This window comes from Suricata suricatta, chromosome 2 (genome assembly GCF_006229205.1).
Source record: "Suricata suricatta isolate VVHF042 chromosome 2, meerkat_22Aug2017_6uvM2_HiC, whole genome shotgun sequence".
NCBI lineage: Eukaryota > Metazoa > Chordata > Mammalia > Carnivora > Herpestidae > Suricata > Suricata suricatta.
This window is the reverse complement of record NC_043701.1, coordinates 40,782,969-41,036,673: the sequence shown is the minus strand read 5'-3', so window position 1 is coordinate 41,036,673 and position 253,705 is coordinate 40,782,969. Positions and strand designations below refer to the sequence as shown.

General features: G+C 39.9%; 1 protein-coding gene and 3 long non-coding RNA genes across 8 annotated transcripts; 2 read left to right on the top strand and 2 right to left on the bottom strand.

The window, feature by feature from the left end:
* Positions 1-34,276: 34,276 nt before the first annotated feature.
* Positions 34,277-35,798, bottom strand: LOC115274186. The gene is made up of 3 exons (XR_003901127.1): positions 35,778-35,798; positions 34,798-34,923; positions 34,277-34,304 (listed from the first exon to the last, which is right to left on the bottom strand). It is a non-coding gene; the product is annotated as an uncharacterized LOC115274186 (long non-coding RNA).
* Positions 35,799-69,411: 33,613 nt separating this feature from the next.
* SEPTIN7 (septin 7) lies at positions 69,412-179,417 on the top strand. 3 transcript variants are annotated; one of them, XM_029925126.1, is made up of 14 exons: positions 69,412-69,634; positions 83,342-83,346; positions 103,945-104,047; positions 132,295-132,401; positions 145,235-145,335; positions 146,133-146,267; positions 151,977-152,094; positions 157,161-157,253; positions 158,545-158,641; positions 160,034-160,085; positions 165,046-165,171; positions 173,051-173,186; positions 177,218-177,357; positions 178,356-179,417. In XM_029925126.1, the coding sequence occupies exons 1-14, from the start codon at positions 69,574-69,576 to the stop codon at positions 178,393-178,395; spliced, it is 1,314 nt and encodes a 437-aa protein (XP_029780986.1). In that variant the 5' UTR covers positions 69,412-69,573; the 3' UTR covers positions 178,396-179,417. The 3 variants fall into 3 exon arrangements, with proteins under 3 accessions (XP_029780986.1, XP_029780995.1, XP_029781002.1); XM_029925135.1 differs by lacking the exon at positions 83,342-83,346 and adding an exon at positions 71,142-71,143; XM_029925142.1 differs by lacking the exons at positions 69,412-69,634; positions 83,342-83,346 and adding an exon at positions 102,333-102,392.
* A 4,052-nt stretch (positions 179,418-183,469) lies between these two features.
* LOC115305688 lies at positions 183,470-194,991 on the bottom strand. 2 transcript variants are annotated; one of them, XR_003914943.1, is made up of 4 exons: positions 194,892-194,991; positions 186,591-186,787; positions 185,776-185,835; positions 183,470-183,868 (listed from the first exon to the last, which is right to left on the bottom strand). It is a non-coding gene; the product is annotated as an uncharacterized LOC115305688 (long non-coding RNA). The 2 variants fall into 2 exon arrangements; XR_003914942.1 differs by lacking the exon at positions 183,470-183,868 and adding an exon at positions 183,889-183,946.
* Positions 186,253-191,988, top strand: LOC115305678. Of its 2 annotated transcripts, XR_003914941.1 has the most exons (5): positions 186,253-186,371; positions 187,463-187,605; positions 189,104-189,202; positions 191,407-191,481; positions 191,892-191,988. It is a non-coding gene; the product is annotated as an uncharacterized LOC115305678 (long non-coding RNA). The 2 variants fall into 2 exon arrangements; XR_003914935.1 differs by lacking the exons at positions 191,407-191,481; positions 191,892-191,988 and having other exon boundaries at positions 189,104-189,383.
* Positions 194,992-253,705: the final 58,714 nt, after the last annotated feature.

Below are 253,705 nucleotides of genomic sequence, written 5' to 3'. Positions count from 1 at the left end.
TTTGGCTATTGTTGACAGTGCTGCTATGAACAATGGGGTACATGTGCTCCTATGCATCAGCACTTCTGTATCCCTTGGATAAACTCCTAGCAGTGCTATTGCTGGGTCATAGGGGAGTCCTACTGATAGTTTTTTGAGGAACCTCCACACTGAAACAGCAATGATTTCATCCTATATGCTTACCATGGAAAAATGGATGAAGAAAAATGGTCTGTTTTCAGACTTTCACATATAATTTCTGAAGATAACCTGAGTTATTCAAGTAATTAATGCCCCCCAAAATTTTCTATATGTTATGAACACCAATGAACCATCACTGATCTGCTCGGCAGCAAGATAGAGTAGAGAGGTCTTGTCCTAGGAGTTAGTGGTCTTACAGTCTTGTCCTGACTCTACTAACTTTGGCAATTTATCTAACTCCTCTGGGGTCTCATTCTTCTCATCTATAAAATGAGTCAGTTGGATCAGGTCCTCTTGCTAATTTCAATGATCTCTGAAATAGGTAAATAAAAATTATGAAGACTTAAAATTTATTTGAAATCATATGCCTTCAGAGAATTTTATTTTGTCTGAAATAAAATTTTATTATAGCACTTTGAGAAGGAAATCACATAATGTAGGAACACCTACATTTTTTAGGACATAGAGTATATTTAGCTATTTAAATTAGTATGTAGGTGTGTAGTTTTAGCTTTGCCTTCATTACACACCTTGTTTGCATCTATAATCTATTTAGTACTTCTGAGTCCTTGGTGATAGGACCCCAATTATGACACTGCTCGTATAGGGAAATAGGACCCACTTCCATGATCCATTTCTTGATACAGATCCGGGCGCACATTGTAGGGACTCTCTATGTCGGCAACTTGTAAGGACTGCACATGGAAATGTATCAGAATCCCCTGCGGATTATTTGCTCAGTTACTATTCCTGGACCCTTCACATACAAGAGTAAGGCTCTTTTATTAAGGCTGCAACCAACAGAACACTTCTTCAATCCTTTATTAGAAAAATAGAATAAGTCATTTTAGACGGTTTTTGAATTTCTAATTGCAGATATAAATAGCTCAGATATAAATAGCTGAGCATAATCAAAAATATAATCTCATAAGTGGAACCTTTATAAGAACACAGAATGCGATGCTTTCTATGTCCCTCATCCTCCCACTTTCACCAACTCCTGTCTACAATCTTAAAAGAGACGTAGAAAATCGTTCGAAACCACCATTTACCCAGGTGCCTGGGTGACTCAGTTGGTTGAGCATCTGACTCTTGATTTCAGCTCAGGTCATGATTCCATGGGCATGGGATCGAGCCCTGTAGCAGACTCCCCACTGAGGGGAGCCTACTTAAGATTCTCTCTCTCTCTCTCTCTCTCTCTCTCTCTCTCTTTCTCTCTCTCCCTGCCCCGCCCCTCTCCCCAGCTTGTATGTTTTCTCTCTCTCTCTAAAATAAATAAAATGAAAAACAAATTATACCACCATTTACCTTGAAGTAAATTTAAAAGTGTGATCAAAGATAGAAACAACGTAGGTGCTACAAGTGTGAAAACAAATCTTGATGATCGCCCGAGTGTCTAATAACTTGTTCACCAATACTCTGTTTAAAAAATATAAAGTTTCAGGGCACCTGGGTGGCTCAGTTGGTTGAGCATTCTACTTCGGCTCAGGTCATGATCTCGCTGTTCACAGAATCAAATCCTACGTCGGGCTCGCTGCTATCAGCGCAGAGCTCGCTTTGGATCCTCTGTCCCTCTCTCTCTGCCCCTGCCTGCTTACACTCTCTCTCTCAAAAAATAAGCATTAAAAATGTTTTAAATATAAATTTATATGAATAATGGATTATTATGATGATTTGCCTTTCGACAGCCTGTTTTCCACCCCTTTTTAGCATAATTTTAGCATTACCCCTAACTTATTACTGTAGGGAACTACCTTATTTTGCCTTGTTTCACAAAAAAAAAAAAAAAAATCTAATTTTGTGGAAAACCATCCTCCTCACGTAATATTTTAGTCCATCATTTCCCAAGATTTTTGCACTCAGACACCAATTATATTATCTCTTGGGGATATGATAAAATTATGTTTAAAGTCATGTGAAAGCTGTGGATTTCCTTTACTGCCCTACATAGCAGCCTTACTTCCACAGAATTCACAAATTATATTTAAGGAATCAGAGAACTTCCTTTCTTGATTTTATTCTCATTAAATCTTCTAGGACATTTGTTCATTAAAGAAGATTGGTTCATTAAATTATGTCCATTAAGTGTGTAGGGCATGCTAGTAGTCAAATGCCAGGGCTCTGAGTGGGGTAGGGTTTCATGGTCAAATACAGCTCTCTTTATGTTCACAATCTCTTTCTCATGCCCTCCTCACTTCCGCCATCTTGCACCACTGTTATTCACTCTTACTCCTGCGAATAACTCCACTTAGATTCTCTCATCCCACCTCCTTTCCCATAACCCCTTCCCCCCGCTAAGTTTCACTTTTCCTTCCGTTTAGCTGCATCTACTCTGATCTGTAGGCTTATTTTGCCTTAAACCCTAGGCAGGTGAACAGAGGCAACACTGTCAACCTGTCCAAAAAGCGGTGCAATGGTGCAGGGCACATAAGCAGGTGGTAGCAAGAGCATCCAAGTGCATGTGGGCCAGGCCTGGGGACCTGCTGGGCTGGCCCACTCGCAGGCACTAACGGGAAGGCAACACGAAGCAGGAGGCATCTCTGTTACTGTAGGGTCTGAGAGCAGGAAGGAGGAGGCAACAAGGGGGAAAGAATTCTCAAAGAAAAAGTAGAAAGCCACGATTACAGTCCCCAGAAGATCAAGTGCCAGTGTCATGTCCAATGGGTTGGGGAAAGGACCAAAGTCCGTGTGGTAGAGCCAAGAGTTTACCTCGTGCTTTGGCTTTAGCAGAACGTGGATGCATGTAAGGAGCAGCATCTTATCTGATCGCTGCCAATACAGGCAGAAATCAGGAGTGTCAGAGAAAACATGGTGACAGAAGAGGCCACCACGGGGGTTGTTGGGGCATGGGTTAAGAAGCAGACAGCAAAACCGACAGGGGCTGCTGGGCTGATCCAGCACCAGGAAGGACAGAGAGTCTGGCACAGGTAAATGGGGGTTACTAGGCAAGACAGACATGTTGGGCTCTGATCAGGGAGGCTGAGGCACATGTGAGAAAGTAGAAGAGACCTAAAAGGTAAGCCAAGGTAGTGAGTGGTCAGGATGAACAGACCCAGGGCAGGCCAGATGGCTGTTACTATGTGTTTAGTTTTCCAGCTGTGATCAAATAACCAAATTAAAATGTAAGTCAATTTAGGCCAAGGTCAATTTGAATTCTATACTTTGCTGGTGATACAGGATCATTAATTGTATCAACAATGCCCATGCTAAACCCATTGTGAAATGGGGACAGTTGTATCCCTTATTATTGGTCTGGATGTGTTCGACAAAAAGGAAATGATGAAGGCAAAACCATGTAACTATTTTTAAAACTGATGCTCATTAATAAGGTCTAGGGAATCTTGAGGAGATTTAACTTGACAATGTTGAGATCATATAACTTTATGTTGAGAATTCATTTTCCAGGAATAATTAATTTCAATTAGTCACATTTTTATCTTCTACTGGAGTGTAAATTTAATTAGCATGAATATCTACAACTTGAGTACTAACATAGTCTTTTTCTTTACACACAAAAAATAAAAGAATGTTTATGTATGTGTACATGTATGTGTCGAGACTGAAAATTAAATGTAGGTTGACGTCTGTGGCTAAGAACAAATGATTGGCAAACTCACAAGTTAGAACTTACAATTCCATTGTGAAGTTGACTAACCTGTTAGCGTAAATAAGATTGCCAGCATATAGGGGTGCCTGGGTGACTCAGTCAGTTAAGTATCTGACTCTTGATTTCAGCTCAAGTCATGATCTCATGGTTTGTGAGTTTGAGCCCCATGTGAGGCTCTCTCTGCAATGTCAGTGAGATTCTCTCTCTCTGCCCTAACTCTTTTGCTCTCCCTGAAAAAAAAAATAAACATTTTAAAAAAGATTACCAACATATGAAAAAGGTGATCTTGTCCCAATTGTAGCTACAGATTGCAAGTCTTGCATCAGTTCAAATTTTTGCCAACAGATGCCAATGACTTTACTGAAAGCAGAAGATATTTAGAATGGAAATGGAAGTGTAATCACAGCCCTCGTTGATTAGCATGCTCATTGTACTTCATGATCATGATACTAACAAACATTCAGCTTTTGAGTTGATCAGTGACACATTCAACATATCACAGGAGCATAATTTTTTAAATGATTTGTCCAAAGTTTCTATCAATCCATCCTAGCAACAAGAGCCAAGTGTCAGAGTTATTGGCGCCTGAGTTACAACAGCTGCCCTGGGAATCTTGCCCAAACAGCAAGTTGACTGCTATTCACAGTACTATCTGGTCTTTCCCACCCCCAAACATACACCAAAGATTTTTGTCATTCTTGGCATCGGGCAGTAGAAGTAGCAAGACATGCCAGTAGAACTCAAAGGCAGAATGTCCCTTCCACCTGTTTTAAGCTGTAAGACAGACTTCCAAGAGTGAGGCGGTGTGGAGGGCTGTTTCCTTGAATGGCAGCTGAATGCGCCAGCAGGATCCCTGGCAGCAATGCCCAGGCACTGAAGCTGGGCATTCAGGAGAACTAAATGGAGAAAAGAAACTTGAGCAAACCGCTTCCTGGAACACTGAGAACCTAAATGGGAAATTAAGAAGTACCAGATTCTCTTACTCTCATACAAGCCAAGGTCAGATTTCCAAGCTCCTATCTATTCTAATCTTTCCCCCCAAAAAGTGCTATGACAATTTATGAAGGTAATAAAAGTTATCTTTTTTCTTTTAGAAAATAGTGTTGCTTATTGCTTTTTTGAGAATTTGTCCCCCATCCCAAAGTAACAACGTTGTACCCCGAAAGAATTTTCCCTAGTGAGACAAGGCTTATTCTACAACTCAAAGGGACAGCTCCTTAGGTAAAAGGCATTGGATATGCCAGTTTGCTTCTTTAACATGCTCCCAAAATATCACATTAACACAAAGCTGGGGCAAAAGTCTGGCCTCTGCCTGCTGGCAGACAAAAATCTCACCACTCAGCAGGACACCTAGACAGGGAGAATTTGGGGCAAGAAAAGCTGCCACAGTTGAGTACTCATTACCAGTCACCAGGTTAAATTGATAGCAAAAGACCTAGAAGTTACAGGCTTGTGTTAATTTGGTGCAATCTGCCCGCCATCCGAACACTGCTTTCAAACTTAGAAGCCTAGCAGTTTCAGAAAGTAATAACCACAGTCGGAGGGAGCAGGGCAGAATTCCTCCAGCTACTTTCAGTTTTTCAGGAAGCTTGAAAGTAATTGTTTACTCAAAGCCTCAAGGATGACTTTTAGTTAGGAAAAAAAAAAATCTGGATTTCTTGATTGCCTTTTGGGAAGATAAATTCATTGTTGTTTAACAACTGTTTGCAAAATCTTTCAAAGTAGGGATTCTGTGAGGGGAAATAATATTAAAAGGGGTTTTCAGTGGGGAAGAGTTTAGAAAACCCTGTCCGACAGAAAACTGTTTCAGGGATGTAACTTTTCAAATTGTTTTCATAAACATTTCACAAACAGTGGCTTACTTCCCATTCTGCTGTGCATCTAATTCAATCAAAGTACTGAAGATTTACAAAGCTTGCTGGAGGAGTGGCTGTGGGAAATTCCAGAGCTGCCGCCCGCCTGTGGAGACTTCCTTTACTGAGAGACTCAGATCCCAGACACTCGGATCCAGATCCCACGGCCTCACTTGCCAGAGCTGCAAAGAAATGATAGAAATTCAGTAGAAGTAGACCTTGCCTCAGCCAGGGAGGCTTCTCATAAAGTTAGGGATTCTTCAAAGAGGTTTTAGCAAAGCAGAGACACAGCATGCATACAGACTTCCACAGATTCGAGAAATGTAGCCAATGTTTCTCATTTGCCCTCCTCTCGTTTCATCAGCAAGAACAAAATCGGTTGCTTTCAACTGGCACAAAAGTGTATTTATTCATTAAGTCATCAGGCAGTGCTCGTGTGCCTATCATGTGCCCGGCTCTGTGCTAAGTGCTGGGGATAAAAAACTGACCTCGTTCTGGCTTGCTTGGAGAAGTCAGCTGGGACCGGGGCTTCTCACTTCCCACAGAAGGGATTGCACCCAGATTTCTCACAGGACCAGTTTCTCCCTTTCATAGAATCATGGTCTTCAGGTGCTGGGTAACTGATTTTCCCAGGCAACTCCTATAAAGACCTAGTATCTAACTGCAAACTGGATGATATTATTGGACTATTTGATATGGATTATTCCCCCACCATCTAGGTCATTTCCACCCTTTCCCTATAAGCATCAAGGGCACAAATTCCCTTCCCTGGAATGTCCACCCATGCTGTGTCCCACAGAGAATCTTGGCCCATCTCTTCTGTTTTCTCGTTCATTCTTGCTTTGTAATTTCCCCAGGAAAGCCTATGAGATTTCATGGGATTTATCGCAAACCTTGACAGGTGATGAGCATGAAAGCATCTGTCTTATAGAACCATGCCTCCCAGCTTCTGTAATACCACTCGGCACAATGCTGAAATCGCCTGTTCCAGAACAAATCCTGTCCTTTGACACAAAGGATTTAATTTTCAGTTCTGGTGGGGTCTAGCCAAGGGAGGGAGTTGGGAAGCACTTCGGGGGGTCAACACTCCTTCCCAGCAGAGGGTTCTGTGCCATGGAACTCCAGGCTCCTTCTGTAATAGCTCAGCTCCTATGGACCGTGCTGTGGTAAGCTTCCCACAACCATTGATCACATACATGTTTTTTCATGTGTTCACTACTTGAGACACTTAATAGAGCTGGTTTAAGACTTAAGAAAGATGATGGACTGGAAAGTGACTTGAAAGAGTATAAAGCTCTATCCAAGTAACACTATTTGAATATCAAAGGTATATTTACCATAGGTTATCAGTTCCTTTTTTGTTGTTGGTGGTGGTTTTTAAGCTGAGAACTTATTCCCCTGATGAAGGCTTGTTATAAAGCTCAAAATATAAAATACATGTATGTTAACCTGCTCTAACTGAACTGAGTTAGAGGGGTGAGACTCCTAGGATTCTGAGGAACACTGAAGAATACTGCAAGAGGGGCGCCGCATTGGGCTCCGCACTGACAGCGTGGAGCTTGCTCGGGATTTCTCGCTTCCTCTCTCTCTGCCCCTCCCTGGCTTGCTCACACGCTCTCTCTCTGTCTCTCTCTCTCTCTCTCTCTCTCTCTGTCTCGGTCTCTGTCTCTCTCTGGCTGTCAAAATAAATAAATAAACAACAAAAAAGGAAAATCACTGCAATTTCTGCCAAAAGGGTAAAAGAGTTTAGAAGTTTCTTTAAAAAATAAATATCAGAGCACCTGGGTGGCTCAGTCAGTTAAGCCTCCAACTTAGGCTCAGGTCATGATCTTGCAGTTTGTGGCGAGCCCCTCATTGGGATCTGTGCTGACAGCTCAGAAACTGGAGCCTGCTTTGGATTCTGTGTCTCCTTCTCTCTGCACCTCCCCTGCTTACACTCTGTCTGTCTGTCTCTGTCTCTCTCTCTCTCTCTCTCAAAATAAATAAACTGGGGTGCCTGGATGGCTCAGTCAGTTAAGCATCCAACTTCAGCTCAGGTCATGATCTCACAGTTCCTGGGTTCAAGCCCTGCATGGGTTCTGACGCATCGGGCTCAGAGCCTGGAGCTTATTTCAGATTTCTCTCTCTCTCTTTCTCTCTCTCTCTACCCCTCTCCCACTCATCCTCTGTCTCTCTCTCTGTCTCAAAGATAAATAAACTGTAAAAAAGAAATTTTAAATAAAAATAAATAAACGTTAAAAAAAAAAAAAGAAGTCTCAGCTGTCCTGTAGCTTGACTAGGATGGTGAATACACAAACCTACACATGTGATAAAATTGCATAGAACAAAATATGCTCACACACAAAGAAGTACATGTAAAATGGGTGAAATCTGAATAAGATGCATAGATTATGTCAGTGCCGGTTTTCTGGCTATGATAGTGTATTGTGTTTGTAAGATGTTGCAACTGGAGAAAACGGCTGGAGGTACACCGGCTCCTCTGTATTACTTCTTCCAGCTGCATGGGGCTCTACGATTATCTGAAAATAAAACATTTTATCATAAATAAATAAGTCCATGGCATGAATTTCTTATCCTGTCATTTTCCTCCTTGTGAAATCACAGGATGGTCAAACAACGTACCTCTGACCCACAGCTGCGCCTCTTTGGTGTTTATACTGATGGGAGTAGGCAGGTGTATTGGAGAGCCTTCAGCTATAACAGAAAATGCTAACCCAGCTGACTTATGCAATGAGGAATATGTGGTACGTTATGTAACATGTCTTGAGTAGGGTAGTCCCGTGGTCACTGGGATTCAGTAGCTCACCATCATCAATCAAAGACCTACATTCTTTCCATCTTTCTACCCCACCATCTGTAACATGTTAATTTTGTCCTTAGGCAAGCTTCGCTAGCAAATGGCCACAATCGTACCATGACATACCATTCTCATAAGTTTTAATTTAAGAGCAAGGAAACATTTGAGGATCTTTCTGCCACTTGCTTTACCCACTTATTTTTATTTTTATTGGTCAGGATCAAGTCACAAGCACTTCCCTCCATGAATCATTGGCCAGGGGGATAGTTTTACCATTATCCTTAGGTAGTCTCCCTAGGTGTGGGAGATGGTTATATCTAAAAAAACCAAACAAACCAAAAACCCACAAATCCACACTTCTCCAGTGAGTAAGAAACAGGGGGGGACAGGAGATGGACGGGCAACCCATTACCAAGGAGCCACAGTGATGTGGGCTGAGAGTTATCCTCAATCTTCAGGCATTTCTTTCAATAATACAGCCATTGACTCTCCTAGGAAATTTTGAGGCAAGCTCAAAAGATGATAAAAATGGAGCAGGTACCAGAGCACCCAGAACAACTGGAAGGAACATAATTTTACTGCCAATACTTGATTCCACATGAGGGAGAATGATGAATCCAGCTTCCCATGGAAGCCTGGGGAGCTCAGAACCAGGAAGTGAGCAAGGGAAAGAGGCTGCCATGGCAGAAACCCAGAGAATGAGCCTCCTCCCAGGATCTTGCAGAGCTGACCTCGTGAAAGAGCCTGTCTTGGGTTTAAAGATGAGCGATTTTTTTTTTTTTGCTTTGTTTTGTTTGAGTGAGGGTTGAATTAAAGTAAAATAATGTGGAAAGGTCATTTTATTAAATAAAACAATTTTAAAAGTGAGGAAATGCAATAGCTGCCTTTCAGATAACTTATTTCCTGGTCATCAGAGATTTCTTTTTTTTTATTTACCCCAAATTTCTGACTTAGAAGGATAGCACCGGTGTAGTATTTGTCATTGATTCCTTGCCTGGTTGTGTAAAGTAAAACTCCTTGGAACTAGAGGCAAGGTTTGAGGGATTTGAAGACCAATCAAGAACAAAGAAAGCCTCTTGCTTTCTGGAGTTGGTGCCAGAAGGAGAGTCTGGGAGGGAACGGTAGTCAGAGTATATACATTCCAAGATATGCCCATATATGGTGGGGTTGGAGGGGTACAAAATATGGTGCAAATGACGGGTTTTCCTGCCTCCCCCCACTCCAATGCCAACCTCCGGGAGGCAGAAACTCAGGCACCTTCCCCAGTGCCTATCTGTATGCCCAATACCCATAACATAATAAATACATATATTATTCATTAACATATTCATTATTCATTAATCAAATTTTTCCTTCTCTACTTTCAAATTATAAGAGGCTAGAAGGGTGCATTCTTTCTGGACCATAGCCTCCAAGAAAGGAAGAGCGCTAAAGATAGCTCTCTCAGTCACTCTCCATCATACTCCCCCCATTTGTGGTCCTCTATCAGGATCCACATTTGGCAGAACCCCCCGTCCTGAAACAGGAAGTGGTGGGCATGGTGGAGTCACCCCAGCTCAAGGGAAGACCTCCTATGTGGCACTTGAGTGAAGAGTGGGGGTGGTGGACTATTCCTTGTACAGGTCTGAATCTTACTGCTGGAACTAGACCTCAGGGCTACATCTCCGGACCTGGAGGGGCTGCTCTCCTGCAGGCCGAAGGCCGCTCTTCCCAAGCTTTGGGCAGTTGAAGCTGCATGAACTCAATAGTGAGCTCCTCTAAACTTTAACAGGATGGGGAAGACTGTCGTTGCTCCTCTCCCCCTGGAGGAACTTCACAAATGACCTTGACAGATTGCCCCTCAAAACCTATATAGAGAACACAATTGTTCACCCTCTTTATTCTTCTATTTTCTCTTTTCCCTCCTTTTTCTTCCTTCTACATTTTTTTCCTCCCTTTCCTTTCCTCTACTTATGCTTGTGATTCCTTCTTTCTCTCCTTTTTCCCCAATTATTCTTCCTCCACCTCAGTAGAGGTGATATTTTGGAACCGAAAGAATATTTCTACATTTATTGAAAGCAGTTGTCTCTTTTCTATAGGATTCTCTGACCCTTCATAGAAATGATTCTTCATTTTTTTTTAATGTTTATTTACTTTTGAGAGAGAGACAGAATGGAAGCGGTGGGGCGGGGGGTGGCGGGGAGCATAGAGAAAGGGAGACACAGAATCAGAAGCAGGCTCCAGGCTCTGAGCTGTCAGCACATAGCCTGACACAGGGTTCGAACCCATGAACTGTGAGATCATGACCTGAGCTAAAGTTGGACCCTCAACCGACTAAGCCACTCAGGCATCCCTAGAAATGATTCTTCTATGCCTAGTTTACTTTCATAATAATTACTGAAGACTAAAGAATTACATGTAAATTTAGTACATTAAACGGGAAAGATAATTTAAATACTAGCATTTAAGCATTCTGGCCTCCTTTTTTTAAAATTAGAATTTAAAAGGCGCCTGGGTGACTCAGTCAGTTAAGTGTCCAGCTTCAGCTCAGGTCATCATCTCACAGTTTGTGGGTTCAAGCCTCGTGTCAGGCTCTATGCTGACAGCTAGCTCAGAGTCTGAAGCCTGCTTCAGAATCTGTATCTCCCTCTCTCTCTCTTACCCTCCCCTGCTCATGCTGTCTCTCTCTATCTCATAAAAATAAATAAAAAACATTTTTTAAAAAGTTTAAAATTAGAATTTGGGGGCATCCGGGTGGCTCAGTCAGTTGAGTGTCCAACTTCAGCTCAGGTCATGATCTTGAGGTTCGAGGGTTGCAGCCTCAGATTGGGCTTTGTGCTAACAGCGCAGAGCCTATATCAGATTCTGTGTCTCCTCTCTCTGCCCTTCCTCTGCTCACAAACACACTCTCTCTCTTTCTCTCTCTCAAAAATAAATAAACATTAAAAAATTTAAATTTAAAATTAGAGTTTGACTTGATGCCATTCATATTAGAATCCCTAAAACCACAACCATCATCAATGGTCTACAGGCTTCTTTTATCTACACATACATTTCCTTTTCCATCTTCCATTTTCCATAACAACATTTGTTTTCTCACAGATGTAGAGAGTAGAAGCCGGAAGATCAAGGTGCCAGCAGCGGGGCTAGTGTCTGGAGGGCGCTCTCTCATTGGGTGGCAGAATGAACCGCCTTCTTGCTGTGCTCACATGGCCTTTCCCCTGTGCTCCTGCAGGGGGAGAACGTGAGCAAGCGTTCTCCTGTCTCTTCTAAGGGCACCAATCTTGTCGGATCAGGGCCCCACTCTTAGGACTTCATTTAACCTTAATTACTTCCCTCCAGGGTCTCATGCCTAAATATAGCAGGGGAAGGAGGATGGATTAGGACTTCAACGTGAATTTGAGGAGAACACATTCAATGTTATTCCCCTCATTTTTCAGATTAGGAAACTGAGATCTAGCCAGGTTGGGTAGTTTGCCCAAGATCCAGAGCTAGTGAATGGCAACACTGAGATCTGACCGTTAGCATCATGTTCTTAAGCTCTGTGCTGTGCTGTGTCTCTTCACCTGGCATGAGACCTAATATCACAGTGAATAGCCCCCATCCCTGGCACACAACTTTTACCTGTTCTAATACTATCAGAATCAGAGTATTGCCATGCCTTTTTAAAATAGTTTTTCTTGCAGGAACACAATCTCTCATTATTATTATTATTTTATTAGAAATAGATTTTTATATTATTATTAATTTAGAGAAATCATGTGTAGTTACTACAATCTCACTCTTAAAATGCTTGTACAGCTTAGTTTATTGTCTAGTGGAAACTTACTCTAAGTTTCTATATTTATATTCTAATGGCTATAAGTATAACCAATGGTAATATTTTAAAGGCTTTTTTACTTTTTAAGGATTTAAAACTTTTTAATTCAAATTTCTGCTCAGAGAACTGGAGTATTGTAATTTGGTGAGGCTATTCTTAGAATTCTTACCAGTCAATGAAGAAAATATTTACACTAACTTACAGACTTTACTATGTTCAAATCAAGTATGTACTAAGGGGAATCTGACCTGATTGGCAACAGTTCTAAGATTTTTAATGAAGTGTTCGGGGGTGGGGATGGTAGGGAGAAACGATGCTTTGAAAAGAGAAAAGATTCGTGGGGGCATAGCTCAGGGGCAGAGCATTTGAAAAGAGAAAAGATTCTGGAGTCTGGCTCTCCTGGTCTGAGTCCCAACTCTGCTGTGTCCTGGAACAAGTCACTTAACATCTTTAAGTTTCAGTTTTCTCATTACTAAAATGAAGCCAGTCGTAGCTTTTACTTTACGTAAGGATTAAGTGAGAAAATTAAACAGTGCCTGACTCACTAAAAAAATTTTCCCCTGCTTTATGGATGTATAATTGACTTATAGCACTATGAGTTTAAAGTATATAATGTAATAATTTTATATATTTATTTACATACATATATACATATGTATACATATATACATATATTTGTATATACATTATATAAAATAATTACCACAATGTTAGTTAGCACATCACCTAACACAGTTACAATTTTGTATGTATATTGGGAGAACTTTTAAAATCCACTCTCTTAGCGACTCTTAAACATCCAATATAGTATGATTAACTATAGTCATCATGCTATACAATACATTCCCAGAACTGGAAGTTTGTGCCTTTTGACCACTTTCCTTCATTTCCCCCATCCCTCCCACCTCCCATGCCTGGAAACCACCAATCTGCTCTTGGTTTCTAAGACTTTGTTTTTAGACTCCACATATAAGCGAGCTTGTATTGTATTTGCCTTTGTCTAACTTATTTCACTTAGCACAATGCCTTCAGAAACTCAATTCTTTAAAATGGTAAACTAAAGAGTACGTTTTATACTTTTATTTATTTATTTTTGTTTTGTGCTTTCAAAGTTTTTCTAGCGCACATGGGTGGCTCAGTCTGCTGAACATCTGACTCTTGATTTCCGTTCAGCTCATGATCCCAGCTTCATGGGATTGAGTTCTGCATTGGATTCTGAGCTGAGTGTGGAGCCTGCTTGGGATTCTCTCTCTCTCTCTCTCTCTCTCTCTCTGTCCCTCCCCCATTTGTACACGTATGTGTGCTCTCTCTCTTAAAAAATCTTTTTTCTAAAATCCCCAACAGGAAGGGATGCAGTAAGTGTTAAAAGAAAGAACAATAAATGTCTTGAGAAGTCAATGCCCTGCCCCGACCCAGTCTCAATATTATTAGTTCCACCAGGAAACAGGAGAAGCTCTGCCTTGAGGTAAAGCAGGGCCTCACACATGCAAGAGCATTGCTAGACCACAGGCCTTGCTCTTAAACCACAGTTCCACCCCCCAGCCACACATGAGGTCGGGGTGGAGCTCTTGCTTTATTCCTACGATAAACAGGGTCTCACCTTTGAGGTTCTTATGAATTCTTTTACATAAATATGTTATGTGCAGTCTTTATTGGTGATGACATTGTGATATGGGGTATTTCTCTTAAGAATCTATTTAATTTTTTTAATATTTATTCATTTATTGTTGAAAGAGTGTGAGTTGGGGAGAGACAGAGAGAGAGAGAGAGAGAGAGAGAATCCAAAGCAGACTTCAGGCTCTGGACTGTCAACACAGAGCCCAATGCAGGGCTCAAACCCATGAACTGTGAGATCATGACCTAAGTCCAAGTGGGGTGCTCAACCAACTAAGCCACCCAGGGCCCCTTCTTTTCAGAATCTATTTAAAACTAAGTATTGCAGTTGTTGGAGTGAATTAAAATTATTAAGTACTACATAAAATATATTTTGGTCAGGTGAGCCTAATTTTCAACTGTGAGCAGACACTCATCAGCACAATGGCCACCCCCACAGACACTATGGCACCTGCTTGCCTCTACTGATGTGAGGAGTTTTGCTGTGTGACTTGGGGAGAGTAGACCCAAGTGTAGTTGCTGGGATGGCTAAGAACCAAACAGATATGAGGGATGACATGGATTCTCTTCCCACCTAGCTTTTTGGACTTGGCTTCAAGCATCCACGTTAGATGGGTGAGGGTCAGGAAGCAGGGAAGCTATTCATAAAAACCTTTATGATTCTCAGTCTCAAATATCACTGCTTCAGATCCTGGGTGATGAAAAATAGCAGGGAGCTGGGAGGCCAGGAGGCCATGTTCTCTGCTCCTTTGTGGACCCTCACTCTGCTCTGATAAGCCAAGGGCTGGTGAGCTTGAGGGTGCCGGGAGAGACCGTGGGACTGGCACCTGCAGCACTACTTTCATGATGGGCAGGGACAGTGCTGACTCTTTCCAAGGAGACCTGAAGGAAGCAGACCTGGAGGAGCCAGAGCGGGAGGGAAGGGACCAGGTGGACCTGTGTGGTTGCCCCAGCTGGTTTGTAAGCACAAATGACACATCCTGTTGGGGATGCCCCGAAATAGCTGGCGGACACTGAGGTCAAGCTCAGATCCTGTTGTTACCTTTGTAATTTGGACATCAAAAGGAAACATAGCCTGACTTTACATAGTCTGGGAGAACTGGACATATTGTAATTAAACTATAATTGCATTTAATGGGCTGCTTTATAAGTGACCTAATTTCACAGAATAATTAGTGGCTTACAATAAAATGAGATTGGTGACTTACAATAAAATAAGGAGATTATAGCCATTGCCAAAAATGTCTATGAATTGGAAAGACAAACGCACAAGCAAAATATTTGAATTAAGTTATTCAAAAAGAGGAAACTACAGAGCTTGGAAAGAGTGAGACTTGCTCCATGGATAGCTATTACCACAAGCTCCAGCATTTCTTTTCAAGAAGAGCTTAGGAGTGGAACTATGGATGGAAGGTAGATGGAGGACGTGTCCTGGCATTGACAGGCCACTCTACTTAAGACTGAGAAAATGTCAGGTTATTAAAAAAATGTTCATCTATTTATTTTGTGAGAAAGAGAGCATGTGTGCACAGAGGAGGGGGAGAAGAGAGAGTCCCAAGAAGGCTCTGCATTTTCAGTGCAGAGCACGACACAGGACTCAATCCCAGGAACAATGAGATCATGACCTGAGCCAAAATCGAGTCAGACACTCAACTGACTAAGCCACCCAGGTGCTCCGATATCTCTTGTTTTTTTTTATCAAAGGATGGGATGTTGATGAACATGGGTACCTTTGGTACCACTGCTGACCCCAAGGTATCCTAAGCTTTTGAGCCACTTCCAAACCAGCCTTGTCAACCACCAAAGGACACACGGCATTGAGCCCATCATTCTGTCTGTCCATTTCCCTCCAGCAACGAAGCTTTATCTCTCCTCATCTTTCTTTTTTTTAAACTATTTTTTAAATGTTTTATTTATTCTTGATACAGAGAGAGACAGAGCGTGAGAGGGGGAGGGGCAGAGAGAGGAGATACAGAACCAGAAGCAGGCTCCAGCTCTGAGCTTTTAGCACAGAGCCTAATGCGGGGCTTGAACCCACGAACGTGAGATCTGACCTGAGCCGAAGCCGGAGGCTTAGCCAACTGAGCCATCCAGGTGCCCCTCTCCTCATCCTTCTTACAGCTTTCAGCTGGTAAGTCACTTCCTCAGGGAAACCTTCACTGACTAGGTGAGGCCTTTCAGTGCCCTCTTTACTTCCTTGTAGTTAATGAATACTGACATAATTGTGTATTTAATTACGCAGGTAATATTGGCAAGGATCATGCCCGTATTGTTCCCTGATGAACACTCATTGCCCGGCACGTAGTAAATAAGAAACCTCTGTTGCATGAGTGAATGGTAGTGTCATCTACAGAGCACTCCCTACATGGTTTACAGCTTCAGCTACAGGACTGGAGGTTTTGCCTCCTGCTATTAATATTTATAAATTATTTTTAAATATTGTATAAGTAAAATGCAAATACATGCTCATTGTAAAACAATCCAAAGAACATATATGCATACATATGAATGTCATGGTCTCATATATGTAAATTACATGACAATAGAGCTATTTTTAAAAAGCTACAATTTTCCTTCACAATTCCACATTCCTTTTCCCAGTCATAAAACCGCTGTTAACAGTCTCATGTGTAAACTTCCAGATCTTCTTTGGTATGTTTTCATACATAAATGTGTCTTCACATAAATATTCACGTGTTTATGCATATATGTAGGGTACACGTACATTCAGAATGTTTTCGTCAGAGTCCAATAAGAAGGCAGGAGCTAGAAACTGCAGAGGAAGTTTAACACAGGTGAGAGAAGAGTTAAGAGGCTGGAGAATAGGAGGAAGCCACCCTCAACCCTGAGGCCAGAGGGACGAGGGAAAAAGCAGAGTGACCCGGGTGCTGGAGCCATCTGGAAGAATCCGGAACCACTGCAGCACTTGCAGGCTGAGGCTGGAACCATGGAGGAAGGGGTTGTACCGCAGGGGCTGGAGAATCGATACGATGCTGCCAGATACCATCTGAAGCAGAGAGAAGGGGAGACATAACCTGGCTTCTCCCTTCCTCTCATTCTCAGGGTTCCTTCACGGGCCCTCTTTGGCTGGGGCTGTATGGGAGCCTGGGGAAAGCAGTTCCCAGGGATGTTAAGCCCAGGATAGAGGATGGTAGAGAATAGATCTGAGAGCAGACAGACAAAAGCCCAGCATATGTGGTTTAAAATAAAGTACATAAATAGCATCATGGGATATGCAGTGTTCTAAATTTATCCTATCGTCTTTGCAGGAATGAAATCTGCTTAAAATGGCCATTGAGAGCAGGCTCGATCCACAGAATCAAGGTTACAGCAGTGGAACACAGAGGTGGGCGGCAGAAGGCAGACGTGGTATGGGAGAAATGCACTCCCAGCCAAAGGGAAGCCATGTCACAAAGTGCAAGGTCAAAGGACTTGTACCAATGCGAGTTTGTCCTGAGGCAAACAGGCCTGACCTCTCGACAAAGAGTGGGTAGCAGAGCAGGGCTACGGGCCAGTATTCACCTATGAGTGGGCTCAACAGCTCAGTGTTTTTACAATCTGAAGGGCACATAAGTCTCTCATTTCAACTCATGGTTCCTACAGAATAAGGAACTGAAACACAGTGATGGCCTGGGCTCCACAGCCAAGCGACCTCAAGACTATTTTTTGTCATTTCTTGTTTGTGGGGAGGTGTTGGGGACAGCGTAGCACCAGTGTCTCCTCCTGCTGTGAGTCACAGAGCAGCCAAGCAGAAGTCTAACAAGAAATAGGGAGCTCTAGAAGCCCTCCCTCCAATACGACCGGTTTCGTAAACAGCAGAGGCACCTGGAGTGTCTCATGAGGAAATTCACCCAAGAAGATCTTTTCCTTAGAAACTCTGTTAGCCTCCAGAGTCTGGTTTTAATTGTCGTTGGTAAAATGTCAGAACTCAGCGTGTCCCAGGAGCTGTGCTAGACACAAGATGCACGAGGTACGATAAGGAAGAAGCCATGTACTTTCAGGAGTCCTGACTGTCACAGGGGATCTGAGGTGAATCAAAGGATTATGATGCAACGTGGTAACATCATAATGTCTGTGGCCCAGGAGAGGGAGTAAGGAATTGCTGGAGGAGGGGACTGGGGAAAGTAGACTGAGAAGGCGTCACAAAGGTGCCATGACAAAGGTCAAGAAGGAGAGATAGGAGCTCCTCAGACCTCCAAGTCTGATTTTATTTTATTTTATATTTTTAAGCTCATTCATTCATTCATTCATTCACTGATAGAGAACAAGCAGGAGAGGGACAGAGAGAGGGGAAGAGAAAGAATCCAAAGCAGGCTCCACCCTTCAGCACAGAGCCTAATGTGGGGCTTAAACCCAACTGTGACATCATGATCTGAGCTAAAATCAAGAGTCAGCTCCTTAACCAACTGAGCCACTCAGGCACCCCTATGATTTAAAAAAAATTTAATATTTATTTTTGGGGGGGGAGAGGCAGAGAAAGAGGGAGACTCTGAATCTGAAGGAGGCTCCAGGCTCTGAGCTGTCAGCACAGAGCCCACTGTGGGGCTCGAATGCACAAACCGTGAGCTGAAGTCTGACACTTAACGACTGTGACCCTAGCTGAAGTCTGACACTTAACGACTGAGCCACTCAGGCACCCCTATGATTTTAAAATAATAGCATGGAACCAAACTTCCCTGAAACACTGCTTTATTCCTTAAGGATTTGCAAAACAACTGTTATTGCCCATTTTTACTTCTCATTATGTAATGGAAACCACACATTACCTTTTCAAAAGTAAGTGATAGATAAAATGAGTGCCCAACCCCATCAGTCAGGATCAGCAGGGCCAGACTGACCTTCAGAGACTGCACCGAAAAGTCAATGATGCTCTTCACATGTAATTTAATATTGAAACAAGGCCGTCAGTCATGTGCTCTAAGGAAGCCCTGCAAAGTTCTGTCGCTTCCCACAATAACACCTTTCATATGTTTTTGAAATACCAACTAGCCATCTATTACCCATATGACGCTGCGGTCATTATTTTTGTGCCCTGGCTTTGCTAGTGCCCCCTTGGCCTGCCTGCAGGCGATCTTGCTCGGAGAAGGCAGTCCCTTCCACTCCAAGACACCCCAGGGGAGTTTGGCATCAATAAGTTCATATTCCTATTCCTTCTTTTAATGTTTTATTCTTTAAAAAAGTACATCCAAGTTAGTTAGCATATAGTGCAGTAATGATTTCAAGAGCAGAATCCAGTGGTTCATTCCCCCCATATACACCCAGTGCTCATCCCAACAAGAGTTTTCCCCAATGCCCCCTGCCCACTTAGCCCATCCCCCACCCACAACCCCTCCAGCAGCCCTCAGTTTGTTCTCTGTATTTAAGAGTCTCTTATGTTTTGTCCCCCGGCCTGTCTTTATACTATTTTTATATTATTTTTGCTTCCCTTCCCTATGCTCATCTGTTTTGTATCTTAAATTCCATCTATATGAGTGAAGTCATAAAAAATTTGTCTTTCTCTGACTAATTTTGCTTAGCATAATGCATTCTAGTTTCATCCATGTTGTTGCAAATGGCAAGATTTCATTCTTTATGACTGCTGAGTAATACTTCATTGTTGAGAGAGTGAATGGGGGAAAGCAGAGAGACAGAGAATCCCAAGCAGGTTCTGTCAGCAAGGAACCAGACATGGGACTCGAACTCACGAGCCATGAGATCATGACCTGAGCCAGTCCTGTTCTTTTTTTAATTGTTTTTTATTTATTTTTGAGAGACAGAGACAGTAAGAGCAGGGGAGAGTCAGAGAGAGAGGGAGACACAGAATATGAAGCAGGCTCCAAGCTCTGAGCTAGCTGTCAGCACAGAGCCTGACTCGGGCCTCACACCCATGAACTGTGGGATCATGACCTGAGCCAAAGCCGGACGCTTAACCGACTGAGCCACCCAGGCGCCCCTCATATTCCTGTTCTTAACCCAATGGACGTAAAGCTGTTCTTTCACTTCCCCGCAGAGCCCATGCATCATGACTTTGGTCTTTATCCTTTTCTGCCAAAACTTGCAACTCAGAAAGGCCACCTGAAGGCCTTGTGGTCTGGTTAACCATAAAGCAAGGCTGATGTGAGAAACTAGTTCCTTCCACTGAGCTCAAAAGCTCGTAATAAGCGGAAGACTGTATTACAATTAAGCACTTATGAACACAGGGTTTCGAAACACACATGTCTGAGTTTAACACTTGTTCTTTCTCTTCGCCATGTGACCTTGGGCAAGTTACTCTACACTGGTGAGCCCACGTTTTATCTTTTCTAAAGTGCTTAATAATAACACCTATCTTGTGAGGTCATTCTTTCAACATATACTTAAAATGTGCCTACTATGTGCCAAGCACTATTCTTGAAGAAAGAAATTCAGCAGTAGAAAAAAAACCCTGTCCTAGAGCTTACATTCTAATGGAAGACCATGGACAACAGAAATAAATAGAATACATGTTATGTTAGGAAGGAAAGGGGCTAGGGAGCATCGGGAGAGATGCTGTTTTAGGCAGAATGACCAGGAGGGCCCGAGTGGGTAGGTGACTTGGGAGATGCAAGATAGGGGCAAGAGGGCCTCCGGGGGCCAGTCTTCCAAGGCAGAGGAAACCTGAGCGGAGGCCCTCCAACAGCTGTTTCTGTCTAGTAGGTTTGAAGAACAGCAAGTCTGGCTGAAACCCACTGAGGGTGGGGACAGAGGGAGAGAAATGAGGTCAGAGTGCAGGAGAGCAGAGGAGTGGCAGGCTCTGGCTTGCATTTGAATAGGATCCTTCTGGGGAAACCGGTTGGGAAACAAGTGTAGGGATGGGGGAGAGACAAAGCACGCTGTGCCCTTTCCTTGGTGCCTGGCATGAACCAACCCTGGCGAAGAGTGCCCACTGACCAAATCCACGCATGCATATTTGGCAAGGGAAGACACCCGCTCTGTTCTCTTTTCTGCCTTTCTCAGCCATCCATCTACTGCCTGTGTCATTGGCGACCTTTATCACCCTGCTGGTAATCTTCCCCTTTCCTTCTCTCTCTGCTTCCTGTCACCCGCTGTCTGCCTCGACTTTCTCCTATGTACAGTCTGTTCTCCCGGCACAGTTTTGGGGTGTCTAGAGTGGTGTCTCTGCCATGCTGGTTGTCCTGAGGCCCCAGGGAGGGCTTTGTAGCCTGGTCCGAGTTCAGCCATGAAAAGAGAAGCCCCTCTCGGTGCTTCAGGCAATTCCTAAAAGCACGCTAATGCAGGGAGTTTGAAGCTGACACCACCACAGCTGGACCAGGAGAGCAAAGACCAAAAGGCCGTTTCCAGGAAATCAACAAGTATAGGGCTTGTAGAAGGAAATCACCACCAATAACCCCACAGTCTTCAGCACCAAAGCAACTGAGTCTCAGAGGGAAACTCACTGATACTAGCCACCACCCTGGTGTCGCAACACCAGGTAAACTGTCACCACAGGCAACAGGGGTATTCCGGGAAGTCATTCTAACAGTGGGAACACTAGCCACGACATAGGTGAGGTTCATGAAATAACTCGACACAACGTAACACAGAAATGTCTGACAATCACATGACTACATTCCACTAAACCAAACTCAACGTGTCCCCAGCCCAACTTTCCCTTATCCAGAACCCCAGGATACCCACGGCCACTCTAATCCCCCTGACAAGGTGACAGAAAGGAAGTCAGAGTGGAGAGACACAGGGCCTTAACCAACTGTGATTTAAAATATCTTACTTTTTCTAATTTTACAAAACCATCTGGCCCTGTGCATACATACTTTGCTAGGGTCCCTCCCAGGGCCCTCGAGTGCATGCTGTGAGCGAGGGCTCCCGCAGCTTTAGCTTCTCATGGAAAACCTGCCTCTGCCTGGAACAGAAGCAATTTACCTTCACTGGCCAGAGGGCTGACCCCGTCAGAGGGAGGGGCTTGGGGTCTGTGTGAAGACTTTGCTTTGAACTGTTTGCAGCTGCCAATGTTCTACTCAGCTCAGAAGTGGCTAATAACACTGCTAGATGATATGTGAAATACATACAAATTTGAATTAGTGGCAAATAAATTAGTAGCAAAAAAAATGAATTAGTAGCAAAAGACTACTGTGTGTGGTCTTTACTCTCAGATTTCTGAATCCCTCCCCTTTAAGTCAATAGGCCACAAAATTGTCTATTCAACAAAAATGTATCGAAGGCATACTCTGTGTGGGTACTGTGCTAAGCTCACAATGGGGAGGAAAGTAACCATGAACTCTGACTTTAACGGGCCTTCAGGGGAAGAGATAAATCATCAAATAATCAGGCAAGTCAAGGACCCATGAGGGAGGTCCCACTGAGGATGTGGACAAGCGATCCTAATCTACCTAGTGCACTGATAGGAAAGACTGAAGGATTGAGTCATTCTTTCAGCAATTTTGAGGGTGCCTAGTCTTTACCTGCACAGTGCTCAGGGCCAGGATAAGGGCGAGCGAAGGCTGTAGCATCCCTGCCTTTCCAGAACTGTCTCCTGGAAGACAGATTATCACAGGAGCAGATTGCACCCATCTGTCCTGATGACCCAATGATGGCTTCCATGACAGGGCAACGCAGGTGCACAAGTGAGCAGAGTTGACAAGGGCTGGTGCCACGGTCAGGAGGGACCAGAGAGCACCGAGAACCAGAGGCAGAGCTAACAGATGAGTGGGAAGGCGGCAGAGCTTGTGGGAGTCTCCTAATGAAAGAAGCTGCAGGAACAACGGCGCAGGGGAAACCGAAGTGAAAGAAAGAGAAGAAGACAAAAAGAGGTCAGCGTGGCTGAGGCAACTCCAGGGGAGGACGGGAGAGAGTGTGAATACATGTGGCTGGAAAATGGGAATGAGCTGGTGTGCCTAAAACCAGTGGGAGCCCCAGAAGTTTCTGAGGAGTGGAGAGACACGGCCCGGTTGGCCGTAAACGGATGGCTCTGGCTGCAGCGAGAATATTGGATTACCAGGGCTGCTTTGGCAGTAGCTGCCTCCTAGTTACTTCCTCCTTTCTCACTTTCCTTTCCGGTAGCCACAGAGATTGAAATAAATGCATGCCAGATACTCAGCTAGAAGCACCCGACAATGAAGGGCTGTGTGGCTTGGAGAAGAGCACACTGCCTCCAGTCAGGCAGACAAGGATTAGATCTTCCCTCCATCTCCAGGAGACTGGCGGCTCCGGCTAGTCCCTGGGCCCTCTCTAAACCTGCTTTCTACCCACTCTGCAACCCCGGGGAAAACAGTGCCCACCCCACGGAGTAACAAGCAACAGAAAGGGTGTGTGCAATTTACCTGGCATTGGCACAAGTCTGGACACACCAGCTGCTATTGGAAGTGATTGCAACATAAGCATGTTCATCAGAGGAAGATTTCTAACCAAAACGAATCCTCACAAAAGCACCGGGAATAGAGTGCAATCTCTCCTATTAAAAAATATATAAATGCATGCAATATTATGTATTCATGTAATAGTACGTTTTCGCAGACAGCTGTCTAATGAAATCTTCCTAACAGCAGTGTTGGGAAGCAAGTCTATGGTATTTATATCATGAAAATATACATACTTGAATGATAAAGTTTAAAAGTTTCCTCAATACATTGTATTGTGCCTGACCTGCCTTCTCTCTGGACTTTTCCTGTTTACAGTTGTCCTGTGGAGAAACTGAACTCCTTTGTCAGACTGTGCATCCCCCAGACTGAACAACATTAGCTTCTCAAGAAAGATGTTATTTATTTCCAGGGCCTGCTGAAGGTCCTGGCCCTCAGGAGTAGGTGCTCAGTGACTCCTTGCATGGGGGAAAAATAGGCAAAAAAACAAATGGATACCTTTATGAATCTGGCAATTAGATTTTATGAAACAAAATCAGGACATTTTGTCTCTTACACAGAATATGAATGTCTTAGAACTTGTGGCCTAGGGCTCCACACCGTCCTGAAACATTCGGGATATGCAATGGGCACAGACCTCAAGTAACTGAATCTTCTTTAGAAGGGCTGTAACAAGCTCCCCTGTGAACTGTGTTGTACTTATTGTTCATGGGTGGCTCAGTCGGTTAAGCATCTGACTTCGGCTCAGGTCATGATCTCCCAGTTCGTGAGTTCAAGCCCCACATCGGACTTTGCTGACAGCTCTGAGCCTGGATGGAAACTGCTTCAGATTCTGTGTGTGTGTGTGTGTGTCTCTCTACTCCTCTCCTGCTCACACACACACTCTCTCTCTCTCTCTCTCTCAAAAATAAATAAACATTTAAAACATTTTTTAATTGTCCCAAGTCCTTTGTTCAGAATAGAAGGAACAATCTAGAAGATTTAAAGGATTTTTGTTTAACTGTTGACACAAGGACTCAGGATCAGCTTTTCTCTTATCTCACTCACTGTAATTAATTAGCTGCCCCGACGAGACCTTTACTGGCACAAAAAGAGAGTGAGACAGCCATACATTTTGTTTGTTGAGCACAGCTGAGCCTAGCTCAACAGAGTGTCGATTCAAAAGAGGGAGATAAAATATGCAGCAAAGTTGGGGTCAGGGAACAAAGAACCCAGTATGACAATTGAAAGGAGAGCTAAACATGCATTCAGAGTACCATCAGGAAGGTAAAAGGCTTGAGAGTCTAGAAAAAAAGAGAAACTGGAGGGGCAAGACTGAGAAGAGCTAGGAGGACCAATTTAAAATCAATGATGAAATGTAAGACTTAGTGTTTAAGGGAATATTTTTCCAAGTCAGGTTTATTGAAGTATAATTTGCATACGATAAAATTTACCCTCTCAGCGTACAGTTCCATGAGTTTTAAAAAACATCACACACTGTGTGTAGTTACCACCATCATCAAGGTATAGAAGAGTTCGTCATCCCCAAATTTCCATTTTCCCCTTTGTCATCAACCCCTCCCTCTCCCTTAGCTCCTGGAAATCACTGTTCCATTTGCCTGCTTTAAAGGGATTAAATTTATTTTTATTTTTCAATGTTTATTTATTTTTGAGAGGGGGAGAGGCAGAGAAAGGGGGAGACAGAGGACCTGCAGTGGGTTCCGCGCTAACAGCAGAGAGCCTGATGTGGGGCTTGAACCTGCAAACTGGGACATTATGACCTGAGCCAAAGTTGGATGCTTAACTAAATGAGCCACCCAAGTGACTCCTGCTTTAGCAGAATTTAATAACAGGACTTAAAATGGAGGAGAAAAGGAAACAGGACTTTTTTCCCTGCCACCCACTCACTTCCTATACCCATCAGTAGCATCATTTTTATAGTTTGCTGGGGAAGGAAGTTTATTATCCCTATTTTCCAGTTAAAAGATGACACTCAAAAAAACAAAAATGTCAAGCTGGTAAGAGAGCAAAGATTCAAAATCAGAGTTGACCAAGACTGTCAGCATTGTTTATATATGGGTGTTAGATTATAGATGATTTGTACTTTCTTATATGCTATTTGTATTATCAAAGTTTTTGACAATGAGCTTATACTACTTTTAAAACCAGAAAAATAATTTTATAAATAAATATATAAATATGTACTATATAAAAGGTCTGATTCCAAAGACTTTTCTCTTAGCTGAGCAAAGGGGAGAAGGTGGGAAAAATAGTTCAGAAGGGAATAAAAGAAAGGCTCCTCTGGGCCTCAGGCACCTGTTCAGAAATGGGGACCCAGAATTGACTTGACCAGAAATACCAGAGCACAACTTTGCTCTGTCTCTAGATCTCATCACAGTCTAACATCTCCATTGTCAAAAAGTTCTTCAGCACGAATGCCCTTCCAAAGTGCTGAAGATGAGCCCTAGAAGCCAATAAAAACCTACTGAGACAACGCCAGACCCAGAAGACAATCAATCCTATGCATCTTCCTGACTCATCTCCAAAGACCAGAGAAGAACAAGCTAATCGACATGGGCAAGTGAGTGTAAACAGCAGTCTTTTCACGTTTGGAGAGATAGGAAGCTGAATATCAAATCTAGGCTAAAGGGAGCATCTTTTATTGGAGGGATAGGGGACCATATTCAAATATGACAATGTTGGGAATATTTACCCATCACAATGCCATAAGGGACTCATGAAGGCATTCTCTGATCTTTAGGCAGAATCTATTTATTGCTTGTTAAAAAATATTTAATTTTTAAATGTTTATTTATTTATTTTGAGAGAAAGAGAGAGAGAGATAGCAAGGGAGAGGCAGAGAGAGAGGGTGAGAGAGAATACAGGCAGGCTCCATGCTGTCAGTGCAGACCCCCATGCATGACTCCATTTCACAGATCATGATCATGACCTGAACTGAAATCATGAGTCAGATGTTTAACCAACTGAGCCACTCAGGCACTCCCCAAAAGTATTTAATGGATCTTACAAAGGTGTACATAATACAAAAAAAAAATCATGTTAACTATACTGGAATTAACATTACATTAAACTAAATGAAATTAAATTAAATTATTAAAATTAATTAAAGATAAAAAAAGGAAAAAATAGTTTCAACACAGAACTGGGTACCCAATGAAAGACAATGAACCTTGACTCCTTACACGATTCACAATTAATTCAAGAGAGATTACAGAGTTAAATGTAAAAGTGAGAACTAAAACTCAGAGGAAAAAAGAGGAGAATATCTTCACAAGTTGCGATAAGCATAGGTTTCTTAGACAAGATACAAAAAACAATAACTATTTAAAAATTGGTAAGATTATACCAAAATTTAAAACTTTTGCTCTTAGTGTTAATTACAGTGTTAATTAAATAGCAACCCACCGATTGATATAAAATATTCATCTGACAGGGGTGCCTGGGTGGCTCAGTCAGTTGAGTGCCGGACTTCAGCTCAGGTCGTGATCTCCAGGTGTGTGAGTTCAAGCCCTGAGCTGTGCTCTGTGCTGGCAGTGAGGAGCCTTCTTGGGATTCTCTCTCTCTTTCCCACTTGTGCTCTTCTTTTTCAAAATAAACAAATAAACTTTAAAAATGTATCTTTCTGACAAAGAATTAATACTGGCTTATGCAAATAACTATACCTCAAAAATAAAGAATAAGTAAATAAACAAGCAACTCTATTTGGATTGACTTGAATAGACACTTCACAAGGGAAGATACATTAATGGCTCAGAAGCAGTTTAGTTCAATATCATTACTCATCATGAAAATACAAATTAAAAACACAGTGAAATACCACTACTCACATTAATGGCTAAAATAAAAATGACTGACAACACTGAATGTTGGGAGAACATAGAACAACCCCAATTCTGAAACACTGTTGGTGACACAACCACTCTGGGAAAAGATCTGCCTGTTTCTCATGAAACTAAACATGCATCAACCCTATGACCCAGCAATTCCACTCCTAGGTGTGTGGTCAAGAGTTATGAAAGCATTTCCACAAAGAGACTTGTACAAAAACATTCATAGGACCTTTAATTGCCATCCAAACTGAGGCATATTGACACAATGGAATATCAATCAGCAGGATAAAGAAACAAATTCTGATATACATAATAGTGTGAACAAATCTTTGAAATGTTGTGCTGAGTGAAAGAAGACTTATATAAGAATACTTACTGTGTGATCCCATGACGTTGTAAAATAGGTAAAACTAATCTAGGGTGGGAAAAATCTCAAAACAGCAGTTGCCTCTCAGTTTGTGGGGATAGAAGTAACATACGTGAATGTGATGGCCTGATGGGAATATTCTGTATCTTGATAAGAATTTGTGCTCTATGACTGTGGATAATGTACTTGAGGTGAGTGCACTTTGTTTTATGTAATTTTAACTTAATAAATGACAAAAAGAAGCATAACCAAGTATTGAGCTTTAGTGAATGATATGCATACTAAAATATTTAGAGGTAAAGTGCATAGATGTTTGCAATTTACTTTGAGAAAATAAAAGAGGGATGGCTACATGGATAATATGTGATAAAGCAAGGACAATAAAACGTTCATTGTGGAATCCAGATGGCGGGTATATGGATTTTAATGATAAAATTCTTTCATCTTTCTTAGATATTCAAAAATTTTTATAATAAAGTTTTGGGAAAAATAGATAAGGATCTGGGAGAAAGGAAAAATGAGGGTCAGACAAAAAGGTTGAAGCTCAAGTTAGAACCTCATAAAGCACTACAGATCTGTCTTTGACCTTCCTAATTGCCAAAGCAAAAGAAAGAGGGTCAGGGCAGGAGAGGAAGAAGACGGAGAAGGAGGGAGGGAAAGGGGAGAGAGAGAGAGAGAGAGAGAGAGAGAGAGAGAGAGAGAGGGAGAGAGAGAGAGAGGGAGAGAGAGAGAGAGACTCAGTTACATAATTAGCAATGCTCATATGATTTTTTTTTTTTTTTGGTATTTTAGTAGAGCACCACTTTTACTGAAGCAAGTTTTCATATATAATGTGGTTACCACGGCAATTAGGTAGTATAAGGACGTGACTCACAGACTTCTTGAACAAGCAAAGAGCTCATTTCTTCCCCATATAATAGTCTATAAGTAGTGTTCTGGGACACTGCTCAAGGGAAACAGGTGACTGGAGCTCCCAAATTCTGTAACATAGAAAATGGCTGCAATGATTTATCCAGGGGGAAAAAAATGTATCCAAAGATGTAAAAACACTTGAAAATCTCTAAGAAATATTCTCACATTTGTCTCATTGATCTACTTTAGTGTATCCTGCTAAATTCATTTTTCTCTGAACGTGTACCATATGCTACATACCATAGGGAATGATAATAATAACTTTCCTGTGCCATATTTCAACAATTCTAAGATGCATAATTTCCCCCTACATTTTGGCATCTCTGAAATCAGGATGGGTTGTAATCGATGGCATGTTGTAATTGGTGGGATTTTTTTCTTTCTTAATGGGACACAAAGTAATAGTGTTTCTTCAATCAGGGGTGTATGTTAGATTTAACAAAACACAACATCTTGTGCTTCATGGTTCAAAATATGTTCATCTTATTTGAGTCTCAGAACATCATTTTGGTGAGATGGGTAGTCATTTCTATTCCAAATATGGAAACTGAGATTCAGAACGTTTAAATGACCTTTCTAAGGTCCTCAGCTAGACTATGATAAAGCCATAACTCTAATCTGAGATCTCTAAGTTTGAAATGTTCTGTTTTCTCCCAATATCGGACAACATATTTAGAGAACGAAAACTCCATGGAAACAGGGAATTTATTTTATTCACTCCTATAGCATCAGAGTACAAAACATTGCTTGGTACATAGTATTTAATAAGTGTTTGTTGAATAAGTTAATATTATAGAAGAATGAATGGTCACAAAGGAAAGAGCCTGTGGGCTGTAAGCAGTAGGCTGGGAAGTTTATATGGAGGGTCACTACCCTGCCATCTTTTCTCCACTTTGATGTACTTCTTATCCATCACTCAAACAGTACCCACTTCATGATGCCTTCCTCAGGTTGAGCTAAGTATATTTGCTTCCTAATAACCTGAGAAGCAACCCAGTATTGGGCAAAGTGTACAGATTTTTGCATGAGAAAATCTGGTTTTAAATCCCTTCTGATTTTTAATCACCCTTTAGTATTGAATTTGGAGAGAAAGTACTTAACTTTCTTGAGCTTCAATGTTCTTATCTGCAAAATTAAATAATGGAACCTTCCAGACTGCCTCACTGTGAAGCTGCCATGCACCCAGATATGTGAATACACCTTACACATAATAGGGGCTCAATAATGTTAATTCTCTTTCCTAAAACACGCTCTATTTGAACTTGATAAGCACTTCCATTTTTTACACTTCACATTTTCCCCCCACAAGACTGTAGGCTACTAAAAGAACCCCATTTGGTTCATATCCAGCTCTTCAGAGCCCTGGAGGGTGACACTTGCTAAATACCCTCAAATATTTTCAAAGTTCCTTCATTCACTTATTTAGTCTATAAATACTTCTTGTGTGACTGTTATGTGCCAGTCCTTGCCCTGATTGCTGACGCTACAACAATGAACAAACTAATAAAAATCCCCGCTGCTGTGGGGGCAGATGGACAATACATGAATAAATAATGTACAGTAGTAAGTTCTATAGAGAAAAATAAGGCAGGGATTGGATTTGGATGTTGGGGCGCGGGGGCTGACTCATAATATTAATTCGAGTGCTAAAAGCCTTACTTGTGGTGATGCTGTAACAGAGACTTTGGGAAAACCAGGAGGAAATCACAGACTTCTGGCTTAAATTTGAAGAGCAATATAAATATGTATAGAAAAAATAAATAGGAGGAAGTAGACAAAATATTCTAGAATGTGGGCACATTTACCCATTTAATAGAATCAAGTAGAAGTCTTCCTTGAACAATATTAAGTTGACCAGTCTACCTGGAGTATCAAGACTTAGGCTATCAGGAAAATAATTTGTATTTTACGTTATGGACAATGGTGAGCCACTGAATGCTTCTTTTTTTAATGTTTATTTATTTTTGAGAGAGAGAGAAAGAGACAGAGAGACAGAGCACATGTGGGGGAAGGGCAGAGAGAAAGGAAAACACAGAATCTGAAGCAGGATCCAGGCTCTGAGCTGTCAGCACAGAGCCTGACTCAGGGCTCAAATCCATGCACCATGAGATCATGACCTGAACTGAAGTTGGACACTCAACCAAATGAACCACCCCAGTGCCCCCACCAAAGGCTTTTGAGCAACTAAGTGTAAAAGGATCCAAATAGCACTATAGGAAGCTTAATCAGGTAGAGCGATCCATTCTCCATTAAAGGGTATTAAGGAAGTATTAAAGGGTAGAGATAGCAGGTTCATCTCTAACACTTTGAGTTTGACTTCACGGTGGGTTTTTAAACAGAATATGCTCAGTGAACAGTTGGAAATGTAGGATCAGAGTTAAGAGTGAGGTGACGGCTTGAGTTTTGAGACTTGGAGCTGTCTAAACCCCAACAGCTGATTGTCATCATCTCCCAAGAGTCCTGGACTCCATCTGCAAGCAACAAACAGATCTTGTTAGAATTTTACTCCTGGCCTGAAAATGAGTAGAACATTCCTCTTTGGAATTTTCCAAGTTTGGCCGAGACTAGATAATCAGAGTCAGTGGTAATGAGAATAATATGCAGGACCTGATGGGGAGACATGCCAGCAAATTAAGTAGGGAAAAAAAAAACCCTGAAAGGTGGGAAACAACATGTGTTGGGGAGCTCAGACTCCCAAGAAATCTGTAAGAATATATATCATGCCAGAGGCTTCAGCCCTATGGGAGGGCTTTTGTTTAAAGGCATGCTGTGTGAAATGATTTAGACACCCTTCAAAAAAGCAACATGCCTATGATTCATCCTGTCTGAAAAAACATATAGGCCCTCACATTGGACTTTTCACAACAGCACTGATTGGAAATAACAAAAGCGACCTCTTTGCCATTTGGAATGATGCACCTACCAGTGAGCAGGAAGGGGGTCTGTGGACCCCGAGGAGTCGGGATTGTAAACCGCAGGGAAAAAGTTGTAAGAAGCGACTTTATATAAGATTCTTGAGTCCTACTGATGTGCTCATGGCTGTGTGACAGTAGAAATCTACCACAGAGAAAAGAGAAAAGAAAACATTATCAAAATAAGCTTGGTTCTCACCGAGAAAAGCAAAGGGCTGCCATCTCGCCTGGAATCCTGCTCATGTGCACTGTGTGCTTGTAATAGCCATTGGCTCCCAGGAAGAAAAGAGACCAAATAGATGCAAAGAGAGGGCCTTCTTTTCTTGATATGTATTATCTTAATCTAGGAATCTGTAAATATGTTACTTACATAACCCCCAGAAGAATTGTTTAAAACTGTGTAGCTTCCTGCATATTTTCAGTTGTCATCCAAAATTCTTTTCATAAGATGATGATAGATAATAATTGGAAGAAAAATTTTATGACACTATTTGATAAAATAGGTTTTACTCCCTGATGAATGAAATACCCCAAATCACAAAGAAATCGTAAAAATTTTATAAACCAGTTTCATCCAACATTTCTCAAAAATAATGTGCCTTTTTCATGAGGAGACTTTAGTTAACTTCAGGAGAACCAGTGTCATTAGTGTACACTGTTCAGCTGTGCCAAATCCAGAGCTTCCCCACAAAGGCCAATTAATCCACTTCTAATGCCAATCTTCACTCTTAACAGAAATATGTATTAGATAGGCAAAGAAGGGAAGCCCTGTGCATATAGAAAACTTGATTAATAAAAAAGATATCTTGAGGCACCTGGGTGGTTCAGTTGGTTAAGTGGCCAACTCTTGATTTTGGCTCAGGTCATGAGATCTAACGCCATGTTGGGCTCCACAGTGATAGTACGGAGCCTGCTTGGGGTTCTCTCTCTCCATCTCTCTCCCCACTCACACACACTCTCTCTCAAAATAAATAAATAAACATTAAAAAAATAATAACGATGTCTTCACCAAACCAGTATGTCTTTCTTTTGTTTTATTTTTATATGCATCCACAAAAAATAAGACCATTTTCCTGCACAGGCAAAATAACACTATTACACCTAATGAAAGTGTTTAGCCCATATTAAAATTTCTCATGTGTCCCCCCAAATGCCCTTCATGGCTGATTTATCCAACCCTAGATTCAATTCTTGACTATATATTGCATTTGGTTGTTACATCCCTTGTCTCTTTTTTTTTTCCCCAAGTTTTTTTTTTTTGTTTGTTTGTTTATTTTGAGAGGTGAGAGGGTAGAGGCAGAGAGAGAGAGGGAGAGAATCCCAAGCAGGCTTCATGCTAACAGAGCCCAATGCAGGGCTCCATTTCATTAGCCTCTAGATCATGACCTGAGCTAAAATCAAGAATTGGATACTTAACGGACAAACCAGTTTTGTCTTTTTTAATAGAACATGCATTTTAATGGGGTGATATTTTCCCCAAAGGAATGAAAATTGATTATTGAAGCTGAAAAAAATCTTACTCTTTTTATATACAAAATACAGGTATACATACAGTCCATAAACATATACACAGTATATCTATGATGTTAAATTTTCATGGTTGGGTGGGGAGGACAATTGGGAAAAAAATGCCTAAAAAGCTTGGGATGAAAGAGGAGATGAGCAATAATAGAAAAAAAAAGGTTGAGAAATGATGGTCTAGAGCAATCCCTATTTCACTGCACTGACAGATTGATGAGGCCCCCGAACCAATATTTCAGTGTACTCCCTTGTTTGGTTCATAAGGGAGGTTTGCATAGCCCCAGGCAATGCCCCATTGTAAGATTTGGGATGTGTGATGGGGCAGACCTGAAAATGTGCTGCTTGGATACCCCCTTCAAGAAAGCGCTCGCTGTCCAACTGGAAGGAATGTGGCTAGCCTTGACTCCTCGCAGTCTCCCTCAGCTTTCCAAAGGAGGTCATCCCCTTCTCCAGATAAATCACAGCCAATGCATGAGCAAGGCTGATGTACAAAGGCTTGGCCATTTTCACCAAATTCAAGAAGTTGTAAGAGCCAGTCTTGACTCTGAAGCTCTCCCAATTGATCTAACAGAGACATTGAGAGATCTGCATTACTGTCAGGCAACTCGAGCTGCCCAACCCTGCTTTCTCCCCTTTTCTTTCACTGATATCACACCCCAATAAAACATTTGCACTCATAACTCTCAGCATCTTCTTCCTGGAAAACCAAACTGGCCTAAAATGTACTTTGCAGGATTCTGTGAGGGTTATATTATGACAGCATATGCAAAGCCCATGTGTACAGTGCCCACCTACCATGTTTAATAAATGGCAGCTATTATTTCAAGGATGATTTGGAGCTTCCAGGTTAATAATAGCCTCTTGAGAGTTTAGATCTGTTGCATCTTTGAAAGATCACAAAAACCAAAATCTTCTAGAGCCAGGGTTAGAATTCACAGAATTCTCAGTTTATTTATTCCCCTAAAACTAGAGTTCTCATGTCCTTGAGTTGCAAGAGTAGGAGAGAAGAACCAGATTATCCTTATCAGTTAGTGTCCTATTGAGGAATGCCATCAATAGCTGCAGGCAAAGGCAGGAGTCAATAGGAAACTGTGTTCCATGCTGCTGTTGCAGTTCAATATCTCCTGAAGGCAGATGCCTCCTTCATGCCTCAGAGAGTTGGAATCAGCCTGGGAATCATGGAGGCAAGGAAAATTGTGAGCGGTGGAAAAAGGTTACTCTGTCCTGTCATAATTTGATTCTCCCCACCCACTGCTCTCTTATATCGATATATGACCTAAGGGTCACAAACACGCTTCCTGGTCAAGGTGTACTTGGTCCTGAATTAATCAGGACTCTGGTTGCAAGAAACCTGAAACCCAGGTTAATCTAGCTCCAATGGACAAACAAGTAAACAAGGATGAAAGAAAGAAGTCAGGGTGGAAGGAAGGAGTAGGGATTATTGTTTATTGGTGTATTATTCAATTGCTTCTTGCAAAGGGAAGCCCAGAACTCAGGAGATATTAGAGACTTAGCAATGCAGGCAGGTCTCTCTCTCTCTTCTCTTTTCATCTCTCTGCTGTTTCCTTTCTCTGCTACCACACATGGTTTGCTCTACCTTGCTGCAGAGAGGAAATGGAGCATGGCTCAGACCGTTTTTGGTAATATCTTCTCAGTCTAGGAACACCAGCATCCTCCTGCAAAGCCTGATATAAAGGCCCAAGGGAAAGACTTGCTCAGCCTAACGCATGAACACATTTCTAGTGATCACTGTGGCCACATAGACTAAGACTATGGTTGGCCACGTCTGGATCTCATGTTCATCTCTGTAGACTGAAGACTGGTTTGGCAGCCCATTAAAACTACAGGGAGAAGGGGCACATGGGGGGCTCAGTCGGTTGAGTGTCCAACTTCAGCTCAGGTGGTGATCTCATGGTTCGTGGGTTGGAGTACCGCCTCGGGCTCTGTGCTGACAGCTCAGAGCCTGGAGCCTGCTTCAGATTCTGTCTCCCTTTCTCTCTGCCCCTCCCCCATTCACTCTCTGTCTCTCAAAAATAAATAAATGTAAAAAATTTTTTAAAAACAACTACAGGGAGAAGGGGTGGATCATCTTACCCCAAATGAGATAAGGCATTGTACTAAAAGAAGATGGGGGAGGTGGTGCTACCAGGCACAGCTGACAGGTGTCCATTCCAGATCTTTTATGTCTCAAGGTCTTGTTTTGTTTTTCAGCAAATGTCTCTGAAAACAGAGAAGACTTTTATAATTGCAAAGAAAAAAATTGTTGACAGAAAGATGAGAAAATGTACAGAAGACAGGAAATGGGTGATTAAGATCACTAAGACTCTTTGGAAGAGTGCATCATCTCTTTGTGATTTCAGGTATTTGATCTCTGGGACTGTGACTCTCACATCTACTTCTATGAGCCTCTAATACATCTCTCACCCTCAGGGGATAAAAGTAACATCTACTTTACAGGGCTTCTGTGAGAATTATAGAAACTAATGCAAGCAAAACACATAGGGCAGAGTCTGTCTGATGCATAGGCATCTATTGTATAAATAAAAATACAATTTTTGGGGCACCTGGGTGTCTCAGTGAAGCATATGACTCTTGATTTTGGGTCAGGTCAGGATCTCTCAGTTTCTGAGTTTGAGCCCCGTGTTGGGCTCTGTGCTGACAGTGTTTACAGTGTGAAGCCTGCTTGGGATTCTCTCCCTCTCTCTCTCTGACCTTCCCCCCCCCAAATTAAATAAATAAACATTTAAAAATATTTTTAAAAATACAATTTGTGTATATTTATGCAGCCCCCATCTTCCCACTACAGACTGAGGGCTTTTTGCAGCAAATATCTGCAACTCTCTGTTTAGGCCCAGAAAGACCCATTCAGAGAGTTAATGCCCCCAAATCAACTCTCAACTGACGAGAAATAGTGGACAAATGCTCTAGCTTCCTTATCTCTCAGTGGGACGGCTCTGAGTTGCCCAGCAGGACCGCATTCCAACAGACTTATGTGAGACCATACCCTTTTCTTGACTTCCTTTCCTTCCCTGTCTTACTAGTTCTGCACGCTTGTCAGTGTTTCCTGGAATCACCTCCTTGCCCTTGAATCCTTGTCGCAAGACCTGTCTCTGGGGAACCCAAACTGGGACAATCAATCTGCAAAAAAAAAAAGTGAAAGAAAATGCATTGAAATGTTCTCCATCATTATCCCCTGACTGACAGGACCGTAAATGATTTTCCTGTTTATTATTTATATTTAAAACATGTTCCACAAATGTGAGCATGGAGAGCAACTAAATGTGGTTGAAACAGTCTGAAGTCTTAAGCCCGGTTTTCAGTGTCTGCAGGACCTCCCCCACCTTTTTCTTCTACCTACTTTTCTACATACTTCACAAACAAGTCTTACTTTTGCACTTGCCGCGTTCCTCCCGAGTTCCCTGTTTTACTCAGCACTTTTTATTAATCGTACCTCTTCCAATTCACTCCAGCCTCTGATGCCGTCTCATGTCCATTTCTTCTTTGAGTCATTTAATTGACATCATCAGTTCTTTCCATCCTACATTATTTTAAAGATATTCATAACCGACTTCTTTGGTATGGGTTTCTCCACTCTCCAGAGCATTTGCATCAGCAGTAGAACTATTTCCAACACAAAAACAGTGCTGGACCAACTTGAGATAAAATACTCCCTCCCTCCAAAATTATTTAAGATAATATCTGAGCTGCATCTGCTGTTTCAGTCTTTAACAAAGTGTCTTTTTTACGGGACAGCAGCAATGCGGGGAGACAGGGGAAGAAACAGAAGCTAGCTCTCATGCACTCATTCCACCACCCATAAATGATCTTTTCATGAGGACACTGCCAATAAGGAGAGAAGGAAAGACAAAAAGCATTCTTGACTTCGGAATGGAATAGCAGCTCCCCCTCGGTGTCTGATTCAGTTACTCAGATGGCTTTCTTATGGCTGGGCCCCTTGTGAATTATGAGTCTCTCTCTCTTTCTCTTCCCCCCGGGGCTTTATATTAAAGACAAGACGCAGCTGCCAGGGACTCTTGGAGATTTCCCAGCAGCCTACTATGGTGAAATAAAATACCATGTTATGCTGGAAAACTCACCAGTCCTTTCTTCACATGGGCTGTGCTATCTCACGGCCAGGATAAAGGATCCCAGGCCTGAACAGTCTGCTTCTCCTGAGATTTGGCATGTTGTCTTCTAGATACTTCTCAATCTTTTTTGTGTTCCAGCTTCCCAGCATGCTACTGATAATTATCTTCTAAAGTGATTGTATACGTTTGTACAATACATGTATACTCCACCTTCTGGAAACACTGTCCTGAAGGAGGGCATTGGGTTACCATTAGAGCAACTATTCTACTTCCAAGGAGAGACAGGTTCTCCGGCCCTGTTGCCACAGCTGATTTGGGACACTGGCAGGCTTGGGATCTTCCCTATTTGCATCTTTTGTGTCAACGCTACAAGGAAAGATTGCATCCCACAAACGGGCTGAGGTTTACACATAATGATTGGTTGAACTGCGTCTGATGTTGCAATCTCAGCTTTATCTGCCCCAGAGGAAAATGGAGGCAGCTAAACTAGGTCTGTCACCCTGGGTGGAGATTTGGAATACACTAGTGAAATGTTGGGAAAGTATCACATGGGAGACGGTCTCTAGTGAAACAGTTTAAACCTGCTTAGAGACTGAGGCTAAAGGTAAACCCAGTGCCTCATTCTCATATGCTGATTTCTATCTTGAAATAATAGGATTGACTATAAATCCCAGCACAGGCTTGAATGAGCCTATAACAAAAACCAAAGGAGGATTGTGAGAATTAACCAAGTTTTTGCTGATAAAAGTAGCTCTCTGAAAGTCAACACACCACCCTCTCTACACGCTCCTTTCTTCCTCTCCCATTTCACTCCAGTTACTGGCTAGCATAGGAACAATGAAGATGTCCCTGTCTCTTGGATATATCTTGTATTCAGACGTCTTTACTAAACTAAAGTCAGATACTAAGAATTAAATTTCTTTCTGGGGGACACCGAGGTGGATCAGTGGATTAAGCATCCAACTCCTGATTTCAGCTCAGGTCGTGATCTCATGGTTCGTGGGATCAAGCCCTATATCAGGCTCCAAGTTGTAAGCATGGGGATTCTCTCTCTCTCTCTCTCTCTCTCTCTCTCTCTCTCTCTGCCCCTGCCCCACTCTCTCTCTTTCACAATTGATAAATATTTTTTTTTAAAGTTTTGAATTTCTTTCTGACCTCTCTGTGGGGTGTACATACATAGGAGGTAAGGATCCAATTCATGATACAAATGTTCATTTATATATTCAATCAGAAAAACAGGTCTCTTTGGGAATACACAAATACAATCTGAAAGTATTTAGTTTACCAACTGAAGGGAAAAGGTGAAGCCTTCATTGTTTTTTTTAATCTTTTTTGTAATAGGTTATCAATATTATAGTTGAGTTGAATCATTAAATTGAAAACATCTATGCCCATTTGGAAGAACATAATCTGAAAGGAAATGATCAAATGTAATGAATATATGAACTCTACTTTGAACCCCTTCTCTGCTTTTCAATTGTGAGATTAAAGTGCTTTCCAGGTATAACTTGTTAATTTTTACTAGTCATAACAGTCACTGGGGAAAAGAAGTAACAATCCATGTCCTTCCATTTTACAGATAAGAGAACTGGAGAACAAGGCATGAGTCAATGAGTCAGAGTTAGAATAGCATAATGTGAAACTAGAACAGAAGAGACATAAATGTAGCCCAAAATCTACTTTGGGGCTCCCTTTCTTTCTCTTTGCCCCCACTACCTCTGTAAGAGCAAAGGGAGCACAGGCATTGACCTCTGGTACAACAGGAGAAACTTTCCTCTACCCATCGGAGGGCCAGAGCGAGGAGACAGATGCCTGGAGTTGGTTAGGACAAAGACTCTGTTTAGTTTCCCCGATATGTGTCCCCCACACCCCCATCCCGCATGCTCCAATGCCTACCTCACCCAGTGCTCATCTGGATCCCAGAGAACTCTGGTCGAATGAAAGAACGCATGAATGACAACTTGTGGCTCCCATTTTGATGTTTGGACTATTAACTCAATATTTCTTAAAATGGTATGTCCGGCCTGTTTAGAAGAGAAGAAAGTCCCTTGCGACACTTATCTGCAACTGTTCTTGCAAAAACAGTGGTAAGAGTCTCTCCAGGTTGACAGGAGACTGTATGTATTTGGTTCCAGTGGCATCTTTTTCTAATTAAACAAATACTTGAGTAAATAAATAAACACAAGCACCATATCTGAAGAAGGGCCTGCAATACATTATAAAGTGAGAAGGTATGAAACAATACCTCCCCGGAACTACCTGCAGTAAATGCATTAAATGATCATCTTAAATGTATTATCTTGGGGGGTGCCTGGGTGGCTCAGTTGGTTAAGCGTCCAACTCTTGGTTTGGGCTCATATCGTGATCTCAGTTTTCTGAGAATCCTTGCTTGCGATTCTCTCTCTCCCTCCTTCTCTGCCCCTCCCCCACCTGTGCTGTCTCTGTCTCTTTCAAAATAAATAATCTTTTTAAAAAATGCATTATTTTGTCTGATCCTCGTAGAAACCTTCTGAGGTTGGTAGTCTTTTTGTTGTTGTTCCTTTTTGTAGATAAGAAAACTGAGAGAAGTTAGGTAACTTACCTAGAATCACACAGCTTGCAAAGGAGGATTTAAAACCAATTCTGTTTGAAACCACAGTCTGGCGTCTTCCTACCTCCGTATGGCTCTTGCTCCTACTTTGACTACTTGACTCCTCTCCTCCTCTTTCTTCTCTTCTTTCTCTCTCTCTCTCTCTCTCTCTCTCTCTCTCTCTCTCCCTCTCTCCCTCTCTGTCTCTGTCTCTTTTCTACCACATATGTTTATCTATGCATAGTTTTCCTCACATCTCCAAGAAGCCCATAATTCAGAGACGTGTCATTGCCAGAGTGCCTTGTCAGTCCCGGATTTAAAAGCCAAGCAGGATGTCTGATATTCCATCCACCAGGCCACCGCCTAAGGTCACTGCCCAGCTGCTGAGCACATCCAGACTCACAGACTCTGCCTGGCCTGGGGCTATCCATGTATTTTGTACTTGGATTTGAAAATGGCAATTATTAATTTTAGAAGCCGTGTTTAGAAGTGCCTGTCACTTAAATTTTGTTGACACATTTGTATAAACATGTGCATTCAATATAAATAATTTGCATCAGAGATTTGCTTGGATTCTTCTGTAGAAACACTCTTTGTGCTCCAGAAATTGTGAAGACCAAAAGATTATCCAAGCAGTGATTATACTTCTTCCTCTAATTCAACACATATATACATACTTCTAATAGCTCGCATTTTGAGTAATGACTCTGTGCAAAAATTTCACGTGAAGTGGTTTACATATATTATCTTATTTCAGCAAGGTTTATAAGGGTTAAACAATAGCGCAATTGTCACTTAGTAGAATGTGGCAGAGACAGCTTTCCAACAGAAGTGGGCCTCATGTCAGACCCTGAGCTCTCAGCCTCTCTGTTCTCAGGGACCAGCGCTGGGCCATCTCTCCGGAAGACAAAGATGAAAACAGCCTAGCAAGAAACTTGGAATCCAGCAGCAAAGATTTCTAAAGTAAAATAATTAAAAGCAGAACACAACCTCCTGTCATCTTCTCAGTCCAACAGGTAAGGAGTAGAAAAGATTTCTTAAAAAGAGCAAACCGATCGTTTGTGTGCAATGGTTTTTTAAAGAGCTTGGAGAAAAGAGGAAACCACAGATCATGCTCTGAGACGGGCTGCCTTCCAAACATCACAATTACTTCTGTGGAAAAGCAGAGCTAGGACTGAGGGGGTAAAAGTCCAGAAAGCCAGTGGTCGGGATGGTTTTAAAACTTATGTGCCTCTGGAGATAAAGGAGTCAGAAGGGTCAGGAAAGATTAGAGTTAATGACCCACAGGACAATCCCCACCTCCCCCCACAATGGTGTGGTGGCTGTCACTGTCAGGATAGCACAGACACAGAGAATTTAGGAATTAGCCACTAATACTGGAAGGTTTTGGAAGGCCAAGACTTTTTCTTGGTTTATTTTACTTTGCTATAAATCATTTACTTAATATACTGTAATTCTAAGGATAGTACAGACTGCATTAACTTGTGACCATTATCAAGTTGAGAGAAAATGCAAAATCTATATACAAAAGAAAAAAAAAACCCAAGTTGTTTTCTTTAGATGCACGATTGTATGTGGAGAAGTCAATGCCAGGACTCATTTTTGAAGGCTTGTCTAAACTCCGAAAATTTTAAAATGATTCCAAACCCAAGTCAAATTGGCAATGGAGTGTTCTCCCCCACTGAAATTCTACTTCTCGTAATGTCTACCCATTTTGACCCTAAAACATATCTAGAAGTTTTGGAAGATTGCAGAGTTACGGAGTTCAGAAGTTTGATGGGAAAATCACAGTAATGTGACCCTCTTCACGGTATGTTCATTAAGGACCCTGTTTTTTCAATATGAGGACACTTCTTCTATAACTCATTTTCTGCCTTCAATCACATCTCTTCACTAGGGTCCTACATGGAATGGTAAAACAGCTGTAATACCACTATTTCTCAGAAAAAAATAAGTCTGTTTATACTACATTTGCCCTTTAAGGGTTATCTGATTGCAATTATCTTTCTCCAAAAAAAAAAAAAAATCTTGCTTGAACTTGTAAAATTCTAGCAGAAATTGGAATGAAGCAGTCAGGCAATGGCAAGTCCAAGAAGAGGAAAAAAAAACAACCAACGAGTTCGGACTTTGAAAGGTATTTACATACATTCCAGCACATTCCAAGGACATAAAGAATAAACTTAACAGGGAAAGGCATTCCATGCCCCAAATTGAATCTTTGTCAAAGAAACACTTTATGTTACTACTACATGTGGAGAAACAGAGCAGAAATTGTAGGCCCAAAGGAGTGTTTATGGAAGATTCGTGAGGGAGCAGGGCAAACATACACCAAGTGAATAGATGCTTCTCATAAGGACATACTTGGCGATTTGAGCATTTTTGAGCTTGCAATGGAATTTTAAAGCCATCCAGAAACAACAGATGTTTGAACCCAAATGATCTAACTACTTGATGCCAAAATTAAGGCTCTGAAGAGCAACTTGGAATTCTACAATATGAAGAGCAACGTCAGTACCTCTTCTCCAGGCCACAGTTGAAAGAGATTTATTCTGTGCTCACTGACCCTACCCTTTTATCTGTGCCCATTTATATTCTCAGCGATAAAAATTTCTGTCAAATGGAAATATTAATAACTGAAATATAAGCCTCTTTTCTAGGTCTGACTTGGATCTCCTCTCTCCTTTAAGCACTCGGTCTCTAAATTGAATTATGAAATCTGGAGGCAGACCCTTCTAAACATTACTTATCTTTAAACTTTCGCATATGAGAACCAGTAACATGTTACGGTTGAACCTACACAGCACAGAATTATCTAGCTGTCGTCTTTGTAAGCAGCCAAGTTGGCTACTTCGAGCAAGCAAACAAAAGCCCAACCAACACCAACTCCCAGGGACAATAAATAAGCAAACTGCACTTTACAAGCTACTTTTTTTTCCAGATTAAATAGGTAACAGATAAATGCCAAATCCCTCATTACTTGGTTTAATGGATCTATCAAGGGTGTTCAATTTGAAAACAAGGTTCTTTTCTCACTAGCTTGAAAGATTAACTCCACTCCACCCCCACCCCTCACCCCCGTCTTGCTGCTAAGCTAATGAACACAACTCAGACATCAAATCGCTTTATTCAGCTTTCAAAGAAACTTCTTGTACATCTCGTTTACCAACTAAACTTCCCAGCAAGGTAACAAGGTTTCTTGGTTTCCAGAAGGAGGTTAGCATAAAGATGTTTCTTATTTCAGCCACACAAATACTGTAAAATAGCGCCTGTGAGAAGAAAATGGCAGTATGGTCATGGTTCTAAAAGGGAGCCAGGAACTCAAACTGTAACTGCATTTTAAAAATAGCACGGCAGCGACTATTATAATTTCGCTGCACAGCACATAAGCGTGGTATGAACAGGAAATGGGAGTACATCTTCTGAGCCTGATAAGATTCTCTAATGGAAGACACATGCTCTGTCTCGTAGCTGGAGAGCTAGGCCTCGGCAGAAAGAAGAAAAACCATGTATGTTTACCTTCAACCCAGAGATCAAACCTCTCAACCTCGGAAGACTTTTTTTTAATTCCTATTGAATTAAGTGCTCAAGTCAAGAAATGGGCCACATGGATTTAAATGGGAAAAAAAATAAATTTATTAGAAAAATAAAAATTTAAATTAACTTCCAGCGGAAAATTAAGTGAGCAACGGGTCTCAAACTTGTATGATCTCAGGACAGCCCCTGCAAGGTAGAGCCCCTGCTCAGAGAAGTCAGTGCTGATCAAAGAACCTTCCCGATAAAGCAATCTCCGTTGTCTATAAAAGGCCAGATTCACAAAAAGTTGAATTCACTAAGGATTGTACATTGTGAGAACATTCTACAATATTAATAATTATTTATAATTCTACTTAGGACAAATAGAATCATGACAAAATGCCCCTGAGATTACTTTTATGTTCTGGGATGGAACAGATGACTTATGTGTTTCCAGATCAGCGTTTTAGAGAAAGGATCAGAGTGCAACGTGGCTCACGACTGGATCCATGACAGTATGTAAGCGTCCAGACGGACTAATCACATCTCCTAATTTTACAGTCCACATCAACGCAGAGGAGCTGATATCAGTGTCTAGCATCAAAACACAAATTGGATTTATTATCCCCTGACACAGATCATTGTAAGGAAAACTTGTAACATCTGGAAAAGAAATGAAAAAGTAGTTTAGTATCTAGGCTCTATTCCTTTACAAACAGAAAGCAAGGGAGATGTTTCTCGTTATTCAGAATAAGTTCACTCACTCAACAAATATTTATCGAGTGCTTCCTATGCATGAGGCACTGTTGTAATTGGCAGGGGCACACCAGTGGGACAGACAGACAGGGAGCTAAGTTCTAATGTCAGTCAACAAATACATAAAGTAGGAAAATTTCAAGGGTAAGTAATGCTATTAAGGGAACGAAAGGGTGATTTGTAGAGAAAAACAGAATAGGTGAGAACCACTTTAAATAAGATGATCAAGGAAAAGTTTGCTTGAGCTGAGACCCAAATAAAGAGAAGAAGCCAAATGTGTGGATATACAGGATATGTTCTAAGAGCAGAGGTGAGAGCTGGTGCAAAGATCCTGAGGTTGGAACAAGCTTGACTTCAAGGAACAGAAAAAGAGCCAATGAGGTCAGAACATGGTGACTGACATCAGGGGAGAAAGAGATGAGTTTAGAGAGGTAGTGAGGGACAGGTTATACAGACCTGTCGTACCTCAGTAGGAGGTTTGAATTTCTTTTAAAGAACGATAAAAACTCATTGGAGAATTTTGTGATTTTGATCTGATTTTTATGTTTTTTAAATTATAAAATACTTCAGGTCAGGCATCCAAAAATGTACAGATAACAATAAAATGAATCTCTGAAGAGCTTGGGTTCTTTAAATTGCCATGTTACCCTTCTCTACCTTAATCCCTTTCCTCTTTAAAGGTAACCCTGTTCTGAATTTTATAACTCTCACACATGTTTTTGTGCTTTTAACACACAAACACATTCATAGACATCCATAAACAATATATCTAATGCTGTCTTACATTTTTTATTAAGATATAATTGACATTGCATATTTTTTTTAATTTTTTTTAATGTTTTATTTATTTTTGATACAGACAGAGACAGAGCACGAGAGGGGGAGGGGCAGAGAGAGAAGGAGACACAGAACCCGAAGCAGGCTCCAGGCTCTGAGCTAGCTGTCAGCACAGAGCCTGACGCAGGGCTTGAACCCACGAACGTGAGATCTGACCTGAGCCGAAGTCGGAGGCTTAACCGGCTGAGCCACCCAGGCGCCCCAACATTGCATATTTTAAAACTTGGTATGAATGGTACCATACTGTCCATATTCTTCTGCAATTTGCTTTGTTTCCCCTATATAATATTTTTTGATGTTTATCTATGCTGATATGGAGAGTTTTTATTCATTAATTTTTTAATAATTGCTCAGTAGTTTCTTATATTAAAATGCCACAGTTTATCCATTCTTTGGTAAATGAGCTTTTCTGTTGTTTTCAATGTTTTTATTCACATCTCCCTAGGCAGAAAATGGAATAGAGAGAGATAAGAGTGGAAATGCAGGGGCACCTGGGTGACTCAGTCAGTTAAGCCTCCGACTCTTGACTTTGGTTCAGGTCATGATCTCCCGGTTCACAAGATTGAGCCCCATGTGGGGCTCTGCATTGACAGCGTGGAGCCTGTTGGGACTCTCTTTCCCAGCCCTCTCTGCCCCTCCCTCAATCACACAGTCTGCCTTAACTTCTCCTCCAGACTACCTTCTCCCTGTACCTAATACTGCTATCACTTATATCATTATTTACTTGTTACTTTTTAAAAATTGACCCCATATATTTTAAACCTAAGAAACAATAATTAAACAAAATAAACTATGCCATAAAGTCCTCAGGACAGGAATTTTTGTTTTATCCACTGATGTACCACAAGTTCATTGAATAGTGCTTGGCACAAGGAAGGCACTCATTGGCTTTTATTGAATGAATAAATTAACACCTTTGCATCACAACTGTAAGTGGAAAGCCAGCATCATTTGCCAGGAATAGAAAGTAATTTTCAAAATAAATACAACCCACATAGTACAAATTATTAAATGTTCTTTCTTCCTGAATGCTTTGGGCCTAAGGCCCAATATCTCTACATTTTAAACACTTGTAATACAAGTGTTGGAAGACATGAAAGAAGATACAAGTTACAAACAGACCTTTCCATTAATTTCATCAAAAGGATTTAAAGAGACTAATTTTCTGAGCAAATCAATTTTAGTTAAAGGTGTTATCCATATGCCATGTAAAATTATCACACAAGTGACCAAGATAAGGTGCCATTCTCTGGGGAATATGGCCCTATTCTAAAATCATCAATTGAGTCAGGGCTCATGTAGAATTAGCTCAGTCTCTCAGTTTTCTCACTCCTTAAATGTCATCTTTTCTCTTCTGTAATCTTCTCTTACCTCTTACCTCTCTTTCCTATCTCCAGTTTCCTATAGAATTATTTGTAATCTCTGTAACGCTCCTCTCTGCATATCTCTTTTAGCACTTAAAACATAAATCCATAATTCTGTCTTTTCAAATCTATCTCTCTCATTGAACTTACAAGTATAGAGGACACCAGAGACTAGGTCATAGCATATTTATATTCCCAGACCTCCTACCAGGATTTAACAAGATGGGAGGCCCATTATGAATTGTTGAATGATTAAATTAAAGAAATTACAGAAGTTTGAGGAAAAGAAAGAACTGTGTGATTTTCTCCCATTCTGGAAGGTGTGATTTTGTCATTGACTTGAATGGTGGAAACGCTGTGGTTGAAAAGCCTGTTCTTGAGATCATTTATAAGATCTTCCCAAACACACGCCAGGGTTCTCTGTAGAGATGAAAAATAGATAGCAATCCTTCCCATCAAAATCTTTCAGAATTAATTTGCTTCCTGCCAAAATTATAATGTATCATTCTTCATTTGCAGAATCAATGTGAAAACGGGAAAGATGTCTCCAATGTGGACATGACAGCTGCATTTTTGTGGCTTGCAGATAAAGGTGGGGTAGTGCTGGGGCCAGTTTTCTGTACCTGGGTGATGATCCCTGCTCTGCACAGAGAAGATGATGGACCAATGCAGCTCCTCACTGACAGTAAGGAAAGTAGGTACGGGACGGCAAAGGAGACAGACTACCGAGCAACGCTCTCACAACAAGTCAGAAATGTAACTTTCCTCGGATGACTCTTGAGATGGTTAGCAGCAGTTTCTTAGGAGTATGTGACTGTGTCTGAAAAGAAACCAACCTGCTGACAACTATTTGAGACAGGATTCGATATATTCATAGAGCTAACATGGAAGTAAATGGCAGGCATCCCTGAGATATTGAGCTGAACTTATCTTTATCTGATGAAAGTATTCTACAGACATCAATAGCTTTTATATTCATGAGAAAAATTCTTAGCAAATAAAATGAAAGCAAAGAATCTATTTATAATAGGCAATGATATACATACAACTCTTCATCCTCGTTCATAATAAATGTTATTATTAACACTTTTAAACAACCTAGTACTAATTTCTTCTATCAGACAGGCAAAAATCCCAGTTTTACAGCACGCTATGTTGGCAAAGCTGTCAGGAAACAGACATTCTCATATATATAGTATAAACTGGCATAATCCTTATGGAAGGCAATTTGCCAATAGTGTCAAAATTACAAATACATTTCCTCTTTAACCTACCAATGCCACGTCTAGGAATTTATCTTTTATACCAGCATCATGTAAAATGGCTGATATACACCATTACTCAGTGCAGCATTGTATGTAATGGCAAAATTTGGGGAGGGAGAGGAATCAAGCATTCATCAAAAGAATTTTGTACAGGAGTGCCTGGGTGGCTCAGCCAGTTAAGTGTCAGACTTTGGGTCAGGTCATGATCTCACAGCTTGTGAAGTTCAAGCCCCACATCAGACTCTGTGCTAACCACTCAGAGCATGGAGCCTGCTTTGGATTCTGTGTTTCCCTTGCTCTCTGCCCCTCCCCCACTCATGCTCTGTCTCTTTCTTTCTCTCAAATATAAATAAACATTTAAAAAAAGCCTTTTGGTACAAAATTTATTTGTACAAAAATAAATTACATAAATCTCAGCTAAAAGACATTTTGCAAAATACCTATCCAGTGCTTCTCAAAACTGTCAAGGTCAACAAAACCAAGGAAAGTCTAAGAAATTGTCATAGCCAAGAGGGCCTAAGGAGACACGATGACCAAATGTAATATGATCTCTTAAAACAGAAGCAGTAACACTAAAGAAATCTGACCAAGTATAGACTTTAATTAATAATGTATCAGTATTGGTTCAATAATTGTAACAAGTGTACCATACTGAAGTAGAATGTTAATAATATACGGACACATGGAAAGTCTCTGTACCATCCTCACAATTTTTAAAAAATATCTGAGAATGTTGTTAAGAAATGAAAGTTATTGATAAAAATAAATTATGAGAGCCATACTATGGAGTAATTCTATGCAACATTCAAGAAAGAATAAAGAAACTCTCTCTGAACTGATAAAAGATCTCTAAGTTTGTTAAGTGGGAAAAAAATTAGTTGTATAAGAACTTGTATTTGCCTAAAGAAACCCAGCATGCACATCAGGTATCCAATGACAGTAGTCATCTGTCACCAGAAGAGTGGGAAAAGTAGAATGGGTGGGGAATAAGGTGGAAAGAAAACACACACACACACACACACACACACACACACACACACACATTAACTATGTGAGTTGAAATACCTATTTAACCAATTTTGTCAGCTGCTGCCCATAGGACCTTCTATGAATAAACAATGAGATGAACTTCTGGATAAACTGTAATTATTGTTGACAAACTGTCTCCCCTACCAAATGATGAATCTTTCTACATCCTGCATTTTTGTAGATTCTTTTTTGTTTGCTTTTAATCAGTATGGGGCTCAATCAGTCGGTTGAGCATATAACTCTTGATTTCGACTCAGGTCATGAGCTCACGGTTTGTGAGTTTCAGCCCCACATTGGGATCTGTGCTGACAGTGCAGTGCCTTCTTGTGATTCTCTCTTTCTCTCTCTGTCTCTGTTCCTCCTCTGCTTGTGCTCTTCTCTCTCTCTCAAAATAAATAAATAAACTTTTAAAAATCAATATAAAATGAAAACCCAACTGATTTGAGATTGCCAGACTTATATGAATAAAACTCCTGAATGACTTTTCCCTAGAGATCATGTTACTTTGTGTAGTATCTTCAATTTCCTTTTCTGTAAAGTGAGGGTAGACCTAAATAAAAGTTTCTGGTTTTGAAAAACTCATATTATTGATTGAAAGGGTTACTTTATGGATAGGGAAAAAAGGGGGTGAATACACAATGGCAGATCCATAAAAAACTACTTGAAGTGAAGAACAAGATATGAAAGTTTGCTTTTTTTAAATGTTTTAATGTTATTTATTTTTGAGAAAGAGAAAGAGAGATACAGAGTGTGAGTAGAGAGAGGGGGAGAGAGAGAGCGGGAGACACAGTATTCAAAGCAGGCTCCAAGCTCTGAGCCATCAGCACAGAGCCTGATGCAGGGTTTGAACTCACAAACACTGAGATCATGACCTGAGACGAAGTCGGATGCTTAACCGACTGACCCACTAAGGCACCCCAAAGTTTGTTATTTTCCAAAGAGATTAGCAAAGTGAAGTTCTGGTCTACCTTTAGTAAGATATTACTCCATATTATTATATTCTAATAACAGGTACACGAGGGGCAGAATAATTTGAAATTGGAAGTTAATTCATTTAAAGAATAGTGAGTTGAAGAGTAAGATTCATTTTGCACTTATTTCAAAGGGCTGTTAGAAACACAATCCAAATGGAAAAGCATTTAGTTATATGAGCTTCACAATGACATTTTCCTCAAATCAGGTCTGCCTTCTGACGTGTGAGGGTGTCCAGGGCAAAAGTACATATTGAAGTTAACATCCATATACCTAAATACTTTAAAATTATAAACGAAGCTAACAAATTGTTTAAACATTTAAATCCTCTGGCCTTGACATCTTCATAACAACCTAAAAGATTAGGTTTGAATTTAGATTTCTCAAACTGTTCAGAATTCCATACCAGAAAATAGCAGGAGAGAGGAGGAGAGAAGGTATGTAGCCCCAACCCGTGGTCTACCCAACCCTGTGAGGATAGAGGTGGGGAAGAGCCATGGATGTTTTTTGGACATCCTCCATCCAGGCTACCCCAAATACCATCTGATAGAGGGCATCTAGGCAGTAGTACGCATGGTCCCTTGGCAATACAGACCCCTCATAACATGGGGAGTGGATGGCGAAAGGAAAGCAAGAATAGAGACCTCAAAAGTTTAGGGCCCAGGGTGAGGGACTACTTGCACATCCTGGTCTAAGGGTGAAACCGTTTCAGATATTTCTTAGTGACTAATCATCAGATAAGGAAATAACGAGGGTCCTCCAAAACATCACTTTAAAGTGGAGATTTTTTTATTATGGTGATATTGACAAATAGAAAAAATCAAAAGATGTAATGTTTTGTGCTTGAACATCATGCAACATTGGGATTTTCTTTTCTTTTCTTTTTAACATTCATTTATTTTTGAGAGACAGAGAAACAGGCTATGGGCAGGGGAGGGGGCAGAAAGAGAGGGAGACACAGAATCAGAAGCAGGTTCCAGCCTCTGAGCTGTCAGCACAGAACCCATCTCAGAGCTCAAACCCACAAATGGCAAGATCATGACTGAATCGAAGTCAGACACTCAACTGACAGAGCCACCCGGGAGCCACAACCCTGGGGTTTTCTGAAATCCAAAGCCATATATAACACAAAGTGGAGTTGGTTGATGTGTATCATTTAGTGCAGTCTTTACATACTATGTGATTCCAAAGATTATGTCTAGAGGAGAATGGGGGGTAGGGAGAATGGAGTAGACTTTTACTCTGCAGTTGATACCATTCTTCACTGTTGGCTTTTTTATTTTTATCATGTACACATATTGCATTTACATTTGAACAACATAAAAATAAAGATCTTCTAATGATCTCTTAAGCAAATATAGACGTTTGAAGGTTTGAATTTAATTATCAGGCATAAGTCTTTTGGTCCGCAGATGATGCATTGCCAACACAACATATTAGGTAATGTGAAAAATACAGAAACTCTATTTTTTCTTAATGGCAACATTCACATTTGAAGCAAGCTGTCAGTAGCAAACAGCTTTGCTTGAGTTGCCTGGTTTAGCAGATGTCTTTGTTAGGAAGGTGACAATTATCACCATTATTTATTTCACTGAATATCAAGTGGTACAGAGGGAAGCCAAATCCTCATCAATAGTGCACGTGGTTATTGCATCATGCTATCGCCTCACATGCCTTATTCTTTGCTACTTGCTTTTGAAATTATCATAAAAAGACATATCTGCTTGACTTAAAGCAGGATGCAGTTCAAAGTTCTTATCAGCAGTCACACAAAACTGTGTGGAATACATAAGACAAAGGAAATTATTTTTTCCAGTTACTTTATTTGTTGTATAATAATATAAGGTAACATTTCCCAAGAGCCTACTGTGTACCAGATAATAGGTAAGCACTTTGCATACATTCCTTTAATTGTAATCAGAAACTCCCCTGATATTTGCATATATTCTTCCACCTGCACTGTGTCTTTTTTAAGCATATTAATTGTTATATTAGTCAGTGACTTGTTTGTTTTTATATAATGAATATCATGAGTTTTTTGTCCATTGAACAATTCCTACTACAGAAGTTTATATCATAATAAGACCAAATCATTGAGGATAACAAAATAAAAATCTTGCTTTTCCAAATAAGTTGAATTGTATTCTTAATTCTACACATTAACTTAAGGCAACAGTTGTTATAGAGTTCACTAATTTAATGAATGAGAAAACATTTACTATGGGGGTGCTCCTTAGTTACTGTGTTGGATTACAAAAATGAATTAGTCTTTTCCTCTCTTCTAAGTCTATGGTCTTATGGAGAAGAGCAACAGACAATTGGATGCCAAGATAGATTGTGGCAAATTCTGTGTTACAGATAACAATCAAGTATTTAATAATGTGGGGATGCCCTTGTTCTGACTTTGGTGATGGAGAAAGAGCATTTTGGAAGAGAATGATTTGAAGAACAGTTAACTTGCAAAAGCTGATCTGGAAGGAGGGTGCCTGATACAGGTAATGCATAGTTTAAGAAAAAGCAACCTAGCACAGGACCTATTTGGAAGGACTTGCCACAGACCAGGCTGCAAGAGTTGGGTGGGAGATAAAGCTAGAGTAATGCTGGGGAGCCTGAGTGGCTCAGTTGGTTAAGCAGCCAATTTCAGCTCAGGTCATGACCTCACAGTTCATGGGTTTGAGCCCCACATCGGGCTCGGTGCTCACAGCTCGGAGCCTGGAGGCTGTTTCAGATTCTGGATCTCTGTCTCTCTCTGACCTCCCCCTACGCACACTCTGTGTGTATCTCTTTCTCTCTCAAAAATAAGTAAACGTTAAAAACATTTTTTTAAAGGCTAGAGTAACGCATTTGGACTAACTCATGGACAGCTTTGACTACAGAAGGCAACATTAGGAAAAGAAAGTCTTTGAGCTCAAAGTGACATGCCCAGATCTAGACCTTTGGAAGATGACTCTAGCAGTAGTGTCCAGAGAAGCCAACATTTAAGATATTACTGGGGGAAAGACAATTAAATGAGCCAAAGGATAGGACAGAGTCTTTTAAAATGCAAACACCTTAACACGTGACGTAACAAATTTGATTTGTTTTTTTTTCCCACTGAACAGAGGGAAAACAAGCTGAAAGCAGGTAGACCATTTAGGAAGCTATGCAGTGATCCAGGCAAGAGTTAATGAGTTCTGAAGAAGAGCAAGGAGCCCGGGGAGATTGATTTGAAAGATAATGGTGGAAGGAGACCATTGGATTAATTAGCTAAGATCAAAGGCATAGGAGTGAAAAGTGGTGAGTTTAATTTAGACCAGAGTTTAAGGTGTCTACTGGGTACTGGTGTGGGATGCTCAGAGTATAGTGAGGAACAGGGTCTGATTAGGGGAGGACGGGTGAGGGTAAAGGTGCTGGGCTGGGAGTCATTCTCATAACAGGGAGACAGCTAGATAGATGGAGCCATAAGATAGGATGAGATTACCAAGAGACTATCAAGAGTTAAAACAGAGGACTGGAGATTATATCTTCAGAAAGCTTATATTTAAAGGATTTGTTTTAAGAAGAGGGTAAGAAATCCTGGAAGGAAACTAAACAGAAGCAGGCCATGAGGGAGGAAAGCCAGAAGAAAGTCTCATGGTAAAAATGAAAGTTCTAGTATCTGTCAAATTCTCTGAAAACAGAATTCGAGCAGAAGGTCTACAAAGAGGTTTCAGCTTTGAGGACTTCCTGTAGGCTGATGGTGCTCAGGATCAAGAAGGAGAAGAAACCAAGGTTGGATAAAGTCTGCAGATGAAGAAGGAGAAACAGAAATACAATAAACAGAAATGAGAAAATTAGAATCAAGGGAGAGAATAGGCCAGGAAAGAGAAGGTGTGTTATGTCTCAAGGAGGACAGGATGAGATGAAGGGAGGGTGACTCAGAAAATGGAAGAGGAATAAATGAAGGGGAGAAAAGGGAAAGGAAGTAAAGTCAAGAAAGAAAAGGGAGGGAGGATAGAAAAGAATAGGTGGAAATACTGGCTTTAGAAGGAAATTAGGATGGCTTCTTGTCCTTTTGGCTAAGATCAAGTGTAGAAGGAAATCAGGAGAATTCTTCAGACACTAGAAAGAAGATAAAGGGGACGGGTAATAATTTGGACAAAATGAAATTTATATAGTATTCATAGCAGATGACCTCAGGTAGCAAAAGAGGGTGGAGATGGGTATAGAATGTAACAGGAGCATAGAAGATCAAGGGCTTGGGGTATTTTAGGAGTGCATTGATGAGAGGAGAGAAAAAGAATTCCCACTGTTGGTGAATTCCCAAGTTGGAAAGAATAGTGTAGAGCATCTAGCCAACCTGGTCATAATACTTCCTCCACAACTGCTCAGCCACTTAGAAAAGGGAAAAGAAACAGATGGTTGTCTTAACCAGGCTGGAGACTGGTGAAACGGGGGTAACAGAAGGTCAGTGGGATAAGAGTCAGGCAGATTTGGGCACAGTAGGAGGAACTGTTCCTGAGATTTGTGAGGTTTTTTGGGATGTCCTGAGGGGCCAGGAAGGCTGGCAGATAGGAAAAGAGCAAAAAGCTGGGTCTGAAGGTATGCAGAGTAGATCAGGAGTGAGGCAATCAGAAAGACAAGCAGACAGGGAGTGGTCAGAAGAAAGTTCAAGTTTGAGAGTCTCTGATGTAGAGATGTTGTCAATGATGGTGGAAACTAAAAGTGTGGCTACACAAAGGAGGATCTGAGACAGATTCAGATAGAGTCACAGAGATTAAGATAAGAACTAATAAACTTGAAGGTTAGAAAGATTATGAATATGGATTTTGAATCCCCAAGAAGAATACAGTGGTTACAACAGAGATTTTTTTTTTTTGGTAAGGGAAAAATCACATTAATGTGGTATTGAAATGTATGAGCATCTCGTAAAATACTTGGAAGGAAGACACTCACCCTTGTTCATTCAGCAAATACATTGAGCAAATACATGACCTTGGACTAAAAGTAAAAAAAACCAAAATGGTTATTTGGAAGGAAAAAATGTTAGGAAAGATAAACCCAGTAATATCCCCATATTCTTAAATAAATGGTGGAACCAAGTAAATCATAGTGATTCCTGAGAAATTGCTTGTATTCAATGTGAAACTACTAATCATTCCCTAAATGTTTTGCCTTTGAATATAAACTTTCACACTCAGAGAGTCTTTCACAGCCAAGAACCCAGACCTGCGGCCTGTCTCACTGCATTGCCCTCTAGATTGTCATAGGCTACCAGCTTGGTGGTGGCACATTTGGAGGCATCAAATGCAGGAACCACAGCAAACTGGGCTCACTGGTCCTTTGTACCCCAGATGGGGACACAGCCATGATTTTCTAAAGTTCTAAAAATAAATAAGTTGTTTTTTAGAGACAAGTACAGTGACTCTATTATATACACTCACCAGGAGACTGTGCCAGGGTTGGGATGCTGTAATCGTCTAACTCAAAGAGGAATTGTTAGCCAGATGTTGAAAAATATATGTAAATGGGCTCCGGGAGTACAGGCTATCTCTAGATCTTCCCAGAGAATGTTGACCTAGTCCTAAAGCATTTATTTACACATTCTTTTCAAACAATCTTTAAAGTAAACTTGGAAGCACTACTTTGTATCACATAGGTTAGTCCAATATAGACAAAAGGTTGATCATTGCTGAAGCTGTGTGACAAGAGAGGAGGATTTATTATACACTTTGCTCTCCTTAGTATATGTTAAAAATTTTTCATAATAAAAAAGTAAGAGGAAAACAAGGTGGGGGGGTGCAATAAGGAGGTAAGACTCTTTATTGTGCATATATCACTGGAAGAAACGAGACTCCTTTCTTGCTTTTCTCCTTCCAGCTGACACTCACCGTAAGCTTGAGAAGTGGTTTGCCCTAGTTCCTTTCTCTCCAAAGTAGAATGTACTGACACTAAGATTTGGATGGTATACCATCGTTATTTCACATAGTCGTTCACACTTCATAAAACTCTTTCATGTGCTGTCATTTCATTTACTTCCGTGGAATTTCTGTACTCACAGACATTCTCCCAAAGAGCTGCCGGCCCATAATGCATCCCAAAAGAGAACGGGCTTTAACCCTTCAGGAGCCCATTTCTATCAAACAACCAGTACATGCCATATTTTAACATTATTTTAAAACTCCATGGCTGGGGTGCCTGGGTGGCTCTGTTGGATAAGCAGCCGACTTCAGCTCAGGTCATGATATCATGGTTTGTGGGTTTAAGCCCCATATAGGGCTCTGTGCTGATAGCTAGCTCAGAGCCTGGAGCCTGTCTTCAGATTCTGTGCCTCCCTCTCTCTCTCAGACCCTCCCCTGCTCACGCTGTCTCTCTCTCTCTCTCTCTCTCTCTCTCTCTCTCTCTCTCTCTCTCTCTCTTGCTCTCTCTCAAAAATACATACAACATTAAAAAATTTTTAAAAAAGAACTCCATGACTAAATACCTTTGTAAGGAAAAAAATAACACTCAATAGAAAGCCATCATTTGCTCAATAAAAACTTACTATGCCCCCACCATCTGTGTTGTAGATGCCAAGGTCTTCATTACACAGCATTTTGTGCACTTGTGCATGCAAGCCAGAATGGGTGAAAACTTGTGAGTTGGCCTTGAGGTGAGGGAAGGGGAACTTTTTAAAAATACATATCCCCAGGCTCTGCACACAAAGGGCTTCAGGTCTGGGGTGGTCTTAGGAAGGACTGAGAACCACTGGTCTAAATCAGCAGGTCTAAGAGAGACGAGACTAGACTGTAGTCTGATGGAAGCTGGCACTGCCATCCATGGAGTGTAGTTGGTGAGCATAAGGAAGGCAGGATACATGTTTGAAGTTACATCACAATGACAGAAAGGAAGTGAAATCAGGGTTCAAGCCTGCCGGAAAGATTCGGCAGGATTTGGGAAAGCAGTGAGTACTCACTCAGCTCTTTGGGCTGAGGTTCAAGCCTGGGCTTTGGTCCTGGTGGGGTCTTCAACAGGCACCTAGAAAAAACCGATTGCATATTGGATCCCTTTTGCATAGCTGTTTACTTACGTAATTTCATGTCATCCTCATGACAGCCCTATGAGATAGGCTGATTTGCCCAAGGTCAGATGGCCAGTACATGGATGAGTTGTGTTGAGCCTAACTCTATTCTGATTGAAAGCCCACAGGGACTGAGGCAAAGCCTCATCGGACTCCCTGAGGGTAATAGCTCGGAAGACTGGGTGAATGTAAGACGCTCTCCTCACACAAAACATCAGGAAGCTATTTCCACACTCCATTCACTAGTGGGTAGAATACATTTCCAGTGATTCCTGACTGACAGGGTTCTGGTCATTCCTAGCATTATGACTCAGGTAACGAAGTGAAGGTTTGTGTTTGTGCCCCCAGGTTTCCCCCATCTGGTCTGTTTCTTCCCCAGTCCCCAAGGAGGGACCTATTGGGTTGGTGCTCTTCTTTCATTCACACACAGTAATTTATGTCTGATAGATGAAGGCATGGTGCTTTGGGGACTTACTGCTTTTAAACAAAGAGCAGTAGTTCAAAGGAATGAAGTTAGCATCAGAGGCAGGAGCTAGGAAGGATTTGGAAGACATGCTGAATTCTCTGAAATCACCCTTGTAGATCGGCTGTATGCAGCCTGTTCAAATTGACCCCATTGCTATCTGAAGAGAAATGGTAGAATTTCAAGAGATGAGATCATTAAGAGTCCTGCTGTTTGAAGTACTTTTCATACCACTGTACCAGCCTATCTGTACAAAGTCCTCATTTTCACAGGGAACAATACGTGTGTGTGTGCTTCTCACAGAGACGGTAATCAAGGGGCATAATCCATCAGAGCCTCTTTCTTTTGATAACTGAAGTTCTAGACCAAGATGCCGTTTTATTGGCATTCCAAACACCAGACCCGCCCTATCCTACAATAAACAGAGTAAACAAGAGCTGTTCTTCTGGCACACCCCCATTTCTGACCCCCATCATCGTACAATGAGGGCTCAAATCATGGAATCTTCCTCTACTCATCAAAATCAATTGTAAGTTCAAGATTGTTCTAGCAAATACTTGTGATTAGTGATTATAAAATATGGATGGCTAGATAGATAGATAGATAGATAGATAGATAGATAGATAGATAGATAATGAGTTAGATTTCGAAGTGGTAATTTATTTGCTGAGAGAATACAGTGACAACCTGTAAAAGTGATTTTGAGATAACATCAAGCTGGATGTTAATTTTCTGTATCCTGTGTATACGACTGAAGAAAGTAATTTCGCAAGGCAGCATGATAAAGTAGACCAAAGACTTGGTTTTGTTTACTTATCAACTGTGCAACTTTTACAAACTACTTGACATCTTTGAGCCTTGTTTTCTATATTGATAAAATCAAAATACTAAAACTTGGCCTGAGAAGTTATGGTGAGGATTAAGTGTAAAATACGCAAAGCGCCACACAGGGGCTCAGAAATGTTTGTTGAATGCATAAATAATAGATGCTCAATAAAAATAGTTTTAAATAGTTATTACAATGTTCATCAAACTTTATAAGCTTTAAATCTGTCTACCCAATGTTCCTGAGAAATTAATGAAAAAATCAGTGGTTTCATTTTTAATTACCAAAGCAAACACATCTGTTGCAAAAATTCAAATTACTTAAATGTATAAATAAAAAAATGGAAAGGTTCTACTCCAAAGCCCATAGGTTAGAAGTAGCCACTGTTAACAGTTCAATATATAACCTTTCAGACATTTTTCTAGGCCTATAAAACTACATGACATAATTTCTAAATGTGAATCTGTACCAGGCACAGTGTTCTGTTAAGTTTTTGATGTAAACATCTTGGACATCTTTTCAGATCTAGTATTTTATTTGTATAGTCAGACTTTAATTTATGAGACAAATATCTTAGTAATGGAAAATTAGATTATTTACTTTCTTTTGCGGTTTCAACTATGCTGCAATGGACATCCTTCTGTAAATATCATTTTGGTGCATATACTACTTTTTGGATACACTTCTTGAAGAGGAATAGCCAACATAATGGGTACATGTATTAACCTGATTCTGCCATGTTGCAGGGAGAATGTTAGAGGCTGAATTGAGTCCCCACAAAATCCATGTGTTGAAAGAAGTCCTTATTCCTAGGACCTCAGGGACTGTTTCTGGAGACAGGGCCATTAAAGGGGGTGCTTGAGAATATGAGTCCATTAGGGTGGGCTTTAATCCAATCTGACTGGTGTCCTTACAAGAAGAGGGCTACTGGACAGACAAAGAGAGACCAGGGATGTGCAGGCTTGTAGGAAAGAACATGGCAGTCATCTACAAGCCAAGGAGAGAGATCTCAGGAGAAGCCAAACCAGCTGACACCTTGATCTTGGACTTCTAGCCACAGAATGGAGAGAAAACCAATTTCTGTTGTTTAAGCCACCCAGGCTGTGGTATTTTACTATGGCAGCCTTAGCAAAATAATACAGAGGGGTTATTCTTGAAGTGTTGGTGGCCCTTCTGCTTTGAGCTGAAGTCCAGGTGATGTGAGCAAGCTGTTCTAGCCACTGTTCCCTACTTTCTCGATCCCATGCTCTCTTGGTCTCTTCCTTCATTGTCCTTACCCTCCTTGCTCTTTGCATTTTATTTAGGAAGGGGCACTTATTATGAACCTTAGGAGAATTTTAAGGACTCCTGGATGTTTGTGAATAGTTTGTTTTTGGATGAGCCTTCTCGTGGCATGACATTCAGATAACAGGAAGTGGGGCGACTGAGTGGCTCAGTCGGCTAAGCAGCCAACTTGAGCTCAAGTTGTGGTCTCATAGTTCGTGGGTTTGAGCCCCACATCAGGCTCTGTGCTGACAGCTCAAAGCCTGGAGCCTGCTTCAGTTTCTGTGTCTCCCTTCTTCTCTGCCCCTCCCATTCATGCTCTCTCTCTGTCTCAAAAATAAATGAACATTAAAAAAATTTTTTTAAAGATAACAAGAAGTACTTATTAAGGTATTTTCCCACTGAATTACCCTCTATTTTTATTATATGGACTATGAAACAATGAGAAGACAATTTTTCCCACATCAATTCTCTCACATTTCTTCCTCTGAGTGATGAGAGTAAATAGCTCACCCTCTGTAGATTACTTTAAATTCCTTAGACAAATCTTTAGATTAAGATAATGAAATCACTCTATATCAACTTAGTGGCTGAGTAGAGTTAATCCGTCCCTTGAAACACATTCCCTCTCCCTGACCAACCCTCTTTCCTCAACCTTCATTATATCTGGGGTGTGTGCTTCTGCCAGAAAAGGGCAGGAAGGAAACTTGAAATTACTGGAGGCTCTACATTCCTTTCGGCAGCCATCCTCAGCAATCGTCACATATTTGACATTCTTTTGATTTCCTGAAAGAGAGTGACTCACCCCGAATTACACAGTCACAGTAGATAGAAATACAGGTCTCAAGATCTCCTAATATTTCTTCCTTCCTTCAGCAACATTCCCTCCGCTTGTAAAGGGAAAGATCACTTTGCTGGACACTGCTGCAGGTTGGCGAGAAGAGAAAAGGAAGAGGAAGAGGATCTGCCCATGATTGAAAAGAGGGCTTTATTTTGTGAGCTTTTCCTTCTCTGTTTTCTTTTCAGTGTTCACATCGGTCGCCTAAGCACTATGTGTCTGGGAAGCTTGGGCGTACTTTTCCCAAACAGGTTAGTATGTTCTTGGGAAGCTAAGGGACAAGCTGCCTCTTTTCTAGAACTGATCAGGAGGGAAAGAGAAGGACCAGAAGGAGCTGGGCTGAGAAAAGTTAGGGCGGGCCTGCCCTCTTTGCCCAACCTTGCCAAGGGCAGTGTCAGTTGTGCCTCTCTTTTGACTGTCAAGGAGACGCCAAAAAACCCAAGCCAAACCAAACAAACACGAAAACCTGATAGTGATGTTCAAAAACAGACAAATAACAACACATACACATAGAAATCTCTGCCATTTGAAATCTGGGGGGAGATTACGTAAGAAGGTTCCCCCCCATTTGTTTATACGTATGCACAGTGGATGTTGTGTATGCATTTGCATGTGTGTGCGGTGGAAGGTGGGGATAAATTAAGGAGCAAATATGAAGATAATATAACAATCTCTTTCTAATTGCAATACTCAGATTCTATTTTTGCCCTTTTTTAGTGCTGTTTTTCTTGTATTTTTTAAAATTTATTTCTTTATTTTGGAGAGAGAGACAGAAAGAGTGCAAGGGGGGAGGGGAGGAGAGAGAGAGACAGAAAGAGTGCAAGGGGGGAGGGGAGAGAGAGAGAGAGATTGGGAATTCTAAACAGGCTTTGCTCTGTCAGCACAGAGCCTACACCTTGCTGAAATTCACAGACCCTGAGATCATGACCTGAGCTGAGATCAAGAGTCAGATGCTTAACTGACTGAGCCACCAGACACCCTGGTGATGTTTTCTATTCTATTCTATTCTATTCTATTCTATTCTATTCTATTCTATTCTATTCTATTCTATTCTATGTCCTAAGCCACATATGAACTCTAAATGTATGTGCAATTATTTCCAAGATGTATTTGGGTGACTACTATGTGCAAGCCACTATGCTAGGTTTGCACAAGATAAAAAGATAACTCAGATTTAGTCTATTCTCAGGCTCTGCAATTTCATAGCAAAAGTAATTCACAATCATGTTTGCTTACAGATTTGCAAAAACAGCTAACGTTTACAAGAGAAACCATTTTGACTGTCTTGTATTCATCGATAGCATTTAAATGCCACTGACATTTAACTCAGACTAAAACCATAATTTGAAATAATAAGCTATTAAAATGAACATAAAAAAACAAAAGGGGTGGTTGGGTGGTGTAGTCAGTTAAGCATCTGACTCTTGATTTTAGCTCAGGTCATGATCTCACCATTCGTGAGACAGAGTCCCTAGTGGAGCTCTGCATGACAGCCTGACGGCACGGAGCCTGCTTGGGATTCTCTCTCTCCCTCTCTCTTTGCCCCTCCCCTGCTCATGCTCTCTCTCTCTCTCTCTCTCTCTCTCTCTCTCTCTCTCTCAAAGAAATAAACGTTTAAAAATGAAATAGTAAACAATTAAACGAATACTTTTATCACAAACAAGGATTTCAAAAGGGTTGACTTATGTATGTCTCATAAATTGTAAAAGGAAAAGAGTAACACCCATGCCATATGTGAACTATGAGGCTATAACACAGCATCTGTAATACATCTGCTTCATTTAATTCAAATTCTAACATTTACAGTTTCAATAGTTGGTATTGTAGTCTTATACATGACATGGAAAAATAATATATGAACAAGTCCTTGAATTGGGTAGGTAGCTGTTTAGAGTTACAATGTCTCTTCTGGCTCTTAAGGTATTAGATTTTATTAGGACACAAATGTAGATTTTGGAATACAACTGCAGAAGGAAATATTTATAGTTCAACACTGGTGTTTAATGCTATATTACTACCAGTTTGGATGCAGAAGATGACCATAATTTTGGTTTCATAACATCTGTTTATCTGTTTATAGTGGTTGACTGGCGAGATGTTATCATTTACTGCCAAATTTCTGGAAGGGAAATCGGGAAAAAAGAGTATTAGCTAAAAACCACAAATAAATCTCAGTCATGATTCCCTCCATGAAATGGATCAAATCACAGGAAACAATCATAAACACAAGCATTTGTCCTTTTATTTTTTATCAGATGCTTAAATATTTCCCTAAAATCAGATCCAAACAATGTTAGATGATTAGAGGTATAGCGTAGGAAGAGTCTAAGTTGTTGAGAGGCTCACAAAGGAAGTAATGACATACTATTTTAACTATCACTAAGCATTTGTTTTACACCAGTCAGTCTCCATGGTAATCGAGTGCAATTGCTCCATGTAGAGTGAACACATCAGTCTGGCATAGGCATTTACTTCCTCTCTGAATTTCCTGTTTTCCTGGACATGAGGTCTCTGAGGTGTGCCTTCAGGAAATGGACACACTCAGAGGTCTGCTAGGAGAGCGATTTGGAGAGGGTGGTTTCCTACTGCAGGCTAAAATGATAGCTTTGTTCTAACCTAACACATTCCATGTACATAAACTTCAATTCAATTCAATTCACTTTCACTAACCTCTTATATAGCAGAAGGCATTCAATCATTGCCAAAGTCAGTTTATTAAGTCTGGTTGTTGAAGGCAGTTGGTTTCCCAGAGAACCGTGTTTCTCTACTTCCTATATCAGTCAGTTTGTGACTCGGTGGTAGGAAATGCCAGAGGGAGCTGGCCACAATGACCTTTTCCACTTATAAAAGATTTTACTTTGGATTTTTCTCCAGTATTGTGCTCAATGGTATTTCTACCCTGTAATCAGATCAGATGTCTCTACAAGGTGCTGATTGGCAAGAAAACCTCAAGGTTTCCTCTCTTCCCTCAGACACTGGGGCAGCTGTGCTGCCAGCCCATTACCAGGGACTTCCCCAGACTTCCCCCGAGGGAAGTGGGGCTCTCATCTGCATTGGAATGAAGTTTCCAGGAGAGCCCTGCAATTTGAAAATTCCTTGAGCCTCCACTGAGAAGTTGAGATAAATCAGGCCTCCGGGGGGAGTCTGGATTCAGACATCATATTTCCGTGCTGCTCCATCCCTCCTTGGCTGGTGGCAAAGAGAAAAACTCCTCCTTCTAAGGTAAAGAATTTAAGAATAGAAGTTATTTGCTATTTAAACAGCTATTTTGTTATGTGTTTAAATCTCTGGACTTCAAGTTGCGTGGTTCTCTCACTTTCTTTTCTTTTGTTTTGATATTACTACTATATCTTTTGGCTTCTCTTCCTCTGTGGGGTGAAGTTTGATCTTTACAAAGGAAGAGGAAGTATGAGGCTTGATGCTTTCTATTTTTTTTATTACTCGTATAACCTTGCAAGTGTCACTTGACTTCCGGTACCATATAGATTCTTAAGTCTACAAAACGGCTTGTCAATATCCATTCCCTTTCGTTTGCAGAACATTCACACTGCCAATTATTTTAGTTAGATTCTTTGATCTCAATAGAACTTTTCTCTAATACCTATGTAATTTGATCAAGAACTTAACACTAGAAAAATAAAAGAATGTAACACTAGAATGCATTTGAAAATTAGTTTTCAAATATTTGAAAATTAAATACAATAATGTTAAACCATACTTGTGTTTGTATTTCATGATACTTGAACGAGGTTTCATGGATGGAAGGATATTTCTCTTGAGAAATATCTTGAGTTATGAGATTTCATAATCTAAGTTCGATTGGAGCAAAATATGTTCCCATATTCATACATATGAAACTAAATTTGTTTCAGCTTTTGTGAATAAGTTATGTGTCTTTAATTTTCACAAGAGAAAAAGTTTCAGTTAGTCAAAGGCTCTTTTTTTTCCAAATCACTTCTCAATCCTCTTCTACTGTCCTCAAGGTTTTTGGATATTTGGACATTACTGTTAATGGGGGAATGTTGTATATTGCCGGACCCGCTTCACAAAAGGCACCACTGAAATCTCAGCCCACCTCTACCACCTAACCTGACTATGTCTGCTAAGTTTTGGCAATAACGAGAAGAACCATCTCATTTATATTGTCATGCTCTGAGTTGGCCACCAAGAAAAACCTTCTTATAGACCTAATCTCATTCACCTCTTCTTGCGCAAAAGGTAGAAATACCTGAAAACTGTTTTAAAAAAACTTACCAGTTTCACCAGAACAAATGTCTAGCACACCAGGATAGGATTCAGAACAAAAGAGGAACAAATTTCTTCACCTGAGGTCTTGTGTGTGGGTAAAAGCATGAGGCCTGTGAGCCATGTCTCAGGCTCTCACAAATTCTGATGCCTTGAGTAAACCCTGATTCCTCATTTAAAAAGTGAGGGTAGTATCTATTTCACAAAACTGTTATGTGGATTAAATTAGATTGATGCGAATGACAGGCTGTAAAAATTCTCATCTTCAAGTCAACTATCAGATTATTGTAAGTGGTCCTGGTTCTATGACCAAAGCTAAAACATTGGCCAGTATTCATCATAGACAGTTACCAAAACAATGATATAAATGATATTTTCATAATTTACAAAGCACATTCACCTAAAAATGCCTTCATTTATAGATATTCAGATATTAAGCCCATTTGTGTGTGGGTGTGTGTGTGTGTGTGTGCACGTATGTGTGTACATGAGCATGTATGTGCACCTATTTAGATATTAATTCTGAGCATTTTGGGGAAGCTCTGATTAAGATACATTAGGCAGCTGTGTGCCAAAACTTTGGCAAGCTGACATTCATTAATTATTTCACATGTCTACATTGATCACATACAATATGTGCTAGTATCGCAATTCTCAACCTTTAGGGATCAGGATCCCATTACTTTCTTAAAAATTATTGAGGACCACAAAAGGTTTCTGTTTATGTGGAATATATCTTTTAATACTTACTCTACTAGAAATTAAAAGTGAGAAAGTTTAAAAAGACACTATTAACTTACTCATCTAAAAATGACAACATATTAACATAAATATGTAATGTAAATAACTATATCCTTCAAAAAATTAATTTGAAGAGTGTCATTGTTTTACATTTTTGCAAATCTCTTTAATGTCTGGCTCATTATTAGGTGGCTGGATTATTTATATGTTTTTGCATTTGATCTATGGTAATTATGACACTTCATATAGTCCCTGGGAAACTCCAGGAAGTGAGAGAATGAGAATTAAAAAGATTTTTAAAATGCTTAGTATTATGATTAAAATAATTTTGGCCTCATTGATACCCACACATCTCAGAGACTTCCTTAAGGGCTCTCCATTCCATAAATCAACCATGGTGCTAGAGCCTACTGCCAAGTTACAACTCAAGAAATATTTGCTGAATGAAGGAATAAATACCATACCCTGTGCTAGGTGCTGGGGTTACAAGTCCCTGCCCTTTAGGAGCTTAGAGTTCAATAGAAGAGACATGTATTTACAATACTTTGCTATTTGTATCACCTTAGGAGTAAATACAAGGTACTATGGGAGGATAAGAGAGTGCCTTGCCCAATCTTGGTAGATCAAGAAGGCTTTTAGAGAAAATGCTGGCTATGCTGAGACGTAGGTAAGAAACACAAGTATAAACATGAGAATAAAGTGTCCCATGCAGAGAATACAGCAAGGCTTGCTAGAGTTTAGAGAGCAAGTCATGGTAGGCTGGTTAGAAATGAGGAACTACATCATGGAAGTTCCCCGAGGGCAGGTTGGAAGACTAACGGGGGACTGACATAAAGTTTAGAAAGGTTACTTTGGTACAATATGAAGAATGAGTTGGAGTAGAACAAGGCACCAGGCAGAAAGGTTATTGCAGAAGTTGAGGCAGGAGATAATATTGGCATAGCCCGAACAGTAGAGGTGGAGATGGAGAGAAATGGAGAGATTGGTGGTATATGAGAAGGAAAAGCAGATAGGACTTTCTGACGGCTGTAGGAGATGACAGGGAGAGAGGGAGGGGTTGAGTGTAATACCTATATTTCTGGGTTAAGCAACTGAGTTGATGTTATCATTTAGAGACTGGGAATATAAAAGTAAGTATAATGAAAATGAGGAGTTTAATTTGGGATATGCTGTTTTGAGATACCTTGAAATATTAGGATATGCATTTTGAAGGCAGTCAGGTATGTGGATTTGTAGTAAGGAGAGAGAACTGGACTAGGAATTTATAGTAAGGAGTTGTTATCATATATATGGTCACTGAAAACATGGAAGTGTATGAGATCATCATAATATATAAAGTGGGATAGGAATAAACTGATGAGGGCACAACTCTGAGGTACATGGACATTTAAGTGACAGGCAGAAGATGGAAGTCCTAGAAAGTAAAATAAACAAGCCAGAGATCTAGAAGGAAAGCTAGGTAAGGGGTTTCACAAATCAAAGAATGTAAATGTGGCAGGCTATGGTCACTAGTATCAAATACTGTAGACATGTCAAGCAAAATAAAAAAGTCCACAAGAAAAAGGAACTCTCATGCACACTGTTGGTGGAAATGCAAACTGGTGCAGCCACTGTGGTAGACAGTATGGGGTTTCCTTGAAAAATTAAAAATAGAACTGGGGCACCTAGATGACTCACTCAGTTAAGCTTCTGACTTCAGCTCAGATCAAGATCTCACAATTTGTGAGTTTGAGCCCTGCAACGGGTTTTCTGATGTAAGCACAGAGCCTGCTTCAGATTCCCTGTCCCTCCCCCCTTTCTTTCTGCCCCTCCCCTGCTCATGTGCTCTCTCACTCTCTCTCAAAAAAAAGGAAACTTTAATAAAAAAATAGAACTACCATATAATTCAGTAATTCCACTACTGGGTATTTGCCCAAAGAATATGAAAATACTAATTTGAAAAAAGTTTTCAAATTTATATTTATTGTAGCATTATTTATAATAGCCAAATTATGGAAGCAGCCCAAATGTCTATCAATAGATGAATGGATAAAGAATATATGGCAAATGGGCACCTGGGTGACTCAGTTGGTTAAGTATCAGACTTTAGCTCGGGTCATGATCTTATGGGAGCAGAAAGTTGTTGGATTTCTTCCTTGATGGGCTTTAGTTTTTATTGATAATAAATGAAGGAGATGATTTGAACTCAAAGGAGAAAAGTCTAAGTGGCTTTTGGGAAAAAGAGAGTTAACTAAGGAAGCAAGCATTGCTTGGCAAAGTTGAAAGCTCATTTGAAGTTGGACACTGTAAATATGTAGCGAAAACAATCTATACAGTTTATCCAGAGTTTTAGATCAGTTTTTAAAAGGTCTGTTTCTGAATCAGAAGGTTACTATATTTTATTAACAAATATATAATGTGGACAGTGCAGTAGAGATTATAAAACTACTGTAACAATTCTCTTATTCTCTCTCCACCAACCCAAAATTTATAATATTCATGTGTGCATGTGCAGGCATGCACACACACACACAAATTATATAACACTATATAATTCTCCTTATGGAGAAAATCCACAGGTTGTCATCATCTCATTGCCTATAGTCTTACACATAATTTTCAATGGAAAGTAGTAAAGCTATTATTGTGTGGGGTGCAGTTTGTAGGAGAGCATGAACAAATTTTAAATGAACTACTTGTTATTTATATAAGAATTTATTCACGTTCAGAGAACAAAATAACAATTATCCATTTTCAGAGAGCAAAATAAAATTTCATTTCCATTAAGAGATCCCCTCCCTCAAATAAATATATCAGTAGAGATGGGAAGCAAAGACTTTCCTCATTATAGACTATTAGACTATATTAAACAATAATATTATACAGGATAACTTTATATTTTAAAATGAGCTGTATGTAATAAATAGCATTAAGTATTTACTATGGACTGGGCACAATTAACTTTTACAAAAATCCCGTTAACTAAGTACTAGTCCCATTTATAGTGGAGGGAACTAGATTACAGAAAGGTTAAGTAACTTGTCTTTGGGTATATCCATAGTAAATGGTAGCACTGAGATTAGAGGCCAGGCAGTCTGTCTTCAGGGGCCACAAGTTTAAACTTCCAGCTATATTTCCCTTTCAAAGTAGAAATTTAATGAAATTTCCCCAAATGCCCTTTTGAAGTTTCAGAAAATTAGCACAATGACTGGTTGGGCAGATGATTTGTTAACAGACATCATGAGCAATTTACTACAAGTGGAGACTGAGATAACAGTAGATACCAAGACACAAAATAGACTGTTTCCTTAGATAATATTTCCTTCATTAAAAAAAATTCTTGGAAACATTTCAAGCACACAGAAGAGTGTAGAAAACAGTTACAATTTAATAACTCATGTATCCTCCCCCTAAATTTTAAGGGTTTACATTTTCAACAGATTACCTTTGGCAGAAAATAAAACATTATAGACACAAGTGAATCCTCCCTATTCCCTTCTCTTCTCAGGAACTAACCACTATTTTGAATACATCTATCATTTCCTTACATGGTTTTCCCCAATTTGATCTCAGTTTTTTTGTTTTTAAATTTTTATGACATACTACCTATCATATAATATACCACATAAATTTTTCTGCAAATCGTATTTTGGGTCAACTTTATATTAATGAACTTCAAATGACTATTAGTAGTATTGGTTTCTTAATATCCATTTTTTAATATTCCGTGTATGTCAATTTGTCCAATAATGTAACTTATTCATCCATTCTTCTGTAAGTCGACATTTAAATTGTTGCACTAAAAAAAGCAACGCTGCTATGAACATTCTTGCGCAGGCTAGGATAATTATTTATACATTACATACATACTATATATTATGTAATATTCTATATTAAATGTATAATTCCTGAACATGCAATTTAACAGGAAAGATAATAATGTGAACGAACTATACAGCGAAGACAGACATTAGTTTTCAAGAAAGGTACAAACGACCATGGGTTGTTCTGAGCAAAGTGCGACTACTTTTGACTACTAAGCATTTGACGGAGGCTCCAATGACCAATGGACATTCATTGCTGCAGTATGAAACCACACAATTTTAGTACTTAATTACTCTTCAACTGTCGCCTAATAGCTTCACGTGTGTCCATTCATTTCCTCAATTAGAGTGGGGCTCCACGAGGAGCGAATCCGGAACCAACAAGGTGAGCTGACACGAGCGTGACCGTGGAGAGTCCGCAGCGGAAGCTGCAGCAGGCGACCTCTTGGCTATGCCAGGGCACCAGAGAGTGACAGCGCCAAGGGAATGTCGGGCAGCCAGGACCCAATCTCACTTTCCACTCTGAGAGTCCTGGAAGCTGAGGAAACGGGGATGGATGGAAGCCTCGAAGTGTCTCTCCGCTCGCACAGACTTGCCGCCAGCGCAGGATCTGCGAGGGGAGGCTGGGACGCGGCCCCGCCCAGAAAGCAGATTCCCAATCTGGCCTTTTCCAGGGGTGCCTCTTTGCCTTACGCCAACTTCGAAAGAGGCGCTAAGGCCAACCAGGCGGCTTCCGCAGCTCCAAAACCTGACGTGAAATTGAGCGGGGCGGCACTGACAGAGGCCATCTTTAATTCGGGCAAAACCGCACCCTCTTAGCCCACCGGTGACTCCCTCTCATCGTCCCCGGGCTTTTCACCAAGAAACGTAACGCAGTTTAACCTTAGAGGCAGTGTTGCAGAAGCACGCACAGAGGCCTGACTATCCGTGACCCCGGAGGTGCCAAATCCCGCCAATTTAAACATGGCGGCTAAACTTGAGCAGCAAAAGAGCGGCGATACCAATGAAGTCATGTTCGAAATGGAAAGAGGCGGCGGGGCGGAGAGGGATATTCTCGCGAGATCGAAACTGGCGTTGGCTAGGCCCGGAAGCCTCGTCTGAAGGGGCGGGGGCGGAGGAGCGAGCGGGAGTCGGGTGAGAGCCCGTGGTGGAGTCCGCCCGCTGTCGCCTGCGTAAGCGGGGCAGCGACGCCGGGCGGCTACGCCGCGGAACCGGCGTAGGCGGCTTTGGAGAATCGGCGGGCTGCGCTGCGCCCGGGCTGGTCGCGGAGGGGGGAGGGGATGTCGGTCAGTGCGAGATCCGCTGCTGCTGAGGAGAGGAGCGTCAACAGCAGCACCATGGGTGAGTCTCAGCTTCGGGCCGCCGCGACTCAGGTCGGCGGCTCCAGACTTGGGGGGCTCTGCGGCCGCCAGACCGTACTGGGGTGACGCCCTGAGGCGATGCGGGGAGCAGCGGCCGGAGGAGGTTGGGTGGGCCGACTGCGGGCCCGGGGCGCGGCGGCGGCGGGCCCGGGGGGAGGGGAGAAGGCGGCGGTGACAGTTTGAATTGAATGTGAAGAGAGCCGTGGCGGCGGTATTTCCTGTGCTGCGGCGGGCGGGCCAGGGGAGCCGGGAGACGTGAGCCGCGGCCTCGCCCGCCCCGCCAGAGCGGCCCGAGCGGGGTCGACTTCGGCGCACCGGCTTCCCGCGGCCCTGTTTCCTTCCGTCGGCGGCCGCTGCACCCGCGGCGGAGCTCCCCTCGTGGGGAGTGGGGCTGGCGAGGAGGGTGGGGACGTGGGCGCGCGCCCGGGTGAGGGTGCTGGGTGGGCCGGCCTGGGAGGGCGGCGGCGGGGAGGGAGGGAGAAGGATGCACCAGGCTGAAGCTGCGGTGGAGGCGGCGGCGGCGGCTGCGGAGGCTCCGGCCACCGCGTCGCCCCCTCGCTCCTCCTCGTCCTCGCCTCTCGGGGTTCCCTTTCCCCAGGCGCGGCCCCGGAGGCCAGGGGATGGCGGGCGAGGCTAGCGTGCGGAGGCACGGAGTCCGATTTGGACTTAATTTTTAGGAAAAAGGGGAAAAGAACGCCAGGGAAGGGCGCCCCCCCGAGGAGTGGGAAGGGTGGGAAGGGTCGCTGGAAAAGGGAGGGAGTTGGAAATCCTGGCGATGTTTGAGGAAATTAATTTTTTGAAAATATTTAGCTATTCTCAATTATTCTTTTCAGAAACCCTTTTCGTTTACTTTCCTCCCCCACGTATTGGAAAAAGAACAAGGCCATTTCATTCATATTTTCCACTCCTGAATTCCATTTCATACTTTGTGTATAGTAGGAAAAAAGCAGCTGAGATTTTTCTAACACGTTTCCATTTGCTATGTTAACATTTTGAAAGTGTCCTGTTTCAAATCGGGGGGGGGGGTGTTTTTGTTTTGTTTTTATAGTATAGGGAAGGAATTTGTGACGTCCAGGTGTTCGCTTAGTTACTGAAAGAACTTACTCTTGCGACTTTATGGTTGTGGTTACACTTTAAGATTTCTTTTGCCTTTATTATTTTGATGGAATGGAAGACTGCCGTTCTGAGTGTCCTTGAGAATTTAATGTAAAAGCATTTCACTTGTTTTACGTATTTACGTCATGAGTATAGTCAGTCGTCGTCTTCGCCTCCTTCTCACCAAGTATATAAGCAAGTTGAGGAGGAAACTTTTTGGGCATACCCATAGGTATGGGACAAATTTATAATCCTGATGGACTGAAGAATGGTGCCTCAGCAGGATAAAAACAATTACCAAGCTAGTTACTGCTGCCAGGAGCCCTTCTTCCTCCCAAATAGCTAGTGAAGGGGCCGGGGGAGGGCAGGAAACAGTCTTTCATCCCACCCAGCTGTTCAGTGGGTGGGGCTAGAGGAGATAGGCTTGAGCGGAGCTCTGAAATAAATGTGGAAGCTCCGTAGATGGTTTGTATGACAGCCTTGTGTCATTCTGTGGTGGGACAACCTGGTGGGGCCAGGTCCTGTTAATACAGTTGTTAAAAGTATCACATATCCTCTGAGGCTTGCAGAATTGAAGCTCGTAACTGATCATAGATATTTATTTTATGTTTATGGCAGGTCGATTTTAATTCACAGGAAGGGTATTTTTATAATTTGGTTAAGAATTTTTGGCTTCTGGTTTTGACTTGGAGATAAAGCATTCCGTGCACTAACTACAGGAGAGGTAGGGTTATCCATAGGTTATGTTTCAAAAGTCTTTATATGTGTGCATTTTCCCATAGCAGTGATCTTAAGTAAGTCAATGCCAAAACTTCCGGGCAAGTCTAACACAAGGCAGGACTCCTGACAGACGTTAGAGCTATTGTAGTGGGTTTCTCTCTCTCTCTCTCTCTCTCTCTCTCTCTCTCTCTCTCTCTCTTTCTCACACACACACACACACACACACACACACACACACACACACGTCTCCATAGTGGGGGGTGGTCAGATGACAAGACCAGTGGGAGAGAAGACAGTGAAGAGCAGGTTGGTTTCAGACTTCATATAGTTTGATAATATATAGAATCTCTATATATTCTGTTCCGGGATTTGCCAGTAGAGTATTCTGGGACAACTATCAGCTGAGAATCATGTTTTACATTTTGAACTAATTTTTGACTAAAGGTTGAAAGTTTTTAACTTTAACATTTATGTATTTAGCTAAATTTTGAGATAACACCTTTTTGTGTGTGTGTGTGTGTTTTCCCCCTATAACTAAATTTGCACTGTAAATGGCATTAGGTTTATTGTACCTTGACACTGATGTAGGAAACAATGTTTTTGAGGAGTAGAATTTTAAGGTAGCATGAGTGTGGTTTAGGCTTGCCTGATGAGAGCATACTGTTATAGAGACTGTTGGTCTCTATAAGCAGTGCTTTTTCAAACTGCAGGTTGAGGCCTGTTAGTTGGTCTTGAAATAAATTATGTGGATTTCTGCTAATAATTTTTTAAAAAAGAGAAAATAGTACATTGTAATTAGTATGGATTTGGGGGTGTTAAATTTTGTTTTGGGTTTATAACATTTTTATTAAGAATTGTGGTCAAAGGCACCTGAGAGGCTCAATTGGTTAAGTGTTTGACTTGCACTCAGGTCATGATCTCACAGTTAGTGAGTTTGAGCCCTGTGTCTGGCTCTGTGCTGACAGCTTAAAGCCTGGAGCCTGCTTCCAATTCTGTGTGTGTCTCTCTCTCTCTTCCCCTCCCCCGCTCACATCCTGTCTCTGTCTCTCAAAAAAGAATAAGAACATCAAAAAATTTTTTTAATTAAAAAGAATTGTGGTCAAAAAAGTAGGAAAACACGTGGAGAATGTGCAGTATGGATGAGTCAAGTTGAAGATCTTTAAACATTATGGTAGAGTGTGGAGGTCTTGGTCTGAGAAGGGAAGACTTTAAATGCTATTAAGTCCTTGTGGCTTTTTCTTATTTTGGATTCATGTATTCTGTACTCTGTACATGGAGTGTGGTGAGAGAGATCTGAGAACTCCTGCTCCTTGAGAGGATGTCCTCTCTCAGAATCGCAGGGAAACCAGGATGGGTCCCAAAAGAAGATAGTATTGTTCATTGACTCTGCTCTAGGCCTTAAGGAGAAATATTCATATTTTTTGTTTTGTCCATTTGCATTATCAGAAGTCAGGAGAGCCAGGTTTTGAGCCGGAGCCTGGGGGAAGGGAGCCAAGGAGGTAGTTTGGTTTGCTTTCAATGTTGAAGGCCTTGGGCCAGACATAAAGTTCTTTTGATTTGTGCCTGGTGCAGTCCAGCTCTCCAGAGGTAGGGACTGCATATAGGGATTTGAATTCAAAGTAATAACAGAAAAATACAGTATAGTGATCAAGAGTATGGGCTTTGGTGTCAGGCAGACATGGGTTTAAACCTGGCATTGCCACTTACTTGATGTATCAGTTAGGATATGGTTAGGTTAGTGTTTTTCAAACTGATGAAAGTCATTTTCTTTTTTTTCTTTTAAAATTTCCAGTCTCCTGTTGACTGATACATTATGAAAAGTATAGCAAATTTTTAAAAAATGAAAATGAGATAAAAAGGGGAAGTACAAGTCCCAATTTTTTATTCAACCCAGCAGACCTAAGATTATTCTGCTATAAAAATTTCCATTTCTGTGCTCTCAGTTTCTATACATTTCTGATGTAAACTGATAAACAGTTCAAACTGGCCCACTGGTCCACAGCTTGGAATAGCACTGAGTTAGACCATGTTGCTGTAATAAATAGCGCGAAAAGTCTTAGTGAATGAAGGTAGCTGAAGACGAGGTTTTGCTTGTCATTCTAAAGTTTATGTGCCTTATTTTAAATAACTGTTTCTTTCATTTTTTCTTTTATGATTATTATTTCTGAGAAAGAATGTGCATGTACAAGCAGAGAAGGGGCAGAAAGAGAGGGAAACAGGATCCAAAGCAGGCTATGCACTGACAGCAGAGAGTCCAGTGTGGGGCTCAGATTCACAGACTTTAAGATCATGCTGACTGGGCCACCCAAGTGCCTCTAGGCAAGTGTTTCTTAACTTCCAAAGTGCTTGCAGGCTGTGGAGAGTAAGTAAGTATCCCTTGAAGTTGGGGAGTAAAGCTTGAAGCTACTCCTGCTCACATTATTTTGAATTGTTAAAAGATCTTTATGTGGCATTTGCATTTATTTGCTTTATATGCAGTGTAAAGAGGATTTCTCTCTCCTTACCCACCAATCTGTAAGTAAAAATTGACTCTCCTGACCCTCCTGAAGAGGTGACATGTGAAATCTGTTCTTTTTACTTCTGGGTCCACAACTGCGTTCATTTGAGAGGCAAGGCTCCAGGTTAGATTTTCTCATTGGTACTGTTGTAATTTAGAGTTTATACTTCTTTGCTTGTGGGACTGTCCTGCGCATTGTACAGTTGTTCACCAGCATCCCTGGCCACTGTCCACTAGATGCCAATAGCATTCCCCAAGTTGTGACCAAAAAAATGTTTGCAGACTTTACCAAATGTCATGGGGTAAGGGGAGAATCACCCCAGATTGAGAACCACTGCACCAGGTTGATGGAGAAGCTATTGAGGAGATGAAGGAGGAAGTCTTTCTTAACCATTCAGTTCATAATTCTTCCCTGCAGAGCTTTCACCATAGGAATTAGGACTTTATGTTAGGGATCAGAATCACTGGGGTGAGGGTCAGCCACAGCCTCTTGTTAAAAATGCAGCAGCGCCTGAGTGGCTCCTTTAGTTGGGTGTCTTCATTCAGGTCACGATCTCACAGTTTGTGAGTTCAAGCCCCATGTTGGGCTCTTGTGCTGACAACTCAGAGCCTGCTTTGGATTCTGTGTCTCCCTTTCTTTCTGCCCCTCCCCTGCTTGCACTCTGTCTCAAAAATAAACATTTAAAAAATGTATTAAAAAATGCAGTTTAGTTGGTTCCCACCATAGACAATGATTGACAGTTTCTAAGAAGGGCCCAAGAAACTGCACTTGTAAATGTTTTCTGAATTAACTATTGAGGTATAGGTTTCATGCAATAAAAGGCACAGATTTTAAGTGTTCAGTGAATTTTGACAAATATATATATACCTTGCAGCTTTAATTCTAATCAAGATGAAGAACATTTATGGCATGCCAGAGTATATTTTTTTTAATGTTTGTTTATTTTTGAGAGAGAGAAAGAGAGTATGAGTGGGGGAGGGGCAGAGAGCAAGGGGGAATCTGAAGCAGGATCCAGCTGTCAGCACAGAGCCTGACGTGGGGCTCAGACTCATGAACCGTGAGATCAGGACCAGAGCCGAAGTCAGAGGCCTAACTGACTGAGCCACCCAGGTGCCCTACACAAAAGTTTCTTGTGCCCCTGTGCAGTTTATTCTGCTGCTCCTTGTAATCACTGATCTGATTTCTAATATCCATAGATGAATTAAAAAAACTTTTTTAAAGAAACAGCTTTATTGAGATATAGTTCATATGCATTGGACTCATTTAAAGTGGTTTTTAAGGTAGCTTTTTAAAGTCTTTTCCCCTAACTTCTTTATTGTGAACAATTTGAAATGTGAAGAAAACATGAGACAATAGTAAAGTGATCCTTAGTACTTTTAAAAGTATATAGATTGTAGTAGCCTTCTGGAGTTTCATAAACAGTAGGCCTGGCATAAGGCCCTGACTGTTTTTTGGAAAAATTAAACCATTTTCTCTAGTTTTACTTCCTTCATAAAATATATTTGAAATATTCCTGCAGTGGCAATTTGGGATTTTTGTAAACTTCATTGTTATAACAAATACTTGACTGCCAAATAAGTGCTGCAAAATAGTAGCAATCAATAAAGCTATGGTTCATGGCCTTAAAGATGTGACATAGTGTTTGTTCTCATTTTTGAAAATGCTTTTCATTCTTTGGAGGAGTTTATATTTGTGAAATAGGTAATACAGTCACTTGGTTAAAAATTCAGAAGGTTAAAAAGAGAAATCTTTCTACTCCTATCCCCAAGTAATCCAGTTTCCTATTCCTCAGGCAACCTATTTAACAGTTTTTTGTTTCTTCTAAGGTTGATGACCTATACAAGCAAAACACATGGTCCTATCATCCCCACTCATGGTAACATCAGACACATTCTTCCTCACCTTTTAATTTTTCCCATTTAGTGTATTTTAGATTATTCTGTATCAGTACATAAAGAGCATTCTTATTCTTTTATATGGCTATATAATTCCATTATATGGATAGGCTCTGATTTTTTAACATGTTTCTTTCTGGTAAGACATTTCATTTTCAGTATTTTGCTATTATAAATCATAACATGGTGAGTAACTTGGGACATTGAGTATTTCACATTTGTTAGTATCTCAGAGCTCTTGAACCCTTTGACATGACACATTATCAGCTAAAGTGGTAGTATTGATGTTAAGTCATTACTAGCCTAGGACTTCAGCACTCAAGTCCATTCATTTGACAAACATGTCTTGTGCTGTGCAGTGTGCACTGGGGATACTGAGTTAAATGCTGTGACAGTAGAAATAGAAGGCATGGTGACTAATAGCTTAGGTTCTAGAGTCAGAGCTAGATTCACCTTTTTACAGCTCAACTAAACCTTGGGCAAATTACAGAATTTTTTTGTTTCCTTCTCTGTAAAGTGGAAATCATAAAGTTATTGGAGAATTAAATGAGATAATAATGTCTCAAGTCCTTAGCCTGACATATTGAGCAGATGTTAGCTTATACAATTACCAAACTATATCACGATTGACTATATACTTTTCTGCCTTCAGTTTTAAGTTTCTTAAAGTCAAGGACTGTGTTTTGTTCACTTTTTTATTCCCTACCTGACATTTACTTAGTAAATCATTTGTGCTGACTTATAGATTTGTAGAGTATACAGTGAAAATACAGAGCAACAAGATACCCTTTCTAAATTAGAAAAGGTAAATCTTTAAAGGTAGATAGGAGTGATTAGGCAGAGGAGGGGGAAGGATACTTATTCTAGGCTGAGGGCTCATGGTAGTTTATGAGACAAGCAGAGGTCTAGGGTTCTGTGCTGAGGATTAAAAATATCTTTTTTATTAAAGGATTTTAAAAGGGAAAGAATGGTAACAATGAGCATCATGATGAGAACTCCTGTAGGGATAGATAGAAAACCAAGGTGGGGCCAGTGAATTGCGGGAGGTCCTAGGACTAAAAGATAAAGGACAGAACTAGGCTAGTGGCAAAGAACATGAAGTGTAGAGCATGGTTGCATGGTATGTGAGGGGATGTGAGTGGGGAGTAATGAATCCAGAGTATCTGAGCTTGAGTTAATGGTTGATTAGTAGGTATCCTATCTTGAAATACGTACTTTAAAATGTGAAAATGAGAGGCCTGGAGAACATCTAAGTATGCATGTCTGGTAATCTCAATACTAGGAGAGACCTCTCAGATGGAAAATAATTTAAGATTATTGTGAATTTATTCATCTGTGCTTTGAATTTTTACATTTACTAACTGAATCTTAACTGAATATTAAAAAAGCTATACTGTAGTTTGGTCAATAAATTTGTTGGTAATACTTAAGACTTAGTAATTGTCTAACAGTTAATTGTCTGGTGAACAGAGATGAAGGAAATTGGAATAACATAAGTTGTGTGAAATTTCCGTGCCCTTCAATGTTAGACAGACTGAGGTCACCAACTTCTTAAGTAGTGATAAGATACTATTTAAAATTTTAACTGATATGTTTTATAGCAGTAGTTGTTTCACACTAAGGGTCATGCTAGTAACTCTTTACACATATCACATTTTTTATCTTTATATGTTCAAAATGTCCGTTGAGATTGTAATTGAATTTTTTTCTTTTTGAGGAAGATTTTGATATGTATTGTTAAGTTTAGAGATTACTGTAAATACTTTGGGTGAGGTCATTATTTTTGTAAGAGGAGGCAACATCTTCATAGTAATTTTATCTTAGTGCTTTTTAAGTAATCAAGGTAATTAATACCTGATTTGGTCCATGTAGCATTCTGGAATGTAAGGTGATCTATACAAGGACATTTTTTTTCAGTAACGAACATATCTTTAAATGTCAACACTTTAAACCATTTTTAATTTTAAAAAGAGTAATAGATATACTTAGTTACTTTTATGATTAATTTAAACAAATTAACCAGGAGGGGGAAAAAGTCATTAAATTATTTCAATCACTGAAGGTTAATTTGTGTTCTTTCCTAATTACATATTTTTTTTCATGGTTGTAATTAGTGGCATATTAGTGGTTAGTGGTTCTTAACCCTGGTCAGGCATTGAAAACCTTTTTAATTCTTAACACACTTGGAAGCTTATTAATTTACTAGGTGTCAGTTGGGCCTCAGAAATTTGCGTTTTAAATGTTTCAGATAATTCTGATGAACACCCAGAGCTGATAACCTCTGACGAGAATTATACATCATGAGGCAATATATGTAAAAGTAAACTCTTAAGTATTTTTAAAAAACCACTTAATATTTAACATAATTTTTGGTGTATTAATCTATATGGTGTTCCAGTGTAGATATCCTAATTTGGGTAGCCATTTCATTATTTTGAGACATTTTTCAGTTTCCATATTTTAGAATTGTAAGTAATATTTTAAAGAATAAACAAACCTCTTCTGCCTTACCCTGTTATTTTCCTAAGGTCCTACGGTATTTGTTAGTTCAGTACCTTAAACTTGTTTTAATTTACATTTCTTATGTTACAAAAGAGAGATATTTGCTATGTATAAACTGTTTAGCTTCCCCACTTTTGGTAGAATATACTGAACTTGTTAAAATTACCATCAGGAATATTTGGTTTTATGCTGTGACTTATGGGGCTATTGAATAATACATTATGCGAATCATTTTTGTTTTATCTTTTTTGTTATTTTTAAGGTTTTATTTATTTTTGAGAGAGAGCGCATGAGTGTGGGAGGGGCAGAGAGAGAGAGAGAGAGGTTGGACACAGAATCTGAAACAGCTCCAGGCTCTGAGCTGTCAGCACAGAGCCCCCACACATGGCTAGAACTCACTCACCAACTGTGAGATCATGACCTGAGCTGAAGTTGAACACTTAAGTGACTGACCCACCCAGGCGCCCCAGTCTGTCCTTGAAGTTGTAGCTATCTAGTTTGTTAAAAATCTGTGTTTTACTTGCTCAGTTTTTATTTTTCAGTTCATTTGTTTATTGAAAGTCTGTTGTCTGTCAAGCATTGAGTTAGATTTCCATTTCTGGTTCCTAGTTGTGTTCTATAGAATTGATACATGCTGAGTGAAAAGGAAATATATTTGAGTACAAATGATTCTTGTTCCATGGATACATAAAATAATGTGCAAATAAAAGAGCTGCAAACATTCTTCATGTGGTCACTGTATAACTTGCAAAGACTATAATTGCTTAGAGGACAGGATGGCTTGATGTCTGTTAGTTTTGTCGTTACTGAGAAGTCAATGAGGTAAACATTTCTGTAGTCTAAGTTTGGAGACATGAGAGCTTGGCATGAAGGAATGAAATTAGTGATCCTAGATGGAACTACAGTCAGTTTTGTCTTAGGATCTGTATTAGAATATGAAAGTCATACTAGAACTAGGAGTTACTTTATAAGATGCTTAATTAAGTTGTGAGCCAAAAAAAATAACTAAAATGACTCTGCTGACAAGCAGATCCATCAAAATGCTTAAGTTTTTGTTTGACCTTGGTGCTATGTTGTTATAAAGATGTAATTTTCCTTTCTTTTTTTTTTTTTTTTTTTTTTTGAAATCCTGGAATAATTTTAGACTTGCTGAAAAGTTGTAGCCCCTAACTTTTTGAAAGTTAAATATTTGGTCAACATGGAGCAAATGCAGAAATGATACCACAAGCATACAAATGGAACATGTTATATGAGATTAATACACTATCTACATTAGTGCTGGCCGGGAGTACAGGAATAAGAGAGGAGTTTTATGCTTAATGGACATATCTTTTTTGGAATCTTTGTTGGAAGTTTGTGGGTAGGTCTGGGGGGGGAGATTGTTTTGCTTTTTTTAAGTTTCTTTTTTATTTATTTTATTAAAAATTTTTCCCCAATGTTTATTTTTGAGAGACAGAGACAAAGCATGAACAGGGGAGGGGCAGAAAGAGAGGGAGACACAGAATCTGAAGTGGGCTTCAGGCTCTAAGCACGGATCCTGATGTGGGGCTCGAACTCATGAATGGTGAGATCATGACCTGGGCCGAAGTTGGACACCCAGGAGCCACACAGGCACCCCTCTTTTTTATTTTTGAGAGAGATCCTGTATACACAAACAGGGGAGGGGCAGAGAGAGCCTAACCCGAGCCTAAACCAAGAATTGGACACTTTACTAGCTGAGCCACCCAGGAACCCCTCCATTGCTTTTTAATTGAAGGATATGTGTTCTAAGTATAGTCAGTCATTAGTGGATTCCATTTAACAAATTCTCAGCAAGATTCTTATTCCCTGCTTCTAGCCTTAGGCCACGGTATCTGTTTTTATCAAACTCCCCAGATGCTTCAGATTACAGCCAAGTTTGGAAGTCACTTATTTGCAACATAAAAGTCTAGAGACATTAATAATAGCTGTCATCTATTGCATAGCCATTATAATAACCATCATTTATTATACTTACTATGTGTAAGTGCAAATGTTTCATATATACCTTACAGTAACTTTATAAAGACATTATCCTGGTCTAAGGCTCAGAAAGGTTATGTAATTTATCCACCAGTGTGTAGTTCTAAGTTACAGCAGATAATGGAACTCAGATTTCTAGCTATATTTTACTTATTATTATATATTACTTATTACTTATTATTCTCTCATTAAAAACTTAGTTACATTAGGGTTTTCTTGGTTGAGCTTTTTTCTTCTACTCAGATTGAGTCATCATATTCTTTGTATTTTTGCCTCTGCTGATGCTGTTCTTACCTCCCATCCATCCATTAAGGAAGACCCAGCTCAAAACTACCTATTTAGAGAAATTTTTCCCAGTTATCTAAACCTTTGATGATCATTCCCTTTCCTTGAACTCCTAGAAGGCTACTCTTTCAGTAACAGCACAATTTTTATATATTATCAGTTAGTTATTGTTCATGTTTAATATCACACAGTTTATTGGTGGGGTAGTATAGTCGTATTGCGATGTGTGACTTTTTTTTTAAGTTTATTTATTTAAGAGAGAGCATATGAGCAGGGGAGGGGCAGAAAGAGAGGGAGAGAGAAAATCCCAAGTAGACTGCACCATCAGCATGGAGCCCCATCAGGGTTTGATCTCATGAACTGTGAAATCGTGACCTGAGCTGAAACCAAGAGTTGGATGCTTAACCTACTGAGCCACCCTTGTGCCCCATGTGGCATACTTTTTGAGCCACCTACTGATCTCTAGCTTAATTGTGTATAGTACTGATCTTGAGTAGAATGTTTCTTTTTTTTTTATGTTTTTATTTATTTTTGATACGGAGAGAGAGTGCGCGCGCGCGCGCGCGCGCGCGCGCATGAGAGGGGGAGGGGCAGAGAGAGAAGGAGACACAGAACTGGAAGCAGGCTCCAGGCTCTGAGCTAGCTGTCAGCACAGAGCCCGACGCGGGGCTCGAACCCACGAACGTGAGATCTGACCTGAGCCGAAGTTGGAGGCTTAACCGACTAAGCCATCCAGGTGCCCCGAGTAAAATGTTTCTTATAATGAAATATAAATTGAAGGTATTGGTTATGAGTTAAAATTAGAATTTGGAGTTTTGAGGTATCAAATTATTTTGGTTACTTTGGTAGCTCCGTAAGGCAGGCTTTTCAGATCTGGTTTTAGAGTAAATTTATAAACATACAGATACATTTATCAAAATTTATTGATAAACAAAACAGTAATATAACTTGGTTTGCAATACAGTTTTTTAGAATTACTTTCTTAGGAACTATACTACTCTGCTAAGGCTGCCATACCACAGATTGGGTGAATACCACAAATTGGGTGGCTTAAACAACAGACTTTTTTCTCACAGTTTTGGAGGCTGAATGTCCAAGGCCAAGGTACCGATATGGTTTCTTTTGAGGGTTCTTCCTGGCTTGGAGTCAGCTTCCTTCCTAGTGTGTCTCCACCTTGCCTTTCCTCTGTACACAAGTGGCGGGAGAGTAAGATATCGTCTCTTCCGCTTTGCATAAAGACACCAGTCTTCTGTGATTTGGGTCCCTACTCTTAGGATCTTCTTTAACCTTGATTACCTCTTTATTTTTTATTAAAAATATTTTTTAATGTTTATTTTTTGAGAGAGAGAGAGAGCATGCGAGCGAGTAGGTGAGGGGCAGAGAGAGAGGGAGACACAGAATCCAAAGCAGGCTCCAGGCTCTGAGCTGTCAGCACAGAGCCCAACACACAGGGCCTGAACCCATGCACTGTGAGATCATGACCTGAGCCAAAGTCAGATGCTTAACTGACTGAGCCACCCAGGCGCCCCTTGATTACCTCTTTATATGCCCTGTCTTCAAATGTAGATAGGAATTCAACATATGAATACAATTCAGTCTATAAGAGGAATGGAATTTCTATTTTCCTATGTGGTGTTGTAATATAGGTACAACTATAGAAAAAATTTTAAAAAATATTTTTATTAATATTTTATTAGGCAAGCATTGCTAAGATTAGTATCAGGTAAACATGAATCATGGGATTAGATATTCTGACAAGAAATGACTTTGATGTTTCTAAGACACTCGTTTGAGAGATACATACTGGAAATAATTTGAATTCTTTGATGAAACTGCTGGGTTGTGTTCAGAATGAATTCTACAGTAAAGTACAGAATTAATGTGTGTGTGTGGGGGTAAGTGCACAAGGCACAGTAGTGACTGATTAAAATGAAATAAAGTTAATCCTTTGAAAAATTTCTGTATGTTCTTAATCCTTCTTTTGTTACTCTTTTGATATTTTTACAAAATCTCAGGATTTGAAGATGTATCAACTCATTTAATCTAATTATCCAGAAAGTGCTTGCATTTCCCTGGCAGTATACCTGTCAAGTGGCTGTCTACCCTGCCCTGTCTAATACTGTAACCATGAGCATATGTGGCTGTTGAGCACTTGAAGTATGTCTAGTCTGACTTGAGATTTGGTAGAAGTGTGTAATACACAGAGAATTTTGAAAAGACTTTGAAAAAAAAGAATATAACATGTCTTACTAGTTTTTATATTAATTGCAGGTTGAAATACCTTGAGTATATTGAGTTAAAGAAAATATATTATTAATTTTACTTGTTTCTTTTTCAAATGTGGCAATAGGAAAATTTTAAATTGCACATGTGGCTTGTGTTGTATTTCTAATGGATAGAGCTGCTCTAGTCTGTGTTAAAAATCTACGTTCTTTTAAAAAATTTTTTTTAAAATATTCATCCATTTTTGATGGAGGTGGGGAGAAAGAGAGAAAGAGCGAAAGAGAATGGGAGACAGCAGAAAGAGGGAGACACAGAATATGAAGCAGGCTCCAGGCTCCAAGCTGTCAGCACAGAGCCCAAAGCAGGGCTCAAACTCAGGAACTGAGAGATCATGACCTGAGCTGAAGTCTGATGCCCAGCCAACTGAGCCACCCACTATCTTCTGAGGATGCACACTGCATCTTTGAGTAGCTGTTACTGTTAATTTTTTCTTCCTATTTTTGTGTATATCTGAAGTCTGTCTTTGATATTTGTATTTAGAAGTTCTCATTTACTCCTTGGGATAAAAAAGATAAGTCTAATTTCTCTTTTAATATTATTAATAGTCTGGACACAACTTTCTGAGTCTTTTGTAGAGAATTTGGCTTTACATTTTTTAACACCATTTGCATGATGGGGTTGTATCCCTCCAACAATTATTACCCTCTTCTAAACTTTCTTCATTTGGTCCATATCTCTGCTTATACCAAGAACTGAGTATCATATGATCTTAAAATTATAGGTCAGAATAAATCTTATCTTTTTTTCTACATGCTATGTAAGTCTGTTTATGAGGCCTAAAGTTAAATTACCTTTTAGCATGCCTTTAGTTTCTTATTGACCTATGGGCATAATGTTAACTAAGATGTTTCTGTCTTCTTCTTTTTTTTTTAATGTTTACTTATTTTTGAGAGAGAGAGACTGAGAGAGACAGAGTGCGAGCAGGGGAGGGGTAGAGAGAGAAGGAGACACAGAGTGAAGCAGGTTCCAGGCTCTGAGCTGTCAGCACAGAGCCCAGTATGGGGTTTGAACTCATGAAGGAAGAGATCATGACCCGAGCTGAAGTCAGAAGCTTAACCAACTGAACCACCCAGGTGCCCTGTCTTCTTGTGCTGCTATTGTTTTATCTTCTTTCTTCAGCATTTTTTTTTAAGAGGAGCTTGTTGATTGATAGGTGAAATGTGTTCCACTTTCTATTGTACTGTGGTCATGTTTTGTAGTTCTGAACTAATCTGAAATTTTGTCTTGAGATTTCAGTTTGAGGTGGGGAAAAAGGACATGGTTTGTATCCAAATATTTGCATTTTAATTTCATTTAGATTCTGAGTATGTCATATAAAGTATTATCTTTCTTGGCTTTTATCATCGCCAGGTTTGGCAAGCATATCTTTTATGTTTTTGTGTAGAATAATGTTATCTGGGATTAATTAAGAATGGATTCTTGTGGTGTATATAATGACGCTGAAGTTGACATACATCTAGTCTGCTGTTAACCCACTTTATTAGTATTCCAGCTTTTGTTTCTCTACCTTACTCATGTTCACATCATGATTGACATCTTGTGAGAATTTGCTCCTATAATTTCTTCCTTTGCAGTCTAATGAACTTGTCAGAAATGGAAAATAAAGACCATCTGACTTAAGCTATTAGGAAAAACCTTACTGGGGTGCCTGGGTGGCTCAATTGGTTAAGTGTCTGATTTCAGCTTAGGTCATGATCTTACAGTTTGTGAGTTTGAACCCCTTGTCAGGCTCTGTGCTGATAGCTTAGAGCCTGGAACCTGCTTTGGATTCTCTCTCTCTCTCTCTCTCTCTCTCTCTCTCTCTCTCTCTGTCCCTCCCCCAGTCATGCTTTGTCTCTCTCCTTCAAAAATAAACAGTATTAACAAAAAATCTTACTGACTTGCTTGCAGTTAACATTACTTTATTTTCTTTCTCTGTGATCCTTTTGCTTTTTGTTTTAATGGAAATGCTTCAAGTTCTTTAATAATAACTTGGAAATAGAAGATAGTATAAAACCAAATTACTTCCAAGTATAATTTGCAAATTGCTCCCTATATTAAAATTTGGATATATTTTCTTTTCGGCTTTTTTTCTTTGTTGACTTCTAAAAACACTAATGATGGTGGCACATGATTACATTTTGCTTGGGTAAATACTTAGGTTAAGTCATAGATAGATCTATGCTTAACTTTTAAAGAAATTGCCAAACTATTTCCCAATATAGTTGTAACATTTTATGTTCCCATCAACAGTGTGTAAGAACTCTAGTTACTTTAACTCAGCAACACTTGTGATGGTCACTTTTATTAATTTTAGCCATTCTAGTAGAATTGTAGAGATAACTCATTGTGATTTTAATTTGAATTTTTCTAATGACTCATGATTTGGGGCGCCTGGGTGGCTCAGTCGGTTAAGTCTCCGGCTTCGGCTCAGGTCAGATCTCACATTCGTGGGTTCGAGCCCTGCGTCAGGCTCTGTGCTGACAGCTAGCTCAGAGCCTGGAGCCTGCTTCTGGTTCTGTGTCTCTTTCTCTCTCTGCCTCTCCCCCTCTCATGCTCTGTCTCTCTCTGTATCAAAAATAAATAAAACATTAAAAAAAAATTAATGACTCATGATTTTGCAGGGCTTAAGTGCTTATTTGCCAACCATAGATTTTGTGGGGTCTGTTGAAATCTTTGGTCCATTTTTAAGGTGGGTTATTTGTCTTAATTGAGTTGTCGATTTTATTTTATTTTATTATTTTTTTAAATATTTATTTTTTAATGTTTATTTATTATTGAGACAGAAACAGAGCATGAGTGGGAGAGGGGCAGAGAGAGAGGGAGACACAGAATCTGAAGCAGGCTCCAGGCTCTGAGCTATCAGCACAGTGCCCGATGCGGGGCTCGAACCCACTAACTGTGAGATCATGACCCGAGCTGAAGCCCGGATGCTTAACCGACTGAGCCACCTAGACACCCCTGAGTTGTATATTTTAAATACTAGTCCTTTATTAAACTAGTCGATTGTTTCTCATTATAGTTTTTATCTACTATCAATAATTTTTGTTTGTCACACTTATTATAGTACAGTTAGCTCTACTATGATTTTGTTTTATTTAGCTACATTTTTAATTGGACCTCTTTTGTAAGAAAGAGCTATTTTGTCTCATGTTCATTTATTCATTTATTTATTAATAAAGGTATGAACATATGAAATTAATTTTATCAGTTTATTGTTCAGTTTATTGTCCTGGATTTGACCATTGGGAGCTCTTTCAAGTTGGCTCCTATTCATCATTTCAGCATGCCTTATTAGTTTTGAGGAGCACTTCCTTACTCTCTGGTTGATCTTGTATTTTCCTACGTAATCCCTAGAATCAATCATTATTCCAGGGAGTCCAGGTTTTTTTTATTTGAGAATGGTGTTTGGAAACCAGGATCTGAGCACTGAAAGTGTTCATTGCTGTTAGGGTGTCATTGCTTCTAGGTGTTTCAAGCGTATCTAGGAAATTGGATATTTATATACATTTAAACATCTATGTTCATATGTAGCGATATGTGTGTAAATATGTGTGTATGTATATATATATATATGTATATATATTAAAAATGAGGAATTTGTATTTGTAAACCAGTTCCAGTGCATGAACACAAGGTTCATTCTAGCTTTTTTCTTTTCATTATTTTAACTCCTTTCTTCAACAGTGAAAAGCCTGGCTCTCATCCACAGTTTATTATGTGCTTGAGATTCTGGTATATTTATAACTGTATTTCATAATTACTTTATAATATCGATATGTTTACTTACTTGATTGTAGTCTTTCTGTATACTTTAATTTTAGTCTTAAACTTTACCATCAGAATACTGTTTTCTAAAATTGTTTTCTTCCTCACCATGTTCAGTGAAGTTATGTTACTCATTTGAAATACAGTTTGATTTGTTACTGTTTCTAATCCATTTTGAGCTCTTCTTTCAGCCTTGCTGATTTGGATTATTTTTTACTGGGATATGTGAAACATTACTATCGTGTTAATAGTCAACTCTATAAAATAGTATGTCGAGAAGTATCTGCCCCACGTCTCATCACTTTTTACCCTGTTCTCATTCCCCCTGTCACTTTCCCACCCATGTATTATGTGTAACCAATGTCATTAGTTTCTGGTTTAGTTTCTTCCTATCTTTTTGCACAAATGAGATACATGTAAGAAAGGAGATAAACAAGTCAAATATGAAAGGTACTATATACACTACATACCTAGTTCTGTAGCAGCTTTATTGAGATAAAATTCACATGTGCCATAAATTCCCCCTTTAAATCGTACAGTTCTGTTGTCTTGGTATGTTTATAGAGTTGTGCAGCAATCCTGCTATCTACTTTTAGGATATTTTCATCAACTGCAAAAGAAACCATGTACCTATTAGTAATTACTACCCCATTTGCTTTGTTTCCCAGGTTTTGGCAACCGCTAATCCATTTTCCATCTTTATAGATTTGCCTGTTGTGAGCCTTTCATACAGACGGAACCGTACAATACTTGGTGTTTTATGATTAGCTTCTTTCACTTAGCATGAAGCTTTCAAGATGCATTCATGTTGTAGCATATATTAATACTTCGTTGCTTTTTATTTTTGAGTAATATTTCATTATATAGATAATACCACATTTTGTTCATCCATTCACCAATTGATGGACATTTCAGTTTCTACTTTTTGGCTATTGTGAATAAAACTGTTGTGCATTAAGTACAAGTTGTTGTGTAGCCTTATGCTTCCACTTCTCTTGGATATATACCGACGAATGGAATTGCTGGATCATAGGGTAACTGTATGTTTAACTTTCTGAAGAACTGCTGGTCTCTGCCAAAGGAGCTGTGGCCTTTTACATTCTTGCCAGCAACGTATGAGGGCTTCAATTTCTCCACATCTCTGTATATACTTAACATTGTTTGCCTTTTTTGTCTTAGTAGGTGTGAGGTACTGTTACTGTGGTTTTAATTTGTATGTCTAATGTCTAATGATGTTAAGCATCTTTTTTGAGTGCTTTTTGGTAACTTGTATATCTTCTTTGGAAGAATGTCTATTTGAGTGCTTTACCCAGTTTTTTTTTTTTATAATAGTTTATTGTCAAATTGATTTCCATATAACACCCAGTGCTTCTCCCCTCAAGTGCCCCCCACCATGACCATCACCCCTTCCCCCCCCTCCCCTTTCAGTCCATGGTTCGTCTTCAGTATTCAGTAGTTTCCCTTGATCTGTGTCCCTCACTCTTCTCTGCTCTCTTTCCCCCTTCCTCTCCCCATGGTCCCCTGCCAGGTCTCTACTGTTAGACCTATGAATGCAAACATATGGTATCTATCCTTCTCTGCCTGACTTATTTTGCTTAGCATGACACCCTCAAGGTCCATCCACTTTCCTACAAATGGCCACATGTCATTCTTTCTCATTGCCATATAGTACTCCATTGTATATATATACCACATCTTCTTGATCCTTCATCAATTGATAGACATTTAGGCTCTTTCCATGATTTGGCTATTGTAGAAAGTGCCACTATTAACATTGAACTTTACCCAGTTTTTAATCAGGTTGTCTTTTTATTGTTCAGTTGTAAGAATTCTTTATATATTCTGGATATAAGTCTTTTATCAGATTGACGATTTGCAAATACTTTCTGCCATTCATTCCATGGGTTGTCTTCACTTTCTTGACAATATTCTGTGAAGCACATACGTTTTTAATTTTGGTGAAGTCCAGTTTATCTTTTTTTAAATTGCTGTGTTTTTGGTGACCTATTTAAGAAACTATTCCTAATCCAAGGTCGTGAAGATTTATGACTGTTTTCTTCTAAGAGTTTTATGGATCTTGATCTTAGATTTAGGACTTTGATCTATTTTAGTTTTTTAAAAAATGTTTATTTATTTTGAGGGGGGAGGGTTGAAGGATGAGAGAGAATCCCAAGCAGGCTCTACACTGTCAGCACAGAGCCCAGTACAGGCCTTAATACCACCAACCCCAGCATCATGACCTGAACCGAAATCCAGAGTCGGATGCCTAACTGACTGAGCCACCCAGGCTCTCCTGATCCATTTTGAATTAACTTTTGTATACAGTGTGAATTGCATATCCAGTTTCATTCTTTTGTATATAAATATCCAGTAGTCCTAGTAGCATCCTTTGTTGAAAAACCTGTTCTTTCTCCATTAAGTGACCTTAGCAACCTTGTAGAAGAATAGCTGACCAAAAATGTGAGGGTGTATTTCTGACTGTCAGTTGTAGTCCATTGATTTGTACATCTGTCTTTATGGTTTTACCATACTGTTTGATGACTATAACTATGTAAATGAGTTTTGGAACTAGGAAGTGTGATACCTCTAGCTTTGTTTTGTTTCCAGATTGTTTGGCTATCCTGTCTCTTGAATTTCCACATGAATTGTCAGTTTCTACAAAGGAACCAACTGGGACTTTGATAGTCATGGCCTTGAATTTGTAGAGTATTGCCTGCCATTGAACAAATTGTCTTATCTATGAATGCAGGATACTTTTCATTTACTTAGATCTTTAGTTTTTTAAACAATGTTTTATGATTTTTATTTTGTAGTATTTGCTCTTTTGTTAGGCTGATTCCTAAGTTTTTATTTTTGGTGGTATTACAAATGGATTTTAAGTATCATTTTGGGATGGTTTTTGCTAGTGTATCTAAATGTAATTGGTGTTTGTATATTGATCTTGTTTCCTGCAATTTTCTGTGTGTATGTGTGCATGTGTATGTGTGTTTTAGTGGATTTGCTAAGGTATTTTACTTATAAGATCATATCATTTGAGAGTAGAAATAGTTTTACTTTTTCCTTTCTAATTTGGATGCCTTTTATTTTTCTTGCCAAGTGCCTTGGCTTGAACCTCCAGAACAGTGTTGTACAAGTGGCACTAGACATCATTGTCTTGTTCCTGAAGAGTGAAAGCATTTAGTTCTTCACCACTAAGTATGATGTTAGCTGTGGGTTTTTCTTAGATGTGCTTTATGAGTTTGAGGAAATTCCCTTTTATGCCTAGTTTGTTAAGTGTGTTTATCATCAAAGGATGTTGGATTTTTGTCAAGTACTTTTTTTGTCTATTGGAGTTGATCTTGTGTTTTATTGTTATTGCTTTTTTTAGTTAATGTGGTGTATTACTGTGGTTAATTTTAATATGTGGAACCAACCAGTGGATAAGTTCCACTGGTATGGTGTATAATTTTTATATTGCTGGATTTGGTTTGCCAGTATTTTATTGATGCTTTTTGTATGTAAGGGCATTGGTCTGTTGTTTTCTTTTGATGTGTTTGTCTCATGTGGTATCAGGGTAATGTTCTGTCCTCTTCTGTTTCTTGGATTAATTTGTGAATGATTGGGCAGTCTTTAAACATCTGATAGAATTCACTAGTGGAGCTATTTAGACTTGCGCTTTTCTTTGTGGGGAGATTTTTGATTACTCCTGTAATTTCTTTATTTTTTTTTATAGGACTTAAGCTTTTCTATTTCTTCTTAGGTAGTTTATGTCTTTCTAGGAATTTTTGCATTTCTCTAGGCTTATGCCAATTTGTTGGTATACATTTGTTCAGAGGTTTCCTTATCTTTTTTTTTTCCCTGTGAGGTTAGTAGTGATTTGCCCTCTTTCATTCTGATTTTAGTAATTTGAGTGTTCTTTGGTTTTTTCTTGATTAGTGTAGCTAAGGTTTTTCAAAATTTGGCCTTTTCAGTAAACCAACTTAAGGTTTGGTTGATTTTCTCTATTTTGTTATGTATTTTATTTATTTTTTGCTCAAGTCTTCATTTCTGTTTGCTTTGCATTTAGTGTGCTCTTTTTTTAGTTTCTTGAGGTGAGTGTTAGGTAATTGATTTGACATCTTTTATTTTTAACATAGGCATTTACTACAGCTATAACTTTCCCTTTAAGTTCTGAATTAAATACATTCAGTAAGTTTTGGTATGGGTGTGTGTGTGTGTGTGTGTGTGTGTGTGTGTGTGTTATTTTTACTTCAACTTTTTCAGTTTCCTCTGAAATTTCTTCTTTGACTCATTAGTCACAGTGTAGTGTTTAACTTCCACAGATGTCAGTTTTTCAAATTTCCTTCTGTTATTAATTTGTAAATTCACTCTTATGTAGATGAAGAACATCCACAGTAACTCATTTCAGCCCTTTAAAATTGAAACTAAAATATCTAATATATGATCTGTCCTGGAGAGCATTTTATGAATAGAATGTATTTTGCTGTTGTCAGATGCAGTGTTTCTAATATGCTAAATTTAGTTATGTTCAAGTCTTCTGTTTCCTTGTTTATCTTCTGTGTACTTATTTTACCTATTTCGAAAGTGAGGTATTGAAGTTGAGCTATTGTTGAATTGTTTTATTTGTCCCTTTCATTCTGTTAGTCATTGATTTGTATATTTTTGAACTCTGTTTTAGGGCCATATATGTTTATAATTGTTATACCTTCTTGATAAATTGATGTTTTAATCTTTGTGGTAACAATTTCGTTTTGATGTCTGTGTTGTTCCCATTCCAGCTCTCTATTATTTTTTTAAATCTTTTTTATTTCAAGCTGGTTGTGTCTGTGATTCTAAAAAGTGTTTTTTTGTTTTTGTTTTTGTGCACCATATAATTGGATCATGCTTTTAAATTTGTTCAGCCAATATTTGTCTCTTTATTGAGTGTTTAATCTTTCATTTACTCTGAAAGGTAGGATTTACATCTGTCATCTTGCTATTTGTTTTCTATATATCATGTCTCATCAGAATCTGTTTCTTTTTTTTTTTTTCTATTTCTGAATTACTACTTTCTATTTGTTATTGTTGTTTGATAGTTTCTAATGTCCCATTTTAATCACCCTCCCCCAACTTCTTGCTGTATTCTTTTGAGATTGTGTGTATGTCTGGCAGGGGCATTGCCCTTGGGATTATAGTTAATATCTGAATTTGTAACATTATAATCTGAGTCATTACCAGTTTAGTTTCAGTAGAATACAATAACTTTGCTTTTGTACTGTTTCATTTTCTCCCACCTCCTCTGTGCTGTTAGTGTCATACAAATGACATCTTTATACATTATAAACCCATCAAGATAATTTCATAATTAGTGCTTCCTGAAGTTCTTTAAATCAAGAGAAGAAAAGAGTTCCAAACAAAGTATATTACCTTTTATATTTACTTGTTACATTTACCAGTGACACTTATTTCTTAGAGCTACTATGTAAGGTTCTTCCATTTCAGTTTGAAGGATTCTTTTTAGTATTTTTTGTAAGGTAGATCTCATTTTGAGTTCTCTCAGTTTTTACTTATTGGGGAATGTTTGAAGTTCTTTATTTTTAAGCGATATGTTTGGTAGATATTGAACTTTTGGTTAACAGCAGACATCTTGACTCATCCCTCTACTTTCTGGCTTCTTGTTTCTGATGGGATGTCTGCTGTTCTTCTGGAGAGTTCTCTGTAATGGTCATCTGACTCTCTCATAATTCTTTGTCTCTCTTTTTGTTTTTTTAAAATTGTGTTTATTTTGAGAGAGAGCGTGGGGGAGGGGCAGAGGGAGAGAATCCCAAGCAGGGTCTACACTGACAGCGCTGTAAGTGCAGAGCCCATCAGTGCAGAACCCTACATGGGGTCCAACTCACAAACCTTGAGATCATGACCTAAGCCAAAATCAAGAGTTGGATGCTTAACTAACTAAGCCACCCAGATGCCCCACTTTGTTTCTGTTTTTGACGGTTTGATTATGATGTGTCTGGTTGTGGATCTCTTTGATGTTATCCTGTTTGGAGTTTGCTGAGCTTTTGCTGTGTAGACAAATATTATTCTTTAAATGCGGTAAGTTTTTTTTTTTGTTTCTTCAAACATAATTTTTGCCCGATTTCTTGCTTTCTCTTTTTCTCCCTCTGTCTTTCCTTCTGCTTCATGGACTCCCATTATATATATGTTGGTATGTTTGATTATGTTCCACAGTCTCTGGTTCTGTTCATTTTTTCCCTTCATTCTGATTTGTATCTTTTTCTTGGATTGGTTTATGTTATTTGACCTATCTTCAGATTTGGTGATTGTTTTGGTACCTCAGATATGTTGTTGAGCTTCTCTAGGGAAGTTTCAGTTCAGTTGTACTTTTCAACCTGAGAATTTTTGTTTTCTTTTTAATAATTTTTGTCTCTTTATTGATATTTCCCAGATTGTTTATACTTCCTTTCAGTTTTTTTTAGACATGATTTCTCTTAGTTCTTTTCACATACGTAAAATAGCATACTTAAAGTCTTTGCCTAATGTCTGGGTTTTCTCAGGAAATAGCCTCTATTGATTGTCACCCCCCCACTGTATATGAGACATTACCCCCCCCCCCCGCATTTTTTGGGGGCATGTTTCAGTGTTTTGTTGAAAACCGGACATTTTAAATAAAACAGTATACAGTTCTCGTCAGATCCCCTCCCAGGGTTTTTTATTGCTGTTGTTTGTTTAATGACTTTCTGTAAAGTCTGTTTTCTTATGCCATGTGTTGCCACTGAAGTCTCTGGTTATCTTTGTGGTTATTTGTGGGGTCTTCCAGGGAAACATCAGACAGGCCAATCTTTGGGAATGGGGCTTTAAAAGAGCCTGTTCTGCCTCTCAAGTTGCTGTCAGGATGCTGATTTTTGCCATGATTGTGTGCTGTTGGTTTTCAAGGCTACTGTGGAGCTGGGAGGGGAGATGAGAATGGGCAAGTTATTTAGGTTCAGCCTCCCCTTTAAAAAAATTTTTTTTATGTCTTTATTATTTTTATTTTGAGAGACAGAGAGCGAGCAGGGGAGGGGCAGACAGAGAGGGAGACACAGAATCTGAAGCAGGCTCCAGGCTCTGAGCCATCATCATAGAGCCTGACATGGGTCTCAAACCCACGGACTATGAGATCATGACCTGAGCCAAAGTCTGATGCTCAACCAACTGAGCCATCTAGGCGCCCCGCAGCCCCCTTTTTTTTAAATAAGCACTCTGGACTGCTACAAGCCTTTTGTTAATTTCGAGTTTGAAGAAATTGATTTTTACTGGTTTTTTTTCATTGCTTTTAAAGGAGAAAATTTTCTGAGCTCTTTACCTTGCCAATTTCTTTACCTTACTGCAGTCCATAACCATTTAATTGTTTTCCAGTGTGCATACAAGAGAATGTTTAAAGGTACATAATACCATGTCAACTGTCTAATAATAGTGTTTCCATTCAATATGGTGTTAATTGTCATGTGTATTCTTATGAAACTTATAATGCATGGTGTTTTTGCAAATGGGAATACCATGATATATTGTTTTTGGAACTTGGTTTCACATTTTTTCATCATTATTAACTATGTTTTGTTGAATGTTCTTTTAGCTAAATCTTAAATATATTCTCAAAATTATAAATGTGTGGAATGTGTGTTGTTTGAGAGCATGAAAATTTAAACTTTTGATCTGCAAGGCCAGATTGCTCTTTAGGGAAATGGTTTGAATTTATATTCTACCAGTCGTGTAGGAGTATCTAGGATGATGGCCACTAACCACATTCTGAGCACTTGAAATGTGACTAATCCTAAATGAAGTGTGCTATATATTTCAAAGATTACTGCAAAAGAAAAGAATGCAGAACAAGGGATAATGTGAAATGAATCATAATCATTTTTATATTGATTGTATGTTAATGTTGTATATACACTGGTTAAATAAAACAGATTACTAAAGTTGAACTTACCCTTTTGACTCTTAATTTCCTTAATGTGTTTAGTGGAATATTTACAATTGCATATGTGATTTACATTATAGTTTTAATAGGCAGTGCTGATCTAAACTCTAGACCACTTTTCCTTTAAAGCTTATGCTGTTTAGCAACAGCATGTTCTTACCCTGTTTTAACTTGTCAATTTCTTTTATTTATTCATTCAGGATGGCACCATTCAGTTTTCTTTTCCTCTCCAAGGCCTGTCATTGTTCTGGGCATTTTAGTGCTCATGTGTAAAGCTCATACAATAATTTTGCTTCACAATTTCTGGATTGTGCTTGGGCTGGGCCATCATTTAAATGGCCCCGTGTGGTTATCATCTCAAACTCCTGTTCCACCTCTAAAATCTTAATTGTATAGCCCATTCTCACCATAGCTTCACATTCTTATAGCTCTCTCACTTGTTTCTTACCTTTCATCCTTGACCCTCTTCATTTTTGTTCACCGAATCACTTGAGCTATACTTGTCAGCTCCCTTGATCCTCTGTGCTTTTATGCACATTTTCTGCAAAATAACAGTTTCAAATGACTCCTACAGCTTATTAGCTTATACTTAAATTGCAGATTGCTACTGGACAAGAAGATCCTATGGCTTAATGGATGCATTTACACAGATTTATGGTCTTCAGCCTTGATCTGTGGATAGAATTGTTTGGCTGCTTCCTGTGGAATCCTAGTCTTTCTTGCTGTTCTTGTGGTTGTTAATTCAAATCTTGACTACTTAATATTGCCAGGTCCTCCTCTCCTCAGTTAGGACTAGAGCATCATTTTCTTTGGACCGTAGAGAAAATCTCACCCTTTATTCCAGAACATTATCTGTATCCTCACTTACCTTTTTTCAGCCAGGTGTCTGATATTTTCTTTTAAAAAAGAAAAGTTTTTTTAAATGTTTATTTTTGAGAGCGAGAGTGAGAGAGAGAGAGAGAGAGAGAGAGAGAGAGAGAGAGAGAGAGAGAATGAGCAGCAGAGGGGCAGAGAGAGAGAGGGAGTCACAGAATCTGAAGCAGGCTCCAGGCTCTGGCTGTCAGCACAGATCAGGACGTGAGGCTTGAACCCACAGACTGTGAGATCATGACCTGAGCTGGGAGTCAGATGTTCAACCAACAGAGCCACTCAGGCGCCCGCCCCTACTTGATCTTTTTTCCATTAACATTTAAACAAGTGTAACTATCTCCCCCCACCACCCCCCCCACAACCCTCCCTTGACCCTGTGTTATTTTTCAGGTTCTACTTTCTTTCTCCACACAGATAAGTATTTAGAAAGAACCGTTCGTACTCATTGCCTATACTTATTTGCTGTTTATTTACTTCTAATCTGCATTCTCTTCCTATCTTTCCCCTGCTAGGACAAAGGTCTCTGATAGTACATTTTTGCATATTTTTATATTAACCACTACAGGGCATGTGGTACAGTTGACCACTTAATTGAAAGAGACCACTACAGTTGACTTCCTTGAACTGCTTCCCTGAACTGCTTTTTCCTTCATCCTTTTTTTTTCTCTCATCTTTTCCTAGGTTTGTGTAGGTGGTGGTGGTGGGATGTTAGTGTTGGTTCTGGCCTGCTTCCTACTTTGTGTACTGTATTTGGTTCATACCCAGGGTATCATTTAAATGTTGGTAGCTTAAAATTTTTTTATTTTTGAGAGAGAGAGAGAGAAATGCAAGCAGAGGAGGACAGAGAGAGGGAGACACAGAGTCGGAGGCAGGCTCCAGGCTCTGAGCTGTCAGCATGGGGCTTGAAATCATCAACTGTGAGATCATGATGTGAGCTGAAGTCGGACGCTTAACTGACTGAGCCACCCGGGGCCTCTAAATGTTGGTGCCTTAAAATGTTAATATCTCGGTAGCCTAGACATTTTTAGAACTTCTAACTTTTATATATGCAGGCTGCATACTAGACATTTGTATCCCTGAAGTCCAGTTAGCACCCTAAACTCAGATGATTCCTGATTTTAGTGATTGGTTACCACTGTTAATCCAGTTGTTCAAAACTAAACTCAGAAACATGAATCTTTATATCCCCCAAGTTAGTTACGGTAAGTTCATCTCATTAATATCTAATCAGTGTTGTGTGGTGGAAATTAATGCAAGCCATATATGTAATATAAGTTTTTCTAGTAGCCACATTTAAAAAGTAAAAAGAAACAGGTGCAATTAGTTTTAGTATATATACTCTATCACCCAGTATATCTAAAATTTTATTTCAGCATGCAGTCACTATAAAAATTAAGATATTTTTCATACTAAGTCTTCAAAATCTGGTGTGTATTTTGTATTTACACACATCTCTGTTCAGACCAGTTAAATTTCAAGTTTTTGATAGCCATTTGTAGCTAGTGGCTACCTTAATAGACAGTGGAATTGTAGTTTCTATTTCTCTCCATCCACACTGCTTCTTTCTTGGCTGAAGTACTAATTTTTTTCCTTGGGTTACTGCACCAGCTTTGGGATTGCAATCATTCTGAGAACTCTGCCAGTTCATCTTCAATATTTTTGTTAGTGGTAATTTTCTAAAATAAGAATGTGATTCTTCATGTAAGTTAATGTGATTGTACATTCTTTTGCTTCAAGTCCTTTAGTGTTCTCCATAACGCTTTCAAGATGAAGTCTAATCTAAGTTCCTAAGCATGGTTAACAAAATCCTTCATGATTTGGCTTTTGTTCAATTTTCCTATGCCATGGCTCCCAGACCCTGAAAATGAGATGTATTAAATTGTTTATAGTTCTCATAGAGAACCATGCTCTCCTCTTGGTTTTGAGCCTTTGCAGTTACCAACTAGTTTGCTTGAGACCCATATATTCCAGCCCTACATTTCTCATCATAGTAAGGCCTATTAGTTCCTCAGGATGTATCTTAAGGATCTGACCTCAAAATAGGACCAAGCACCCCTACCCCCAACCTTTTTCATTCTCATAGCCATCCTTCATGCTTGCCTACATCATAGTATTTTATCACTATGTTATTATAATTGTTTTCTAACTTACCTGACCTTAGGTTCTTAGTTTCATAAGCAGAGGTCTTGTTTTTATTAACTTTTACATACCTCATTGCTACTACATACATTGTGAGGGTCAGGTGACTATGTTGATTGAGAATGTGGCCAGTAATTCTGTAAGTAGATAAGTAAATTCCAAATTCAGAGTAAAGAAAAAATTGTTTTAAATTTTATCTCGCACGTGTTCATAGAATTAAATATTAAAATATTTTAAGGAGATTAATTAGGAAACCAGAATAGAGAAAATAAAAATTGGTTTCATCAGGACATAATTACTCCTCTCCATAAAAAGGGAGGAGTTAGGGACAGGCAAACTAAGACATGAACCTTTAAAATATATTGGGGGCATGACGCCTGGGGGGCTCAGTTGGTTGAGCAACTGACTTTGGCTCAGTTCATAATCTCACGGTATGGGTTTGAGCCCATAGGCTTATTTTTGCTGACAGCGAGGAACCTGCTTTGGATTCTCTGTCTCCTTCTCTCTCTACCCCTTCCCCGATGTGTTATCTCCCCCGCCTCTCAAAAATAAATAAACATTTAAAAAAAAGTAGGAGGAGGAGACATTAAAGGCAGCATTTAGGACATGACCATGTAATCTTGTAACATTTTAGTGTTCTTCTTATAGTAAATCTAGAATCTAGGTATTTTTATACCAGTTATATTTAAAATACTTTAAACATTTAAATAATGAAGTTCTTTAATTTTTCCACTGGGTTATATAAGACTAAGCAAGTGCGGACAGTTATATCTATGTATAATGTAAGGCTTTTGCTAGGAATACTAAGGAGTAGACAAATAAAATTATTTATCAATGTCTTTTCTTTTGTAGTGTGTAGTTTTTTGTGTTTAGAATTGCTTAAACTTTAGAAGAAAGAAACTTAATTATTTTTTGTCAGTGTGTGAAACAAAATACAATATACCTGTTTTAAATTCCAAAGGCTACAAATTGAACTTGAAGTTATTTAGAAAGACCAAATGTTTATCTTTGAAACTTAAAGTTAAGGATATAAACTTTGAATCTTTGTAGTCTGATTTTTTTTTAATTGCAGTTATTAAGAGGGAGAAATAGAATTCTGGTGATACTAAGGTAAAGATGAGGAAAGTTGAAGGTTTGTAGTACATCTTACCAGGGGTATGTTTTAATTTTCCTCAAATTCTGATTTTTGTAAGTCTTCTTTTCTGTTATAACGCCCCTTGCTCAATTTTATTGTTATGGAAAGGTATATTTGGCAGTTTTCAAAATAAATAGCTGCTTTTCTCTATAAAAATAACCCATATTAATATTCAGACCTTTAAAAATGATAATGGATTTCTGGTGCCAAGATTTTCATAACTTTATTCTTTGGAATTGGAACAAATGGCAAGAGAATGCGAAGAATTCTTAAGGCTTCCAGTAATCTATCAATTGGAACCTGTTTGAAAGCATCTTATTCTTTAAATATAATTGATTTCTAGAAATAAGGTTAAATAAGTTAAACACTGAGATTCTGGATATTGTATTTAAGTTGATTTTTCCGCAGGCAGTTGAACAATAAGCAATGAATATTGCGGTTTGATTTTCTTAAATATGAATTTTGTTTTATTTTTTATTTTTGAGAGACAGAGAGAGACAGCATGAGTGGGGGGGGGGCGCAGAGAGAGAGGGAGACACAGAATCTGAAACAGACTCCAGGCTCTGAGCTGTCAGCACAGAGCCTGACATGGGGCTCGAACCCATGAATCGTGAGATCATGACCTGAGCCAAAGCCGGACACTCAACCTACTGAGCCACCCAGGTGCCCCCTTAAACATGAATTTCGATGTAGAGATTTGGTATAGTAACTAAAAGATTTTTGTAAATATATTCCTTTAGAAAAGATGATTTGATAATTGTTTCTTCTTATATAACTGATGTTTCAAATCAAGTAATACTTTTAAGACCTTATCGTATTTTGGTAGATGCTTGGGTGTGAATATACTTTTATATATTCACATGCTTATAAGTGTCACAGTTATATCACTCACATCTATAAATAATGTTTCTTATTCAGAGATTATGTTTCACACTGGTACTGTGAACATTTTATTTGCCCAGAAAAAGAATCAGTGGGTGGTTAAGATTTCTGAATTACAGACTGTGGCTGATTTTAGAATTTGGGATAAGGAAAAATTCTTAAAAAATGTGAAAAATCTATGTTTTAGGCATCCAATGTTATATTATTAGTATATTCCCTAAATCTTTTTTTTTTTTTTTTTTTGGGTCTTTGGACACAATTTCTTCCTCAGAAGGAATTTTCCTAAAAGTATATATTTTAGTCATTTAGCTTTTTAAAATATCTGCCATGTATTGGCACTTTGCTAGGAATATAGAGATGAGTATGACATGGTTTTCTCCCTCTGGGAAATAATTATAGGGGAACTGATAAGTAATGTGTTTAATTTTGATATAATTTAAAATATAAAATTATTTAAAATGTTATAGTTATGTGCAAAGAATTGTTTACCCTCAACGTACTCATTCTTCCTCACAAAGCTACTGTAACTGCTCCTACCTAAAGCTACAAGTAATCTCTTTATTTTTATGGTTACATTTTGGTATTTCATTTGACCCTTCAGTGGCATTTGATGCAGTTGAGGGACCTTGAGCCAGTGCTGGTGTTTTTTCTTACTGACTGACCTTTCTCACTCTTTCATTGCCTGACATCTCAAAGTTGGAGTGCTCCAGGACTCTGTCTAGACCCCTTTCTATCAATAGTTTCTCCCTGAAAATCCAGTTTTCTAATATTACCTATAAACAGATAATTCCTAAATCTATATTTTTAGCACCAACCAACCCTGCAATTTCTGGACTTACGTATTTAACTGCCTTCTGGACATTTCTTCTTGAATACATAATAGGCACATCAGACGTAACATATTCAAAGCTGTTTTTGATTTCGACAGTTTTTTCGCTCATTGCCCAATCCTCCCCCCTCCCCCCCCCCCTATTATTCTTATTTTCCCTTAGAGATAACACTCCATTGAGTTGTTTAAGCCTAAAACCTAGTTATCTTGATCTGCTTTTCCTTCACCAGTCACATCCAGTGCATTAGCAATGTCCTGGCAGTTACCTTCAGAATATATCCTGAATCCTTCTTATCTCTTCTTGTGTTCACACTGTCTAAACTCCATATAGCCTTTCTTTATTGGACTATTGCAGTAGGCTCCTTACTAGTTTTCTTACTTCCACTCCTCTTAGCTGTGAGAGCTATCTTTAAAATGCAAATCAGGTCAGGTCATTTGCCTGTGTACAACCCTCCAGTGGCTTCCCGTCATGCCTAAAATAACATCCAAATTTCTTACTTTGGCTGGGTCCCACATGATCTGGCCTCTGCCTGCCTCCCTGACCTCGTTTTCTATCACTTACCCCCTAATTTACCATCTCACTTCATTATAGTTCACCTACCTTCGTTTTGTTCCTAAAAGTACCAAATTCATCTCCAGTTTAGGGTCCATTCCTTTGCCTAGAAATCTTTTCCCCCTTATCTTAATTCAGTCCCAGTATTGTACTGTATGCCAAAGACTGTCCTAGGCCTAGTTCCCCTAAGTCACAGGGGCCTGTGCGTTGTTTTTCTTTACCTTTTGTCTGGAACTTTCCTTGTATATGCAACCTAAAATACTCTTGCTGAAACTTTTTCAACTCTCCCAGATGGCTTCTTCTTTTTAATGCCACAATTTATGTAATTTATTTAATCTTTATCTTGATGGAGCTAACATTGTAGTTGGAGGTGGGTTAGGGTGGAGATTGCAATAAACAGGATGAGTAAAATGTATATTAGATGGCAAAAAAAGCACTAAGGAGAGAAACATAAAGCTGCAGCAAAGTACTGAGGAGAATGGAGTTGTAATTTTAGATGAGGGTGGTCAGGACAGTCCTCTGTGTGAAGCTGACATTTGAATAATCACCATCATATGTTCCAGGTTGTGATATAACTCATAGACTTGTGTTAATATAGAATATAGATGTATATTTTCCATAGACATTTTTTCTAAGGTTAGTCTGCTTTCTTCTCTACGTTTCATTAGTTTTCACAGCTCACAATAACTTCATCTTCCAATTTGTTGCTTGCTATCTTTAGCTTCCTTCCTGTATCCACAAGTCTGTATTTCTTCCAATTCTGAACTTTAATCAATAGAACTTGAAATATAGCACTGTATAAAGATTTTTAAGTAAAACATTTGCATTTATCTGATCTGGGCCATCTTAATTCATTGATTGACAAGGCAAAATTGTATGAAAATTAAATTTTTTTTCTTCAAGGGATTTAAACTTGGTGTATGTATATATGTATGTATGTGTATATATATTCACCTTGCTGAAACTTTATACTTTACAACTTTTCTACCATTTCTTTTAAAACTCTGGTGAAGGGCATAGTAATTGGGTTTTATAAAAATACAAGTGGTTTTTGTTCCGTATTTTATCAGGAAAGCTGCTGAAAATGGATTAAAATGCACTGCGCCTTATATCCCACACACAAAAAAGTGTTACTTTGACATGTGTAGAGAGAAGTCTGTCCTCACTTTATTTGTAGTGTACTTCTAAATTGTTGAGTTACATGTAAGTAACTTTTATTTTTTTCCCTCTATTTTTTGCTGTGTGTCGATGGATTTGCCGTTCCTGTTTGGACTGAATGTGTCATGTACAATTCTTGGAATTCCTCATTTACTGTTCCTCTATGGATCTCTTCTGTTGAAATCTGGAACACTGGAATGATGGAAATGTGTTCTTTACAAAGTAGCTGTGAGTATATAAGATACCTTATACTGAGATGTTTTCCGTCTAAATTAATTTAAATTTAACTTACAGTTCAATGAAGTAGGGCCAGTGAAGCCTTAAATTTAACATGTTATTTTTAGCTTTACACATAGTAGGCTTTCAGATGTTTGATTTTAAAACACTGTACTCTGAACAGTATCCTAATTGGTATATTTAAAATTAGTTTTTCCATTTAATTTGCTTGTTTATCTTCTCAAGATTTGGCTTACAGATTAATTTATATGAATGAAAAAAAGGGTAAAAGGTGATGATGGATGGAATATTTTGTTACATCTGTGATGCTAGTGAGGAATGCAGATTGCTGTTTGTTAAATCCAGCTTTGTTAAATTAATGCTTTGATCATAGAGTTTCTTCATTTTTAATGAGAAATTGTGTCAAAAATTTTTAAAAGAAATATGTACCTCTTAGGAATATTTTGCCATTGTATTTTAATGATGAATAAGACCTACCTCTAAGTAAAATTAACAGTAAGACTACTCACTCAAATGGTCTGAACTATGGACAGGTTTTCTCACCATTGGGTAAGTTAAAAGTCAGATTTATTTACTACACCAATTTAAAAGTAGATTTCTTTGAATTACGGAGCTATTGTTGAGGTCATCAAAGAATCAAAAACCATGCAGGAAACAAATTCTGATTTTCTTTAAAATCTGGATAAATCCAGATGTCTGTGGTGAGGGGAGGCAACAGGGTCATCTGAAATGCTGAAGTGGCATAATTGGACCTGATATAGATATAGTAGCTTGAAAAGTATTGTTTACTGATTGACATTGATCACTAGACCATTCAAGGATTTATGAAAAAATTGTTTTAAACCCCACATTTGATTTCATTTTGTGAATAAGAAAACAAATTTCAAGATATTTATACCTGTTGTAATTAGTATGAGCAAAGGGGATAATTGAAAGAGGTTTTTTTTTTTTAATTTTTAAATTTATTTTTAAGAGACAGAGAGAGACAGCGTGAGCAGGGGAGGGTCAGAGAGAGAGGGAGACACAGAATCCGAAGAGAGGCTCCAGGCTCTGAGCTGTCAGCACAGAGCCTGTCTTGGGGCTCAAACCCATGAACCGTGAGATTTGGCCTGAGCCAAAGCCAGACACTTAACCAACTAAGCCACCCAGGCTACCCATTAAGGGTATATTAAGGTATATAATATTAAGGGGATGTGAATTTTTTTTATTATGAAAAACCTTTGTTATGTTGTGTTTTTAGTTTATTGGTCTGAATCTTCTTAGTGACTTACTGTAAATTGAAATCTTTGCTCTTAGGTAGATTTCTTTTTATTTTATTTCCTTAGGGTTTTATAATAGACCATTGTCAAGTCAACTCATACTCCATTCATTTTGTTTGTTGCTGCAGTTATTTTACTGGTAACACTATAATAAAATCAGTTTGATTTGCCATGAATAATAGTTTGTATAGTTTTTTAAAACAGGTTGTTGAAGGGAGTTTGAAATGTGCAACAGAAGAGTTTTGTTGATACATTAGTAACTTGGCCCTTTTTGCTTTTCTCAGCAACAGAAGAACCTTGAAGGCTATGTGGGATTTGCAAATCTCCCAAATCAAGTATACAGAAAGTCAGTGAAGAGAGGGTTTGAATTCACACTTATGGTTGTGGGTAAGATATGTTTTCTTACTAAAATTAGATTTTGATCTGAGTTTTAAGTTATTAATCAACTCTGAATGAATTTAAGAAGATAATAGCCTAAATTACTGCAGGAATCATGTTATATCTTGTGTGAATACATTTTAAAATTTAACTTTGTGGCATAATAGAATTTATATATTTTCTTACCTCTTTTTTTAAGGTGGCAAAATTTTAGAAAGTAAGTAAAAGTTGAAAAGTGGGGCTGGTGGAGGAATAGAATACTATAAAGAAGTTCTCTTCAGTTGGTAATGCTGCAAAAGCAGATAGTGTCTAATGGTTCAATATTACTCCAGGATAATTTTATTCTCTGGCTTATATACTGTATGGAGTCATATAACATGAGCATTTAACTTAAACATATGTGCTCTGAATTTGAAAAATAAGTCAGGGGACTAGGTAGAGGTTCATAGTCACACAAGTGATTAGCCTGGAAATTCATTCAGTGAGTATTAACTCTGTTGTGAGTGAAATATGGCTCTCTTTATTCTTTAATTTAGTCTCCTTTTTCTTACGTGTTTTATCCTATGAACATCATGCTCTGCCTGAAGTCCATTTTCAGAGACTGTCAGGGGTTATTTGACTGTATGTTGGTACCATCATTGTTATATTTGAAGAAACAGTATATATAAAGATTAGTAATCTTAAATGACTATAATATTTTCACTTCATATAGGCTGACTTTAGAACCTAAATCCTAAAGATGATAAAACTTTGTTGTATTTCTCTGTATGTTTTAAGAAGGTGAAAGGCAGGATAATGGAGTCACTGTGCTTGACAAAGAAGATCGAGTTGATGCTGGGTCTTTATGTAGTGTTAATTAATTTTTGCTAATTACATTCAATTCCTGGTATTTTTCTTTGTGTGTTGAATTAGTTTAATTGAATTAGCTATGAAGTACTCCTTCATTGAAGGGAAGATTGTTTTATCAGGGGATCAGAATATTTTACCTGATGGTCACTTCCTGGTTGTTTGGAAATATTTGCATTGTATTAAGTTTAAATTGTTAACAGTTGGTACAGAGTTTCAAACTTGGTGTTTGGTAGAGTTGGTCAACTTGCCTGTCTCTGGTTGAGTACAAGTATAGTGTGCCCAGTTTGCACATTGCTGCTGTGAAGCAGAGGTAGATCCAGATAGATGGATAAAACATATGGAACATACCTTTTCTTTTGTATGCTAGTTAACATGATTGTTAATATGAAGAAATACTCCATCTTAACTTTACATATATAAAGCTTGTGATCTTAAAAGACAAACTATAAACAAATATAAGATCATTTTTTAATTTGTAAGAAAAGTTTCTATGTCTCTTAGGATAATTACAACAATTTAAACAAAAATTGGTATTAAAATTTTAGTTTTAAAAGTAACTTCCTATGTTCGCTTCAGCAACACATAAACTAAAGAATAACTTCTTGAATATATACTTAGTAGAATAATATTGTTGGGGTCAAGGTCAGATACTTGATTAAAAAAATCTCTGACATTTTTCCAGCTGAAAAAAATTTAAGGCAGCTGAAATGATTTTTAGAGAAACTGCAATCTCTGAAAATATCTTATTTATTAGTTTTTCTGGTAAGTCCATTCTTGAACTGTAGCTTTTGTTTTTTTTCTTCCTTGTTAAGACCTTAACTGAGGTTATGGAGCAACTGGGTGGCTCAGTCGGTTGAACGTCTGACTTTGGCTCAGGTCATGAATTCACAGTTCGTGGGTTCAAGTCCCGCCTTGGCCTCTGTGCCTACAGCTCAGAGCTTGGGACCTGCTTCAGATTCTGTGTGTCTCTCTTTCTCTCTCTGCCCTTCCCTTACTTATGCTCTGCGTCTCTCTGTCTCTCAAAAAATTAATAAACGTTAAAATAATTTTAACAAAAAAGACTGAGGTTAAAGAAGAATGGGTGTCAGTTTCATTACTCTGTTTTTCCTGCTGTACCTTGAACATTATTGTTTAATTAGTTGTCCCTCTATAGACTTGTTGAGTGGAAGGACTAAATCTTCTCATCTATATAGTTGCAGTGTCTAACACATAGACCCCTTTTAAGTAAGTGTCTAAGAAATGGTTGGTTCTTCTGACTTTAGGCCAAATCTAACAGCATTGTTTGCAAGTCACGGAAAGCTAAAGCTAACCTTGCTTTAATATTCCTAACTTAGAGACTGTAAACTCTTCCCTATAAGTTAAATCCTCATTTTTGAGACTTAAACTCAGAGCAGTTGTAGCTTTTAGAACAATTCTTGTTTGAAGATTTATACATTAATATAAACTGAAAATCTGTACTTAAAAGTTGATTTCTTTATGAAACTCTGTCCTGTGTTGGAAAACCTTTATCCAGTAACCTTCCCTCTAAAACCGTATTTATTGAATACTTACTTAAGTGAGTTTTTTGTATCACGGAGGCATAGTGTGTATTCCCGTATCTTAAAGGAGTTTATAAGTTATATGACAACATAAAGTACACATAAAAAGGTTAGTAACATTTCTAGGAAGTATATATGAGTCAGTGGAGTTATTTAAAAATCAAGGAACATAGAAGTGTTAGGGTATAGGAGTCCTTCTCTCTGGATGAAGGTGATTATTGCCTTATTTGAGGAGGAGGTATTAGGGCAGGTTTTTGAAAAATAGAATTGAGTGTATAGTCCATTTGGGAAAATAATAACCAAACCCTATATAACCTATTATGTGTCAGGCAGTGTTCTGAATATGTACCTAACTCATACAGTCCTAACAACAACCCTATGAAGTAGGTACTATTGTTACCTTATTTTAGAGATAGAGAAACTGAGGCATTCAAAGATTAGGTTACTTGCCCATGGTCACATTGTTAAGCAGATGGTAAAACCAAACCCTGTCTACCTACTTCTCAGTCTGGTTTGTTCTTAAGTACTCTGCAGAGGCTCGTTTGGGGGTATCGGATATAGTGCAGAGCTCAGTAGAGTGCATCCAGTATGCCTGAACTTGCATGATTTTATCTGGGTGTTGTGTTTTTCCTAAAAAAATGAAAGAGAAAGAAATAAGGGAGTTCGTGGGGAAGAAAGGAGTGAGCATTAGAGAACTTAAATACATGTGTAAGCAATTTTTTTCTGTCATTACATTGGAATGAGTGTGTGGCCTAGGAAAGGCAGTAGGTGGGAGAGGTGAATTTTCTATTTCCCCAGTCATTTTCAGCTTTCACATCCTTTCATAGTGTGAATATCTTACCTTGCTGTATGTTAGTCAAGTGTCAGTATGGTGTCTTAGTATATATACTAGTTACTTTTTATATTTGTAAAGAAACAAGTATCTATTTCAGTACACATAAAGAAAACAGGATGTCAGTTTATATGTAATTGTGCTTTATGGATGATATAGAGGGTTTTCAAGAATAATTTGCAGTACACATTGACTTTAGAATCTGACTCCTAAGATGTGACTTTATAATAGTTGGGAATTAGGCTGGAAAAGTAGACTAGCTTAGATTTTGAAGATCTTGACTGCCACAAGGATAAGTAGATTGGAATTCTTGATTTTGAATCTTTGCTTAAAAATTTAGTTTAAAACTCAGTGTCAGGCCTATCAAATAATGAAGACACTTAGGTTTCTAATTCAGCAAAGTGTCAAACATTTTTAGGTTTGGAATTTGACAGTCTTTTGTGTGCTTTTTTTAAAAAAATATTTTTTTCTTTAATGTTAATTTTTGAGAGAGATAGCTCACAAGCGGGGAATGAGGAGGGGTGGAAAGAGACAGAAACACAGAATTTTAAGTAGGTTCCAAGCTCTGAGCTGTGAGCACAGAGCCAGACATGGGGCTCAAACCCAGAACTGTGAGATCTTGACCTGAGTCAAAGTCGGACGCTTAACCAATGAGCCACCCAGGTGCCCCCTTCTCATGTGCTTTTTAATTAGACTTGACTATGCTGAGAAATATTAATTGTAAAATTCTAATTCTACTAGAATTCTCCGAGGAGGTAGAACTCCGAGGAGGTAGAGCTCAGAATTCTCTGAGGAGGTAGAGCTCAGGACTCAGAGGTAGATTACTTTGTCTTACCACAAAGTATTTTTCAGAATAAGTGATAACAAATCTATTATTTTGAATTCTTTATTTAAATTGAAGTATAATTGACCTACAGTATTAGTTTCAGGTGTCCAACCTAGTGAGTTGACAGTTCTATACATTACCATGATAAATACACTTATCTGTTAATCATACAGTTACTACAGTATTATTAATTATATTTCCTATGCTGTATTTTATATTCCTGTGACTTATTTATTTTAAAGCTGGAAGTTTGTACTTTTAATTCTCAGAAGATAAAATCCACAGTTCTTTCATTTCTATAATCTTGAGCTTTGCACAATTTTGTGGTAGAGGTTTTCTTTATTTGTGATTTGTCATGATGCATTTGACCTGTACCAAATGTCTTTAGTAGCAGGAATGGCATTTTTGTTTTTTTTTTCCTATGGGGGGTAACTTCTAACATGCTGGTTTGGCCATTTTGGGGATTCAAAGTTTATCAGAAGGTGTTTTTAATATATGACTTACTGGTGAAAGTTTAGGAGATATTTAGTCAGTACAGTGTCTGTCATAGTTGTCGTTTTCCCTCTTCTTATTGATATTTGAATTGTAATAACATCCAGAGTTATTTGAAGAAATTGAAAGGTGATATTGACTCATCTTGTTTCTAGGTTATTGGGCATTCAGTAGTAGTATGTCTAATTCTGAAGTTAAGATATGTTGGAGACTTAAATTGCCTGAGTAATATTTCAGAAATTTCTTCCTACAGCTCTATTTTTATTTTACTTTTGGTATAAAAGTAATCGATGATTGCACAATGTTGTGAATATAGAAGAACCACTGAATTGTACACTTTTAATGGTGAAATTTATGGTATGTGAATTTTATCTCACATAAGTTATTTAACCAAAGCAGAGGAATTTTAGAGAGAAAAATCAGGTAATTTCACATATCCACTATTTTAATTTTTTTATTCATTCTAGGTTTTTTATCTGCACATTTTAAAAAGTGCTTTTGTAATAAAGTTAGTATGTTTCATCCATTGAAATTATGAAATACAGAAAGCAAAATGAAGATAAATATTACCAAAATCTGTTACTCAATGATAGCTCAAGCGTAGAAACATACCGTATTCTTGTTTAGCATATGTGATGTCCTATGAATATCTTTTAAAATTAGCAGTAAATTATGATCATCTTTTGAATTTAGATATCATAACCTACTTATGGTTGAGTCATAGATTTTAATGACTTGTGTAGGTTAGATATACCATTATTTGCCATGTTATTCAACATTAGGATAGTTACAGAGGAACATGATTATAGTTCTGCTTTTACATTTTAAATTAATTCCTTTGGACATTTGAATTGCTATTTTTTAAGGGTTTTGATACATAATACCAAACTGCCCTAAAATAGTTTGCATTCAGTTTTGCACATTCACCTGGTGTTGACAATACCCCTTTCTCTGAGTACTGCCAATACTATTAGTGCCTAAAGATTAGTATCTTATTTTCATGTCTATTTTATTGTTGCTTGTTAACTTATTTTTAAAAAATATTTATCTTTGGTATGGGTTCTTTTGTAAATGGTATATTCTAGTTTTAAAAAGCTATACTCATTTACTTCTTTAAAAAGATATAGGTACTGTAGGGTATTATTATTATTATTTTGTTATTAGGTATTGTCATTTTTTGCCAGAACTTTTTCTGTGTTGTGTTTTGTATTAATTTGATTTCATATTATTCATGTAATCTTTTTTCTTATGGTTTTTGTTCTTGATGTCCTCCTGCTCCATTGGTGGTTACTGGGGATTTCAGTGTATTTTATTTAGGTATATAGACTAAAAGTTTAAGTTTTTATTCTGCAGTTTTAAATTTCTGTGGGTTATTTATTTTTTTTGATGTGAGATAGGAATTTGATGTTTATTTTACTCTTAAATGGCTAGTAGTTTTCCCCAGATCATTTACTACAAGTTTGATTTTTAAAAATACATGTGCTTGGTTGGTTCTCTTTCCAACCTTTGGCTTAGTTCATTCTGTAGTTCTTCTATATAAATACCATATTATTAGAGTTACAAATTATAGTAATTATGTTGTTATTTGTGTAGGAAGATTACTGGAGTTTATGTTAATCTAGGGATATAGGCAAACAAGTAAATAATATGTAAAATAGTTACAGATTGTGTTGTTTTCTAGAAAGGAAATAAACATGGTAGGATCTTTTTAGTTATCAGGGAAGACATGCCTCTCTGAGAAGGAGACTGTAATAGTACCTGAAATACCTGAAAATTAGGAAATGCTGAAAAAAAAAATGACTTACAAACAAGAGATAATTATTATTAATATATTGCTGTATTTATCTACAATATTTTGATTTTGACAGTTATATAATTTCAACTGTCGCTGTCTCAAATTTTTAGTTATTGCTTTTTCATTTGATATGTGAATGATTTTCTCTTTGATCTCATAATACTATAGTAAAAACTTAAAGCATGGAAGTTTTGTTCAATTTTTCAACGATGGTGTTTAATGGCTGCATAATAGTCTAATCTGTGACTGAATATACCATAATTTTTGTAGTCTGTTTCTTCATTATATTCCTACCTACCCTGTTAAAAATAACTTGGCAGTGAAGATCCTTAAATTACAAGGTGTGTGTGTGTGTGTGTGTGTGTGTGTGTGTGTGTGTGTGTTGGGAAGCAAAGGGCAGTATTTTATTGATTTGTTTATAGTCTCTCAAGTAGGATTACTGTAGCAAAATGTTTCAGCATTTTGTGGCTCTTGACATCTTAGCAAATTGTTTTTTTAAAAGTTTGTTCTACTAAATATATTCTTTTTAAAAAGGGAGACTATTTTTTGCTTGCATTTAAGATGTATAGTGTGTATAGTGTAATTGAAGGTGGAGCTATTCATTCCATGAATACCAAAGGGAAGAATTTAAGTGTAGTTGAACACAGTGTAAGGGAGCAGTAAAGGAGGACAAAAGTATACAAGTTAACTATATCATGAAGTGATAACTGCATGCTGTAGGAGTTTAAAGAAATAAGATTTTATAGCTAAAAAGCACACCACTGTCTTAAATCATATACAGCTAACTTTTTGGAAAATGGTACATGATATTTTCAGTAGTTGGTATATTCTTTATCTGATTTAATTTCAGTATCTTAATCATGGAGTAGTATAATTCAGACAAACACAAAACAGTTCCATAGACTGGGTACTTTTTGGTTTTGTGACAGGGACAGAGTCTGGATTGACATGTATGAGAAATGTAATCTGGATAATATCCCAGTTTCATTTAGTAGACTTAAAAGAGTTATTCAGTGTGATCTTTAAAATATATATGTTAATAGTTTAATTATAATTCTTAATCTATTTTGGCTTCTCATACATGTTCTATCCTAATATAGTCTTTGAAAATAGATCATAGTCTTTTGAAAATAGGTGAGTGGAGGTAAGCAGATAATACATAGTGCATATCAGGGAATCAGATGTGAAGTATGATTTGTGGTTCATTCTTAACCAAGGTTTTTATGATAGGAGACTGTGAATTGTTTATTATGTTACACGTGGTAATAATTACAGTAAAACATAATGGTGAGATTTTCGTAGTACCTTGTTGTCATGGTCCTGAGAATAGAATTTAATTGAAAGATCAGTAATTAAGCTGATGCAACTAATGAGCAATGAAGTACTAGGAATTATGGATTAAGTTGAGGATACAAAAGTGAGGGGTGCCTGGATGGTTCAGTTGGTTGAGTATTCAACTCTTGATTTTAGCTCAGGTCATGGTCCCAGGGTTGTGGGAATGAGCCCTGCATTGGGCTCCCCACAGAGCATGAAGCCTGCTTAAGATTCTTTGTCTCTCCCTCTGTCTCTCCTTCTGTCTCTCTGTCGGCCCCTTTCCTCCATGTACACACACTCTCAAATTAAAAAAAAAAAAAAATAAATTTTTAAATAAATAAAAATAAATGAAAATGGCCACTTCAACCCTCAAAGGGATTTCCAGGGAAAACTTTGCACACTACTAATTACAGTTTAGTAAGTGTCTTAGTAGGTACACATTTAAAGTGCCATGTAGAGTCAAGGGAGTAATTATCTGTGCTTAATGGGGATAGCTTCTTATTTTCCTGATAAGATAGGTTAGAGTTCTGAAACCAGTGACTCTTTATTATGCTTATATTTCAAATGTATAATTTATTTTGGCCATTTTGTAAAAGAGCTAGCTAGTTACAATTATGCTTTTTTATTTATATTTTTAGTGAACAATGGAAATTCGCTTTCTATATTTAACGTAAATCTTATGATACTTAGTATAGCAACTATTACACTAAAAAGAATATTGTACTTAGCCTAGTTTTAAATTCTAATTGCAGCCACAAATGAGCTTTCTGACCTTGGATAGATCATTTTGAATCTCAGTTTCCTTATAACATTTACCTGGTTTTTCTAAGTCAGCCATAGGGCTGAGATTAAAAATGAGAGACACATACCCCCGAAGGATCAGACGGTTTTGGATGGTGGTAGAGATAGCTGGACAATAGTACTGTCTATATGTAACTACTACTTCACAGAGGGCTTGATAGTTGTGTTTGTAAATGTACCCTGTATGTATAATGTAAATATAATTTGCCTGGTAAATCTGTGAATAAATAAAATATTAATTTTAAGCTACATTATTTGTGCATTTTTACAATTGAATTTAGTTTTAACATCCAATATCTGGGATGAAGAGGAAAGAAAGATCAGGGGTAGTTGAGAAACAGATGGCAGCTAAGAGGTTAAATACTTGGTTAATTCTTACTTTGAACTTGTGCCCTCGTTGAACTCCTTTTATTATAAACATTCAGGGCTCACATGTGGTTTTTACTTTGCAATTCAGTGTAGCAGCAAAGCTCTTTTTTGGTGAGAGTCAGATTTAACTAATTTGAAAGATAGTTGAGAGTTTGCTCTCGTCATTTCCCATTTTAAACCAGGTAGCTTGCATTCTTGTTAACAAAACATGATTTTCATACTTGCCTGTTCTGTGCATTTCAATAAAGATAAGTGTTTTGCTCAAGTTACTTATGTGACATTAGAATAGTCTTCAGGGTACACTTGGTGCTTTATAGTTGCTGCAGCATTAATGCTGTCCTTTGCAAACCTTTTGGGTATCTTATTTTCCCTTGAGTGTATCAGGTTCTTAATGTCAGTAATATAAAGAATCTTAGGGTTTGTTTTTAGGTTGACATTAAGATTTTAATTTTGAGTTTGAAAATTAAGGTTTTTTATAGGTTGGTGTTTGCTTTTGTTGTTGAATCATGTTTTAATCAGATTTAATGTCATCTAGCAGTTAACAGTAGTATTTCTGGTTCATGCCATCATTATAGATAATTTTGATTAAGGAAGAAACATTATAAAATTTTAGTCATCTAAAAGGCCAAATAAATGAAGAAATTAAATGAACTATATTTTGATTGTTCTCCGTCTGTTTCCCTGACTCCTTTAATCAAAATTATCTGGGCTTCTTATTCAAGATGCTCATTCCTGGGAATGTGGGGATCTGCATTTTGACAAGAACCATTCCTTAATCGCCAATCTGAAGTTTAAAGAGTACTGTTCTAAGTCTACTTTAATGTCCAGAGAAGGCATTAAATTATATATTTCTTTGAAATGTTGTATATCTTGGTAATATAACAAAGCTATTAAGATACATAGTTTTAAAATATTCTTCCTATAAAAATTTCTCCTTGTTACAAAAGTTTTTCATTAGGAATGTAGTACATTTTGTAATCTCTTTTGAAATGTAATTTCTTTTTAAAAAGAGAGAGGAAATCACTATTACTAATTTTGGTGTATTTTCTGTGCTTATGTACAGCTGTAGTAGCATATTTAATTTTATATACTTTCTCCACCTAATGCTTAAGGCAAGCATTTTTCCATGTCAAACAGGTTTTTAAAAACTAATTGTCCTCACAACAATTGCCCTCCTTAATACTTAAAGCACTTATTTTGATGAGCACTGGGTGGTATGTGTAAGGGATAAATCATTAAATTCTATTTCTGAAACTAGTATTAATTACACTATATGTTAACTAACTAGAATTTAAATAAAACTTAAAACAATAAATAAATAAAGATACTGGTAATATAAAAATAATTCTCAATGACTGATTGATTTTATGACTGCATCATAGTATATTTAGCTTGTGTCCTTTTTGGTACCTGAAATATCCTCCGCTCCCTCCAATATCTTTAGTGTGAAAACTATTTCTACAGTGTTTTTTCCATGTGTGTTTGATTTCCAGAAGTAGATAACATGGTTAAGGATGTGAACTGAAAATATACCAACTTATACAGTTACCACAGATGTGCAAAATGCTCTTTTAATCTCATCCTTGCCAAAATTGAGTAGAAATCTTCTTAAAATGCCAAATAAAGCAAAATGATTTTGCTAAATTAGTATTAGACAAAGATTCTGTATTTTAATTGTAGGCCCTTGAGTATTGATTTGATTTTTTTTGTCTTTTTATTAATACTCACACCACTGTTTCTTTGTATGCATGCACATGTTTTTGTTTTAAGAAATATTGGTGAAGCAGGTTAATACAACCATAAATGTAATTCACACAAGCCACTGCGGGTCCTCAAGGTTTATAAATTTTGGTATATGAGATTTATAGAACTGGAAAGAACATGTCAGTCATGTCACTCAAATGATTAAAGCCTGCCCCACCTTGGCTTTGGAAGCTACTCCTTTCGGACCACTACAATTGTAGACTGTGATCCTACCTCAAGAATAAATCAACTCCTTGCTTCACCACTTCTGTCTGTCCACTAGATCTCCAGGAAAATTTTTTCTTTTTTGGTATGTTCCTATTTCCTTTCCTGATATCTTTTACTTACCCTCTAGTGTGGCCAATGGCCTTAACCTGCCCTCTAGTTTCATAGAGCCCTCCATTCTGATAATGCCACAAAACCTTTACTTTCTCTGATTCACACGTATCAAAACTACCTTGATTTTCTTCTAAATTAAAGCATTTTTTCCTTAGTGAATGCTGGCCACAGCTAGAAATTAGAGAAAAAGTTTAATTTTCCTTCCCAAGATATAAAGGACTAATAGTATACACGAAAGTACTCGATATTTTTTAAAGTTTATTTATTTATTTTTGAGAGAGAGAGAAAGAGAGAGAGAAAGTGTGTGGGGGAGGGGCAGAGAGAGAGGGAGAGAGAGAATGTCAAGCAGACTGCACTGTCAGCGCAGAAACTGATCCATGGCTCAAACTCAAAAACCATGAAATTATGACCTGAGCTGAAACCAAGAATTGGATGCTTAACCTACTGAGCCAACCAGCCGGCCTGAGAGTACTTGATTTTTAAGAGAGAATGTTCATTGCATGATCATTAGAATTTTAGGTAATAATGTGAATTTGGAAGAACATGCAGGGAGAACTTATAAACACTTGTCAATTTTAGCTCTTTTTCAGTTTAGCAGAAGAACTCCTAGAACCTTGTATATAATCTTGGAAAGGTTGCAGACCCTAGCCTAAGTAAAGGCAATATATTTTAACCAAAAAGTGTGGCAGTCCATTTTTGAAATAATCATGAAAAAAATTTCCAAGTAGGCATTTAGATTTTTTTGTAATGTGGAGATTTAAGGAAACAAAAAAGGTAGTTAACCACTTGAGCTGTGTAAATAAAGAGTACTTTTATATCTAAATATATCAAGATATATCATAAAAATCCTCCTTAAGGCCTCCTCCTACCTTTAGACACATAGCAAGTGAAAGTTTTTTGATTTTGTGAATGAGGTAATTATTGAGTGGCTTGTTGGATTGTGTGCTACACAGCAGGATTATTACTTAGCTTTTAGAGCTGGTGGTCAGTTACTGTAATTAAAATAAGTAAATCTTGTTTAGATAATTGTAGAGGTAGGTCTTAGGGAACCTGTTTAGCTTGCATTTTAGGATTATTATGTGCATCATTTTAAGGAGATGAAATAGTCTCCTAGTATATCCCATATCACATAATAATGGACTATCTTGGAAATAATCAGTATCTAGTGTAGTCTAGACTGTTCTTGATAGATTAAATCTTCAGAGATAAGCATATTAAAGAGCAAAGCTAAGAATAGCACCCTCCCTTCATAACATAGTTTTATTTTCCTCTTGGGTGATACCTTCTCTTTATATATCAGCCAGATGAAAAGAAAGAATATATCTGTCTTTTTAATTTCCCATCCATTGCTTGATTCCTCACCATTTGGTTTCTTTTCTTAATAAAATCTGCTTTTATTAAAGGTCAATGAGAGTGTTTTTCATTGTCCCTGGGTCATTTTTTAAAACCTCTCATTTGTTATTATTTCCACTTTTTCCTTGCAATTCTTTCTCATTTTTTGCAATACTCCCTCCTGGTTTATATGGTTGTTTAACATCCTTTTCACTGACCATCTTTTAATGTTGGTGAATCTGGCATTTTGCCCTTTGTCATCTTCTACCTACTGGAGTTTTTAAATTTCATCTACCTTTCAAATCATTTTGGGAACCATCTCCAAAATCTGTGTGGAAATGGTTACCTGGGTATTCTGGGCTTTAGTTCTGGGGTAGAGTATAGTCATCTGTTTTGAAATAGCTCCTTAAATAACAGTGGTACCTTTTGGTTAGGAACTACATATAGTTTGACTCTGGCTCATTTCTACCTCAGCTGAAATTAACACCTGTGTCTGAATAAGAGGTAACATTTGAGAATTTTTTTTAATGTGTTTTTAATTTATTTTTGAGAGACAGAGAGAGACAGTGTGAGCAGGGGAAGGTCAGAGAGGGAGACACAGAATCTGAAGCAGGCTTCAGGCTCTGAGCTGTCAGCACAGAGCCTGACGCAGGTATCGAACCCACAAACCGTGAGATCATGACATGAGCTGAAGCCAGACGCTTAACCAACTGAGCCACCCAGGGGCCCCTGAGACTTTTTTTTTTAATGTCAGGTACTGTGCTAATAAATTTTATTAAACAACTTAATAATATTATTTTATTTGTTGATGGGGATCACATACTGCATTTGAATATTTCAAACCCCAGGATAAACCAGAGTAGACAGGCACTGAGTTAGGTAGAAAAGCCCTACATGTGTTTACAGCCCCTTGTTTAAATTCCATCACAGTCAGACATTCTGAAAGGAGTTACAGATCCTATTTTTAAAATCCTTTGCTTTCTTTCCCACACTATTGTTGCAGGATGATAAAAGTGGCTTCTTATACTTAAAGTATTACAGATAGTTGAAATGTTACTCCATCTTTCAAAGCCTCATTGAAATGTGACCTCTTTTCTAGGCTGCTGAGATTGTCAGTTCTCTGAAATCTTACCACTCTTAGATAGCTTATTCATGTTCTTGATCAAATTCTACCTTGTAGTATGCTTATTTGTTTGCATATCTTACTTCTCCTACCATAGTTTAGATTTTTGGGAGCAAGGAATCTTAATCTTTACGTTCCCCATTCATTTATTCAGTATAATTTAATGACCACCTACAGAGTACCAGATGCTGTTCTAGTCCCTGAAAATCTAGAGGTAAGACATGGTCTATGTCATTAAGTTCCTAGTGACAGAGGAGTTAGGATTCAGATTTATTACAGCTTGAAGCAGAATAATAAATCCCTCTTATCTGACTGTAAGGGTATTTGTTCAGTTAATGAACAGCCAGTCAGAGCAGGGAATCAAAAATAATACCATAGCCATTTTATTTTATCAAAACATTAGCTAGTCCTTTAACGAAAGGGAATAAAGGCCCTTTTTTGATTAGGTGTTTGCTCAGTGGCGTTCCATGTCCTTACTCTTTAATAAATCTCTACTTCTAATTTGTTGCCTGTGACTACCAGTTTCAAGTTTTTAAGAAAAACAAACCTTGATAGTTGTGAAACAGCCTGTGTAGGTTCTTTGATTTTTTAAAACAGTCTTCTTTCCAGTTAAACCTGGATTTAGTTACCTGTTTGCTTTTAGTAGATGTGTTGTATTTCTCTAATAATAATAATTTTATACTCCTTACTTCTAAACTTATTTATCTTCCTATACTTTCTTTTTTCTTCATCCAAATCCTAAACCAGAAGTTGGAGAGCCCATCTTTTTAAAAAGCCACTCCTAATATAAGCACTATTTAGATGTTCACTGGTTTGCATGGTTAATTCCTGTGCATGTCTCAGTGAGATGTTGCTTGCTCTGGCGTGTCTTCCTTGATTTTTCAAGCTATACTCAAGTGTTCCTCATATACACCCACTGTACGTTTTGCTTAACTATAACTTATTTCTCAACAAAATTAAATTTTTGAGGGTAAAAGTGTTCCCATTTCTAATGTAGAGCAGCTGTTCAATAAATAATCATAAAATGAAATTATTTATATCTGTGTTTTCTGTCAGTAGTAATAGTGCATCACAAAATAGCTGTTGGTATGGAAATTGTATAGGATGTTGAGAATGAGAATATTCATCTGAATGAAACTTTGAATCCTGCTTGAGGTTTTTTCAAATTAGATTATAACATCAATTTAGTGAGTCCTTTTTAAAAAAAGGAAGAAGAAATGATTTGAAAATAGAATGCATTTTGCTTAACATGGATATTGTTTCATGAAACAAATTTGTATGCACATACATATATACAATACACATAAATATACTTGTATGTATGTATATACTAGGTTTTGATGCAAAATGTGTGTTTGGAGGAGGCTTGTCTATTTGTTTTCTGTGAACTCTCCTAGTGGGAGAGTCTCCTGGAGAATCTCAGAGACTTCATTTAGAAGCAGATTGACACGAAGAACAGAGTGCCGGGGCTGGGGTTCGGAACATGTTCTGGTTCTTCTTCTGCCCCTTAACTAGCTGTACTCTTAACATTGATCAGTTAATTTGCCTTTGGCTTAATTTTCTAATGTTTAAAATGGTTTGATTTGGGTCTGTAAGGAATATTTTAGTTCTAATGTTCTGAGACTCTTCATAATTTAGCAAATTGGTGTTGATAATAAAGCCACATTATGTGTGTTCATTATACAGTTTGTGTAATGAAGTGGGTTTTTCCAAGCCACTAACTGATAAAACTAAGGAGAATCTTTGCTTAAGTGTTTATGTGCTATATACAAATGACAAATCCTCAAGGCTTTAACTTTGTCTTATGTGTGTTCTACATAACTATAACTAACACAATACTACTTTTTCTATTAGCTCCTCTAATATCTGATTAAGGAAAAATAATTTACCAAAGAACTACACAGTATAATATCTCAAAGTATGGCTCATGTGTTAGATGTTAATAGATATTTTAGGAAGTTGAGGGAAACAGTCTAAGGTGGCAGTTCAGGAGCTGCTGTGTTAAACAAAAAGATAAACTATCTGTTTAATTGTAGGACTTCTGAGAGCCTTTATAATCCCAAGGACCTAAAGGAACCTGACCTTAATTATTATAAATAATTATTGATGTGACTTTCTTCACAACCCTGTGAACAAACACTTTGTGAATGTTTTATTCTTAGGCTTGAAGTGGAATATTCTGGAATGATGATGGAATATGCACAGCTTTCGTGTGCTAGACTTCAAAGAGGACAGAGGTTATTTTAACCTGTGTCTCATGTTAAAGTATGGGTACAATATTACAAACTCTCGATAGTTATTCTTATTTTAGAATTTTCTTAAAGTATTCAACATCTTTTTTTAGTTTTTATTTTTATTTATTCATTTTTATAATAGTTTATTGTCAAATTGGTTTCCATATAACACCCAGTGCTTCTCCCCACAAGTGACCCCCCCCATGACCATCACCCCCTTTCCTCTTCCCCCTCCCCCTTCAGTCCTTGGTTTGTTTTCAGTATTCAGTAGTCTCTCATGATTTGTGTCCCTCTCTCTCCCCAGCTCTCTTTCCCCTCTCCCCATATTCAACATCTTTAATTGTAAATATTATAATATTTGTTTTAACAAGGACAGAAGGAAATTTAAATCCAATAATTTGTTCTTAAAGTCCAGTAAAATGAAGGAAAAATAATGACTTTGTTCCAGAACATATATAATGCATTTCAGAGTCAATTAAACCTAAAATAGTTGTTAATTTGGATCATTTAACAGATCTAAAATATTAGTTATAAAGAAATAAAAAATGTTAACACATTTTATACATCTAAAGAAAAAATATAAAATATTATGAGGAAATATAAAATGTTGCAGATAGGTATTCTGTTTTATTTTATTGAGTAATTTGCTTTCTTAAACTAGGATGTAGAATTCTGAATTGTGTTATCCTTAAACGTTTCCTAAATAATATGTGATAAACTCGATTGAGGTCATTTCTGCAAATTCTGTGTTAGAGCTTGAGTTGATGGGACTAATTATAGCTCTGTTATTTTTGCAATTAGTGACACTGCTTTCTGTTCAATAAAGCACAATAAGCAAGAATTGATTATAGGTTTTTTTTAGGATTTTATTTTTTTAATGTTTTTATTTATTTTTGAGAGACAGAAAGAGGCAGCACAAGCAGGGGAGGGTCAGAGAGAGAGGTAGATATAGATTCTGAAGTAGGTTCCAGGCTCTGAGCTAGCTGTCAGCAGAGAGCTGGACCTGGGGCTCAAACCGACGAACCGTGAGATCATGACCGAGCCAAAGCTGGATGCTTAACTAACTGAGCCATCCAGGTGCTCCAAGACTTTATTTTTAAATAATCTCTATACCTAGCATGGGGCTCGGACCCTCAGCCCCAAAATCTAAAGAGTCACATGCTTCACTGACTGAGCCAGTCAGGTACCCCCAAGGTTTGATTGTAGTTCTAAGTTACCCTTGAGAGTATTAGGACAAGGCTGCTATAATTTGTCTTATGATTATAGGATATCTGACATCTTTGTGTGGAAGTAAATATTGCTTCACTAAGTATAAGTAGGAATTAATAATTCAGTGTCCAAACTCAGACATAGCTTCACTACATTCAATAATCCTTTTTTATTTATGTTGACGCTAGGACCCTGTACTCCATTCTTACATGTCTGTCTCACATGTCTATTCCTCCTCAAAAAAAGTAAAGTTTTACATTTTTTCTAAAAAAAATTTTTTTTAATTCTAAAGACATTTAGTAAGAACGTAAGTTCGTTTTTCTTTCTCCTTTGGTACCATTCCCTTTTCTAGGGACATGATTAAGTTGTTACAGGTCTTCTGGCATTTTTCTGTAATTTTATGCAGGTCATTTCCATGTAGATTTTTTTAAAATGTTTATTTAATTTTGAGAGAGAGTGAGAGACAGAGTGTGAGCAGGGAAGGAACAGAGAGAGCTGGGCGGGGGCAGGGGGGCAGCAGCGGGGAGACACAGAGTTTGAAGCAAGGCTCCAGTCCCCGAGCTGTCAGCACAGAGCCCGATGTGGGGCTTGATCTCATGAACTGCGAGTTGATAACCTGAACCGAAGTCAGAGGCTTAACTGACTGAGCCACCCAGTGCCCCTGTAGATTTCTTTTTTATGTAAATGATGCCATACTATATGTGCTGTTCTGTGAATGTTTTTCCCCCCAATCGCTTAATACATACATCTATGTCAGTACATAACGAGCTGCCTCATTCTTTGGAAGTAAGTGGTATTGTATTCCATAGTATGTATTTGTCAGAAAAGTTATACTGGTTTACAGTTTCACCAGAGCCACTCTGAAGGTTAATCTGTTTTCTTCAGGCTTATTTAAGCACAAGTGTTTCTCTGAATACCATGTTAGTCATAGCTCTTAGGTTTTCATATGAAGTACTTGGTTTGTTTGTATTTGAGTTTTTCTTGAGAGGAGTTGAGGAAAGATACTATGTTACATCTATACGGGCAGGTGGATTGTGTTACGCTTTTTTGTTAATTTCTATTAACAGGATTATAGTCAGAATATGATGTAGATTTCTGTATTTTTCAGTATTGATTGATTTTTTTGTGTGTGGCCAAATATATGGTCAGATTATATCAGTAAGCCGTTGGTAACTGTTTATTCTCTGGGTAAGAATTTTACATTGTTGAGAATCAAGCATATTCAGATTATTTCCATTTTTTAAACCACTTGGTTTATCAGTATCTGAGTGGTCTATTAGTCTTTCACTGTGGAAGATCTGTTAACTTATCGTTGTTTCTAATTTATGCCTTATGCATTCTTAAAAGTTTTGTTGCTCTTTTTATTCTCCCTCTCATATGAAACTTTCAAATAAATCAGAGTCTGTAAATGAGAGAGATACATTTAGTATAATCTAAGGAAACACTGCAAAAACTTAACACTGAATTCCCAGTTCTCTTTGGATTAATTCATATATAATAATATACATTTTGATGACATGTTATTTGTTGCATTAATTTTCATAAAATCTATTTTTAATGTGCAGTTTGTGTTTTTAGTTTTTTGCCTTACTGAAATGAGATTTTTAGATTTTTGTTATATTTGCTTGTACTTGTTAACATAATTATTTGAAGTAAATTTGACAATAAATAATGGAACCTTAAAATACCAGTGTATGAACAAGATAGACATTTATTCTTCCTGTATTTTAAAATCCAGAGTTGAACAGACTGAAGTGATAGCCTTGCTTTAAATTCTCAGTGTCCCAGGTACTTCCTTGTTTGTTGCTTCACTGGGCATGTTCTCTCTTACCAAGATACTTCATTAGTCTAAAATGGTTACTGCAGCTCTGGGCGTCTTTACGTGTCAGCTGGGAGGAACAAGTGAAAAACAAGAGGAGTGCACTACCCATAGAGAATGTTCCAGGAAGCTACCACATGACTTAGACTCTGAGTCTCAAATTCAAATCCTTCTCACTGTAGGGAAAATACTACTGTGGTAGCTTTGAGCACGAGGTCAGCATGAGAAGGAAATACAACAGGTCTAGATACCAACCTTGCCTATTTGGATATTTTGCTCCGGGCTTTTGTGGCAACAACCATTCACAATAGACAGTCATAGTGTGGTGGTGTGCAGCTAAGAACTGCACATATGTAAGTGAAGCAGGGTGCCATGTTTTTTTATTTAAGAAAGGTGAAGTTGTTTGATTTTTAGGCCAAATTTTGTTACATTTTGGGAATATAGGGAGTGCTTGCCAAATCCTACCTCACAAAATTGAGCTTTCATTTTACTGGGAAACTTTTCCTTGATCTATAGTAATCTTGGGTTTCTTGCCTCTCCTTTATGCTCTAGTGCCTTGTATGTATCTTCATTATACTGTGTTTGAATGAAACAGTGAATTGTAGCTTTCTCCTACTCTGATAGAGGGTGTGTATATGGGTATGCGTATAGATTTGTATGGGTGGGTTGTCCGGTGAGACAGGGATAAGAATGAATGACTTATTTTTAAGTCTTTGTATCCTAAGCTTCTGCTACAGTGCATTGTACATAGGAGTAAATTGTATATGTACTTGTTATAAATTTGTGTCTATTTTTGTAAAGTCATCCATGCCTTTTTAAGATTTTTACCCATCTTTTAAAGTTAGCTTTTAAGCCAATAAGATGTAGATGTTTTAAGTTGACTTTTAATTTATCTAACTCTGTATTGACATAAATTTTTGACTTTTAATTTGAAAGGGGTCATAAATTGAGAATGTTCTTATTCTAATTCATACTGTTTCTTCTCACATTTTCCTGTATTTTTTAATCTCATTAAATGATATAGAAAAAGTACTTTTTATTGTGTACTTACTGCGTACCAGTGTGCTTAAGTTTCACATGTATTACCTAGTTTATTTCTCACAGTTCATGTATTATATTAATTTGATACAAGAGGCAATAAAAATTCCAGTATCTTGCTTGTTCACTGTAATCATGCTGTAAAGGTAAGATTCTCATCCAGAAAGCCTGAAGTTAAATGCTGCACTAATAACCACTATAATATGCTTTTGGTAGTTGTCCAAAATTCTGAAAGTCATCTTAAGAGTTTTCCTTTTCACTTTTCCCTTCCCACCTCCTACCTCCAGTTAAGCCCTATATATGTTTTAAGTTCTTTTTTTCTTTTAAAGCCTTCCTCTCTCAGTATGCAGGCCAGTGGTTCTCTATCACTGGCAGCAAAGCCGAATCACTGGTGGGTCCCAGGCCTTAGCCCTGGAGACTGATTTAATAGCTGTAGGGCTGAAGTTCAGACATAGGTATTTTATTTACCCAGATAAATTGCACTGACTCAAGCTTTTGTTTTCTATGAGTTCTTTGTTTTCTGTACCTTTATTTTGCTAGGTTTTATCCTTCAAGATCCAGCTTTTTTGTCACTTCTTTCTGGAACCTTTAACTCTCATCTGACTTAGAAGTTACTCTTCTGTGTTTTCTGCCATCCTAAACATCCTAAATATAGAGCTCGGCATTTACTTACTTGTCTTCTTTACTAGTCCGTGAGTTCAGTGAGGCTTGGAGTTCTATCTTATTTTGCCCTTTTAATCCCCTGTGTCTGGTACATAGTAGGTGATTAATAATATTTACAAAATTGCATTTCATGCAAAGCAGTGTGTAGTATTTCACATTGCTCTCTGAGGATATTACATATTCAGAATTTGACATCTTAAAGTCTATCAGAGCAAGTAAAAGAAAAATTTCTATTAGAGGAAATCATTGTTAGTCACATGATTATGAATTTCTTGTCTACATGGGACCCTACTTGTGAATTATTGGTTGTGGTCTTATTCATGATGAGGATGTTTAAACATATGAGAGCAAAATGGTAACATACCTCATTTTTAGATGACTGAAATTTAACTGGTCAGAATTTTATTTTTCTGTAATTTTATCTTTGCAGTATGCTTTTTGGTTATTCACAATGAGGAAGAGATACATATTTGTTTTAGAGAGATTTGAAAGTAGAAAATACTGGTTTGAGGAAAAGAAAGCCTGGGTCCACAACACAGGTCTGAGGTTCCCTTCTAGATCACCGGTAAGAGCATCCCTTCCTTTCTTTATGGAGTTGTAGGGATTAAGGCCTCCATACCTAATATTAGTCTTCCTTTTTCACAGTGTTGGGTTCTCTCCTGTATTCCCCTATAGGGTCTCATCCCTTCCTCAGCTACCCCACCAACCTTTCCACTTCTTCATCTGGTTCTCCCATCCTCTGTGTAACACATTACCTAATTCTGAATTCTTTTTAAAAATGTTTTTGATATTTTAGAGAGAAAGAGAATGAACAGGGAGAGGAGAGAGAGAGGGGGACATAGAATTGGAGATAGGCTTCAGGCTCTGAGTTGTCAGCACAGAGTCCTATATGGGACTCTAAATCACAGACTGTGAGATCATGACCTGAGCTGAAGTTGGATGCTTAACCAACTAAGCCACCCAGGCGCCCCTAATTCCAAATTCTTAACTGCTTCTTATATATTTCTTGGGCCTTCTTGCCCTGAATGAAACTTGGGTCTTGAAGTACCATTTCTCCTACAGCTTGTAACTTTCTCAGGAGAAAGCTTCGTTCTTTTTCCTCATGAGTTAGGTTTGGCGGAAGATCATCTTAAGTTACCTCCCTTATGGCTAAAACCTCCTGTTCCATTGTGGTCCTTCAAATTAGAGAGAAATAGAAATCATTTTAGTTCAAAGTGACTCATTGCAAAAATTAAATGTCAGATTCAAAAGTTTAGGAAAAAATAATTAAGATCTCCTTCCTTTGATTTGGCTCCTCTAAGTTAAATTTGAAGGAAGAACTGTTTTGATCTTATTATTTCCTTGATTCAAAGATAGAAGCTACTATGATGAAACATATAATCAGTTTTGATTTAGAGGAGGTAAGAAATAGTACAGCACCCCCCCCCAAGAACTACTAGAACTGATAAATGAATTCAGTAAAGTCACAGGATTCAAAAATCAGTGTACAGAAATCTGTTACATTCCTATATGCTAATAATGAAGTCATAGAAAGGGAATTTAAGGGTCCCATTTATAATAACATCAAAAACAATAACATATCTAGGAATAAACTTAACCAAAGAGGTGAAAGACCTGTGCTCTGGAAACTAAATCACTGAGGAAGGAAACATACACACCATACTTCTTTTTTCGTGTGTGTCACATACACTCTGGAATATTACTCAGCCATAAAAAAGAATGAAACCTTGCTGTTTACAACAACATAACTAAAACTAGATCGAATGATGCTAAGTGAAATAAGTCAGAGAAAGACAAATACCATATAGTCTTATTCACATGTCGAATTTAAGAAACAAAACAAATGAGCAAAGGTAAAAAAAAAAAAGACAAATCAAGAAATAGACTATTAACTGTAGAGAACAAACTTATGGTTACCAGTGGGGAGGCAGATGATGGGATGGGGGAAATAAAGGATGGGGATTAAAGGGCATACTTAATCATGATGAAAAATTGAAATGATTTAAAAAAGATAAAATGCTGAAAAAATAAATAGTACAGGAAGTACACATTTTGACTATGAGAGTTGTTCCTTTTTAGAAATGTCGATGGAGGAAATGTGTATCTCAGAATTAAAGAAATTGAGCAGTTTTTAAAAAATAATTTTACTTAGAACAGCTTGGACACAAGTCTAAATAACTTAGTGGCAACCTACAGGCATAAATGTGGAGATGAGAGCTAGAGAAACCCGTGTTATATGTGAACAATGTTGAACTGGATTCTGAAAATCTTTTCCTTGGTCAAGTGAGACCCTATATTATTTGTTTACTCTGTAACTCTTGGCAAAGTTTCCTGAAATGTATATCTGTCTTGTTATTATAACCAGCCTTCAGAGATACCACATATGAATTGAATCTTTAAGCTTTAATTTCAATATGAGTTGTCTAGGAATAGATAGAACTTAATTTATTTAAATATCTCTTGCCTGATAATTGACCGAAGCTAAGTTTTCGTTTGAGAGTATACAAGCTACTACTACTTAATGTAGTCAATGATGAGAGTTTTCAATAAAGATAGAGAAAAAAATTCATTGGGGGAAAAATCATAAGTGATGAAAGTATAGGTGTTTTCTGATTTTTTGCAGAGTATAAAAAAGCAGACAGTATGTTAAAGTTTTATAATAGTGGAAGATACATACTATTTAGAATTAAGGGAGCAGTCTTGATCGTTGTTCCCAAAATGAGAATTGCTCAAAAAATAAAAAGCAAATTGTCTTGTCCTTTAATAGGAAAATCATGAGATGAGCCTAACTTCTCTAGAATCAGATGTATACTCAACTTTATTATATATTTTCATTTTATATTTTATGTACCAACTATAAAGTAACTTCCTGTGAGTATTTGTTGAAGGCAAGCCAATAAATATAAGATATATACATTTACTTACTGTATCATTCAGGTTTTTTCCTGTTAGTAAAAGAGGATTACAGGTATTAAATCAGCTATGATCATATAATTACCAAATACAATATTTATACCCACCTTCTTTTTAAACTTACCAGAGGAAATTGATCAGATTCCTTTCCAAGGTAATTATAATAATAAAAATCCATGTGAGAAGTAAACAGCCTAAAATAGAAATGGTAACAATTATAGAAACTTAAAAGTTGGTTTTACTTGGTATTTATGAAACATTTTCAAATTTGATTTTTTTGGTTTGTGATCACATTTTTAAAAATAGCCATTTTTGAGGGAATTCGTTTTATTGACAAATCATGTTTGTGAAGAAGAGGGATAAAACCTCGATTTGGACTTAATTTGATGGGAAGTTTTCTGAATTTAAAACCCAAGTATTACTATATGAAAAAAACATGTACTATATGGTAATTTTTATTTCTTTAAGTCCTTATTCTCAATAAGTAGTATTCTTTTCATTTTGCTTATAAGCATACTGAGCCAGGAGATTGCATACAGTGGTAAATGTTGCATGCACATCCATTAAGTGGAAAATTTAGGATTTAATCTTTATAATTCTTAAGTTTTTTGAAGTTTATCTTAAACCCTAGGGAACTTTCTGCACCATAATCAGTAGGTAAAAATGTGTTTGAGATAGATTTCTTCCTCCAGATACTTACACCAACTTTATTACTGTGGGGGAACTTGGAAGAAAGGTTGGGTGGACTTTAGTCTAAGTCATAATACCCAAATGCTTCATTACCTGAGGCAAGTCACTTGATATCCCTGAGGTCTTTTTCCTCAATGGTTATTTACTTGTTTGGCAAGTACAATGAAGAAGACTGTCTTAAGGAAAGATAATGTAAACTGAATGGGGGAAATCTGGATAGTAACTCATTTACTACACATTAAAAAAAAAACATTTTTTTCCTCAGGGTCAGAGGACTCATTCTTACTCTTTTGTAGGCTTTCATATTTTTACATTCCTGGGTACTGGACACAACAATATTGCCAAAATCCTTGGAGCCCTGCATTTGAGAATGCAGTTTCTTCTTTATGTTTATTCTACATTCTTTTCTAAAAATGTCCCACATGCCCAGTCATTTCTATAAAAAATTATTTTTCAATCTTTATAACTTTTTCCCTCTGTGTTCATAATTTAAATTCATTGCACTCAAAGGATCTCATACACACTATCATGCAATTCTTCATGAATCTTAGGCGTTTTCTTTAGCTTTAACTGCTGTAACTTTTTGCAGAAAGTATCCTCTTTATCAAAATTGAAAATATACATATTCTTTGAATCTAAAATCTGATTTCTGGGGGTATATGTGACAAATAGAAATAGCAGTATACAAAAATATAATTTGCAAGTTAACAGTAGTTAAAGATGTATATAGATACTTGTTTTTATAGCATTATTTATAGAAACAAAAAAAGAAAAGCTCTCGCATGTGCATTAAAAGGAAGGGATGAATAAATTATGTCTGTAGTGTGGAGTATTAGACATTTAATAAGTTAAGGTAGCTTAGCATGTTTTGATTGAAAGGGATGGCCATGATAACATTACATTTTTAAAAAAGGAAATTGCAGGGGCACCTGGGTGGCTCAGTCAGTAAGGTGTTCAACTTCAGCCCAGGTCATGATCTCATAGCTTGTGAGTTTGAGCCCCGTATTGGGCTCTGTGCTGAGAGCTTAGAGCCTGGAGCCTGCTTCAGATTCTGTGTCTCTCCCCCTCTCTCTCTCTGCCCCTTCCCCACTTGACTCTCTCTCTCTCTCTCTCTCTCAAAAATAAATGTTAAAATGTAATAGTTGAATTATAAAATAGATTAAAAAGCATATATATACATATATACACACATACATTTATTACTTTTAATATAAAAAACTTTAAAAATGAAGTGGAGCTTCAACAATTATTAACTCATGCCATTTGACCTCATACTGTTAGTGGCATCAAGTTCTTTAACATAGTCTTGCATAGTCTTGGAGTGATAGCTACTGCAACCACTGTTGATCTCTAGCATTATATAATAACTCTTCATTTCCCCTAATCCCCACTAACCACTATTCTACTTTCTGTCTCTATGAGTTTGACTGTTCTAGGTACCTCATGTAAATGGAATCCTACAATGGAATGTCACCAATTTCATTTATTATGATGTGTTCAAGGTTTATCCATATTGTAGTATATATCAGAATTTCATTCTTTTTAAGGGCAAATAATATTTGTATGTATATATCATACTTTGTTTATCCACTTAACGGTTGATGAGTATTTGAGTTGTTTACAACTTTTGTTTTGTCCCTTGCATTTGTTGATGAGCATTTGAGTTGTTTCCACTTTTTGATTATTGTCAATAATGCAGTGGTGCACATTGGTGTACAAATGTTCTCTGCTTTTGGTTATTCTGATATATAATAGAACTGTTGGATCATCGGGTGATCATATGTTTAAATTTTTGAAGGATTGTCATACCATTTTCCACATTGGCTGTACCATTTAACATTCTCACCAGAATTCTTTTGAGCTTCAATTTGTATATCCTCACTAATATTTTTTCTGTTTTTTTTTGGTGGTGTTTTTGTTTTTCTTTTGTTTTTTGTTAATAGCCATTGTAATGAATGTGAAATGATACTATTGTGGTTTTGATTTCTTTCCCTGGTGACTAGTGATGCTGAGTGTCTCTTAATATGTTTATTGACCTTTCTTGTATTGAATTTATTATATGTTGTCTTCAGAGAAATGTCTAGTCAAGACCTTTGCCCATTTTAAAATTGGATTTTTTTTAATTATAGGAGTTTCACGTGCCGTGAATATTAATCCCTTATCACACATATGATATGCAGATATTTCCTGTTCTGTGGTTTATATGGTAGTGCCCTTTGATGCACAGAGGTTTAAATTTTGATGGCCAATTTTTCTTTTGTTGCCTGTCTTGATTCTAGGAAAGGTTCAAGAAATCACTGCCAAATCCAGTCTTGTGTTTTTGTCTGGCTTTAGTATCAGGGTAATGCCAACCAAATAGAATGAATTTGTAAATGTTTTCCCTTCAGTTTTTTGGGAGAGAGTGAGGATGATTGGTGTTAATTCTGATATAAATGTGTTGTATAATGATGCTATCTGGTATAAGGTCTTTTCTTTTTACAGAGATTTTTGATTACTGATTCAGTCTATTAGTAATAAGTCTGTTTAGATTTCCTATTTCTTTATGATTTAGTCTTAGTGGGTGTATATTTCTAGGAATTTGCCCGTTTCATCTAGATTATCCAATTTATTGGCATACAGTTGTTCATAGTATTTTTATCATCCTTTTTATCTTGTAAACCACACTTCCTTTTCTGATTTTGGTGACTGAGTCATCTTTCATTTATTTTCCGTCAGTCCAGCTAATGTTTTAATTTTGTTGATCTTCACCAAGAACTAACTTCTGAATTTGAGTTTTATCTGTATTTCTATTATTGATTTGATTTGGTTTATTTGGTGGTTAATTTCAAATATTTATTTTTATGTAAACATTTACTTAAAATGATTTTTCTGTATCCCCTAAGTTTTGGTATGTTGTTTTCATTTTCTTTTGTTTCATAGTATTTTCTAATTTCCCATGTGATTTCTATTATGATCCATTAGTTGTTTGAGTGTTATTTAATTTTCACCTATTTGTTAATTTTAACATTTTCCTTCTGTTTTTGATTTCTAGTTTTATTCCATTGTGATGGGCAAAAATTCTTTGTCTGAGTGCAGTCTTTTCAAATGTATTAAGACTTGTTCGGTTTTATCTTGGAACATGCTTCATATGCACTTGAGGAAAACGTGTGTTCTGTTACTGGGTGTAGTGTTTTGTCTATGTCTTTCAGGTCCATGTGTTTTATGGTATTGCTCAAGTCCTTTGTTTATTTGTTTATCTTCTGTCTGGTCCTTTTTTTTTTTTTAAATGTTTGTTTATTTTTGAGAGACAGAGAGATGGAGGAGGGGAGGGGCAGAGAGAGAGGGAGACACAGAATCCGAAGCAGGCCCCAGGCTCCGAGCTGTCAGCACAGACAACCAGAATGGATCTTACCTTTCTTGAGAGTCATTATAAAAAGATCCCAACCTAGACAGATATAGTAAGGTTAATATTTGAACATCAATTATTTAGGCTAAAGATGCCTGTTAAACTGCTAGATTCTTCCATTTTTGCAGTATTAATGGAAAATTATAGTATTATTTTTAATTTATTTAGCCTTGTATTATGTATATCTTGAAGTTATTTATATTTTGGTAAAAATTAACTATATATATGGTGTGTTATACTAAACTTGACATAGACAGTCAAAGGAGCATATGTGAATCTTAGTGGAAACTGTGTCCTACCTTCTTCCATTGCTACCTCCTACCTCAATCAGAAGTATTATAAAAAATAATTACCTATGATATTTTTGAAATATGGTTTACAGAAAGGTACCCCTTTATACTTAAGCTGATTGATACATGAATGAATAAATTGGAAGCACTTTTTGTGGGTCCCTTTTATACTGAGATAGATTGTGAATAAGTTTTCTTTTTATTAACAAATTTCTTTTTATAGTTGTATGATTTTTTTTTCATTCATTAATTATTGACTTTAATAAATCTTTATACCTAACTTTTATGTTTTATTTTACTGAAGCAGCAATATATAATCCAACTTGAATGTTTTCTTTCATGACTAGCTTTGGTGTCTAGGAATATGTTACTGTTAAAAATGGAGAATATTGTATTAGATAAATTACTTTTAAAGAATACAGATTGTAGAATTATAGATATAAAAAGAATCCTTGGAAGCTTGAGTCTCCTCTGATAGATAAGAAAACAAAGACAAAGGGCTTATTCTAAAAGGGAATCTTTTTAGTATGTTTTCTAATGTTGCTTCTTTGTTCCACCAGGAACTACTTGCTTAAAGCAAGTTTGATTATAGTATTGATTGAATATTTGAAGTTGATAAAGTGGCCTAATTTAACACATTTCCTCCCCACCATTTCTTTTAGGTGAATCTGGACTGGGGAAGTCAACATTAATCAACTCATTATTCCTCACAGATTTATATTCTCCAGAGTATCCAGGTCCATCCCATAGAATAAAAAAGACTGTACAGGTATGTACACTAGTATTGTTAATTGATGATAAGCTGGAGTAATATTATTAACACAGTCAAAACACATGCTATAACTTTTATTATGCTTCCTTAGAGATAGGTTTTATATTTGGCCCCAGCCAATGGAAAGTGGTAAATATGATGGTTGATTAAAAGAAGAGAGAGTGAGCATAGGTAATTAGAGAAATTATCTTGATTAAAACCTTCTAAATTTGTCCCTAGGACTCTCTTAGAGATTATACTGTGATATAGTAAATTACACCCCTAGAGTTATGCTGTCCAACATGGTAGCTGCTTGCCATATTTAGCTATTAAGTTTGAATAAAAATAAATAAAACATAAAATTCGGTTTCTAAGTTACACCAGCCACATTTCAAGTATTCAATAGATATATGTGGCAACTGGTTACTATTTTGGGAAGTATAGGTGTATTTCCATTATTGCATAATGTTCTATTGGATGGTGTAGAGAAAACATGATTTGTGGAGAAGCCATTATTATTTAATATAGCGTTCTATATTAGTGGCATAGTACCACATGAAAGATGAGTGGTAGTAGCAATTTGTTAAACTATGTGTAGACTAATTTAGTGCTTTTCAGTCTTTAATGTGCACTCATATTACCTTGGGGGACTTGTTAAGTTTAGTTCCTGTGTAGAAGGTTTGAGGTGGACTGAGATTTTGCAGTTCTGACAAAATCTTAGGTGATGCTGCTGCTGCTGACCCATAGACCACACTTCATATGGTAGAATACTCTAGACTGCAGATCTGTACTGGTCAGTACAGTAGCCAGGAGCCGAATGTGCTCACTGAGCTCTTAAAATGTAGATAGTCCAAATGGAGATGTATGCGGGTATAAAATACATCCCAGATTTTGACAATTTAGCATGTAATAAGAATATAAAGGATCCCATTTATAATTTCCTATATTGATTACATTTTGCAATGATAATATTTTGGTTATATTAAATAAAGTACATTAATTTCACCTGTTATTTTTAAAATAGCTACTGAAAAGTTTTAAATTACTTACGTGGTTCACATTACATTTTTGTTGGACAGCGCTCCTGCAAACTATTAATTGAAAAAATTATTGGTGAGTTGATGGCAATAGTAATACATAGTACATAAGCAGAGAGGACAGGAGTGAATAATTCTGGCTGGAGTAGGCTTTATTAAGGCTGGGGCTGGATTTGAAGGATTGGTAATGATTATCCTAATGCATAGGTGGAAGGACAACCTAGAAATTCTGGGCAGAAACTCATATGTATCAGACTATAAGATGCAGTTTAGTAAATAGGTCGCTAAGAAATTATTCTGTGAAGTGAATCTTCTGTTTGTTTGTTTGTTTGTTTGTTTGTTTCTTTCTTTCTTTCTTTCTTTTTTTTTTTTTTTTTACAATTCTCTGTTTTAAGAGTTTTTTTTCCCGTATCCTTCATAGAGCTTGACATTTCACATTGTTTGCAAAAATGTGTTTTAAAAACTAGGCACTACATTGCTTATCTATTTGATGATCAGTGTTGGATATTACAGCCCTAAGCAAAAAGAGAAACTTTTAATTTAGGTGTTTAAACTCAAGATAAGGAAATTATAAGGAAATGTTAAAGGAGCCCCACAGTATAGATTCCTAAGTTCAAGAATATTTAGTTTAAAATATGTTGGATCTCAATCGTCATGTACCTGCCAGTAGTGTTTTTGGTAACTCCTGCTGGTGAGGAAATTTTCTGAATCCTCTTTGTAGTTCTGGCATATTGTGTAATGCCATGTCTTCCGGGTACTATTCCAAGCAGATTAGGCGTGTTAACTTATTTAATTCTTACAAAACTTTATGAGGCAAATAGTATCATTATCTCCATTTTATAAATATGGAAATTGAGGTATGGACATGGTCATAGCTCCAAGATCATGTAGTTAGAGTGACAGAACTAGGGTACAAATCTAACCAATCTGGTTTAGCATGTGTCCTGTCAAGCTATGCTATCCCTATACTATTGATACTTAATACATGTTAGTTTCATAGCTTAACCAGTCAGTTCTTAATAGGTCAATTAGCTTTCTTTTACTACTATCTTTTTAATAATGTTTTGTCCAACAAATTGTCATGTTTTTTTGTTTTTTATTTTTTCACCTTTTTCTTTAAAAATCTGACATAAGGAAATAGCTTTCTCAATTAGGCAATTTAGATAAAATGATTTGATCAGAGGGGCACCTGGGTGGCTCAGTGGTTGAGCATCCAACTCCTGATTTTGGCTCAGGTCATGATCCCAGGGTTGTAGGATTGAACCCCACATTAGGCTCTGTGCTGAGCATGGAACTTGCTTAAGATTCCCTCTTCCTCTCCCTCTGCCCATCCCCTGCTCATGTGTGTGTTTTCTCTCCTAAAACAATTATTTGATGAGTGAAGTTCTCTCTTCATCATAATTATTAATATATGAAAGTAACTAAAGTAACAGAAAGTGCCTCTGTAATCTATAAGGCTGATCCATCTGATACTAGCCGGTAAGGGATACTTAAGGGATTTTTTTTGTTTTACTTTTTAAATCTCAAATGGTACACCATAATGTCTGCTGTGGCTTGTAAGGTTTGAATTTGTAGTCTGGACTCAGGAGGGTATTGACTTCCCTTTAAATTTTAGGCTTGAAATTCCAATAAATTACTGGTGGGTGGATGATGGAAGCCAGTTAACTCTTGAAAATTTTGTGCCTTACCATGTTTTATTTTTCTTTGTTTAATAAAGAGAGAAGAACAGTATTTTAGCTTGCTTGATTCATACCTGCATTTTTGCCAGTGTCTGAACAGATGAAAGTATCAGCATTTGTAATCTCAGGAATTCAGTACATAGAAATCTAGCTTGTCATATGTTGTAGCAAAGTATTTGCTCAAATTGTCAGAAATTGCTTGTAATGTAGTTATGACTGTGCTTATTCTGTCATGGTCTATATATTGCAAAACGGATATTAGATAGGATTCATTATCAAACTGTCATCAGTGATTCTCTGTATTGTAAGACTGAATATTTTTTCTTTTGCCTCTTCATTATATCTTTTCAGTTTTATGCAATGAGCATCCTTTTATAATTTTTAAATGCCTTTCAGAAAAGAAAATATAATTACAAAAGACAAAAAGTAGCTCTGAGGAATAAGGTTCATATTAAGAATTGGTTCTATTACATGGCAATGAGAAAGAATGAAATATGGCCATTTGTAGGAAAGTGGATGGACCTCGAGGGTGTCATGCTAAGCGAAATAAGTCAGGCAGAGAAGAACAGATACCATATGTTTGCACTCATAGGTCTGACAGGAGAACAGGAGAAACCTAATGGAGGACCAGGGGGAGGGGAAGAGGGAAAGAGAGTTGGGGAGAGAGAGGGATGCAAAACTTGAGAGACTACTGAATGCTGAAAATGAACTGAGGGTTGAAGGGAAGGGGGAGGGGGGAAAAGAGGTGGTGGTGATGGAGGAGGGCACTTGTGGGGAAGAGCACTGGGTGTTGTATGGAAACCAATTTGACAATAAACTATTTTAAAAAATTAATAAATTGCACAAATCTGAAAAAAAAAGAATTGGTTCTAGATTAGTTCAGTCAAATCTGTCCCCTAAAAGTTCTTATGCCAAAAATAAATTTGCCAAGCAGATCAACAAGTGTATCAAAAATAATGATAGACTATATGGTATTGTCTACCCTAAACCAGTTGCTTAGACCAAAAAACTTGGAGCAATCCTTAAGCTCCTTTTTACTCTCTACTTTCATACGCAGTCCATCAATAAATCTTGTTACTTCTGCTTTCACAATATATCCACAATCCTACCACTTTCCTAGTAACACTCATATTCTTCCTAGGAACACTCACATCCAGACTCCATCATTTCTCTTCCTAGATATAACCTCCTAATTCACTTCTTTGGCTGTGATCCTTGGCCACTGCCCCAGTCTTTTTAACGAGAGTGAGAATCTTCTTTTACAATGTAAATCAGATCCTTTTGAACCTCTGTTCAAAACTCTTTAGTGGCTTTCCATCTCACTCAGAGCAAGGCGAGAGTCCTTACTACAGTATCCAGAGAACCTTATAAGATTTGCCCCCGCCTCTCTCTGTAACCTGTTTCCTACACTTTTCTACTTTTGGCATATTCTGCTCTGGCTATAAACCAACATCCATGCTGTTCCTTTGAACAGGCCAATTCTACTTTCTACTTTAGGGCCCTTCCACATCTTGTTTCTTTGCCTGCTATGTTCTTCCGTGGATTTCCTGATAGCTTGCTTCTTCAGTTTCATCAATTCTCTGCTTAAATGTTGCTTTCTCAATGAGGCCTTGTCTGGCCAACCTATAAACTCCTTCCAGGCCCTGCCTTGGCTCTAAATGTGTTACGCTCTGTGAAAGTAGCAACTTCATTTTATTCACTGCTATAAGCTCAGTTCTTACTTAGAACTGCATCTGGAACTGCATCCAGTATTTATTGAATAATTGAACAGTTTAAAAAATATATTAAGACTCAGTGTATAGTTGGGATAATTTGAATTTGAGGATCTTTGCAATTTTGTTAATCTCTTTTTCTTGGTCCATGAAGTTTTATAAATCACTATTTAGAATAGGTGAAATAATTTTAAATTTGAAAATTTTTGAAGTTTTTAATTTGATAATTTTTTTAAAAGTTTTGTTGGTTTTCGTTTTTTTCTTGAGAATTTTTTAAATTTAATTTTTAAATTTATATGTAGATTTACTTTAAAAAGGCACAAATTTTAGCATAAAGCTTGATCAAGTTTTGTATATGTGTTCATATATCCAGGTAATTACCACTTAGATTAAGATATTATAGTACATTTCTAGCACCCAGAAGGCTTCCTCGTGCTTCTCAGTATTACACCCAACCCCAAATATAAATAGCCTTCTGACTTCTATCTTCATAGATTAATTTGCCTGTTCTTGAATTTCATTTAGATATTATACTCTTTTGTGTCTGATTTTTTTTCACTGAGTATATCTGGCATTTGTCCATGTTGTGTATCTGCATTTCTTTTTCATTGTTGTATAATATTTCATTGTATGAATATATATATATATATATTTCAAATTATAGTCTTTTGTAGATAAGCATTTGGGTTTTGTTTTCTTTCTTTCTTTTCTTTCTTTCTTTTTTTTTCTTTCTTTTTTTTTTTTTTTTACCAATATGAATAGTTTTGTACTTCTTTCAGTGGACCTAGGCACTCATTTCTGTTGTGTGTCTGTGCACATTAATATAAAGGTATTTTATTGTTTCAGTTAATTTGCTTTCTTATTGAACATGTCTTTTGTACTCATTGACTATTCAGATTTCATTGGAGTGCTTTGACCATTCCTTATCTAGATAATTGTCCCTTATATTTCATATATTCAGGATAATTTCTCTCAGGCCAGCATCTGTTAAAGACAATGGGAGAGGCTCTGTATTTGTTAGAATTCTTTTTACATTTGCCTATCCCAAAATAATTCTGTTTAAACTCACTTTACTCTCTCTTAAGGTAACATTTCAAAAGTGTTCTCTTCTATTGTGAACATTTTCCAAACGCTCTCTCTCTTTTTTGTGTTTTGTTTTTAAACAAAGGAGTAATTAGGGCTTGAGAATATCTCAAGTAAGATTTTTTTAAGACAAAGTCCTGTGTACTACTATTAAATCTTTTCTTTTTTACCAAAAGTAAGACCTATAAGGTCTGAGAACTAGATTGATTCTCACTAGAATCCCAGAAAAATACCCTTTCCTGACTGTACTGGAAGTATTCCTTGATTTACAGGAAACAAGTTGAATATCCTCTAAACTCTTTCTCACTTACCCAGGAGAGAACATAAAGTGTTCTGAGTCATTCAGTATATTTAGAAAATAGAGTGTAGTTTTCTTTTACAGTTTAGTGACTCCTCACCAAGTCCAATAATCTAGCAGAAAATCTCCTTTGGAAGCTCATAAATTCTTTTAGTGGAGAGTGGTCAGAAGTATTACATCTCAGCCCAGACATTTAAGACCAGGAGAAACATAAATTCTGAGTTTCAAAAAACAAATGTCTACAATTTCCCTGACTTGAAGACTTTCTGGACCACTTCCAACTGTCCAAAAAAAAAAAAGACGAAAAGAAAAATTCTGTGATGTAGCCAAATAGGGAGTGAAATTTTAATAAAGACCATGATCTCATAATCTCCCTGAGCATTTTTTGATTTATAAGAGACTTGTATCATTAAGAATAAATTCCTTTAAATTTGCAATCTTGGAATGAAGGAGAAGCTGTCTACATTGGACAGAGAGATGGTTCTGAGCTTCCTGTATATCAGAGGTTCTGATATGAATGAAATTTTCAGTATTAAATAGGAGTCCCTTCAGGTTGATTCCTTATGTCCGGTCTTGAGCATCAGGAGTCTGCTCTGCAGCTTTAAATGTGAGCCAACGCTCTAGTTCTGGGGTTCTTTATACCAGTGGTTCACAAGCTTGAGATCCATCACTAGAAGACTTGTTAAAACAGATTGCTGAGGCCCCATCCCCAGAGTTTGCTCTTTAGTAGGTTTGAGGCAAGACTCGAAGAATTCATATTTCTACTAAGTTCCCAGACTATGCAATTGCCAGTCAGGATACTACACTTTGAGAACAAGTGCTCTGCAGTGTTTCTAACCTGCTGCAGACTGATTTCATCTTTTCTTTCTGAGAAGATTGTGGAGAGAGTACTGTTTATCCTTAGTTCTTTCAGAATAATTCACATTGAATGAAATAGTACTGTAATTTCTGTTTTTATTCATATATTTTTTGTTAATAGACTGATTAAATGAAGGGATAGAAAAAATTGGACACTTGTTCCACTTCATGTTCCAGTCTCAAATATAGTCCTCAGATTAAGAAAGTTTTAAGAAAAATGTTACATATAGTGATGTATGTACAGTAGTAACTTTTATAACATTGTTATATTTGAAAATTTTTGGATCATATATCAAGTCAGTTGAAACGTTGCCATCTATCTCCCAGGAACAACTGCCCTTTATTCTGAGACTAAATCAGTTTCAGTTTCTTTTGTGAAATGAGAGTGTTAGATTTTGTGTTTTACTTTCTTAGTTGGCAACCCTATGTTGGTCCCCTTTAAAACTTTTTTCTTGGGGGGGGGGCACCTGGGTGGCTCATTCAGTTAAGCGACTGACTTCCATGACTGACTTCTACTCAGATCATGATCTCATGGTTTGTGAGTTTGAACCCTGCATCGGGCTCTCTGCTGACACTACAAGCCTGGAGCCTGCTTTGGAGTCTGTGTCTCCCTCTCTCTCTGCCCCTCCCCTGCTTGCACTCTGTCTCTTCTTTCTCTCAAAAATAAATAAACATTTAAAAAAATTAAAACTTTTTTCTTGGGATGCCTGGTTGGCTCAGTCAGTTAAGTATCCGTCTCTTAATTTCAGCTCAGCTCAGGTCCTAATCTTATGGTTTGTGAGATCAAGTCCCATGTCAGGCCCTGTGCTGATAGCATGGAGCCTACTTGGGATTCATTCATTCTCATTCTGTCTCTCTCCCCGCAACCCACTCAAGTGTGTGCACCCACTTCTCTCTCAAATACACTTAAAAAGAAAAAACAACAACAACCCTTGTTTCTAAGTCCTAAAAGTCACTATTGCAGATTAAATGGCTACAAAAATTCTGGAGGTGAAAAAAGATGAAAGCCATGAATCCTATCCCTAGGATAACATTTTATAGGCTCCTTGAGATATTTTTATAAAGCCCAATTAGGAAACTTTCTTGTTGGTGTTGGTCCAATATTGATAATTTTTTAAACCATTCACAGGAGAGACATTTGAATATCTTATACCGGGTTTTGGGACTACAATGATGTTGGACACAATCAAATTTCTTAAGGGATCTCACAATCACACGATTTAGTGAGAATATGCTGCTGTAAGGTGCTATAGAGGTTACCTTGGCAAGGTAGATTTTAGCGAAGTAGTAGGAATGGAGGGCAAGATGGCAGTGGATTGAGATGGGAGTAGTAAATGAGGTGGTGAAGATGGAATGGCTGTGAAGAAAGGGACAGGAGGGGAATATCTAGAGGTTAAGTGAGGGTACTGAGAGAGTCATTTGGTTTTCATTTCCAAAAAAGACCTGAGAATGTTTATATCCAATGGGGAATCAATCCCTAAGAGATGGCTAGGGATTTACCCAAAGGATACAGAAGTGCTGATGCATAGGAGCACATGTACCCCAGTGTCCATTGCGGCACTGTCAACAAGAGCCAAATCCTGGAAAGAGCCTAAATGTCCATCACCTGATGAGTGGATCAAGAAGATATGGTATATATACACAGTGGAGTATTACATGGCAATGAGGAAGGATGAAATATGGCCATTTCTAGCAAGGTGGATGGGCCGTGAGGGTGTCATGCTAAGCGAAATAAGTCAGGCAGAGAAGGACAGATACCATATGTTTGCACTCATAGGTCTAATAGGAGAAACCTAACAGAGGACCATAGGGAGAGGAAGGGGGAATGAGAGCTGGGGAGAGTGAGGGACACAAATCATGAGAGACTATTGAATACTGAGAACAAACTGAGGGCTGAAGGGGGAGGAAGAGGGGATGAAGAGGGGTGATGGTCATGGAGAGGGGCACTTGTGGGGAGAAGCACTGGGTGTTATATGGAAACCAGTTTGACAATAAACTATTATTAAAAAAAAAAAGAAAGGAAAGGGGAAATAGTCTAAACAGTTGTCAACATGACTCAAATGGAATGATCAAATCTGGTATATAATGAGAAATTAGCCTTAGGAAGAAAGGGATCTATTCCACTGAACAGAAGGAAAGACTGTTGATTCAAACAAATTGAGGATGCCCTTGTCTTCAACTAGAGATGAGGTACTTTGCTGAGCATGGTTGGAGCGATAGTAGGGTAGAACTAGAGAAGAGCCATACTGGGAAATGAAAGGGGCATGGGACTGGTGACCACATAAAAGGATTATTGGATAGCAGGGACATTCCTGTCAAATTGAAGTTCATAAATTTTGTGTAACAGAATGGTATCTAGACTGGAAACGAAACAAATAAAGGGTTCAGGAGGGGGGTTGCTAATAGAAAATGAGACAAATAAGATATTTAAGATCTCAGTGTAAGGAGGTGCAGGGAATGAGGTGTAGTGATTTAGTGTAAAAAGCAGAATTCGAATCTTTGGATCAACTTTCTTAATAAACGAGGTTTGGATCTTGAGAAGTAGTCTATCAGCATAACTATTCTACTTTTGGTCATTGCCTCTTAGTTTCTTGTGAAACATAATGAAGTATCTAAGATGATATTTATCTTTTCAGCCATTAAATAAAGTAGATAGTGTTTGTGTTTGAGCTACATGGAATATTTCAGGCTGTTTAAGGCTCTGTTGTTCCAAGTCTCTGCAGAGCTTTGGCCGTAATGCCTCCTCCTGAGGCATTAGGTACAGAGGTGAGCTCCTGACAGAACATTTTAACCGTCCCCATGAAATTTAATACAGTTAATCAGGTAATACTTTTTATTTGCTGTAACAAATAGCTCTTAAACATTGGTCAGAAAACTTAAATGTATTTAACAGTCTTTTGAAAATGAAAGAAATGAAGCCATAGAAACACTGAAGGTTTGAGGTTTTTTTTTTCTTCTCAGATTGGAAAACTGAACAATATTAGAAAAAAGAGTGCCTTAGATTTCCGGGAGTTAGGAGTCCAAAAGAGGCCTCAGTAAATTAATTATACACAAACAATATAATAGGCTTTCGTTTTAGTTTTCAGAAAGAAACATAATTGAAAAATGCCCTTCATTCCTTCAGCATTAACTTATGCACTTAATGTTAGAGAACTTTGAGTGATGCCATAAAATATGCTGATGTGACCTGCTTAAGTAAAGTGCATGGGAAAATGGCCATTTGGAATAGATTTCTTAAGAAAAGTTTAAAATTCCTGAACTTGAACTAATTTGTTTTCCATGGATCCCATGAGGAATCTTGCAAAACCAGATGATAGGATAGAGTCAGATCCTGTGAATGGCACTAGTTTACAGTTGTGTTTTCTGGATCTCTTCCATATATTGCCTTCTTCTTTGTATTTGGCCATGTATGGATACATAGAATTTCATAGGCCAAAAGAGAGGCTTTTATAAAGACTCTTTAAAGTACAGATCTTAATTTTTCTTATGTCCGTGAACAATTAAGTTGTTAAACTGATTATAAAAATAAAAGGGAAACAAGAATTTTAAAATTTAAGCTGGTATGGCATGTGATCAGTATACAACCTATTACTGAAGATAGAAATGAGTTTTGCTTAGTAATAAGGGAACCAAAAATGGAGTAGAACTGGGAGATGATTCATGTAGAACAATTATATTTTTGCATCAGTTTCTAATATATAGTGCTATGTCATTTAAAAGAATTATTAGGTAAAGGGGTAGTATGATTATTTTGGGTATTTCTGCTTCAGTGACAGCTACCATAAATGAATAACCTGTTTTAACCTGTTTTTATGAAGGAGAGGGAAGCAGATTTAAGATCTGTCAAGATGTTGCATTTGACCAAATTGTCCTTTTGAAAAACATTTTTTTAAACATATAATGACAAATAACTAGATTGTCCTTTAACTCGAGGATAGCCATTTTTATTTTTATAAAATATGAACTTTGTAAGTCGCATGACATAATAACACTTTTTTTTTTTTTTTTTTTTTTTTTTTTAGTTTTGGTAATTTAACACTGATGAGTGATTGCCTTCCTCATAAGAGTAACCTGGTATCAGGCTACTGGTATTATCTTAGACATGTGGTATGAAACAGTGGTCTCCTGTGCAGTGCACATCCATTCTTAATACTGAAAATGGTCAGAAAGTATTAAGAATCCTGTTTATTGATGTTTACTTTTTTAATCTAGAGAGAATACTGTTAATACTTATTAACAGATTTCCACTTGCATTTATTTGGTAGATAAATAAATATATTTGGGATGTTCAAAATTTTCACTGATAGTTACACAAGGATTTAAGCAGTTTAGTAAAGACCATTGGTCTAGAAAGAAAAGACCTTTGCCTCTTATTTGTCTAAAAGATTAGAAGTCCCTCCATGGACATGCATATCCAGATCTCAGGCAGTGTTTTCAGTTTTAACAGTTTTTTTACATGATTTTTTTTTAACAAAATAACTTGATTGCTATAGACCACTGTCCAATCCAGTGTCACTAAGCTACATGTGGCTATTTAAATTTCATTCAAATTAAATAAACATTCAGCTCCTCAGTTGTTGTAGTCACACATCAAGGGCTAAGTAGCCACGTGGGCAAGCATCTACCATATAGGACAGTGAGGATGCAGAACATTTGCATCATCTTGGAAGGTTCTGTTGGACAGTGCTGCCTCAGACTTTCCTGCTCAGCAGTGTTAATCTCCGTTCCTTGGTCTCTTCATACATCAGCTAGCCTCTGTAAGAAAATGCCAAAAGGAAATGGAAAGACATCATTTCTGTAAGCCTGAAAGCTACACCCAACTTTTTCTACCTAGAAATTAAAATTTTCCTTTCCAAACTGTTTGCAAACATAAATGGTTGAAGTTGCTTTTCACATGTTGATGATTACATTTTCCCTTAAGTCTAGAAGTACTTAATTCATACCATCTTATGGCAATTAACACTCAGTTTGAATCTAATTCTTCTCTCTTAAATTAGCCTATCAACATACCTAGAGCCTCTAGTCCTAGTAAGCCCTTGATATAAATGTACATCGAGGGGCCTCTGGGTGGCTCAGTCAGTTGATATCCGACCCTTGCTTTTGGCTCAGTTCATGATCCCAGGGTTGTGGGATCCAGCTCCATGTTGGTCTCTGTGCTAAGCCTGGAACCTGCTTAAGATTCATTCTCTCTCTGTCTCCCTCTCTCTCTCTCTCTCTCTCTCTCTCTCTCCCCCCACCACTCCCTTCCTCTCTGTGTGTGAGTGCATGGTCTCTAAAAAAGTTAAATTTAATATAAAAAATAATAAAAATAAATATAAATTGAATGAAAGCCTGTGTTTTTCTGGGGCAGTTACTCCCCTTTTCTGTTTAAATCCATGTTTACTTTATCTAGCAGCAGCATATGCCCAAGATGAATGACTTATATGTTCTGATACACAGTTTGAGATTACAGAAAATCTTAGATTGTAGGTAGGAGGAATTGTTGTTATTGTTCAAGTCCAATGCCCTTTCTCAAATAGAACATTTTTACAAATTGTAAAGTGAACCAAAGACTTTAATCAGTTAGTAGGATTTTTTGGTTTTTTTCAGTGGCTGGACCTTTTCTGATCACTTTGGCCTAAATGTGCAATATGTAACATTTGAGAAGAGAATTGGATCCTAGTCATAACATAAACACAAGTGTAAATAATTATGGCCATGTTGAGAAAGATTTGGGAATGGTAATAAGTTCACTTGGTAATTGGTTTGGACCAAACTAGATGGAGATAGTTCAGAAAAACATTTACTGTAAATGGTTGATTAGGTATACTTCTCTGACTAGTTGGATTTGATTTCTATGAATTACTGAATCATTCAAGCACATTGTTTATTTGTATTATTAGACACACATTAGATCATATAGGTATTGTATGGCTTTAGTGACTATTACTATTTTACCAGTTCCTGTTTTCCTTCTTTATGTCAACTATAAGCTAGAAACCTACTACTTACATATGTACCTTTCTTTCAAGTAACCAGGATTTCTAAGATCCACAATAATTGATTTTAAAGTAAATGTGGGTAGGTTTAGTTTGCAGAAAATTTCCCATTTGGTTTTGATTAATGCTCATCTCCCTGCTTCTTACCTTGTAGGAAACCACAGGTGTAATATATGGTATTAATATCTGTACCATGAATCTTACAGGTGGAACAATCCAAAGTTTTAATCAAAGAAGGTGGTGTTCAGTTGCTGCTCACAATAGTTGATACCCCAGGATTTGGAGATGCAGTGGATAATAGTAATTGGTAAGAAGGGTTTGTCATCATTGCTTTACATTGATTGCATTTAAGTATTGGTGGTTAGACTTTCCGCCTAAGATTTTTAAACTTCTCATCTTAGCAGAGATCACTGAACTTTTTAGTGATACGACTTGAGTTCCTATACCAACTTTGCCACATACTTGACAATGTTACTTAACCTCTTTGAACTGATTCCTTTTCTGTAAAATGGAGATAATACCAATCATAGAATTATTTTAAAGCAACATGGGCACAAAAATTCTCATTATAAGGAAGTTAAAACTTCATTTTCTACTATAATTTTATCTACTTATTATATATATTATTTTCTATCCCATCCTAATTTAAACCTTACTTTAAATGTTCTGTTTCTTCATAAGTCTTAAGAAAATATCCATGGCATTCTATTTGGAAATAGTATCTTATAAACAGTATTTTATTTTTCTTTGTTTTTGAAGTAAATTCCTGTTAAATTTTAAAATATTTAAATAAATTCATCATGAAGTTTTTGTATTATTTGAAATATAAAACTACTTACCTTTGCAAATAATATAATTTGGTTGTGTTTTGACTCGAAATAATTAATTTTCTTCCATTTGGAAAGTTCAGAAATAATGAATCAAGATTTATCCAAGGTAATAACTACTTGTTTTTGAATCCGTATATGTAGAATAATTTGAGATATCTTCCACAAATTCAGTTGGTTCTGCCAGTTTAAAAATATTGATTACTGTAACAATCATCAGTTGTACCTTCATATGTGGAATTACAACTTAATTATTTTATTTATCTGCTTTTTATAGCTGGCAGCCTGTTATTGACTACATTGATAGTAAATTTGAGGACTACTTAAATGCAGAATCTCGAGTGAACAGACGTCAGATGCCTGATAACAGGGTGCAGTGTTGTTTATACTTCATTGCTCCTTCAGGACATGGGTCAGTACCTTGATACTTGTTTATTATGACTGAACTTTGGGTATATATTTTAGTTATGCATATCTCTGTAGAGTACATTTAAAAATATCAGTTGTAAAATCCCACATTCTAAATGAAAATGGCTTGTAAAAAACACTTTGGGGGCACCTGGGTGGTTCAGTCGGGTAAGCATCTGACTTCAGCTCAGGTCATGATCCTGAGGTCCATGGGTTCGAGCCCCATGTCTGGCTCTATGCTGATGTCTCAGGGCCTGGAGCCTGTTTGGGATTCTAAGTCTCCCTCACTCCCTGCCCCTCCCCTGCTCAAGTTCTGTCTCTCAAAAATAAGCAAATGTTTAAAAAAAAAACCACTTGGTAAGTCCTAGATAAGCTGATAGTAATCTTTTTAGTGCATGGATAAGTTTTTTTTTTTAACCTTTTCATAAGAAACAGTGTTTCCATTATGGTTTAATGTTTCAATGTGGCCAATTTAGCTTCCTTTTGGACACTCTGCCACAAATTGAACCACCAAATAAGGAGAAACAGCTATAAAAATAATCTTAGACAATTTTAAGAAACTTCAAGATGTTTTTACTATGAATCTGATAGACAAGGTTATAGGAAAGGTTAAGTACCAAAGTTCTTGGGTGCCATTTCTTTCTTCACTAAATTTCTTTGGTTTCTGTTTTACCTTAGCTATCACAATGATATTGTTTAAGTTTCATATTAACAGTGCTAATCTTCTGCTCATTTGAGTTAACATACAAGTATCTTATATTCATCTGATCTGATTATTCTTTTGTTAATGTGGCTAGCCTGTCATCCTTTTCTTATTGTTGGTACTTCCTCTGTCATCTGAGTGGATAACCTATGTCAGTGTCAACTGCAGATGTTTGTAATTACTCTTCATCTTTTTCTTTGGATAGATGACTGCATATAGCTCAGCCACCTGATGATCAGAGCCACTGTCCCTCTACTAGAGGGAACTGGAATATTACATAGCATCAGACTAAATAGCATTACATCATCTAACACACAGATTTAGTAGTATAAACCAGTTTCTTCATGAGAGTACCTTTCTCTTACCTGCTTCTTTCTCCACCTTTTTTCTAGATAGGCTAAGGCCCATTATCATTATCATGGATGAGCAAAAATTCTGAATTATGTAGTTTACCATTTTTTCACTGTCAGATTATGTAGTGAAAAATGTTTCTTGTTTTATTTCTAATATTCTTCTACAGTGTTCTTTGAAGTTTACATGTTGTATAAAATTGATTTATCAATTTAAAAGGCTCATAAAAAAGTAATCTCAAAAATATAATACACTGTGGGGCACGCTGGGTGGCTCAATCAGTTAAGTGTTCAGCTTCAGCTCAGATCATAATCTGATGGTTCGTGAGTTCAAGCCCCCATTGGGCTCTGTGCTACATCTCGGAGTCTGGAAGCTGCTTCCGATTCTGTGTCTCCCTCTCTGTCTCTGCCCCTCCCCTGTTCACACTCTGTCTCTGTGTCTCTCAAAAATAAATGAATGTTAAAAAAAATTTTTTTAGAAACACCTGTATAGCTTTTTATGAGTACTTGCTAGCTTCTTCTTCATTTATGTATTCACTTATTTTTTAAAACATGAGTTAACTTGTTAGGGCTTTTTCCTGGAAGGCTACAGAGTAAAATCTTAATCTGTAGTTTATTTTTATTTTTTGTTAATTTGCAGTTTAGTGAATAGAAATTTGTCAGTTTATCCAGTTTTATTATTTTAGATCTTTTGGACTCTCTCCAAGATTTAGTAATTCTCATGAAATCACATTCCTTCTGTCTCTGGGGGAAAGTACATTTCTTAAAATTGCATGGGAAATGCGATTAAAAGAAGTTTTTTTTTTAATAATTCAAACGATGTGTAGTAGCTTTGGGCCATTTCATATTTCTCACAAGGGATGGGAGTTTAAAAATTTTATTTTCTAGGTGTAAAAATGTGCTTTTGAATAGTTTCTCATCTTAACTATTTTTAGACATGGAACAAAGTTTTGCCCATTGGTATGTGCTACTGTGGATTAAAGTTAAAGAAAGAAACACTGAATTTTATATAGAGAGTTCCAGATCTGCTCACTACAGACTGAAATTATAGGCAGTCTAATAGATGAATCAGGGCCTTTCTGTCTAATAGGGTAGTCCTGTTTTGATGGGTCCTGTTTTGGAGTAATTATAAATTGGTCCAACATTGTATTTTCAGTGGTCCCCACCTCACACCACTACGTGTTGTCACTAAACGACTAGTTTATGATTTCAGGAATTGATCCTTCATTGTCTTGGTTCAGTGAGTGGTAATTGCTATTAAAATTAAAAACTGACTTGGAACTTGAATTGTAAAATGATGTTTTTAACCTTTTGAATGCTGATTGCCACTTAAGAAAATCAGTTTCTTTCAGTGAGTTTTCTATAGAAGATTTTCCCCCCTTAAAAATATATGTATGTGTACATTAAATATTTGTCATTTGCCCTATAGTCATTTTATGTATTTTGCTGTAGGCTTTGAGGTTAAATAGTCTTTTCCCTCTAATATGGGTTTATCTTCTAGAAATTCTGTAAAGGACTTTCCATTGTTTAAAAACAACATTTAAAAACTAAATTTCTTGGAAAAGATGACATGAAATAAAACTAAATGGACAGAGGAAAAATTTCAACCAGAATGTAATCTACATGTGAACTAAATGTTTTCTGCTGTTGACATTTTGTAAGCTTCTGAAATTTGTATTCTAATTTAAAAGGGCAGAAGGGTTTTATCGGGGCTTTTATAAAGATTTTACCTTTTTTTTTTAAATTTAATTTTTAAATGTTCTTTGGCCTTGTTTTATATTTAAGAAGTTGACTTTACCAATTTCCTTATTATGGTTGTTTTTTAGTGTCTTTTCTTTAAAAGTTGAGATAATAAATATTCAGCAAGTGCTCTTTTATTTTTAAGTATAAAACCTTGTTAACTTAGATCTTGATTTTAATATTTTGTATTAAGTGCTCTTAAGATGTATTATTTTCAGAATAACAATTCTTTTGTTACTGGTTTAATGAGGTGGTGTTGATGGTAATTTAAATTTGTCATAGTATAATCTGGAAAGTGAACCACAAAAATTTACAAATCTGAGATTGATTGACTTGGCCATGGCATTTATATTTAGTGTTGTATGTAATGATTGATGAAAAGCAGCAAAACTTAAAAGTTTTCAGAGTTGGGGTTCTTTCAGTTAGCCCTTGTGAGTAAGAATGCTGTGTATAATAAGTGTTATTCCAGCGACAGTGTCTTTTCTGTAGTGTTCCTATTCTCTGAATGCCGGTATCACATTTCAAAGGATTCAGGATAAGGTGAATTAATATAAGAGGTAGTTTTCTTCTCTATATCTCCCTTCCTACTTCATATCCCTATCTTTCTGTCAGTCACTGTAACTACCACAAAGAGGTATAATATTGTTTATTATTTGTTAGTAAGAAGGAATACTTCATTAGTCTCTGGGCCCATGCTCCACCCAACTTTATGTATTTATAAATATAAATAAATAATAAATAAATAAATATATAATGTACATGTAACTGTAGTACTCTAAGAGAACTCTAACAAGAACTTTCCCTTTATAATGTCAGTAAAATTCATAATGAAAGTAGATCTTTATTCTGTTTTTGTCATGGTTTGTAAGTTAATGAATATCAATTTAGAATGATATTTCTAAACAGAATACTCCCATTATCTTCATTTATTTTTGTGGAATATTGATTTTTAGTCTATAGTTTAGATGTGAGGAATTTGTTTGGTTTTTATTTAGAGTTACTCGAAAACATAAGGAAAATCACAGGAACTTAACTTTTTTGGTCAACAGATATTTGGGCACCATCTCAAGTGACAGTGTACTAGGTGTTGGAGGTACAGATGAATGAGACAGACATCTTGATCTTCAGGATCTTCTAATGAGAAGATGGGGAAAACAAGTACACACAATTGGCAAATTAAGAGTTCGACCTCTTAGAACTAAGATGACTAGTGTTAGAGAAGGATTCCCAGAGGAAATGAGAATTGTAAACCAACGCCTAAAGGACCTATAGAAATAGGAATTAGGCAAGCTAAGTAGAAAGGGGATGAGAATGGAGAGTGTTTCAGTCAGAGGCAGTAGCCAGTCACCAGTGGTCAGAATATGGTTCTTTTAAGAAATCATGGGAAGTTCAAAAAGGCCAGTATATTACAAGTAGGAGATGGCAAAAGATGCTAAGGGATCTAAGAGATGAGAACAGCCCAAGAGGCTCTGTCTTCAGAGGTCTTGTAAGCCACACTAGCCAAGGAATCTGGCCTTTAGTAAGGTTTTCAGTCAGAGAAACGACTCATTCAGGTTTGAATTTTAGAAAGACCTTTCTGACTGCAGTGTGCATGGTTTGGAGGGAAACCGGATATATTTTAATCGTAGCCCATACCAAAGGTCTTAGTAGACTGACCCAAAGTAATATATTTATTTGTTCAGCAGATCTTGGAGAATCTTTGGGAGTAAAAATTAGAGGAAGAAGGAATCCTGGGTTTCAGCCAGGAGTAACTGGATGTATTGTAGTACCATTACCAAATAAGGAGAGCACAGAAAAGGAGGGAAAATTTTGGGGTTTGGATGAGCTTTTGATTTTGAGGAGCCTAAATGGGATGTCCAGGTTGTATTTTCACTGGGTAAACACAAATCTGCAACATAAAAATGAGATCTGGGCTGGGTGTGAAGATTTGAGATCTGTAGAGGATGATAGAAGTCACTGTGGTTATGGTAAGCATACAGAATGTAAAGAGAGAAGAAGACCTAGTAGAGTATTCTGAGGAATATAACACCTAAGAGACCTGTGTACAGAGAAGACCCTTAAAAGTACCCTTACGGAACAGCTTGTGAGAAGGTAATGTCAAATGCTGCATAATGGGTAAATTTAAAAAGTAATGGTAAAGGGGCGCCTGGGTGGCTCAGTCGGTTAAGTATCCGGCTTCGTCTCAGGTCATGATCTCATAGTTCGTTGGTTCAAGTCCCGTGTCAGGCTCTGTGCTGACAGCTAGCTCAGAGCCTGGAACCTGCTTCAGATTCTGTGTCTCCCTCTCTCTCTGACCCTCCCCTCCTCGTGCTGTCTCTCTCTGTCTCTCAAAAATAAATAAAAAACATGAAAAAAATTTTTTTAAAGTAATGGTAAATACCACCATATTTAGGAGTTACTGATGCTAATTATATTAGCAGCATGAAAGTATTTCATGACCTTCTTGAAAGTATAACAGCAAAGTGGAGGCAGCAGCCAGATTGCAATGGGGAAAAGGGATGATGAGGACAATTCCCTTTTGAGCTTTTTATCTGAGAAATAGAGTTGGCAGCAAGAACTGAATATGGGGTTCAAAAACAACAATCCTTTTTATTAAAAAACAACACAGATTACCCAAATTTTGAGTAATATTTATAGAGGCTATTCTAGGAAAACCTGTGAGGAGCTTTTCTGGTTTTTCTAATTCCTCTTTAGAGCCCAAACCCTATAACCATGTGTTCAAGGGCAGAAGTCACAGCCTTTTTAGTCATTTTAATGCTTAATGAGGTCCTGTCCTACCTGTCGCTGGCCCAGTACAATCTTCAGAGAGTGTTTCTGATAAGTAAAGTAGTTCCAGTGTATTTAATTTAGCACTGGGAATATGAATGGTCTGTTCTCCCAAATTGATCAAGTCAGTCATATTAAATATTGTGTATTTCAGACTTAAACCATTGGATATTGAGTTTATGAAGCGTTTGCACGAAAAAGTGAACATCATTCCTCTTATTGCCAAAGCAGACACACTCACTCCAGAGGAGTGCCAACAGTTCAAAAAACAGGTGAGCAAAAGAGGCTTGAACTCTTGCTTGGGTTTCTCATACCACTCATGTAATTAGCAGTTTGTAGATTTTCAGTATAATGTGTTACATTGTATTTCTCTTGCTACCTCATTATATAGTTATTTATACTGCATTAAAAATAACTACTTAAAATCTCCTGCTTTAGTTTTCTCTTCAAAGCTCTTATCCATTATCATAGGATAAGGATATCCTTTGTTGATTTAAATATTTTACGTGTTTCTGTTATAGCCTCCTCCACCACTCTGCTTTACACCCTTTAAGATTATTTTTTTAGACTAAATTCACAGGAAGAGGATTACTTTTTGAAAGGATTTGATTATTTTGTAGTTATTTTTTTTCCATTTTGTCATGGTGCTTTCCCAATGAAAAAGATTGTTTTATAATAATGCATATATTTGTTTCAATACCTTACCAATGTTGTCATTTAAAAATTTTGAAATTAAGTGGCATTTAATCATTTCTTTAACTTTTTATTTAATTTTCCAGAAAGGATGAACACTTCTTAAAGCAGGGGTTTACTTTTTCCTTACTGTGTTTGGTTTGTTATAACATTTTATGAAATGTAGGGTGAATTTCTGGTACTATGATTCTATACCAGTAGCCTATTTTTTATTTAAAGCCAATGTAGTATTTTTTAAACTCTAGCTACTTTATATAATACTTAAAAAATAGATCATAGAGTTGTCATCTCTTTCTTTAAAGTCCCTTTTGTTTTTTCACTTTTTTCAATGTGGATTTTAGTATATTTTGCAACCTGCTACAAAAACAAAAATCTGTTGAGATTTGCTTTGAAATGGTGCTAAATCTAAATATTGTGGGAATGTTTTAGTTCATTTTTACTATATTTGATATTTCTACTATGAATATATGTTTATTTTACTTTTATTCACTCCCATTTTTATTTTGTAACATGCTTTTTTCTAAGTTCAGATACTAATGGGGGTTGTGATCTCTCCTATTTTATTTGTGATTTTATTTATTTGGGTTTCTTCTCTTTGATATCTGGTTAGGGTTTTAACAATTTTATTAATTATTTCAAAGAAATAGCTCTTAGTTTTTGTTGATCTGTTCTACTGTTTTTTGTTTGTTTGTTTGTTTCTCTATCATTTATTTCTCTTCTGATATTTATTATTAACTTTCTTCTCCTGGCATTGGGTTTTATTTGATGTTCCATTCTTGTCTCCTTTAGGTGTAAGATTAGGTTGTGTATTTGAGACTTTTCTTGTTTTTTGAGGTAGGCCAGGATTACAATATACTTCCCTCAGGACCACCTTTGCTAGATCCCAAAGGATTTGTACTGTTGTATTTTTATTTTCATTTAGTTCCATGTACTTTTTAAATTTCTTATTTAGTTTCCTGGTTAACCCATTTGTTCTTTAGTAGGATATTCTTTAACCTCCATTTATTTGTGGTCTTTCCAAATTTTAGGGGGCGTTGGGGGAGGTTAACTTTAAATTCTATAGCATTGTTGTCTAAAACCGTGAATGGTATGACTTCAGTCTTTTTGTACTTGTTGAGGGCTAATTTGTGACTCAGTCTGTGATCTGTTCTGGAGAGTGTTCCATATGTACTCAAAAAGAATGTGTAATCGGCTGCTTTAGGGTGAAATGTTCTGAACATACCTGTTAAGTCCGTCAGGTCCAGTGTGTCATTGTTTCCTTGTTGATTTTCGCTTAGATGATCTGTCCATTTCGGTAAGTGGGGTGGTAAAGTCCCCTACTTTTATTTTATTATCATCAGTGAATTCCTTTACATTTGTTATCAATTAATTTATGTATTTGGGTGCTTTCAAATTTGGAGCATACATATTTATAATTGTTAGATCTTCTTGATGGACAGGCCCCTTAATTATGATATAATGCCCTCCTTCATCTCTTGTTATAGTCTTTAGTTTAAAATTTAGTTTGCCTGTTATAAAGTATGGCTATTCTGGCTTTCTTTTGGTGTCCATTAGCGTGATAGATGGTTCTCCATTCCCTCACTTTCCATTTGCAGGTGTCTTTAAGTCTAGAAGGAGTCTCTTGGAGGCAGCATATCGATGGGTCTTTTTTTTTTTTAAATCCATTCTGATACTCTGTGTCTTGTGATTGAGTCATGTAGTTTATTTACATTCAGAGTGATTATTGATAGATATGAAATTAGTGCCATCGTGTTACCTAAAAAAATTGGTGTTTCTGGTGATGTTTTCTATTCCTTTCTAGTCATTGTTGCCTTTGGTTTTTTTTTGCCCCTTCAAAGGGTCCCCTTTAATATTTCCTGCAGGACTGTTTTAGTGGTCACAAACTGTTTTTGTTTTTGTCTGGGAAACTCTTTATCTCTCTTTTATTATGAATGACAGCCTTGCAGGATAAAGTATTCTTGGCTGCATATTTCTCCCATTCAGCATGGTGAAGATACCATGCTATTCCCTTCTAGCCTGCCAAGTTCCTGTGGACAGATCCTTTGTGAACTTGAGCTGTCTTCCTATATAGGTTAAGAACTTTTCTCCCACACTTGCTGCCTTCACGATTCTTTGTGTATTTTGTGAATTTGAATATGATGTGTCTCGATGACGGCCAACTTTTGTTGAATTTAATGGGAGTTCTCTCTGTTTCTTGGATTTTGATGTCTGTGTCCTTTCCTGGATTCGGGAAGTTCAGCTATAATTTGCTCAAATAAATCTTATGGCCCCCTTTTCTTTCTCTTCTTTGAGACTCCTATGGTGTTAATATTATCATGCTTTAAGGAGCCATTCATTGAGTTCCCTATGTCTGCTTTCATGATCCAATACTTTTCTTTTCCTCTTTTCAGCTTCATTATGATTTTCCATAATTTTATCTTATGTATCATTGATTTTTTCCTTTCTTTTTGTCCATCCTCATTGCCATTGCATCCTTTTAGTTTTGCATGTCAGTCATAGCATTTTTCATTTTAGCCAGACTAGTTTTTAGTTCTTTTATCTCTGTAGTAATGGATTCTCTAGTATCTTCTATGCTTTTCTCAAGTCCAACTAGTATCCTTATGATGATTATTTTAAATTCTGGTTCAGACTTCTTACTTGCATCTTTATTGATTAAATCTCTGGCTGGGACTTTTCCCTTTTCTTTTGTGGTGAATTTCTCCATCTCGTCATTTTGTCTAGATCACTGTCCTTTCGTGTGATTGTTGGGAAAGCCTGTTGTATTCCTGCTCTGAGAGTAATGGCTGTATTATGAAGTGATCTCCCACCAAAAAAGGAAAATATACCCTATTTACCCCAGAGCAGAAGCTTTTCATCATTCAGTGATCATTAGACATGGTGTATACATAGCTTTTTGTGCTGGTCTTCTGGGGGAAGGGCCTGCTGCTTTGATTCTTAGGTGGATTTGCCATAGTAGAGATGCCATGCAGGGCACAGGGGAACAGTGCTGGGTGTAAGCAGCTGTTTTTCTCAATGAAGTTGGTCAGTGTTGATGGGGGAGGGGGTGAAGTGGAGAATGGTATTGCCCCACTCTCTTGTCCCCAGGGCTGGGAATCTCCCACCTGTCACTCTTCAGGAATCCCTCACAGAAGAGCAATCACCTTTCCTGTTTCTCCAGCTTCTGTCAGATCCCTGCCTTCACCCTCTCTTGAGTCTGAGCCATCTGCCTTCCAGGCAGCCCAGCACTCCTATGTTTTATCTCAGGTGTGAGGTTTGGTTTCAAATTCTATAGACTTGCCTGGCATCTACCTGCACAGATCTTCTTGGGGAGTGTCTTACCAGGCTGTGGCTGGTGCCAGATTATCCCAGAAAGTGGTTGTGGGACCATGCAGTTGCATGGAGTTTATGGAGAACTTTTTTAGAATGGTTATTGAATTGTGTCTTTACCAATTGGTTTTATAAATTAAGGTGGAGATTGGGGATTTTTAATATACAACGACTGCTTTCTTTCTTTTTTTTTTTTTTCCTGAAAGAGATCAAGCGGGGCTGAGGTGGCAGGTTAGGGGAAAAGAGAGAAGAACATGAATGGGAACCTTAAGCAGATTCCATACCCAGCTTGGAGCCCGATGTGGGGTTTGATCTCACAATTGTGAGCTAATGACCTAAGCTGAAATCAAGAGTGGGTTGCTTAACTGGCTGAGTCACCCAGGCACCCCAAGAACCACTGCTCTTAGAGTTAGCCACTAGTGTTTCTTTTTTTCTCCTAGTCCTGTATTTGACACTTCATCATTTATTCTCATGTTTTTCTCTGTGGTGTTTTACCTCTACCTACTTTAGTAACCATGTAACACATTTTGTTTAGAGTCCCTTTATGCTGCTTGGGACCCCTATAGTGATAGTGGTGCTGAAATACCAGCAAGGACCTAGTTCTAGGTATATTGGCCATTGATTTATTATGAGTTTGAATAGGTTAGGTAGTTGAATGTTACTTGGTTATATGTGTTTTGTTTAGAATTTGGAGTGATGTGGGAAAAGATCATTTAGGTTGAAGTAGGTCATTTCTGATATTATTAATAAGTAGTCTTTGCATTCTCTTTATTAACTTCTTGGCTTCTTAACTTCCAGGATGTATTTTTTCCCTGTGTACCTGCCTCATTTTATATCTGTTTTCCCTTGATGTTGTGTACACAAATGTACATATGAGGATATTTTCTGATCAGTGTGCAAATTTTTTCTCCTGGAGTCGGTGCTGTACTTAGTTTCATTTACTAATTTTACAAAAAATTTAGGTGAATTTAGGCTATGTTGATTCATCTGAATAAAATAGTTGGTGAGAGTTCTATCTAGAAAAGAATCTCAGTCATTGTGAGTAAATAATGTAAAACCATTATAGTAGAAATCAGCTAGAGAAAGCCCTTTTTGCAATCTTAAATCATTTTTAGATCTCTTTTGGTACAACCACATAGCTTTAATACTTCTGAAGTAATTTATATATCAACTTCATAGTTTAAAAAAAGATCAGTACTGTATTTTGATTTTAGATTATAGTTTTTATCACTGAAAAATAGTAAAGGAATTGGAGCTGAGGAATCAGGAATTTTAAAAGAATATAATACAAATAAAGCTAATGTATTAATTATGTATGATGCCCTTTTGCTCATTTTAGATAATGAAAGAAATCCAAGAACATAAAATTAAAATATATGAATTTCCAGAAACAGATGATGAAGAAGAAAATAAGCTTGTTAAAAAGATAAAGGTAGGTTTATTCCCATACATATACTAAAATGTTCCAGGGCTTTAAAACCACAGAAATATCCACTGGAAAGATAAAAAGTATCAAGTGTTTTTAAGTAACTGGCTTACAAAATGAATAGGGAAATTATTCACTGTTGAAATTCAACTTTGCAATTAACTTTGTTGAATAGAGAGATAAATGGCATAATCTCTGTCTTATAATCTCTGTCTTCAATTATCAGTTAACTGGTTTTATATTCTGAAATTTCCTCCTTAAAAAACAGGTAATGAGAAGGGAGTTTTGTTCCTAAGCACTGTTTTTGCGGTCTTTAAAAGCCAGACAAAAATGTTTTTTTTAATCTTTTATAAAAAACAACCAACACCTATACCAACATAATTTTCTGTACTTTATTTATTTATTAAATGTTTATTTACTTATTTTTGAGAGGGAAACATCATGAGCAGGGTAAGGGCAGATAAAAGAGGAAAACACAGAATCTGAACCAGGATCCAGGCTCTGAGCTATTAGCACAGAGCCTGATGTGGGACTTGAACTAAAAAACTGTGAAATCATGACCTGAACTGAAGTCAGACACTTAACCTACTGAGCCACTTAGGCACCCCTGTATTTTTAATTTGTAGTCATTTCCTAAGTACCCCGGACCTAAAAATGATGTATTAAATAATGGCATTATATAAGCAAATAAGTATCTTGTAATAATGAGATACATGTACCTGACCAATGAAGCGTTTCTGAGGTTTTATAAAATAGTCATATATTTTATATATTAAATATTTCTGCAAGCTATAATAATTTTGGAAGATTATGTTCTAAGTCTGGACAAATACAGATCCAGTCCCCCAGGTCTAGAGTTTTAGAGGTAGAGTTTATTAGCACGTATAGTATTCCATGCTTCCAGAGCTGTTAGAGTTGGTTTGTGATAGATTAGTATGCTAGTCACAAGCCTTATGGTTTCCCTCTAACTGCCAATACATATTTTTATTTCCCTCTTTTAATTTTTCTAAATGGGACAGCTTTTTGGGGGGTTTTAACATAATTTGGTGAGTAGAATATATATGTTTTAGTATTTGTAAATTTTCAGAGGAAACATAATTTGATTCATTGTTTATATTGGTGAGAATACCATGTAATGACAGTTTACTAAATAGGAATTGAATTCCCTATAAAAGTGAACACAGAAACTGTCAAGGTAATTTTATTTTTTTGGTAATGTGTTGAGTAATATAAACTTTATTCTTAAATTTGTGACGACTACAGAGATATATTTGAACAAGAATACTTTATTTTATAGGACCGTTTACCTCTTGCTGTGGTAGGTAGCAATACTATCATTGAAGTTAATGGCAAAAGGGTCAGAGGAAGGCAGTATCCTTGGGGTGTTGCTGAAGGTAAGGTTTTTCTTCAATGAATGACTTTCTATAAGATGTCACAAATGTGACCAAATACTTGTATTTCACACTGATATATTCTAGGTTTTCAGAAATAGTTCTGAATTCAGTTTTATTTAGCCTCATTTGCTCATAAGTACATTCCAGTTTCTCAGACTTTGTGTTTTTGCCAAGTCAGGCAAGTATGTGCTAAATCCTAATTGTAATACTCTCCAGGTCACTCATCAGTGCCCCACTCTCCCACCTCTGTCCCATCACTAAATCTACTCTTGTTTTCTTGTTTGAAACCATACTTAAAGTGTTAGTATTCTTTACCTGGGGCCCAAAGGTTGCTTCCAAGGAACTAATAAACCTTCTGAAGTTGAAAACAGTTTCAGAGAAAAGAACTCAGATGGGTCTGGGACCTTCCAAGAATGATTGAGAACAGCTTTCACTTTAAAGTGAATTTAAAATATTCATAATATTCTTTCCTTGGGATAAAAATCAACTTCTTTTGGCATCACATTTTAGAATAAAATTTTTTTTTATTTGTAAGAGATACTCTACTAATTTTGTAAAGAGTTTTAAATACCAGTGAAATCTTAGTTTATAGCATCAAACTTCAGATGTCTTCTTGGCAATAAACATGTTTCTCCAAGTTTGTGTTTATTATATTGGTTTAATCTAATATTTAGTCTTTTATGTTATAGTAACTAGGAACTAAGATTGAGTCGTGATTGTTTTTCTACTTGTTAGTTATTAGTTTGAAGAATTCTGTACGTTTTAGGATATTGTTCCAACTTACTGTCCTTCTCACCAGTTTCCCTATCAGTGAGGCTATACTTGTCCCACCTCTCTATCATCCTCAGGTAACTGTCAGTTGCTGAGCTGAGGCTTTAGAACTTATACAGTCCTTAGAAATGTGTGCTAAAGAAATTGTTTCTCTAGTTTTAGTACATGCCTCACCACCAGGATGTTCTAATATGTTTCTTTAAAATAAAGAACCTTAAAGTTATTGGCTCACATTTTTATTTTGACTACTAGAGTGATTCTCCCACATCCCAACACTAAACTTTTAAAATACATTTTATTATGGGATAAATATATTCTCTCACAATGCATTATCTCCCCTTTAAAAATTTCAAAAACATTTTTTCTGGAGAGCTCATTTACTAGGTTTATATATTTTATCATTGAAGATTAAACTATAATGAAAATATCAGGGTATACTTCTCTGGCATGCCCTTAAATACTGTGTTATAGTGTTCAAACTTTAATGAAAAATTCATCTAAAGAAAAGTAATGAAAAGTTAATGAAATGTTGCATATTCTCTCATTGTTACCTCCAACATTTTGTGAAATTTCCTTTGAAAAGATTGGGCTTAGTGTGTTGTTCTTTTTTTTTTTATATAGTTGAAAACGGTGAACATTGTGATTTTACAATTCTAAGAAATATGTTGATAAGGTAAGTTTGAGCAATGATAAAAATTATGTAAGATTTTTTTCTTTCTCAAAATAAAGTTAGAGTTAGATTTATTTTTGTCTTTTATAAGTATAGCTGATTTGTTTATTTTTTTTTTAATGTTTTTATTTTTCAGAGAGACAGGGAGTGAATGGGGAGGGGTAGAGAGAGAGGGAGACACAGAATCTGAAGCAGGCTCTAGGCTCTGAGCTGTCAGCACAGAGTCCTACACAGAGTTCAAACTTGTGAACTCTGAGATCATGACCTGAGCCAAAGTTGGATGCTTAACCAGCTGAGCCATCCAGGCACCCCGGTATTTAATATAGCTAACTTAAATTGGTATCTTCATCCTAGCACTCAAGTAAGCACTGCTTGGTGACAACTTGGATTATTTTGCCAGGTTTTAAGGCTGTTTGAAAAATACAAAATATGCTACGTTGCTAGCAATATGTGGGAAAATGAGTCTCTCTTTTTTTTTTTTTTTTTACTATATTTTGTGTTGAGGTTTAATACTGAGAGAGGTAAGGAGATGAAAAGGAAAAGGCGTTTACTCTTTTATGTGAAAACCTTGAGAAAACTGGAAGGGGACGCTAGGCTTTGAGTTAAAAACTAGACTTTGAATGTTAAAAGGTATACAGCCTGGTAGCTGGTGAGGGGGGTGTTTTTGGTACTAGAGCACAGTAAACAAAACTGATCTTTCTCCCAGGCAAGAAAACATCACTCCTAAATTGTATCTTGTGCAGTTGATGAAAGAGAAGGAAAACCTATGAGAGCAGGACATTGAACTAATCTGGTCAGAAGACTGGGACTTGAATTAGAAAAGAAACAGCAAAGAGAAAACCATGAAGAAAAAGTTGAATAGAAGCAGAGACATTAGTGGGCAAGAAACAGAAAGGGCATCGAAATAAACCTCATTGTTTTCATGTTGAGATAAATTCCTTCCTCTTGCCACCTCACACCCTTTCCCCACTTCTCTCCACCCCCATCTTGCTTGCTTCTCCAGGCCCTCACCACATACTCCCTTCAACCTCCAGTTTTGGTTGGACGTTTATTTATTTTCATACTGTCATCCGGTTTCCTAATGCACAGTAGTATCTTTATCTGTATGGAAGTATTAACTTGCATATTGATGGTCATCGGAAGTCATGAAACAGTAAAGTTATTATGAGAGACCAGGGAAATTTAAGTGAGTTAAACTGCTACCTCAAGAAGTACACTAAAATCAGAGTGAATTTTGTGATCAAAGAGATTGCTATGTTGTTAGTCTTTTTTAAAGGAGCTTATGACCAGGTGCTTCGGGTAGGAAGTAGAGGTGAGGGTTGGTGGAGCAGTTGGGGTTGCCAGGCCTCGCACAGCGGGAGAAGAACAAACAGATGCATATGAGAGGGGGTCATCTGTCTCACTTTGGAGAATATTGCATTTCAGTTTCTATTATGAACTGTTCCCTTTCTCTTCCATTCTTAAGGCATGACTTCAAGAGAATTAATGATATAATTGCTTATGACAGTATATATGTAGGGGATATTTTTAAGTTTATATTTATTTTGAGAGAGAGCACATGCAAGCATGCATGAGCAGGGGAGGGTCAAGGAGAGAGGGACAGAGAATTCTAAGCAGGCTCCATGCTGTCAGTGTGGATCCTGCCACGGGGCTTGATCATAGATTGAGCCAAAATCATCAAGAGTTGGTCCCTTAACCAACTGAGCCACCCAAGCACCCCAGAAATGTTTTATAAATATTAATTGCCAGTCCATTCTCTCTGATTTTATTCTTTTCCCCAATTTTAAATCTCTGCAGCTTGCCCGGTGCTTGACATAGTGGTGTGTGTGTATTTTTAAATATGCAATCAATAATTGACTGCATAGCTGAAATAGAGTAGATGGGAAGGCTAATTACTGAAAAGCCTGGAAGCCAGGCTTTAAACATCTGAAGGTGCATTGCCTGGCAGCTGATGAGTGGGACTCACTAGTACAAAAGTATTATAGAACTAATGGGCCACTCCTGCAGGAAGATTGAGTATAAGAAAGCTGCAAGGCAGTCATACAAGTATGAAATATAAAAAATTCAGAAGTTACATAAGATAAAGCAGATGTGTCGTAAAATGATTACTTAGATGGATTAAAAGAATTTAGAGTAAGTATATATTTCATGGAGTGAGTCACATACAAAAGGATTCATAGAAATAGATCTCTTAACATTGATTAGAATAAATACAGTCATTCACTGATGTTTATTTGTGAGTTTGGGAGTGGTCCTGTTTAATAATTTTATCAGTGAGTAGGGCGAACACATTGATTTCAGCTCCTTGAGGTAGATGGTTAGGTGATTTTACTTAATGAAAGCTCATTGATTTGTTCCATTTGCTGCAGCGCATTTTTCTTCCTAAAGCATATATGTTTACTTACGCTGGATGGTTTTACTTTACTTTTTATCACAATTTTTCATTTGCAGTTTTTATATTTGTGTGTAAAACATCCTTGAACAGGAAAGTATTATAGTTTGAAAACGAAAAGCTTAAGAATATTTTATTACTTTTTCTTATAGGTTGGGAATAGAGTTGAGAAAGATTTTCATTTAATGTAGCTCATGTCTTGAAAGGCTCCTAGTAGGTACTTAATGGGTGCTTAAAGCAAGGAAATATCATCATCAGTATTCCAGATGTCTATAAATTCCGAGTAGTTGAAATCTTGCAGGTTAAAGTTAGGAATAGTGATGCTTCTAAGAAAGACCCAAATTCAAAGTGTCATTTTGCTAATTAAGAGAACTGGCTGTTGTTGCCAGTAAACCAAAGAAGGCAATGGAAAGGAGACAGACTTGATATGGATATTTTCAGGGTGTGGTGATAGTTTAGAAAATAAAGAAAGAAAGAAAACCAAAGGAGAGAAAAGAGGACCAAGATACCAGCAGGGAGAAATGGAAAAGATGATTAAGTTCCTGAAACTGGAGAAAACTTCATTGCTAATTACTGATTTCAAGAGTGGAGGAATGGGTTGAATCTTAAAAAAGAAAGTAGGGGCACCTAGATGGCTCAGTCAGTTGAGTGTCCAACTCTCAATTTCAGCTCAAGTCATGATCCCAGGGACATGGGATGGAGCGTGGGGTCTGCTTAAGAGTCTCATTCTCTCTATCTCCTGCCCCTCTCCCCTGCCTGTGTGCTCTCTTTCTCTCTCTCTCTCTAATAAAAAAGATTTTTTTAAAAAAAAGTGAAGCATATTTAAATAGGTGGAAACAGAGACCATTATATCCTGAAAAAAAATTCGAACTAGGTAATTATACAGAAGGTTATTTTAGGGAAAGGGAAAAATCTTTCATTATCTAAAATGTTAGATGACATTAACAAATAGCTCAAACAGTTAATAAATCCACCTTATTTTTATTGTACACATCTTGTATTTCAACTACTAAGTGCTTCCACCTCAGGTCCTTTGCGATTTTCAATGATTCTATCATGAGGTTATCCATACTTAAAATTACAAAACAATTATTTGTATATTGGTACAGTTATTTGTTTTTTATTATTCTCTACTTAGAGAAACTGGTAACAGTAATTTGTTCCAAGAAACGAATGGTATTTATCTTACCTCAGCTTTAATATTTAGTTACCAGTTTTTCTTACAGGGCCTATTATGTGCTGTTTGTATCAAGAGTACAAGAAGTGATGGCAAAAATATTTCTTAAAAAAGGCAGCTTATAGTAAAATTGAAGAGGTTGTGTGGTGTTACCCACAACATATACTGATAGCAAAAAATGACAGACCACCAAGGAGGAAATTGTTCTGGGTTAGAGTGACTCCGCTTCAGGGCTGGGAACAGAGGTTTCACAGCGGTGGGGCTCTTCAGTATGAAGAGTCCGTGACCAATTAGCATGGACTAGTCAGTCTCCACCCCTGGATGTTCTAGGAATAAGGAGCTGCCTGACTCGACTGACGTGGAAAGGGGTAGTGGCCATGGAGAGGATAAATTCATCAAGAAACAGAGCATAAAGGAAAATGAGAATTGAGGAAAACCAAGAAGTAATCCTTAGGATGAGTTAAACTGTCAGAGAATTGCATGGAAATGTCCATTAGTAGGAGATGAGTCAGAGTAATTGAAGATCACATTGTGTTCATAAAGGGCTAGTATGTGTTTTCTGGATATCAGGAGGAATAAAAACACAGTCCACCTTTGTGTTTGTTTCCCAGAAGGGAATTTTGGTAAAGTGATGGGAATGAAAGATGGAGGATGACAGAGGTAGGAATGGATGATGAGAAAAGGGAGAATCAGGTGGAACAGGGTACTCTGCTGTAGTAGCTCAGGTAAAGGATAACATCGAGCAGCTCAGGGTGTCTGTAGATCTAAGATCATCAGGGAATGATGAAACTGTCTCCTGCATTGTATAGTTTATCTCATATATGTATTGATTTTATATGTAATAGAAGTGCTATGAGAAAAATTCATTTAACCAAAATAGCACATTCAGTGAACAATTTGAAGAAACAGGAATATATTCTAAATTATTTTCCTTAGTTTAAATCCAACTTGATATATGACCTAAAATATCCATATGTATTGCCCTTGTAAATGCTAAAATCTTAATAATATACTAAAAGTAAACTAATTTCTTTTAGGTTTTGTGAGCTTTGGCAGGAGTAATCTTCCTCTAGTAAAATAAGACATATACCGTAAAAGTAAATATTCTTCTGTAGAAATGTCAGTCTTTAGTAACTGCTTTGAGGAGATTTATTAATTCTCCTTTGGGACCTAGATTTCCATTGGTTTCAGGTTTAGCATATTGTATCTTGCTCTCCTTTAGTGTAAATGAAGACAGATGAATGTTTTTCCTTAAGAGTAATCTTTTTGCTTGTTTTATATCTATAAATTTTTGTTTTGGAAAATTTTGAATTTACATCAAATTATTGTATTTGTATCAAATTATTGTTTTCTTCATAGAAGCAAACTGTTGATATGTTATTTATTTATGACAGAACACACATGCAGGATTTGAAAGATGTCACTAATAACGTACACTATGAGAACTACCGAAGCAGAAAACTGGCAGCTGTGACTTATAATGGAGTTGATAATAACAAGAATAAAGGGCAGCTTACCAAGTAAGTATACATTGTTTCCTCCAGAAAAGGTATCACGTATGTAAGGAAATAACATATTGTTTCATTTTCATCAAGTTCTTGGCTACTCATTAGAAAATTGGGATAATGGTCATTATGCACAATAGCAGAAATTTACTGTTGTTAAATTTTGTTTTGGCAGTTTTATATCTTGCTACTTAATTTTCACAGGAAGTATTTTATTAACTTGTTCCTTAAGTTCTCTTCTGGTCATTTGCCATCGTATTTATTATAATCCCTATACCACATGTTTAATAGAACCCCAATTAGAAATCAAATGGCTCCTTCTGCAAAATACATTTCTTTACAGTTTATTTTAATTCCAGCTAGTTAACATATAGTATTATAGTCATGTCAGGTGTACAGTATAGTGATTCACAATTCCTTACATCACCCAGTGCTTATCACAAGTACACTCCTTAATCCCTATCACATATTTAACCCATCCACCACCACCCCCACTCTGGTAACCTTCAGTTTTTTCTCTGTAGTTAAGAGTTTGTTTCTTTGTTTGTCTCTCCCTCTCTCAATATCTGTCTTTGCTCATTTGGGGTGGGTTTTTTTTTTTTTTTTATGTTTATCCTTTTTTGAGAGGGGGAAGGGGCAGAGCATGGGAGACAGACAGAATCTGAAGCAGACTCCAGGCTCCGAGCTGTCAGCACAGAGCCCTATGTGGGGCTCGAACTCACAAACTGCAGGATCATGACCTGAGCTGAAGTTGGATAACTGACTAAGCCACCTAGGTGCCCCTCATTTGTTTTGCTTCTTAAATTCCACATATAGGTGAAATCTGATGGTATTTGTCTTTCTCTAACTTATTTTGCTTAGCATTATACTCTCTACCTCTGTCGTGTTATTGCAAAGGGCAAAATTTCATTCCTTTTTTAATGGCTGAATAATATTCCTCTGTGTGTGTGTGTGTGTGTGTGTGTGTGTTTGTGTACACACCATATCTTCTTTATCCATTCATCTATGGATGCACACCTAAGCTGCTTCCATATGTTGCCTATTGTAAGTAATGCTGCTATAAAGGTAGGGGTACATGTATCTGCAAATACATTTTTTTAAGGGAAGGGAACAGTTACTACCAAGATCTCTTAACGTATTTTACTCTTAAGATAAACCTCCCATAGTCTCTTTACAAAGACTAAATCTAGAACTTCTGTCTTTTGTCTTTTTAAATAAAACATTTTGGTAGCAGAGTTTTTGCTAACGTTGTAGAGGAACAAGGGACAGAACCAAACAGAAGGAATATTTAGATGAATATCGTTTTGCTTACCTTCTCCATTCCTATTCTGTATTTCCAGGGAATAAATTAGCTTGAGTTTGGATTTCTTCTCTTGGTTGGTAAAGTGAGTGACTGCCGAGTGTGTAGCTTCACCCTACTGAGCTAGTCCGTATCTCAAACTGTGGTGGCTTATGATGGGGTAGGAAAAAGAGATGCATGAGGAGGCCTGTGAGTTAGCTGGCGGAGTTCTTGCTAACAGTATCTGTGCCCATTTTTCCTTTATTTGGGACTATTGAAGATCGTCAGTATTATGAAAACCATTTTAACACTGTATGTACATTTGTAGCCAGGTGTTATCTACCATTAGAGGATAATCCTGACGGGTCATCTGTGTAAGTAATGAAAAAGGCAAGTTAGCAAAATAACAGTATAGTACTGTGTTTTATAGTGGTCAGCATTCCTTAAAATGGAAAAGAAAATACCCCCTTTTTTCCTTTTTAGTTATGTCTCTACAATGGCCCTAAACTCCAGAAGAAAGCAAACAAAGCATTAATAGTTACTGGCAGTCACAAGTAGTTCTCTTTTACAACTGATCTTAGATCCAACTTTATGTTTATTTCCTTGTATATTTTTCTAGTAATATTGGGGTCATAGACCCCTTTGAAGTAGAATTTCTTCTTATGCTATTAACATGCTTATATTTGAGGAACTTTACTGATCAATTCCTATGCTTTCTGGTTTTAAGGATCTCCTGAGAATAATTGTTATGAAGGTAAATTTCTAAGTTTAATAATTGGCAGGAGATTCTGATTCCGTGGATGTGGGATGGACCCGAGAGTTTGTATTTTTAATAACACACTAGATAGTTCTGATAATGGATGATAAGTCATGTATGCTTTGCAAAACAATTTACTATGGCTGTTTTAAAAAATTGATTTGGTTAATATTTCAACAATTTGCTTTCATTTAAAATACAAAATTCTATTTGAGGTAAGGTTTAGCAAATAAGAAAAAGACTTAATCTGTTTGTTTTTAGCAATATATGTATAAGACAACTTCATTTAGCACACACAACATAAGGATCCATCGTAGTAAATATTGTTCATAAAATCCTAATCCATTTTAAATGCATTTTACTAATGTAGGGACTTTCTAATTGTTTAAAAGAAAACCATGTGTAATTAAAGGCACTGATAATTTTATATGTGAAGAGGAAATATGCTGTCTACATATTATTCATTAAATATATGTGGTTAATGTTTGATTTTTTCTTTTAAACATTTGTTCATGTCCTAGAAATAAATTGTTTTCATATTTCTAATAGAAGGCTTTTAAAATAGTGATATTGTGATATTTGTGCTCTTGGATTCAGGTGAGGCAATTCAGAGAAAAATAGTGAACCTTACAGTATTGTTATAAATTCTTTTGTAGAAATAGAATTCTCGTGTGGATTACTCAAGTTAAACTATATAACTGAGACAAAAACACAAAAAGTAGAATTGTGTTGGAAATGTGTTTCTTAATGAGATGAATCATGTCCAGACTTTGTTTCTGAAAATAAAAACATTTGTACTGCTAAAAAAGTAAATTGCCCCAGGAATTAGTATATTATTTTATGTTAATAGTAAGTAGGAAAATATCTTTAAAGATTGAACCAATTGGGGAATGCATGATTAGAATAGATATGATTTATTACATTGGGTTTTTACTGCTTTATTGGTAATATACTGAATCTGAAAGAAGTCACTTGGAAGTTTTGTCTATTGGTTATATCTTCTATTATTTTGAAAATGTTAGCAATCACAGAAGACATTCCAGCTAAATGTTTTTGTTGTTTAACTTAGTATCAGCAACTTACGGTGCTTTAGCTGATGTTAAAGTGCTAAAAACTAAGGACTCATTCATGAGAAACTTTGAAAAGAATGCCTAATATTTAAATATATGATATAAGCAAATGTGAGGTTAGGCTTCTTAGTGAGGTTCTAGTTGTATTGCTTTCAAGGGATTCTTCCCTTCATAGCAGTGTATCCTTTGATAATATTGGCAGGGAGAGTTTGAGGTTGTGCAGAGTTTGGAGTGGAAGAGTCAAGAGTAATTAAAACTTGACACTTTTCTAACCACATTTGATTGGTCACTCTCATGAATTGTTGTCTATCATGGGCACCAGTTATGACAGTTGATATCTTGCTTCAAGTTGGGCATACCCTGTTACCTCTTTCCCATCCACTGTTTTTCTGTTTTCTGTAGACTTCTCCATCTGTAAGCCTGGGAAAACTTAATGGATAACCAATTTCCTAGAAATGACAAAAAAAAACACCAAAACCCCACAGATTTCCAAAGGCTGATTTTTCTGAACTCCTATAGTACATGACAGGTTTCATTGAAAGAGTAATGAAGACAATTTTCTGAAGTTTTCCAAATTTTTTTCAAAAACTTAAATTTATTCAGTTGTATCTTTTACCCTTTGTTCAAACGTCCTTTCATGAAAATATAATGGTAATAGAATATTGTTTTGTTTATGTTTGGTTATAATGCTGTCTCTTGGCAAAATAAAGTGTTGGTAACTGTTGTTTCCCAGATATTTTGGAAATTTTTATTGCTCTTTCAAATCCATGTAAATGGAATTCATTTGAAAATTATTGTATGAAAATTGCTACGTGTGTGTACATAGTGGCCTACTAACCATTCGTGAAGAAGTATGTGAATGTATTTGCTTATGTGACCATACATAATTTAAGTAAAACGTGTTTGTTTTCTTTTGTACTCAAAATGTGGGTTATGTAACACAACTACAGTAAAACCTCACTAGATCAGCCTTGTGTGGTCCTTGCTGTGATTTTACTATTGGTCACATGAAAGGGTGAATCATTTGGTGGCTTTCAGAAACCATAACCCTTTAAAGAGAGCCCTAGAAGGAGCTGTGTTATATCTTTAAGGATTTAGTGTGATATTCAGGTTACATTATAGCCTTTTTCTCCCCCTTTTTAATCTTTTACCTGGCCCTTTCATTTCTTTGGCTGAGTTGCTTTAAATTTCTCTGACAAGTTTAAATGAATAAGCTTTAGCATATCTATGTGTAAAGAAGAATTTTCCATTAAAAAGCAGTTAGGTTATGAAATGGTTTTTCTGATCCTCTAATGAAAAAAGATTTTATCTGGAAAAAAAATAATGTGATAAAAAAAAAGTGATCCTTCTTCCTGTGTTTTCTACATTGTAAACACAATATTGTATTATAGTTTCCTATTAGCACTTTAATAAAAATGACTAGAAATGTGCTTAATTTAAGATTTGAAAGATCATTTTTACTGGTGAGAGGCTTTAAAAAATTTTATATACGTATAACCATTATTTTTTAGAACACTGGAATATCAGTTCATTTGATCAGAAGTCAAGTATTTTTACAAGGCTGAAAAACTTAAAGTACCTCAGATATGAAATATTGTAAATATTTCCTTTTTTGGAAGTACATATATTTAAATAGATTTAAAAATTTGAGCAGGCTGTCAGAAGATAATTGCACAGCATGTTTATTTTTATAATGATTTGGTATAGTAATTAACAGAATTTTGAGAAAGAAATTAACTAGCTTTAACAAATTTTGCCATGAACTTTTGTTTTAGGGCACATACTTTAAGTTACTTAATTATGAATTCTCTGAATTTGCCTTTAATTGTTGCTTTTCATGTGGTTTACTCTGTTTTTTAAGTCTCCATTTTTTGTTCTTATAGATATGACACAGTTGAAGGCATGTTAACTGATTATTTGGTTTTCTTTTAGGATGTAGAGATTTTTAATAAATTTGGAATTTAAAAGCAAATTTCAAACTATAGAGTCTTCTATTTTCCTCCTAGAGTTATCTAAATAAAAATCAAGATAACGGTGTTTACTTTTGGTTAGCTGGTAGCCTTTTCATGTGCAAATTATACTCTGAATTCTTTAAATTTACATGAATTGCCTTTTTCCTCCCAAGGATAAAATTTAATGAGAATTTTATAGATAGGTTATTATAAGTAGGAATATATATTTTAAAATCAGTCAGCGTTCCTAATTTATTTAATACATTTACAGTTTTGAACTATGTTTTCAAATTATGACAGTGTTGGATAATCTCAGTTGCTTAAATATATTCAGTTAAAACTTAATTAAAAACTAGTTATTAGATTATTTCTTTTCTAGGCTAAAAACGTTCTGGGGGTTAGAATAAGTGACTCTTAAAATCTAACGAAAGCTTTGGACCCTCTCACCAGAAAAATGCTTGCATGGACACACACATTTAGTATGTCATTTCAGGGGATTCATTGGCACTCTGCTCAAGAGATAGGAAACCCCTATACCAAAAACACCTGCCATAAATATGAGAGCTATATTATCAAGAAGGGCCTTAACTTTTAATGGAATAATGATACTTACATTTTAAAAATTTATTTCAGCAGCACTTGAGCGGCTCCGTCATTTAAGCATCTGACTTTGGCTCAGGTCATGATCTCACAGCTCATAGGTTTGAACCCCGCATCAGGCTGTGTGCTGATAGCTCAGAGCTGGCCTTGGATGTCTGTCCCATCTCTCTCTGCCCTTCTCCCGCCCGCTCACTCTCATGCGCTCGCTCTCTCTCTCTCTCTCTCTCTCTCTCTCTCTGTCTCAAAAATAAATAAATAAACATTTAAAAAGTTTAATTTATTTCAGTTGACCTCACTTCTTGAATGCAGGTTTTGTTCTAAGTTAATGTTTGGTTTAGTTCCATTTTCAGACCTTCTGATTAATTGCTTAATTGCTAAAATATACTGCCGGTTTGTAAGTTTACTTCTGGTGAAGAACTATCCTTCAGTTAACTTTTTATTCTAATGTACACTAATTGCAAAAACAGATCATCTTGATCACAGCAGTACTTCATAACTTTGTCCTCCCTTTTTGCTAGAAAAATCCATAGCCAGTATTTTGTCCTCTTATTCTTGCCAAATATATTCCATCTGGCTCTTTTGTCCTCCTCCTTGATAGGGAAGAGTAGTACTGTAAAAATACTCAGTCTCATTAAGAGAGAAATGTACCATAATCAGAGTGTGTCACATCAGGATTAAAGTGACTAACCCTAGAAATTATGGGTGAAATCCAGGGCCTGATTTGGTTTTTGTTTACAAGCCATGATTTAATTTTTAAACTGCTTTACTGAGATAAAATTCACCAATTTAAATGTACAATTCAGTGGTCAAACCCTGTTTATGTGGAAGTAAAATAAACATGTTTTATCAATGAAGTCAGAAGAGGGCCTGCCTCTCTAAGTTGTTCTAGTGTATCGAATAGTTTTCAGAGATCCTCAAAGCCACGGAGTACAGGTTTCTTTACTCCCTGGGACTATACTAAGTTACTGACACTTTGACATTCCCTTGTGTCTGTAAGTATACTAGCCATTATATAAAGCTCAGCTTCAGCATTTTTCAACATGAAATTTTTGAACAAAATTGTGCAGAGAATTGAGCCTGTGGACCTTAATATAATAGAATGAAATACTTCCATTTAACTATGCTTGTGTCTGTTTTCTGGCATTTCAAAAATAATTACCAGGATATTTCTTTGCTTCTGATTCTTTCTCATGTGTATGCATCTGTGTGTGTGTGTGTGTGTTTTATCACCAAATACATCTTTTAAAATAAGACAAAAACTTTAGATAATAAAATATTTGAGTTGGAGGAATGAATATTCATAAGCAGTGAAGTAACTGTAAATGTTCTAGAAATGAAAAATGTTCTAGGTATTGACTGGTAGTCATTTCCAGCATGTCAATTCAGTTACTAAAATAAGTCTGAATTAGTGTTAATTAACTTATAATTGTAATGTCAGTAGTTGTCTTAGAAGAAGAGATTATAACACTCAGAAATTTGTAGAACTAAACATAGAGTATGTATATTAACTTCATTAGCTCACTTTTTTCCACATTAAAATTTTGTTGAAAGTACAAAAGTAAATAATACTCTTATTTTTCATGCTGTGAGTATAATTTGGGAATGTTTCCATTTTTCTTCTACAGTTTATTCTGTGTCTTCTTTAGCTTTGGTTTGCACTAACTAAGTTTAGAGAAACCTCCTGTTAACAGTTTGTTATTTATGTTTTCATAATAATTATTCACTAGAGATTCAAGTGTAAATATAAAACTTTGTGGAAGGAAAGTCTCCATTATAAATAGAACTTTTGGAACTTCTAAAGAACTAATGTAATTATATACAAAAGTTCAAATCTGTGATCTGTATCATTTAAGATGGTGTTCAGAATAACTGAGAAATTATTTTCAAAAAACAGAATTTAGGGACACTTGGGTAGCTCAGTTGGTTAAGCCTCCAACTTTGGCTCAGGTCATGATCTCACAGTTCTTGAGTTTGGGCCCCACGTTGGGCTCTGTGCTGAGATCTCAGAGTCTGGACCCTGCTTTGGATTCTGTGTCTCCCCCTCTCTCTGCCCCTTCCCTGCTCATGCTCTGTCTCTCTGTCTTTCAAAAGTAAATACACATTAAAAATTTTTAATTTAAAAAACCCCAGAATTTAGTGATGACAGCATCTCATTTGTTTTCATCACTGTTTCAAAGTTTTGTATTACACTTTTCATTTTTAGACTTTTGATGATTATCCTTAATGTTCACAACAGGAGCCCTCTTGCACAAATGGAAGAAGAAAGAAGGGAGCATGTAGCTAAAATGAAGAAGATGGAGATGGAAATGGAGCAGGTGTTTGAGATGAAGGTCAAAGAAAAAGTTCAAAAACTGAAGGATTCAGAAGCTGAGGTAATCAGCCTAACATCATCATCTCTTATAGACATATTTCTTTTTAAAATAATAAATTATTTAATAGTATAGATAGTAAGACCTTTCTACACAGAATTTTTAAAATGTAATATAATGCCCTAATATAGTGCCTGGATGGTTCAGTCAGTTAAGCATCCAACCAACTTCAGCTTAGTTCATGATCTCACAGTTCGTGGGTTCGAGCCCCACGTCGAGCTCTGTGCTGACAGCTCAGAGCCTGGAGTCTGCTTTGGATTCTGTATGTCTCTCTTTGCCCTCCCCTACTTGTGCTCGCTTACGCTCTCTCTTGAAAATAAACATTAAAAAAACAAATTTAGGGTCACTGCCCTAATGTAATAAAATGGAGAAATAAAAGCAAGCACTTTGTGTATAATGTATGTTTCAGTATGTTAGTATTTGGACACATATGCTTGGTAGGAAGATATAATAATAGAATACTTATAATGAATTACCAGTTTTAATGAGCAAATTATGAGAAATGGAATTATAAGCTATTCCTTATATTCAGTGTAAGAAAAGTAAAGATCAGAGTTTTGGGTGGATGTAAGAATAAAACTATATAATAATAGAATAATCATCATCATCAACCAGAGTTACTTGCATATGAATAAGAAAAAGAAAGCAAGAACCTTAACTGAACTAAGGGCATGCCAGGATAAAACAAACGGCCAAAGGTGAGAAAACGAAGGAAGGTGATACTCTTGTAAATGAATTGGGCTTATTTGTAGTACAGTGTTAGAGTAACTGCTAGTGTTACAAAGTTGGTAGAGCAGTGACAAAGCATCCCAGCAGGCTTATCTATTACATCCCTCTAGATATTGAGGCATGTTAGTTTTTATTAATCAAAAATACCTTGAAGACATTCTGTTACATTCCCTTCAAGAAGTGAAAGATAGAGGGAAAAGGCACTAACATGGGAATCTATCAAATCAGTAGTTGGTTTGATAGATACTAATATGAAATATTTTTTAAATGACCTTTAATGTTAAAATTCAGTGAGACCCTGTGTTTGTATGTAACTTCACTAATAATATTTGTATCTAAATAAATTAAAAGGGGATTCAGATGTATTCTCTTACATCCTTATGGTTGATCTCATTGCTTTTGTAATTACTACATAAAATACTGAAACTCTCTGACTAAATATCTAACAAAGTATTTTAATGCACTAAATAGAATGCATGGAATGAGTAAAATATTGAAAAATTTTAAGGAAATATTTTTATTCCACATTAAACTTCTCTTAAATTGCTGGGCTTTAATGTAATCTCTTAAAAAAAAAAAAACAAAAAAAGGGGCAGCTGGTGGCTCAGTCAGTTAAGCATCTAACTCTTGATTTCAGCTCAGGTTATGATTTCAGTGTTGTGAGATCGAGCTCTGTATTGGGCTCCACTCTGAGCATGGAGTCTGCTTGGGATTCTTTCTCTCAAAATAAATAAATAAATAAACTTAAAAAAAAAAAACCCAACTATGACTGTTGTTATATTTGGCATAGGCTTAATTCAGCAGAGACATAGAATAGTTCTGGCTTGTTTGAGTCCTTAGAGGACCACAGGAATAGCATCCCTGGCACCTGTTATTAAGATGACATTTTGGAGATTAAGTTTAGTCAACCTTTATTAAATCTAAGAGTCTGTACTCTTTGATTAATTAGTGAATAATCTGGAAATTCCATAACAGAAGGGGAATAAAAACAGGAATAATCAGGAGTCTACTTACCTCCAAACTTTGATTTCCTTAGAAATCTAAAAGTAGTTGAATTTACATTTGCTATAGACATATTTTAGAACTTCCTCCTAAGAGTAACTGTTATAAACAAATAATTATTAAACTGTAGCCAAAGAACACTTCAAGAGTTTTTATGATTTCTATCAATGGTGAAAGCCGTTTTGGGAAACTTAACCGCTCTTTGAAGTCTGAAAGCATGAAAGAACCTGTAAAGAGATCTGGCCAAGTTTCCCCTAATCCTGTAAGCCCTGTAAGTATATAAATACGTGGGTGAGGAAACCTATTTTACCTTCTTTAATACAGTGGCTTTTTTAATTTTTCAAGTTCATTAGTGCAAGAAGTGTTTGCTTAGGGTATAGCTTCTAATGTCCAACAACACAGTGCAACAGGCACAGTACTAAGCCTCCTTCATGTATTATGTCATTAAAACTACACCGTATGTATGAAGTACATATTATTGCCCCTTTTATTTTCATGAGAGGAAGGATAAATTAACTTGGTCAGTGCTGCATGCATGGTTGTAAGAACCCACTTAATTCTTTAAATTTCCTCTTATTCACTAGATAAACCCACAGTCATGTATCCGTAGTTTCAAGTCTTAAATATTAACAAGCTCTGAAAACTGCAAAGCCAGACATAGAACTAACAGTTTTATCCCACTTGATATGAATATTTATAAAATTTACTGCCAAAAATAGTAATGTGTTTGATCACAGGTGCTACCCTGGACAGCCCAGGAGGTGTTTTGTAAATGTAGAATGTATATATTTCTAAGTAGTAATAACATTCTAAAATCTGAAATATTCAGAAGTTTGGAAGACATCTGACCCCAGGGGTTTCTTGAGAGGGATTGTTACCTATACTTTTTACATACATGCAGCTAACACAGATGATACTTACATACAACACAAATGTATACATAAAGAATGATGAACACCTATGAACTTACTACCTAGCTTAAAAATTAAGGCCTCATTGGTTCATTTGAGGCCCTTGTGTGCCTTTTCCCTATGGTAGCACTCTTTCTTCTTCTCAGACGTAACTTGTGAATTGTGTGTTTATGATTCCCTTGCATTTTTTTCTATAACTAAAGACATTTTCTTGCATTTCTATTTTCTGATATTTCTTAGTACCTTGTTTGCTATGATCAGGAAGATGATATCCTGTATTTGACTCATGTTTGCTTAAATTTATCTTAGCTGATTTTGTTTCGTAGGAATTACATGAAGTATTTGCAGTAGAAATAAATATGAAGTCACTCTCTGTGGGTCTACAAAATAATTGAGAAAATAAATTGTACACAAAATTTCATTATAATCCAAATTCAAGATAACTCACTGATGTAATATGGTTATTAGAAGAACATGATTCCTAGACACCTGAAGATTTTGAATAGTTTTGGGGCATTAAATGTATATAGATTTAGTCTTCTTTTATTAATGGCTCTCTTCTTCAGAAATAGGCTGACTAGTGCATAAATGACATTGTTTAGTGATCCATTAGATGAGCTCTTTGTTTCTGCAGTTACTTTGCGTGAGTGTTTCTACTTCTCAGCCAGTATTCTTATACAGCATTTATTTTCAATGTAGGAAAATCACCTGCATTGGACTCTCTGGGGCTTGTTGAAACTGCAGAATTTCTTATCTTAACACTGAAAGATTCTCATTCAGTATGTCGTGGTGAGGTCCAGGGTTCTATATTTTTAACAGCACTCCTGGTGATTTATATGAAAATTAACATTTGAGAAACCACTGCTTTATATGACTCGGGGGAGCTTGCTATGATCTTGGAGCTCTAAATTTAAGTCTTTCTGTATACCTGCTCTCGTTCCACTTGTCTCAGCTTTCTGAACTTGGAATTAGGAGGTGGATTCAAATCCTCATTCTTCAGTTTTTCTGGCTACTGATCCTAGGCAAGTGACTTAACTCTGCACCTCTTTTCTCATTTATACGATGAGGACAGTGACGTCTTACTTGCTTTGCTTCTACCTGCTTATGAGTAATGAAAATGAGATCGTAAGATAGGGTATGTCCATTGTAAAATGCAACACAGCTATAAACTTTTTGCACCTTTTTTTTTTTTCTATTTCCCAAGATTATTCTCTTGGCTCACTGGCCTCCTATAGGAGGAGAAAGCCTAGCCAGTGCTTTTCAGGTGGTGCTCCGAATTTATAGCACAAGAGCTCAGTGCTCATAATTTTAACATTAGGATACCTGGGTGAAACCTACTTCTGTTCCTGATTTCTTAAACAGTTTTATTTTATATATCATGCTGTGATTTAGCTCCAGAGACGCCATGAGCAAATGAAAAAGAATCTGGAAGCACAGCACAAAGAATTAGAGGAAAAACGTCGTCAGTTTGAAGATGAGAAAGCAAACTGGGAAGCCCAACAACGTATTTTAGAACAACAGAACTCTTCCAGGTAATTAATATCAGATTCCCAAGAAATGTGTATTAAGGAATTATTGTCTTGTTAATTTTAACATTAACATTTTAAAAGGTATTACCATTATCAGTTATTTTCATGGGTGAATATTTTTACATGGATGGATGCAATCTGTCTACTCTGCCAGTTTTCTTTTCATTACAAGCATTTTCCATGACTTAACAGGCTTCATAATTATAACTTAGTAGCTTCATAACATTCTCCCCACTTGACTCTCCATAATCAATTTCTTAACCTCCTCCCCTCATTGTTGGACGGGATAGTTGTGTGCAGTCATCAGCAAGCATAGAAAACACTGCTGCGAAGATCTTTTATACAGTTTAGGGCTGTGTTTTAATTGTGTTATTTCTTTAAAGAGATTATGTTCTGAAGATAAAAATTTGATTATGTAATTCCAAATACAACTGATCAATTACTTGTTCTTAATATACACAAAAACTGAGTAATATTTGAACCTTGGTTTTCTTCTTTCCTTTGTTAGTCCCATTTAAAACTGAAAAGTTCTGTCCCCATAAGAATTCTATAGTTTACCCTTATTGCTAAATATTCTCAACGTTAGACATTTGTTCTATAATGCTATCCTTCTTTTAACTTTTTCCCCAGTGAAGAGGAAAATCTATTTGTAAAAGCAAACCTAATTGAGAAAACAAATAGCAGTAGAAGAGAAAGTACCTTATTTGATGTCAGTTGATCTTTTTCAATTTGCACTTTTATTTGGGAAGCGTTCTTCTCATACATTAAAACTGGATTTCTGTCCTATTTTTACAGTTTATTCTGAAATTTGGTCAAATATTTTATTGTCTGTTACAGATTTGTATTGTCCTTACTTTTCTAAATCGATAATTTTTTGAGTAAAAAAGTAGTATTTGAAAATCTGACAGTTGTAGTTGGATTAGCCATTGCTACCATCTTATGTTATCTGTAATGTTTATAACATGCCCACTCATTGTGATTATTTTCCTTGAATCATTTAGAACCTTGGAAAAGAACAAGAAGAAAGGGAAGATCTTTTAAACCCTCTATTGACCACCAGTTACGTATTAGTTGCCAATATGCCAGCTTGGACATCAGTGTTTGTTGGATCCGTTTGACCAATTTGCACCAGTTTTATCCTTAATGATGGATTTAACAGCATGACAAAAATTATTATTATTTTTTTGTTCTTGATGGAGATTAAGATGCCTTGAATTGTCTAGGGTGTTATGTACTTAGAAACTAACAGCTCTAAGTACCTTTCCTACATTTTCTTGTTTTTTTTTTTAATTATTAAACAGATGTCTTCAATTTAATGCAAGAAAACATTTTACTGTTGTACAATCATGTTCTGGTGGTTTGATTGTTTACAGGATATTCCAAAATAAAAGGACTCTGGAAGGTTTTCATTGAGGATAAATTGCCATAATATGATGCAAACTATGCTTCTCTATGATAATTATAATACAAAGGTTCCATTCAGTGCAGCGTATACAATAATGTAATTTAGTCTAACACAGTTGACCCTATTTTTTGACACTTCCATTGTTTAAAAATACACATGGAAAAAAAAATCCTATATGCTTACAATGCACCTAGAGCTTTTTTATAACAACCCTTTTTTGTTTATTTGTTTTGGATTCTTTAAATATATGTTATTCTCATTTAGTACCCTCTTTAGCCAGAATCTCATTACTGCTTCATTTTTGTAATATTTTATTTAGGTATTTTCCATATATTGGCCCTGCTAAAATAGAATATAGCATCTTTCATATGGTAGGAACCAACAAGGAAACTTTCCTTTAATTCCCTTTTTACACTTTATGGTAAGTAGCAGGGGAAAAATGCATTTATAGATCATTTCTAGGCAAAATTGTGAAGCTAACGACCAACCTGTTTCTACCTATGTGCAGTCTCTTTATTTTACTAGAAATGGGAATCATGGCCTCCTGAAAAGAAAAAAAGTCACCATTCTGCATTTAGCTGTATTCATATATTGCATTTCTGTATTTTTTTTGTTTGTATTGTAAAAAATTCACATAATAAACAATGTTGTGATGTAATATAGTGTGGGCTCTTAAATATTTTACAGTTGATATACAAGACTAGAAAATGGGGGAAAAAACGTCAAGTTGAATTTGCCTCCTCCACAATTATAACTCATCTTTTCTATTATATGTTTATTTCAGTTAGAATATGGTTAATGTATTGCTTTTCTAATTTATGAGATGTACAGTTATCTCTCCTCATTACTGTCATTAATGTTTATACCTCTGAGAACAAATCCTAACTCATTCACATTAGGTGAACTCTCAAGTCCCTGGAAACTGAAATTTTTTAACCGGAAAGATGGTGGTCCAATTTAAAGGTCAAATGCTATAGATTTTAACATAGTGCTTTACGGGATATTCAGTATAATTAATGCAACCCAGTTCATTACCTTAAAAACTTTCACCATGTCTGTTACTTTTAAAAATTAATGATCAAAGCAGAAGGGGGTAACTGCTAATTCTTATTAGCCAAAATTTTTAGTTTCACAGGCTGAAGCATTTAAATAAGACAATATGTTTTAAAAGATCCGTATTGCTTTTCAGAAAAATAGATCTAAAATGTAAAACATAGAAAGATTATTCATGTTATAGTATCTTGAATTTGTATTAAACTTACCCCAGGGCTACTTTGTTTTTAATGTTTATTTTTGAGAGAGAAACAGAGGATGAGCAGGGGAGGGGCAGAGAGAGAGAAGGAGGCAGAGAATCCAAAATAGGCTCCAGGCTCTGAGCTTTCAGCACACAGCCTGATGCATGGCTCAAACTCACAAACTGTGAGATCATGACCTGAGCTGAAGTCGGACACTTGACCAACTGAGCCACCCAGGCTTCCCAAGAGTTACTATTTTTAAAGTAAATCTCCTGAAGCATTAAAAACATGATTTAGGAATACCGTGGTAAAAATTTATTCTTGTTTGATGGCCATCACTATCTAAAAATTGTCTTGGAAAAGTTTTGTTAATCCTACAATGCCTTCTGCTATTGAACATCCATGGTGTGAGTGACTTTTAAAAATAAATTGCCTGTTAATTCCAAGACTAGAAGCAGGTATTCCAGAATAACTATAGGTAGATATGCAGGAGATTTCTTGTTTGTTTTGGTTCTTACATTAAGTGAGATTGGGTTAACACCTGTAACCAGAAAGGTTTAGTTTTAAGGAGTTAACAACCTACAGATTTGGAGGATGCAAAATGAAAAATTTTGTTTAGACCAATTGCCTAACCGGTGAAGTATTCCTTCTAGAGTTCTAGAAAGAAGTTCTCATAGTTACCATTTAAGAATTCTGTATATTGTGATAAGTTTGTAAATCACCTTTCTTCTTCTACCCTCATAAAAATTTGCAAAAATCTTACCCATATCATATCTGAGCTTTTACCTGAATCTGATATGGGACCTCTACAACCTTACTGGATCTTTTGGTTGTTGACTCCAGGCTTTTAAAGCATATTGAGGGGTATTTTCACTATAATGGCCTCAGGATTTCTGAGAACTGCTGTATGGTCATTCACATGTACAATCAGAAAGTCATAAGAAAAGCCCAGCTTTAAACAGCAAAACAGGCAATGCCTAATTTCCATTGTCCAGAAGCATTATATCATTGAAGTAACCACAGTCTTTCTAATTATGCGGCATTGACCAAGTCAACACCAATCCTGGTGTTTGGGTTGGTTTGGGCAATACATGGTAGAGCTTTACTGCCACCTAGTGGGATGAGATCTACTTGTGTCATCAAGTTCACAGTGGAGGAAACTGATAATGAATTGATTGGACACATGGCTTATTTCTATGTAGCTCAGGTCATACTCTTGAAAGCTGAAGTGATCCAGGTTCCCACGTCTCAGACTCATTAGTTTGGTGTCACTGAACCACCTGCATATTCTGAGTCTTCCCACCTTTTGTGCCTTTTATCCTCTTGGAGAAACTGACCAAGGAATGTGGAGGTCAGTGTATAGTAGGTGAGAAAAAAAGGAAAGAGTGTAAGATGGCTTGATAATGCAGCAAAAGTGGAATGTTGACTTAGCAAGTCATCTAAGATCACTATCTCCAAACTTTATCCTGTTTCCTTATTAAAATATTTTTGAGCATGTATCCATACTTAACAATTGTATGCATGTACTGCTGTGTTATGAAATTATTTTAAAGTGGGATGGGGAAGTTTAGCACCCTTCTCAAGCCCCCCTGAAATATTACTCATTGCATTTGGGAAGCCATTGAACTAGGTAGTATATAGATCATTAACCATTTTTGTTGACTCCCCAAGGGTGTCTGTCCTAATGAAGACTGCTGTGGTATCCTATTTTATGTGAAAGGAAAAATTATTGTCTGCCACTCCAGTAAATTGAAGTCCTTTCTAATAAAAAGCAAATGTAAACAAAAGTTCGTGTATTTCATTTAGAATATTTTCCTTACCCTTTGTAATAAGTTATACACATATTGAACACTTACTACATTTCAGATGATATGTTAGTTTTTATATATTGTCTTGATTAACCCTTAATAGGTAAACCAGTATTGCCCTTTTACAGATGTGGAAACCGGTTTGGAGATGTTTAGTGACCTGCCTAGAGACAAGTGGTCTGGCAGAGCTGGAGTAGGATCCGATCTTGGTGATGACATCAGGGCCTGTGGGCGTTAGTCTTCTGCCAGGTGACCACCTGGTCTGTGCTAGAAAACACTGAGCACACTAATCATCTGTGTTCAGATCTCATCTCTGTGAATTGGGCATGTTACTTTTCCTTTCTGAACATTTGTTTCTGCAGCTGTCGGGGCCCGTATCTCCCTTGCTGGTTCAGAGTGAAGATTACATTCTGACTGCACATGTGAAGGTGTCTGGACCTTGAGAGATTATCCTTGGATGGTGATGGAAGTGGTGATGCTGGGACATGACAGACAAAAGAGTATTGTTTTCCCCCAGTTTTAGGTGATGGTACATTTTCAGTAAGTTTGCATGGTACTTGGATAGGTTTCTAGACTTGCTTCTTTGTAGACATAGCCTTTTGGAGTTACTGTGTTTCAGCAATAGGGCGTGCCATGGAAATAAGGTCATTTGGGCGAAGAACAGGTTTTTTTTTTACAGTGCCAGTAATGGGAGTCCTAAAATAATGCCATTCTTTGCGAGTAATGCTGAGATGGTTTATCAGAGTATTTCATCTCTGACATTGCTGGAAAAAAATTGCTTCTTTTCAAGCAAATTGGTTCCCATAATTTGGGATTAATCCATAGAATGTTCAAAGTCTAGTGTCAGCCGTTTTCAACAGAAAATACGGGTTGACAATTTCCTGTGCTCTTTAGAAGCCTTTCAAAGCTCCACAGGAAGAATGAAGACTATTCTTGGCCTGGACATTTGCCCCATGGGGTGCTGGGCCCAGGCAAACAGCCTTGTATTAGCAAAGGAGGGTCAAGTGAAAGGAGACCTTGTTCCGTGCCAGGCTCTCAAAGGGTAGCATGAAACCCCGTTGGCCACACAGAACCTCTGTTTAAGGTGCAGCGTTTGTGGACCTGCCGAAATCTAAAGCCATTCAGCCTTTCTGAAGTCCTTTGGGATGGGGAAAGGCTGTAGTTGACACCAGATCTGTGAAGACATGGCGTAAGATGGGGAGTTGGTGTGGTGGATGGCAAGACACTGCCAACAGAGGTCTGGTTTTTTGTTCTCTCTTCCAAGTGGGCCCTGCTTCGCTTCCTAGCTTTCAGGTATGTGGCAAGGTGCAACTGTTCCCCCTGGATATTTTCAAGGAAATAGACCCCAGGTGCCCCATGGGTGTGGGGCTGGTCCTCACCAGAATGTGGAGTACTGAACTAACTTGGTCTAGCAGGGGCTTACAACTTTTCTTTCTGCACTTAATTCCATTGTCTTTGAATTTCCCTGGTCTCTTTCATATTTAAATATATGCTCCACTAGACTTGCAGGCACAGAAAAGTTCCCTGTGTTTGGGATAAGCCAGTAATTTAAGCACTTGGCAAGTGGTGGGTGAAGTCTAGTGCCCTGGCACAGCCCTTGGTGTTCACGTGAGCTCTTCCCCGCTGCTTTTCAGAAGTCAAGGAATGTATATTTTGTCTGGTGGGAGTGGAGGGAGCTGTCAGTTTTATTCCTGGGATAAGTCTCCTGTGATTATGTAAATGTATGTCTTAGTATGGTTACTTAAAAAAAGAACAACTGTAATTAACATTTCAGGAACACAGTTCTTTCATCCAGACGCCAAAACAGAATCCTGAGACCTTAGCGTTGCTGGACAGAAGTGCCAGGAACTCAGGTTGGCATTTTCTCTCCCTAAGTTCTACTTCATTAGTGCCTAATTAGACCCTGTCCCTCCTATTTAGGTGCTTGGAAGAGGGAGTAGATGCCCCTGAGGCAAGCTCGCCTTCTGTGATCTCTCGATTCAGATGGGGTTGGGCCCACCATACTTCACATCCTGAAGAGGAGATGGGCTGTTTCTCCAACGTGCATGAGAAGTGATGGATCCATCCTACCAAACAAGAATATTGCGACAATATTCAAACTAGGAAGAATACCTGTTTGTCAAATGGGAAGTTCAGCTGGAAACCTGAGGAAGGAAACAAAACCAGAGAAGAGTGCAGCAATAAGCATACTAAGTGCCTGCTAGGTGCCAAATACATACAGTTCACATCAAGTCTCCGTTAAAGCTCAGCAGAATTCAGTGATGTGGCTATTTAACTCCTAAAAACAAGCCTGGCTGGCTCAGCTGATAGTGTGTGCAACTCTTGATCTCAGGGTTGTAAGTCTGAGCTCCATACTGGGTATAGAGATTACTTTAAAAAATGATAAAACCTTAAAAAAAAAACAAAACAAGCAGACTAACATTTCGCTGTATGCATATATAACATTTGTATTAGCCCTTGTGACGTGCAAAGCAACAAATGCCCCCTAGCCTTAGTAACAACTATAGTTACCCTGTAATAATGTTTGTTATCCCCCCTTCCGTAGGCCAGGAATTAGCAGGCTGGTTTGGGCTGGCATTAAAGATGTTGGCTTCGGGCTGTAGTCATCTGAGGGCTTGACTGGGGCTGGAGGGCCTGCTTCCAAGATGGTTCACTCACATCACTGGCAAGCCAATGTCAGGAAGCCTCGGTCCCTTGCCTCATGGAACTCTCCAGGGGGCGCTTAAGTGTCCTTGTGACATGGTGGCTGGCTTTCTCCCAGAACAAGTGATCCAAGAAAAAGCAAAGCGCAAGCCACAATGCCTTTTGCTACCCAGCCTTGAAGTCACACAATGTCATTTCTGCAATATGTTTATGCAGCCCAGCCCTGTTCAGCGTGGGGGGCAGCCGTACAAGAGCTGGGATACTAGGGAGGCTGCTACCACAACATTTTGCTGCTTTTCTGGTTAACAGACGATTTTTCATTTTTACAAATAACACTGGCTTGCACAGTTCCGTATACATCTTCTTGCCCAAACATGCAAGAATTTCTACAGGCTTGTGCATCAACATGAACAAAGCCAGCAAAGCTGTGGCCTTTAGGGTTCCTAAGCTGCCAAGTTTTCTGGAAGGCATCATGTAGGAGTTTATTCCCAGGCCCCTCTTCACTCAGACCATATTGCCCCACAGGCCCAATCCAAAGCCTGCATTAAGTCCAGGCTTACATCTTGACCCGAGAAGAGAGCAGGATCTCTCCCCCTGCTTTATAGTTTAAAAGACCTGTGGGGAGAACTGCGACAGGCCCAATATGGTGACTGGCAGACATGGTCACTGGGAGCCACTGGGAGCCAGGCAGCATGCCTGCTCCCTCGAGACCTGATCTCCCCCTAGGGGTTATGGGTACATAAGGGGCCAAATCTACAGCCAAATTGGACCTTTGAATCAGTTCAGCTCACCCCTGCCCCGCTGGGCCAGCCAGCACTTCGCCTGTGTTGGGTGTAGAGCTCCGCCTAGTGCTCAACCTTCTTCCCCACGCCCAGGCGGCCCCTGAGCCTTCCCTTCATGACCCTGCGCCTTCCGCCGCCCCCTGGCAGCCTGTCCTAGATGTAGGTTCACCTCTGGTCATGGATGCACCCAAAGCCCACATCCCAGCACCAATCCTCCCTGCACCCCAGGGCTGGCTTCCTACTGGCACCCCTAACAGATTGTCAAATAACCCCTCCCTATTAACTGTTCTATGAACTTTTTTCTTCTAACTTATAATTTTGACAAAAACATCTTTTTCTGAACCATTTTTGAGTCATTTGCAACCCTCTGCCCTTTATACTAAATACTTAGGTGTATATTTTCTAGAAACAAGGAAATTCCTTTATGGTAACAGTACAATAATCAAAATTCAATGAAATTTAATGAGCTTTTAATAAAACTTAAAAACACTTAAATATCTTCTTTACTACCTTACCTTCCAATATGTTATTTATGTATTCATACTTACATGCACTGCATTTTGCATTATGGCCCAGCCCCTGAGTCTGGCTGTTGTGCTTGCATTTTCCTTAAAGTAAATTTAAAGGGAATCACGCTAGCATTCTTGGGCTTGGACCCGTTGAGCACCAAAAAACCCTCCCGGTTGATTATAGAGCCAGTGCCAGTGTTAGCATCAGAGTCCAGGGTCTAGGCTCCCAGTGAATTCCATTCTACACCATATGGGAGCAGATTCATTCTTTCCCATTCAGTCCTTCAATCATTCATTCCATCCAACCTTCTCTTGAGCATCATGTCTTATGCCTGTGACAGCTGGGGGACACGAGTGATGTCAAAGGTGCCTGATGCTCTCGTCACCCAGGAGCCTGTGGTCTTTGAGAGAAGCACGATGAGTGGACACTGTTAGCGTAGGGTCACCGTCACAGACTATCGGGTGTGGTCAACATTTGTTCCCTTCTGAGGGTCCAGTCATGGCTGAGACCTTCAGGCTCCCTTCCCCACACCCCAGGCGGCGCTGTACTCAGCCTCTGCTCTAGGTGTCTCCAGCCCCGCGCTGGGACTTCAGACCTGCGGCCAAGAGACCTGAATCCGCAGCCACTGTCGGAGGTGGGGTGGCGGGTGTGGTTCAGAGGATTAAAGGACCCGCTAGTGATGGCCCCAGGTCTGACCCGCGCGGGCCGGCGAAGGGCCAGGCTCCACATCCGAGTCGCCCCGAGCCTCCACTCTCCTTGGGCGGCCATCCCCATCCCTCCGGCCTGGCATCTGTCTTTCGGGGTTGAGCGGGGGCTGGGATCTGTGGGGACAGACCCTGCTTTACTCACGGACCTCCATTAGAGCGGCAGCGATGGGCGGTGGCCACTGGGACAGAAGGTGGCAGCATCCCCACGCCGGCTGGGATCCGAGCAGGAAGGTGGCTTTCCTAGGAGCCTCCCGGAGTGCCAGCCTCCCCCAGATTCCACACCATTCAACGGTGGGATTTAATTTTCCTTCAATACTTCAGGACCTTCTGTTCCTTTTATTTCCTTAGAGAAGAGTTTTAAGAATGTTACAAAAGTAACTTAGGCTCTTAAAACAGACCAAGCAACCAAACAAAAGACATGTTTGCAACCAAACGTAAAAACGATATTTAATGGTGTAGCCATTCCTCAAAAATTTAAACATAGAATCACTACATGACCCTGCTTCTGGGTCATATACCTAAAAGACTTCCACTTCTGGGCGTATACTCAAAAGAAGTGAAAACGTTTCAAGCAGATCTTTGCACACCCATGTTTATAGCAGTGCTATTCACAATAACCACAGGTGGATATGTCCATGAACACACTCATGGATATATAAAATGTGTCATGTACCACAGTGGACTATTTATCCAGCCTTAAAAAGAGAGAAAATTTGGACACACACTACAAGAATGAATGTGACAAAAGCCGGAAACCAGACACAAAAGCGCAAATGTGGCATAATTCCACTTATATGAACTATCTAGAATGACAACTTTGTTGGGATAGAAAGTAGACTAGAGGCTACTAGGTTCTGGGTGAGGGCTGGACAGTTATTGCTTAATGGATACAGAGTTTCTGTTCAGGGTGTTGAAATTTTTTGAACATAGTGGTGATGGCTGCACAGTATTGGGAGTGTAATTCATGTCCCTGAATTGTATAACTTTGAGTTTGCCTCTTTTTCCTCCTCGAGACCAGGGCCGGTGGAGTAACTTACGTAGAGCGTGGAGTCATGTAACTGGAAGGGGCAGGAATTCAGTGTGGGCAGCCTTGCTCCAAGGGGCCAGCAGCTGCGGTGAAGTGCCTCTCTCTGCCTTACACCTCCCTGGGAGGGCCATCTGGTGAGTCAGCATTTTTTTTGAATTTTTGCTTTCCTTTGGGAATCTGACCTTGGCCTGGGCCTGCTCTGGGCCCGGAGAAAGAGAGTTACAGTAACTGTTGGAGGACCCTGTGGCCAGCTCAAAGCTCAGGTTAGCACAATGGGAAGGAGGCTCCGGTGGCTTTGTAGAGGCCCTCTCTCCTACTGTATGGCGGGGGCCACCATGACCACCTCACACCCCACTCCTCCCTGAGCCTTCAGCCCCCAGCAGCAGCCCCTCCTATGCCCCTCCCATGCCCCGCCCCATGAAAGTTCAAGCTCCCTCTCCCCTTCCCACCGCTGTCTCCACCAATCCTGTTCTTCCCTCATAGGCTGGTGACCCCTGGGTCCCCCACGCTGCCTCCCCTTCCTCCCCCCACCCCCAACCCTGTGTATATTGCCCAACAGGCACAACAAACTTCTGCTTATGTTTCCGAAAACTAGGGTGGGGAAAGTTGAACATTTATTAAAAGGACATCAAATTATTTATGGGAAACCAGGATTCCAACAAATCCTGGTTTTAGTAGCTGTTTATGATTGTAAGTTGTTTTTGATTTGAACTGTATGGATGGGTGGTGGGACGCTGGTCCTTAAGGGTTTATATCCTCTCTGTGTCTTCAGCTGGCCCTGCCCAGCGTGCCTGGGGGTGGGTTTCTCCAGCTTCTCGCTTACTCTCACGGGCCGACCATTGCATCACCCGAGGCCAGGCCGAAGGACCGGGAGAGTGGGAGGTGGCAGTTTGCAGCACCAGAGTTTGCTGTCTATGCAGTGTGGTGTGGGGCCGGCGGGCTGCCCAGTGGAAATGCTTAGGGGAGAGGAGACTAGGTGAGCGAGACGCTGGGGTTGAGGCCAGCCTACAGAGGAGGACAGGCACCCAGTGCTGCCATTTTGGGCTGTGATCAAGGACAATAGGGCATCAGCTTTCTGATGGCTGGGGAGGGCCAGACACCGACTGAGGTCTGCTGGGAGGATCAGCGTGGCGGGGGTGGGGGGTGGGGCACTGGGATGCTGGGATGAGGAGTCCCTAGTGACCTCAACATATCCTCCATGGTTATGGGAATGGGCGTGTAGGTGGAGGCCAATCTGCCCCCCTCCCCGTGCCCTGCCCACTTCTCTGAAGAGGGTCAAAGGAGAGGGGAAAGTCTGTGCCAGGAACGCCCCTGCCCAGCAGGGCTGGGAACACACTCCCTGAGGACCTTGGCAGCCACAGCAGCACGGAGTGCCTGGGGCTCTGCTAACCGTTTGGGATTTCAAGAAGTAAAAGGGCCTCATTTTCCCCATCTGTCAGGCTGGAGCAGTTGCTCCCTGACCTGCAGCTTTCCAGAACGCCTGTGCTAAAAGGGGCAGCTGATGTGCAACGCTTTCCCTGTGGTCAAGGCTGTCGGCCCACAGACATGGGCACTCATGGTAAAGCGGCATGCCAATGTTGCGTCTTTACAAGTGGATTTGTAAGTCTGTCCTTTGGAATTAATTTCCCATAGATGGAAACACGTGGCAGACGAGGGAGGCTTCCTGCTTCTGCACACAGCCCAGGGACCATGATGGCAGAGCCACGACGGACTGGTTTGGCTTCGAAAGAAGTGAGAACTCACTCAGAGTTACAGTCAAACTTGGCCAGTAGAAGACCTCCTAGCATCTGGGGGTCGTGCGTGCGTGTGTGTGTGTGTGTGTGTGTGTGTGTGTGTGTGTGTGTTAGGGGGATCATTTGTGATACCCATGGTTGGGCCTTCTCTTCACTAGCAGTTCTATCACTAAAGAGAAAAAAACCCCTGAAAGTGAGAGGGGGAAGAAGTAGGAGACTGATTTTCTTGTGGCTGAACCTTCTATCAACCTTTTCTGAAAGAGCAGGGCCCTGTTCATCCCCAGGAAGGTGGTGAGGCCAGCACAGTTCAAGACACACAGGATGAATTTCTGGAGCTTTGGCAGAACCAGGTTTGGGGAGGGGCCAGAAGGATGTACTGGAATAATCCAGCAAGGCCTACCTTGCATACTGAGTTGTCCTTAGCTTTAACCAGGGGAAGGCTTTGCAGAAGGTATGTAGTTTTCTAAAAGGCATAGGGTTATGCAAGTCCACTCAGCCTAGAGTATTCATACTAGTCTCAACTACGTGCATCAGGCAGGTGCCTGACCCTGAGCGAGGCCCCCTCCATTTTTTTAAGTCTCACATTTATGGAGTGGAGAACGGAGACCACTATCCATACCTTGCAGCATCCTTGTGAAGATTAAAGGAGATTGAGGCTCTCAAGTGCCTGGCAAAGCATCTAGGATGCAGTAGCTACCTAATAAGCATCAGTGTAGCATCCTGCTAACTGAAAGATTGCAAACTTTTGGCTTTTTAGTTCCGTGGGTGTTTTATGTAAGTCATTCTATTCCTCCTTGAGGGGTGGGGGCCGAGTGGGCTAATGGCTGATTGGAAAACAAGGAAAAGTATTTTTCTCCTTCCAGGAAGAGAGCTTTACTATTCTTAAGATCTTGACCTCCTTTACATCCAGAAAACCTTTATAGTTTAAACATTGGTGCCCTGTCATAGCACAAAGAAGCAAAATGGACGGACGTCCATTTTGGAGGCTTGAAAAGGGCCCAGTGGCTTGAGCCTGCCAGCTATCCCCCAGGGGCTGGGGAGAACAAGCCGTAAGCTGGCCTGTGGGAGGGGGGAGGGCTGCAGGGATCCGAGGGGCCTGTGTGGAGAGCCCTGGGCAGCCCCAGTGCAGAGCGTTGGAGGTTTCCCGAAGACCCTCCTCCTTGGCAGGGCCCTGCCAGATGCGGGGAGGGGGCCAGTGAACATGTGCTGTGGGGTGAGACCGCAACATTGCCCAGGTGGGGGGAGCACCGTGACCTAGACCTTTTCAGGGCTGTGACCTCCCACCCCCATCCACACATGTTGTGGGATCCAAAGGAACAGTCCTAAAATGTCTGATTTGAAATACCTCCCAGTCTTAGTAGGTGGTTCCCAATAAACCAGAGGGGAAAAGTCTAACATTGCCTGTATCTTGAGGTGAATAATGCCCTGTGAATGAAACAAAGACAGAACTTGGGTAACATTTGCTTGCAATGTCAGCAGGTCAGCACCAGACAGAACTGCTGATGTGTCTTTTTCATCTGGTGGTTTGGGTTCTCTTGACATACACTTGATGGAGGCCCGAGGAACGACCAGCCAGACACCCAGGGAGCAACAATGTGAGACTGGGGGGTGGTGCACAAGGAGAAAACCTAGGACCATTCATACTCATTAGAATACATGTGAACACACAACACATACTTACAGGGACACTCACATCCTCAAGGATACAGTCTCACCTTGGCGAAGGAGGTGGGTGTGGGGACAAGGGGAGTCCGTGAGGAAAGAAGATGTCAGGAGAGGGCCGCCTGGCAGTGATGCCTGGGTCCTGAGGCTGGAAGGATGACCAGGGCAGCACTCTGCAGAGGCCGCTCAAAGAGACAGGCCATGATGTGCATTGACCATGAAGATTCTGTAACAGGCCCCTTCAAACCTTCAGGTGCTGCACGAGGCTCTGGGGAATTTACACAGTTGGGGGAATTGTTCATGTTGAGTGTCCAGTGTTGACTCATTCAGACCCTGGTACCTGGGTGGATTCGTGTGGGCTCACCTGGAGGTATCTTAGGTTTCCAGTACACATAAACAGCTTGTGTCAGATAGGGATTTCCTCTTTGATTTCTTTCAGGAATGACATTAAAAGTACATTGTTCTGTTTAAAGTGTTGAATCTTAACAAATCCCATAGGATAAACTCTTTTTCTGCGGCTCCAGAACTCTCTTTTTCTAGCAGGCTTTGTGGATTTTATAGAAGAACCGCAATTGAGGGCCAGGACGGTCCTGGTCATGTCCTAGCCACTGACCCGTAAGTGATGGAAATTGTCTGTGGATTGTGTTTTTTGGGGAGAGGGGATGTGACTGCAGTGCTGATCACGGATGCTGGTGACATTTATCTTTATCCAAAGAGATACATTAGAAACTTAGTGCTGTGGGGCTCCGAGGGGATCTCAATCTTTCTGGAAAAAATGGCTAAGTCAGTGATGATATAGGCAGAGAATGTCAAATTTTGCACCTATGAAAAATCCTACTTTTGAGGCATTCTTATTGACATGGGAAGATGTTAACACATCCACTCTGATGACCCACGCCGCTGCCCGTTCTGCGGAGCACTGGCTGATGAGAGAGGAGTGGAAGCACAAACAGGCCACGCCCGAATCTACTGGGAATTACTCTTTGGCTATTTTCCATCCCATAGCTAATTGGTCTCCTTTTCAGACCTTGTGAACCAGACACGATGGCCCCAGGATCACGAACTTTGCAACTAGAAGCCCGGCCTGTCTCAGTACAGGGGGAGAGCCTTTGCTCTGCAAACGGTGGGTGATCACTCCTACTGGGAGGTCCAGGGTAGGCGGTCCGGGTCAGGGTTCCAGGTTGGGCTCTGTCATCAGGGCTGCAGGGTGTAGGACCCTCATGGTTCCTGGATAGGCTGGGTGCAGGGGCCCTGCCTTCCTGCTTCCTCACACCAGGTCCTAAGGGCATGCCCAAAGCATGGACTCTGGACCCCTGCCCTGTATCTGGTGAGGGACTTGTTTCTAGAATATGTAAAGAGCTCCTACAACTTAATAATAAAAAGACAACCCAATTTAAAAAGATGGGCAAAGTATCTTAGTAGACACTTGTCCAAAGAAGATATACAAATATAGAAGCGCAGGTAAAGATGTTCTACATCACAAGCCATAGGGGAATGCAAATCAAAACCACAACCACATACCAATTCACACAGCAGGATGCTGATTATAAAAGATACAGATAATAAGGGGCACCTGGGTGGCTCAGTTGGTTAAGAGTCCATCTTTAACTCAGGTCACGGTCTCACAGATTATGAGTTTGAGCCCCACGTCGGGCTCTGTGCTGACAGCTCAGAGCCTGGAACCTGCTTCAGATTCTGTGTCTCCCTCTCTCCCTGCCCCTCCCCCACTCACACTCTGTGTGTGTGTGTGTGTGTGTGTGTGTGTGTGTGTGTGTGTCTCAAAAATAAAGAAATAAACATTTTTAAAAAACAGAAAATAACAAGTGGTGAGGAAATGGAAAAAGTAAAGTCCTCACACACCGCTATGGAAATGGAAAATGATGCATTCACTTGGGAAATAGTGTGACAGAGTTATTATTTGACCCAGCAATTCCACTCCTAGGTGTATCCCCAAGAGAACTAAAAACATGTCCATACCCAAACTTGACCATGAATGTTCATAGCAGCATTATTCATAATATCCAAAAGGTGGGAGGAGCCCAGATAAAGAACCCAGATGACAAAATGTGCTATATCCACACAATGAAATATTACTTGTTCTAAAGAAGGAATGGGGTACTGATATGTGCTACCTCACGGTTGAACCTGGAAAACACTATGCTAAGTGAAGGAAGCCAGTCACAAAAGACCACATATTGTCTGACTCTGTTTATATGAAATGTCCAGAAGAGGCAGAGCTATAGAGACAGAAAGTGGCTCGGTGTTTGCTGAGCACTGGGAGGTGAATGGGGCAGGGGGTAACAGATTAGGGGGTGATAGCTAACGTGTACAGGTTTCTTTCTGAAGCAAAGAAAACATTTTAAAATTAATTATAGGGATGGTAACCCAACTCTGAAGATAATACAAATTTAAATTGGGCGAATGGTAAGGTATGTAAATCGTATCTCATTAAAGTTGTTACCAGAAAATCTTAAGGACTAATTACTTTGAAAAGAGTCCTTACTTTAAAAAGTCGTTCACTGGAGAATTTCTAGTAGGTGCATTTTATTTTATTTTTAATCGTTTTTTATCTATAGGTGCATTTTAAAATATGGTTCACTTCCCACATATTTAAGGCATGAATTGCTCTAAGAAGCGAGGGATACATGTGCGAAAGAAAGTCACATGTCTGGATACAGAGCACCTGTGAAAAGGTGTCAAGTCTTGAATTTAGTCACCAATCACATGTGAAAACAAAATAAGTCCAAAAAGGCGTAGGTGTATATGATTTCATAAATGCCATCTCCCTCTAAGAAAAGGATTTCAGGGGATAGTACATATGTAAAGAAACCTGTTTCTAGTGATCTCTTCAGGGTGGCTCCTCCGGTAGGGGGGTGGGGGGTCCACACCCTTGGACCACGCTTCCTCTCTGCCAAACTTGGGACCCCCGTCCTGGCGACAAGTGACATCAGACAAAGGACCTGGCCTGACGGTTTCCTGGACATTCATTCCACCCCCCCCACCCCCCATCCCCGGCCACCTAATACCTCTCCCGAGACATTGACTGAAAGTTGCCAAGTCTAAGTAAACAATGAATATATTTGTACAGAAATGTAGGGAAGAGGTGAAGCATGGGGCTAGGCCTGCCCTGAGTCCAACACAACATTCACGGCCCCAGTGTTTTGGAAGGAGGAAGTAAATCAGATATTCTGTGTGATGGTCCCCAACGGCAGGGTGGGGGACAAGCCATTCAAACCTGTAAGTAATCACCGTTCCCTGGTTTATCAGCATATCCGCTCTGGAACAAGGGGCTCCTCCCGGATGCAATTTTAGTTCCAAATAATAGGGGTCAAAGGGCATACCTTTACTGTGGGGGAGACTTCTGTTCCCCCTCCAGAGGACCTGAGTGAGGTTTTGGCTCGTTTGCTTGTATTTTGGGAAAAGGAGCACACTTGTTCATATCTCCTTAGATTTAACTTTAAATCTCTTTAATCCTGGCTTGTTGGCAGGTGTTTTCCCACCGGACTGGTTTGTGTTTTCACAGGTAGCACATATACATCTGATACTCCATCCACAGGCTGCCTCTCTTGGGTCCTCATGAGTTCAGATCAGTACTCTGTACAAATGAACTTCTGAATTCCAGCCTGCTCTAAACTCAGATTAAGGCTCCCTTGATCAGCCCCAGGGGTCACTGGCTTCCTCTTTCATTTGTTTAGCCAGTGACCTTGCCTTTTGGGGAGGGCTGGTGCTGCTCTGGGCACCAGGCCCTCCCTCATGGTCAAACACCTTGACTGTGTATTTATTTTGAAAACAGGTTTTTTTTTTAACTGATGATTATTATTGTGGAATATTCCTCAAATTACAAAGAAGAAAATTAAAACAGTAATTCCGGTTTCTAGACTTAATTACTGTCTTTTTGCATCTGTATAGGTTTTTTGTATTACTATTAAGACTATTTGTTTAGAGTAGTTTGAGGGTCACAGCAAAATTGAGGGGACAGTACAGATTTGCCCTGTATCCTCTGCCCGTCCCCTGCACAGCCTCACCCATTATCAACATCCTCGTCTGGAGTGGGGCATTTGTCACAGCTGACACGTCATCATCACCCAAAGTCCACAGCTGACATTACAGGTCCTTGCTGGTGTTCTTCAGTCTGAGTCTGGACAAAAGTATAGTGACACAGAGCCATCATTATGAGGCATTCAGAGTATTTGCACTGCCCTAAACACCCTCCAGGCTCCGCCCACTCCTCCCTCCGCCTACCCCCCTCCAAACTCTGGCCATCACTGCTCTTTTGCTGTTTTCATAGTTTTGCCTTTTCCCGAGGTCATAGAGTTCGAATCCCACAGTATGTAATCTTTTCAGACTGACTTCTTTCACTTAGTAATATGCAGTTACATTCTTCCAGGTCTTTTTCATCATGATAGCTTATGACTTGTTGACGCTGAATATAGTCCATTATCTGGATGGGTCGGTTTATTTATCCATTCATCCTGCTGAAGGACATGTTGGTTATTTCCGATTTTGAGCAACTATGAATAAAGCTGCTATAAACATATAGTTTTTATTTTACTTTTTTAAATGTTTATTTATTTTTGAGAGAGAGAGAGAGAGAGTCAGAGCACAAGCGAGGGAGGGGCAGAAAAGAGAGGGAGACACAGAATCTGAGGTAGGCTCCAGGCTCTGAGCTGTCAGCAGAGTCAGACGCGGGGCTCGAATTCACTAGCGGTGAAATCATGACCTGAGCTGCAGTCAGATGTTTAACTGACTGAGCCACCCAGGTGGCCCAAAACATATAGTTTTTGCACATAATTTTGCAAGATGCTTCTTTGATTCAACAATAGATGGTGAACATTTTCTCAAATCACCAATGTTCCTGGGCAGACTTATTTTAAAGACCCCACTGTAACCCGTTACATGGATTACATGAGTTAATACAAATAAAGCCATAAAATGATGAGTGACACATGCTAAGAACTCGATAAACCTTAGCAATTATTAGAATATGAATATGTGCATAAAGTAATTTAATTAGCCCTTTATTATTAGATGTGAGGGGGTTTTTCACTTGTTCACTAATATAAATAATTCTCCAGTGCACATCCTTGTGGACAAATAACCGACATTTACAACAGTGTTGGTTTTTTTCCTTTTTCTTTAAGCTTTCTACATGTGTCTTTAGACTCTCACTTTCTAGCCCCAAACAGAGGCAGTAGGGAAGCGCAGGGCTGAAGGGAGCTGAGTGGTCTTGGTCCCATTCCCTCTGCCACCTTGACCTACATGAATGACTCTGGCAAAGTTGCTTCACTTTTGTTCTGTAAAAAACAAAAAAGCCCATGTTAAAAAACAAAACAAAACAAAAGACCGTGTAAAAAACCAAAAAAGTCCTCATAGAGCACATGGTATAGACTTGCTGAATCACTGTGTGTACACCTGAAACTAATGTAACATTGTGTCAACCACACTTCAACAAAAAAAACGACAGGATAAAAAGTCCTCGGAGGATGGTAAAGAGGATTAAATGAGTTAATAATATTTGTGCCATCAGCGGATGAATGGCTAAAGCAAATATGTAGAGCCACACGATAGACTATTATTCAGCCATAACAAGGGACCGTAGGCATGGCAACCAGAGTTAATAATACTGTATCATATATTTGGAAAGTTATAGGAGAGTAGATCTTACACATTCTCATCACAGGTAAAAAGCTTGGTTACTATGTGTGATGATGGATGTTAACTAGACATCGTGGGGATCGTTTTGCAAGATACACATAGTGAATGAGTATGTTGTACATCTGAAACTATTATAATATTGTGTATCAACTATATTTCAAGAGAAGGAATGCAGCACTGCCACCTGCTGTAATTTAAATAACCTCAAAAACATTACCCTAAGTGAAAGAAGCCAGACCTCAAAGTCCAAATATTGTGTGATGTCTTTTGTAAGATATATTCAGACTAGACCAATCCAGAGAGACAAGGCATATTACTGGTCTCTGTAATAGGACAGAGAGAGGAGCAGTGGGCCGGGACTGCTTAGTGGCACGGGGTGTTCTTCTGGGGTGATGAAGCAGAAAGGTGGAGGTTGCACAATGCTGTGAACGCACTAAGTGCCACTGAATTGTACATTTTTTTAATGTTTTTATTTATTTTTGAGAGAGAGAGAGAGACAGTGTGAGCAGGGGAGAGTCAGAGAGAGAGAGGGAGACACAGAACCGGAAGCAGGCTCCAGGCTCTGAGCTAGCTGTCAGCACAGAACCCGACACGGGGCTCGAACCCACAAACCGCGAGATCATGGCCTGAGCCGAAGTCGGTCGCTCAACTGACTGAGCCACCCAGGTGCCCCTGAATTGCACATTTTTAAGTGGTTGATTGTGTGCTATGTGAATTTCACCTTAAAATTAAAAACCAGAGCATTTTGTGGGATCCTAGCATCTAGTAAACAATTAAAATGTTATTACTACTTGTCACCCCCTCCAGCCAGCATAGACTGTTCATCTCAGCTGTTGTCAAAACAAGGGGGGAAAATCATTAAACGGTAGGCAGTTTAAGGGAGTCCCAGGCCCTGCGAAGAGGACTGTCCCAAGGCCTGTCCCTTATACAGCTGCTAAGATAATAACATTTTCATTTTGTTCCAGGACGGCAGATGGGACCCTGGGTCATGGAACAGAACTGGTAGCTAGTTTCATTCTAGTTTCATTCATGTGGCCCTGGGAATCTGAAGTCAGAAAACTATTCCATTGTTTAAATGTCTCTGGCAGCTACACCCTTCTCTCCATCTCCGTCATTACTCTCTTAGTGCAGGCTCTCATCATCTTTTTTCCCCCTGAGATATAATTCACATGCCATAAATCCACCCCTGTAAAGTGTCCAATGCAGGTATTTCATGTCTTCCCAGAGTCATCATCTAAGCTGGGACGGGTGCAGTAGTCAGATACCTGGCCTTTCCAGTGCACTGTGTACTTCCTGGCATACTCCTCTGGACTGTGCTTCCAATCTGATCCTCCGAAAACCCACATCTGATCGTGTTCCCTTCCTCCTTTACCTGCCTCATTTAAAATACCTCACAAGCTCCCCACCCCACAGCAAAATGTCTGAATTCCCAGCATGCCCTGTAACTGCCTCCTCAGACTACCCTCTGCCACTGCCCCACTTTCACTATTATAAGCCACTTCAGTAAAAAATCCTTGCACACCTATCTCGATGAACTTGTCTGAAAAATTTTGTAGTATATATTGCTAGAATTCGTAGCATAGATTTCCAGATCCAAGAACAGGCACATTTTAAAATATTGCCAAGTTGCCCATCAGTGGTATATGAGTGGACATGCTTGCCCACACTGTCATCAACATCAGGCAGTAATCATTTAAAAAATCTTACAAATCTTATAGATGAAAATAATGTCACTGTTTAAATTCGATTTTCTAGTTAGTGAAGTTGTACATATTTTCATAATGTAGACTCTTTTCTGTCCTATGAATCCTCGCTTATGTCTTTTTTACTCTTGGGTTGTGCACTTTCTTATTGATTTATAAGAACTTTTTATTTACTTAGGATATTTGGACTTGTAATATATGATGCAGGTGCTTAATTCCTTGCCTTTGCTTTGAAGTTCTATTAGTGACAGAGAAGTTTTAAACTTTCTTGTGGACAAATTTATCAGCCTTTTCCTTTGTGTTTCTAGCGTTCATGTCATACTTGTAAGGTCTTTCCCACTCAAAGATTATAAAAATATTCACCCATGTTTTCCTCTGAAATGTAAATGGTTTTAAGTTCCTACTCTCCTGTGGGTGTTCATGCCAAAGTGAGGAGGGAGATAAGATTCTAAATATATTCTGTAACCGAGGCTGAGAGCCCCACTTTGGGAAACTGAGGACAACTGAGTGTGAGTACAAACCGATAACTTTGGGCAAGTTACACTCCCAGGGTCTCTGTTCCCTCTTCTGTGAACTGGGGAAAAACCACAGAATGTGTTTGTAAGTGTGCGGTGAGAAGTCAGTAAGGCGATGTGTGTAAAGCAGAGAGCACAGTGCCAGGAGCAACGTAAACCCTCCGTGTGGGCTGGCTGCTGCCGTCCCTCTCCGCGCCGGCCCTCGTTCTAGCACCATCGCTGGAAGAATTGCCTTCTCCCCCCAGGTCGAACGCTGCCTGTTATAGGCGGCCATCCACCGGTTTCCCAGGTGCACCGGGTTTGCTTCTGACTCGCTCTTCTGTCAGTCTCTTCTGGGCCGGGGCTCATCAGTGCACCTAAGGTTTGCTCCCTTCTGGCCAGGGTCGTCTCCCTGCCCTCCCTGCCCCGTGGCCCGGCGATGCGCCCTCAGGAGCTCCCTTCTGCCTCTCCTACATCCCCTCCAGGGCCAGCAGCCACAGCCAGTCCCGACCACCCGGTGTCTAGCGTCTACTCATAAGTTTTCTTCGAGCTTTCCAAGAGGGGTGGGACTTTTTGTTATACCTACTTAGCAGATTCAAGAAATAACTGGAGAGTTGCACTTAGAACTTTAAAGTAAGACTGTGTACTCTTTCTTAACTCTGCCACATACCTTCTCTAAGCCCCAGTCCTCATCTGTAAAACAGGGACCACTACCCATCCCCTTGGAGGCTGTTACAAGGATCCAACAGGGATGTGCACGCACTGGCATGGGGCCTGATGCATGGGGACACCCCAGATTTCACGTGACATGGCCCACCTATCGGAACTTCTAGTTCTAAATCCACACAGGCATGCGCCACCATGCTGCCTCCTCCAAGACTGAATAATGCCACAGGGAGGCCTTCAGATCCCACCAAAATCTCCCTCAGTCCCTTCTCAGGGGACTGCATCTTCTTCAGGATGCCCGCACCAGCCAGGAATGTGCCCCAACTGAACGCAACTGCAGCCTTCCTGATTGCTGTTACTAAGTATATATAGGACACCCTGTACTGTGCAAGCCGCACGTCTGCGTCACCATGGTGATCAGGCAACTTCAGTCTCCAAACACATTCCTGTGCAGCATGAGTCTACCAGGGACAGAAGGGAGCCCGTGAAATTGTGAGCCTGTCCAAGGAGGGGGGGCCCATCCGCCAGGCTCTGGCTCTCAGAATGGAGCGTCCAGCACTCTGCCTTTTGACTGCATAAAGCCCTTCTTGGGAAACTTTCCTTGTCAGCACCAAAACCACTCATTTCCATCACCTGAAACCGATTCAGGAAAAGAAAATCCCAGAAGGAGACTCTATAGGTGACACCTGCGAATCTGGGGTAACTCAGAGGATGCAGGATTCACCAGGGACACCCAGAAGGTGCGGGCTTGGTGGTAACAATAAATCCCAAAAGCACCCACAGAAATCCTCTTTCGGAAGGTACTCTCCAGGTTGGAGCTAAACACAAAATGTAGGTGCCTCAAGAGAGCCTCTTGCTTCTAAGGAAATTGTGAGACAAAAATTCCCCTTTACGGCTCTTGGGCTCCTCGGAGCCAATTGAATCAGAATCTTGCGGGTGGGGGTGGGGGTGGGCATCGATGGGTGTTTTTTCCAGGTGATAGTCAAAGAGCCCTGATGGAAACTCCAGGTGAGGCTGTGAGGATTATCACACACTTGTGGGAAGCTACCAGGACTGGGAGGCTTTTTGAAGGGCCAGCAAGGAGGTATTGACCTTGAGCCCAGCAGGAGCGTTTGTGAATGTGCTCCTAACACTGAGAGGGACTGTAGGGCCGGCGTTTCGGCGAAGGAGACAGGGAGTCAGGATTTTGGGCTGGGGGTGAAGTTCTGGTAAGAACCAAGGTTGGTCTTGGGCAGTCGTGGCCCTTGCCCTGGGCTCTACACTTCAGGGCACTGTGCCCTCACCAGGCAGCCCTGCCCCAGGAGTCCTCCGGAGCTGAGATGAGCTACTTGCCCAGAGCCTGCACACTACAATGGTTCCGGAATACCTGCCCAGGTGCCCCGAGCCTGCTTCCAGGAGCGGAGGCCTCTGTCCTGGGTCCACCTTCCCTAGGGAAGACTGTACAGCAAGTCAGGCACCTGAGGGGCAGCCCAAAGGTGGCCGCCTGGACGCTGGTGTGGAGAGACTGGGCTGAGTGGTCCATACACTCACAAGTCATGAGGCCATTTGTGGTAAGAGATGGGAGGGGAGGTGGGGGAGATGGGCTGGGGGCTGGGGACCTGTAGTTGTGTCTGTGCTCCATGGTTGCTGAGGGCTGGGCTGGCTTCTGCCCATCATCTTGGCTCTACTCAGCTTCTCCCTTGAATGCAGCAACTGTGTTCTCCAAATCCTGCGTCATTGTGTCCTTGAGCCTGTGAACCCCTTCTCTCTGCCTCTGGTGCTCCCTCATTGTCTGCCTTCTAGGCTTAGTCCAGGTGCGGTCTCCACGGCAAAACGTCTTTGGCCTCCCCAGGGAAAGTCCTCCCCACCTCACCCCTCCAGTGCTTCTAGTACTGCTGCCTGTCTGCTGCCCCTGGTCTGGGAACAGCCACTCCAACCTGCATCTCTCCTTTTATTTTCTTTTGGGCCCCTGGCTACCACGCCTGGCGTGGAACACCATTTAAGGACCGGTTCATGAACTGGATTCAGTCATTTTAGTAATTATGGGAGGAAAACTCTGGAGGCCTTCTCCGACCTTTACTCCAAACTCTGGTTTCTTTGGGGGAAATACAGTGATCGTTCTGAAGGGTCAGTTTCTTGTGTTGAAGTAAGGGCTGAGTGATTATTGATCTGCTCTAGCATTTCCGACCTCTGAGCATCCCTCGTGTGTGTGTGTGTGTGTGTGTGTGTGTGTGTGTGTGTGTGGACCTTCCCCACCCTTCTACCTGCCACCAGCTTCATGGAGAAAGCTGGACGAGCAGGTGCATCCCTGCTGCCAAAAATCCAAGGAGCTCAGCTGCCCGTGGAGGAGGTGACCACGTGTCCTAGTTTGCCCAGGACACATTGTGTGCGTATCTGCTCTTCTGGAATGATTGTTAATAGGGCCCTTTTTGGAGACCTGGGTGGCTGTCGGTTATACATCCAACTTTGGCTTAGATCATGATCTCACAGTTCGAGCCCGGAGTCGGGCTCTGTGCTGACAGCTCAGAGCCTGGAGCCTGCTTCAGATTCTGTCTCCCTCACTCTCTGCCCCTCCCCCGCTCATGCTATGCCTCCCTCCCTCCTGCTCGCTCGCTCGCTCTCTCTCTCTCTCAAAAATAAGCATTAAAAAAAACAATAGGACTCCTTTCACTCTCAAAGGTGTCCCTTCCCTTGATAAGACACATTACGGGGCCTCTAAGCCGCGGAATCTGGGTCACGCGGCCAAGCTCATCAGCCTGTGTGTTTGCACTGTTTTCCTTGAGTTACTGTATCCTCAGGATGGTTCACAGAAAGCGGCGGGGTGGGGGGGGGGTTCTCATGGCCTCATTACAAATCCTGATTGGTTCTCTTTAAAATCCAACAAAGTGCTTATAAAATTGTGTCCAATCCAGTGGCTCTCAGGCTGTGTTTCCAATGGACACTGATGAAGGGGGGTCCTGAAGGAGTTTGTCAGACAACGATGGCCGTGTCCCATGTCACAAGAAAATTATGAGTCAGGGGCGAGAATGCACTCAAGCTCAGTTTCTTCTCCAACAAGTTTTTATACGCCTTTGGGAGCTGAGCCTGCTCACCAGCTGGTGGGTAAATACACCGATGCTAAATGAATATGAATTTCGAAAAACCCAAGAAAGTGTTTAATAACTTTCATATTTTTAATGAGGTGAGAATTGCATACCTGGAATATGGCCAGATTTTCATCTGGTAAAATTAGTTGTAGTCTATGTGATGGAATTTAATGTGTCAACATGTCTTCATGCTTTAATATTAAATTAATATCTAACATTTGTTGTGGTTTAGTATGTGGCAGGCTAGTACCAAATGAGTCCTATATGTCATCTCTGTCCTCCTCAATCCCATGAGCGAGACACTATGGCCAGTACATTTCATGGAAGAGGAAAAACGGGGCTTTGGGAAGGAAGAAAGCTTACTGGGGGTGCTCTAACACCTAAACTCCTTGGAAATCCTCTTTGAAATGTCCTGAATAGAAGAGTTACAAGAAATTCTGTCCTTTGACCTTTGCCCTTAGGCCATGTTTGATCGCAATTAGAGAAAGCACCAGAAGCCATAGTGATATCATCTGAATTTTCCTTTTGGCTCTGAAACAATCTCTTGTTTTGCTAAAGTTTTTTTTTTCTTTTAAGGGAGAGGTTAATGAATCTGGAAAAACTGAGGCCATCTCATTAAATTTTTTTAATGTTTGTTTATTTTTGAGAAAGAAAGAGACAGAGTGCAAGTGGGGGAGGGGCAGAGAGAGAGGGAAACACAGAATCTGAAGCAGGCCTCAGGCTCTGAGCTGTCAGCCCAGAGCCCAATGCGGGACTCGAACTCACAAGCCCTGAAATCCTGACCTGAGCCGAAGTCAGACTTACCAGACTGAGCCACTCAGGTGCCCTGAGGCCATTTCATACTAAATAAGCTGCTCCTTAGCCGGAGGGGCTCTCTCAGCGAAGAGCTCTGCACACCTTCCGCTGTCCTGCTCCTCTGAGCTGTTTCTTCCAGACCCCTCCCTCTAGTCTGCTTCCTCCTTTTCTCAGCTTGCCTACGAAGGGCGCTTTGCAGTGCTTGTAATCTGGGACATAAAAGGTGCTCAATAAACACTGGTTTTAAGAATGAATGCACTTAAAAGAGCGAAGCAGTGTCTCAGCCTCACTTTCACCAAAAGTAAACTGCTACCTTCTACCAAATTCCCTTGCTCTGAGTTTCTGGGTGACTGTCAGGAAGCTGAATCTTTGTGTCCTCTGGCCAATGAGAGGTAGCGCACCCACTGGTTGTGTAAAGCTTCCCCTCCGTCCTGTGACCTCATCAAGACCACTGGAAGGCGAAGGAGCGAAACTAAACCTGACTGTACTTTGCCAATCGAGTCTGCCTTTCACAGTCCAGTTGCTTTCAACTCGCCACTGAGCCTTCCACTGGGTCTTACACCTGCTGCTGGGCCACCATGTGCTGACCTTGACTGTGGGACCTGTCCCCCAGTAGGCAGAGCGCCATCTTGCCCCACCCACCTCCCACCTTCCCATTTGCCTTGCTCACCCTGAGCAGCCCCACCACGCTCTGCTGTTCTGATTCAATGTTTGGCAGCAGGCCACCTAAGCCTAGAGGACTTGTCCGGTGTCCTGGCTGTCTACGGGGAGGACACAGGGAGGCGGCTGACCCAGCTGAGATGCTTTTCTTGCTCACATAGGGAGTGTACTTACTGCCAAAAGTTCTGAAGGCCTTTGTGTCCTCCTGTCGTGTCAGAGCCTGAACCTACTTTGCATTCCAACGTTGTACTTTTCCTGGAAAGCTCGGGCTTTCTCTCCAGTGCTGGTCTCATTTCATTTCAGCTCCCGACAGGATTACAATGGGTTCTATCTTCTGGTCTCAAGGCTTTCTCCCATCCAAAACCGGAGCCAAGTCACTTTTTTACCATATGATTTTTTTTAAGTAAGCTGTACACCAGTGTGGGGCTTGAACTCACGATCCTGAGATCAAGAGTCACATGCTCTACCAACTGAGCCAGCCAGTCGCTCTTCCCATATGATTTTTAAAATAATGTTTGCTTTTTGTTTGTTTTTAAAATAACTAGTACAAAATTATATATATGTAATATACACACACATCTATATGCATATATATATATTCATGGAAAGAAATTTAGAAATACACAAAACAAAAATCTATCACTCTTATACTAACATCCATTGGCATTTTGCAATACGTATGTCTAGTCTTTTTTGTTGTTCAATCTGACTGCTTTATTGGTTATCAGAGAAAAAAACCTGCAAAAAGCCTTATAACAGCTTGGATATTCGTTTAACTATTGATTCAGTTCTATGCATTCCCATCTTCAAAAACTTTTTTAAATTTTATATACTTTTAGATTTATAGAAAAGTTGCAAAATACTACAGAGTTCCCACACACACTTCATCCAGCTTCCCGCAGGGTTAACCTCTTACATAGCCATGGTACATTTGTCAAAACTAAGAGAGTCACCCTTTGGCACCATATTATTTACTACAGATCTTTTTTAGAGTTCATATCTTGCCCACTACTGTTCTTTTTCTGCTCCAGAATCACATCAGAAAACCATGTTGCATTCGGTCTTCAGGTTTCTTTAATTTTCTCGAATCTGTGAAAAGTTCTCAGTCTTTCCCTGTTTTTCATGACCTTGGCACTTTTGATAAGTATTGATCAGGTATTTTGTAGGATTTCCCTCAATGTGGTTTGTCTCATGATTTTCTCATGTGTAGATTTGGGTTCTAGATTTGGGAGAAGAGTACCACAGGAGTGAAGTACCTCTGATACTGCATCGAAGAGTCTTTATTAAAATGTGTATGTTCCTATCATTTTGATGAAAATAGAACATCTTTCCATATCATTATGGGTTCTATCACAGGGATGGAAAGTAACCATCAATGATGACAGTGCTCCAACCCAGATAAGGCCTCGGAATCCCTCTCAAGATCGCCCTCTGGGTAACCTCCTTCAGAAGGCCTATATGTTGGTACATTTTGCCAGCTCTGTTCCACATCATTTTTAAAGGCTGAAAAATAGTTTATAGAATGATTATACCCTAATTTACTCATCCCATATTGGGTCCCTACAGTTATTTTCCTTTCCGTTTCTTTCCAATTTTTAAAGGAAAAAAAATCCTAGTATGTTACTATTATTGGATCAAAATGAATAGATATTTTTTAGGCTTTTGGTGTACATTTTCAAATTGTTCCAGAATATTTTCATGGATTTATATCCCCAAAAGCAATGAAAATGTTGTTTTCCTAAAACTTGTCAAAATTTGCTATTATAATGAGAAGCAACAAATAGAAAAGTATCATTTGACAGTTGAGTCAATATCCTTTTGTTGTTTTTATGTGAACTCCCTTAATTATTATAGATATTGAACTTTCTTTTATAGGTTTATTGGCTATTTATATTCAATATTTCTTAGAGTGTGTGTGTCCTTTGGGAGATGTTCGCATTTCCTCATTGATGTTCTAAGAGCCCATTATAAATCAAAACTCTGTCATGTATCCTATTTGTTGCAAAATTCTCCCAATCTGAAGGTTGTCTTTAAATTTTGTTTATAGTGTTTTTAATATACAGAAGTTTTAAAGTTTTATTAAGTGAGGACCCAAGTTCAGTTTTCACCCCCAAACGAGCTGATAATCCCAGCCCGCATTATTAAACAAACTTCTCATTCTTCGCTAATGTAGATGCCACATCAGCCAAATACTTCATTCTCCTATAACTTGAGTATTTTTTCACTGTTATCTATGTTGTTCCATGGAGTTACGTATCAAATTGCACCTTTACTTGCTAACATCTTAGAATCGTGTTTTAATACTGTTTAATATTACGTAGAACAAGATTCTCTCATTCTAGTTTTAAAAAATTCTAGCTATTCCAATGCTTTTTAGGATAAATTTCAGGATTATTGAGACATGTTTTTGATCTTCCACAGGAATATGTATTCTAACTACATTAAATGTATGATATGGATTAATTGGGGGGAATTGCTAGCCTTACCATAGTCAATCTTTTTATTGAGTTAGCTTTTGCTTTGTGCACATCTTCTTTATCCTTTTGAGAAGAATTTTGCTTTTTTCTGAGTTTTCTATGCCTTGGATTCTTTAGTCAAGTTTCAACTGCCCAATTGAAACAATTACGTGAATAAGCGAACTTTCCAGCAGAAATGTGGGTATGGGCTGGAGAAAAGGAGGTGAGCGACCAAAAGTCCTTGTCAAAGGAAAAGTCATTTGCAATAACTTGCAAGTTAACAGTGTGGCAGATGGAGCCAGACAGGTCAGCTCCCAGATTCACATTCACCAGCCTGGGATTTAATCCTATGGGTCTCACGCCTTCACTAGGAGATGGGGATTGTGACCCTGTAGGAACATAAAGAGCTCGTGTGGGCAGAGTTTCCAGTATGGTACCTGGCACATTTAAGTGCTCAATGTATGATTTATTTAAAAAAAAAATAGTCATTCCTCATTCACCCTCTCTCACCCCCAGCTCTAGGCAACCACAGCTCTGCTCTCTTGTCTCTGAATTTGCCTATTCTGGATATTTCTTTTCAACAGAGCCATACAATTTATGGTGCTTTGTGCCTGGCTTCTTTAGCTCAGCAATCTATTTCCAAGGTTCATCCGCGTGGTCCCCTGTATCTGCACTTCATTCCTTTTTAATGGACACATTTTTCTGTATAGACACACAGCGTTTTAGTCATCCATCATTTGATGGACCTCTAGGCTGTTTCTACTTTTTGGTTATTATGAATAATGCTGCTGTCAACATTTGTAAATAAGATTTTATGGAGATGTGGGTTTCAGTTGGTTCAAATGGGAACTATGTTTAACCTTTCCAAGAACCTCCACACTATTTTCCAAAGTGGTTGCAACATTTTATATTCCAATCAGTAGTGTCTGAGGTCCCATTTCTCTACATCCTTGCTGACAATTGTCTTTTTAGTTACTCAAGTGGGTGCGAAGTAGTATCTCATGGTTTCCACTTTCCTTTCCTTGATGGCTTATTATGTGGAGCATCTTTTCATGTGCTTGCTGGCCATTTGCATATCTTCAGAGAAATGCCTATTCAGATCTTTTGCTCATTTTTAAATTAAGTCATGGGGTTTAACTATTTATTTATTTTTTTAGAGAGAGAGAACAAGTGGGTGAGGGGCAGAGAGAGAGGGAGAGAGAGAATTCCAAGAAGGTCTCCCTTCTATCCAGGGCTCAAAGCTTGAGATCATGACTCGAGCTGAAACCAAGAGTTGGCCACTTAACTGACGGAACTATACAGGTGCCCCGAGTCATGAGTTTTTTAAAAAATTGAGTTATAAGTTTTCTATATTCTAGATACAAGTCCCTTATCAGATACATTGCAAATACTATCAGATATATAATTCACAAATACTTTTCCTATTCTGTGGATTGTCTTTTTACTTTCTTATGGTGTCAAACTAGCTTTGGCCAAAATCGACTTTTATTGGAAAGCAATTACAGAGAGCCCTGGGTACACAGACCTCTCTATTGGTCTCTCTTTCATTGCTCCATTCTTTTCTTCTCTCTCTACAGATAGATTTCACTGCTTAGTCTGAGCTAACCAGCCCACAAGCTTCAAAAAGAGAGAACCTGATTGTTTTCATTTAGATGAACTAGGTGGCCAGAGAGGCCACCATCATGTAATAGAAGGGCAGCTCCAGGAATTACTGAGGCTGAAAATACACCCTTAAAGTGATCTCTTATCAAATTGAGCAGAGCCCTCCATATTTCTGTACCTTTCTACACAGCTCTCTGCATTTTGGCATCACTGGCCGCGAGGGAGGATGGGGTGGCTCAGATGAGAGATGCATGAGAAGGTTTTCTCCCCCTCCCCCACCACTGTTCAGGCCGTCATTCCAACCACCATTTGAAATACTGGGTATGTGTCAGATACTGTCCTCGGTGCTGAAGATATGGGTGAAACCCCAGTACATTTGGGGCTTTCTATGGCTCAGGTCATGTACCAAGACATTTTAAAACACACAGTTTAAAGTTAATTAAAACCAAATTACGATTTTTTGCTTGCAAAAAGAATTAAGGAATATCAATGGGGAACAAATCTATACTTCCTCAAACTCTTTCAAAATCTTTCTTTCCTAGCAGCTGGTAGATAGATGCCCCCAGAACATCTCCATTGTCAAGTTCTGTCTGAACTCTACCTCGTGCCCGGTTTCCTGCTATAGCTCAGGACCTGTTTCTCTCTACCCATGTTCCCAGTGTTCTCACAAACATTTAATAGCTTGGCCAGTAAAGACTAAACTCGTCTTAGGGGGTAGAAAAAGGAAAAATATGAGTAGGCAAGAGGAAGTTATCTTCAGCTACTTAGGGGTGAGAAGCGAGAACGAGCATCTCTCCAGCCTACAGAGATGAAAGGGACCAGCCACTCACCCCGCTTGGTAAATAGTCTGACAGGAACACAGATGACAGGCCAGTCCACCTCTCCTTGGGACTGGGGAGTGTGTCAGGGAAAGCCACACAGGTTTGAGGGGTATATCAAAAAGAGCAGCAGTTTCAAGAGGGTAGAACCCATCACATGGCCAAAACATGATTCAGAGACAAAGTTTCACCACTTCTGATGGACAGACGGCTAGAATTAGGTCACCAATAAACTGCAACTTGCACACTATTACCGCCCAGTTGATAAGCAGCAGAGGTGGAACTAGAATCCTCCCCTGCCTGACTTCAAAGACCACGTTTCCAACCCGAGAACCACACTACTGCTCTTTACTGAAACCTCACCTTCTCCAAAGTTTGCTGGCTACACGCAGGGGGTGGGTCTCAGCCCACAGCATGCACTGGACCTCACCATGATGGTGGTGAAGAAGGCGCTGGACTCGAACTTCAACACGTTGTTATTTTCCATCTGGCATCTGGAAGGGACAAAACAGCATAGAAGTTTGGCTTTCTTTTGCAAGGAACTAAACTGGAATGTGAAAGGGGTTTGCAGTGGCTTGGTGAGGGGAAGTCTGGCTCTCTCCTCCCCAGGCACCGTCTGCCTTGTCACACAGAAGCAGCTCCTGCCTCCTGGGACTGTTTGCAGCCTGCCTACCCCGTCACTGTCTGGAGGAGAGCCCTCCCCCTGCCTTGAGCTGCTGAGCATTGAGGCTGCCCGGAGGAAAAGTGTGCTCGGATGAGTTGAGAAGGAGCAGCATAAACCACATTTGAAGTGTAGCTGTCAAAAGGCCATCCATCCACCTATATATTTATTCATGATCTTTTTGGATTCTCCAATCAACCAAACGTGGCAGCCTGCCCGCCCCTGCTATGGAGGGACTCCGCTCAGTCTCCGACCTATAAATCAAAATAGCTGCTCCCACTGCTAATACTCTGCCTGGGACACAGGCCAGGTGCCTGGGCGTGGGAATGCTATTAGATGCTTGATGAATATTTGTTGAATCTGAAATAAATTCACTCTGGAAACCTGCTCAGAGATAGTGAATGGGCAGAGGGAAGTGAGAAAGAGCGCCCTTCTCTTCTCCTAGGAGACTGATTCAGTTATTACATTAGAAACAGACCTGTGAATTAGCAGGTGCTCAGAGCTGGGTGGAAATCCACCTATTAACCCAAATAAAATTGAATATATTCCATAACTCCTTTTGCTATCATTGGGTTAGGTTTTTAGGGATTTAAAAATGATAGATCTATAAAACTGAAAGCTGGAAAAACTCCAAAATGATCTAAGATCTGTCTGAATAAAGAGAAGATGTGGTCTTGACCCTCTAAGTGGTGCATGTGAGAAATGCCGAGTCAGCCCCATATATGTATATGTATATATATATACTGTCCTAACACCAGTCCTGGGGAGACCCCAGAGGAGGTAAGAGGTTGGAGGAGAGAGATCATTTGGGTCAGAAGTGGTCAGGGAAGTTATTTATGCAGAAGGTCGGCATTCATTTATAGGGTTTTTTTAATTAAAAAAATTTTTTTAATGTTTTATTTATTTTTGAGACAGAGACACAGCATGAGCAGGGAGGGGTGGAGAGAGAGGGAGACACAGAATCGGAAGCAGGTTCCAGGCTCTGAGCTGTTAGCACAGAGCCCAACACAGGGCTTGAACCTATGAATGTGAGATCATGACCTGAGGTGAAGTCGAGGCTTAACCGACTGAGCCACCCAGACGCCCCCTGGATTTTTTTTTTTTAAGAAATATTTCTGGGCACTGTTCCTGCTAAGCACTGATAATCAGAATGAGCAAGATGCAATTCTTGCCTTCAAGGAGCTCCCAGTATTGGAAGAGTAGCCAAGTCAGCCAGCACTTATGACGCCAGCTAATGTTGTTCGGGTGTGACATGCGGGGGGGGGGGGGAACACAGCAGGGGACAGAGACCCAACTGAGTTTTCTAGACTAGAGGGGAGGCTTTCTGGAGGAAGTATCTCTGGAACTAAATCTTAAAGACTGAGGCAAAGACCAGGAAGGATAATTCCAGGAAGAAGGAACAGCATGAAAAGCATTGGGAAGAGAAAGAAGTGCAGTTTTGCTGCAGCAAGAGATCTCCAAGCTAGACCATAACAGCTTGAAGGGCAAACAGCAAAGCATTTTGTAGATTTTGTCAGGGGAAACCACCAAACAGATGCTGGAGGCCTGGAATCCCATTAAGACGCCTGATACGAGCAAATAGCAATGAGCTATTTGGCTCTGACGGTGGAAAGAAATGAGATCGATGCAGAGACCAGTGGATGTCTTGGGTGTAAGAGTCTGAGGTGAAAATTTTTCCGTGTGTTTGTGGGCTCACTAAGGAGGCTGTGTTAGTTGGCAGTGGGAGTGACTAATGCCAGATGCCAAAGGCTGTGAAGGGGCTGAGATTTTCCCTGGTTGTGAGGTCCTGAAGTAGCCTGACCCCGTTGGGAGGGTGCTGACAGAAGCCTCCTGAGTCAGGCACTGGAGACTTCCTGACTCCTGGCAGCAGCAGGATCCAGAGTGTCCTGTCAGTTCCCTGAGCCCCCAAGGCCCGCAGGCACTCTGCACGTGGGCCTACACTGGCATCCCCACACACAGGGGATTGCCCACAGGAAAGGAGCGATGGGCCTGGGGAACCCACCACCATCTAACAGGCTGATCTCTGTCCAGGAGGAGCTGTGACCTCATCCCTCCAGGGTGCTTGTTGCAAACACGTCTGGAAATAGCCTGGGACCAGCTAAAGAAAGATCAAGGCCCTGGCAAGATGTGTAGGAATGCCAGTTGAGAGTAACAAGGATCTGGGTTCAATTCCCAGCTCTGACTCTGGTGAATGTGGGCAATGGGCTTAACCTCTCTGAGCCTTGGTTTCCTTATATACAAGATGGATACTTTGTAGGGTTTGGGGAAGATTAAATGAGGTCCTATTTATAAAATATGGCATAAGGGCCAGTGTACAGTGAAAGCTCTGTAAAAGCTGCTAGAGTTAGTATTGTCTCTCACGCTCTCTCTTACATACTCTCCAACATGTCAAGTCCTCTTTTTTGCAATTCTAGAACCTTCAACATTCAGTTTCCATGCTGCTGTCCCCACCAGGTTCTGCCCTTGTCCAGCCTCCTTGGCCTGAAACCTCTGGCTGGACAGTACAGTGGGCAGTGCATCTATCTTCCAGAAGCTGTGGTTGTGGCTGCCAAGGCCCGGAGCTGCCCACTTCCCTCCCAAATTATCTTTAGCCCAGCAGGGACCACCCTACCCAGGGACACCCACCCCCTCTTCAAAACCCAACTAATGACTGATGGACACAGAATATAAAAGTCTGGCCTCCTTGTCTCGTTGCAGAATCAACTCCATGTGACAATTCTTGCTCCACAGCTCCCTCTGGGAGCTCAGACCACATCCCCTCCTTGCCCTTCCTCCCTCACTCCCCTTGTCTGGAGAAAACCTCCTCAATAAATCAAAGGCACTGAATCCTTGCCTCAGGCTCTTGGCAGCTCCTTGGGAACCTGGCTCAGGACTGACAGTCTTCATAGTTCTTGACCCAGGCTTCCTCTCAGACACTGTCTTTCAGGACTTGAGTCCATGCTATGGAGCCCACCAGAGCAACTCTTGCTCTTAACCCTGGCCCCCAGGCCTCCTTCATGGGCAGGAGAACCATAGTCATGCCAGAACAGGAGAGGAGTTCAGATAATACTCAGATCATGAAGCGTACTACCCCTTCTCCTGACTTCTCCAGGCCATATTTGTACCCATTCTGCCAGCAAGGTTGCTGCTCCGTGTTTGACTTCTTTCTCTGCCTTCTCATTTGGCCATGAGCAAGTAGGGGCGGGAAGTGAGACTGAGCTGTGGCTGCATCCTCCGCACCCAGCAAGGGCCTGCACCCACGGTGTTCAGCAAGCATTTACGGAACTGCAATTTACTTGGAGTGCAAGTCAGTGACAGCCAGGACCACCAAAGAGAGCAAACAGTAAATGGCTAAAGTGGGGGATGGTGTAGGGCCCCATCAAGAGACCCCCCCCACCCCACCCCATAGGATGGAAGATTCCAAAGAGAAGCAGCTGCTGGTTACTGGACATAGCGTGTGCCAGAGATGATGATGCTGTGTGTTCCCTAGATTCTCATTTAATTCTCTAAATCTTCTTTGGGACATATTATTATCTCCATTTTACTAATGAGGCCATCAAAGCTCAGAAAAAGGAAGTAACTCGACCAGCATAAAGTGTGAGAAAGTGGCAGAGTAAGGTTTTGAGCCTTGCTCTGGCTGTTCTCTCTCTCTCTTTCTCTTTCCACTATGGCAGGGTCTTAAATAACATTCTGAAGTGTTTGGAAGCGCTCTTCCAGGAATCTGAATCCCTGTGGGTGCTTGAGCTAGAAAGGGCTGGCTGGCGGTGGAGCCTAGCAGGCTGCGTGGGCGGCTGGATGGAGGTGGATGGGGAGTTTGGAAATGAACCTGCTCTTTTACTGGGGCCCACAGTCAGGAGCATCTCAGAGCGGTGAGGAGCCAGCAACAGGGGCGTGGTCGGTTCAGCGATGGTCTGGTCCCCCACGCGGAGAGGCCCGGCAGGGGGCCCGGTCTGCTCAGACCTGCTGGCTCTGGGCAGGCAGACAGCCCTGGGCGCTGAGCTGTGTGACTCTAGCGGGGCTCCATTTCTCATCAACTGAGGGAATGGGGTGGCTGTGAAGGTTTTTTCCAGCTCTGAGTCCCCAGTTCCCAATCAGTGAAAGGCCTGAGGCTTCTCATCCCTCTTTGAGCCTCTCTGTGTAAATCCTGGGCTGACGAGCAGCAATCCAAGTCCCTCAACCCAGCCAAGGCGACAGAAAGCCTGACTTTCTCAGCCCTGAAAAGAGCTGACAGGCTGTTCTCTGGGCTCCCCTCTGCAGGCAGCATTGACAAGCACTGGAAGAGGGGGACTTTGGCACGGGAGCCTCCTCGAGTTGTTCCACAGAGGACCTCTTCTCTTTCCCAGGCACGGTGACAAATACTGCTGCTCCCTCTGGCTGGAAGGGCCTAGGGGGTGTGGACAAGGTTCCCATGCCTGGGCTCGTAGGAAAATTGCAAGCAAAGAAAAAAATGCACATGGGCTTTTGGCTCTGCTTCTTGGTCTGAGGCCAGATGGCCACTGGGTTCAAAATTACATCACTATTGACTATCGGAGTAATTTCTCTGTTTGACCATCTTGGAAGAATAGCTACCTTGGCAACAGATTGTTATCAGTTCCTTAATGATTCGGGCTGAGGAACAAGTTTCCTTTATGCTCAAAGCCAGTGGCCGGAGAGCTGGATCTGGATGGCCTCCCCCTCCTTAGGTCACTAAGTGGATGCTACAGTATTAAGGAACGGAGCTGGCTTTGACGGCCATGTTTGTCTGGTAAGCAGTAAGAGCCAGGCCAGCAGGGCTGGGATTCCAGATGTCACCTGCCCACCCAGCGTCAGCTGCTCCCGGAAGGCTGCTTAGCGCCACAGAAGGATCTGATGTGACACATCCAGCACTGCCCCAAGTGCAGTCGCTCGTGGGTCTTGCTGAGGCCACTGGGGGTTCTGTGCCCGAGGTTTCCGCTCTCCCCTGTGTCTTACTGCATCCATCTCTCATGCACTGGATGCCATGCACTGTCCTCTGTGCTTCGGATGAATTTGAAAAGCAGAAAGGATTATCCAGGAATATCTAAAAAAAAAAAAAAACTTCTGGGAGATTCACGGCACAACAGTAGGTAGAGAAGGGGGCAGCATGACTTCTAAGGGCCACGTGGAGGTGCAGAAGGTGGGAGGGGAGTTGAAGGAGAGGAGAGGTGGCTCAGAAAGTCGAGGTGGTTTGTCTACAACAACACATCTGCCAAGTGGTGAGGCTGGTATTTGAACCTGAGTGTGCCTCGTGGCCGAGAGGGGGTGAAATGACGGGCTGTATCAGTGAGAGCTGGTTGAGCCCCGAATGTACCTTTAAAAGTTGACTCTCTATAGTAGTAACTATCCCTCTGCCTTTGACCATGGAGGGGATCACAAATGCTGTTGAGTGAATGTGTGATTGGCCACGTGTGTGAGTCTGAGGTCCTCTCACTGCACATAGACTTGGACTTGCAGAACTGCCCTGCCTTCTCCTGACTTTGGCCTTGGGCTTCAGGAAGGCAAAAGCTTTCAAGCTCCAGCAGGGCTTCCTAAAGCCTCCAAAGGCGTCCCACGGGGAGCAGAAAGGCTGCCCAGGCCAGCTTGTCCAGCTTTAGCTCACAAAAAGAGGTTACATTCCATCCTCTAAATCCAGGGAAGAAAAGGCAAGGCATACTAGAATTCTTAAAGGCCAGCTATTTTGGGGGACTATGCTTTACATATGTGATCTCATTTCTAACTTACTATGAGCCCACAGGTAGTTATTATTGTGCCCATTTGACAGATCAGAGCACTGAGGTCCAGAAAGAACAAAGCATGTGGGTTAATAGAATTAAACTTGTATTGTGTCTAGCAGATACTGAAATAAAGACATGGTCTTTACCTTACAAATACCTTGGGTTGGAAGTAAAAACACTCACCAGGGGAAACTGTGGCCACATCTCCGGAGACCAGCATTCGTAGAAGATGGAGAAGGAAAATTCTGCTACTTTCAGTAAAGTAACTTAAATCTGAAAAAGGAGTTTCCGCTACCATCTTTGTTTGATTTTAATTCATTTGAATGAGGAAAAGGATGGGGGGAGGGTGAGCATGGAAAGCTAGGAGTGGGCAAGGCGGGGGCGGTGAGGAGGTCCTGAGTGACTGGTTGACTATCAGTGCCCCCACCAGCCCTGGGAACTCAGAAATGACAGACCACTTCCTGTATGGCCTCAGTCCCGCCATGGCAAGTAGCACTTTCAAACTTTAGATTTAAAAGAGAGTAACAGAGGGACGCCTGGGTGGCTCAGTCCGTTAAGCTTTCGACTTCCGCTCAGGTCATGACCTCACCACTTGTGAGTTTGAGCCTCGTGTCAGACTCTGTGCTGACAGCTCAGAGCCTAGACCCTACCTCGAATTCTAGGTCTTCCTCTCCCTTTGCCCCTCTCCCGCTTGTGCTTTGTCTCTGTCTCTCAGAAATAAACAAACATTAAAATAAATAAATAGAACAATAGACAGCAGTATGGATGGACTTTTGATACAAGGGCTAATTCCTCAGCAGAATCTAGACCATCAAACATGAAGGCAAAACAGAAAGCAGTGAGAAAATGACCTCTGTGTTCAAGTGAGAGAATGTTCTGGCATCTCTGAATTTCAGGTTAAGAAATTAGGCCTTTAGGAGTGCCCGGGTGGCTCATTCAGTCTGACTTCAGCTCGGGTCATGATCTCACGGCTCATGAGTTTGAGCCCTGCATTGGGCTCTGGGCTGACAGCTCAGAGCCTGGAGCCTGCTTCAGATTCTGTGTCTCCCTCTCTCACTCTGCCCCTCCCCCATTCACGTTGTCTCTGTCTCAAAAGTAAATATTAAAAAAGAAAAGAGGAAGGCCTTTACCAAGACTGCAGTGCAACTTGAGCAAAATGCAGTGTGATGAGGAGTGTGGTTTGCAAAAGGCGTCACAGCTGCAAGCCTCTGGTCAGCAGTTTGAAATAAACAGCAGCCCTAACGTGAATTTCTCAGCCTCTTTGTGGATGAACTTTTTCTCCCTCGGTTTTCATATGAAACCAGTCAGATCTCTGGGCTGTGAAAAACCTTTCCCTTGTCGAATTTCCCAGCCACATTTATGTCGTAAGATAAAGAGCTTTTATTCCCCAGGCTTCGTCCTGGAGAGAACACCACATTGTTAGGGAAGAAATTGCTTGATCTGTCTCTTGGGAGGGAGAGCAAGGCCCCAGGGACACAGTCGAGCACTGAGGTAAAGGGACAAAAGAGATTTGTGTTGGTCCCGAGAGGGAGAGGAGGGACAGCGGAGGAAGACGGGTGTGCATTGGGTCCTGCCCCACCACCCTTTTTTTTTTTTAATGTTTTTTTAAAAAATTATTTATTTTTCAGAGAGAGAGAGAGAGAGAGAGAGAGAGAGACAGTGCTAGCAGGGGAGGGTCAGAGAGAGGGAGAGACACAGAATCCAAAGACAGACTCCAGGCTCTGAGCTAGCTGTCAGCACAGAGCCCGATGCGGGGCTCAAACCCACGAACCATGAGATCATGACCTGAGCTGAAGCCGGACACTTAACCCACGGAGCCAGGCGCCCCACTTTTTTTTTTTTTTTAATTCCAGTACAGTTAACACAGCATGTTCTGGAAGTTTCACGTGTACAATATAGTGATTCAGCAGTGCTCTGCCTTCCTCAGTGCTCATCATGATAAGTGTACTCTTTTTTTTTTAAGATTTTATTTCTAAGTGTTCTCTACATCCAATGTGGGTGTCGAACTCGCAACCCCAAGATCAGGAGTTGCATACTCTACCTGACTGAGCCAGCTCGGTGTCCTGATACGGGTACTCTTCATCCACTTCACCCATTTTGCCCATCCCCCCACCTGCCTCCCCTCTGGTAACCATTAGTTCTGTATAGTTAAAAGTCTGTTTTTTGGGTTTGTCTCTTTTTTCTTTGTTCATTTGTTTTGTTTCCTAGTTCCATATTTGAGGGAAATAATACGGCATTTGTCTTTCTGTGGCTGGTTCATTTCACCTAGCATTATATCTTCTAGCTCTATCTGTGTTGTTTCAAATGACAAGATCTCATTCTTCTTTATGGCTGAGTAATATATTCCATTATGTGTGTATATCCGTTCATCTGTTGACGGACACTTGGGTTATAATTTCCCACCACCATGTTTTTATATTCACTACACTGGCTGACTTCAGGCCGTGCTTGGTATAAGTGAGTTTTTTAATTTTGTACAGTAGAAACTGGCAAAGAGACTGAGTTTTGCACTGGAGTGATGTGGGCAAAACTGACAGGGCAGATCCTGAGCTGGAGGGGCCTCTGGGGCCTGGGGCTGCAGCTATCCACCAGCCACATCTGTCATCCCCATGAGCCCCTCTGAAAGCCAAGGGATGGGGCGCCTGGGTGGCTCAGTCAGTTAAGTGTCTGATTTTGGCTCAGGTCATGATCTCACAGTTCGTGAGTTCAAGCCCCATGTCAGACTCTCTGCTGATAGCTCAGAGCCTGGAGCCTGCTTCAGAGTCTGTGTCTCCCTCTCTCTCTGCCCCTCCTCTGCTCATGCTCTGTCTCTCTCTCTTAAATAAATAAACAAACAAACATTTTAAGAAAAAAGCCGAGTGAGGCTCCACTCAAGAGTCTGAGCTGCGGATGGATGTTCAGAGAGGCCTGGCTGGAGACTACAAGATTGTCATCTGCTACTATCAAGCAGGGCTTTGTATTTTTCTCAGGCTCTTGTCGGGTCAGAGCCCCATCTGCTTTGAGCCAGTGCTTTTTCTTTCAGATACATTTGAAGGAAACTTCCAGTTTACCCCAGAGCCATATTGCACCTGCGTTTTGTGTTTGAACTAGGACCGTAGTGATTAATTCCATGAGGGCTACATGCCAACGTTCTGCTGAAGGTATCAGAGACCCTACTAACCTTCTCACTGGCTGTGTCCTCCCATAGCAGCGCCTCCAGCCTCCCCTGCCCCCCGGATTGCCTTTCCAGGTAGTCACAACCTGGTTCCAGTCACTGATGTTGGTTAGTAAGAATTTAGAATACAGCTCGCCCATTCTCTAGCTGTGTGGCCTTTGGCAGGTTACTTGCCCATTTTGTGCCTATATTAATTTTCTTGACTGAAAATGAGGACATTTGAGAAGTGTTTGGAAAATGGCACTTGGAGTGTCCTTAAGGAACGATATATTTGGGGAAACTTTGAAGAATCTCAAACCATGAATGACTCATAATAATAAGCTGAACTTTACCTATGATTCATAAAACAAACTGATGAAGTATGAATTTATTGATAAATTATTTAAAGGTTTATTTAAATAAAAAGTGTTTATTGCGCAAGAGGATTCCTCTCTAGCTTTCCAAAGTTGTTCATATCTAACTGCATTCAAATCTTCCTAAAACATCGCTTGTGTTTATTTTTCTCATACTCAGACGTTTTCATTTTTCTTTGTGCTGGCTGAGCACTGAAGCCACCTCTGTACCCCAGCACCCTGGGTCCATGATAGATACAACCGCACTCATTTATGTGGCCCTTTCACCACACCCCTGCTTCAAGCATGTTGGCCACATGCTCATCTTAAAATCACGCCCTGTAATGCAGAGAGGAAGGGCTATCCCGTTTCTGAGTCGCTGGGCTTGGAAGAAGCTCGTCACAAGAAGGAGCAGGAACGAAGGGAGGACTGAGTGGAGATGGGCCCCTGGATGAGGGGGGGACAGAGGGGGGTAGAGGTAGTGGGTGGTTGTGAGCTAGGGAGATACTCAGAAATGACTGTTGATTGGTAATAAAGAAATGAATGAAAAAACTAGGAAATACAGGGGCACCTAGGTGGCTCAGTCGATTGAGGGTCTTGACTCTTGAATTTGGCTAAGGTCATGATCTCACTGTCATGAGATCAAGCCCTGCATCAGGTATGGAGCCTGTTTAGGATTCTCTCTCTCTCTCTCTCTCTCTCTCTCTCTCTCTCTCTCTCTCTCTCTCTCTCTCTCTCTCTGTGTCCCTCCCCCTCCCCAGCTTGTGCTCCCTCTCTCTCAAAAAAAAAAAAAAAGTACGAAGCTGGGAAATACAGCTACAAGAATAAGAACATAAATGGTGGAAGGGCCAGAATCCTACAAATGTTCATGGCCCATAATCCCCAAGGGCACCAGCTGGAATCTGCCAGTCCAGTTCTTACAGCTTCCTGTTCTGCATCATAATCTTCTGTCACTTGACTGCTTCAGTAAAGACAGTAAACACACTGTCTTGTGTCAGCTCTATTTGAGAGAATAAAGAAAGGGACCCATGAGGGGTGACGCTGACCCAGAAGGAGGCGCCCAGCACAGAAAAGTCTGGGTCATCTACAGAGAAGCCTAAATAGTACGGGAGAAGCTGGGCAGTGGTCCAGAGAGCAAGGTGATGGGAAACCTCCACCCCAGGCATTCCCATTTTCCCTCTTGGCTCCTCATTCTCTCTCCCCATCATCCACATCCTCCCGCCTTGTAATCTGTACTCTGTTTTATTTTTCCCTGGAAGGATGAAGGCCCTAGATGTCAGACCTGAAAGTAATTCTGACAATATCCAGAAGCAAATTCGGGGTCCCCTCGTGTCCCCCTCCAGTCATTCATTGTGCCACATGGTATTTGTGTTGCCTTCGCACTGAAAAAGTCCAGGAGTCTGTGCTGATTTTGCAAGAATAAATAGCTGTGGTTCAGATCTCTTGCTCAATTTTTCAGACCTGGAGATTTTGCCATATAACTGTTCCAACGCCAAGAATTCATACCCCTGAGGCTTTCTTCTCATCATTTAAGATTTTCAAGAAGATAATTTAGCCTCAGTATTGGTTGCCAGATTGACAGCCTTAAAAAACAAGAGGTGAAATCCAATCTGGATGGAGCCTGTGCCCATTGTCTATTTTTAGGGAAAAGATTATTCACCCATATGACTAGCTGGGAATAGATCATGGCTGGGGCCGGGGTGGGATGGAGATTTAAACCAGCCTTGACCCTAAATCTTCTGCTCTCAGCCGGGGGGGGGGTGCAGAGTGGAGGAGGAAGGGATAGGAATTTTTCTGGGAAGGGTGCAAACCAGAGTATTCCAAAAACCGCTGCATACTTTGCAAAGTGATAAAAATAATGCTCCCTTCTAAAAATAGCCCTTCTGGAAACCAGAGGCCCGGACTGAATTACAGTCACCTATGTATTGAGCAAAAACCAAGGTACCAAGGCCCCAGCTGGTCCTTTGCAGAAATTATCTCGTATAACCCTGCTCCGACCCCATGAAGCAGGCATCTCTGTCTCCACTGACAAATGAGCACGGTGAGGGTCCAAGCAGGAAATCAAAGTCAGCTCATCACTTACCTTCAGTCGTTTCCATTTTCCTCAAATCCCCTAGGCCAGAAGTTCCCAAACCTCACTGAGCAGTAGAATAAATGAAGGAGCTTTAAAATATAAATTCCTGGGGTCCTCCCCAGTCCCGCTAAATCACAGGGCCGGATAGGGGCAGAAATATTTTTTTAAGTTCCTAAGATGATTCATATGGACAGGCCAATCTGAGATACATATGGGGACAGGGTGATTTCAGGGGTGCACGAGGAATGTCACCTCCATGTTCCTCCGGCCTTGGGTCCCCCATGTCCTCCAGCTACTCTCTGGGTCCTTCCACTGCACAGAATTCCCTCTGACTTCAGAGCTGTCCCCCTCAGCCTCGTGTCTCTGCTCGGATGTGACCTGTTCACGGAAGTCAACTCCCTGCTCTTGAATAGCATGACAGGTCTGTTCTTTTCTCCCAGAACACAGCCCGATCTGTAATTATACATCATGGGAATTTAAAAGATTGATGGCGATCTCATATGTTAGTAAGCACCATAAAGGTGAGACTAAGTCTGTTCCACCTGACATTGTACCTCCCTGGTTTTATATGGCTGATGGAGGCAGGAATGAGTGAGCGGGGAGCAGGAACAGGGGAACGCAGTTCTAGTTCTGGTTTCATGCTGATTTCCTGAACAACGGTGCTCTTTCCTCACCTGATAATGGAGAGGCTGGATTAGACCCATGGGTGTCAAGCCTCAGGAAGTATGGGACTCACGTGGGGAGCTGTGTAAGACAGAGTCTACCCCTACTTCTCTCAGATCTGGAGTGGGGCCAAGTCCACATCCTAAATGAGCCCCAGAGATGCTGATGCATGTTCCTTGGTGGGCGGGAGAGGGGCTGGGAGGCATTATACAGAACACGATCTGGGTGATTTCCGAAGTCCTCCCTAGCTATGGTATTGTGTCGTTTACTCGGTTAGCAAACCTGAGAACTGGCATGAGGAAGATAAAGGGGACTGAGCAAAAGTGTTGGCTTCTCAGAAGTTGCCTTCTGAGTAACGCCGTCTGTCCATAAATGTGCTGTAGAGACCTCGGTGCCGCGTCCTTTGTCACCTCACCCCACTTGGAATCACCACTTTTTTAAGATACAAGAATGCAACACAACACATCCATGTTTAAAATGTCCTGGAAATAAACTGTTAGAGGGCTCCAGATCAGGACCCCGGAAGCCCGGATCATCGCTGTCGTGAATGCAAGTGGCAGGGGGAGAAAAGGCTAGACAATTTTCTCTCTCTCCTTCCTCCCCCTTTAAAAAGGTTATGAAATAAAAGACACTGAAAACCACATAAAACCGGTGTGTAGCTTCAGGAGCTGCGAGGGGACTGTCCCTCCATCAGTCCCTGCTCACGTCATGAAACAGAGCTTTGCCCCAGCAGCCCCCTGCAGCCTCTCCACTTCTTCCCTCTTCCTCACCTCCTGGCATTTCTTTACAGTCCCAACATTCCTGGTCTCTCGAGTTTCATCTTGCAGTTTCAACACATTTGTTACACCTTCCAGTGCCATTGGATTTACAGGTTCCCCTCCTCCCTCTAAAGTAGAGGGACATTTCGCCTGCAAAGCTTCCCACAGTCTGCATCTTGCTGGTTGCCCACTTGTGATGCAATTCAACGTGTTGTCCATGCCATGTAGTTCCTGAGATCTGGCTGCTGAAATCAGAGGTTTCATTGGGCTTCTTTCGAATCCTTTTGGCAAGACTATAGGTGGCACTGTATTCTTGCATCAGGAGGCACATAGTGTCTGGTTTTCTCTCCCTTACTCTCCTTTTTTCCTTTCATCTCCCTCCTCTTTCCTCTCCTCCTCCTCCTTTATCCCCACTCCCAGGCCGCCATCTGTGGTACTGTGCTAGGGCAGCCCCAGGCTCCAGGTGTGGAGGTGGACAGGAGCAGAGGTGGCCAAGGGCTCAGCTGGGGGAACAGGCTTGTGCAGGCATGACCTTGGCCGTACCAGTGGACCCGAGCCTGGATTCTTCAACCACAGCAGAGTTAACTTTTTTTTAATTTTTTTTTTAAATTTATGTTTGAGAGAGAGACAGCATGAGCAGGAGAGGGTTGGAGAGAGGGGGAGACACAGAATCCTAAGACAGGCTCCAGGCTCTGAGCTGTCAGCACAGAACCTGACACAGGGCTTAAACCCATGAACCGTGAGATCATGACCTTAGCTGAAGTCAGATGTTTAACCTACTGAGCCACCAGGTGCCCTCTTTTTTAAAAAAATTTTTTAAATGATTTTTAAATTCAGAGTTAAATTTTTGAGGGGTTCTTCATCCTACTGTAGCCTCAAGTCAGCTGAGCATGGCTGCAAAGAGCACTCCTCCTCAGCACAGCCAAAGGGCCCTTGGAGCGAGACCCGCTTGCTGACGTGATGTGGGTGGAGTCAGCTCGGGGCTTCTCACGTCTTCACTGAGCACAGCAAGCCATTCTCGGCCCCTTTGCAGAAACGATTTGGGCCTTCTGGGCTTGACTCTTCGAAAGTCATGGAGACGTGGAGTCCAAAAGGATTCATGGATAGTAAGTGACATTTCTTTTGTTTGTTTGTTTCCCTTTTTTTTGGCTGATGCTGACGTTCTCTTGCTGTGTGAGGTACAGACACAATGTACGTGTGTTTCTGAGTGAACTTCTGCCTGTTCCTATGAAACTTCACGATCTTCTAAGTGAACCACATGGCAGTACAGGCACTGATGCTGAAGAAAAGAACTGTGGGCAAAGACTCACGTAAGGTTCAGGAATAGTACGGAAACATGACCGCTTCTGTGAGTTCACACACTGGACACTCAGACAATAAGGAAACATCTCCAGCTCCAGGAGTAAAATCATTTTCTTCGTCATTGTGTTTGGCCTTCTGCTAACAAGTGCTTACAGAATAACTAGTTGATCTAGCTCAGTCTTGTGTTCTCTGTGTGCATGTGGGGGCAAGTATGTGTGTGGTGCGGTGTAAGCTACGTCCTCGAAGTGGTATTTCCAAATAATAGTGATGAGAGAGTTACTGTTCTAAATGGCTTGCTCTCATTTTTTTTCAATGTTTATTTATTTTTGAGAGAGAGAACACGTGAGTGGAGTAGGGATAGAGAGAGAGGGAGAGAGAGGACCCGAAGCAGGCTCTGTGCTGACAACAGAGAGCCTGATGTGGTGTTTGGACTCACGGACCGTGAGATCATGACCTGAGTTGACGTTGGAGGTTTAACTGAGTGAGCCACTCAGGCACCCCCGCTTGCTCTGGTTTCAAGCACTGGAGGTTTGTCTTGGGAATCCTGTCACAGCTGAAGATTCACCAGAAGAGCATTAAGAGAAAAGTAAAAAGAGGAATTAAGTTGAACATATCAATGTCCTTTGGTTTTGTGAATCAGTTGAAACTTGTTGCGATGGCCAGTGTGGTGGTGGTTGTTTACTGTGTTAGCTTGGATTTGAGAGCTTTGCGTCTCCTTCTAAAGCAGCGTGTTTGTCCCTTTGCACCAATGGCCTGAGTCCCCAGGGCGTGGCCAGCCCTCATCATCACTGACAGGCCCGCGCCCCCGGCCTTCCACGTAAGGGGACAGCTGTCTTGATTTGGTGTGGCCAGTGCTCTCTCTGTGTTTCCTCACTTTTCTTGATAATGTTCCTGTGGGTCGTAGCTAGGACCCAGCGGCTGTGCCAGGAAAACTGTTTGCCTTTATTTGCAAAACGCCGAATTGCAGGGGACCAGGAGCTTGTGTCACTGTCATTCACATGCAGGGGCTTTCAGGAGGGCAGGGTAGCCAGCAGCCACAACTCCCCATTCCGTGGCAGAGACGGGCTCTGGTGTCCTGTTCTATAAATGTTCTATAAAAAATGTTTCAGAGACTCGTCTGCCTCACGGTCACAAAATCCGGGGCAATAGCGTGCTGCCTGGTGGGAACAAAATTCAGTTCTTTAATAATCTAAAATATGTTTTCTCCTGCTCGATTTCTTCATTTTCACAACGAGTAACTTTGCCAAGTTTGGCTCCCCGCGTTTCCAGCAAATTCCTGCCTGGAGCCCATTTAAAGGGTGGACTTGCTTTGCATCCCTCAAGGAATTCAGCGGATGAAGAAATGGAACTAACCGAGAAGAGAAATGCTGATGTTCTAAAGTTGTGCTTCCTCTTCTAGTTCACATGAAAACATGCCCCAGACATCATGAAAATAAAATGCTATCTTTTATGGTGGCGTGCTAACATAAGCAGCCTGAAATAGGTGTGGCCTGGGTTTTAGAGCTTCATGGAATACCAAACACTAACATAGAAATGCAGTTACATTTAAGCATGTTCATTCAAATCAGATGGGGCTTAGCAAGACGTTAATCCTTGAGACAAAATATCTGGTTCCCTTAGGCTCCATATGCTATGCTGTCCTTCTGGAAACTTTCACAGCACTGGATGGCTGGTGTCCTAGATCTGTGACAACCCATGATGAGTCTTATATATGACACAGTTAAAAGTATTATCTTGCTGTAAATCTGATGTGATAAAGCTTTGCTTAATTTAGAGGTTAGGAAGAAATGTTCTCTTTTCAATGAAGTAATTTCCAGTAATTTCCATGGTTTCAATGGAAGGGACATAAAACAATTATTTTCCTCTCAAAATCTATTATGTCACAGCTGTAATTCAAGTAGGCTTTAGAGAATGCTGCGCTCTGGTCTAATTAGCAATTACTGTAGAGATCGGTGATTTCCTTGGGATCGTTGTTCTAATCGGAGAGAAGGTCACTCATCTTTCTGCCATGTCCACCAACTCATGACTTCTGCCTCACACCCCCATGCTTCTGGACACTTAGCCTTTGAGGCTGATTTCTGGGCCTTTCTACCAGGGCAGAATGTACCTCTTCTTCCCTGAACAGCAGCCTCCTGCCTCCCACCCCCACCTTCCAAGTCCATGTCTTCAGAAAACAAAACCAAAGCCTCCACTTGGCAAATCCTCACAATTGTCAATCTCATAGGATAGTTCACCCTTAGGGAACCAAGCTAAGAGAAATTGCCACGTCACATACAAGCACCCCCCCCTCCCCACCAATAAACAGGAGCAGTTACATACATGATAGAGATACAAAGTATCAAAGACCAGATCTTTATTTCTCAAGACCACAGCAGCATTGAGCAAGCCCTGAATCTGTTGGCCCAGGAGGCTCAGCTGCAAAGGTTAGTCCCCCAGGAGACCCTCAGGGGCTCTGCTAACCTGTTCGGCTACTCCATGTCTTAAACGTTTGAGGCCTGTGGTCTTAACACATCTGAAATGCCTCATTAATGCAGAAGAGCCTAAAGGGTCCTTGCCCCAGGAGCCAGTGCTATCCAAGGGTCCTTTTTCCTGGTCTCTACTGTTGGGTTGTCCCCAGGTCTGAAATTCCAGACTCAACTTTGGTTTCCTGGTCTGCAGTTGTCCTTGCAGCAAGAGAAAAATGGTGTGCCGAATCATCCCTTTACTCCAGAGCCTCGCTGCCGGGCCAAGGAACGCATCTGTTTCATAGACCTCCTTGTCTTGCTATCTCTCAATCTGTCCTCAGGCTGTAGCTCCAAACTCCCTGATTCTTCTGAGTAACTCAGGTCCCCAAATTTGGAAGACAGCTCAGCTAAGAGAAAAATTCTCAACCATAAAAAACTAAAAAGAAAAGAAAGGGGAGGGGCACATGGATTGCTCAGTCAGTTGAGCGTCTGAATCTTGGTTTCAGCTCAGGTCATGTTGTGAGAGCCAGCCTCGTGTTGGCTTCTGTGCTGATAGCCTAGGGCCTGCTTGGGATTCTCTCTCCCTCTCTCTTTGCCCCTCTCCCACTTTTTCACGCACGCTCTCTCTTTCTCTTTCTCAAAATAAGTAAATAAACTTTAAAAAAAAGGGAACCCCAAAGCAAAGCAATTAAAGCATTAATTTTTTATGATCCATGTTTCTATAAATGTAAATGACTAGTAGACATCATGAAATATTAACCAAGTCAGTAATCCAGGATTAAGTATGATGTCAAGTTGGTCCCCATTGTCAATGAAAAAGCTATCAGGCAGCAGTTTCTGAAAATAAACACAAGCTTCTAGGTGTCCCAGCAGGAGAACAAGAGCACACTCAAGGTCTCATTTTTCATAAGGGCCAGTCTTGAATGGACCAGAAGGCTGTGTTGGACTCCAGGGCAGGGCAGACAAAAGAACTACCCAGAAGGATACGGGCCAGACCTGCAGGAAATCTACAGGGGGTGGCGATCTGAGGTAGCAGGTGCCTTTGGAGAGGGGGTACCTCTGACCAGGATTAAATTCTGGAGCCATATTTGTTTATGTATCAATGGATTGCACTAGAGGGCAGGCCCTGCTGGAGGTTTAGCATGCTTTTTTTCTTTTCTTTTCTCTTCAGCACACACACACGAGCAGAGGAGGGGCAGAGGCAGAGAGAGAATCTTAAGCATGTTCCACGTTCAGCGAGGAGCCCAATGCAGGGCTTGATCTCACAACCTTGAGATCATGACCTGAGCCAAAACCAAGAGTCAGACACTTAACCAACTGAACCACCCCGGTGCCCCAGGGGAGTTCATTTAGAGGAAGGGGACGTGGGGTCCTGTGTCCCAACTGCTTGGAACCAACTTCAGGCCTGGGAAGAGGTAAAGCACATGGAGCTGACACTTAGGGAGCACAGATTGGAGCCTTGGGTTGGCTTAGTGCTCAAGGTGTGGGATTGTCTTCTCTAAGAGAACCAGTGCCTCCTGGACAGGCTTCCCAGCAGGCAAAGGGGCTTCTCAGCCGGGCTGGGCAGCGCTGTTGTCAGGGCAATAGTCTTCAACAGCAACACCATGTGTCAAGGAGAAAGACACCAGAATGAACGGATTGACTCTAGTTCTCTCTTCTGCTGGTGTGTGGAGGCTGGCCCAACCCACCTTGAGGACAGTTAGGGATGGGGTCAGGCAAGGAGCCTCAATAGGGAGAAATACATTCTGATCATAGGGTATGTAATACGAGCAATCATTTTGTGGCAATAACTGTTGCCGGCTGACCCAAGAATTCTTCTCTGCAAGAGCCTTTTCTGGAAGAACTCACCTCCTGTGACAGGGGTTTAAACTGCCAAGTACTCACTGCCCTAGATCACCTTGGTATGTGGTCCAGTTTTGGTCAATAAGACCATGGGATAGTTTACCAGGAGCTTGAGAGGAATTTCTGTTTCTCCTGACAAAAAGAGAGGGATAAGCCTCTTTCTTTCTTGTCTTAAACACAGTTCGAGTTGGAAAATGACATTTGGAGCTGTGGCAGCAATATTGTGACCATGAGGGAAAGACCAGGAGAATCACATATAAGTCAACTCAGAACTCCGGCACTGCACAGCCACCAGACCAACTACCTACCTCAGGACCTCCTGTTAGATGAGAAAATACCTTCTGCCTTTATTATTATTTTTTTAGTTGGGTATTCTATTCATTTTAGTTGAAGACATTTCCACTGATTAGTAATGTCTTTGGTAGTAAAAGAAAACCCAGCTAATCCTAGCTTAAGTCATAGGGACATATACTGTTTACTTAACAAGAAGCCTAAAGGTAGCTAGTCCTAAAGTTGGTTCCTTGGCTCAGCCATATCATCAAGAACCTGGATTCTTTCTATAGGTTTTCAATAGACTCTGACCCTGGTGGTTGTCTCATGGTTGCAAAATGGCTGCTGCAGCTCCAAACATTCCACCTGGCATCGGATGGGATGGGAAGAGAAGAGCAGAAAGGGATCTTTCTCCCCAGCTACCTCTTATCAGGGAGGAATATCTTTCCCAGGATCCTATGGTGTCCATAGACCAGTCACTGGCAGAAAGGAATGAGACAGCCGTCATTGACTGAAATCGCATACTATCTTGGGCATCTGCCTTTTTCTTCTTCCTCTCCCCTTTTCCTTTTCAGCATGTTCGCTGCCCTTGCTCGCAGTCCTCAGAGTGGTCTCTTGGTGATAGTCTGTTTTTGGGACTTCTGTTGAAGATCCGAGAATGGCTTCTACCCTTGAGCTTCACTCTATCAGTTGGGCCCAAAACTGTTTGTTCCCCAATTCTAACTGTTTGCAGATGTTTTGGGGGAAAACAGAAACCCAACTAACAATACAACTTCAGGGGCTGCTTCCACTGCCTTTCTCCCCAGCCAGACCCTAGATCAGTGGTCGGTAACAAGGAGTGAATTTGCACAGACCCCCCACCGCCCAGTGGACACTTGGTAATGTCTGGAGATCTTTTTAGTTTTTGCATCTGGGAAGGTGGTAGTGTTAGTGGTCTACTGGGCAGAGACCAGGGACACTGAGAAACATTCCATGCACAGGACAGCCCCCACGATGAAGAATTTTCGGGTCAAAAGTGACAGCAGTGCCAAAATTGAAAAGCTGGGTTAGAGGGTGGACCAGAAAGCCAGAAAAGTATCTTTCCTCCTCAATGCTTCCTTACCTGTGCCTCAGGCCCTTCTAAATAAAAAGAATGTCCATATTCTAGACCTCAGGACACCGACCTGCCCCCGGGCAGAGGAGTGACCAAGTAAACAGCATGAACTGAGTAATTGTGTCAGCTCACTAATTAAATAAACTCATCTCTTCTGAGCCTATTTCCACTTCTGGAAAAATTGCAGCAATCACGGCATGACTTTTGTACAAAATTACAAAGTGTTGCAGAATTGGCAACAGGGTCTCCAACGGCCATTGCATCAGAGACGGCTCTGTGGGAGAAATGTCAGGCTCATTCCGCTTCTGTTGATGAGCTTTGGAAGTGAGGGAAAGGGCAGCATGGAAGCCTTCTAGAATTAGCACTGGTGCACAATTATTTTCTGGGCAGAGTCTGCCCACCCCTGCCCGCTTTCTTTTTATTTCTACCAGCTTAAGAGCAAACTTAAAAGTTACCTCCTCTTTAGTGTGGTCATTCCTTAATTTTCTCTCTTATAATGTACCTTCCTATTCTTATCCCTTTTCATGCAAAAAGAGAGACAGAAGGGCGCCCTGGGTGGCTCAGTTGGTTAAGCGTCTGGCTTCGGCTCAGGTCATGATCTCATGGTTCGTGGGTTTGAGCCCTGCGTCAGGCTCTATGCTGACAGCTCAGAGCCTGGAGCCTAGTTCAGATTCTCTGTCTCCCTCTCTCTCTGACCCTCCCCTGCTCACGCTGCCTCTCTCTCTCTCAAAAATAAATAAAACGTTAAAAAAATTAAAACAAAACAAAAAAAAACCCCCAACTGGCCTGAACTTAGCTGCATGGAACTATCAGGGTGGGGAGTGGAAAACTGCAGCCTTTCTTGGGCTGGGGCAGGGTGCCAGCTACAGTGTGAGTTGGGTTGCTAAAATCCTTGCTGAGTGTCATGCTCTGTGTTGGGTTTTACAAGGATCACTTCATTTAATCCTCACAATAAAAATAGATGCTCTTTAGTCTCCATTTTATAAACCCAAAGCTGAGGCAAAGAAAGGCCCCACCCTCATCGGCAGATCTTCATTTGTTAAGCGGGTGTTGGTGGGGGAGATGGAGTGGAGGAGGGGGCAGGATGGAGAAGAGAGAGGCAGCTGACAAGAGCTCAGTTTTAGGCAAGGTCCCAGCCCCAACCTGATCCTGATCCTGCAGAAAGTTCTAGAACATGAGTTGAATCTTGGCATTTCCCCTTGAGGCCAGGGAGCTGAGCATTCACAGCCACCCACACCAGTCAGGTGCTGGCGGTCACCCTGGAGGGAGTCCCCGGGTGCTCCCAGCACCCTGCACCTGCTGCCCAGCTCCAGGAACCCAAGAGCAGTTCTCTGAAAAGGGCCACAGGGATGAGGAGCAAAGTGCAGCAGTGACGCGCTCAGGAACCAGTGGGAGGGTCTGAGGGGGTCTCGGCAGGGCCCTGCAATATCTGCTACTCCGTCTGCTCAACAGCACCTCCCTGCACACCCTTTGGGCACCTGGTTAGAGAAGTCCAGGAGCGAGCCCCCTCTGCTCAGCTTGTCATGGGAGCGGTCGGTCCCGGCTCCCCACCCCACACCTACCATTTTAACTGATCACACTTAAAAAAATGTTTGCCCTGAAAAATGCTTCATTAAATCACTCACCAAATAGCTACTGAGCACCTTCTACTGCTAGGCTCCAATGAGGGGCTGGCCATACAGAGGCTAATAAGACAGAATGATCCATCCCCCTGACCCCTGCCCCGGGGGAGTTCACAGGCTACAGGACTAGAAAGGCAGAAAGAGGAATCAATTTTAGATGTAGAATAATCAACATAATAGACAACTTTGTTCAGGGCATTTGGAGGTGACATTTGACAGGGTGACATTTGATTATGGGTTTTAAAGGATGAACAAAAGCCCTTATTTTTTTAATTTATCTATTTTGAGATAGAGGGAGAGAGAATGAGAGGGGGAGGGGCAGAGAGAAGGAGGAAGACAGAGAATCCAAAGCAGGCTCTTATACTGTCAGTGCAGACTCCGACGTGGGCTCAAACTCACAAACTGTGATATCACGACCTGAGCCAAAGTCAGACGCTTAAGTGACTGGGCCACCCCAGCACCCCAAATGACAGCACTTTTAAGCCACATGTACAAAACCATGGAAGCAAAAGGAGCCGTGTCTGTGCTGTGAGCCAAGAAGTTGCTGAATGAATGAGAGTGAAGGAATTAATGAATGAATTGTCTCAATGCTTGATGATTCCAGAGGGAGAGAAGATCATCTGAAAGTCATTACTGCAAGCAGATTTGCGCCCAAACTACACAGCCCTCTCCCTGTCATCTCTCGGCCCCCAGGAGGTTCTAGCACACCCTTCCAGGGCAAGAGACTTAAGTGTGAGCTCCTGTCACCCTCGGGCATGAGGGGCAGAATGACAAGGGGAGAGCTGGCACTGTGTTCTTTTTCCTTCCGTCATTGTCCCAAACTGACCAGATTTATAACTTGGCTGCAGCATTCCCTCAAGAAGATAAATAAGCATCAGGAAGCTTCACTCCCCCCAACGAAAACCAGGGAAATGAAAATAGTTGTCCTGGTCCTGAAATCACTTCAAGACTTGCAGGCAGCAGATCTTCCTCTGGATAAAATGTAATGTCCCCTCTCCCAGAGCAGCTGTCCTCAAGGTTACGTCCACAATCTCATGTGACGTGTGAAGTGCAGTGTTTCATGAGGCGGGGCAGGGGTCTGGCATGTGGGGGGCTTTCGTCACCTGTGCCTCCTGCCAGCCCTCGCATGGTTAAAGACCCCAGATATTTTTTATGGGTTAGCTTGACGAAACCATTGGTTTTGTGACAATAACATAAATCCAGGAAAAGAGCCTACATTTACAAATAAAACAAGAAGAAACTGGCTGACTTAAAGAAAATGTGTATTCTAGGTCTTTTGCCCCTTCCAGCATCATTTCCTAGGCCCTCCCTCTGTGTCAGAGGAGGGGCTCGTGTGAAAGTTCACCCTGCAAATCCCCAGGATCTTTTCATGTCACTCTCCCTGCCCACTGTCGTATGGGAAATGCTTTTTCCAGAGTGTTCTGGGGGGAAGGATATTTAAAACAGACACCTCCTTTGATAATGAAACACAATAGTCAAGTGCAAGCCTTGGGGTGGCCTTCACTGCCCTTGGTCTCTGTCCCTAGATGTGCTGGGGTGTGAACCTCAGGCTGGCAGAGCCCCTAAAGTCCTGGGATAATTTATTGGAAGGTACTTGGCAAACAGAAAGTCTGATTATGACCAAGAGACTAATCTCTTGATTACAGGTGTCAAATATCTGTAGCTAAGAATTGGAAAGAATTCTTCCTTTCTGAGAATTTGCATTTTGGCCAGCTTTAGGGGAGGAATTTCTAAAGTTTATTTATTTTGAGAGTGAGAGCGAGAAGGGGAGGGGCAGAGAGGGGGGGGAGGATCCCAAGCAGCCTCCACACTGTCAGCTCAGAGCCCAACATGGAGCTCGAACTCACAAACTGTGAGATCATGACCTGAGCCGAAATTAAGAGTCCAAGAGTCAGACACTCAACCAACTGAGCCATACAGGCGCCCTGGGGGAGGAATTTCAGTAAAGCGGGGGTGTGTTTATAGAGTCACTGTGCTTTTCCTTGGGCGGGCTCCTTTAGTACCCCCACCCTCACAGTCCTGCCTATGGGTGCAATATTTCCATTTCACAGATGTTTGACACGTTACTGCTTAGGTGTGAGAGAGTCAGGAACTTTTAAGCTTAAGTTTGCACCCAGGTGTCCCTGACTTGAAAAACTCTACTTTTCTTCCTTAATGCTACCTTAACTTCAAATTAAACCTTTCCCCAAGAATTAAACATCTCCTCTCATGTGTCTAATCTTTCTTAAGCAGAGGAGAAAACAGAAGACCCCAATCTCTAACCCAAAATTCTTGGGCCAGCTATGTTTCAAAATCAGAAATTAAAATTCAGCCTTTCCCGATTTTATAAAGGAATTGTAGTGCCTGTGTCCTGTCTTACCTAATACCTGGTGGCATCTGGGGCAGTGCCTTGGAATCATACTCAACCTTCTACAGAATCATACTGATACTTCAACAGAAATATGCACACCAAGGGGGATAGATAGAGACTGTAAAGAGTTGCATGTGAATTTAGGTCAGGTTTTTGCTACAAAATTGGCAGTGGCAAACTTTGGCTTTTCAGAGCGTTGGGCCTTTAGGAGTCACTATGAGGGAGAGTGGACTTGTAGGTTGTATTTATGGGCTCTTCTGTTTGTATAAATCCTCCCCAGATAAAGCTGGCGGGAAGGGCCAGAGAGGTGTCAGGGTCTGGCTGCGCTGGAGGGAAGAAACCCCACTGCCTGGGCATTTCCAGGACATAAGGAACGAGGGGCCAGGTGTGCTGAGCCCCCTCACAGACTGCGCTCCTTAGAGAAAGTGCTGTACCTCCCTGGCCTACTAGGCAGGGAGGGAGCAGAAGACAAGCCCCAGATGCTACCAGGGGTCCTGTTCAGCTCTGAGGCCCCTGTGAGGCTGGGCAAACCTTAGAACTAGGGCTGAGACTTCATGCCCTGCATGCCCTGGGCAGGTATTACCCAGCCCAGACTCATCACTGTCTGAGGTATGGGGCATAGGGCCCCACCACCTGGATCAGAGTTTGACCCATGAGGTACCAGATCAGCTGGGGCCTGGTGACTGATCAAACTGCCTGTTTCTTTCCGGATAATGAACATAGTAGTTAGTAATGGAACCCACCTGAGTGAGTGAGAGGCTCAGCGGAGCTAGCTCAGGTTCAGGTCCGTGCCTGGAACGTGCAGGTGCGTCACATGAGAAATGGCTTAAACGACTCTTACTTCAGAGATCGGCCTGTGTCAGTGTCCTGGGGCGGCCACAGCAAGTTACTACAACATGCGTGGCTCCAAACAACAGAAACTGATTCTCCCGCAGTGCTGGAGGCTACAGATCTGAGATCAGGGTGCGCAGGGTTGATTCCTCGGAGGCACTGAGGGAGAAATCTGTGCCATGCCTTTCCTCGCCTTCAGGGAACTGCTGGCGATGCTTGGCGTTCCTTGGCTTGTAGCCCTGTCACTGCCATCTCTGACTCCGTCTTCGTGTGGCCTGCTCCCCGTGCCTCTGTGTGGCACGTCTCCCTCTCTTTTCTCTTAAAAGGATACCAGTCGTTGGATGGAGGGCTCAATCTAAATCTGGAATGATCATATATCAAGATCCTTAACTTAATCACCCCTGCAAAGACCCCATTTCCGAAAAAGGTCACATTCACAGGCACCAGGGGGTTGGGTTGGACATATCTTTTGCAGGGGACACAATTCAGCCCCCTACAGGGCCAGACACAAACTTGCAGGGTTGGACAGGTGGTATGGCCGCAGTACCTACCCACGTGTGATGTTAGCCAACCCCGGTGCAAGGCCCTGATGCGGAACATTAGTACAGGAGCCGGGTGATAGAGTGCACAGGAAGGAGGTTCAGAGTCTACTGCAAGCCCTGGGACACTGGGCAAGTTTACGTCATCAACGGACGGGCTCAGTCTTGTCATCTCTGAGATGGAAACTCTAAGCCCTATCTCAGGGTTCTTGTGGAGAATTAGGACAGCGGGTTTGCCACACCTTGTCTATAACGCGCTCTGTGAATGGGATCCCCCTTCTCTTCCTCCCACTTGCTTTGGTCTGGTGACATGAATGCTGTTGGTGCCTAGAATCCTCTTTGGAATCTGGAACCTAAGGCTGCAGTAAGGCCCATCTGTCCGCAGAGCACTTCAGTGCCAGCCGTGGCGTTAGTTAGGGGATCTTCTCCAATGTCAAGTGGACTTCGAAGTCTAGGTGTGTGTTTCCAGCAATAAGAGCCTGATCAGGGGAGACCACCTGTCCACTACCAAGGGCCGGAGATTCTCCTTTCAGAAATACCATTAACAGCCCACCCCACCTACCACTCCCAGCTAGCTGTTCCAGAGCCCAGAGAGGGCTTCAAACCCTAAAGAAGACTTTTAGTTGCAAAACCCTGCACAACAAGACAGTGTCCCTGGGCCGATTCCTTCAGACCCCATGCAGGGTCATTCCTACCTGGCAAGGCTTAAGGCCAGAACACTTCTTCTTGTCCTCCTGCCTCCTGGCAAGGCGCCCGGCACAGGTGGGCTGGGAAGCCTGCGCCTTATCCCTCGAGGGGCGGTTCTCACGGATCACTAATGGTGTTCCCTGTGCCTGCATTGTTTCCATGGAACACCCTGAGCCCTTCCTTTCCCAACGGACTGTTGTGACACAATTCCTGTAGAAGGTGGCAGAATGGCTACTCTGCACCTCTGGTGCAGCATTTTACCTCTTAAGCTAATGAAGTAATTCTTCACTAATAATAGCGCCAAGCACTAAGTTTTTGTGTGTCACAGTTTGTTTTAACTCTGGTCAGGAGACCTCAGAGAACACAGAGAAGGATGCTGATTTTTGCCATCTGAGAGGAGGCGTGGAAAGGCTGGCTGGATGCCCTCAGCTCCCCAGCACCTGGGGAACCTGTTTCCACTGTACTGTGCAAGGGAGTTTGGCCATGCTCTTGCACCCCACCTCCCTTGTTCTGGAGCTCCTTTATTTGGGATCCTCCGCAAGTCAGTTTTTTTCCAAAGGCAAAGGGCACCTTGACCCGGGAAGGTCCAGACGTCATTTCCCACCACCCACTCACTCTGGCCCAGCAGTCCTGAACCAAGCTCTTGGTGAAATCAGGCGGTTTCCCGCCGCCCTTCCTGTCCTTGCCTGTGGCCCACGCTAAGAGGGTGGGGTATGAATAACAGCACAACGAGAATTCCAGGCTTGGCTATTTAATGCTCTGAAGCACTAAGCAAGTGCCTTCAATGTATTCTTCCAGTTAAAATTTATCCCATTTACAGATAAGGAGAATGAGCCACAGAGAGGTCAAGAATAGGTTATCTGGGCTCCAAGGTGGTGGAATTCTAATGGAGTCACTAAGAGGGAAAGGGACACTGGAGACTGAAGACTAGTGTTGCTCATGGACTTGGATGATTGACAAGGGCTGCACTGGAAAGAAGGGAGAGGGTGGGGCAGAAAAGGTAGCCCTGTTGAGGCCCTGTGGCTAGGGGTAGGGCCCCAGTGGTCAAGGCCGGACAGGGGGTTCAGGAATACAAACGAATTGGGCCAGGGCACAGCTGAACACCGCCCCTCCCCCCACCCCAGTTATGTGGCTCACCACACTCACACCCTCCTTCCTTAGTCTCACTGCATCTTGCCCCTGGGATGTCACCTGACTGTCTTGATTAGAGATGCTCATCTTTTCGGTGGTTTTGATATTGAGAAATCTGGTCATCCATTATTCTTCGAATTTACCATCTCCTAATTCCCAGAGAGCTTTGCAATTATATGTTAGTGCTTCAGTCATTTCCTTCCCTTCTGCTGAGGTCACTTGGGGGTTAATAGTGAGTGCTTATAATGTGGAAGTCACCAGTGATTGTGGAAACTCAGAGAAATTACACCTGTCACTTGACACACATCCATATATAGCTTTCTTGGTCAGACTAAGTTCCCCACAACAGAAAATTCTCAATTCTGTAATAGGTACTGCTGCTTTGAGATTTTCTTTTCTTTTCTTTTTTTTCTTTTTCTTTCTTTTTTTTTTTTTTTTTTTTTTTGCTAAAATAAGGACAGTGACAAGGGTCATGGGGTTTTCTTTATTCAGTGATGAGTGATGTTCCAGCCATCTGCAGGGAGTGGATGGCCTGGTCATTATGTGGGCTCCCACACTTACTTCCCTCCTGCCACTAAGCATCGCCTGCATGGCTCACATCCACCCTGGGAATGATGGAGGCAGCAGGAAGAGGCTGAGCTCAGGAAGTGGCTGGACAGGCCAGCAGGAGGTCAGACGTCGCTGTGGATGTGAGGTCAGTGCCTAGATGGAGGAGGTGGAATCTCAGAGAACGTGCGAAGCTGTGGGCAATCTCATGGCTCCAAGTTTGGAGTCTGTGATCTGTCCACAGAACGCTGAGTTGGCCCACACCTAGTGCCCACGGACGGATGGACCTCGCCATGCTGAGTCTACTGGAGACAGCACTGCAGGCCATTCCTTGGGAACTAGGCTCAAGATATGGAGAGAAAGCCCATGTTTAGCACTCTGTCAGTGCCACTGGGTCCCTTTGCCCCTCACAAGGCCACCATGACAGACCTCCACCTGGTCTTGCTAACTACTTACCTTCTGTCCATCTCAGTCCATCCTTCTAGCAAACATCAGAGAGACCTACCTACACTGACACTTTTCAGACGTCAATGTGCATGTGGCTCTCCTGGGGATCAAGTTGAAGGGCAGGTTTTCTGAGATTCTGCATGTCTCCTAAGATCCCAGGTGAGGTCAAGACCGCTGGTCAGTTGAAAAGCAAGGATTTAAAGCCCAGCAAAGGGCTAAAGGGGTGTGCTCCAGAGTGCCAGTAGTGTGACCTTCAGGAAGTCCCTCAGTCTCGCTCGGCTGCATCCTTCCGTGTCAAGTGTGACTGTGGTGAAGGTTACAGGGCTCGGTAGATGAAGCATGCCCAGGCCCCTGCCTGGCTCGGGGCGTGTGCTCCGGAGTCGGTGCCTATTGTGCTCGCCCTCCACTGTTGCAATCCTGTGGGACACTCACCGCCTGCGTGATAAGATCACCCTCGTGCCCTGCCCTCCTCCTACTTTTGCTTTTCCCTAGGTCTTGAATGCCCTTTTCTCCCCCATCCACCTGGCAAAGTCCTCTTCATTCTTCAGGGCTCCGGGACCCCAGAGCCCACCTCCCAGGGGACTGTTTAGATGTGCAAGTAGCACCTCCGCCCCAAGCTCCAGGTATCCATCTTGTGTATCACCTGACACACAGGTTTCAACAGACGACGAGTGAATGAATGACACAACAAATACTTCAGGTCCTTCTTCTGTAACTGCTATGCCCGGGACCCACTCTAGATTTATTGAGGCAGCATTTCAGCATGGGGTGTGTGTGTGTGTGTGTGTATATGATTAGTACATAATATATATATGACATATAAGCAAGAGCATGCTTTGATTTATTTACTTGTTGAGCTAATTATATGAATGAGCATGGACTAGTAGCAGCTTTTTTATTCAATGGCTTATAACCCATCACTATCACTATTTATTGTGATGTTCAAATTGTCCCAGATTTATCCTTCATCCTGGTCCCTGTGTCCTTTTGACATGTTCCCATCACTCTTTGATCCCTTGTTTTGTTTGTGTTTTTAATGTTTTATTTATTTTTGAAACAGAGTATGAGCAGGGGAGGAGCAGAGAGAGAGGGAGACACAGAATCTGAAGCAGGCTCCATGCGTGGACCTGAACCCATGAACCGTGAAATTATGACCTGAGCCTGAGTTGGAGGCATAACTGACTGAGGCACCAGGCACCCGCTGTGCTTTCTTGAGCAACACGACATCTCAGAGTCCTTTTGTGGTGGATTTCTGCCACAGCACATCAGGTGATCCCGATGCGCACTTGGGTTTGGAAGCCATCACGCCCATCAGTGGCCTCCCATCACTATCGCAGTTGGCTGTATTCCAGAGCCTGAATCTGTAGCAAACAGCAGGGAAACATCTTAGGCAGGAGCCAGTGGAGGGATTGCAGTGTCCCTAAGACTCCCAGGAAGCATCCCTGAGGATCTCACCACAAAGGCGCAGATGACTCAGGCAAACCACCTGGCAAAGCTTCCCAGGTACCACTCGCCCCGCCAGTTATAAGTGGCAAATGCCTAGAAGCATCCAAAGCAACAATTGAAGGAAACAGGAAGGAGGTGACACTGAAAAGGACTTTCTGAGTGGAATGTGCTTCCCAACAGGTAGAGAGAAGTCATCTTAATGTTACCTGTCTTCATGGGGCTATAATGGTCATGAGGTTTGGGTCCTGTCTCCTGAGGAATCAGCCCCAAGAAGTTCCCAGGGATGGAAGAGGCTGGCAGCTCCCAGCAAGGAACACTGTGAGGTTGTCTCTGAAGGCAGCCAAGGTATTGCAAACACCTTGCACAAAACTAAACAGCACTTCTTTTCCCCCCAAAGAATACAAGGCACTTTCAGAGATGCCTCATTTGTTTTCAACTAATGTTGAAAGCAAAAACATCAGTACAACATGAACAGAGATGAAGACACCGTTTTTAGAAGGTTGCTACCCTGTACTACCTTGACAACATTTCTGTAAGTCTATAATCATTACAAAATAAGTTCTTTGTTAAGAGTCACCATTTGCAGCACAACACCTGGTAGAATAATGCTCTCACCCCCCACTCCCCGTGTTTGTTCACATTCCTAATTCCCTGAACCTGGGGATATGTTACCTTACGTGGTAAGAGGTCTTTGCAGATGCAAGTCAGGGAATCATGGAGAGGTGGAGAGGTTGTTTTGGGTTATCTGTGCGGTCCCATTGTCATTATAAAGTTGTTGCAAGGGTGAAGCGGAGGTGCAGAGATGGACGCAGAGGGGTATGGTGGAGGAGAAAGAGAGAAATAGAGATGGAGACCTGAAGATACCACCCTGCTGGCTTTGAAGGGAAGGGAAGGGAAGGGACCACAAGCCAATTGCTAGAAACTGGAAAAGGTAAAGGAAACAAATTCTCTCTTTGAGCCTACAGAAGAAACGCAGCCCTGCTGATACCTTGATTTTAAGAACCATCTCAGACTTGTGACTTCTAAGCCCCTGCGTTTGTGGTAATTTGTTATAGCAGTGATAAGAAACTAATACAAACATTAATTTAAAAATTCTTTTGCAAAATTCTCCACATTGTTCTTATATGAACCAGTTTGTTTTTTAGTCATATCCTATTCACGTGTCCATGTCACATATAACTGTTCACATAAAAATGCAGATATAACCCACCTTTGGTGTCTTTCCCCACCATTGGAGCCCCACCACCCACCTTTCTGGGGCTGCTACCACTGCTGTTCTGCACTAAGAGGGCTCATTAGCTTGAGGTTACCTACTTAATGTGAGCCTCACTCTCTCATGTCACTTGAGCTTCATTGAGCATCTATTACTATCTTTTCTTGAATGCATATACAAATGGGCATTCACCTGTGCACATGCCATAAATGTTCCCTGATGCAGACTGTCAGCTGTCTGCAGAATATTCCTCTCCACATGGGGCACAGATCCCCTCTCCCACAGCAAGGCATCCTCTGCTGTAGGCAAATGGTCCTGGAAATGAAATTACTGGCATCCCAAAGTTGACCTGGAAAATAAAGTATTCATTGTTCGAAATCTACTTCTCCTTTTCCCTCGTGGCCATGCAGAAGCCGTGGTAAGAGTGGTTTGTCTGGAGCGTTTGGTAGCATATTGTCTTTCGAGCGATACCCAGGTGGAGCCAACAGAGGCATTCAATGCTCATGTCACCTGCATTCTCATGTCAACCACAGATGATCCTGTTTCCTTCCTTTTTACCCATCGCCGCCCCCAGAGACTTCCCTGCCCAGGTGAGGAACGGGCTTTCAAATTAGGCAAACCTGGATACAAAAGAGCCCTGATTAAGTTACACCCTTGTAGCCAATCACATGCTACAGAATAAACTATTGAATGATTAACTTCCGTGAGAATGCACCAAGGACAAATAAATGTGGAGTGTGCCTCCCATATTTACTTCCAAGCCCGGCACACTAATGGCTGGTAAAACCATAGCCAGACTGAGCTGTGGGAAGTGCTTCAGTCCCTTCCAGTTAATGGTGTCTTCTTTCATTCTCTATTGATCTTCTGTACCACACAATTACTTGTCACCCTGCAGTCTGTCCTGGATGGTGTATTTCTGCTAGGGCTTCAAATATAATAATAAGGAGACAGGTCTCCTTCTTTCTAGCTACAGCTGTCAGAGTTCTTGTTTCTAGACCCTATGTTCGGGAGCCCTGCTCTCCTGGTTGCTCCATGCTACTGCACAGGTCTGTGCAGATGTGGATGTTGAGATGCGGGCTCTGCAAGGTGGGCTGCCCAGCACCTTGAGATGGCCCCATGCTCTCTGATGCTTGCCTGCTCTGACCTTCTGTCTGAGTTGTACTGTGTCTCTGGGAGGAATTTTCTTCTCATTAGACTTGTGCTTCTTCTAGGCAGAGAGCAACCTGAAAAAGGCCCTTTGGAGAGGAAATAATCAGTTTTGTGTTGCTTCCTGTATTTTGACATCAAGCCTGTCCTGGTTGCAGTGATGTGCAATGTCACTACTTAATTGTCCCATGCCTAGACCCAAATGGACCACACAAAGAGACTTGATAAAGTTTCAGTTAAATGAACCACACTGATCTGCTTCATTTTGCCTTTGTACAGGAAACCTACCTTAGGTCGAAGATCAATCTGAAAGCTCTTTGTTAACAAGAGAAGGCTTTTAAAACAAGCAGTACTGAAGGAGAGAAAAACAAAGTTTTCCAAAAATGAAGAAATCTGAGTGATTTTCAAGCAGGTAAGGCCTATTTGGGAAAATCTTTCTTCCCATTTTGATTTATCCTGAAGGAATTGGTATGTCTTGGGGTAGACAGGGAAGGGAATGGGTTAGAAGGAATGTGGCTCATCTGGCTTGTGGTTGCTGAGCCTCCAGCTAGATCAGGGGGCTTGGGGTCACCATCATGGGCTCTTGGCTGTGAGCTCTCTCAGAGCAACTCCTGTCCTTACATGGACGACCGGATCTGTGGCCAACTTTCCAGGGAACACAGAATTCCTGGGCCTTGCTCCATCCAGCCAGTAAGCCCACTTGATGTCAGACACAGTTAACAGTCCTGAGGGGGGGGACTCTTGGGTTCATCAAAGGTGAATAGAAATTTCTGGATGCACAACCCCAGCCACTCTCCTCCTTCCATGAGAAGGGAGCCCTGTGGGTCTGGCTGATTGGACCCGCACGCTCGGCACCACCACACCGCCACCTCTCACCAGCTTCCCTGGGGTGGCCCTGAGATGGCAAGAGAGACAGCAAAGGCGTCGAGCCAGGTCAGCTCTGGGACCGGACTTCTGTGTGTGAAAACACAGGAGGGGTGGGGTCCACAGAGTAGGCCGTAGGCTTCTGTCGTGGTTCTAGCTTTTGTCTAGTGATAGTTTTTCAGTCCTTATTACATTAAAAAGTAAAACAAAGAGCCTAAGGAAGCAAGAGGAGGTCAGATGTGGACCAACGACAAGGGCATGTCATGAACAAAGGATGGTAATTCATCCATAATCCAATTCTGTGCACCTGAGGGTCAGGAAATGGGATGCAGCGATAAATGACAGTGATGCGGTGTCTTGAGTGGCTGTAACAGGGCCTTGGCTGAGCTGGGAAAGGCGTGGGGCACTGGCTAGAACACTTACTCCCCTCTAACACCACCATGGCATCCAGAAGGGAATGGTCGGGAGTTTGGGCAAAGTGGAGTGGGCTTAGAGGCTAATGGGAGGCTGCCAGGGAACCTGCAGGAGTCCAGAGGTTCTTTTCCTGACAACCCCTCCCCCCCAGAAAAGGGTGGGTCAGTGTCTGTCTGAGAGCAGCTGGACTCAGGCCCTTTGGAAGTTTGTCTACATTTGCAAGAGTCCATCAGTGGGTGAGGGGTGCCTGTAAGACACGTTCCAACCTCCTGTACCTCTTGTCACAAGGTTTCCGATCATGGAGCCCTCCGGGACGAGCACTGACCTGCATCTCACATTCTCACACCAACCATGAGCCAGGTTCATGGTGCCCAAATTGCATAAAATTTGGGGAGCCCTTGTAGAAAATGAACACAAATTTGCCAACACAAAAATTAGGTACAAAAGCAGATATTTATATAGAAATCAGAGCTACCTACCGATTTAGCTTCATTAGCTTCACAGTAAATTTGGCTCTGGGTATCATGGCTCCCAATTAAAAGGTCACGAAATTGAGGCTCAGATTGGGGCAGTGACTTGCCCAAGGTCAAACAGTGGGCAATGAGTAAACTGGAATTATAACCCAGATCAGTTCAGTGTGGCCCAAAGTGCCCATGACCTGTGATGGTGGTGATAGAGATGCCACTGTTATAGAAAGACTAGTTATCTAATTTGCATCATAAAATGATTTATGCCATCAGCCAATTAGGTTGTGTCTATCCAGATATGTTCTGTGCCAGGAGCGATGACAGTAGTGGAGATGCACGTAGGCCCTGCCCTCCAGGAGGAGAATGGAGTGCTGATGCCACTGCCATAGGATGCCGGTGCAGGAAAGATCGCAGGGAAAAACTGATAGATCATATTCTACCAGCTGCTCCCAGAGGACTCTGGGAAAGAGCCCATATCTTTAGGAAAATAACTCAATGAGCTTTGGGAAGTGGAAGGTGAGAGCCGTGGGTTAGGAGAAGGCCACAAGAGGTGGTGGGCGCCCTTCAGAGTAGAAGCACTACTCCAGCAGGTGGAGGGAGTGGGGGGAAGGGGAGAGGAGGATGGACAGAAACATCTGAAAGACAAAAAGCCCAACAAACCAGGCTGTCTGTAGGTGGTTTCGTGCTACTGTCTTTTATGGTGTAAACCTCCTCCATATCCCCAAGGTATCAGTACCACTGGACTACACATATGGTCTGGGGGGATGGTGAGTGTGTGTGTGTGTGTGTGTGTGTGTGTGTGTGTGTGTGTGCATGTGTCAAGCTGAGTTCCACATCTGGGTTAGATTTAAAAACTGAGGAAAGTATAATGGAGTGGAAGCAAGAAATACGATGCCTAGGGCTTCACTGAAGCCCCCCATTGGTAGTAGGAGGGGTGGGGATTTAGGATCATTCCTCAGGCCTCGTAGGCAGATGGGTCCCATAGGGCATCTGTGTTGTAGGAGGAAAGCACCACCATCGAGATCCCCCAGACACCGGTCCCCACGGCGATGCCATACATGTTACCTCATTTAATCTTGCCCCAGTCATAGGAGAGGGTTGTTTGCTTCCCTCACTCTGCAAGTAAAGATCTCAAGGCTCAGATAAAGAACTCAAGGCTCAGACAGGTTGAACGGTTTTGCCAAAAGCAGTAACTACCAAGAGCAGATCCATCTAATGTCACCACCCTCCCTAATTCCATATCTCCAATAGCCTATCTGTGATATTCCTCCAGCTTTGATCCATTTCTAGACCCATGTGTCCCAGGTCTCGAAAGGAGGACTAACAGCACAGAGACTGTGGATAAGTCCAAGGCAATTGGGTCCCTACAGGGTAGTTGCCTGGTTCTGTTCCCTTCTATGCTCCCCTCTTCGTTCGTTCCTGCCACAGTCCCTGTTAGGTTTCTTGGGGAAGCCAGTGGAATGTTACTGACCCAGCCACTGTCTCCCACCTCTTAAGTGGGGACATTACTCCTTGCCATTGACCAGACTGTCCCTGAACTGTTGCCAAGCGCATGTGGAAGCTGCTCCTGTGACCTCACGCATTAAGTAAAAATGGTAGAAAACAATACATACTTTTTTCCCCTGCCTCTTTATGGAAATTGAGAGAAAAACATTTTAATGGAACTGTTTAAATAAGATGAGGTCTTTAAAACTTGACTGTAGGTAGAGTACTGGGTCATGCTGACTAATTTTGATGTGTTGGCCATCTGACTGCCACCAAGACACAGCTGCTTGGTTTTTTTCTCTGCAAAGTGTTAAATAGCTGTTAAGTCAGATCTTAGGTGATAACAAGCATCCAATTATCACTAAAAATGGAGTCTGGCCCCAGAGACCTGCCAGTCCTTGGTGATTCAAGGAGAACTCTATGTGCTGGTACAGCTGGGCCCACACATCTTGGAGAAACAAATGAAAACAGTTATTTATTGAGTGCCTCTTATGTGCCAGCCACTGGGCAAAGCTTGCTGCATCCATAATCTTGTCCTAGCTGCACAAGTAAGTGGACACTGTTGTTACCCCCATTTTGCAGAAGAGGGAATTGATGTCCATGGTCACCAGCCACAAGTTTCCCAGCCTGAGGAGCACCCTATCAGGGCAAAACCTACCTCTGCCTACCCATGACGTGGCCAGAAGGTCCAATCTAGTAGGAAGAATGCAGCTATTAGGGGCCGTGTGAAGGCAACTCTGGCAATTAGTATTGGGCATTGTGCCTGCTGTTTAAAGCAAGGTTCCTTTACTGTTTAAAAAATTGGATTAAAAATATATATATTTGGGTTCTTGTTCTGAACAGGATGGAGTAAGCATACTCCAAGATGCCTCTCCCACTAAGTGCAACAAAAAATCCTAGACAGAATGTGCAGAGCAGCTATCTGAGGACAATGAAAGGAAACAGGAGCAGGTGGATTGGAGAAGGAGATCAGAATTTGAAGTATCACCAAACCTGTGTTGAGTCTACCATTTTCTCTCCTCTGGGACCATCTGGCTTCTCAACTCATAGGCAGTCTGAAAACTGGAAATGCACACCAGATGCAAACAGAATGTGCTGTTAAAGGCACCCTTGTTTTCTGGGCCAGGAGTGGAAAAAGTGACTCCTAAGGGTCAGAGGAGGTGGGGAAAGCCCCTGGTTGGCTCCTTTCATTCTCCCACCTGGACCTGCAGCTAATCTCAAAGCAGTAGTAGCAATGGTGACGACAGCCAGGAGGGCGCCTCAAGTTCTGAGAGAGGAAAAGCGTCCTTCTTTCTGACCACTATGGTCTCAAAGGGGTAGAACACAACTCCATCCCTTTTTTTTCTCTCCTTTTTCCACTACCTGGCCCCATAATTAGACACACTCTGGAGACTGCACAGAACAGCAGGGAACTAAAGCCCCGGTTTTCTTACCAGAAGGCCACAGGGGATGAGAGTGTCAGAATGATTTCAGAAAGGACAGCACTAAAGAGAGAGGCCGCATTCTGAACTCCTGGCTTGTGTCTAAGCTCTGTGTGCTTTGAGAGCATCACCCAGACACACAAATGGCCACTGGGTGACTGAAAACAGTCCACATAGTACTGCAAAGTCTTTGAAAACTGAACTGACATTGGAACCTCAGTCCACAGAAGGCAGGTCAGGACTTGAGGCTCCAGCTTAGCCAGCTCCAGTTGCCTGCTAAAATAAAAACAGAATTGAATCCAACATTCTCCTTAGGATTTAAACAAGGCATAGATTTTCACAGCATAATATTCAAAATGCCTAGAATATAATCTGAAGCTACTCAGCATATGAGGAACAAGAAACATTTCAACCGATAAGGGAATGAACAATCAAGATTTAACAGTTAAATCTCAAGTAATTGTGGATTAATGTTTTTTTAACCTTGGATCAGATTTAACTTTGGCCTAACCCCTTAAAATGACCTGGTGCCAAGTTTATTAGCTAAGGAAAAATTAATTTGAACTCTGGTCTAAATGAATACAAATTAGGAAACTAAAGCTATAAAGCAACATTTATCAAGCATCAACTCTAAGAGGACACACATGTTGAAATTATTAGATAGAGATGCTGAAGCAACTCTGATAACTGTGCTCCGAGAAGTAGGGCAAATTCTCTTGAAATGAATAGAGAGATAAAAAGAAATAAAGAAATAGAAGACAGAAGAACTAAGTAGACCTTTTTTGGAACTTAACAATGCAATAACTGAAATAAAATATGCAGTGTATGGGATTAGTAGCAAAATAGAGAAGAGTCACTGACCTTGACAGATCAATAGGACTTATCCAATGTGAAGACAGAGAAAAAATTAGAAAAACAATGAACAGAGACTTGAAGACATATGGAACAATACTAAGAAGTCTAACATTCATCTTGTCAGAGTCCCAGAAGGAGAGGGAAAGGAGTATGGTGAAAACAAACAAACAAACAAACAAACAAACACATTTATTTGAAAAAATAATGGGTAAAAAACTCAGATTTGGTGAAAGACAGAAACTTACAGATTCAAAAAGCTCTGTGAACCTCAAATAAGATAAACCCAAGGGAATCCATGCCCTGAACAAGCATAATCAAACTATTAAAAACTAAGACAAAGAAAAAAAAATCTTAAAAGCGACTAGAGAAAAATGGCACTTTGTACAGAGGGAAACATTAATTTGTAGGATTGCGGATTTCTTGTATAAAACAATGGAGGCCATAAGGAAATGGAGCCACAGTTTGAAAGTGCTAAAAGGCAAAAAGTGTCAACCCAGAATTCTCTATTTGGTGAAAACATTCTTCAGGAATGAAGATGAAATAAGAGCTTTCTCAATGAAGAAAAACAAAGAGAACTTAGCACCACTAGATACACTGACAAACAAAGTCTAAAGGAATGCTTTCTCCCTGAGATTTGGAACAAGCCAAGGATGTTCTCAAAAAGGAAAACTATTTAGCGATGGGGAATGAACCAATGATTGCTGGGGATTAGGGATGGGGAATGTGTGACCGCTAAGGGGGAGCACAGAGAGTTTTGTGTGATGGAACTATTTTGTATCCTGCTGTGGTCATTACATGAAACTATATATATATATATATATATATATATATATATATATATATATGAGAAAACTTAGAACTGTTATATCCAAAAAGAAAAAAAAATTAAAAGAAAGAAAAGTTAATGTTAATGTATGTGTGTGTAGGTAGGTACGGGTGTTGTGTGTGGCGTGTGTGTGTATGTTTGTGTTTTGTGCCTTAAGAAGAAACAAATGTATCTCATTCCAGTCCTGCAGGTTACAATCCAACACACCTCTCTCTGAGCTCCAATCAAGGTGCTGGCAGGGTTTCATTTCCCTTTCGAAGGTGCCAGGGAGCATTCACTTCCTTGTCCTTCCCCACTTGGGGACACCGCCCCCATTCCTTGGCTGGCGGCACCTTCCTCCTCCTTCCAAGCCAGGCAAGAACCATCAAGTCCCTCCCATGCTGCTTTACTCCAACATCCCCTTCTGTCTCCCTCTTCTAGCTTTTCTTTTTTGTTAAAGGGAAATTCACATAACGTTAACTTTTTTAATGTTCATTTTAAAGTGAACTTAGTGGCATTTAGTACTTTACTGTCACAATGTTGGGCAACTGCCACATCTGCCTTGTTCCAGAACATTTTCATCACCCCACTGAGCCGTCAGTCACTCCCCATCGCCCCAGCCTCACCCCAGCTCCTCGCAACCTCCAAACGGCATTCTGTCTCAATGGACTCACCTCTCCTGGGTATTTGGGATAAATGGACTCATACAATATATGGCCTTTTGTGACTGGCTTCTTTCCCTGGGGATGTTTTTGAGGTTCATCCACATTGTAGCATGTGTAAGTCCTTCGTTCCTTTTCGTGACTGAATAATATTCCATTGTACAGCTATACCTCATCTTTTTTTATCCATTCATCCTGCATATTGGTTTTAAAAATAATATTTTAAGCTATATACATATAATGGTGTCTCACCAAAAACCAATAAAATCAGACTCTCTGAGGGACCTTGGGTAATGGTAATTTTGGATTTTCACACGATGTGCAGGCAAGATTGAGGATCTTTGCTTTTTAGATAATGTTTTGACTATCAACTGATGCATAATAAGCTACTCCCAGAATTAGTGGCATAAAGCAACAAGCATTTTATTTGATCATGATGCTACCATCTGGGCCAGGTTCACCGTTGTGGCCCCTCTGCTAGCTGGCCAGCGGTCACTCAGTGTTAACTGAGCTCGTGGGTTGACTGGAGGCTAGGCTCAACTAGGGCACCAGACAGTTGGGGCTTTGGTCTCTCTCCACATCTCATGGACTCTCCCTTTATGTCTGGCCAACTGGACTTCTTAGATGGTGGACCAGGGTTCCCAAAGCATGAAAGCAGAAGCTGCTAGGATCATTTAGAGCGTAGTTCCAAAACTTCCACAGCATTGCTGCCCACACATGCCTTTTGTTAGAAAAAGTCACAAATCTAGTCCACACTCAAGGCGGAGGACCACACGGGCACAAACACTGGGGGAGGACCGGCGGGGGGCATGTTTCACTGTGGCCACAAGGTAATAGACCACCGCAGCCATCTCCTGTGCAATGCTAATGTATTTTCAGTAAAACCAAGGAATTCTTCATATGCAAAAACAAACAGGTTTCACATACAAATGACCAAGACAAAGCGGATACATAAAGAGCACCTGATTATTCTCCTCAGCATGATAAGTGAGACATTCACATTTTGGAAATGTGAGTTGTAACCCATTGCCAGTGACCCTGAATGAGTTCTGAGCTCTTTCCTCAATCAGGTGGATGGCCACATTCTGGAATTTTTTGAACACTGAATGGTGAATAGTGTTTAAAATTTATTTTGTTTACATACCTTCCTGTCTGTTACCAGCTGATCACAGTCCTGGGTGACAATCCTGAAAACAGAATATTTTTATTTTCGCTTTAAAAACAAACAAACAGATGAGCTCTTGGCCTCTCTCTGTGCCTTCCACAGCACAGGCCAAACATGGAAGGAAAAGCAGGGACAGCTTCACAGATCTTCTCTAGGAAGGAAAATGGCAGTTGGGACATTGGGGGTTATGCCTTGGTTCCAGTGAGGGTGAGGAGTGTCTCCATCCTGACCAGCACCTCCAGGAACCTGGAAAAAGAACTGAGGCGGGACGGGGGGGTAGACAAAAGGCAAATGAACTGAACTTCCCTTCATCTCCACAAACTCATCTAGAACTCTCCACCAAAGTTCTGAAAACACCTCACCTCCCATGAAAACACTGCCTCAGTGATCCATGTTCCTATGATTTAGGCTCCTCCTTTTCCTGTTACAAGAGACAAACCCAGAACCTAAGAGTCAGCAATGGAATATTTCTTGTTAATTTATTCAAAACTACTGTTGGAGCATCTATAGGGTCTCAAGTAGCTAGGTATACAGATGCAAACAAGAGAGGTTAGTCCCCCACCCTATGACACAAAGTCTAACAGGACAGGAAGAAGAACACAGAAAATAAACACACAAAATAAATCAGGTGAGGCTGAACAGGAACTAAAATGGAGTGGGAGGAGATTCAGGAGCCACACTTCCCACTCCCACACTTCCTAGGCTGCCACTGTGGGCAAGCCCTTAACCACTTGATGCCTCCCCCATCTATCTGCCAAGCGGGGGTAACTATAGGACCTACCTCCTGGTATTGTGAGAATTTTGCAAAGTAGTGTCTATTTCATTGGATTACTCTAGTGCTCAAATGTGGTGTGTGGTAGTAAATGTTAGGCACCCTAATTATTGGTAGTTTCAGAGGAACTATATTCAGAATTGCTTCAAGCTCCAGAGAAGTCCTCTGAACAGGTGTGAATTCGTCACCCACCCACCCCCACCCCACCGGCTTCATGCTGTTCCCATGTGTCAAGGAATTAGAGACGTCATGACTCTTAGACTCATACACTTGTGCGTGCCCTCCTGAAAGGCAGTCTCTTCATTAAAGGAACATAACTCTTTAAAAGCACATAAACACTGTTCTCTCAGTGGGAGTGTAGACTCTTGGGGTTAGAAAAACCTGCATTTGAAGGCTGACTCTGCCAGTATTTGCCGTGTGATCATGGGCAAGCAGCTTAACTTCTCTGAGCCTCATTTTTCCAACCCATGAAATGTGAGTAGTTCCACATGATATTCAGATTTGATCTGAGGTCAGGAAGTACCTTTTATTAGAAGAGCTATTTTTGTTATTATTAGGTCTGGAACGCGGGATCTAGGCAAAAGTTTTTTCTGGAAACTGAATTAAGCAGCTCATAGGCAGGATGCACAGCGGCGAAGTGGAATTCACTGATGGGAAGGCAGCCCCGCCTCCATCCTGTTATTGTGCAGGACGGTTGGATCCCCAACTGGGGTTACTGAGGGTCAGGGCAGAAAGGACCTTAAAGATCAGTGGCCTGACACTTTCTTGTCAGACAAGAAGGTGGATGGCAGGGCCCTTGACTGCTCAGTCAAGTCCCCTGAGTTTGGGAGTGTTACTGGGCTTCTGTAAGCACATGTGAATCCCCCACAAATAGTCACTGTGACTGAGGAAGGGGACAATAGCCACTGCAGCAATGGATGGGCAGGATGGGGGCAGAGCAGCCACGGCAGCCTGGATGTGGCTGAGAAAGAAGTCAGAGCCTGCTGTAAGAACAGTCCCTTCCCAGCAAGACATTTCTTGTGTTGTTTTCTCTTTATCATCACTTGCCGTACATTCTAGACTTTTGCTAGATTACCTGTGTTTGTTCATATGTGTACACGTGTGTATGTACACGCATGCAGGCATAGATGCATATATCCGTTTGTTTTATGTCAAATTATACATGGTTTTCCTCTAGCCTAAGGCTTGTTTTTCATTTTCCTAAGAGTGATTTTTGATAAGAAGGCTTTCATTTTAATGAAAGACAATTTATTGATTGTTTCTTTTATAATCAGTGCTTTTCTATCCTGTGTTAAGTGACTTTATTCTGCTGTGTTTTCTTCCAGAAGCTTTCTAGTTTTAGTTCTTGTTTTAAAAAAATGTTTATTTATTTTTGGGGGAGGGGAGAAAGCACATGGAAGGGAGGGGCCGAGAGAGGGAGAGAGAGAGAATCTCAAGCAGGCTCTCTGCTTAGTGATTTGGGGCTTGATCTCACAAAGTATAAGATCATGACCTGAACTGAAATCAAGAGTCAGTCATATAGCTGACTGAGCCACCAGGCACTCCTAGTTTTAACTCTCGCATTAAGATCCATTACACATCTTAAATTGTGTGTTTGTGTGTGTGTGTAATATAAGGTAGGGGTCAAGGTTCATTGTCTCTTCGAGTATGTCCAGTTACTCTCGTGTGACCTGTTGATGTTCCTCTCCCCATGTGGGTTCATGCCCTTTTCCACTCATGCACCATCTACATCAGTGCCACATTGTCCTAGCAATTGTAGCTCTATGCTAAGTATGAGACTCAGGCAGTGTAAAGTCCTCCAACTTTAGTTTTCTTCACCAGTGTCTTGGCAAAACTAGGCTCTTTGTAATTCTACTAAATTTTAGAATCAGCACATCAATTTCTGCAAAAAGTCTCCTGGGATTTTTCTTTAATATCAGATTTATTTTTTAGAGAAATTTTAGGTTTACATAGAAATTGAACTGAATATATGTACCACGCTTCAATATACCACTTCCTTCCACCTCCCAGAGAGCCCCCCTTCCTAATTTCCTCTATTGTTAACATGGTGCATGAGTGATATGTTGAAATTGATGAGCCCAGATTGATACATTGTAATGAACTAAAGTCCCTAGTTCATACAGGGTTCACTCTTTGTGTTCTTATTGTTCTGTAGCTCTTAACAAATGTCATGTATCCACCATTACAGTACCATGCGGAATGCTTTACATGGCTCCCTCTTCATCCCTCCTCACCCCGAATCCCTGACAATCCCTGATCTTTAAACCATCTCTATAGTTTTGCCTTTTCCAGAATGCCATGTTACTAGACTCATACAATATGTAGCCTTTCTGACCAGTTTCTTTCACTAAGCAGTATGCTTAAAGTCCCTTCAGGTTTCTTTTTATTGATGAATAAATCGCGCTGTCTGGATGGACCACAGCGTGTGTATTCACCTACTGAAGGTCACCTTGGTTGCTTCCAAGTATCGGCAATTAAGAGTAAAGCTGCGGTAAACATTAGTGTGCACGCTTTTCTGTGGATGTAAGTTTTGAACTTACTTGGGTGTCTCGACATGATGGCACTCTTGCTTCCTGTGATCCCTCTGTGGAAAACTTGTTTTAAGAATAGCAAGACAGGGGCACCTAGGTGACTCAGTCGGTTAAGTGCCTGGCTTCGGCTCAGGTCATGATCTCACAGTTTGTGGGTTCGAGCCCAGCGTTGGGCTCTATGCTGACAGCTCAGAGCCTGGAGCCTGCTTCAGATTCTGTGTCTCCCTCTCTCTCTGATCCTCTCCTGCTCACGCTGTCTCTCTCTGTCTCTCAAAAGTAAATAAAAAACATTAAAAAAAAATAGCAAGACATTTTCTTGTAGAGGAGGGGAAAGTCTTTCTGGAGCAGAATGCCTTGATGAGCCTTTGTGGCTGTGGATGGACATCCTGGGGGCACGGCCGATGGGATTAGAAGTAGAGAAACTACACATTTTGTATACAAACCAGGACAGTTGGGAGGGCAAGAGGAGCACTGTTAAGCTCATTGGCACAACAGGCATAAAGTGGTTTTATTCTCTGTAAATCTAAGCATATGTTTCCCCTTAGTAGAAATGAAGCCAAGAGGTGGTAGAAAACCGGCAAAACCCCCATGTGTTGAAAGAAACTAATAAAACCACAACAGCATGACTAACTTTAAAATGACTGGCATACCAAATGCGAGTGAGGATGTGGGCCATTGAAACCCTCATACTCTGATGGTGGGAGTGTAAGACAGTATAACCAGGTTGGAGATCAGTTAGGCAGTTTCCTAAAAAGTTCCACCCTCATCCACCACATGACCCAGTCGCTCCGCTCTTAGGTATTTGCCAAAGAGAAGTGAGAGTATGAAACCGAAAGGCGCACATGTGAGTGTTCCTGGGAGCTTATTTGGTGTAGCCAAAAACCAGTTTAGCATACTTCAGTTATACCTCAGTACAGCTGGAAGCTTTCTAAAACAATTTTAAATAAAAAGGAATGCTCTGAGAGCGAGAGGATTTTGTTTTTTGTTTTTTTGAAGTTGATGGGGGATGATTGGAGTCGGTGAGGCAGGGTCAAGAGGAGGGAGGTGAAGGGGAGCAAAGGGACCCAGGAAGAAGCTGAGTCTGGGGCTAACAGAAGAGAAGACCAGTGAGTATTTCCATTTAGAGATGGGACCCCAGGACAGTGGGCGTGACACCAAAAGGTTTTAAGACTAATGATGTCTTGGGGCACCTGGGTGGCTCAGTTAAGCGCCTGGCTCAGGCCATGATCTCACACCACAGAGC

What these genes read in the sequence shown, in the direction of transcription:
- SEPTIN7 (XM_029925126.1), top strand. Translation starts at nt 69,574, where the DNA reads ATGTCGGTCAGTGCGAGATCCGCTGCTGCTGAGGAGAGGAGCGTCAAC. An exon ending in ATTCACACTTATGGTTGTGG is followed by an intron (nt 104,048 to 132,294) that starts GTAAGATATGTT and finishes CATTTCTTTTAG; the next exon opens with GTGAATCTGGACTGGGGAAG. An exon ending in AGCTTGTTAAAAAGATAAAG is followed by an intron (nt 157,254 to 158,544) that starts GTAGGTTTATTC and finishes TTTATTTTATAG; the next exon opens with GACCGTTTACCTCTTGCTGT.